Source organism: Hirundo rustica, chromosome 8 (assembly GCF_015227805.2).
Source record: "Hirundo rustica isolate bHirRus1 chromosome 8, bHirRus1.pri.v3, whole genome shotgun sequence".
NCBI lineage: Eukaryota > Metazoa > Chordata > Aves > Passeriformes > Hirundinidae > Hirundo > Hirundo rustica.
In genome coordinates this window covers 22372965-22656981 of record NC_053457.1, presented here as the reverse complement: position 1 = coordinate 22656981, position 284017 = coordinate 22372965, and the positions used below count along the sequence as shown (strand labels likewise).

Genomic DNA, 284017 nt, shown 5'->3' with positions numbered 1-284017 from the left:
TGATTTTCATGAGCGGCCAAACCCGCTCCCCCCTCAGCCCTGGCTTGCAAGCTGGCACAGAAGCCTTTTTCCCCCCTCGTCTCAAATCCCTCTTTTAAGTCTGGAAAGTTTTCGCTGCTCCCTGACATTTATAAAGATGTATTCTGAGCAAATGTTAGGAGATCGCTCCTTTCAACATCAGAAGGCTGGGGCTACCCCCCACCACCCCCACGTCAAATGGGAAGATTTCCTCCTGTCTTAAACAACAACAGAAAACCACAATAAAAGCAAAAGCCGCTGCTCTCCCAAAGCCAGTTTATAGAGATATCTCCCCTTGACAATGTCATCTCTCTCCCTCTGCCTGTGCATGTGTGTTTCCTATAGACGGGTTTTGGATAATGCAGCAGGATTCTCTCCCCGGCTCTGATGAGGGTACCATGTGGAGGAGAGGTCATTAGCCATGCTGCTATTTGGTCTCCATCTCATACTCCAAAATATTACAGCTATGTTTTTATACAACTGCACAATCCCAGTGCTCTGTTCCCTTCACTTTTCAGCTGGAAACTCCATTTTCAAACCCCCCCCCCCAAGCTTCCAGGAAAATAACAATAATTTTTAAAAAGTAGCATAAAGAGCATTTTAAACAAAGCTTCTGCACCTGTGATCTCAGGGGAAAGGGGGGCTTCACGGCGGTTTGGAGGCGCACCGCTCTCAGCGACACGTTCCTGCTGGTCTGCGGGCGTTGCACAAGCTCTGCCCGGGATGTTTAATCTATTCGCGTCACTTCTGTCTCTGCCGACACAAACCAGCGATGCTAAAATCTGACGCTTTCAAGCTGAATCAAAACCTGCGCTTTTCACTAAGGCTTTTGCGGGGTTTCTTGTCCTCTTTTTAGCTCTGCTTCACTTTTTTGGGTGAAGCAATATAGGAAGGGAAAAAAATTCGGAGCAGAGGGATAAGAGTATCCACAGCATAATTGGAGGTCGGGGAGATTAAACCTGCTTTAAGATAGCCCTGCGTATTTCCTTGAAATCCCGGTACTCCCCGCCTCGCAGCCGGAGTCCCCCGCATCTCGTCTTGCGTCCCGGGAAAGGTAGGGTCCCCCTCGGCTCCGGCTTTTTACAACCGGGCAACTTTTGTCTCCCGGGTTTCGAAGCGCTCCTGTTCCCTGCCTCCCCCGCTGCCGATCCGCTCTGCGGCGGGGCAGCCCCGTCCCCGCGGGCGGACAAAGCGGGGCGGCCCGGCGGGCACTTACCTGGGCTTGCAGGCAGAGGACGAACAAGTGCATTAACCTGGGAGGGGGGAAAGCGGGAGAGAGGCGTGAGCCGGAGGGGCCGCGGGCGCGGGGCGGGAGAGCTGGGGCTGCCGGTACTCACACGTAGCTGAAGAGCGAAGAGCAGGGGTCCATCGCGGCGCCGATGCGGGGCCGGGGGCCCGGGGCCCGGCGGCGGCGAGGAGCGCCCGGGGGGCGCGGCGCTGTCTCGGCTGCTCGGTTCCTCTCGCCCTGCCGGCACGTCCTCGCCCCAAAGAAAGGAGAACACAAGCGGCTACAGACGGGAAAGGCCCGGCGGCCCCACCGTCTGCCCAGACCCCGGGGCGCTAGGCCGGCGGCCCCTGCCGCGGGGAGCCCCCCGCCCCGCTCCGCGGCCCCGCCGCCTGCTCGGGAGGCGAAGCCGACCCGCAACCCCGGCGGCGGGGGCTGGCGCGGCCGGGGAAGCCCGGCCGGACCCCCGCTCCCCTCCCGGCCCCGGCCGTACCTGCCGGAGCGCAGCGAGCGGCGGGGCCAGGTGTCGCCGGGGCTTGGGGCTGCCGCTAAGGGCCGGGCTCCGCGGCCAGTCGCCGGCGGGACTGCCTCCCCACCCCGTGCCTCAGTTTCCCCATCCGTAAAACGGGGTTTAAGGGCTCGGAGGGTGGGTCGGGGACGCGGTTCCCCCCGCTGGGGGTTCGCCGCTCCGCGGGCGCATTGTGGATTGGGAGCGGGCGGGCGAGCCCTCCCGGGACGTGCCAGACATTAAAAGGATTACGGGAGAAGGGGGATGGAGGGGGCCGGAGTTTCGAGAAGGAGCGAAGCCGAGCAAATTCCGCAAGCGGGGTGGGGAAGCGGGACGCCCCCGCTTTCTTCGCGAGCATCCCCGCCGGGCGCTTACCTTGCGGAGCGGGCGAGCGCCCTCAGGGCCGGCGCTGCGGGGCCATGGGGCCGGGCGGCGGCGGCGGGACGGGGCTCAGCCCCGCAGCCCGGACAGGGCCGCCGAGGGCTGCATTGTTCCGGCGAGCCCCGGCCCTCCCGACCCCGCCACCTGTTGCGCACCGGGGCGGGGGCTGCGGCGGGGCTGCGGCGGGCGGCCCCCGGGGCCGGTACCTGGCCGGGGCCGGCGCCGCCTGCTCGGCGCTGAGTGACAGCCGCTAATTTGCCGGCCGTGCCCCGCTGCCGGTCCCCGCGCTCCCCGCGCCCTCCTTTATCTTATCAGAGCCCATAATTACAATTGCTATTTTGCTTCCTCGAATCAGCAATCAGCGCTATCTGCCGCCGCTGGAGAGGCAGCTCCTGTCAGCCGCCCCTGAGTGACAGCGCGGCGGCTGCCCCGCCGCACAAGCACACCCACACACACACACACGCGTGCACGGCCCCCCCGCACACACACACAGCCCCGCACACGCCTGTGCAGCCCTCCTGCACACGCACAGCCCCTTTCACACACACGCGGCTGGCACACGCGTGCAGCCTTTCCCGCGAGGTCCCCTCCTTCTCACTGCACCCTTCACACACTCTGCAGCCCCAGCACAGTTACTCACGCTTTGCTTTGCTTTGCTTACCCCTACGCACAAAATACAGCCCTCTCCTCACGCACAACCACGCCGGCTGCAGCCGCGGGACGGGGCTGTCTCCCACACGCACACTGATGCCCAGACCGTGCACCTTCCCCCCTGCTCCAGCACCCAACAGCCTGAGACACAGGTGCACCAACACCACTCCCCATCACACGAGGTGTCACCCCAAAACTCTGCCTACAGTTACTTCTGGGGATGGATCTCCCGGGGCTCTCACCTGATCTGGCTCAGCATCCTCACTGCTGAGGGGTGCTGCAGGCAGGCAGGGGAGCCTGGGCACTGCCCCATCACCGGGCTGACCTCACAGCCTGCATCAGTACCAACAAACCCAGAACAGCACAGGATAAGCAACTGCCTTGTGCTGGCCAAAATTACTCCAAAATTCAGCTCCTTGTTCATTTTCCTTCCTTTCTATTTTGTCCTAAAAGATATTTCTGAGGGGTTTCCTATGTGTAGGAAGAAGTCTTGGGCCAAGCCTGCGTTTAACTGGAAGCATTTAGGAGGACCACAGGAACAAGCAGCACAGGCACTGAAGGTGCTCTGCAAAAGCAGGAGCTGGTTTCCAAGGGCACAACATATTCACACACTCAGCTCGTCAGTACAGCACATGGTCAGGAGAAAAACCCTCCAGGTTGAGCTGTGTGAACAGCTGATGTAACACAGCACAGGTGAAGTGATTTCTCCTATTCACCTCTCTTATGCTGCCTAAGGAAAACCAGGCAAAACCAGAGCAGGAAACACCAGATGCTCCTGATGCTCCAGATTCAGACAATCCTTAGTTATATATAAAAAATTCAAGGAATTTAGTCTATTTCCCAGATGCTGCTCTCCTTCACCAGTGGCCATGTCCACTTTATCCCTGCTGGGTAGAGGATCAGGCAGGCACAGGTTACTGTGAACACCCCAGTCTACTCAATAGCACCGTTTCCAGAACAGCCCAGACTGCCTTAAATTGGGAGATTTATGGTGTCCTGTACGGGGTCAGAGGCAGCTGCAAGCTGACAGTCCCGTGTGCCCCCTGCCCTCAGCAAACAGGCTCAAGTGCCACTCACGGCTGTAAAATCAAGGCAGTGTGGGATCACCCAGGGGTGGCCACACTTTGCCTGACAGTGGATGACAGACGGCGCTCCTGTCAGCCACCCTCAGGCCTACAGCCAAAGCCTCCACAGCCCCCATCCTACCCCACCTTTGGGAAGGGAAAAGAAATGAGCAGGTTGGTGACAGCAGCCAGGGACAGGCAGTATCACAGCTGCTGGGCTCACCCCACCTCTGCTGCTGCCTTGGATCATGGCCACAATCTGCTCCTCTCAAGGGAGACGGGTGCCTGCACAGAGTCATTTGCCTTCTTTCCTTGGTTCTTCCCAGCCCACCTCTGTTTGCATCCAGTGACACCCCCCACCCCCTTTTGTTTTTAAGCAAAAAGCCTTTTTGGATAGGCTCTCTCCCGTGCCAGGCAGCACAAGGGAAATCCGCCTGCCTGTCAGCTCCTTCACAGGCCATCTGAGATAAGCCCCCTGGTCCACAGGGTGAAGGTCCCCTCCATCCCCAGGCACTGAGGCTAAATGGCTTGTCTGGCTCTCCTGGGGAGAAGAGAAACGCCATCCCTGTGCTCCTGAGACCCGCTGGGCCCCAAGCCAAACTGCTATGGAGATGGTGGGAGAAAGCTCCTTGTGTCAAAAAGTCTTGGGGACCTGCTGTGCCCCCAGCACTCCAGCGGCCTTTGGGCTGTGATCCCTAGAGGAGGCCTACCAGGATGGTCCCGTCAGATCTTGTCCTGCTGCCCCACTACTCCATTACCCTGCTTTGCAGAACTGGGACCATGTTTATGCTGGTCAGGTACAGAAGTGATTTCCTTCAGAGAAGAGCTGATGTGTTTTATGCTCATTGGGGATGTTAAATGCTGCAGATGAAGCATTAGCAGCAGAGATGTGAGCTGCAGCCCTCCCATCCCCTTTCCCACAAAGCTGAGGGTATCAAGGTGCAGCCACAGGGCTGCAACACCAAGAAGCAGGAGCTGACAGAGGAACCAGGACACGGAGGTGTCTCTCTCAGCCTGGCTGGGGTCCAGGCTTGCTCTCAAACTTTGCCCACATCCTTCACCCCACACAGAGCCTCCTGGCAGCTGGGAAGCATGGAGGCAGCTCCTGGAGCAGCTTAGACTGAGATAAGAAGGGAAGCAGATCGGGAGAGGAGCTGAGATAGAAGGGGCAGCAGTGGAGGGACTGTGAGACTCAGGGAGGGGTCTGTGCTGCTGTGCAGCAGAGACTGGAGAGAGCGCAGCAGGTGCTCAAGAAAGCTCTTCCTATTCCCCTTGAGACACTCAGCATGACACCCCCACAACCCAGGGCCACCCCAGCACCATCCCTTCCCTCTCCCAGGGTCTCCCTTAGCACATCTGCAGGACAGAGCCAGGCTCCACCTCCAGCTTCCTGCCAGTTTCTTTATCATCCCTGTCTAGCCCAGTTCACGTCAGAAATGGTCCACATACACCCCTTTCCTTGGGCAGGATGACAAACAGCAGTGCCAGCTCCTGCTTCCCCACAAGAGGTCAAAGCCAGCAAGGAGCATCAGCCTGAAACCTGTCCAGTAGCATCCCTTATTTCAGAAAGGCAGAGACAAGAAAAACAACGCCAACCAACAGCTTTAGGGGCAAGCAGTCCAAGCTGGGCTGAATGGACACTCCTAGCAAACTGGGAGTTCGTGTCATAAGAGGAGTCTAGGAGAATTTGGAGTGAGGGCAGCCAGCAAAACACCCACAGGAGTTCTGCCTTGAATACTTTCAGGGGGAACTGCCAGTGGATAGTTTCAGGGGAAGCTATCGGGTGGAGAAGCAACCAGGACCTTGCTGTTCCCCACAGAGAGAGGCCAACAGGCAGAGTTCCCTGCTCCTGCCAGGCAGGGACATAGACAGGACCACAGCGCTAATCCCGAGTGATGGAGAAGAGCAGTACCTGCAGCAGCACACGGCAACACCGAGCCGGCCAGAGGGCGAGGAAAGCTCCTCTCTGCAGGTGCAGAGGGCTCAGACATTCTGCAGAGGGGTTGAGGGCTAGCCAAAGGCTGGGGCACACAAAGGTGAGGACACTGAAGTGCAGGAGGCACTGCTCAATACCTGAGCATCTCTCTCTGCACCAACACCATGTGAAGAAGAGCCAAAATGCGCAAACCCCAGAATCCTGTAATGCTTTACAGCCATGCCTGGAGGATGCATTGGCCGTAAACCAACTTTTTCCACCCCAAAATAAAGACATGGAGGCTCCCCAGCAAAGCCAGAGGGATACTAGCCCGCTCCAGCCTCACCCTTCCCAGCCCTGCAGCCCAGTGCCCCCAGCCCTGCCTGCTGATCCTTCACTGCAGCTTTAATGGGGCGTTTCAGAGGCAACAGCAGCTCCTCCATGGCTGAGCAGCACGGAGCAGCCTGGGGCAGTCCCGCTGCTCACCATTAACCTGCCCCCACCCCCCAAAGGGAAGGAACTCGGCGAAACCCCATTGGGATGTGTTACATGGGAATGACCTTGTCTTCGCTACCCACAGCACCGAGGCAGCCCCAGGGCAAACGAGGAGCGGGGAGGGGAGACACAGCCCACTCACAATTAATTCTTCTCTCTATTCAATTACTAGCAGCCAAGACCCAGGCATGTTTTGTGGGTGGTGGGAACACCAGGCCAGGAGACTGCTCCTGTGTTCTGGTCACAGCCCCCTAGAGCTGTGCCCACCCCTGTGCAGGACCAAGCTGGATGATGAGGCCCTCCCCGGTCACTCTCCAGCAGCCTGCTCTCACAGCTTCGCTTCAGGGAATCGGGCTGACTCCTCTGCCCTTCACCACCTCCTTGTCCCTCCTGTCCAGCAGCTTTCTAGAAACTCATCCATTGCTTCCATAATTTCAGTCGGTGCTCCTGGAATTGCAGGTGTCAGCATTGGCCTCACCATCCTCCAGTGGCCATGTGCTGGCTCCCAGGCAGTGATGCTCCTGCAGATCAGAGACGACAAAGCTGGGCTCTGCTTCCCATCCAGGCTGGGCGATGTGGAGAGCTCAGCACTCACAACAGCAGGGCTGCTGGCATAACAGGGCCAGCCTGGGTGCCTCAGCATGTGGCAGCTTCACTCCTGGCTCCCAGGAAGAGCAGGAGATCATCCTGTCACCCAGGACAGTCCATGGATGCACACGTGGATCTTCCAATGGTGTTGAGCATCCCTTGCATTTGGCTCTGTTGGGGCCAGTGCTATTCTCACCTCTGGCATTCCCACCCAGCCCGTGGGGCGAGCCAGGCCAGGAGCCTTGTGGAAGGCACTGAAGGGGGGACCCAGGCTCAGGCCCCATCCACCTGCAAGGAGAGAGAACTGGGATGGCTCTGCAGCTACCCAGCTCAGGAACGGGTCCACACAGAGTCCTGGAGCTAGGCAAGCCAGAAACAAAGACCAAAGGGTCTCAGAAAGGGCAGTTCACATGGGATCAGCTCGGGGAGAAGGTGACACCTCCCGCCCTGCGTGACTTAAACCCGAGGCTGAGTATTTTTGTGCAATTCTGCTCTGCATCAAACAAGGGTCAGCAAACAAGCAGCCTGAGCAGGAGTGGCCGTGACATGTGCGTGGGGATGGGGTGACACCCACAGATGTGTGGATGAGGATGTGTGTGCTCATGGCACTTGGGCAGCTCCACTCCACTCCTGGCCCCCTTGCACAGACCAAACAGCACCTCGAGAACCTGGTCCCAAGACATTCCTGGCTGGCACAACTTCCCCAGCATCATAGCCCCAGCCCAAGCTGGGGTCTCCAGACACACATCATCAGGCAGGACTGGGAAAGAGGGAGGCTCAAAGCCAGGCTGGGTAGGCAGGGGCTCCATTGGCCACCCAGGAAGATGGGAGCCATCACTCAATGCCAAGTGTCACTGTCCTGTCTGTGGGATGGGGTCTGTGGCTCCTTCAGGATCACGAGTAGCTGAGACAGAGATGCAAAACGCTGTTCCTTTCTTGCCTCAGGTCCCAGCCAGCCCCATCAGGATATTTGGCTTGGTTTGGGTCCTCCTAGGAAGAGGACACTTCTGTGCCCAGCCCGTGGTGGGGTTAAGCCTAAAACCAACAGCGTGGCCGGGGAGGGCTGTACGTCGGCTGTAACTCTACCTTCGTTTGTTTGCTTACAGCATCCACCCAAAATGCCCGTGTGTGTCTCTGGGCCTCTGTGTCAGTGGCAGCTGAACTGCTGACCCCAGGAGTTTGCAAAACACCAGGGTTATGGCCCCTTTGACATCCCAGCCCAGCAGAGCCACAGCTCATCCTGACCCTGGCCCCAGGGCAGCCCACAAGGCCCTGCGAGAGCTGGGGCTATGGGGAGAGACCGTGGGGCGAGTGGGGATGAACCCCAAAGGAGCTTTGAGGTGGACACACATGGTACTTGCTGCAGCCCCCCACCTTTCTGTGGACCATCATGCCATGGATCTGCTCCAAACCCGCTGCTAGTCCTCATCACAGCCCAGTACTTCATCTTCTGTCAACCCTGCAGCCCCTATCCCATGCTGGGACAGAGACTGGCACAGGAGCTGTGCCCCTTGCCAGCTTCCATACCTGGCCATGCCTGGTCTCTGTGCTGCCCTGCAGACCTCTGTGTGTTTTGGGAAGGTGGGGAACACATGGCCACAGGCAAAACAACGGCCAGAGCCTGGAGATAACCTGTCACTGGTTTCTCCCCAGTACCAGTTGTGACAGGGGACTTCATGCCACCCTGGAGTGTGGCCATGGCATGCACAACCCAAGCTGCCATCATGGTGCAAACACCATCTCCAGGATGTGCAGGGATGGGTCAGGACTGCAGGGAGTCAGTCTAGGCACAAGTGCAAATGCCCAGGGAGTTCAGATGGGGTTTGAGAGCTCTCCAAACATTTTACTTCTATTTTTTTTCTCCAGGAGCCAAAATTCTACCTCCCAATGGCCAAGCCCCACTGCTAGACTGTGCTGCCTTCCCCTGTGAGCTGAGCATTAGCAGGTCTAGGAGAATAGACCTCCACAGAGAAGGTCCCTGTCCCCTCCGCTCTCCTCGTGCTCTGCTCTGCCCATCAGCAGCAACCCTTCCTGTCCAGCCCCAAAAACCTCATACACTGCAGCTCAGGGGTCTAAGAGCCTGTCAGGGCAGCAGGGACTGGAGGTATGGAGTAGTGTGAGGTGTCCCACAGGCCCTATGCAGAGACATCACCAGCAAGGACACCACAGCAGAGAAATCCTGCCCGTCCAGCCTAGGGCTCTGCCACTGACATCCCTGAGAGAATAACTCTGAGATCCGAAATCCCCTTGGGACACAGCCCCTATGCTCCGTGCAGGCCCTGTTCCCCTGGATGCCACCAGCCTGGCAGGGACCAGCAGTGACAGTTCTGCCAGTGTCAGGGACAGCCCAGGCCGGAGTGATTAGATTTGCGCCTCGGAGAGGTCGGAGGGCAGGACACCTGTGACCTCCGGGGATCTCGGCCGCGGGTGCTGAGCGCAGAGCTGCCAACGCTGCCCTGATGTGACGTGGCTGCGTGGGGGCTCAGGAGGGGACGGTGTGGGACAGCTGCAGGGAGCCTCAACCCAGGCTGTCTCTGCCACGGCCCAAACATATTCACTTTTAGCACCTGCTTTACGTGTCTGTGAGTCTCTGAATTTAAACCCACACAACCGCTGCTCCAACATTATCCCGTGCCTCTCCAGCTGTGCCCTTACTGAAGAACAAAGAGCCACAGCTGCCACAGCAGCACCTTCGTGGAAACAGCCCCATTTTGTGTTCTGAGCAGCACTGTGGGACTGGGGACACGAGTTCACACCACAAGCAGCCACGTTATCACAGCCTGCCGCCACCCCGGGCACGAGCAAGCTCCTGTGCCAGGATGTGAATCCGGACATCTGCTGTGGAACTAGGAGAACCTCTTCTTCTTCCACAGAACAATCAGTGGGTGAACAGCCACACATCCAAGCTCCCAATAAACTTGAGGCAGCGTGAGGAGGACCCAGCACCTGAGCACCAGCATGCAGGAGGTGACACCAGATCTGAGCTTCAGCTTTTCCAGCAGAGAAGGCCATTCCCACACAGTGCATCAGCACCATTTCCCTTTGCATGGCATATTGATGGGAAGAGGATGGGAATTACTAATCCTGCTGCTGCCTCCCTTGGTTGCAATCTCCCTGCAGTTCAGCTCTACCAGGGCCTGCCCTGCCCTGGTGGCTCCCTGAGGCAATAGCAGAGGTGCTGTGCCCACTGCCCGGCAGGATGGAACAGGGATGGCACAGTCAGCTAACACTTCGGAGAGCAGGACACCCATCACACTCACCATCGGGGCAGTCCCAGCTAAAGGTGGCTCTGCTGACCCTTTTTCTGGCTCCTGCTGCCACCAAGGTGTCACATGGATCTCTGCCCACCTCGCAGAGCTGCTGAACGCCGGGATAATGGGATGCTGCATTTCCTGGGGTGTCCCCATTTGCTTCCTTCGAAGCCCAGGAAGCCAAGACTCAGAGAAAAAGAGCTTTACCCTGGATCAGTGTGGGAACCAGCAACCGGGAGCTCATGGAGCAGGGGACCAGCCCCACCTACAGCACAGTCACAGCTGCGCTCCTCAGCCGCCCGGGGGCCGCGGTCTAAGCCACGTTAAGAGTTGAAACCCAGCCAGAACTCTGATGGGGCATGACCCTCTGGGGCATCGCAAGGAAAACCACTTCCTGGCCGTGCTCAGCAGAGCAGCTTCCCGTCCTGCTCCTCCATCCCTGAAAAAGCAACTCAAACCTGACCTCTGAAATCAGAGCGTCCTCTGGGAGCTGCTGGCCTGGCCCAGCCACCCCGCGGGAGGAGGCGGCCAAGCCCCAGCCCTGCGAGGCTGCACCTGAGCCAGGCTCTGCAGCGAGCAGCCCGAGGCTCTCCGCAGGAGCAGCAGGCTGGCGTGGGAGGGCTGCGGGCTGTGTGGCACCGTGGGTGCACAGCCACGGTGCTCTCGCATGGTGGGCTCCACACGGAGCTCCACTACAGCCCCGTTCCTGTGCTGCATGGCTCAGCCCGGGGCAGGGCTACCCACTGCTGCCAGAGCAGGGAGGGATCCATCACCAGCTGTACCGGCATGCAGGGCCCTGAAGCAGCAGAGGAGGGGGATGCTCAGAGCGAATCAGCTCCCAGAGCAATCCTAGAGCCGTCACCTGGACTGAGGCATCATTTGGGTCCCCAGGCACTGGCACCTCCACACCCTTACATGTATCTCCAGCCTGGGGAGCTCACGCATGCACATAGAAACACAACTCGATTACCCCCCTCACCCTATGGAAGACAAGGGAGCCCTCACACCAGGAGCCCCACACTTCACTCCCTGTGAAGTTCCTGTGCACAGAAAGCCTCCTGCCCCACCCCACCACTGAGATTCCCCCAGCCTGGCCATGCCTGAGCCCACCTGCTCTTAGACAGCCCTGTTTGTTTGCCCAAGGTATTTGCAGCCGGGGGCACCTGCTTTGATACCATCAGCTCCACGAAGGAAGCTGCTCACCTAGCGTGACCCCTGTAATCCCATCCTTCCCCATTAAGTGCTGTGTGAGCGCATCCCCCCTCCCAGCCTCCTGACATTTCAGCATTTATCTCCCTCTCCCCAAGCTGAGCACATCAAGGCTGTGACATTGCTGGGGAGCAGGAAGCAAACCTCCCAAAGTCACTTAGAAAGGGGCTTGGCAGTACCAACAGCCCCCAGCCCCTCTACTGCTCCCTCTATTGAGGGCATCCGCTTCCCCCTGCATTGCCCTACAGCCAGCACTCGTGACAAGAGCTGAGCTGAGCTGGTCCTACAGTGGGGTGCACAAGCTTTGTCTCCTCAAGCCTCCTGCCACCATCCTCATGTCCCCCATGGTGCCACCTTCGCCCCATGCCAGGACAGTCCTGCCTGTCTGTGTTCCAGATACCCAGACGCCCTGAAGGACACCAGCAGCCTGAAATAATCTCCTTTGACTGTTGAAGAGGGCAAACGCTCCTTCTCTTCAGCCAGCACAGCTTCTTCCACTCTGTATGAAGCAACAGTATCACCCTTCCAGGAGTGAGCAGTGCCCATTCCCTCCACTCATCTCTCCCCACCAGGCTTGGAACCAGCTGCCTCCCCAACCCTCCCTTCCAAGAGCACCTTGTTAAAAATGGTCTGCTGGCTCTTGTTCCCCTGGAGTCCAGCCGCAATTCCACGGAGCACAAGCACAGTCAAGGTCTGGCAGACAGATTATCCCTGACCCCTTCCAGGTGCACATAGCCAGGGAAGTCTGCAAGGTGTTGGGGTTCCAGCCCCGGCAGGGGCTGGGCTCTGTTCTAGCACTGTCCCAGCCAGGGCTCCATCCAAAGCCCAGGACTCCTTTCCCGTACCATCAGCACAGGGCACTGGTGCACTGTGCCCACCAACACCCCTCAGATACCCACTGCCCCGCAGGGAGGATGCGACTGCCTCCCCTCACCCGGCTCAGCTGCAGGAATTGTTCCGCTATTTACAAACTTCCCTGGGCAACGGGATTTGCCGAGAGATCTGACCGCGCCTGTGGGCACAGGCACCGAGCGCCAGCGCCGGGCACGCCGCACATCCCCGGGGACAGGAGCAGGATCCCGCCAGCCGCACCCGCTCTCGCACAGGACAGGAGGAGCAGGGAGGGATCCCTTTGCAGCCCGGGGTGGGCCGGGCAGTCGGAGCGGGAGCGGCGGGTCCCGGTGTCCGGGTGCCCCAGTGCCCCGATGCCCCAATGTCCCGGTGTCCCGTGCCCCAGTGTTCCATGTCCCAGTGCCCCGGTGTCCCGATGTCCGGTGTCCCGGTGCCCCGATGCCCCGGTGTCCCGATGTCCGATGCCCCGTGTCCCGGTGCCGGGCCGCAGAGCCCGCCTGCCCCCTGGCGGTGCCGCACCGGCCCCCGGCGCCTCTCCAACCCCCGGCATCCTCCCCCGGCTGCTGCAGGAGCCGTGCACGAAACACGGGCCTCAGCGGCCCCGAGCCGCCTTTCTCCGTTGGTGTCCCCCAGGCAGCTGAGGTCGCGTTCTCCCACTCCAAGTGGTCGTGTGGAATTTTTTGGGTTGGAAGGGACATTTAAAAGCTGTCTATTCTAACCACTCTACCATGGACAGGGGCACCTTTAGATCAGGTTGCCCAGAGCCCTGACCTTGAATGTGTTTGGGGATGGGGCATTTACCACCTCTCTGGGCAAACTGTGCCAGTGTTTCACCACCCGCATTGCAAAATGCCTTCTTCCTTATATTCAATTTAAATCGACCCTTTTAGTTTAAAATTATTACCCCTTGTCCTACCTCAACAGGCCCTGCTAAAACATCTGTCCCCATATTTCTTACAAGCCCCCTTTAAGTATTGAAATGTCACAGAAAGATCTCCCCAGAGCCAACTCTTCTTCAGTTCTTTCCCCTTTGCTGCAAGAGGCTTTGAAGCCTCCTTCTGAGCGCTAAGCAAGGTCTGTTTGGGGCCAGAAGGAAACAGTGAGTAGATGCAAAGGAGCTGCACAGGTTCCAGAGGAAACAAAAATCTAGAAAGGAGCCTGAACTGAGGAACCACCCTGGATTTTCTACATGAGTCCAGGCTACTGAGAAACTCACTGTCCCAGGGCATCAACAGAGCCAGGATGACAGAACAGTCCGTGGTGCTTCTCGGGGACAACATCCTGTGTCAGACAAGGAGGACTGGGTTGGGCATTGACACATGGGCCAAGAATGCAAGACTGCCTGCAGACAAACAGCCAGAGAAACACCGAAGGGCAGAACCAGCCTCCATGGGTGAGAAATGCCCCCTGGTTGAAGTGCAGAAAGGATCAAACCGTCTCCAGCGACCCAGGCATGAGGGGACAACACTCCTCAGCAAAGGTCACAGCTCAAACTTGCCCCGCTGAACGGTGCATGGGAAGAACCTGCCAGCCAGCAGTGACCTTTCTTCAGACCTGATGCCTGAGAGATCTTTATTGAGTGTAAGAACAGCTCTTTACAATGCAGATTGACCCAGAACCTCCCCTATATCAGACAGGCTGGGCCCCACTTTCATACTTCTAAGTGTATAAAAACCACCAAAAGGTGAGTAAGCAAAAGCAAACGCACTAGAATCAGTGAAAGTGCCTGCCCCACAGCTGGCTTTACATCCATCTGCTGGAGAAGGGGCCAGGACTGAGTATTTCACAGCCAGGGAAAGGGGGTGCACAGAGCAGAGGTCCAGGACAGCAAAAAGGCACAGGGTAAGGATTGACTCCTCCATTCCCAACTCCCAGAACAGGGATCGGGGAGAGGGGATGTACCAGCAGCATCCATCCAGTTTTGGGATCACCCTCCCAGGGCTGTGTGAAAGGAAACACCCCAGTGCTGGGAGCAGACCCTGCTCCCCAAAAGGTTAAAACAGCATTTTAAAAACTAAAAAAAAAAAAAAAGGCGCAAATGTTGAAGTCCTGGCAACAGGTGTCCAAGGTAAAAACCATCCAGGGAGAGAAGTCCTAGTGAGTACCTAGGGGAAGAACCAGGATGAGAGGATGAGACCAGCAGACTTCAGCAGCACATTCCACCCACACTTTCCACGCCAGTATCACAGCCACCCAGATCCTTCCTCCAAGACAGCCTGGCCCCTCACCTGGCCTGGAGATGAGTTACTGCTTCCTCCTTCTACTTCTTGGCTGGCATGATAGGAGGAAGCTCCTCCTCATCCTCCTCAGACAAGTCATCATCCTCAAAGGAAGCATCTTCCCTGTGCCCTGGGACACACAAGTAGCTGTTACTCACCAGTGTATGTCAGCACAAATACAACTGGCCCACAAGACACCCCAAGAGCAGAGCAGCCCAAGGAGCTCTGCAGCAGCTTTCACAGCAGCTAACAGTGGGAAATAAGCAGCATCCCAGTCAGAGCGAGGTCTCAGAGGGGAATGGTGACAGATAGACATGAGAAAAGGGGACAGTTTGAGATATCCACACCCCTTTCCCAGCGCAAGGCCTTATGGTAGGGAAGGAATCCCAGCACTGAGACAGCCCCTGGGGAGCCAGCACAAAGGAGGGACAGAGCATCCATGCCAGGTAGCACCCAGTGCATCTCCCAGCAGCTCCTGGCCGTTGCTGACACTGGAGCTCCTTCCTACCCCTCACTGCTCCCAGGCTTTCCCCACCCTTCAGTCCTTACTGATCCTGTGCCAGCCGGCGAGGTGCACCGGGCCAGAGCCCGCTGCCAGGCGAAAGGTCACGGGAGGCTGCAGCTTGAAGTTGTCCAGATTCAGCTGCAAAGAGCAGAGATGGAGCTGAGTTAGGGGCAGAGGCAAAGAGCAGAATATCCTGTACAGATCGCAGCACAGCACCTGGCCCAGTTAAACATGACCATCTGAGGGCACCTGCAGCCAGGCCAAGGGTACCCAGGGCATTTCCCATGAGCTGCAGATCCCAGATCAGGATTCACAAACATCCAGAGCTGTCCTGTTCCCTGCAGCCATCCACCCCTAAGCCTTTAAATCAGCCTCTTACCAAGGGCTGGCAGGACAACTTCAGATTTGCCACAGGCACAGCAATCTCTTGGTTCTCGTGGTTTCGCCCAACAACTTCCACCACATTGCACTCGTCCTTGGCACCATCAGAGAGGCAGACCTAGGTGGGAGCGGAGATGGTGAACAAATGCTCTCCCAAGGGACACATCTGGGACAGCTGGAGCACTCCACAGGACAAGTAACCCACAGCAATGCTACCAGCCCAGATGTCATGCAAGGTGTGGGGATGCTGCTCCATAAAACAGGGAGTGCACTGAACAACCTCATAGCAATTGTCTCCTGACTGTCTCAGAGAGGGCTCTGTGCCTTCCCCAGCTCCAACAGCTGTTGCTGCAGCCACCTCAAGGGATGGCACCTGGGCTGCATTTTCTGCTGATCTGATCCATGCTAGCAGGTTCTGCACTCCCAGGATAGAAAATATCTCCAGGGAGAGCCAGGAATGAAGGCTTGTAGCTATCTGGGCATAGAGAGCAACAAGCCAGAGACCCAGCTGTTGTGAATTTGGTGTCAAGCTCCAGCAAGGTCAAATACAAGGGAAATAGATTTTTCTTCACCACCTGCCTGGAGCATTCCCCTACTCAGCAGTCTCCTGCCACTATGGGCTTTGCAAGCACCTCTGTATGATGGATAAACGTGACCACTCTGTGTCCTGCCCTGAGAGCAGCCAGTCCTGGGACCTCAGCCATGGGAGTACCCTGATCCAGCCCAGCCAAGAAAGGAGGATGAGCCTGGAAAAGGGGCATAAGGATATGGGTGTCTACAGGAGGGAACAAGCACAGTTAATTTGCATTTCACTCACCACAGACAGTGCTAAGATGTGGTCAGAGTCATCTTCTTGATCCACCTGAAATGTGTAGGACTTGGTATTGGCAGTCAGCTCACAGCCTAGAAGGAGATTAAAAAAAAGCAATAGTAGCAAGCATTACACAACACCAGTCACTACAGGCAAAGGGTTCTGAGGGGAAGCCCTGGTCAGGCATGCACATGGTATCCCTAAAACTCTTAATTTTCTTGTGCGAGGAGCAGCATCAGACCAGGGCACCCTGGACTCCAGGGTCCCAGAAAACTACACACCCGCCTCTGCACCATGCAGGGACAAAACTGGTGTCACCAAAGTGGGCTGCCATGAAGCAATGCCCACAGGCACCCAAGGTTCCCAAGCACTGGCACGGCAAGGTTCTTCCCCTCCGGAGAGAAGAACAGCCAGGGCACACCACTGCGGGAAACAGGAGGGAGCAGACAAAAACCCTGACTCTGCTCATGCCATTGCTAGTACAACTTCACCTTGGATGGGAGTCTGGAAGCAGAGACAGACACAGAGTGCCAGAGTGATGAGGCACAACACAAGGCACAAGGAGAGGATGCCAGGCCAAGATGCAGGGAGCTGAAGTCCCTCAAGGTAAGTTCTGAGAAAATATTTTATTACATACTTCTTCGGTTACAAAAACAAGGGAAATGCGTAACTACATCCTTTGCTCTCAGGATCAGGATTCAGCCGACCAAAGGGAGGGACTAAACTGCCCTGGGTGCGTTTACTTATTGCGGGATGATTCACCAATGCGAGGCTGATCAGAAAAACACAGAGCTGAGCCCTGCATACCAGTGCCGGCATTTCCAAGCGAGAGGAATCAGCCTTCACGAGCACAGCCCGTGGCAGGACCTCTTTCATCCCATGGTTATATGTTCAACTTACCGAGAGGAGAACCAAACCCAGGTGCATAAAAGGCCTGGGGTGCTGCAACCGCGCTCCCCGCCCAGCGCAGCCCTGCTGGGGCCGGGCACTGCCCGCACACGTCCGTGAGCAGCGCAGGGCCGCGAGTGCCGGGGCTCGCAGGGCCCGGCCGAAAAAGCCCTCCCCGAGAGGAGGGGCACGGCTCCGCCGCCCCGCCGCGGGCGCCCGCGAAACGCTGACGTGGGAGCGCGGGGGATGGACCGGAGGAGCGGGAGAGGCCGGCGAGAGCCGGGGCTGCCATCCCACCGCCCCATTAATCCCAGTCCTCTAAAGCCGCCGGAACACCGAGACCCCCCGCGGCTCCCCCCGAACCGCCCCGGGACCCGCGGCGTGCGCCTGTTGCCTCCCAAGGCCGGTCACACACGTGTCTCTCCACACCGTGCTCCCCCGGCACGACAATGCTCTCCACGTGTCTCTTCATACCCACGTGTCTCTCTTGCCTCCTTCCCCCACAATGTCCCTGCTGCCCCCACACGTGTTCCCCCGCCACCCACACGTGTCCTTCCAGCCTCCACGCCGTCCCCATCACTCACCAAAGTCTCTTTATGCCCCGTCTCTCTCCTGCCACCTATTTATTGCCCCAATGTGTCTCTCCTGCCCCCCCAGTTCTCTCTTACCCTCCTACGTCTCTCTTGTCCCCACAGCCCCCGTCTCGTAAGTCACTTCCTAATTCATCTATGACCCCCCCCACAACGTGTCTCTCCCTCCCCCTTGTCCGTGTCCCCACTCCCCGGGGCCGCTCACCGAAGAGGACGCTGCCGGGGCAGGCGGGTCCGTGCAGCTCCATGAGGCGGCGGCGCTGGGAGCGGAGCGGAGCGGAGCGGGGCGAGCCGTGCAGGGCAGTACCGAGCCGGGCCGTCCCGTGCAGGGCCGTGTGGTGCCGAGCCGTACCGAGCCGGGCCGTTCCGTGCAGGGCCGTGTGGTGCCGAGCCGGGCCGTTCCGTGCCGAGCCGCCCCGCCCCACTCCTCGCCCGCCCCCGGGACCCAACCAAAGGTCCTGCAACAGCGCCCCACAGCCTTTAGTTCGGGTATTTCCTGCCTCCCGAGGCCCTTCGGCATTTACTGACCTCACCGCCAGCTGGGGAAACGCCACACCGGAAAAACGGCCCGTACCGGCTCTTACCGGCCCTCCTACCGCCCTGCGCCCGGCCCACGGCAGCGGCCGCACCAGCACTGCGGAGGAGATACAGGGCACCAACAGAGCCAGGAGGCTGAGGGCAGAAAGAGGGGTACCGGGGGACAAGAGGCTGACGAGAGAGGGAGGGAGGGAGGGACCCGTTCGTCTCTATCCCTTTAAGGACGGGCAAGAGCAGCGTGACCTAACACTGGGGACTGCAGCACAGAACACTCGAGTGTAGAAGGCAACATCCTACTTCAAAATCCACAGCAAGGAGAGCAGGACTGGCCTTTCAAAGCAGAAAGGGGAAGCAGTCTGCTTGGTGCTGCAGAAGAGCAGCCAAATTAAAACAAACCCCGCTAACAAAGAGCTGACACTGCATTCTGGGGACGAACATGGCTCTGCTCTCACTGCAGAGAACTTTTGCTAGCCAGCCACGCGCTCTGCTCAAGCTGGAGTAGATTCAAGAAAAACCTGGCTGAGGAGGTTTGAGAAGCTGAACTAGGTTCCAGAAAGAAGCAAGCAGCAATGGTTACACAAGCACACACACCCATGTGCTTCTCAGCAGCTGCTCTGCGCAGCCACCTGACCCTACCTGACCTGCCTGCAGCCACCACCCTGGAGTGATGGAGGCAGGAGCATCCACTGCTGCATTACCCTCCCTTAAAGGAAAAGAGTCTGGAGCAACATCAGAGCCCAATCCCTTCTCCCAGGCCAAGACGTGTTGTACAGAGATAAGTCTGTCACAACCTCATGAAACAGGCTTTAAGACCACAGTCACCCACGTGCAACATATTACTCATATTAACAGAGATTTACTGGGCCAGGAGAAAAGTTTTCACCTGCTAGCACCCCTGCTTGCTTTGTGTGTTATCCTGTTCTCCACACTGCACCGCTTCTGAACCACACCACGTTTTGCAGCAGGTGGACAGTCTTATGAAGTGACCTTAGGAAACAGCTGCTTTTCATAACCCTGGCCCATCCCCTTTGCTTAGCAGGAGTACCTAAGCAAAGTACCTCCTCTGAGCAGGAGTACCTACTTGCTTTAGGTATCTCAGTATTTATCTTCCCAAGTTAAATTTTGTGGATGTACAATTGCCAACACCAAAACCAGACACGAGTGACAGCTGATCCCAAGGGCATCAAACAGTGTGATGTAATGCACGTTGCTGAACCACTTCTGGCTCTGGACCAGCTCACACACAAAACACACTTTTATTTACATTCACTTCTCAATTTTTATTCTATTTCTCGCATGGTCTTCAAATACAGTTTTACAGGTCTTTTTCTGCTACAGATACTGTTGATCTAAAACAGATTAATGAAAGTGGCATTCCAACCTTAATGAAAATTCGTAACCATGAAAGATATGTCAACATATCACTTTACAATCCTAGAATGATGGTATTGGCCTGACATTCCATAGGCTTAGACAATTAACTTCTATAATAATAACAAATTCATAGGAAGAGAAAATGTGGCAACTCCTTAAAAGCCAAGAAATAAGGCCACAAGCATCCTATGCTGTAATGTTATGCATCCAGATAAAATAAGTTGAGTCTGGTATCCATGAAGAAACAAAACTCTCCCAACCTGGTAAATCAAGGTATCAGCTACTCAACATGCACTCAAAGCTGTATAAAAACTAGTGGCATTCAGCTCGGACTTAATGAAATCCCACAGCACAACCCCATACCTCTCTCTAAAAATGAAATGAACTTGTTTCAACTTAAATACTTCGCTACCGCATTAAAAATCATTCACATTCTGCAAAGGAAAGGAAAAAAAAAAAAAAAAAAAAAAGAAACATCTTGCACGTGACTGCACCGGAAGGCCAAACACAGTTATTTCCTTACAGGTTGCAGAGAGCATTACTGCAGTCTTAATGCCATTCATTACAGGTTGCAAATCAACTTCAATGCAGCTGGAGGCTTCTAAGAGCAACCAAGCTTCCTTTGTGCACCACTGAAAAAACCCCAGGAAAATTTAAATATAAGATATAGACAGCTGATGGCAGCAGGTGGAAGAAACAAAGTACTGCAAAGTGCATACCACAGTCCAATCACCTGTCTGGGACACTGGGACTACTGTGAAATACCATTTCCATTAATGATCCAACTGCCTGACTACCAGGTCCCATACAATGCCAGTTCCATTCCATCACCAAGCATGTCCATCCTGGGCAAAAACATTAAACTCTTAGAACATTTAAAAGTAGATAACCATTTAAATAATGTGTAAAAATGTGCTTATTGTGGCATTTCTTATAGAAAAGTTATTTGATACAAATGTGCAGGACTTGAAGACCCTGATTTAATCAAACTAGTACGAACAGGCTTTGAAACATGGTGACTCTTCCAAGGACAAATCCCAGCTGTGGGCCAGCTCTCTCCCCCTCTCACCATCTTTCATCCATAATCCCATGCGAACATTACCAAAATTAATGGGTTCAGCAAAGCATCCTGTGAATTGCTGTTTCAGTCCCAGGAGAATGATACCCTCAAGCAGTGTCAAACTGCTATCTGAAGGAAGGGTCAGTTGGGATCTGCTCCCCTTTCCCAAGATGGTCAGTTCCTAGCCCTGGATATGAGGCACAGTAAAAAAGGTCAGTGCTGAGGACAGACTTGTTCTCGATTGTGGTTTCAGGTTTTTCAAAAGTGCCGTCTTGGACCTATACCATTTCACTTTTCAAAAGAAAAAGTTACAAAAACCAGTAAACAAAAAGTTACTCAGCATACAGCTAAGTTTATATACACTGAGATTTACAAGTTTGTCATTTGAGTGACTTCTGCCACAGACCACTGCACATTTGTCCCTAACAAAACACAAAGCTCGAACCAATGGTCATTAGAAGTGACAACGGGTAGTTGCTCTATCAACAAGCATAAAGGCAGTAAAAAATAGAACTGTAACTACTTATCTTTAAAAATGCTGATTGACACAAGCAATCCCTCCTATTTCTGCAACTCCCAATTGCACATCCTGCTCTATGACAAAGAAAAAAAACCTGCATCTTTATAGGCATTCTGCCAGAGACCAATTTTCTGTTGATACTTGGAACGCAGAGAACTGTCGTCAACTGCAGCACCGATTGAGAGGGATTCCTCTGAGAAGCTATAGCCCATGCAAGATTCCTTGGCACTTCACACAGGACCAGGAGAGGACAAGGTTTCTCTTTGTTATAACAACGTTTTCAGCAGCATTATCCCCTTCCAACAAATTACAGTCTGAATGTGTGATGGGTGATTTTCGCATAGCCCCTTTTACCAAGCTGGCTTATTGCTGGCTTTGTGCAGTTAGACCATATGAAGATCCCCACCACTACCTGCCCAGCTGTTAAGGGTCTACAGCACTGGAACAGTTCACTGTCGAGCGCTTCAAAGGCTTCTTCCAAGGATAACAACATCCTTTGGAAATCCTTCCATTTTAGCAATTTCAAAACAACCGAGCTTGCTGTAAAATTCCAAGATTCTTTTATCATCTGGTCTCACTTCACAAAAAGCCCCACGGGAGCCTGAAGAAGAAAGAAAAGAAACAAAATACTATGGGAGAAGAGTAAAAAGCAGACATAAAACATCACTAGAGTTCCCACCTATTTTAGCAGGTAAATCAGTGATTCAATTCCACATGGAGCATAGTGCCCAAGAGTCCAGATTTATGGCAGCACCATAAATCCCGAATGGGACTGCACGCTGCAGGCATCCATCAGTCTGAACCAACCCTCTGCACACCTCTCACTGCACACAACAATATCTGATGTTGGCTCCAAAAAACAGCATTCCAGGAGGGCATCAGGTGGCACAAAGGAACTGTGAGTGTGGGGTGTGCAGTCAGGGCGGGCAGCCAAGCACTTCTCACACTGAAGGTATGGTAATTACCCACCAGTGCACACAGCCAGACTTAAAAAAGCATCATTACCAATGCCAGCAGGGAAAAATACAGATTTTTGTGCAGTGCTCAAGATGTAAAGATGTGTGCTCTCAGTGCCAAATTGCTCCCTCAGTTCTGCCTATCTTCTAATTTGCAGGATAACGGCTAAAATTAAAAGCTTCCTTTTTCAAGGCGGCAGCAGCAGAAGTTAGCTGTTCAAAAGCTTTTATAATTATTTACCCAAATCTTCCCAAGTTTGCCTTGCACCCTAGAAATGACAGGTAGTTAGGAAACACGGAATTCTAAGTGCAAGAAACTTACCATTAGCCTTTAGAGAAGAGAGCAGGCAGGCCATCATACTCTTGGCCACACTTGGATCTGTCACTTTTTTGTGGATATCAATTTTTATCAAAGATGGGAAGTTAGCAAGGAACGATTCTGGCAATACCTCTTGTTCTTCATGGAAACTTAGCATTATTTTCTGAAAAGAATATGGGAAATGGGTATTTAATAATTATCCAGCTTTTCATTTTCATTCATCTTTATCAGGGGAAACTGATTTGCTCATGGAGTGTACTTCCAAACCAGCAGGCTTTTCAGCTACAGCTCTGATGGCCACTCAGTTCCTCATTTGCTGAATTGCTGTCTGTACTCTAGACAAAAAGACTGGCTAGAAAAGCTTCTCAGACCATCAAAGGAGGCATGCAAAGCTCCTTCTCAATGACCCCTACCTCAAGTGAAACATAAGCCAACACATAAGCAAGAGTTTGCACACAGATATTCTCTGGGTTTTTTGCCTTTTTAATGGGCAGTTTTAGATTGCTTTGCACCATTTACAGCTGCCACACGCCACAAATAGCTCATAGATTTTCACAGCAAAACTAATAGCTCTTGAATTTGTTTTCCATACTTAAACTGTGACTTTCAGTGCTCCACCTGCAGCATGGGGAAACTAATATTGCATTTTACAGTAGAACAGAGCAGGAGCAACACTTTATTTTCAAAATGAAATTTTCTCTAGATGAAGGTGCTTTACATTTACTGCATTGATTACTACTAAAGTACACCTCATGGTTGTATTACAGCACATGGCTGTATCTGACCGGCAATGAATAATTCTACTGTTCCTTCTGATACATCAGATGCTTTACTACATGCTCAAAGTCTTCAGAAAGGTGCAAAAACTGAATTTCATGTGAGCTCAAAAAAAAAGAACAAAGACCCACTTTGGAAAGACTTCAGCATACAGTTCTGATCTCACAGGTCATACCAACCTCTGCCTCAGACAGCTCCTTGTCACTATTTGGTTTAGTATATTTTTCTTGCATGAAAGGGATCCAAGACATTTTGCATTTCTTAATGAAGGGAGTTACATCAACTGTCCCCAAAGCATAGCCACATATGCCATCCTCATCTTCTAAGACAAAGCAGTAATCCAGGCTGAGGGTGAGCAGACCTCCAACTAACCTACAGGGAAAAAAAGAAAGTTCAAATTCAGTCAAAAGAAGGTCAGTTTGACCAAGTATACCCTTCAGGTACCATGGAGGAGACTCCAGGGTCAACCAGAGAAGTGAGTCCTCCAGTCACGGAGTTAGTTCCAACAAACAAAGCACTAACTGACAGATCAGCTGTCAAAGCTCAGCTATAAGCAACATCTGTACCTCAGGATTCCATACAAACTGCTCTACAGCTTTTGCTCTTAGTTGCTCTGCTGCCATTATTTCCCTGCTTTCATAATTTTCTTTGGATATTGTTTGATACCAGTTACACATCCTTTCTTAACTGCCTTCCTGTCACTCAAAGCAGATTATCTATAAAATTCTATCTAATTTAAACACCCAAGACAAAAAAAGAATCCACTCAAAGTAGATCATTTTACAGCTCAGATTTAATGTCCCATTTTTTTTAACTTCGTCTATCACTGTGTATCCTTTTAAAAAGTTTGTACATGTACTTCAGAAAAAACTTGAGGCTCTTGGCTGGGAGACTGCACCTCAAGAACTACAGTAGGTCAGAAAAATATCAGAGGATAACTACAGATTACAGACACTCATATGATATACCTTCACAAAATCTGAAATAAGATACTATGATGCACAGGTTTCATAATACAGAGGTTTCAGCTAAATTTATTTTCTAACAGCTTACAACAGGTGACCAAACCATGAACTGAGACATAACTGTCAACAGCCTCTAAGAAACCAAACCCCCAATTTGCTGAGAGTAAATTATTTTATCTACTTCAAATATTCTTTGTATTCTTCCCAAACACGATTCTAAAAATTCAAATTAAGTACACTGTCAGGACTTCATCCTTCTGAACCACCTCTGCAGGACACTTGTCCCTAATACATACTTGTCTCCAATTAAATCAGGTAAACTGTGGAAGGGTTGATCAGCTCCATCAGCATACATTTCTCTGCAGATCTTATATACAGACGCCTAGGAGGAGAAGAGAGATGATTCCAATTTAGCAGTCACATTCAAAAGGGAGCATGCCATTAACAGCTACACTGTAACCTAGTACTGACAGGCGCTGAGTCACCAGGGATCAAAAGAATCCATCTGTGCAAAAGAATGGCATTCCCTCCACCTCTTCCCTGAAAAGTACTCAAAGCTGCCTTCAAAAACATTGCAGTTAAGTTGAATGGCTGGTAAGGAAAGGCTGGAGGTCAACCTCCTGCTCTTGTAATAGCACAAGATTAATTCTTAGGGTTAGATACTAAACACTCAGTGAAGACCACCACCACTGCTACAAAACTCCTTTAAAAATGCAAGGACAGACACATCCTGCATTAGAAGAATTTCACCTGAATCTCTTTAAAAGAGCAAATTTGTATCAGTCACACCTTGAATAACTTCACCTTTTTAATTTTATAACAAAAATGCTTCACATTTGACATTTCTCTTTCTTGCTTTAATTAAAAAGTAACTCCTCAGAAGAAATACTGTTTATGACCGCATGCTTAGCTGCACCTCTAATTGTTAAGGTGGTTTAGAAATATCGATTCCATTTTCTACAAAAGAAAAAGCTTAGGTCAAAGGTTTGGAAAATGCTGCTTTACTGCTCGTAAGAACAGCACAGGACAGAGCTGGCCTAGAAGTGGCAGGAAAAGGCGTCTTCATGTGTCAGCCTCTTATGTCTGACTGTCTTTGAACTTCGGACTCGTTTGAAATGCTGCAAACTCAACCCAGATACTCCTCTTTCATGTCAGTGTACCTACCAATGCAAGATTTCAAGCTGCATTAATCCCTACATTGTTTAAACTGCATCCATAAAGAGTTAACTATTGGCTGATACCTCGCCTTCAAGTATTTTCCATGCCAGACTAACAGGAAAGAAACTACACTGCGGACCCATTCAGAAAACAGAAAAGGTAAAAAGCACTAATCAATAATGACTAATAAAATTTTCCTGATTTTAAAGTATCAAACATTCCAGAGCAGTTTTGACAACATCTTTTCAACACCAGACCAAAAAGCCTCCAACTGTAACTAAAATGATATGAATGGCTGAACCGTGATCATATTTTTCAGCTCCACTTTGAGATGCACTATCAATGTTTCTCCCTACACAGCTCCACAAATATCAGCAGGTACCACAATAACCACTGAGTCAAACAGGCATACCCACCCTCCAAGGTTAATCCACTACACATCTCCCTGCTGCAAGAATTCATCTACCAGCTGTGAACAAATTTAACTTGCCTTTTATAAATAAGGAAGGCACTCACAGATTTAAAAGGGTGAGGGGGTGGGAGGCTGGGAATCAAGCTGTACATGTAGTGTTGCACAGCATGCTGCTCAACCAGAGGCGTATCACGTAACCTCAGCTTTCCCGAGAGCTGGCATTTGTGCCTTCTGTAAGATCTCAGGACACCTGCTTCATTAGGGGAAGAAGGGACTCAGCAGCGACCACTGTTGCCACAAAAGGAAGTGCATCACTAACAACAAAAGCGGCAAGTGTCAAAAGCAGTTACCTCATCTTTAGGGAAGTAGGGCCGTATGGTGTACACTTTGGAAGTGGGTGTTAATGGAGGTGGTTGAAAAAAGAGGTCATTTGCCCCATCAATAGGCAGCAAACGCTGTGAAAACAAAATACTTAATGTAACTGTACGAACAACAAAACCCATCACTCTTGGGTGTGCACTGCAGACTCCCAAATTAACATTTGCTACTTGCTACCCCAGAAGAAGGTGGGGTTGGTATGCTTTACAAATGCAAAGACCTTACTTGAATAGAAAATATCCAATTTGTGTTCTAAAATATGCAATCGAAACAGCACATTAAGAGTCTGTTAATCTTAACTGCTTTAAAAAACTTTTTACCAATCACATCTACACTAAGAACATAGAATGTCAGGAGGAAAGGTTTGGTCTGAAGAGGGTTAACTGGCCAGAGGAGACGCTTTATCCCAAAAGCAATGCGCTGATTCAATTTGCTGCGCGCAGAGCACCTGTGAGGGGGGAAAAGTATAGTGCCTGAAAAATCCATGAACAAATCTGCACATGGTACAAACAGCGATTTAGGAATATTTGCCAATCGAATTCCTCGCAATAAAGCGCGTTACAGCGGTATTTCGAGAGAAACCAAAATTTGGATGACGATCCCTTTTGCTCATGGAATTCCCATCGGCAGACAAGCATGCGCGCATTGTGCAATTGCGGGCGCAGGTAAAAATGCTGTGCGACCTGCAAAGAAACAATGTGAAATGTACAACTAAAGCCGCTGCGCTTCGCATGCGCGTGGGACAGGCAGCATCTCCTTGAGAAATTACTGTAGAAAGGGGAGGAAAATTATTTTAAACCAAGCTGTAAGGCTAATGGGCTTTGGACCAGAAAGCCTTCGGCAGACCAATCCTTCCAGACCTCTGATGTGCAACAAAAGGTTTCTCATAAAACAAAGAAAATGTCATTCAGTTGTGAAGTCATATTGATACCTGGAACTCTCCTGCTAGACCACCTCTAAAGGCCCAGGGTTCTTGGTCTCCACTTAAGAACTGTGCTGAAGATTGACTACGACACCCTGTTGAGATCAGATCCAAGCGGAGAATGTTACGAGAAGGGGGATTTCCTGGGTGTCTTACATGTCCAAAAAGCTAACATACACTTGTGGAAAAAGCTCTCTAACTGAGCTAGAATCCAGGGCTTGGGGAGAGGGAGGGGCTGTAATAATGTATAATTTATAAAGCTTTTGTGCTTGCGCACTAATTGCGGTATTCCAAATTTTTGATCACCTGTAACAGACAGGTGAGGCAATTCAGCTACACACTTCATTCTAGACCAGAAGGCACAAGAATGATCCCATGCAGAACTACACAGACTTGCCACATGTTTTGCACACTTTTTTTTTTGCATATTTGTGTCAGAAACTTTCATTATATCTATGAAATTTTGATATCTTAGAAGTTACGTGGCTCAATAGCTACCACCATAAATTTCAGATCAAACAAATGCCATTATCACAGCCCCTAAAAAAAATGGACCTTTCTGAAGTCACATTTTAGTACTGATTGTTTCTAATCTTGTCAGAAAACTAGGACTAGCAATATATGCAAACGGCCTGGAACAGATCAGGCAGCCAGGACAGCTGTATGAAATAGCATTCTTGCAAGAGAGTACACAGTTTTACATAATCTAGGCCACACCTTCACAATACTGTTGGCACATTATGAAGCTAAGTAGTGTTAACTGGATTTAACTCACAATTTCACAATTAACACAATTAATACACCTTGGTGGCCACTACTAGCTTTGATTTTTGTTATCTGGATTTTCATTTCCATGAGTATAGTGGGCACACTACGGACCCTGCTGCTCAACCAGCAGCAGCAAGCCCATTGCAGTGCTTAGCTTTAGCTTGCACTTGCTTTAGAAAAGAAGCTTCTGATGGCTGTTTGATTTTTAACATCGTTCTGCCAGCCAGGCACTGCAGCCCTCACCAAGTAATAAAAATGACAGCTCTGGAGAGAAACAAAAAGCCAAGTGGTGTGTGGAGTGGAGATCCCAATTACCTGCCTAGTTTTCTGACAAGAGGAGCAGCGCAAATACTCTTTTCCTTTTGTGGACAGCAATCTACCTCCTGTTCAAGTAACAGTCTCGGATCAGTACAGACAAGTACATTGTGCTAGTCAGAGAGTCCCAAAGTGTGCCAAGTTTGACATTTATGCAAGTTTAGGAATATAGGTTAAATACAAACTATCCTAAGTATGGTAAATTTCAGAAACAATCCAAACACCAGAAGTCAAATTTGGTTTACTCCCACATTTTAGAATTCTCACATAAGAAGAAATTCTTCCCAAAGAGATTTAGTCAATAACTTGGAAGACAGCATCTGTCTGTCCTTTGAGACTACTACTTAACTAGCACTTCCAATTATTACAGTAAAGAGCTGTGTGAATGAAGAGCTGTATAAATGAAAAACATAGTTAATGCCTTAGTCGCTGCGCAAATGTGACTTCAGTTCATGCCTGTTGTACATCTAATCTATCTGAGCTGCCTCACAGACAAAACCTTTCCATTTTAATTAATTAATGACGACGCGCTGTGAACATCTGGCGCTGTCCATCCAATAGCAGTAGAAACTTGTGCTGAGGATTCTCCCATCTGTACACAATGGGGAAGAAGACAATAGAAGTCATTAGTAATCCATAGTACTGTACAGCCACACTAATTTAAGGGACTGAATGCTAGCTGGACTTGGGAGGAGAGGTGAAGAAAGTGAACATCCAGTGGACCACTGAGCACACCACTGTGAAAACTAACTTGTTTGGATTTGTAATGTACTCGACTTATTATATAATGAGGTATTTTATCAAAGACCTTTACTCTGTATTTACACTAGCGATAAAACACAAGCTGAAGACAAAAATGGCCCCTCTCACAGAAGCACAGTTAGCATAAGAGTATTGAACTGTATATGTGAAAAACACTGAATTTTTCAACTATCTAATACCAGTCTGAGTACTGGAACAGAAGAGTGCCAAAGTTAACAGAGTTCGTGTTTACGGAGTTGGCGTCTACTGTGAACTATTCCAAATATTTGATGCATTTAGAGACTTGAATCCAACTTTACAGGAACACTGAAAACAATTTCAGCTGAATTTAGGACACAGTCTGATAATTCTGAAATTCAGTCTGCGTTGGGCCCTTGATGTTCTCAAAGACTACAAGAACCACTGTCTCTTCTATAGAGCTTTGGCCTAGAGTTTTAAGTAGATTAAGTTATCAAGAAGAGAGCATTCTGTCTAGCTAAAGGTCAACATACAGCAAGGATAGTAAAGTTGGAGGAGTTGTGTTACACTTAAAAATGCACAAAATAAGGCTTTTAAAACAGCATGAGGTTGTTAGAGAAATGTTAACATACTACAATGCTGCTGAGTTTTCCTCCCCCACTAGTTTTCTTCTCTGTGCTTTGCAGAAGGCAGTCTTAAAAGCTCTCTTCTTTATCAACCCTAAGTTTAGGAATCAGATATTTAATAAGTACAAAACACAGGAATTTGCTGGGCACAGACCAAGTTGATGATTTAACAGATCTTCTCTGTCTCTGCTTAAATCTGCCAGCATTTGAGAATATAATTTAAAGGCAATCCAAACACTAGGATTAGATCAAGGTTGTGTAATGGTTAGCCACTGAGAGGTTTGTGACAGCTACAGAAAGTGTGACTTGAGACCATCAGCTTTGCTGTCTGCTGTGTATGTCAAGCAACTCCACAGCATATTCCTTACAGTTGGATTGAAACCTGAAAGTGAAATGAGGTCACTACAATTACCCAGGCCATGCTGGTGCTATCTGCCAACTTAGGATCTTCCAAAAATCTTTCAGGAAAAAAAAGACCCAACAAAACAAAACTAAGAAGAAAGTGCCACACATTTAAAAAAAAAAAAAAAAAAAAAAAAAATTTAACTGTTTCAAGATCATTTTAAGTCTCAGACTAAATCTGTCCAGAGAGTTCCACAATTTCTATCCATTACTAAAAACTAAAATATATTTTAAAAATAATAATAAAAAAAATATATCAGCAATTTGGAAAGTGATTAAAGGAAATTATTTTGCACCAGAATAGCCTTATGCTAAAGCTCGCATGCGCACAGGGGCTGGGAGGATCACCTTCCTCATGGCCAGGCCCATTGAAAGGTCTGTTGAAGACAGCAATAATGTTATCAAGACAGAGCAAACAGCAGATGGCTGATGTGATCACATTTCGTAGTGTCATTTCCAATTGTACAGAGGGGCATCCAAGGAGTTACATGGCATAGTCCAGTGTGCATTCAGTCAAGAGTAAGTTAAAGTCAACACTTACGTGTCAGATGAGATTCAAGTTTCATTAGCCCAAGAAGAAAATCAAGGTCTCCAATCTTAAGCATCCAGCAGACTTCACTTTTAATAGCAAAGCAAACTCACTGCAAGCGTTGCTTCAAATAGCAAGACAGGAAAGCCTTTAAAACAGGGTCAAACCAGACCCCCTGTCCAAGAAAACACATTTGCCTAATACTTCAGTTTTCCCCGTGGGCTAATTAAAAACACACATAAAAATATGCTATCTGGGATTGTAATGGCTCCCAATGCACCTACCTAACCACTGCACAAAAGATTTCACCATTGACATAATACTCTTGATATCCCAGACGTAGGAGTACATGTCATAAAGGATTGTCCTGTTGGCACAATTGGAGAGGCGAGTGAACATGCCCATCACCAAGCTGCACATCTCTTCAAATTTGGCTGCTCGGTTACGCCATTCTTCTATCTATGAAAAAAATCCATGAGATCAAACACAGGCTACTAGAGAAGAAAGGTACTCTAAATATGGAGGAAGACTACACAATTCACTACTTCATTTTACCAGAATGGACTATCATACCACACGTGACTCACAGATATCCTCTATGGCTGTTAGAAGTGAGGCCAGTACAGGGAAAAGTAGATACCAGGCTGCCTTCATAGCTACGTGGTGCTACAGGGCTTAAAACAGTAGATTCCACCGGAGAATGAAAATTACTGTGTCCTGTGGTTCATTATACACTACCCTTCAGGTTCTACAATGCAGAACACCAGTCTCTATTGGTGTTTATCTGTTGTCTCTATAGACAACAGATAAAATAGTTTGGGATTTTGACATAAAAGGAGAGAAACAAGATTTGCACTCACTTTTTCAGCATCCTTTCCTTTGCAATTAACGCTGACAACACTGCTGTTTGCTCTGAGCCACTGGAATTCCCTCAGCATCTGTGCACCTTTGGGTCCATGTTCATAAGGAAGGTAAAACAAGTCAGCAAGAAGCTGTAAGTCCTCTAAAGTCACTGGCTCTACTGTGTAAAGAGGCTTTTCATTTGGCCCAGGCACAAAATGTTCTTTGTTAATTTGCTCATCAGTCTGCATAGGTGCAATGTCACTACCAGAATCCTCCTGCATAGACATCTCTGGAGACTTCGACTCAACTATACTCTCCTTATCAGTATCCATTGGCTTCAGCTCCTCTGCCATCTTGGCTTCGGTAATATCTGTCAGAATCTGGTTTGCATTCTTGTCTGCATCGTCTTGTTTCTCCACCACCATGTCCATTGGTTCCTCATCAGATTGCTTCTTCTCCTCCTCCTTGGCCAAGGCCGGTGAGCCACTGCTCAGCGCTGCGCCCTGGCTCATGATGGGCTCCTGGTACACCGTGGTAACCACTGTTGCTGCATTTAAAGAGGATGGTGCCACCAGCGGCCCTACATCCCCTACAGAGGTTTTAGCACCACTGTGCGCCACTTGCCTACCTGAGAATAAGAAAAAACAAGTTTAGTTTTCAATAGCTACCAACTAACGTTCAAATCAGCTACTCCTGCAAATGATGGATGATTTTGTTCAGCACAGCCTCCTTTTGGTACTTTGCCTGTTCACTTCTGTCAATGTAATTCTAACTATTGCCTTAAGAGTTTTGCAAGTTCCCTTTTCACACAACTGGTAAGCAAAGACAGGATGAAGAAAAAGTTAGGAAAATTATCTAACATTTATGTGCTGCCAGCAGCATTTTTAACTATGTCATCAGAATAAAAAACTCTCAAAGTAACTTTTTCCCTCGGCAACAACTGACTTGGTAAAGTTGCATTTGAATATAAAGAACAGTTCATAATAAAAGCCTAATATGATAAGCTGATGGTTAAATATTTCAAATTCAGAACTGTCTTTAATCTGAGGAAAATTGAGATGTTCAAAACCTTACCAGATACAATCTTGGACAAGCTGCTCTAACTCACCCTCCCTGACCAAGGTCGTTAGACTCAAGAGAGATCTCAAGAAGTCCCTTCCAACTTAAACTATACTGTGAAAATGGAGGAAGCCTGACACCCTAATTACTACTCCTCGCCCAGTGTTTCTTCTGGTTGAGCTGCAGAAAGATACAAAACTCTACAGCAGCTCCAAAGCATAAATGGACCAGAGTAGTTGGGAAAACAGACTCCTCCATTCCATCATCAGTTACCAGAAAGATGCTCTGATCACCTGAAACTCACACTAGAGAAAGAGATTTTCCCTCATATCCCAAGCTCCCATTGTTACAGAAAAGGTGTACAGTGGTGGAAGGAACTCAGCCAGTTTATGCAGACAAACTCAGGAAAGTAAAGCTATCTTAAAACAACTGGAAGAACACAGAGTCTTTGGGACCAGAACTAGTTTTTACAACAATCTAACATCAACTTGGGGAAAAAAAACCCCACTGTACCTCCTATTCTCTCAGGTTCCACTGAAGTCTAGTAAGAACTGGGACTAGCAAGATCCAGACCCTTTCCTGCCTTCTATCAGAAGTGCAAAAGGATAATACATCAAGACTGCTTCTGCTGATCAGTCAGAGCATTACAAGCACACTGCAGAACATCAAGCGTTCTTACTTTTTAATTAAGGTTCCCCATTCTGCTAAGGCAGAAGATACTTCCAGCTGAAGTGTATGAATTGCCAGGATCTGTAAAGTACCTTTAATTTAAATGCAAATACTGAACATCTAACACCACTTTTCTACCGGCCCCAGAATCATATCAAATCATACTCACTGCTGTATTGCTGAGGTACTCCAAATTCCTGTAACCATTCTGTTAAGGCCAACTTCAAGGCCATCTGTGGGCTGTAGAGAACATCTGTTTCAATATCTTCATCACTCCCCTCATTTTCTAATTTAATCTGGATCGAAACCGTGCTGTCTTCAGTATCAGCTACAGACACAAATTTTAAAAAGTTACCATGCTAGTTTAATTCAAAATAGCTAAAACAGACAAGGCATATAGTAACTCAGGGCTTACTTCACAAAAAGGACAAGTTACTAGACTCTAATTAGAAAAAAAAGGGAAATTATGGTCACCACCAGTGTCAACACAGAAACCAGACACCCTGGCATTCAGGGTGTCTTCTGTTCTGAACTGCTTCTATTCCAATGAAATCATATGCATGGACACATTTCAAATTCGAGCATTAAGCTTGCTTTCCAAGAGTGTTAATTACATAAACACAGAAACCTCTCAAGACTAAGAAATTCTTTGATACCATGATATGCCCCAGGAAGTCAGCAGAGCACGATCATTATCTTTCAGGCAACTGCAATTTACTTATGGGACAGAAAAGGCTAGGTGATCATAAGAAGAAAAAAGTCAGTGAGGAAGAGATGAAATCATTAAAACCACTGAGAATTGGTATGATTTATATGGTTAAGCATAGATCCAGCAAACAGCTACGCATACTTACTCATCACCACATCTTTTCTCACTCCATTCATGTTAGACTTGTACCAGGTCGCAAGTGTGTGAATGGCAACATAATTGGCCTCAAATTCACAGTTTGGATTGGTCAGAACACCCTTCAGTCGAGGGATGAGTTCAGTTGATCGACCCTTGTAAGGCCCAAGAAAAAGCCTCTTTTGATCATAATCATTAGCATGAATGTTATCCCAGATAACTGGTGCTCTCCTGATGATCTTAGAAACTTCCTCAATGGATTCTACCGGAATGTCTTTGGATACAACTTTCGGACCTAAGCAGGAAATAGGATAATCAGAGTGCTTTGCATATACTTGAACACTCAACCCCAAGTAGTTGGACAGTTTATTTTAGTAAATAGTTATGAGAAAATACTTAACACCAACGAAACAAAAGAAATAAGCCATCAATCTTTACCTGTCCATAACACTTCAATTCCAGGGAGCAGCTTTTCTCCTACAGTCCGTAAATACGGCGACTGGGCAACGTTCGGGTAACAGAAAGTTCCACAGTACTCTGCACAGGAAAAGAGAATGTCACCGTTATTAGAAGGATGCACATGTGTGACAACACACTCAGTTGTTCCACAAACAGTGAGAGAATACCACCCTCAGAAATTAAAAACATTTATAAAATTAATCAAGTAAGGCCCAAAAGTCTAAAGTACAAATAAAAAGGACATTATTAATGACACTTAGCATAAATATTCAGAAACAAATTGTAGAAAATTATCTTTAATTACTCAAATGTCAAAATTAGGAAAAAATTAATCAAGTCCATAAATCCAAGGCCGTGTTACAGCAGATGGTATCCAAGAGAATGAGAAAACCCCAAGACTCATTTTTAACACTGGAACATATGTCTCTAAAGTTAAGGTCTGCAACAGAACCACAATACTACAGTATAAGAGGCTAAACTAAAAATTATTTTTTATAAAAAAATCAACTCAGTGACTAGTGAAGTGAACAATCTTATTAAAAAACGGAAACAGTGACAGCTGTAAGCACAGACCACTTCTACTTTAAAAAAATTCTTAGAAACTAACAACCTGCTAATTCAAGAAGCAAAGATTTCAGTTCAAGTTAGGATAAAAGAAATTTTCCTTTAGCCTAATTCTCACTTCGAACTTCTTGAACTGCTCTATCAAGCTTGGCATTGAGCCGTTCAGAGATTTATAAATTTGGAAAAATCATTGCATACATCTGAATAAGCAAACTTTTCTTTGCATGTCAATTTCTTCAATGAACCCCAAAATACTCCTTAAGGCAGTTATTAAACGTTAAACCAGGTTTTCAAACAGTAAGGTAACAGTCCCCCTCCTTTAAGGCTGAAAGAAACTGTTCTGCTTGTTTTACCTGTAGGACAGAAAAGGAATGTGTCTGGTTCTCCTAGATATTGATAAATTTCATTTGTGATTGAGACTTGAGCATGAGCAAAGGAACTGAAAACTTCTTTGTCTGCTGCACACATGTTGTGATCGATATCATCAAACAGCAGCGCAAAAGACCTGCAGCCAAACTGAGAAACCTAATACAAGAGACAAGAGCAAAATGTTTATTAAATTATTATTGCTTCTTTTAATCAAACTGTTGGATTTTAAAATCTAATCTACCTTATAGACAACTGTAGGAATGGGAGGCAGAACAGACTTTAGTTTCCATTCACAATGAATGCTTTTCTCTGACCCATAGCTCTGCTTCTCTCAAAGATTAGACCTTTAAAGACCTGCAATCTGTTCCAGTTTTAACCATCCAAAGCTGATCTCACAGGATGGACAGCTGGGAAAAAAAGCTAATTCTGTAACAGCTCTTGGACAAAGGAGAGGAGCTGGTAAGGAGAACAAAGAAGATGTGCATGTCAGGTCTGTGAAGGCATTTATTGTGGGCTAGAATTCTTGCTTTTAGCAGTGCATCTTGGCTTCAAGATTCCAAAATACTCTGAAGACAAAAATAGCCTTCAGCATTCAATATAAGATGAGAATTTTTTTTTAAATTGAAGTTATCACTGGCTACCTCTGCAATGCAACTTGAACACATCCACCAGAATTGTTCAGAGACATTCAAACTAACACCAGTGCTGAAAAGGTTCAAGAAGCTGGTGAAAAGCTGCAAGAGTGAGCAGGGAATTGGAGCTTCCAAATTAAGCAGCACTGGAACTGTGCTAAGTTTGTGTCATCCTTACCTGGTCCAGCTTGCGTTTCAATGTGGATACCTCTTTAGGATTGGAGAAAGTGATGTCAAGTCCAGGTGAGATTGCATAGATAAATTCTATTTCATGCTCTCGTGCAGCTGATATTAGAGTCATTAGCTGCTCTGGAAATTAAATTAAAATATTTCAGAAGGATTCAGCAATTAAAAAAACAAACCTCAGGCAACATTTAAAGTATATTATAAAATGCAGATACCTCTTCTATCTGAATTAGAAAAAATAATTGCCAGAAATTCTTGAAACTAACACAGCAAAGAACACTAAATTATTTGGAAGATTTTTCAGCAATTATGCCAAAAGGAATACAACAACTATCCTTGTATTCTCATTTTCCATGTTAAAAATTTTATACACATTTTAAAAATTTTCTTTACCTCAATGCTGTGAGACAAATATGGATATAGTCTGCTTCCACGGTACGTACATCAACATTTCTGGAATTATTACTCACTTTTTCCACGCATACTAACAATTTATTGCAGTAATATCACCCCATGTGACAGCGGTTCACACACTACTCATATGACTGAAGCTTGGGCACATGAAAAAGTGGGGGTTAACATCACTGTGCAGAAGTACTTGCTTTAAGAAACAAACTTGCAATTGAATCTTTCATAGAATTAATATTAATTATTTTTAGCTTATTTAACAATCTTTGCTGTTATTGGATATTACCTCGCAGTATCCTTTAGATCATTTTTCAGCATTGATTCAAAGAGGCCGCCAAGAAGGGTTATTGGATTTCAAGAGAATGTAGTATTTCCCCTCACCCAAGGAAAATTATAATTGCCTCAGTCTGATAAAGCATCATAAATCCCATAAATGCCAGAAGTGGATAAAACAACTCACACTAGTGTGAACAGATCTTTTATGCTCTGACTAACTGGTCAAGAGCTGCTTTTCTAACAGGTAATCTTTTCCTGGAGACAAGGACTTAATGAATCATAGAAAAGGACACGCTATTTGCTCATCGATCTTTTTTTCCTTTTCTAAAGCAAATAATTTCTACTTCAAAATATGGCCCACATGTTCAAGAGCCAGAGGAATAAGTCTAAGCCATCTTTCCCATGACAAAAAATAAATCTTGTAAGAAAACCCCTAAAAGCAGTTTCAGAAATCATCTGCAGTTATAGTTAAAACAAGTAAATCCATGCTTGTTCCAAAGCTCCAATAAACACACCTTCAGGGTATTAAAAAGAGGTTTTCACTCACCTTTGGGAATGGCTACTGTGATTAAACACACACAAATATACATAGCCATAACCAATTAATTCAAAGATCTACTTATAGAAAACAGAGAGGAGAAATAAAGGTGATTACCCGCTTCCTCCACAGAGTACATTTCTCGCCAAAACATCCTGTGCTTGTAGTCATCCTTTGGAGCATACAGGTACGTATTCAGTCCCCATTTCTGAAGCCTAAAAACACATGAAAAAAACCCTTCAAACAGCCTACAAATTCAGGAATTCTGCAGTTTACTTCATGTTATTCTTTTACTCAATCTAAATTTTTTTTTCTTCACTGAACATTGTGTTATACTATTAGGTCACAATAACTTTAAACACAAAGTATATTGGACGAATTTGGTATATGTAAGATGAAAAAGTGAATACAAACCGCCAAGAATACAAATATTAGGCAGAAAGTTGCTCCAGGTTAGAACAATAATTCTTTCCAGACTCAAGTGAAGTTTATGATTACACTCCGATGGAATGTGCTGCAGTAAGAGGAAACATGACTTGCCTTCTAAAAAGTTCTTTCCTCTGCTCCATCACCCAAGGTCTTCCATAAAATCCTATGGGCAACAAGATTAGAATTATCCAGTTAGATTATGCCTGCTTCATGAAACTTTGTATTACAACCCACCATTTTCTTCCTCTTGTGCTACATTCGTCAAAAACTTCCCAAAGCAGAAAGGGAAAAAAAAATAGCGTGGGGAAAATACAATAACCTAAACTGATCTAAATTTAAAATGCAATTATAACTTGTTTTATTTCTTATGATCTGAGGTCTTATAATTTTGGCCACCAAAGCAATTAATTTTCAGAATACAAACTGTGTTCCTGAGCATATGCCCTTGACAAGTCAAGTCGGCATTATTATAGCAGCAGACTGAACAGTAATAACCTAATTAAACTACCACTCCAGACACCTATAGAATAGATTTGATTTTAAGCTGAACACTGAAGAGACTTGAAAATATTTACCAGCTCAAAAATGCTTAACTGGTGGTACAGACTAGGATTTAAATACACAGAATATATAAATATATACTGGAGATGATGTGTAATTAAAACCATGTGCAAGTGAGTCAACAAAATGCTTAGGATTTAATTTGTCTTATTCTGTTTAATAGGCCCTTTTGTCAAAATTAAGTTGCAAACTGATATCCTACTTTACCACTTCCACATTTTACAAGCTAATACTATGTCTGTGTATAATCATATATAAAAGCGTCTACCCAAGAGATTTTAGAGAAGAGTGTACTGAAAGTCATACAATTCCGTGGAAATTGCAACTGCTTCTGGCTTAATCTAATCCTTCCATTCTAGAAGCATAATACTTTAAAAAAGCACTCTCAACACCCTCTTAGTCAAGCCAACTCACTAAGACCTTAGTACAAACAGTTCAACCACAAGTGGGCACTTCAAAACAAAGCTTCAGCTTGCAGTCCATGCAAAGATGGGAGACTAAAATAACATGAAATTTAATAAGCTCTTATTTTCAAACGGCATGGCCACTCAGTGATGAATGATACTACTAATACACAAAGCTCACAAGTCCCCACAGTTCAAAAGGTAAACAGTATCTTCATTTCCAAAGCTATTCACCCTTGTAAATCTGTAAATATTCAATCTCACTGAGGTCACAACCACCCCTTTACCTTCCAAAACTCCAAACTGATGCAACTGAAGCCATTTTTTATATATTGTATTTCAGTTACATGTTAAGTGTACAATGCTCTTTTAAGAAACTGAATGCAAGAGGTTTTAAGAATTACTCTCAGAGTGATCTCAAACTGCCTGGCATCACAACGTGGCAAAACTGAGCAACTACTTATCCTCACAACTGCCCGGTGCAACAGGGAACAACACAAGAGAGCTGGGAAGCCTCCAGCTTACTTCACCCCGAAGGAATTTTTATTTTCACTACAGTTTCCTAACTCTGACTGATGCTGCCTTGAGGAAGCTCAGGAACTCACAAAATAAGTGAAATCCTGTGAAACATAATGAATATCCCCTATGCCGCTTAACTTGTTCACAACACTTTTGCTTTACTTATGATACTACTGTTTCAGACCTACAAACCTAAAGCACAGCACGGCTTACTATTAACAAAAAAAAACAAAACAAAAAATCAGCTACCAAAAACTAATTAAATAAGGCTAAACAGAACTGGCTAATCTGTAGCAATACTTTTCCATTTGTCATCACATTTCTTAGGTTACTACGGTCACCAGCTGATTACAATTCTTGGATCTTTCTGTCCAACAAAAAAAAAAATCGACCTAGTTTTGTATTACTCCCTCAGGACTGTGTGTCAAGTTAATACAAAGTCAACAAATCATGCCAAAATACCGCATCCCATTACCATGCTTTCCATCACTAAAAGTCAGGACATCCTAGAGGCAGTGCACCAAAGCTTTGTATTCAGCAATCTCTTAGACCTTATTACCCTGCAAAACAGCGAATTTGATAAGTGGCATACGCTCTTCACATTCTTAGAGTGCACACCCAGCATTTGGTAAATTGTCCTCTGCCTTTTCTAGCAAAGATCCAAATTTTCCATCTCAGCGCACAAATCTCACTACACCTTAGTCAGTGTTAATAACCACTACTCTATGTTTAAGTACTTATCTACACTTCTGAAGTTAATTCCTGTTTTTCTCTTAACTCTATAATTCCCTTGAGTCACTAACAAGACAGATGTTTTCACTCACTACCGTTTATGTCGTTCACCACAAGTTTGTTTTTCTGTCAGTGGTGGGTTTTTGTTTGCCTTTTTTTTTCTTTTTAAACACTCTCCTATTCCTTTTTTTCTCCATGCACATATTATTGTTAGACTGGTAACTCCTAACCAGTGTTTGATGGCTTCATCGTGCAGAGGCCATTTTCTTGCTTTGTTTTGTGCACGGAACACTCAAGAACACCTGCAACAAAATATATGCTGAGGCAACCAACAATGTGACTAACATGACAAGAAAAATTATTACGGTATTCTCAGCGGTTCCAACAGAAACCCGGATGAACAAAGTGATGTTCCAGGTGTACCACCAGGAACATGAGAAAACATGCTGCTACAATCTGTGATTCTCGTCACTGTTATGTGTCTCCAAAGCCTTCAATTTGGCATCTACCTTCACAAAATCAAGTCTATTAGCAAAAGAAAGGCATTTTTATCCACACTGATTGTATTTAAGCCCTAGCAATTCACCTCTCGCAATCATAGTTACAGAAGCCAAATGATCTTTTTTTAAAAGATATAAACAGAAAATAGTCTGCAAAGCAATGCAAAAACTGACTTTGACAAACTGCCTGCTCCACTCTCCGTTCCACCTGCTAATAATTTTGCTTTCTTAGTGGAAAATCATTATCGGTACAGAAATAATAACAGATCACAGAAATAAACCCTTTAAAACCAAGGGGTTTTGCTGGGAATAAACCACTTTTCCGCACGACTTTCAACCACCTACCTTAACTGACCTGTCAGAAGTACATTACTCAGAACTACAAAAAGACCCTTTACTTCGCAGCTTCAACAACAATTTAAACCTTTTAATGGTGCAACTATGTTAAAAGACTGAGGATTGTTCTACAATTAAAATTATAAGCTACAACACTTCAGAGAACAAGGTGCATTTAATGTTAATTACTGAGCAGATGTCTACGGAATCACCTACTCGGGACTGAACGGGAGCCTCTGGAGCGCAGGAAGCGCACGTACAGCCGAGACAACCGCGCGGTAGCTCTGCTCTCTCCTACTTCCCCCTTTAGACACGTACGAGCAAGCGAGCCCCAGCACTGCCCCAGCCGCTCCGAGGAAACATCGGCGCGCTGGGTGCCAGGCCTGCCCTCGCCCCGCCGCACAGCTGCCATCAAAGGGCGCTCCCCGCTCCGCACAAGCCCCGGGGGCAGAAGCCCCGCCCGGGAGCTGCGGCTCCTCCCCACCCTGGCGGAGTCCCGGCCAAGAACCGCACGCCGCCTCCCCGCCGAGCGGGCTCCTCCGGGCGGGGGAGGAGACGGCAGAGCAAAGCCAGCTGGGAGCAGCCTAGCCCCGGTCTCCCGCGGATACCGACCCCCCCCCCGCCCGTTCTCTCGCACCCCGTCTCCCAGGGGAGACCCCTTCTGAAAGCTCTCACCTTCGACGACTCCGCAGAGGAAGCGGCGTGAGCCCAGCGCGGTCTCCGTCTCGGTGTCGGTCTCCTCGCCCCCCGGGACCGGCCCTGCCGTGGCGCCCGGCGGCTCTAAGGGGGCGCCGGGCACCCCGGGCGGGTTGGGACTGCCCTGGGGCTCCTCCAGCGCCGCCTGCCCCTCCTTCTGCACCATCCTGCCGCCCGCCGCCAGCGCCGCCGCTCGCCGGGCCGAGCCGAGCCGGGTCCCTGCCGTCCCCGCTCCGCAGCCCCTTTGTCTCCGCCGCTCCGGAGCCGCCGCCGCCGCTTCCTGTTTACGGGGCGCTGCGCCTGCGCGGGGAACCGGCCCCAACCGGTCCGCGCCGCTCCGCCCGCAGCCGTCCCGCTCCGAGGGACCGCCGCGGGGACAGGGGAAGCGTCTGTCTCGGCGGGAAGAGAGCGAAGGACGCGGGCGGCCGGGACCGCGCCGGTGGAGCAGGAACAACGGGCTGGGGCGCGGGAGGCTCCTCAGGGAACGAGGCGGGCGGGCGACGCGCGCGATCTGCGCAGACGCGGGGCGGCGGAGGGCGCGCACTGCGCGTGCTCGGCGGGGCCGGCAGCGGGAGGGGCGAGGCCGCGGCGGCCTCAGGGCGCTTGCGCGGGGAGTCAGCGCGCGCCCGCGGCGCAGGCGCGAGGGGCCGCGGGGGCTGAGGGGGAAGCGGCAGCGGGGCAGCACGCATGCGCCGTGGGGTTTGTGTAGGGAAGCGGAGCCCAGGGGGAAGGAGCGGGGGGGAACGAAGTGTTTACCTCGGGTCTGCGCGTGCGCCCCGCGGCGGGAGCGCGCCTGCGCGGGGTTGGAGGGCGCGCGGGCCCCGTGAGGTGTGACCTGATTGTGGCGCTGCCCCGCAGGCTCGGCAGGGCCCGCCGCGGCTGCTGCGGGGGAGAGGCTCCGAGCCTCCTGGCACGGCACGGAACGGCACACGGCACGCCTGGAGGTGTTTCCAGTCCTGGAAGAGGCCACGAGGATGCTGAAGGGTGGGATGCAGAGCTGAGATGGTATCGGTAGATGAGAGGAGGGGTGTAAGGTCGCACAGCATCTCTCCTGCTGCAGCCGCATGGGAGCACGAGGGACCCCAGGGCTGAGATGACCTGTCTGTGTTGTGACTATGGGGAGACTATGGCAAGGTGATCCTGCCGGCCTTCACAGCGCTGGGGAGACTGCAGCAGCTACCAGCCAACAAGAAACAAGTTAACAAGGAGCTCCTAAAAACCCCAGCTCAAGAGAAAGGGCTGGAGAACGCCTGCAGACATCAGGGCGGACACAGCATGTTTCAGCCACCGGTCCGCTTATTCCCACTGATAACAATTTGGGCATGACAAGAAACTGAAGACAGCTGCGTTTCCGGCCCCGTCAATACCCGTGCTCAGGAAGCTGCAGAAGAGCCCCTGAACAAAGGGCATCTCTAGTTACCACCATCATCAGGCCAAAGCTTTCAGAGAGCAAAAATAGAAATCATACAGATACCCTAATAGGAACCAGCTAAATCGTATTGATACAGACCTTACAGAAGAGTTAGAGAGGAGAAATGCACAGATTCTGGATGGAGAACACAGAGGGCTTTCACACACCTCCAGAGCTGGGCAGCGACTACAGGGTCACAAAAGACCCTGAAGGTGTGCTCATATCTATGATCATGGCAAAATAATCCTACAGTAATAGTTCTCCCGGTGTTGGAATCTCATCCTTTTACAAAATACTTGTGTTTCTAGTCAGTATTCAGAATGCTGGAGTGAATCACTGCTCCAGGCTGCATCAGCTGCCTCATCTGGTTGCTCAGCTGTTTTACCACATAGCTACTATTAATTTTTCCTCTGAAAGCTGGGAAAAACTTACCTGGAAACAGCACAAGGCTGCCCTTTTCCAAGGATTCATCAGCTCTTCTCTCTTTTCATCATAGACCAAATGACTTGGCTGTCCACTCTTAAATGCCAACAAGGGTCATCTAAGCCAGGCTCACACAGCAGCTTCTCATAACAAGCTGAAGGCACACCTAAGGCCTTCCTGAGGGCCTGTTTGGGGGAGAGCTAAACTGATTATTTTTTACTCCCAGAGATCCTTCCGCACCCCCCACTCCAAAAGCTACGCTCCCCGCACAAACCTTTTCCCATTTGGTGTGAAAATACGGCAGCATTCGAAGCCCCACTGTGCTGTTTTCCCCACTATCACCTCAACCTCTTTCTGCCCTTCACCCTGGGGACAAGGACCCAGGGGATCCCATCAGTGGCTCACAGCATCTCTGTGCCACAAGAGGGCACATCAAGCCCTTGGATGTCATTGCCCGAAATAGCAACCAGCCAAACAGAGCTCAAGGGATAGGATATACCGAGAAAAGTGGGTTAGAGGGGAAAATGTGCTCAGGCCCATTCATGCTGCCATAAACAGCCCTGGGTGACAGCCAGCAGCCCCAAAGGTCCCTGGAGAGTCAGAGGCTTTGGAAAGATCAGACTTGCTGCTTACCCAGTCCCACAATGGTAATTCCCCCAACAGCCAGAGCCCATCCTTTTAAGATGATTAGTCTGCAGACAGCTCTTTGCATTGGGTTTTCAGTTCCTGGATGACAGACTATAGAATGCTGGACCATTTTGGTCCATTGCTCTCTTGTTCTGCTACTTTCTTACTTATGTGACTGTTTACTTAATTTTTCCCAGTTCTCAATGCTGGACGTTTCCAACAACCAGTGATTGCCCTAAGAAAAACCCCTTCTCAGTCCATACCTACCTCCTCACAGTGGCAGGTGACCATGTTCCTGTTAGCTCAGCCTTAAATCCTAACAAGGGCCACCAGGTTCCAAGCTTGGGTTCACCTGGCAGCCTCTGTGACAAGCTGAAAACACACCTGGCAGCCTGATTCCTGAAATGTGACATGCTTGATGTAAGAGCTTTTAAACCTTAATACCTACAGCCTCTTAGCAGGGGAAAGTCTGTACTTACAGGACCACCAACAGCATGGCGAAGCTCAGTGTGCACCCTGTCCCCCATACAACTTCCCAGAACACCCCAAAAAGGACACCAACCCTCTAAAGAGACCCCTCATTTTTTCTGCCCTCCCATCCCAGAGGGCTGACAGATGCAAAGACGTAACAGTAGTGTGCATAGCGATTGTGGTTAGATTTTATTGGTTCTTTGTTGGGTTTGTTTTTTTTGTTTTTGTTTTGTTTTTAACTCATATAATTGTTATAATACAAAATATACAGACTGGAGATGCCAAGCGGGTTGTGGGTCACCATGCCCCAGGGCAGGGGGTCACACCATGCGACCTACAGCGTGAGGGGGGCAGCGGCAGGTGCTCCACATGGCAGCGAACAATGGGTACCCCAGAGAGCTGGGAGGAGGGAGAACAGGGCCAAAGAGACAGAGGGGTAAGGCCCTCCCACTCTTAGGAGAATGCAAGTGGGAGCTCAGCCCCACAGCAAACCTGGGAATAGGTCTGTGAGATGAACGGTGTGTTGAATGAACCTAAAAAACACATCATGTCTGCAAGATAAATAATGTGTCAGACGAGCCTAAAAAACCTGTGATATCTGCAAGGGCTGGGACAGGGATGGTCCCCATGGGTAGCAGCCCCATGCCTTTGGCTCAGAGCCCCAGGGGTTAAATTCTAATGTCTTCAACCCCAGGGGCTCAGCCTGGGTCTGGCCCAGCATGGGTGCTGATCCCAGACATCACAGCTCAGGCCAGCCCAAACCACCCCTGGCCAAGGATACAGAGAGTGGAGCCTCAGTCAGGGGCTGCCAGGGCTGGGTACATTCCCAGTGCCTGTGAGGAGGTTCTGGAGTGGGCGTGGGATCATTAGCCCATGGGCATCACTTTCCCAGCTATGACTTGCAGTGGTATGTGGGCAGGACAGTCCTGCCTGCACACACCCATCTCCAAGGAGCTGGTGGTGACAAAAACATCCAGGGTCTCCGTCCCCAAGCAGACTCTCACATGGCCATGCTGGGAAAAGGTGACCCTCCAGCCTGCCAGCAGCATGGCAGTGACTCCTGTCTAACCCCAGCCTCGACTTTCTCCTCCAGGAGTTGCCAGCTCAGCCATGTCACCAGCACAGGGATATTCCTGACACCTCTCTGCCTCATTGCTCATTCCCTAGTCCCCAGGGCAACAGATGGGCTGGGATGGGGCAGGGCACAAGAGCAGGGCAAGGTCAGCAGCAGATGATGCCAGGAGCGTGGCTGTGAGCCCTATGGGGCCAGAATGGCCACCAGAGACCAGCCCATCTCCCTCTTCCATGTCGCCATACCCTGGCTGTCATGTCCTCAGGAAGGATTGGAATAGGTGTCTCTCCACTGGAGCCTCAGAGTGGATCCCTGGGGTCTCCCTGTGCCAGCACCCCAAATCTAAGGGACAGGGGCTGAGGTTGCAGCTCTCCCAGCCTTGCATCCTCCATCCTGTGGGACAAGTGCCACAACAAGTCACCTCGGGGTCCCTTTAGCCTCCCCTCTGCCCCTGTCAGGAAGAGCCTTGTAGGTCTAACCAGGATCCCTGGGACCAGGGGATGCTCCCCATAGCTCATGCAGCAATGAACCCCAAGGGCTCATGTGGCTGCCTTCTCCAGGCACGGCCCCTCTGCCCACCTACTGGCCCGGTGTCAGGACAGCAAGGGTGGCCAGAGTGGACACACTGGTCATGCATCCCACAGCAGGGCACAGCCAGGGGCAGGGGAGGAAGCCCAGGCACTGGCTGTGCCCCTTGCAAGACTTTATTGGTTTCTAGACAGTGCTGCTGGAGGATTTGGGCTGGAGCCGGGACTGGGGGCTCCTGGGGCTGGCAAGGATCAAGGTAGGCGACCTGTGGCTGCACAGGATGGTGTGCACAGGGAAAACCTCTATTGCAGCCCAAGGATGCATCTTTTCCACCGGGACTGGGTATAGGGAGGTCCATCCAGGTGAAATTCTCATCCTGTACCAGCCATGCCCATGCTCCAACATCTGGGAGCACCTGCTTGGGATTCCCCGAGGAAAGCAGAGCTGGGCCAGGGGAAAGGGAAGATCTTGGCTCCGACTGCATCTCAGGGAAGGAAGGCCCCTTCCCATGGGTGTGTCTGTGCAGCCAGAGGCGGGGAGTCTCAGAGGAAAAGTCAAGAGAGAGAAGAAGGTTCTGGGCCCAGTGTCAGGAGAGCTCGTCTGGAGGCAGATCCAGGAGCTAAATCACGCTGTCGAAGAGCTGCATGGATCGCATGATGTTCTCATCCTGTCAGGAGCAGATGGGAAGCAGGCAAGTTGGGCACAGAACAGCAATCTGGGCAGTTCCCCCAAACCTAGCATTACCCTCATAGCAGCTCTGGCACATGGGACAAGAGCCCCAGGGATTACAAGCAGTTTCCAAGCCCTACTGAGATCTGTGGCTCTCCTCATCTGTATGAGGATGCTGGCATGGGTACAGTTCCCAAAGCAGAGCTCCAGCCTTGCCCTTGGGAGCCTGGCTTCACCCCCTCACTGCAGGAAGGAAGCAGGAGGGACAAAGGTCCCCAAGGAAGAGGGTGGTGACCTAGCTCAGAGAAGAGCTGCTGGTGACTTTACCTTCTGGCAGGACTCCAGGAACTCCTCAATTGTCACCACGCCATCCTTATTCCGGTCCATTTTCTGCAGACAAGCACAGCACAGGGGACATAGCAAGGACAGCCCCAGCCCTAGGGAGAACCTGGTACCCCCTGCCCAGGTCCCACAGGGGCTGGACACAGTGCACCCCTGGCCACAGGCATGCCCAAGCACCAACAGGACCGGCACAGCCCTGCTTCAGCCCCAGAGTGGGGTGTTTTCCACTGCACCCACTGCAGCACTGTGCTGGAGCTCTGCTGCCCCAGGATGTGCTCAGCTCACCTGGAAGAAGTTCTCCACGTGCTCCCGGGGTGCTTCCTCCCTCATGGCCGGGTAGGTGTATTTGCCCATCATGTCGTAGATGGACTTCATGATGTCCAGCATTTCCTGATGGGAAGGGGAGCAGGGTTGCGGTGTCAACATGGGGCTCTGCCTCTGCATGGTCCCCAACCCACACCTTTTTCTTGATGCTCCTGAAGGACCTGTGAGGTGCTCAAATGTGTTTCTGCTGGCACTGCACAGCGTGGGGCCATGTGTGCACGTGCATGTGCAATGGAGCCCCAAAGCAGCACACTGCTCATCCACCCTCCATCCCAGTGCCACAGGGCCAGGAGGGACATTTGCAAAGCTGAGCTCAGTTAAATATCGATCCCCTGAGCTCTCCTCCAGAGCTCAGCCAACACCCCCGAGTTCTACCCTCGTCCCTATCAGGTGCAGACTTGTGCTGGCCTCTGGACCCCTCATCCCACCTCTTTGGTGATGCAGCCATCTTTGTTCAGGTCATAGAGGTTGAAGGCCCAGTTCAGGCGATCATCAATGGTGCCCCGCAGGATGGTGGACAGCCCAGACACAAAGTCCTGCAGAGATGGACAAGGCAGGCAAATGGGAGTCACAGTCACAAAGGGCCTTAGAGACACAGAGGGTACAGCCCTGCTTGATTCTCCTGCAGAAAGGAACTCAGCCCCAAAGATGATGTTCCCTGGGGCTGGGCTGACAAGGCAAAATGTTGGGTATCAAAAAGAGCTGGGGGAGAAAAAATTGCTTAACCCTGTACATTTCCCGCACTTCTCCCTTGGGTCACATCAACCAAGAGGACTGTGTGCATCATGACCCACTGTTCCGCCAAAGCCTGAACAAGACCCAGCCATGGCTGTGTCTGCCAGTCTGGGTCCCTGCACAACCCTTCCCAGAAAATACAGAAAGCCCCTTCTTTTGCTCTTTTTTGTTGCCTCTGGGAATTTAATAAACTCCATTAGGTCTGCAAAGCTCTTCATCCATCTGCAACAACCACACTGCTGACCCCAGCCCACGGCCCCTGGAGGGATGTACTCTCCTTGCCCCGCTGCACCCCACCACCCCCTCCTTGGCCACAGCTCACCTCAAAGCTGACGGAGCCATCATGGTCGGTGTCGAAGGCGTTGAAGAGGAAGGTGGCATAGGTGCTGGAGTCTGCAGGGAGGCAGGCAGCATGAGGGGGTGCTGTGTGACCCTCTGCCCCACAGAGGCAGCCCTGTGTATGGGGACAGGGAGGGGATGGGCACTCACCTCCTTGAGGGAAGAACTGGGAATAGATCTGCTTGAAGTTTTCTTCGTTGACAATGCCACTTGGGCACTCCTGCCAAGGCAAGGTCACGGCGTCACTTCCACATTGCAAAAAAGGGCTGATCACCCTCTAAAAACCTGTGGCTCCCTTGCCTTGTCCCCCAGTCCTGTGCACCTGGTGAGGTGGCTAGAAATTCTGCTTGGAGCATCTCCCTGAGTTTTTGGACTGGATCCCAGGCACCCAGGAAGGGGGCTCTCTGCACCCAAGGAAGCAGAGTACAGGATCAGGTCTCCCCACTGAGCTCCCTGGAGGTAAGATCAGGCTGTAGCCCTATATAAGCTTCAACCCCAAGGTCCCAAGAACTTTCACATACAAAGCACCACCCCGAGGTGGACATGGCAGCAGAGGTGGGGGCTATCAAAGCTGGTCAAGGGGTACTCACATTCTTGAAGCCTCGGTACAGGACCTGCAGCTCTTTGCGGGTGAACTTGGTCTGCTCCTGGAGCTGCTCCAGCCCCTCAGGGCGGTGGCAGACGGTGGAGAGCTCAAACTCATCCTCAACACTGTCTGCAAGGAACCCAGGGGAAGAGAGGGTGGCTGAGGCCAGCACTGTCCTGCCCTATCTTGTCATGCCAGGGGGCAGGAGAGGCACCTTGCACAGCACACACTGTCCTCTCACACCTGCCCAGGTTGACACATTTTTGGGGTCCTCTGCTCAGCCAGAGCTGGGTCTGTGCCAGAAGGGGACCCCTCATGGCTACAGACCAGGGACTGACACTGGGCAACAACTCCCCTCCAGTACAGCCCAGGCTGGGAACAAAAGAGGTGTGAAAACCCATCAGTGCTGAAACCCCCCCTGCCTGCCCTTCTCCTCCCACCAGCACAAGCATCTGCCCTGTGGAGTTCAGACCCTTGATGTCCTGCAGCACCAGGGCTCACATTCAGCAGGAGAGTTGCCCCTCAGAACCCCCAGCCCCAAATGCCCCCCCACAGCCTTTCCAAATTCTTTTCACAGCCCACTGTGCTCCCACTTTCATCGACGGCTTCTCTCCACCGTCTGCCAAGCTGCACAACCCCTGCCTGCAGCAACCAGCACCCCTAGACCCCACTCAGCCAAGAGGGGCACACACCAGGTACTCCCTCTTCATGGAATGGCTCAGAGCCTGCCCCTCCATACTCACCTTTTCCCAGGGGGGGTTGGCTTGCACTATGGAGCTGGGAGACATCCTGACCAGGGGCTTGGACTCACCAAGGAACCAAGCACATCCAGTACAGGGCGTTAAAGGACTCTGCACTCACTCCCTGCTCAGCCTCTTTCATTGCCCCATCTCCCCTCCATCTCCAAACCAACCCTAAGCTTAGAGAAGAAACTCCCCAGCCCTTTTAGACCAGTGCCGGGAGGGCCCCGCCGCCCTGAGCCAGCTCCCAAGCGGTCCTTGCCGCTGTGCATCCCGTGGGAGCTGCTCCAGGGAGACGAGGAGGGAGAAAACCAGCCTGTGAACAGGTTAAGACCGAGGTGGGTGCAGAGCCCATGGGATCGGACCCCTCCAGGGCAGGGCTGATCCTGACAGCCGGGGCAGGGGAGAGGTGGAGGCGTCCCCTTCCCGCAGGCAGGGCCGGGGCGGAGAGCAGGCAGCAGCACCGCCGGGGACAAACACACACAAAGGCAAGAAGAAGCACTTGCTTTCACTGAGCGAGGGGATGGATTTGGGCCGGCAGCAGGGCAGCAGTTTGAGGAATCGCTGCTTCAGCGCTTTTTTAGTTTGGACTGGCGGGTTGCCTGGAAGAAAGAAGGAGTCACCAAGCAGAAGAAGAGTTAACACAGCATCAGCTCCCGGTCCCGACGGGCAGCAGGGTTGGGCACCCGGCGCGCGGTGATCTGAGCGGAGGCAGCCCATGCAGCGTGAGGCTGGAGGAGCAGGAAGGCAAAACCCAGCCCAGGCTCTGGTCGACCTTCCTGCTCAATCCCAGGACAAACCCAGCACTGGAGTGTCCATCCTTAGGATGCGGAAGGATGGGATCAACCCTTCTAGGCTACCCACACCCAGCGCCTCTGTTACACCCCCAGCATAGCAGGGTGCACTGGAGACTCTCGGGAGCCCAGAGACTCAGAAAACGGCAGGGTCAGACTCTGCTTTAGCCTTGAGGACAAATACCTGCTCCCTGGGGACCCTCTCTGAGGGGCTCTGCAGGGAGGCAAGGCAGAATGAAGCCCAAGAAAACAGCCTGTGGCTGAGCCAGGGCATTGCATCCTCCCTAAGCTCAGGCTGGGTTTAATCCTGCTGGCAGCCGAGGGCTGAAGGCAAAGCGTGCACCGGACCCCCCATGCAGCCCAGACTGCAGCATGCACCCCCACCCCAGTGCAACACTGGGACCCGAGCCCAGGGACCTGCTTTGAGACAGCCAGAAGGGGAACGGGGCTCAGGGCTTTGGCCTCGGCCAGGCTACAGGGCTGGGGGAGGGACTCCCCACACCAGCCTGGCCCACGGCCATTGCATCCAAGTCTCCCTGCATTAACAGTAGATCTCCCCGCTCTGCTGACCCCACTGCCACCCCCTGTTCCCCCATTTGGACCCCAGTGGTTTCACTCAGCCCCATCTCTCCCAGCTGGCTGCAGACCACCTCCCTCCCTCAAGCCAGCAAACTCAGCGCAGGACTAACGCTGCAGGTAGGGAAAGGAGGAAGAGGAGGGGATGAAGGCCATGCTGGGCTCCAGCCTCCGAGGGGAGGCAGACACCAGCATGGGGACAAATGGGAAAAAAGGTGCAAAGTCCCTTTTGGGCTCTGGTTTGTCACTGTGTTTGCTCCAAGTATCCTGTACATCTGCAAGCAGCAGGTCACAATGCCGATGGATCCTGAGCCCTGATTTTGGGGTTGTTTCTCTAAGGTTCTAGCAAATGTCTGCCAGAGAAGCCCTCTCTCAGCCTTGTGGGGCTAAGCTGAGCCCCAGATGCCAGGAAAATGGTGCTGCATGGTACCCAGCTCCAGGACAAGGACATGGGTCGGCATCCAGCAGCCACTTCTAGGCAGGTTGGCCCCAACGTGCCCACAGGCAGAACCCGTGACTCTCTGAGCTCACACCAAGGCAGCTCCATCATTCGGGGGGATGGAGAATAGCTCCAGGAGGTCATGGATCTGGCAGGACACCACACAAAGCCGCTCAAAGAGGGCAAATTCTCCCCAGGGATGTGGCATCCACAGCAGGGTGACAGTGAGGTGCAAATGTATAGGGATGAACAAACACATTCCCTGGCATTTGTCAGGGGGTGACAGGAGCAAGGGTGAGGACCAGGATTTTGGGACTGGCAGAACAGCACAACCTGGCTCCTGTCTGCTCCAGGGTACGCAGGCAGGTGAGGAGAGAGGACTTTTCTTTCCTAAAAGTGGGCATCAGTTGTACATAAACCATGATTTTGTCTCAGCTACCCTTCCAGGGCCTTAATTTGCAGAGGGAAAGGGAAATTGCACCTTTCAGCCTTCCAAGGATGCTCTGGGGCCAAGTCTCTCCAGCAGAGCTGAGCTGTGGGAACAGACCTGACAGGCAAAGCATCCCCTTTGCTGAGAGGGAGGGGACAGGGTGGGCAGAGCAGCACCCAATGCCGGGGTGATGGACCTGGGAGGAAGCAGGGCAGGAGGGAAACCACACAGCGAGAGAGATGCAACAGAGAGTAAACTGTGGTTGGACTCACAGGGGCAGCAGGTATAGGCACGTGCAGTAGGTCAGGTCGGGTGCAAGTTACACTTTAGTTTGTTATAAAGAAGGAAAAAGAAAAAAAAAAAATAAAGAACATGGGCGTTTTCTCAAGGAGGAAACTGAAGGGGGCCCAGTTCCAGGGTCCCCAGGGCAGGGGAGGGAGCACATTCAGCACATGCAGCTTAACAACAGGAGAGGGGTGACCAGGACTGGGGTTTTGCTGTCCTGGCTTTAGTGAACACAAGGGCTCTGCTGAGTAGGATACACCACTCTCTTTCTGTTCCCAGCATCCAAACAAGTCTGAGAGCTCCTCCTTGTTGGGAAACAGCTCTGCCCAAAGATGAGGAGCAGAGCCCAACCGCATGCTGCCACTCTGGACACGAGGGACTTTGCAGCACGAAGCCCTGTCCCTGCCAGCAACAGCTCCTTTTCCAGATGCCACTGTGCTCTCTGCCCTTCTGCAAGGGCCATCCAGCAACTGGCACAGAACAAGAAGGGCTGGCAGTGTTCTATCTGTGCAGGAGGTCTGCCAGGTTAAGTGCCTGTCACTTCCCATGCATCATTCTGCAGCTCGGCAACTTCAAAACACACAAACTCACGCAAAATGAGACTCCATCCTTGAGTAGCACCAGAAGGGGGAGGGATTTCCCATCCCCACCTCCACATGCTGTTGAAATGAATTCCGAAGGCTGGCTCCAAAGGGACCTACAGTGCGTGGATCCCTGCCCCCAGCAACGGGGATGACCACTGACCACTTTGTATTGAGCTGCCAGCAGCTGATGTGTCCTTGGAGGCTGGATCCAGCCAATGCCACCATGCTGAGGGTTACCCAGTGCTGGGCTGATACCCTCTTTGTAGGACCCAAGGCTGCTCCATGGTCTCTCCAGAGGAAAAGCAGGAGACAGAGTCAGTCAGATGCATAACAATGTCCCTGTCCTCCCACAGAGCCACAACCACCAGTGCCCTCCCAGTGACAACTGGATGTGGAGACCAACACCCCCATTCCATGGCACCCTCCTGCTAGAATACATCCTCAGTAACAAACCAACAGGCAGTGCCAAAACTCCCCCGTCGCTCTCAGTAAGCTGTCAATAAATGCACAATCACGATGGGTGGAAAACCTGCATCCTAAAATAAGACTCCCCCCGCCGGTGTCCCCAGCTCCAGGGCACAGCACCGTTCCAGGAGGGGAGCAGAGCTCCAGCAGCCCACCAGTCATGCAGCACTCACAGCCCCTGCTTGGCCCCGTGGGGCAACACTGGGTCAGTTGGCAGCTCAGGAGGAGCTGGTATCCCGAGGCGGATCTGAACCCAGCTGCCCCTAAAACCTGTGGCTGACAATCATCCCTGTGCAGGGCTCAGCCACTCAGGGAAGGAACCAGCCTCAGGCACTGCCAGCAGCCACAGCTCTCTGGGGTCTGCAATGACGGTCAGCAGGAGGAAGAGTGAGTCTCTCCAGCTGCCCCGGGGATGTGTCCCACCACCAGCAGCTCTGCAAATGACCCTCATCAGTCAGCAATGCAGAGCCAAGTGTAGCAAAGGTGCCAGACAGTCATCCATCAGAGGAATGAAATCACAGCTGGCATCTCCCAGGGCCAAAGAGTCCCTGGCCTGAGGGTGGGACAGAGCTGGGAGCAGCAAAGCTGCCCAGCTGCAGTTCATGGGACAGCAAAGGCTCGGGACCAGGATATCCTCCAGTGCCAGGGGGAGAAACAGCTGCACAACCCTTGTGCTGAGCATAGGCCAGAACCAGCCACAGAGCCACATTCCCTTCCCCAGCTTGTGACAGGTAGCCTCCCAGGTAGCCTGGCTGTGCCCAAAGGAGAATTTCTTCAGACCATACCATGTATAAAACGTTGCGAGAAGGGAACGGGACAGGATACACATCCCGAGAGACAGTGGAGCACAGGGGCTCCCCAAATGGAGCAGACAAAGCTGCAGGACTGGGACAGCCATATGCATCACCCTGCTGCAGAACCCACACACAGGGACACATCCTGCCCCCATCAGCACCTCCTCTGGCAGCAGGAACCAGCGCATCCAAGGCGCCAGAGGAGCTACCCCAAAAAATGCCCCAGCAGAGCAGCAGCCTCTCTTGGCTGCAAGCAGTGCATTCCACAAGAGAGCCAGTGCTCTGCGTATCCATTACTAGATGCCATCCATGCCCTCCACAGTAAGGCACAGGGACAAAAAGTGGGTGTGCTTCAGCCACACCCCAGCCAGATCCCAGGCAGCTCAGGGACATCCTCCATCAGAAGGAGGTTGAAAGCACCTGCTGGGAACAGCACCCTCCTCTCCTCCCCACCCTCTGCTCCACTGCTACTTGCTCCTCTGATCACTCCTAGCAGCACACCTCCCGTTCCGAGATCTGGCCACCCAAGGGGATGTGATCTGCAGTCCCTTCATTTCACAACACTCCCAGTGCCAGCAAGGAGGCAGAGGGGATGGAGGCAAACCAACCCCAAAACACATTCATGCAAACTCTATTGGCAACCCTTGTCTGAGATGGGACTGTCCGTGGCACAGTCAAGGAAGGCAGCCAAAGGAAACAATGCATCAGCACCATGCAGCTCCCTGCACTCCCACCCTCACCAGGCACAACCAACAGGTTGTGTATCCATTGCTCTGACATATTTTGTGTCCTCTTCCTTGGCCACATCCAGCCCCTATCCCCAGTACCCTCTTGTCAGCCCATGAATCTTGTCACCCAGAGCATCCTCTCCTTTCCCCAGCCCTGGCACAGCCCTGCAGGGAAGGCAAAGGGGCTCTCACCTCTTTTCCCACGTTTTCCCCACAGCCACCAATTCTTGTAGCAGTGAGAAAGCTTTGCCCTGCATGGTGCTGCACCCCGCATTCATGGCTCTTTTCTCCCGGTCCACATTTATCTCCTCAGCCCCAGTTGCCCGCAGTCCTTTTCCCCATCATCTGACAAAGCCCAGCCCTTTGCATCCCATTGCCCTGAGATTCCAACAGCCCGGTCTCCATCCCCCAGCATCCCACACATCACGGCATCCCAGTGCCTCAAGACCCAGATATCCCCCACCCTAATGCTCCCAGATACCCTAAATTTCTGCACCCAACACCACACATTTCAATGTCCACAAATATTCCCACCCCATATCCTAATACTCTGAAACACCCCCAGACATCCTCATTTCTCCAGTTCCCTACACCCTAATGCGGCCAGACACTCCAATGCCCCCCTCCCCCAACCCCCCACCCCCCAAACAAAAGCCCTAAACCACACTAATTCTTCAAAAACTCCCCTAAGCACCCTGCAGCCCTTGGGATAGGAGGAGCACCTCCACCACCCCATCTGATCGCAACCCCATCCCCATCCGTGTCCCCATCCCACCTCCCCTGGTCAGGTCGATGATGCCCAGAGCATGGAGTATCTTGAGGCTGGAGCAGAGCAGCAGGATGATGCCCACCGTTTGCAGCCCCTGCAGGTCCCAGGGTGCCTCAGCAACCGCCATCCCCCAGACACACAGCCCCAGCCGGCAGCTGCTCTGGCAGCAACAGACCCAGCAGCGCAGGAGAGGGGAGGGCAGGGGAGGAGAGACCTGCCTTGGCCCTCCCTCTTCCTGCCCCAGGCTGCAGAGAAGGAGAGCCCACGGAACTGCCCAAGCGGCTCAGGGGTCAGCTCTCCTCCCGGGCACCCCTGCACTACAAGCCTGGCACAGGGACACGCAGAGGGATGCAGAATGGGCCCCAGAGGCTGCATGGAGGTGGAGGAGGCTCAGCCACGCTGGCTTCCACCCCAACAGCAGCTCGTGGTGGCACTGGAGCTGAGCAATCTGCAGGGACCCTGGAGTTCATCGCACGCTACTGGGACACCGCTGCCACCAGCCCAGGGACCAGCTCCACCTAGGAAATCCATCTGCCCCATGACAAACCACCAAACCTTCCCCCAGCAGTGATCCCACGTTGCATGGTACGAGTTCCCTGCCTTGAAGCTCAGCTTTGAGCCCCTCCACATACATCTGCAACCCTCATCTCCTCCCTCTTCCTCTGCATCTCTGCCCCAGCAAGAGTCACAGCCACAGCTGGGGGCTGCCAGCCCTGGATACATTGCTGGAGAGAAATAAGCTTCATGGGGTGCAAATGTACCCCACAGAGTGCTGCCCAGGGGGAGGGCAGCATGTCAGGGACAGCTCCCCACAGCCCACCCAAAATCCTGTTTTGAGGGCAGCAGGACAGAGACTCCAGCCTGGCAACAGTGGTTATTAGAAAGTCGCTATCAGACTGTTGTCTGTGCATGTCTCACCTAAAACCTGCTTCTGATGTGGCCACCTCCTGCCCCAGCAGTACAACAAGCCCCAGGGCAGGCACCCATGGGGCAATGAGACATTTTCCAGTATCCCTGAGTGAGGATGCTGTAGCCAAGCACAGATGGCACATCAGACATCCTGCTAAACTGCACTCCAGGGCCCATGGACTCCAAACTCCCTAGAGCCCAGTCCAGGGCACTTCTATTCCCACCTGTTCCCAGTCCTGGGGTCTAATCCTGTCTCTCACAGGGGAGACGTGAAGGCAATCCCACTGAACTCCAACAGCACCCTGCAGCCCAACACAACCCTGCACTAGAGAGTCACGGTCTCTCCCACTGGACTTGAAGGTTTCACCCTCCACCAGCAGAGCAGGACTATAAAGCAGGGTGATCCTAAGAGGCTCCTTTGCCCTCCACACTTCTTGTTTTTTCTCCAGCCTGTGATTTTTTCACCTCCCTGTGGCTGAGTGATCTCCTGCCCCTCCGTCTGCTGGCTCAGAGCCCATTCTGGGACAGAGTGGGGGCCCTGCTCCATGTCCAGCTGGGTCTCCTTGCTCCCCTCTCCAGGTACATCAACAACACTAAGAGCAAATCAGGCCAGAGGGAATTGGGAAGGAAGCAATGTGAAAAGTGATTAACACAAGGCCGGAGGGAGAAGAGATTCAACAAGCTAATTAGGTCTGGCTTGGCTGAGCAGGACGTGTCACCACACAGCAGCAGAGGCACAGGATGCACTGCAGGTATTGTGGACCTTGGGGAACTCAGGGCTGCTGGGAGAGCCAACGCTGCTCACCCTAGAGCCAGCTGACAAACCTGCAAGCTCTTGGAAAGGCAAGGGTTAAATCTACTGCACATGGGGAAATCTCCAGTGCAGCCCAACACACAGAATCCCAAACTTCAACCTGTACTGCCTTCGGTTGTCCTGGTTTAGATTTCGATGCTCTAACATCTATCCCTCTGCAGCAAGCTCACCCTGACCTCTAGGGTCTGTGAAACCCACCAGGCTGAGCCCAGGGACCAAGGCATCACACCCCAAAGGGCCCGTCCCTCCTGCAGCCAAGATGCAGCACTCCTGCCAAAGAGCTTCCTGGAAAGCAGGAGGAATCAGGTCTTGGCACAGGACTTTGCTCTCGCCAGCACCTTGGGGATGCTCACTTTCCCCCCTCTCCAGAGGGGCCCTCACCCTGAGCCAGCCGTGAGGAGGCGTCCATACTGCTCACTGCCACCACCCTCCCACCCCGCACCTTTCGGGGTGCTGGTGGCACCCAGGAATGATGCTGCTCCCTCCTACTTCTCCCCAGATTCTGGTGGGGTTTGGCACCCTCCCAGCCCTGCTTCTCTCTCCATATCCTGAGCTCTGCAGCAGCCCGCAGGGAAGGCAGAGTCCAGCACACCCCATGGTGAGGACTCTCCAAGACACCCCCAATCCTGCCTGCCCCTCAGCATGTACCCCGAACAGCCAAGGCAGGAACAGCCCTGGACAGGCACCAATTATCCTGCCGACAGCAATCTGCAACTTCATTTAATATTAATCTGTGGCTGGGCTACGCGGGTGGCTCTCCCGCCTTTCCCGCCTGTCGTCCCTCCTTCCAGCCGGGACCGATTGCTCTGTGCTGAATTATTGATGCCACACTTCAAGAGGCAAAATTGATAGCGTTTCTCTCCACCTGCCCCATCCTGAGCGCTTGGCCAAAGCGGGGTCTCAGCAAGGATCTGAGAGCCTCCTGCATGGGTCTGCCGGGAGATGTTCAGGGCTGGAGACAGGCACGATGGCACAGGCAGAGGCGGGATGACACAGTCCATCATCGATTATCCAGTGGGCAAACAACGTCAGTTCCTATATTGATCACCCTGGAGATCCTGGAGCACAGTGCACTCATGGGAGATACTCCCTTGCTGCTGCCAGGCGCTGGCTGTGCCCGTGCCACCAAGGCTGTGCAGGGTCCAAGGGGGTACAGTGCCAAGCAGACAGGACAAGGGGTTGCAGACAGTCAGCACTTCTGTCCAAGCCCTTTTTCAGGGAAATGCCAGCTCCAAATGATGGATGGGGTCCTTGGGATCTCATCCAGCTGAGTTTGGGAACCCAGCAAGCCTGGAATTCCCCCAGGATCTTGTTGCAAGATGCACTGTATGCTTCCCCCCAGGCTTAGAGGGGTTGGCTTGGTCCCCTCTGGAGCTGCTCCATTCCCAGCCCATCACTGTGGTGGCACAGCACAACCTGGGCAGAGAAAGAGCTGCAGGCAGGGGCCCAGCAGGGATGGGGCAGGGAGAGTGTGGGCCAGCAGCAGGAGCAGGGGAAGCACAGCCAGCAGCATCGACAGCTCCGGAGCAGGTGGCAGAGCCCCATGTCCATTAGCAGACCCAAGCCATTAGTGTTCGGTTTCAGGCTCTTTGTGGTCTCTGGGCTGTCACTGTTGACTGAGCCATGGCTTGTAAACAACCCCTGGAGGGGACACAGTATTTTCCAGCCCCAGACAGTTCCTGGGACCTTCCCTGGAGAGCAAAATCCTACCTGCTGCCTTTTCAGTCAAGAAGGGAAGAGACCTATGCAACAGCATCTCACCCCCATCCCAAACCACTGCAGTTTACACAGGACTCCTTGTTCAGGGCTTAGCTTAACCTCAGCCAATTCCTGCCCCTTAAGCAACGTGTTCCCTTCTCCTCTGGGCACCTTTAGGCAATGGGAGCAATTGCTGGCAGTCCAGGGCACCTGGATCCCATTCCCACCCTCACAGCTGGGGCACATCTCCAGCCAAGCCAGAGGGAACTGCAGCTTCTCAGCTTGGGAATGGGGGTGGAAGGGGACAGGCATGCCCCTGTTCCTTCTGGACAGGTGACGGATGACCAGGACAAGGCTGGACACAGGACACCCCATCTCCAGCATCCTGCTCTAGCCCATGCTGGGGAAAAGTCAGTTGCAGATGGACAAAGTGTGCCCCAGGAAACAGAGAAGCCACACAAGGCAAGGAGTGGCCCCTGCCTTGTCCTGAGCCCCTCAGCAGGGTTACTGCAGGGGCTGGGGGCTCTCTGTCTCCACTCTTTCCACTGCACCTGGGAGATGCAGAACAGTTGCAATCAATGCCACCGATTTGGGTCCAAAGCTTCGAGCAGCTGCACAGGGAAGCAAAAGCACTGGGAAGGAGGAAACAGGGTCTGGGGGAAACACCCCCAAATCTCCAGCATAACTGGGGAGGGGAAATCCACCCTGGGCACAGTCAGCATGCCTTCCCCCGGCACTCATAAGGAAGGATGTCTGTCAGGTCAGTTCCTGCCTCAGTTTCCCTCCTGGTCTGATCCACCTAGGAGTGCTGCTGGAGCACAGGGATTTAGCAAGCAGTTAAGCAGTAATGAAAACCCCCACGCACCTTTCCTGTCCCACAATCAGGTTCACAGGATCAGAGGGAGAGATCCCCCTGATCTGCCCCCTCCCTCCCTATCCTCAGGCACAGCCAGCCAGTAGGTGCAGCCTCGAAGTGCTGTCTGCTGCACTGCTTGTGGAGGCCAGCATTCACCACTGCACCCAGCCCGTGTGGGAGCCAGTGCTGGACAAGCACAGCCGAGTATCCCAGGGCACCAGTGGACCAGGGAAACAGTTTCCTCCTCAGCCTGTGCATGCCCCGATGCCAGGGGCCGGGCAGGCTGTGGCATCCTCCAGAGGTGTGTGTGGGCATGGGCATGGGCTGGGCAGGGCTGGGGGGATCCTTCACACAACCATCACCCGGGGGGTCCAGGGAGCACCCAGGCAGAGCAGTTCTGACCTCCCTCCCACTGTGCACAGAGCCCCCCGAGCGGATCCGGGCTCTGCCAAGTGTGTCCCGTGCACAGCGCTCAGCACTCACACAGCCCATCCGCAGCTGGACAGCTCCGTGTCCCCCCACCCTGCCCAAGGGCCACGGGGAGCACTGGGGAGAGCCAGGAGCAGGGAGCAGCATGCGCCCGTCCTGCCCGAGCCCGGCTGTTCTGCAGACTGGTGCCGGGCCCAACACCTCACATACAGGGTGAGGTGACCCTGGTCTCTGGTAACACCTCGCTCCTGCGGAGCGTTGGAAAACACCTGGCACTCACGGACATGGCCACACGCAGTCCCAGCCCGCAGCACCCCAGCACACATCAAAGTCAGACACCTTGCCAGCCCTGTCCCCTCCCTAGAGCCCCAGCCACTGGGACAGGCAGGATACTCTGCTCCTTGCATCCCGCGCCCCTACAAGCAGCCAGCGGGCACCAGGACTCTCTCATGGATGCAGCAGCCTTGGAGCACCCTTAGGGGCAGCTCTGGACACCCAGCACCCGCCCCTCGTGTCCCCGGAGGTGACGGCACCGCCCATACCCGTTACCTTCCAAGGACACAGGCTCGAAGAGGCCAAATTGCTCCAGCACCTTGACGAAGAGGACCAAGACCACCAGCACCGCAATCATCTCAAGGCCTTCCAGGTTCATGGTGAGGGTGTCTCATGGCCCCTCACCCACCACCCCTCCCCACCACAGTCCTTGAGCCCCCTCACCCCAGCACCTCAGGCGCCAGACCACGCATCCCCAGGACACCCGCCTGTGTCCCTGGAGGGGGCTTGGCTGTCACCCCCTACTCAGGGGCACCTGCCATCAGCCTTGGAGAGTGAGGGAGGCTCAGGGAGCCACGGCTGAGAGCCCAGGCAGAGCAGGGCCGTGCCCGTGAGTGGAGCGGAGAGAGGCCAAGTGGAGGGAGGCGTGGGGGTGGAGGGGATGGGGGGGTCGGAGGGGGAAAGAAGGCATGCCCTCCCATTCCAATGACACCACCTCCATCGATTTGCTTAATGCAGTTGCTAAGGAAACAGGCCACAGATATTAAAAGGCACTCGGTTCCCAGGGGGGGACACGGGGAGGGGCAGGACGCTGGGCACTGGCAAAACATCCAGGATGGGGATGACTCAGATTTGTCCTCTGTGCCCCAGACATGTGTCTGCCCCATGGGGACCAACTTGGCTAAACATATCAACATCTCCCTCCTGGAGGGTGTCTGGGGCAAGAGCTCCATCTGCCCCATTTCCAAGCAGGCAAATGGGTCCACCAGTTTTGCTGGGAACACCAAGGGAAGATGGGGAGCAGGTCTGGGAGAACAGGCTGGGAGCAGAGGCTGTGATGCAGGATGCCCAAGACACTGCCAGACCCCCAAATGGTGCAGGAGAGGAGGAGATGCAGGGGCTAGGGACCCAGCCAAGGTCACACAGAAGCTGGAAACAGAGAGTGAACCTGTACATCTGTGTGCCTCGAGCACACATCCACACACAGCCAACGGGGCTAAATTTAGCTCCCCTGCTCTTTTTTAACAGCATTCCAGCCCCTGCCTGGCTGTTTGATCACAAGCCACAGGGATCACCAGGGATCCAGGTACTCATGTTCACTGCCTATCACCAGGGCTCAGCACCCCTTGGGGTCTTCCCCTAGGGAAGCTCCCCCATCCCTTCCCCCAGGGATGCCACTGGCACTGCCCATCTCCAGGTGGGCAATTCCCATATGGGGTGCAATGCAAGACCAGTCCTAACTCCAGCACTGGTGTGGTAAGCAGGGAGCAGGGCTTCCCCCGTGCCACTGCTGCTCCCCACCCTACCCAGTTCACCGCAGCTGCAAGGCCAGCTGCCACAGCTACAGGTGGGATGGCCATGTCCAGGCTACGGAGCAGACCCCTGGCAAGAGCTCCTGGCAGGGCTGCCTCACACCAGTGTGCCAGGAGCCCCCATCTGCAGGGCAGGAGGCTGCAGGTTTGTCCCCTGGCAGGGGATGGAGAGGGCTGGTGTCTCAGTGCCAGGCTGTGGCATGGCCTGGCTATCTGGTGGCTCCGTGCCACCGGGCTTGGCATCTCCTGCCCCCCTGGGACACACTCCCAAGGCTGTTCTAACACCAGCAGAAGATGCCAGAAATGCATCAGAGGCGTCCTGGGGAAAGAGCTGAAAGTCTTCCCTGGGGAAACATTCCTCAGGCTGGAAGTTTTCAGACCTGGCATTTCCTTTTCTTGGAAAGAGCTGAGTTTCCAGGCACTAAGCCTGGATTTCCTCCCAGTGGTTCACCTCCCAGTTTTGCCCTCAAGTCAGTCCCTCTGGGCTGGCACAGACTTGTTGCACTATTGCAGGAAGTTTCTCACTGATGTCAACTGAGTTTTTAAAGCCACTTTTCTTGCTGAGCCCATTACAACCCATCCTCTCCTCAAGCCTCCAGCTGCTTCCAGTGCTGATGGCTATCCTGCAGGCCATGAGTCTATTTTTGCAACCTAGTTTTGGCCACACTTGGAAGGAGAGCAGCCCTTTCCAGCCTGATCCAGAGGGTTTAGGGCAGCTTCTCTGCAAAGGGAACCTGCTGAGCCCATGTGAACGGACCATCATCAGCCCCTCGTGTCTCTGACAGCATCGAGGGCTGCTGGGGCTGAAGGGCACAGTGGCAGGTCAGTCACCGAGTGCCAGCTTCCCCACCAGCCCTTGTGCCCCTCCCGTGCCAGCCGCCCTCCCCAGCGGAGCAGTGATAACTCTCCTGCTGGCTGCCACGTCAGGATTACACATTTCTGTGCCGGAGCCATTAAAAAAAACCTCCATTGTTTGCTGCCAGCACGACACAGAATCCCAGCAGGACCGGCACAGGCATCCAGCACTGGTCCCATGTCCCAGTGCCACACCCTGTGCCCAGCTCCCAGACTCCCCAGGGTTCCTTGCCTAGAGCATATTCCCTCTGACCAAGGGCAGCTCCAGATGAGCAAGGTGTGACAAAGGACCACCCCTTCACCTCACCAGGGTCCCCAGGGATGCTGCTTCATCTGGAGCTGCCCCCAGGACAGAGGAGACACATGGGACCACATGTGGGATGTCACCAATGGATCCAGACCCACAGCTGCCTGCAAGGGATGCTCAAGAGGTGTGAGACAGGGCTTTGCCCCCCGTCCCCCTGAGGGGCATCACTCCCGGGGTGCTCCTTGCCCCTGCAGCCAGTCAGCATTTGGCCATGCTATGGGAAGTGCCTCAAGGCTCTGGCTGAGCTGTGCAGAGAAGTCTCACAGATGAATGGAGCAATGCACACCCCAGGCAGGAGAGGCTCTGCACGTCCCTGGACGCGTGATGCCAGTTTCACCCTTCCTGCCCTGCTCCTTGCCTTGGGGGTCTCACCCTGCAAACCTCTGGCACTCGCATCCCACTGCAGTGGGGCCTGGAGAGACCCTTCGCTGGGGAAACTGGGACCCCCCACCTCATCCCAGAGCTCCCCAAAACACAAAACACCAGCTGAGGACCAAAGATGTGGATCACGCCCAAAGGGACCCAGAGCCCCAAAATGCAGAGTGAGGCCCGAGCATGAACTCCGGGCACCCTGCAGGAGTGGGGGGCTGCAGAGAGCATCCCCATCTCACAGCAGTGCCCAGACACCAGCAGCACGGTGGACCCCAGAGCAGCCTTGGATAGAGCCCTGAGCCAGAGCTCAGCCCCGGGGTCGCCACCGGCTGCTCTCACACGCAGCGGAGCAGGACACGGCCGGGAGGAACTAACGAAGTGACTGAGGAGATGGAGATCTCCCAGAGAGGCAGAGAGGGAGTCCCCCATCCACCTCTCCCACACCAAGCACCTGGCTCACCTCACCGCTCAGTTTGTGGAAGCGGCCGGGCCGGGGCCACCCTCTCCTCCCATGCCCCCAGCCCCGTACCTTCAATGCCGCTGATGATTTTGAAGCAGCGAGTGGTGAACCAATAGGAGATGAGGAGGAGGATGGCAATCAGGGAGGCATAGAGCAGGCTGTCGTTGTGCAGGGATGTCCTCTCCATGGCTCCATCCCCTGTGCCCGCTCGTGCCCCCAGCCGGCCCCGCCGTGCTATCTGGGGCAGCCCTGTCCCGGCAGTCCCCCTGCCAGAGGAGCCGGCCACCGCGGGCAGGGAGGCGGGGGGCCGCACGGGCAGGCAGGCAGGTAATTGGGAGCGTTGTGTGAGAGCCAGGCTCCCAAACCAATTACCTTAATTGTGCTCAGGCGGCACATGGCAAACAGTTAAAAATAACCCTCCTGGCCCGGGGGGAGAGTGGCACCATCAGCCAGGAGAAGGAGGCAGGGGGCAGAGAACAGATGGGCTCATTACACATGTGGCTGTGACTCAGTGCCGTGGGGCCAGCAAGGTATCACCACAGCCCAAGGGCTGCTCCCAGTTCCCTGATGATCTTGGGATTCTCAGGGCTCAGCCCCTTGCTGCCACAGCACAGGTGAAGCTGGGAGTCCTGGAAACGAGGCTCCCTAGGGGACGATGCTGCCAGGATCTCTGCTGATGCCTGTGTCTGTCCTTGCTCCAGACACGAGGCCTTGAAGAAAGGTGTCTCTGCAGTTCTGCCATCCCACAGAGCTGGGTCTGGCATCTCGTTCCCTGTGTCCCACAGCAGCACCTCCCCAGGGATGTCTGTGATCAGCATCTGCTTTTCTCAGGCTGGAGTCAGGGCCAACCAGCCTGGTCCCTGCTCTGTGATGGCAGGTGCATTTAGACAGTGCCACTGTGGGTTTGGGCACACTCACTCACAGACCCCAACCCACGCTGGGTTAGCTGCACCCATGCCTGAGACACTTCTGGTCCCTGCACGGCGCTTGGCCCTATCTGCTGCCCCGTGGGACATGCGGCTGAGGAAGACCCTGGACCCAAGTGTGCCATCCCAAACCCTCTTTGCGTACAAGGTGTCCCATCCCTGCCCTGCACCCACAGGCGGGGGTTGTGGCCACCCAGGTGTAGGTGAGGAGCGCAGCATTGCCCCAGCAGTGCCCCTTTCAGGGAGCAGAATCCAAGCATCCAGATCCGTCCCTCCTCTCCTTTCTCCCTCCCTCTCCCAAGATCAACGGCTCTGGGGATCCACGGGTGACACGGGACAGGATGGCAAAGTGGCCCTGGCATATGCCCGTGGCTCAGCACTGGGGAGAGCAGCAGCCCCTGTAGCACTGCCCCAGGACCAGGCAGCCCAGGCTGGCACTGAGTCCATGTCGCCTGTCCCGCTTCGGGCTGTGACACCAACAGCCGTGAAGTGTCCCCCACCCGGCCAGCCCCGCCCTGGCTCTCCAGTGCTGCCGGCAGCACGGCCCTGCCACACTGCTAAATTTAAACACCCTGCCAGCCACCTGCTGGGTGGTGTATAAATAACCCCTGGAGCAGGGTTCCTTGCCCAAAAAGCAGGTCCATGCACGCAGCATGCCACAAGCACACCCAGAGCCATCGGGTAGCCAGGTGGCTGGTCCCTGTCTCCACCATCCCAGCACCACCAGCAGCTGGGGATCAGGAACTGTCCTCCACTGCGGGCCGGAGCAGATGGGGATGGAGCAGGACAATCATCCATCATCAGGGGACACCTGTCCCTCTAGGAGAGGACCATGCACCTTGACTGTGGCCAGGATCTGCCCTCCTTCAGAGCCACCCCCCAACTGGAGTGCTGTACACCCAGTGCAGCAGTGCTAGGGCACTACTTCCACAAAAGTTCCCATGGGACCTGCTGGGCCACAATGAGGCGATGGTCCCTGGGCACAGCTGCCCAGCTGCTGCCCAGGTCCCTTGGGTGCTCCTGACCTGCCGGGGGGCCAGCCTGATGGATAGGAATTTCTCCCTTTTTTTTTTTGGTTCTCGGGGCCATCATCCATTAGGGAGAGTTAAATTTAGGTTAAAGCTGATCCCTTATTACCTTGCTGCTAATCAGAGCACGAGCAGATTATTAATAAGCACATTAAAATATTGGTGAAATGCTATTTTTGGGAGGTGAAGTCACAGTTTTAATCTGGTTAATTGATTGAGTCATTTCTCTTTGCCCTCTCTGGCGACCCGTCCTTGGCCAGCTCCCCAGGGCACCCAGCCAGGGGCCCCCTTGCCTCGGGCCCACCTGGTCAGACACCCAGTGCCTTCTGCAGTGAGCCCCAGAGGACCTCCTCCACCTGTGCAGGAAGGACAGGGAGCCACTGCCCCCCAAAAAGGAATGGTGTGGTAGGATAACAGCCAGAGGGGGGGCAGCTTCTTGGTGACCCAAGGATCAGAGCAGCAGCTGGGGAGGAGGGGAGATGCAGAGGGGAGAAGGCTGTGCAAGCCCCACATCCCACACCCAACTCAGAGCTGCCCGGCTTTGGGTTTCACTCTGCTTTCGCTGGTCTCAGAGCTTGGGAGTACACCAAGAAGACGGTGAGGGTGGTGAGTGTCCCATGGCCAGCCATGCCCTCTGTGCCCATCCCAATCCCTTGCACACCCAGCAGGGCTGTAGGGAAAGCCCTTGGTCCTGCTCAGCACCACGTGTGGTCACCCCGGAAACCCAGTCCCAAGGGTCACCTCCTACAGTCCCAATGCCATAGCACCCAGGACACTGGGAGAAGGACCTGCAGGACATCCTTGCAGGTGGTGGGGTTTGGGAGCATCCCAAGGTCCCATTCCCTCTTTGCTCCGTCACCTGCAGCTCTGCCCCTCTGGCCCTGGGCTGCACTCAGCTGACTCATCCTCTGCCCCTCCACTCCGGGCAAGTTGGCTGGTGCCCAATGGAGCCAACTAGCCGGGATGGACCTGGCACTGCCTGCAGCACACCCAGCCTCCAGAGCCGGGCATGCTGCTGGGCCAGGGGGACTGTCCCCTGCTCTGACCGGGACACTCCATCCCTGCGGGCAGGAAGGTAGCATGGCAGCTGGGCACGGCCCCCACGTCAAATACTGCCCCCACATCCCAGCCTCCAGGGCTGTGCCAAGTGCATCTCCATGCTATCCCCGCACTTCTCTGGCCCCAAGGACAGGCACAGGCTGTGGAGACCCAGGGGTTTCCCCAGGCAAGGAGGGGACAGAACCTGGGAGGGGTTTTCCAGACAGGCTGAGTCCTGGCAAAGGCAGTGCAAGTCCCAGCCCTGATCTGAGGCGTGACGCTGCCACGTTGGCCTAACAAGGCTTTCCCTGCACTCACATCCCTTCCCAGCACTGTTGGAGCCCAGAGGAGCAGCCCAGCGGTCCTCGGTGGGGCAGGGCCATGGGGATGCCAACTTTGTCCCTGCACAGGGACAGGGGCGGGAGAAGGGCACCCAGACTCCCAGCACACACAGGCGCATGATGACCTCCCTGAGATGTGCCCACTGGGTTTAGGAGGTGGTTCTGGGTTCACACCCAGAAGAGGGGGTTCTGGGCAGCTGGCAGGGCAGTTCAGGGGCTGACACAGGGGTGAGGGTCCTGCCATGGCAGTGACAGCAAACCAGGAGCACAGAGCATGCAGCTCTGTCCCCAGGACCAAGCATCCCAGGACAAAAGCAGCGGTAGATGCGGGCACCAGGGTGTGTCCCTGCCCTGGCTCATGGGGCACACCCAGGGCTCCTTTGTCCAGCCAGGTGGAGGGCATGGCTCCAGCCCCAGAGGAGTCAGATTCCTTGACATGACAGGAACCGTCAGACCAGCTGCAATTTGTTTGTACAGCAGTTCTTTCATGCTCCACTTCACATCTATCCCCTCCCCAAATAAAACATTCCCCTCACCCCAGCTCCACACGGGGCCTTCAGGGCCTTTTGTTGCCTCCTGGAACCATCTTCAGCTTTGCTCCACACGGAGCTCAGCGCAACCCCACCAGAGGCTGCGGCACTCAGTACCTAAACAGCATTTCTCCCCTCCCCAAATAACCCCACGGAGCCCACCAGACGGAGACCACCTCTCACGGAACAGAGACCCCGCGTTCCCCAGGGCGGCACCTACCTTGGGAGAGAGTCCCGGTGACAAACTGGTAGAAGAAGCGGATCACCCGGCCCAGCTGCCTCTTGCAGCGCTGCTGGCAGTGGCTCATGGCTCCGGCTCCCGGCGCCGGGGAGAGACCCAGCCGCACGCCCTCCCGGCCGCCAAAGAGCCCCCCAGCTCCTCCGAGCAGCGGGCGATGCCCGTGGGAGGACTGAGCCGTTCTGCCCGGAGCGAGCCCGCGGGCATCGGCGCCCGGTCCAGCCCGGCGGAGCGGGCAGCGGCAGCGCCCGGCAGCGCGGCAGGCGCCGGCCCCGCTCCCCGGCGGCGGGCAGAGGGAAGTTTTGCTCGGGGATGCTCCGGTGCGGGTGGGCGGTGGGACGGAGCGCTCGGCCGCGGTGCCGCTCCCGGGGCTCGGGCTCACGAAAGCCGACCGCTGAGAGGGAGCGGGATGTCCGGGCTCCCCCCGCGCCGGGGCCGTGCCCGCCCGCCGGCCCCTCCGTGCCGCAAAGTTGAGGGGAGCGGCGGGGAGCGGCGTCGGGGTGATGCGGGGTGCCGGGGAGCCCAGCGGTCCCTCCGGCAGAGGCGGACGGACGCCTCCCTGGCTGGCAGAGCCTCGGGTTGCCCCCGGCTCCTGATCCGCCCCTTGGCACCAGCTCGACCCGGCACTTCACGCCCCGGCTGGCCGGGAACCAGAGGCGGGTTGGTATGGCAACCCGCAGACTCCACAGGTCCCGCTGACCAATGAGGCACCGCTGCATCCCAGGGCCGCCTCTCTCCAAGAGCAGGCAAGGATGCTCCTTCCGGAGGGAAGCCGGCACCGAGAGCATCCCGCGTCCCTGGGCATCAGCCATCCATTCCCACAATCAAGGGTTACGAGCATCCTGCATCCCTGGGCATCAGTCCTTCATCACTGCAAGTCCTGCATCTCCAGGCATCCACTTCTGCTGGCTCCACACAGGGGAGGAGACAAGGATGGATGCAAGGATGGGAAGGAGCCAGACTCTGAGACCACCCAGGCTAAGAGCTGCTCGCTCCAAAGCTCAGCCTGGCAGCAAGTTGCTAACTTGCACGGTATGTCAGAGCCAGAAGACAAACTGGAGTGTGGTGGCAGTGGGATTTCCCTGCTCCCAGAGCCAGCCTGAGACGGTCTGTGCAGACTCAAGACAACATCCTTTCCCTTAGCACCATTTTCCCAGCTGTATTCCATCTCCACAGCGCATTCACACCCCACAGCAGCAGGATTCTATCAGTTCTGAATCCATCCAGGCTCTATAATCTCATAAATCTCATCTCTTATTAATAGGAAAGGAAGCGAACAAGAAGGGACCTGATGGAAATTACAGCTTCTCTTCCCTCAGGGATGGAAAAGAGGGTGGAGCCATGATACAGCCAGAACAGCCGGACTGTCCAGTCCCTACCAATACCTCAAGGAGTCCAAAGGGAAGGGGTAAGAGCACCACCAGTTCCCACCAACCCTGTGCTGGGGCTGGCATAGGGGAACCTCACCTCCTGCCCCCCAAAAGAAGGGCCATCCTCTCCAAACCAAGCCCCTCATCTGTCCCCCCACCTTATACAGGCCATGGCCCTGGAAAAGGGGGCAGCTGCCCAACAGTGTCTCCACACCACAGCACGGCAGGGTCCCAAGGTGAGGGACACTGCAGGGGATGCTGCACTGGCCGCTGCATAGCTGAGCCGGCTTTGGAGAGATCCTAAGCAAGGCACAACACAGCACAGCAGGGACTTGTAACCCTTTAATTATACAGCCACAAAGCCCCAGGCCAGAGAAGGGCTACAAGGGACATCAGCCTCACAACGGGAAGGGGCCAGTCCAGGCTAGCTGAGATAGATTGAGCAGCTCAGCAGACAAGAAACACAGATGTAGAGACAATCTGTGGATGCAACACCTTGACTGAATCTACCTCTGTGAACAATTTGTCCCCAGCTGAAAGCTCAGAGATTTGGGCAGCCAGTGGTGCCCAGTCCACTCCTGCCACCTTCAGGGGACAGGTCTGGGGTTTAGGACCCTCGTCCATGTCTCAAGTATCCAGGAGCTCTGCTCCTGGCTCAGCCCCACCACACAAACACATCGGGACAGTTTCTTGCAGCGATCATGTCCCGTGAGCTGTGTGATACAAGGCCAGATCCTCCAAATGCACAAAGTCACCAACGCTACGGGGACCGGCCAGCAAAAATCAGACCAAGGCAGCTGCAGCATCCCAAAGGCCTGCGGGATACAGGACAGGCGACAGAACAGCCACAGGAGGGTGCCAGAGCCCACAGTACGTGACAGCAAACAAAGTTTGCAGATCCATCCCAAACCCTACCCTCCAGCTCCTTAGCAACCAGTTTCCATCTGACAGGGAAAATTGCTCCATCCCAGCCTGTCCCGGGCAGGTGAGACGTGCAAGCGCCATCCCGTTCACCCTGGCCGTGATGGTCATGCAGGACAGGGGATCTCCTGTCTCTTCCAGATCAGCAGATGTTGGCCACTCTGGTCACTGACCCTGCTCCTCCCTGGAGAGCCGAGCAGGAGTTCAGCACAAAATAAAAGCAAGCCGCAAGGCAGGGCTGTTGATCCCACCCTTACACAACTTTTCTTGCTAGAGACCCCATCTGGGTGACATCCACCCACGAGTGCCACGGCAGGGTGCATCCTGCCAGCCTCCTGCCCCACAGCCCAGCCCCTGGTTCCCCGGCCCCTGCCCCAGAAGAGCTCCACTCCCCACGGTGCTTCTCTGGGGGCAAAGGGCATCGTCTCACAAAAAGATACTCAGAGTCAGCCTGTGTCCCCAGAGCATCTGCTGGCCCTGCGAAGGGGACAACGCTGCTGCTGGAGCTGCAGCAATGGGACGGAGGAAGACTATGGCCCCAGGCTCTCTCTCCAGCTCCAGAACATGCTCCCCCCCTGTAGTTTGACCCTGGCAAAGAGAGATACTGCCCGCACCTCCTAATGCCGAGTCTGCACGGGGACCAGCCTAGCTTAGGGGATAAAGGGCAAATTCAGGGAGGCTGAGGACCAACCCTGTCCTGCACTTCCCTGCCCCGTCCCGTGCCTGCCTGCTGGCTGTGCCGGGACACTCCAGCCTGGAAGCACGGGAGGCGGGACAGGCAGAGTACAGGCCATGCGACACACCTGCAATGTCACGGGTGGGGACGCGGGCTGCCCACGCCCGCTGCCCCACGCTGGGCGCGGTGCCGCCGCCTGACGCTGAGAGGAGCCCCGGTACAGCGCAGCAGAGCGGCGGGAGGTGAGCCGGGGACACGGCTCCTTCAGACGGCTGTGGCAGCTGATGGCACACGGGGGACAGCGGAGGACACGTGTTGTTGCGTCTGAGCGTGGCCCTGCACGCGTGTGAGAGGGTGCACGAGAACCGTAAAGGCCGTGCGGCCACCGCGGTCTGCCGGCAGCCCCTGGGAGGCTGAAGAGACAGGGACAACACCGCCGAGGAGGGGGACACCACACATCTGCCCACGCCAGAGCCACTGCTCCCTTTCCCACCCGGGTCCTCTCCTCCCGAGATGGCTTCCTGGCAGATACATCCTTCCTAAGCCACCGACTACGGGGCCGGTACCTGCCGAGGGAGTGCAGGGAGCTGCCGGGGGAATTCACGCTGGTTCCTGGCCATGAAATACTCATTTGCACAGCCGCCAAGAGAAGGAAGGAAATAAAAGATAAACAAAAGGGGATGGGGGGAGAAGACATAATGCTCGTGGCTCAGCATGGCACCGACAAGCCCATGGTTGAATCGAGGTCTTTACACCAGTCATCACACCAGTATGTGGGTCCTGGTGTCCAGGCAAAGCCTGATTCACTGTTGTGGACATCGTGGGCACATAAACACCGCTAGAAAATGCAGCCAGGAAAGAGCAGTCCCTGCAGGCACATCCAGCATGGGTAGGGATGCCCTGTGGCGTGCACATCACCAAGGGGCACCGTGCTGGGTTGTTGGTCAGAGACCGTTCCTGCCTGTGCCAGCGCTGGATGGTGCCTGGGCTTCAAAGTATTGCAGCCTGGGCTACACCCATCAGGGACAACACCAGAGAAGGGCCCCAGCCCAGGGCCACCTTGGCCAGGGCATCTGTGGGCTCTCTGGAGTCATCCTGTGGCTGGCAGAAAGCAGATGCCAACATTTCTCTCAGGGAGGAAGGGCTGTCAGGAGGGGAGGCACATTTCCAGTAATAAGGAATGGCAATCAGGGCGGGAAGGAGGAGAATTTCCATTACCAAGGAAGGATAATCAGAGCGGAAAGGATGCAGGACATCCTCGACCCTGTGCCAAGCCTCAGCCTTGGTCCACAACAGCTGAGCAAATGCTCTGTTCTCTCTCTAAAAAATTCAATCTCACCCTTTTTTGGGATGGAGGGCATACACATCCTAGCAATGCCAGACACACAGCTGCTTGGCAGGGACAGAGCAGGTCCTGGCTGGAGGGAGAGCTCAGCAAGACTCACCCCAGAGCCAGGACACGATGAGGGAGGAGGAGGTGGACATCCCAGCAGCAGGGATCGCTTCAGGAGCCATGAGCTTCTGGTTCCAGATACACCACACCCGGGTGTGTGGCTCCGCGGGATCTCAACCCCTCTGCCCCCAGCAGAGGAAGGCTCAGCGCAGCCAGCCCTGCGTGCTGCTGCTCTGCTCCTGCCTCCTCCCAGCCCGGGGAAACCGCAGCCTCCGGCTCGGGGGGAAGTGCTGAAAACGTGACGGCAGAGAAAATAAATAAGGCAGCTAATGAGGTAATTTACATAGCTATTAGCAGTCAGGATTTGCAGCGGGTCTGACATGGGATGCGCTGTCACAGCGAAGTGCAGCCCGGGGGCTCTGCCGCGCTTGCAGAGGGAAACGCACGACACAGCCGCGCTGCACGGGCACACCGCAGGCACCCACCGCAGGCAGCCGCCGCCGGGGAGGCCGGGAGAGCAGGAGCAAAGGCAGCGAGGAGGTGGAGGAAGGCTCGGAGCAGGGCACACAGCCCGGGAGGAGCTGTGTGCTCTAACCGTGAGCCCCTCCTGCCTCTGGCCGCACACCCCGCGGCTTGGCCCGGGGGTGTACAAGCGCACAGCTCCTGCCTTGCCGAGACTCAGAGAGCATCCATGGAAGGACGAACTTGTGAAGACCAAGGAAAAGCTGCCAGCAGCCCGGGCTGCCTGGCAGGGCAGCCCTGCATTGTCACAGCCAGCTGGCTCCATGTGCTTTCCCAAACAGAGCTGGCCACAGCTCTCTGCATCCTTTACATCTGCTTGCTCCCTTGTAAACCTGACCTAAAACACATCTCAGGACAAGGACAAATCCTTTCCTACCCCAAACTATGCTGCCAGCAAACCCACCTCACTCTGACTCCCAGCAGAAGGTCCAGTTTTGGGGATGTAGGACAGTGCATGAAGCAAAACACCATCAACAGCTCTGCATCATAACTGCAGCCATCCTTAGCTGCTGGGGTCAGGAATCATTGAACCACAGCAGGCAGGAGGGCACTGGTCATCCTGGTACGTTCAGGAATGCAGGGGCAGGCTGTGACACCGCCGGAACCCAACCTGCCGTGCCCAGTAAATTGGCCGTGTGATGGAGAGGAACGCAGGGCCACCCTCCCCGGGGCTGCCAGGGCACGTCTGGCTTTGATCACAGACGTGCCACGACGGCTCAGCTCCTTCTCAGCTGGTGGATCTCGCTAACAAATGCGTGTGACACGATCTGTCTGCTCGGGAAGGAGCTGCCAGGGAGAGAGCCCAGCCCGACGCCGTGCGCTGGGCCTGCAGCACCCACCTGCCAGCAGCTGGCAGGCGGCAGGTGACGGGGCAGCAGCACGGCTCTGTGACACCACAGCAGGGACGAGCACGTGCCAAAGCACCCCTGCAGTGCAGGGAAAGGATGGGGCACCCCCACCATCATGGCAGAGACAAGCAGAAAGACCCAACGGATGGGTGGCTGGACAGACGAGCAGACACAATCTCCACTACCAACTTGGGCCAAGATGAAAGTCAGAGCCCCACAGGGTCCACCCTAGTCTGTCCATCACCCCCAGAACGCCCATGATGGCCCCCAGACATCCAGATTACATTGAGACACTGAATGCTCACAAGGTGATTTTTTTTTTTTTTTTTTTGTCGATTCTGCTAAATATTTTAAGTATTTACATAGAAACGCTCTCTGTGCTCTGCGGCATGTCAGCCCCCTTGGCATCGCACAGGCGGCCACAGACACACCCCCGCCTGCCAGGCTATGAATAATTCATTGACCCCAAGAACAGGATAGAAACGGGTAGGAGAGGACAGAGCTGGGGGAATGGCTTCATCAACCCCCACCCCGGCTCCTGGGGCGCGCCCCGAGCGTCTCCATGTCCTGAAACAGGAGGGCAGAGAACTGCACCAACAGCTGCAGGGAAACAGAAGCACAGAGTGGGATAAAAGCCAGGAGCTGAACCCAGCCCTGGTTATTGGGCTGACACATCGGGACAGCAGCAAGTAGAACCACAACCTGCCTGGACCTTCTAGGGGCATTTCAGAGCTTGTTGTGTCTGAAGAGCACAGCAGTGCTGGGGGCACCCAGGATGTACCAGGCAGTGAGGCAGCACGGCCCTCAGGAGCTCCAAAGAGCATGGCCTTCACAAGTGTGCACTTTGCTGTGTGGGGGTGCACGGCTCACACTGGGGCACAACACAGACACAGCATCTCCTTATCCCAAACCAGCATCTTTCTGCCCCTCACATGCCCACCTTGCTCCTTGCCCATGGCACCTCATGAAAATCAGCAGGGATTTCCATCCCCAGCCCTGTTCCAGAGCCCACTCCAATCATCACCAGGGTCTCCTGAATTGAGAAGCTGGGAAAAAATCTCAGCCTGGTCACTAGCGGTGCCGGTCCTGCTCCCAAGCCTGCTCCAGGAGAGGACATAGTCCTCAGCGTCTCTCCAGCCTTGCCACCCCACACCAAGCCACAGCCATGGTGACAGATTAATGAGCTCCATACAATCACACACAGGCTGGGCTCCAGTAAATGGGAGGTGGCACCAGGCTCATTTCCTTGCAATCAGCCACCAGCAGATCTGTCTCAGCAGGGTGACAGGAGGAAGCACAGTGGGGACAGGCTGGGACACCTCCTCGGCTCCCATGTGCTCTGGCAGCTCAGGGCTGCAGGGAGAGGGACACCCTCTGTCACCCAGGCGGATGCTGCTGCGCCGAGTGACACGGGCTGTTAGCGCCACTGCTTATCCAGGGGCTCCTGCACACGCTGCCTGCACGGCTGGGAGAGGGAGATAAGACACCCGGAGGGGAAACATGCCTCAAATGGCAGGAATCTCCCCCAAAATGGACTTGGCTTGAAGGCACCGAGTGTTTGCTGCTATTAATAACTCCAGAGCTGTGATGAGGCGCGTGCCCTCGGCTCAGGGAGACGCAGCAACAAGGCAGGGAGAGAAAAGTGCTGCTGGAGAAGGGGCTGAGGTCCTGAGCCATGGCTCCTCACTGAGCCCATGGCCTGAAGCCCCTGGATAGGTGTCTGTGTGGATGTTGGGGGGCTCAGGGCAGGGCAGACACACCAGGTTAGTGCTGCCCATCCAAAAGCCCACGGCCCACTGCGCCCTTCTCCAGCCTCAAGCCAAGGCACTGCGCATCCCCGTGGCCGGGCTAATGGCCCCCGTGCCAGCGCTGTACCTCTCTCCACTTGTACCCTGAGTGACGGCTCAGCCTGCCACCCTGCTGTGCTCTCTGCCCCGTGGGGCAGCAGGGCCGCCCACTCAGCATCTCCAGGGCACCCTGGAGCTGACTGCCAGCCCAGGGGGGCCCCTGGAGGCCGCCTTTTTAAACTGACATTTTGGGGACAGGAAAGCTATTTTCAGTTGCTTCAGAGACGGTGTTTCCATCGCAGTTTGTCTGCCTCCACCGGAGGGAGGGGTGCTCTCCCTGGGGGTGCCATGGCCAGCATGTGTGTTGGGCTGTGGTGCCCAGCACCAGCTCTGCACCCCTGGGTTATCCTCATCCCTCCTCTGCCTGCCCAGTGCCCAGACCCACTGTGCTTGGGAGCACATGGGAAGATACCCCTGGGTTCCCACTTGGGCAGGAGGGTCAGGAGCATCCCATCTGGGAGAGGGAGGCAGAGCCTTGGGGCCTTGCTCCTGCCTTCTCGGCATCAGCAAGTTTTCTTCTACACACCTTAATGAGACGATCCCAAAAACTAGCACACAGACCTGAACAGCACCCCCTCCCTGGAGCCCGCAGGCACTCTTGATAGGAATAAATGTGCCTGGCAATTATGGAGGGGGAGTACAGCCTCCCAGTGCAAGACCTGCTGAGAGATTCAGAAATAAATATGTTAATAATCAAATATCCATCCTGTGTCTGAGCTCACGGGAGGACTTTCAAGTCTAATTAGTGGAAGATTTGTACCATTGCTGCCAGGGCTCGAGGGACAATTTGCCGTGGTTCCCATGAAGTGAGAGGTTCTGCTATAATTAGCCAGCAGCATCCCGTCTGCAAGGATTACCTCCAAACCTCCCCCGCATCCGGGGCTGGGGGCAGGCGAGACCCAGGTAAGCCAAGATGAGAGATAGCCCCGGGCTTTGATCTCTGCAAATCGAGTCTGGAGCTGCAAATCCAGGGCAGGCAGGAGGATGGGCAGCACACCAGGAGAGCTACCCTGAGCCTGCAGGTCATCCCGTGCTTCCACATCTGCACACACCTCCTACATCATCACGGAACTCATCTCCCCACAACATCCTGCCACGAAGACCCAGAGTGCCCCGAAAACTGCTCCATCACCAGACTGATTGTTTGCACACAGGACCCCAAGAGCCAGGGCAGTTCACAGTGGGTGGCATCCGTTTCCCAGTCTACCCCAGTCAGATGTGGTACATCTCATCCCTGATCCATAACGGCCGAAGGAGCAGTGCCCAGGAGAGCACTCCTGCTGCCCCAGCCCACGTGTTTTTAAACGGGGTGTGATGGTTTCAGGTGCAAAACCAGCACACAGGGCCACATCCTGTTCCCAAGGATGTCATAACAGGCTCCATTTCCACTGCTACAACAGCTTGTGGGGTGGCTGTGGTGGGGAGAAAGGAGCACCCAGAGCAGAAAGACACAGGGGCAGCACCTGGGGGTGCACTGCTGACAGTGCCTGAGTGGGACCGGCCTCCAGGGGAAGGTGAAAGGCAGAGAGACAGCAGAGGGATGAGGGAAGGGATGGACACTGAGCAGAGGGAGCCACTGAGGACCAACAGCACAACCGAGGATGCTGTGCTGAGCAGGGAGTGGGACCCTGTGTCTGGTCTCACGGGGGGGAGAGCCTGGGAGATCTTCTGCCAGAGATCACTGACCTGGCAGCAGCTGCCAGGGACGCTCATTAGCACCAGCTAATTGTGGGCAGAGGTGGCTGGCCTGGCAGCAGGCACCCTGCCCACGTGCTCTTCCTAGCCTGGTAGTGGGCAAGGCTCCAAACCGAGGGCAGGGTCACAGACAGGGTGTCAGTGGTCACATCCAGGGAGCTTCCTCAGGTTGAAACTCTTGTGCCAGAGATCCTGAGCCCATGAAGGACAAAGTCAACACCTCACCCCCCCCAGGGGCATGCAGGTACCCCATATTCAGCCACGCTGCCCAGGCCAGGGTGCAGCCATCCCCATCCAGTTCCTCTGCCAGCCCCAGGAGACCTCCTCAGTGCCACTGGGTTGTCCATCCTAGCAAACAAGGGGCTACCAGCCCCTCACTTCCCCACAGTTATTTAATTAAGCAGTGATAAAAGAGAAGATGTATTATCCAGAGAGTGACAGCAGGTTGTAATTACAGCAGGACAGGCTGAGAAAACAACCAGTGCTGAGGGAGGCACAGGATGGTGCAGGGCTGGGGGGACACATCCCTTGGGACTCACGTCCCCGTTCCAGCACTGTGGTCCAAGGTAGAGGTGGGATTTTAGAGTGAGGGATGGAGAAAAGGCTCCTTTGTCTCCACGGGTGTGGTCCCAGAAGAGCTTCTCCCTCCAGCTTACACTGCACTGGGGTGGGCCCGATCCCAGCCCCTCCGGGGGATGCTGGCAGATCATCACTCCCAAGGAACAGCAGGTTTCCAGTGAGTCACTTGGAAATATTAAACACCATCTCCTTGTGCGAGGGGCTTGCAGACAGGTGGAACACGGGGCACGGCCACACTGCAAACACGCCGCCGACAGCCCTGTCCCCAGCCAGCCACCAGCAGCTCTCCCTGAGGAGGGGATAGCTCCACGCCCGTGTTCCCTGCCGGAGGCTACCCTGGGTGCCATCACAGTGGCAGCTGGGACATATCGGCAGGACGGCGCTTCCTGCCCGTCCTGCACCACCAGACCCTCTGCTGCCCCCAGCCACGTCCCTTCCCTTGGTTAAATCCTCCTGCCCGCAGCCCAATCCTCTTATGCTCTCCCTCTCCCATTACAGCATCTTTAAATTAATGCCTGGCCAAGCGTGGGGTAGAAGGAAATGAACCCTGGGGAGGGGGAGCAGACTCCACACAGCCTCTTATCACCTAAAGCACTGTTCCTTGCCCTGCTCCCACTCGATATGCAGGGGACACACTGTATCTACCACAATCACAGCGAGCATCACTCCAGCACCGGCTCCTCGCACCCACCTTTGCTGGTGGGGTGGCGAGTCCCCGCTCCGGGCAGCCCTCTGCTTGGGAGGCTGCAAGGTCCCTGGGAGATGCCGCCAGCTGCGCTTGGGTTTACACCAAAACCGGCCAGCTGGGAGCTCACTGGGAGCAGCTCCAGAGCTGCCTGCACCCTCGCTGGGACACTTCAGGGTCCCCAGCTCTGGAGCAAGCAGTCAGGAGGGGTTTGGCTGCTGGTGGGAAGCACTTGTGACACCCACGACCTGTGGAGCTCAGAGGAGCTGGGGTGCGTGGGAGGCAGGGACATGGCCAGAACAAAGGGTGCCACAACACACACCCCGATCAACACGGGGGACACTTCTTGCCTGTGTCACTGCGAGGGGGTTGGAACACGTCCCTTTCAGAGGATCTGTGCGAGGGGGAGCAGACACCAAGGCCGTGACATCCAGGTCCATCCCCTCGGGCTGCAAAACCGCCTCAGGGATCTGGCCCCATCGCTGCCGGCGTGGTGCGGCCGTGGGACCAGCAGGACCCCATCAAGCCGCCCTCTCCCAAGGCAGTGGTGGCCAGGGCCAGGAATCGCTTGCCAGAGCGGCGCTCCCGCTGATCCTCTCCGTTACGCAACAAATTATTCCACTCGCATTAATGACTTTGCGGCAAAGGGGGAGATGACATGAATGATTCCTGGTGCCTGGGAGTGACTCACTTCGCACGATGGAGGGGAAGCAAGCAGGGAGGGCAGGCTCCAGGGGAAATTTGTTTGGGTCAGCGTGAGCAGCAGAGGGCTGGGGATGGGCTCGGAAAATCAGCTGCTAGGAGCAGAGTGAGGGGGAAAGAAAGAGGTACTTAGGGGCAGATCCCACCACTCAGGAGAGGGCTGAGAAGTCTCCAAGAGATGCTGGGATTAGTCATAACCTCAGCATATTATAGCATCTGTTACTGTGCTGCCCAAGCCCCGCACCCCTTTCCCACCCGTGCCGTGACCCCAGAACCCAGCACCAGCAGCTGTCCCTCTCTGCTCCAGGGTCAGACGAGACCTCAAGTGAGTGCAACCAGGGCCGCCCAAATCCAGCATGCCCCCAGCAGGATGGGCAGCTGCCCTTGAGGCAGCAGTGTGGGGGACAAAAGGGACCTGTCACATGGGCTGCAGTACAGAGCCTGGCATCTGACCCAGTCCCTTCTCCCTCACCTCCAGAGACTTCACTAAATCACACCATTAAAAACTAATGCGTATTCCCTCCTGGAATAAATCAGGAGCTGTCAAGGGCCAGTGCTGCCACCACCTCCTGGGGACACCAGAGGCACGTGGAGACACACTGGGGACTTCAAGAACCCACTGCCAAGTAGCCCCACGGGGGCCCGTGCAGTGACAGAGGGCCAGGTGGATTATTGCCTTTAAACCCATTCAGGGGCTCTCTGTAAGCAAAGCAATTTTTAAAAATTCAATCTAGGAAGAAGCGATTAACCAAAGGGGCCAGGAGCAATGGCTCGCCCGTCTAATCTCGTTAGCGAGCAGGCCGGTTCTCATTTCACCCCACCACAGCTGCAGCAACCGCTGAAAGCAGACGGATGGCTCCTTCCTGGATCCTGACCTGGCTCCCGATGGCTGTGAGAGTTTCCTGGTGCCTCCTTGCATCCCATACCTTCCCCATCTGGGTCAAGGAAACCCTTCTTCCCTGTAACTCTCATCCTGGCCAGACCATCAGCATTGACACACCATCCCTAAAAATCACTTTTTGATGTCCAAATGCGTGGTTGATAATGGGAAGAGGACAGGTAAGGGGTTTACCCTGCTCTGCTGCTGGGGTCAGTGCCTGAAGCCAGCAGCAGGGTCCCCGTTCCTGCCCCACAGAGGCCCAGGGACAGGCTCACGCCAGTCTCTCAAGGTAGCATCTTGCCAGAAGCCTGCCTCTGCTCCAGACTGTCAAGCCCCCTCCCTGGCAGGAACGTCACTGCCATGGGATGTGTCTCACGGGGACAACAGGACAGACCAGGGTGTCCAGTTCCATCCAGGTCTCAAGGCTCTGCAGGGCAGAGCTCAGGCAGCAGATTTGTGCCACCACCACACCTGCTGGGTTAGTCACTCCATCATTGTCCCTGACCTGCTCCCTGGAGAGGGGCCGCAGGTGAAGCTGTCCTTCTCCACTGCCAGCCCCTTGGGGCTCTGAGTATTCCCTGCTTACCTACAGGCACTGCTGCTGCTGCAGCGTGCTCCCTGATGGAGATCTCTGTGAGCAGCCAGACCCCACACCTCCCTCCCACCCAGGACAAAGCCATCTGCCCGTCCCAGGCACAGCCCGGGGCTAAGTGGAGCGTGGACTCGGTTTGTCTGCACTCAGGGCTGCGCAGTGCCCCCGCTCGCACAGGGCACAACCCCTAAAACACTCGCAGCAGCTGAGGCTGGCGCAGGAATTGGATGATCACACAAGATCAGAGGGGCTCTCCTGCTTGTATGTCCCGCAGACCTCAGGCTCTCGAGGACCCCCATGTCCCCAGGTGGAGTGAGAAGGAGCAGCACGGATGGGGCATTGACCTTCCTGCCCAGAGTCCCCAGCAGCAATGCTAACACCAGCCTGGGGCTGGGAAAGGTGCCAGCTCCCTAAACAGAAGGGATCTCCAACCCAACAGGTTCTAAAGCGGAGGGCTTCCCACCAAAATGGGGCTGGAGTCATCTGGAACCGGGTGGAGCTAAGCCTTTGGGCTGGAGAGGCACACAAGCACAGACACACAAGTACATGTCAAAGGCAGTGGGTGCCCTCCCTGCCCAGGAGTGTCCATAGGGGACTTGCCCTGTCCAGACCACAGGGGACACATCCAAGGATGCCCAGGCTGAGGGGCAGTGAAGCCGGCAGCCCTCCACATCCCCCATCCCAGTCAAACCCTGTTGAAAGCAGCGATATCCTGCCCCCAGCTCCCCTCCTGCGGGGCTCTGTCTCCAAACAAGTTAATTACTCTCACTGCTCCCCAGGGGCTGCACCACCCGTTTTCATTTGAAGAGGAAGACAAATTTACTTAAAAAGCCAGGCGCAGCCAGAACCACAGCAGCTCGGGGACAGGAGGAGCGCAGTAAGAGCCCCCCACCCAGCACAGCCCAGCTGCCGCAGAACCTTTGCCAAGCCCCCGAAGGGGGATATCGCTGGGAGCAGGGTCACTCATCCCCTGTATCCTGCCACTCACCCCATGGCACGGCATGCACCCAGCCCCAGCTGCCAGCAGAGCACTCTGGCATGGACGCTGGGTTGAACATGACCCCTGCACCCATCCACAGACCCTGCCCCATGGAAAGGGACTCCTCTGCCCCTTGGCTCCCACGGAAGCCGCTTGCAACAACCCCAGCAGTTCACTTGCTCAGCGATAACCACCCTCAGCGTTCTACCGCATTAGTGAAGGGTTGTGAGTGCCCACCTCAATCCAGAACCCCACATCATGGCATCAGATCACCCAGCTCAGCCCCCTGGCGAGGGACGACAGGGAGATTTGTTTCACTGAAGGCTCATTTATCTGCCACATGATTAGAGAGCAGGGCTGGGATCCATCCCGGCGGCAGGAGAGCGATTTGCCAGCAGATGGATTTATCATCTCCCAAGCACAGCAATTTGGCTTAAACAAAATCAAACCACTTCCCCTAATGAAAACATCACTAATGAGGAGTGAGGCGGAGGCAGCTCCGTGAACCGAGTCTCTCCTGTCCTTCAGGGCTGGCGTGACCCACTGATGTCCGGGATGTCAGTGCGTGAGGCTCAGGTCCAGCTGGGACATACGGACCCAATACAGCGGGAAGAAACCAGAGTTTGTTCCAGGCACCAAACCTCCTCATGTCCTGGCTCCCAAAGCTCTGAGGGCAACTGGTTCCAGCACAACGCACAGTTTGAGAACAGCACCACTGAGTCGAGAGACCTTTTCCAGCTGTAATATGGCCAACAGTGAGGAAAAACCCTATTCCCAGATGCAGAGATGGTGTAAGAGCCTGTGCATGGCCAGCCCTGTGCAGCAGGAGCTGTATCCCTTGGCCAAAGTTTCGACAATCCATGAATTATGCATTAGCTTCTGTAGAGATCAGCCGTTTAACCTGCCCAACCAAATCCACGAACTTCCTGTCAATTAATCCTGTGCCACCGATTCCCCATGGACTCCAACCTGCCTCTGCTCGCAGGAATGCAGCAGCGGCTGCCAAAACCTCAGCTCCAGCCTTTCCACCTGCAAAATCCAAGCTGCCTGTGAGCAGTGGTACCGGCAGCATCACTCACATGCTCCTTGCCCCATGGGTGGGTAGGAGCAGCATCCCTTCCATCAGGGACCCTCAGGATGGGGCAGTGCCTGGACACCCCATGAGAGAGAAGTCATCAGCACCACAGGACCGCAGACAAGCCAGGACAGCAAAACGGGAAGAGGAAGAGGGTGCAGATGCCAGGAGGGAGACAGCAGACAGAGATGAGGCAAAGTGAGGCAACAGTCCCATCACCCCGGGAAGGTGCAGCAGCCATCGAGGGCAAGGCGCTTTGGCGCAGAGATGACCCATGGGAGCCCCCAGCCCTGGCACATCACAGGGGGAGACCCTTCCCTACAGTACCCCACCCTGACAGGAGCTCCTGGGAGCTCAGGGACCTGGCTCGAGGGCCAGTGTGGCTTCCAGCCCAGCCTCACTGCCAAGCCGCAGAAGTGGCAAGCAGAGGGAGGTTGCGTGGGGCAGCAGCAGGAGGGGAGGCAGGTTAGCGAGGGAGCAGGGGGATGGCCCACACACAGTTCCCACGGTCAGACACCCAGGGGAAGGACACTGGTGGGTGTCACCCCTCCTGGGGGCCGCTGCTAGGAGGAGGGGACAACCCATGCCTGACAGTGACCAGAGGGATGCAGGGAGCTGGCCCTGCCAGACCCATGAGGACAGGGCTGTGCACCCAGGGCTGTTCTCGAGCTAGCAGCCGGGCAAGAGAAGGACCTTTATTCTGGATGTGGGCAAGATGGTCTTGGGCACGGTCTCCACTCCACTTCCCCTGCTTGGGATCCATCCAGCACACAGGCAGCACACACAACCTGCCATGCACACTTGCAGCCGGGCTCCTGGCTACCCCCTGCCCGCTCATGCTCTTGCTCCCACCCAATGACCCTGTCACTCCATCCTCCAGCTGCAGATCCCAGCGCTTCCCCCTACACACACTAATATTTGGGACAGGCTAGCACTGATACCTCCTCCACACTCCGGGAAATAAATTATCCCCCGTGCAGATGGAAGTCCTACGCTATGGCAGGCTGGTGATGTTCCCCCCACCTGGCTGATCACGGGCTGTGAGCAGACACGATGAAGCTGCCGGATTTACCGGCAGCACAAGGCGGCCCTGGCACAGCCCTGGATGTGCCCACCACCTGGGACCCTCCTGCGGCGTTGCCAGGACACAGCTCCTCAGCTTTACCCCATGGCAGGGACTGGAACCCTGCTCCCGTTGTCCTCCCACCGACCCACCTGGCCTGTTGTCCCTCTGGTGTGTCTGTGGGGGACAGCTTAGCCCCCCCTCTCCATTCTTACTGCCATGGGGAGAATTCCCTCTGAAATGCCCTCCCTCGAGGTAGGGAGGAGAGCACAGCCGGATGCTGCGCTGCAGCTACGCTGCTGCCTGAGGCTTTCATCTCACGGGGTGGGCTGCTAAAAGTGCTAGGAGTTGGGGAGTCCCCATCCATCAGCTGTGCCTCTGGAGGCAGGAGGATCCCAAAGCTCTGCAGATGATCTCTATAGCAATTGCTCAACCCTGCAAATGCTGCGGCTGCCTTCGGGGTGGAGCAAAGCGGTTGCTCGAGTCCCCAGATCATGACAACTGGAGGAAAAAAGCACGGGTGAAAAAGCAAGGGTGAGAAGTGAGCCTCCTAACCCTTTCTGGAGGGCCAAACAGCCCTGGAGATGAATTCCTCATTTTTCCAAAAGGCATTTAGGGGCTTTGCCCCACCCCAGACAGCGTAGATATCGACCCCGTGCTGGCACACGCTGTCCCGCTCACGGGGCACAGCACGGCTGGGAGGGGGGTGTTCAATGGGGTAAGACAAGTCCCAGGCCACCCACCCTTGCTCCAGATCTGGAGCTAAGGCAGCCCTGATGCCCACACATCGCTGTGGAGCATCAGGAGGGAGGGAAACCCTCCTCCAAGCTCACTCACCTCTCGCACTGCCAGCATTCAGGGTCAGGGATGCGGTACCTGCGCTTCTCGGGACAAAGTGGCTCTGGATTCCCATTTCTTCTGCATGGAGAGCCATGGCCAGAGCGGTTCTGAGACACCAGCTCTGGGCTCTGCTTGCACACTAATCACTCATGCCATTAGAGGCTGGAGGAATAATGTAATTTATGGATGGCTTTTATTTCTCGCTAGCGTCATCTAAATATCCCAGAAATGGACCAGTTTAATTTCCTAGTGCTGTAACCTGAACATTCCTCTCTTTAACAGCCAGGTGGGTGCCCAGGTGCAGACTCAGCGGCCAGGCAGCCATGGCTGCTCCCTGTCCTTGCCCCAGTGCCTCCACAGCAGGGTCAGCAGGGGCACGGCGATCCCGGCTCTCCCCCGGCGCAGGGAGCGCTGCTGCTCTCCCCGTGCTCACACGGGCAGTTCTCATTCCCTCGGGCCTCTCACACACACGTCCACGTGCCCACATAGCCAGGGCAGCCGGGCATCGCTGGAGACGCCGCGGGGAGCGGGACTGGCACCGCACCCTCCTTTTCAACAGCTTTTTAAATTTAAGGGTGAGTGGACGTTGTGGAGCGTTTCTACCCTGAGCATGGCTGGGGGTCCTGCTCCCTGTTTGGCCCCTCTCCTTCTGGAAGTGGGTGTTGCTAACCCTTCTCTGGGCTCGCATAGGTGGGAACCACATCACTCTCACCCCTGATTTTGGGCAGTGATGAGGAGGCAGCAGGACTGACTGCTGTCCCTGCACACACCAGCAATCGCTGAAGCTGCTGTGGGGCTGTCGCCTCACCTGACACCATCTCTCTGTAAACAGCCCTTTCATGGCAGATGTCCTCTAAACTCTGACACATCCTGATGGATGGGGGTCTCCAAAGCTGCAGGAACACCCCAAACTGCTCATGCCTGACCCCAAGCAGAGCTGAGCTAGCAAACAGCAGGTGCCAGCAGCAATGCTCCTGTCTGCAGAGACTAATCCCACTGTCGGCACTGCCGGCCTCACCCCAGGGCTTTGCCACAGCCCTACAGAGGTCCTGACTCCCCACCACATCTCCAGGTATCAGGAGAGCCAAGGCCAGGTTAGAAGGCATGGGGTTGAGCTAGTAAACCCTCCCTAGAGTTAAGGTTCCATCCCCTCTCCTGCCTTCATCACTTCCAATATTTCTGGCAGAAAGACAACCTTCCCTTCACGGGGTGGGGCTGGGTCAGCTTCAGTGCATTCAGCCAGCACAGGGGGAATCAGTGCCCCTGGGAGCAGCTCCCTCTACTCCGTGGTGCTACTGCAGGCTCTGCCCTGGCAGGTCACTGACTTGACAGTGATGGGAAGTGAGTGACATGCCCTACAGGGCCTGTATCCCACTCTGGGAAACGGGGCAGATATTTCCAGCCTTATTCCCCAAAGACTTCCCCAAGGCCCCATTCCTGCAGGCAGGGACTTGTGTGGTGGCACAGCTCTCCTCCACCCAGGTTCTTGCTGCACAGCTGGCTCAGAGGTGAGCCCAGGCACAAAAGGTCTCAGTCTTAGAGAGACTGGAATTTATTTTTAACTTTGATTTGATTTAAATCCATATGGACATTTTAAAGTTACCGGAGAAACCAAAAGTTATGTGTGGGTTCCAAGTTCCTACACAGCTCAAAAATATCTTCCCTAGAGCACGTTTGGGTAGAGAGTAAGCAGCATTTCCCGTGTGCGGGGCTGTTCAGGAAAGCAGAGCAGAGGTCCTGCTCTGCCACCACCACCTATTTGAAATTCCAGAGCAAATCCTGAAATCGAGCCCAGACTTCAGCAGGAAAAGCATCACCGGGACTCAGGGAAGCCGCCTGTGCACACAGAGCAGCGCCTGCGGCACAAGGACACCGAACCCCACTGGCTAAGGGAAGGTTCAGCTCCATCGTGGGTCCCAGGAGGAAAGTGGGAACTGCTGCCCCTGTTCACAGCTACTGCGACAGAGGCCCTGAAAGGGGACAGGATTTGGCCCGATCCGAGGAGAGCACGTGGGGAAGGAGGGGTGCTGCCAGCTCCAGCCCAGCTGCTTCCCTATCGGACAGTGGAAGATGAGGTGTGATGGATGGACAGATGCTGCGGGATGCGGGATGCTCGGCAATTCCCTGATGGGGCAGAGGATGAAGGGGGATGCAACAGGGTCACAAACGGGTCATCTTAATCCTCTCTGACCCACAGCTATCCCATCCAGGGGCAGGACGTCTCAAGGGATGCTCTAGGGGCCACCGGGTGATGGGTGAAGATACCAGGCACCGTGGTGCTGCTGGGGTTTTCCGAGCAGAGTGAGCCGGTCTTCCCTGGGGAACCTGCGGCCGGGATGCTGCTGTGCCACCCCAGGGTGCAGCGGGTGCCCAAGGGACGGCAGAGAGCCCGGCGCCAGACCCCGGTGTCCCGAGAGGCTTGGGCGTAACAGTGAGGGAGTGTGAACTCGGGGGGCGGCCAAAAGCCACCCAAGCATTCCTCCCCACCCCGTCCGGGGCCTTTTCCTCGCCTGGGGACAATCTCCGCACTCTGGGACCAGCCCTATCGCCCCCGGAGCCCCCTCCCCCCGGGGGTCGGGACCGTCCCCCTGCTCCAGCGCCGGGGTCGCGGCCGTTCCCCCTGTCCCCGAGCGAGGCGTGCGGCGAAGCGGAGCGGGCAGGGAGCGGGGCTCGGCGGGGCTGGAAGCGGGTGCCCGGGACCGCCCGGCGCCGCGGTCCGAGCGGCTGCTGCACCTTCCCCGGCGGCGGCACTCACCCGTCAGCTGGTCGTAGGAGCCGTCCAGGTCGCGGGAGTCGGACAGGCTCTCCTTCCTGCCCTTGCTCCGCATCTTCCCGCCCCGCCGAGCGGCGGGGGGAACGGCGACGGGGCGCACGGGCTGCGCCGGCGGGCACGGGCTGCCCGCGGCCGCCGCCTCCCCCCGCCCCGCCGCCCGCGCCGCTCAGCGCGGCAGCGCCAAGGGGCCGGCGGCGCCGGGAGCTCGGCACGGCTCGGCACGGCTCGGCACGGCAGCGGGAGCGCGCAGCCGCCCCGGTCCCCGCCGCCGCCGGGGCTGGGCACGGCCGCCCCCTCCCTCTCGTCCTTCCCCGCCTCTTCCCGGGAACCGCCGCCGCGGGGAAACTGAGGCACGGGCCAAGAGGGGGAGGGCGGGGCGGAGAGCGGGGGCGCTCCCGGGAGGAGGCAGGGAGAGAGCTGCTCCGGACCGCACCGAGGTGCGGTCTCCGGCGGCTCGGGAGAGACCCGGGCGTCAGGCACCGCGCACGGACGGAGAAGGGAACGGGGACAGAGAAGGCGTGGGGCAGGAGGGGCGCAGACCCCCACAGCGAGGGTCCCCCGAGCCCTGCGCGGCGGTGCCCGTGCCGCCCATGCTGCGCCGTGGGACCCCCAGGAAGGGGAACCCCAGCCCTGGCCGTTCCCGCGGGGCTGTTACATCTCCGCCCGCGGGGAGAACCTGGATGAGAAATCGGTCCGAGACGGAGGGGATGGGCAGGGGTCAGGAGATGCAGGAGAGGTGCGGGAGGGCGGCCAGGTCCCCCTGCCTGCAGCCAAGCACAGCAGCGGGTCCCACTGCCGTCCCCACGCCGAGCACGGCTTTCCGAGCCTTCAGCAGGATTTTACCCCCACCTCCTGCAGCCCCAGCCAAAGGGTGAAGCGGCAGGGGAGGCTTCCAGAGGCACGGCGCTGCCAAGAGAGGAGCTCACAGCCCACCGGTACATCTGGCGCTGGGAACTTGATGTCCCGCTGCTGCCCCTGGTTATTTGTTGCCATCTGTGCACGATGCCATCCCCGGGGGACGCCGACTGCGCTGGAGAGTCCCCTCTGTGGACAAAGCCAGGGGCTTTTGTCACGCCACTGCCCGAGCACTGACTGACTGCACCACGACAGGGGTCCTGGGCACATCGCAGGGGCTGTGCAGCTCCCACCGCTTCCCAGTGCTCCTCCCTTCATTCCCTCACCCATGCAGAGACAGAGGGAGAGCAGGGGCTTGGGGAGGAGGCAAAGCATCCCCCCTGATCCCTGTGCCAGCCGGGCACACAGGAGCCGCAGGGCAGCAGGGAATTCAGATCAGCCAGGAGGGAGGGCCGTGCTCACGAGGCAGCGTGTTGTCAGCGTGCTTTGGTGTCAAGCCATGAAAGAAGCTGCCTTAGCGAGGCAGTGATGCTTAGCAACTGCCTGGATCTAAAAATAAGAGCCATTTAGCAAGGAAAACGCAGTGGAGAAATGCTTGGAGAACTAAACACGTTCCCCCAGCCCTCCCTGTGGCCAATGCACGGAGCCCGCACGCACGGACTGGCTGGAGGGAAACTCCCGGGACAGCTCTGGCAGTGCCCCCTCCGCTTAACCCGGCGAGCAAAGCTGGAGCCTGGCCAGCCCACAGATCCCTGCACTTCTGGGCTGGTCCATCCCGCTGCTCCCTCAGCCTCTCTCCTACAACCTCTCCACCACGTGCTTGGCCACATTTTCTCGGCTGCCCTTGGGGACCAGCACTGTCCCAGGGAAGTAGACTGGGAGCGCTGCGTGATCCGTGCCCAAGCTCACCCACCAACTTCCCCTTCCTCGGGGTCGATCCTGCAATGGATGTGGCAAGCCCAGCAGAGCTGCACAGGGAAGTTTTCACCTCCTGCCATCCCTGGTCCATTGGGAGGCAAACACGGCTATTTTTATCCTAGCTAAGTGCTCCTGTTCCGGCAGGCAAGCAAGAGATGCTTTGCCAGGCTGGGGAGAGGGGGAAGCTGGGAGGTTGGTGGGTACCACAGGGTAGGATGGGGCAGCCCCAGGGCACAGGCTGACATATCCCGTCCTCCCCACAGGTAGAAAAAGGGGGACACAACTCACTTGATCACTGGTTACAGCTCCTTTCCTTAGCAGACATAAGGACTGGGCATTCTGCCAGGATTCACAGCCTCTGAGCCTTTCTCTGCTTGGGAAAAATACAACATCCTCCCATAAATGTTCCTCTGGGCACTGGGAGCTGGGGGTCTGCAGGTTGCCAGGGTAGGAGAAGCAGGAATGGTGCTGGTCTCTGCCCTCTTGTCCAGACCCAGACAGGTGCCCTGCTGTGGGTGCAGAGATGCCTCGGTGAACATGTCTGCACAGGGACAGGGGCAGCAGCAAAGTCACCCCAGAGTGCTGAGCATCCCTTGCACAACGTCTCAATCTCACCGGACGTGCAGCAGATGCAAAAAGACAGGGCCAGGCTGAGGAAAATCACCTGAGCAGTGTCTGAGGCTTTAATCAAAGCGTGCCTTGTGCAGCCTGGCAGCTGCTGGCCACATCTACCACAAAAGCAATCAGCAGGTTCAGGATGGGCAGGAGCCAGCCACAGGCAGGGCTGGTGGCCTGCACTGCGGAAGATGTCACTGGATTAACTATTTCCAGAGGACATAAAGAGCTCTGTCAGCTCCTGAGAAGCCAATCCCAGTTACAAGGGGTAACTGGGAGGAAGGGCCATGCTCTAGCTGGCCAACGCACGGCACAGGCTCCACAGGCACAGCTAACCATGAAGCCCATACTCCAAAGCCCAGGGCCAGGGAAGCGTGGAGGGCGGGCAGGTGGATGGATCGAGCCTGCTGGGGCAGGCAGGGGTCTTGTGGATACACCCAGGTCCCCAAACTCATCTCTGCAACAGCAGCAGAGAGCCACGAGAGAAACGGGGACACGTAAACCAGCCCCAGGGCTTGGCACAGCCAGCAGAGGGGTGGGATGAGCAGGAAACACATGAGGAAGACAGGCTGGGGGTCAAAATGGTGCTGCCCCTTGAGATGCACCCCAGGCCGTGTCCCTCTCGGAGGCAGAGTGGCCCTGGGCCCACTCAGACAGCCTTGCCATGATGGAAATCACCCATCCACATTGGCCCTGGCACATGGCACGTTCCCTAAGCAGTCTCTCTGTCACCCTGACAGAGACAGCAGAGCTTTGATAAGGGACATCTGCACGGGATTACTGCTGCTCCCCAGGCAGTGAAGCTGCAGCCAGGAATGACTCAGGGTGAGAAGGGCTGGAAAGTAGGAGCAGGGTCACGCTGTCCAGGAGCTTTGTTTGTCCCCAGCTCATCGTGTGGCCACTGCAGCCTTGTCATAACTGGGGAAGAGAACAAGTTTGGAAATTCACCAGATGAAGAGCCTGGCTGGAGACAGAACTCTGCCAGGCTGCCACCAGCCTCATCCACACTCAGGCTGGACCAAGCTGAGCCCATCCACAACCATCCCTGCTCCTCCTCCTCCCCTCACCCTGCTATACTGGACTGATCCCTTCGGCTCATCTGGGCCTCCTGCTCCCTGCTGGGACACCCCAGCTCTGGGGCAACAAGTCCCTACACTCCCCTGTTGAAAACCTTAGGCTCAACACAAAACCTAAGACAGTCCCAAACGACAGAAGATGACCCTGGAGAGGAGTCAGGAGTGCTTGGGTCTGCACCTCAGGGGCAGAGGAATGCAGGAAGCTCTCCCCCAGTCCCTCTGCTCTCTGCAAGCAGCCTGGGGTGGATGTGACTGGGGGACAAGGAGCGGGAAAGACATAATTTAACACTTCATTAGGTAACTACAAGGCATTGATCTGCCCTACCAGCCTGCACACTCTCTAATTGCATATCTCCATTCTTACTAGCTCTATCGAAAAAGCAGAGAGCAGGACTCAGGAGTCTGATCCTATCTTTAGGAAATTTCAAACAGAGATGTAATTGCCGAGTGCTCGAAATCACGGTGCTCTATCCACTGTTAACAGTATTTTAAAGCCATGGTCATCAATAGCACTCCTCGGGATGAGCTCCCAGCAGATGCCATTAATCCTATTTTGGCTCTGGTCACCTGGTGCCTCTGGGCTCAGATTTACACTTGGCAACAAGGGACAGCTCTGCTTCCACAGCAGAGAGGGCTGGGACAAGGGGTGCAGCACCCAGGGACTGATCCCAGAGGCAGAGGGCAAACAGAGGAGCTCCCTAAAACAGCTTCAGCCCTTGCAAACATGCCAGTAGATGGAGATGAGCAGCTCTGCACCAGGGGCTATCCCCCTCCCAGAACCCAGACAGGTCCCCAGTCTGGAGCAGAGATGTTCCTGGCCATGCAAGAGTCTGGGGAGGGCTCCAGGCAGGACAAATGGCCTCACTCAGGAATATACCACAGTATTTACAACACCTGCAGAGGAAATGGATCTCGGTGACACAAGACCGAGACGAGCCCCTTGGTCTCTCTCCCAGAGAGATGGGTCTCTGGGATCTTGGAACAGCTACAGCAGACCAGCAGGTCCTTGGGAGGTGATGATGCAGGGGGACAGCAGCCAGGACACACACAGGGAAGGGCCCCTCCCATCTCCACTAACCCAACCTGCAGAAACACGTGGGCAGGTAGGAGCCACTGTGAGATTCAGACCTGGGGGAATTTCAGCTGCTGAAAAATCTTGCAAAGCTGGAGGAGGAACAGATGATGCTGCAAGCTGCTGGGAGAGCCTTGCAAGCAGGAATGCTGCAGGAGGAAGGGAAACTCCTCTGTCAAATGCAAACCAGCAGGTGTGAGAAATCTGGGTGTGCAGGAGGGAGAAAGGACTTTACATCACACTCTGTATCCTCGAAAGCCAGTCACCTGCCTCTGCTTACGCCTTCCAGCAAGGAGGGATTCCCCAGTATGGCCTCTCTGCTGGGTGGGCTGAAGGGGGGCCCTGTGCCCACCCAGATTGTTTCTTTACCACTTCTGCATAAGAGATACAAAATCTGTGCGAAGAAAAGACTTGGTCTGGGGAGTGGAGACTGGAGCATTCCTGGGCCCAGGACATACCCCAAGTCTCACAAGCCCTCCCAGCATTATAAAGCGTCTCATGTTTGTGTGCTCAGCGCCTGTGGGCTCAGGTTTTAATTAAAGAGGAACTAGATACTACTTCCAACCTTCATTTATGCCATGCTGGATGCCACACCAGGGACTCTTCCGGCAGCTCACGTCTGCTGTGAGCACAGATGCGCACCTCCGTCACGAGCGAGTCCACGCTGCGGACACGTGTCCTCCTGCTTTGCCAGGGCAGGGCCCTGTGCCCCAGCTCACCTCCATGGGAGGGGATGTCTCCCCCGTGCCTGTGGGCTCCCAGCCGCCCATCCCATTCCATCCTGTGCCATCCCACTGGCCTGGCAATGCCCGCAGCAGCGGGGCCGAACGCAGGGCGTGGCGCTGGGGCGCTGCTGGAGCACTGCTTGCTCCACTTGTAGGCTGGGGGAACAACAGGATTGGAACTCCTGAGCAGCCACGGGTCATTAGAGCATCCCAGCCCCCGTACACTGTTGGGAAGGCCCTGGCTGAACCCTGGAGCAGGGGAGCTCCAACTAATTAGTCATTAATTGCTTCAGAAGGGAAACGAGCCAACCCAACCCCTGTATGCCTGCAGCAGAGTGACCTGTGGGCCCTGGGACACAGCCAGGCTGCCGTCACTGAGAAATGGCCGAGTTCATCTGTCACGGCAGAGCTGGAGGAGCAGCCCAGTGCAGTGGGTGTCCATCTCCCAGCAGCCTCCCCAGCCCCTTCCTGCCCCCACGGGACTCCTGGGAGCTCCCAGCCTCTGGCAGCAGCTTGGCAAAGCTCTGAGCTGCGCTGCAGTGAGCGGCAAGCCCGGCTCATTTAATCTATTCAATTGGATTCAATTTCCAGCCACATGATTCAATTAGCCCTGGAGGGACAGCACGGAGAGCAGAGGATGCAGAGCATGGCCCAGCCTGTGCTCCGGCAGCTGCCAAGCTGGGAGAGGGCAGCACAGGACCCTGAGCTTGTTCTGGCCCTCTGGGATGTGCTGAGATGTTGGGGGCTCCAGGGGAGCCCCGTTCTGTCCCAGAGAGCAGAAGCTCCTCTGGGCACAAGCTGCTGGTCCTGAGTGATGTGTGGACAGCTGTGGGGCAGAGCCTGGGGAAGCCCCATCCCGAGCATCTCTCTTTGCAGTCAGTCAGAGCCAAGGGGTGACAGCCATGCTGGATCAGATCTGAGGTCTGCAGCCCCGAGCACCTGCCAGGGGACCCAAAGAAGCTTTAGAGAGACAACAGCACTCAGCAATGCTCCCTCGAGGGTGCTGCCTATCATATGTATTTGGGATCACCCCTTTGCTTGATCGGTGTCCCCCTGGGCACAACCACACTGTGCTGTACGTGGAGAGAACCAGGGCTCTGACCGGCACAAAGGACTCACAGCAGCCCCAGGGGCCTCCAGGTCCCACCAGCCTTGCAACAGCCCTTGTCTAGACTCCTGGTCCAGGCTTCCATTCATCACTTGTTTTTCTGTCTGCCCTCCCACTGAAAGCATCAGTAAAAGCATTAATAAGTTGCCACCAAGGGAAAAGCACATCTTATCCTGGTCCCTTTGGATTTATACACTTTCCAAAACTGGGCTATAGCTCTTTCCTTTCAGGTAACTGCAATGCATCTACCAAAAAACCCATCATGCTTCTCCAGCACAACCCCGCTCATATCAACAAGTACCAAACAGGAAAACAGACCCCACAGGAGATGAAAATAAATACCCAAAGGGCCTCAGGGGTGACACCAAGAGCTGCTTTTGAGTGCCAAGAGCCAGCTGTAAATCTTACCACTGACTGTCCATTACACACAGCACCAGCCGTGACTTGGCAGGGGGAACAGCCACTCCCTCTGCCTGCCCTGTACTGGAAGGGGAGCTAGGAAAGAGAGCAGCTCCACCCTGAGAAGGAAATGTGGGGAAGCAGGTGGAGCACACTGGGGCTGATCCCTTGTGCAAGTGCTGCCTAGGAGACATCTCCTTCCAGGAATTCTCCACGCAACGGTGTGCAGGACCCCAGAGCAGGGAGTGTCCAATTCTTCAAGTAGGAAGAGAAAAGCACCCCACAACAGACACCAGGACATGCTCACATGGACGGCAGCTCAATCCTGCAGAGGAATCCCTGTGCCATGGATAGGGGACCAGAGCAGGCAGTAGCCATGACAAAGAAGAGGACAAAGAGGTTTGCAAACCAAACACCGCAGGTGAGCAAAGATGCACCCTACTGTCAGTACGTGATCAGGGGTTTGCTCCTACCTGCTCCTGGCAGCTCCAAAGAACAGACAAGACACTATTTAGAGCTGCTGGTGTATGTAGGGAAGACTCAGCTCCTGAGGAGCTGTCTCTCTCTCTTCATCTGCATGAAAAGTGGGACCTGTAAGAGCTAAGGAAAAAGAGATCAAAAATCACAGTGGCACTTATAAAATAACTCTTAGTAACTCCCTCCAAAGTTTAGCTCAAATTCAATTCTCTTACAGGTCATTATTTTGTAACATATTTGTCTCTTTGCAGCTGCTGCATAATTTAAGGGTAGCAATCTGATTTCTCCCCACACTCCCCAAGCCTCCAAAACAGCTCTTCCAATAACAGAGAGAGTTATGAATTAGGTATAACAAAATACACACACCTGCCCAGATAAGATAGGGGAAAGTTTGAAGCTATCACACACATCCTGAAGCTGAACATAAAGATTTAAATAACTTTCTGCTCACTTCAAGCTGGCCTCAAAACACAAATAGTAGTAGGGTGTTTAACAAAGCAGGCAAATGTGCAGCAGACTCTGTGAGCAGGCGTTTGCTGACACCAGGAGCAGAGAGCATCACACCACGCACAGGCAGGCCCCTGCATCCCTCGCTCATGGCTCTCAGCCTTGCTCACGGTTTCCTTACTGCCAGCCACAGGGACACGTGAGAGGAAGAGGGGTGCTGACCACTGGAGGGTACCTGCACACTGGACCAAGGACAAAGCCTCACTGTGCCGTGCCACAACCTCCCTGTGCACAGGCAGGAAGAGCACAAGGGCAGGTGACAGCCCTCCTGCAGCCAGTGTGCCACCAAATGGCGACAGGGCCACTCCCACCACCGCCCCACCATCTCTCCTGTGACGGACAAACACCGCACACTCCGGACAGGCGGGGCTCTGCTATTTATTGAGCTCTAGAGGTTTGTATGTACATCCATTTACAGTGCTTGGTTCAGTGACAGCGTGACAAGAGGACGTGGATCACAGTCTTTGAAGGCTCAGGAACTGATCTCGCACATGCCTGGGCTTCTGCGACGACCCCAGCAAGGGAGCATCCTCAGGGAGACAGGATGGCTGAGCCCAGAGCGAGAAGCTGAAAATTCCAGAGGTTTCAAGTCAGAAGCAGACCCATCCCAAACTCTCTCACGTATGTGTCTAGGCTCAGCCCAAACGGGCTCAGAGAACAGGAGGCATGAGGACAGCTGGATAACTCAATGCTCCAACAGTCACGATGCTGGGGCTGCACCTCAAGTCCCCTTGAGAAGGAAGTCCCCCCTCAGAGGTGAGATCCCCTTCTATCCCCCCCAGGACAAGCACCGGGTACTGCAAACATCTGCTCCTCACTTCCCCCTGGAGAAGCTGCCTTCTCTACATGCCCTGTTCTCAAGCAGTGGTTTCATGGAGCCTGCTTGCTCTCCTGAGCACTGTCCCTCTGACACATACACATTCCCATACACTTGCATGGCAGAAAGCAAATGAATGTCTGGTTTAGCTGTTAAAAGCCAGACAATTCCCTGCTGAGGAATAGTATCATCTGCTGAGAGAAGCCAGTGCTCCTAAGGAAAACAAAGGGACTTCATCGGGTGTTGTGCCCAGCGGGTGGCCAAGGACACAGCTTTCAGTTTCCCATGCTCATAGCAGGTAAGATGAAACATTAACACAATTAACGCACATTAGCATGAAAAAGGCCTTGCCTAAAAATGGTAGTAAATGAGCATGACATCCACATTACTCACACTAACCTACAAGGCTAAGAGCAGGACTAGGCACTTTAAAAAAAAATCACCTGTTTTCTAGGGGGGAGGAAAAAAAACCCTGTGGATCTGGGATGTAAATAACCTCTACTTCAGTCCACCAAGTCAGGCCAGATCCTAACATCATAACATCACTGCTGGGAGCTGAAAATGAGCAGGGAACAGGTGTGGAACGGGTGTTTATGCTGCGTATTCCTGAGCTGGGAGCCTGACACAGCACTCTGAACAGGCTCTGCCAGATCTGGGCACCTCTGAAGCACCAGCTCTGGGAGCAGAAAGATCTGCCTGTGCCCCACAGCATCATCCCAGAGCCCTTCCTTAGGAAGCCCTCAGCAGACCGTGGCTGTAAGTCGCTTGGTGAAGACAGGAGGGCGAGAAAGTGAAGTCACTACTTCTCCAAATGCATTTTAACTGTGTGCTACACACAAGGGAAAAACTGGAGACTTCTTCATTTGTGAAGGTCACCAGGCACCTGCAAACACGTGCAAGGCAGATGTTCCTGTGAGGAAGAGGAGGATTGTCACAAAGCGGTCTCTGATGGGCAATAAGGTGAGAGGGGAGAAGGAGTCAGCCTGTCCTCTGCCCCATGAAACCAAGTATCTAAAAACGTCCATCTACCTTAGAAACAGCAGAGGAGCTGGGGCTACTGGAAGCAACAGTGAGCCCGAGCAGAGCTGGTCTCCAGCAACAAAGTGCTCTGTTTGATGACCCATATTCTTGTATACTGGCTCACACTGGACCCTGTAAGCCAAAAGCCTTGGAGGCACAGTTTCCCTTCTCCAATAATCTGATGGCTTGGCTGAAGTGACACTTTCTGACATCAGGAGACAGCAGTGAGCAAGGTCTGCTCCTTGGGGAAACTGTTTTATAATCCAGAGTCATTCCCAATAGGATGGCAGTGGATTTGACTTACACTACAGGTGGACATGTTGACCCAGGCTGATGGAAAACAGCCCTCACCCGGGACCAGAGAGCTTTCCCCATGGAACAGGTGAGCAATCTCTCCCCAGAACAGTTTCGCACAGCTGGGCTGGTTTTATTATTTCAGTTGTGAGCTCTCCCCAGCTCTGCTACAAAGGTTTCCAGTGCATTTTCCCTGAGGCTGTGGAGGGAATCTCCCATCGCTATGTCACAGGAATGGCTGCCCACTCCCATGGCGCCATAAAAAATTGCTTCCTCCTCAACGTGCCAATCACCTCTCCTCAGCCCAAGTTCTGTTTAAACACATTCCTTTGGGATCAAACACACAGCAGCAAGGCGTTCCCCTGAAAGAAACACAGTCCCTTCGGCAGGCAGGAGGCAAGGGGTGAGCGGCCGCAGAGCTGGAGCGTCCCTGCCCACACGGGCCCGTCTCTGCTCAGCCGGCGCAGCGGCAGCGGCCCCGCTTCAAGAGATCGTAGAGAATTCCTTCAGCAGCAGCTCCTGGCTCAGAGTGTTGAAAGCGAGGTTCTTCCTCACATTGATGCTGATGGAGCGAACCTGACGGAAACAAAACGAGATGTTTTAGCCACGGGACTCCTCCCGGCTCCGCACGAGCCTGGCAGTTTTGACACTGCTGACCTCCACGCTCAGCGTGAAGCTGATTTGCATTTACAGCTCCACAGCAACTGCTGCAGCAAGCTCTCACCGAGAGTCCAGCCTAGCAAGGAAATGCTGAGGTTCAGCCGTTTCTTGGAAAAACAGGAATGCCTACAGTGACATCCCAACAAGGAGAGTAATTTCCCAACGAGACAGGGATGGAAGAAGATGCACTGTGTGGATGCATGAGCTATGATGTGTTTCCTGTTCTGGGGCAAAGAGATGGGCGAACTGAGCATTCCCAGGCTGCAGCTTAGAGATCATATATTATCAGTGCCCACTGGAGTGCCAGCAAGCATCTCCTGGATTAATGCAGTGCCGTGGCCTCTGTCCTGCTCCAGAACCCACAGAGCCAAAGATACAGACTGAAGGAAAGGACAGAGGCTATGCCACTGTGCTGTAATCACAAATTACCACCCAGGCTGGCAGAAACCCTGGGGTTCAGAGCCAGCTGTGTGTACTCTGAGTGCCATACACCTGCAGCTGCCTCACTGACTGTCTCTGAAGAAGAGACACCTTTATCCCTCAATTGACAACCACACTTCTGGTCACCCACAGAGCAGGAAGATGAGCTGGGCAGCTCTATTGACAGCAGCTTCCCTTCCCCCCTCGTGCCTGCAGACTCCTTGGCCAAATATGCAGGCCCCAGACTGGGCTCAGTCTCAGCTGCACTTGGCAACGAGCAAACAAAGTCAAACATCATCTGTGTCAGCGACTGTGCAGCAGTGACAGAAAGCAAAACTGACACAAGCTCATCCAAACAACAGGATTACACTTCCCAGAGACTCGGAGCCTGTGATAATAAGGTTGTTGCTGACCTGGTTAGTGTTTTGTGCTTTATAAAAACACTGGGGGAAGAATTATACAGATGCATAATGAGGAATCCAACACCAGGAGCTGGAAGAGCACACACATATATATATACACACACACATATATATGTATATATACACACACACACACATACTGCCGAGGGTCCCACCTGCTACCTTGGTGAGAAAAACACACAGAAAGGGCAGAAAGCTACCCAAAAGGCAGAATGTGTAAGAGAGGGAAGGAAATCAAAATGTGGAAAGTTAACAGGGAAAGTTGTGAAATGAAACCCCGTGAGCCCCACTGCATATACCCTAACAACCCCAAACGTGCCAGCAAAGATGTCTACCCTAAAAGACAAAGCACTTAAGTTTTACGTCATCTGCAGAAACCACAAACTCTCCGTCAGCAGTATGCTTGGCAGAGACCCCAAGAACCTTTGTTCCCTTGGAACACCCCCTCAACTCTCTTCTTTAGCTGTCTTTTTACTTACTCCATCCTCAAACAGTTTGGGACCATGTCTTACAAGATGAGCACAGTTGTACCCTGTGCTAAACACCACTGCAAGGGGTCTCTGAACACTGAGCAGGGGTCTCCTGCCAGGAGACAGGAATCCCACTGACAGGATTTGGTCCCAATCCTACCAAGTGCTCCAATGCCAGTGATCCAGAAGAAGGAAAGAACATGAGTAACAAGCTGTGGGGAGTTCTCTGCCCTGGGGAACATGACTGCCTGAAGGAAAGGGGCAGATGCTACAAGCAGTGTAAGCCAGTATTCTTATTCTGACTAGAAGCATTTCTGTGGGTCCCCACAACAGAAAGTCCAAGCAATAATGAGCTCCTGGCCTCAGAAACTGCTGCCAGAAGTCAGGCACCAGCAGTAGAGGATTCTCAGATTGTATACACATCAAGGTCTCCAAGAATGAGTCTCTGCAAGCCCAGAAAGTGAGGCTGGAGTGGCACAATGAGAACACAGGGCTTTAGCAGAAATTGTAGCTACGGGGTAGAGCACAAGAAATTAATTAGCCTGATTAGTTTGCAAAGAGAAGGAGGAATAGAGCAAACACACTCCATTATGTAAAATGAGGTCAGAAAGAGAACAGTGAGTAATATTTATCTGGCTCCCCAGGGAAGGGGCAAGAAATACTCAGCCTAATTCAGACAAAGAAGATTTACACACGAAAAGAAGAAATACTTTTAAAACCTATGGGCTGTGAAGCAGTGGAGGAGCTCACCTGTAGCTACTGTGGAGCCAGTTTAATTTAAAGACAGCTTCAGGTTTCAAGAGAAGCTTTAGACACAAACTTTGGTCAAGAGCAGTCTAGATGAACATAGATCTGCCTTAACACCAGCTGGGGAGAAGAGTGGGCATGGTAACACACAAGAGTGACGTTTACACAAATCTCTGCCCGGCATGTCTTTCACTGTGAGAAATCAGGCAGCCTGAGCCAACCCACTTAAAAGGTAACAATAGCTCACATTAAAGCCATCTCCAAATTAAAGTTATCTCCAGCACCAGGGATCAGCACAGGGAGCCAGAGCTCATCACCCCTTTGGAGTTGCAAGACCAAACAGTTACACAGGGAGATGTCAGTCTGTAACAAGGATAAATTTCAGAAGCTCTCTGTAGTATACCTAAGCTGTTCCATAAGGATACACCCCAGGACTCCTGCTAGCTCTTGGTGCAGTGGGCAGCCCAGGCCTGGCTGCCAGCCTGGAATTCACCAGATCCCTCCAAAGGCCCCAAAACTGCAGAAATTAAGGTCAGAGCTCTATTCATTCTGCTAGGAAGTACAAGCAGAGCACATATCCCTTCTCGTGCTTCTGTATGGAGTAACCTGGAAAATTAGAGGCAAAAGAGCTTTAAAATTGTTTTCTTACTATTAGTCCACAAACGTTGAACAAATGGGAAATGCATGAAATGCTGACATCACCTGTGGAAGGATGAGTAAATGAAAGAATGGATGAAGCAAGGGCATTAACCATAGGGGGGAAAACATGATTAAGCTCTAGTTTTGTGTCATTAGAGCTGGAAGTGTGCAAGGTTGTACCGACACTCCATTTCACAGCAAGTCTCATCAATTAAACCTATTCCTAATCAACAAGCAGCCCTTAAATTATTTGTACAATGGGAAAAAGGTTTACACTGACTACTACACTTAATTAAAAGTCAAATTAATATAATTTCCCCTGCAGAAATCAATCCCTAATCAGACTACATTGAGACTGATGAAATCTAGCTAACTGCAAAGGCAGTGAATGTTTTGGAAAGATGCTGAAATCTGTTTCCACACATTCCTCCAGCTGCAATGTGAGGGTCCAAAAGCTCACATCCAAACCATTCATTCTATCAAAGCAGCACAGACCTCAAACAACATCCCTGAGGCATCAAAGGAAAAGAAATAAGTGTCAGAAAAATTCCTAACTTCCTTCCTTCCTTTAGCCCCTCAAAGGCAGCACAACATGCCAAAAAACCCAGCTGATAAAACAATCTGCACATCACCTTCCACCACAATGTGGCCGCAGTATCGCAGCCCTTGAAAACCTCTTTGTAAAGGGAATGGGAGAAGAAAGCAGATTTTTCTTTGGGATTAGCAAGAAAGAGCAGCACTGAGGCAAAGCAAGAGAAGGGAAGCATTGCATTAGCAAAGCAGGTCAAAGAAGTGAGAACAAGATTTCTAAGCATAAAGGAGCCCCCAGAACGGCTTGGGGTTGCTTCTGCTCACCTACTTAATGGGAGCAAAGAGAGATAAAAAGGCAGCTGAAAAGGAAAATGTCTCCTCTGTGTCACTCCCCACCCAAGAAGGGTTTGCTTTGATGCAAACATCCGCAGACAGTGATAAGAAAACCTGGCAGATTCTGGAAAGAATTATTCACAAGCAGATCCTGTCCAGGAAGACCCGATGGGATCAGTGTGAACTCAGAAACCTGCAGTTCACCACCCGCCCTGCTCCTTTAGCGCAGCCCACGAGGAGAACTGCAGCAGCTTCCCCCTGCCCCCTCCATGAAATCCTGCAAACTTCAGAGGTTAAACACAAAGCACTGGGTCGGGGGGTATTTTCCAACATCAGACCAGCAACAGAAGCTGAAGTAAGGACTCAGAAGCTTCACAAAAAGAAAGCAAGTATCTGGTTTGAAGGGGCTGTGGGAAGGACAGGGCAGATTAGAGCCTTTTTGATGAGCTGTTTGACCAATTAACAAAGCCATCAGTTAGTGTGCACCTAGAGAAATACAGAGCGAGGAGGCTGGGAGGCCAAGTGGATTTGCTGAAGACAAATCTTAAAGTATCAGGTTCATTTCCCGCTGTGTTGAGGGAACAGCTTAATGGAATGCAGGGGATTTTCTGTAGCTGTGAGTAAAGAACATTTAATAGGGTCCCAATTCTCAGGGCATCCAGAGATGTGGATTAAACAGATTCACAACTGGGTCAAATCAGCACATTTATACTGTAATTATTCAGGCTTTTATATGCTCTTGAGGAGAGGGTCCCAGGGGTACCTGGATGGGCAATTTTCAGAAGGGAATTGACGAGCTGGTTATGATAAACAGACTCTTAAATGATACAAAATTGGGATTTTGAAAAAAAAATGGAAATTAGTCTAGGAAGAAAATAATTTTAGCTGAAGTGTTTTGTGGCTGTGACGATCATAGGACTGAGAATGTCATTTTAATCAATTGGCATGATCAGCCTGAGCTTCTGCCAGCCAAGTGGGATGTGCAGGAAGCAGAGCAGTCATGTGGCCAAGGGGAAGGAGATGCCGGCTGAGGGTGGGAGCCCTTGGGACAGAACAGATGACAACAGAAACAGGAACGTGTCTTATTGCCATGGTACAGTAACAGAAGAAGCCTGTGACACAAGAAGGCTATGGCCAAACTTCTTTGCATGTATTCCAGGAAAGCTGTGTCAAACAGCAGGCCAGAGAGACAAAAACAGGCACAAAAGAACATGGAAAAACAGTGTAGAAGAAATTGCAAGTGGTTTTGCCCATATACTACCCAATGTCAGGGCTGGAATAACCCCAAGAGAGTTAAAAGTATTCTGTAAAAGGAAACAAAACTAATTGAGGTGCCTGTTCTGGAGCAGAGCTGACAGAGGGATGCACAACAACATGCCCCAACTCATGGAGACTCGTGACAGAGTAGGCAGGCATCAATTACTCATCAATCAGCAGGGACAGAGCTGGGAGAAAGAATCAGTCCTCAGACTGGTGGAGAAGGCTGCCAAAGTTAGAGATCCCTCCCTCTGGTGAAGCCGTAATGATTCAAGAGTGAGGCTTCCCTCACAGACCAGCCACTACAAAAACACTGCCTCCACACCCACGTGGCTGTTGGACAAGAAAGGTTCCATCAGGGCTCTCTGCAGCAGGGTAAGAAAGCTGGCTTGCTGAAGAATTATAACTGCCAGCCTGAATTATTTAGACTCATTTGTGTCTTTGCTCTATAATTTTTGTGGGCCTTCCTACCATCAGTCTTCTCCTCTCGCAGATGGAGACAGTATTAGGGAATGCCATCACTTTCTTTGCTTGGGAACCCTTTTTTGTAAGTGGAGGAGGAAAGCAATAAACAGGAAGGTGTTTCACCAGTCCCAAACTTCATGGTCCCCTTAACAACAACAAAAAAGCAAAGTTGCTCTGTGTGACTAACCCCAGGTGGGAGCAGTCAGCTCAGTCAGCTTCTCTCCATACAAATTTACCACTACAAAGGACAGCAAATCCCCATGGCAAAAGGGACAGAGACCATCTGACCAGTGCTGGCCTAAGCAGCCTGGAGGTTCCTCTTCAGCCACACAGGGAGCTCCAGAGAGCTCTCAGATCTGTTAGGACATGCAGTGTCTGTCCAGGTCCTGCTCCTGCCCTGTCTTTGGAGGAGGTCCGACGGAGTAACGGGACTGCTCAGCTCCATCCCAAATACAACTGCCCAGGCCAGAAGCAAAGGCTCTGGAAGAGGGCTGTTGACTGTCCAGAGTCAAGGCAGCTTACCAGCTCTTTGAAGAAGGCAGCCTCCTTATGCTGCTCTGAGTAGCGCTCGTACTGGTCCAGTCCGTCCTGCAGCTTCAGGGTCAGCGTGTCATAGTTGGACCGTACCACTTCCAAAACCTGCCAGAAACAGCCAAACACAGCGTAGGAATCAGTATCCACAGACTCCTCAGCACAGGAGGAGCAAGGCTGAGACAGATTTCAACTCTGGCACCCGTTTTCACAACAGAGATGGCTTTAACAGGCAACATTTGGCTCATGATTAACACCACGGAGGTGGGCACTAAAGTCTTCCTAATGCCAAGGAACAGTCCTGAAATTTACAGAATTTCTCCATTCATGAGAATGGTAGGTGGAACCTGTATCCATGACAGCAGCAGCTTTCTGTCATCAGGATTAGACATATTAATAAATCAAGCAGCTAATTACCACATGTACACCCAGATGCCACACAGAAGCACAATACAAACACAGATTTGCCCAGCCCCATGGTCCTTCCAAGGTTAGTTTTGCCACCACGCTTCCCTCCTGGCTTGTGAATCACCATTCACAGCCTGCTAAATCCCAGCTTCTAGATCTGCTCAGGCCAGCTTCTGTACAGAGCACTGCATGCCTCTCCTGACAGAACAAGCTTCTGACAGGCACTAAGAGAAAACCAGCCTTGGTATGGACTCTGCTTTTAGAAAGACATGAATCCAGGTCTTTCTGCCCAGGAGATACTTTTCTGACAGCCTTCACTGCAACCAAAGCAGTTTCAGCTCTTATTACTGCTCTACCCTGCTCCCAGCATTGGGCTATACTTGCAAACTCACAGTTACACATCTCTATCCTATTGAACTATTCATTTTCCTAACTAGGGCACACCAAGAGGGAGTCCCACAATGGCTTTTAGCTTTAAAGCATCACATGGACTAATGTATTCCTCAAAGTGTTTGTGAGATGGTTAGTGACAATAATCTTCCTACAAGGAACCACAGAGGTCAACGCTCCTGGGCAAACGTGCCTGAAATGATTCTCCTAAACACGTGAACTTCCTTCTTAGGGTGTTGCCATTCGCTCTGAGAGCTAAACACAACATCAACATCTGAGGTTTGCACTACAGTAACCCCTGCTTATGACAAGCTTCAGGAGGAAGACACATGGTAAAAGGTGCAAAGGAAGAGTACCCTGCTCCAAGGCATCACAATTCAGAAAAGATCCTAAGAAGAGCATTGCAGTGACCAGAACAACCAGGAGCGCTTGCACTTCTCCTCTTGTACTTCCAACAATGTGAGCACTACTCTCAACCGCCCCTTTAGGCAGCTGGCAGCTCCTGCCCTTTACAGGACTGAATCTTGTCCTTACGTCCTTTATTCTAAGAAATCTAAAGCTGCTTAGGGTTTCTGCAAAAGCTTGTTTCCCCCAAACTCTGTATGTGGCAGTGGTGCACAGAGACACTCATACTAGGACCTGAGGTGCAGAAGCTACAGGGAATCATCCAAACGAGGACTAGGGACAAGAAAGGGATTCCAAAAGTGGTTCCTGGGTGAGATGGTCACGCAGCAGTCTCTGCAGCTCAGCTGTCCTCCAGTATTGCAAACACAAACTAGGGATAGGAATAAGCATTTGAACTTGAAGGTCTCAGAGGCCTTTTCCAACTGCATTAATTCTGATGCTGCAATGTTATTTAAGAACAGCTTGCCAGTGTTGCAAAGGCTCGCAGCCTCCTCTCCAGTACTCATTTCCTAATGCTGTTTTGTTTGTCAGCTCCACTGGGAGAAAGAATCCCCTGCAATGACATCCATCTCCAAATTCAGCCTGCCCTTCTCGCTCCTGTGTGCAGGAAGTAATGCAGAGCCAAGAGCAATGATGAAAGAAAGCCACCTGGGCACAGGAATAACTATCCACTAGGGACGGAGTGTAATAGCATAATGCACCTTCTTCTGAGCAATAAAGGATCTGGCAGCTTGCTCCTGTCAGTCAGAGGAAGCCAAATTGACCAAGACTAATAAGTTGCAGAGGAAGAACCTGGCTTGAAAGGTGAGGAGTTGAACAGGCTTCTCCAGCAGGAATTCAAGAGCAAAGACATTTTATTCAGGGCTACCCTGAATATTCAGGAGCCTTCCCTCCAGTCTCCTTGCATTCCCATACACACAGGCATGCACAGTGCCACACAGCTGTGATCACTCAACGGACGCACGTGTTTCTTTAGGAACCATCAGGATTCCTCCTTGCTAGCTCTGAGCAGAGATCTCTTCAATACTCAAGAGAGGCGTCCTCAAACCATGGTGAAGTAAACTCTGAGGGCAGCAGTGAGCTCTGTAACTAGAATCCTTTAAATCTGTCCTCTCGTATCACCTTTGAAAGGCAGGTAAGAACTAAGTTTGATACTTTAGGATGAGGACAGGGAAGGAAAAAGAGGCCCCCAAAGTCCCTACTCTGTTACTTATTGTAATCTCTGCAGTGAGCTTGAGATCAGCTTATCCCTTCAGCTACGCATTTCATTGGCTTCCACTCCTTATCTACATTAATTATGAAACAGAACTTAAAAAGAAAGGGTAAGTTAAAAATAAACAGCTTCTCCCCACTGCCTGATAATTTCCCTTTCTTGCTGCTGCTGAGAAGAAAATGCTACGTGGGATCTAAGATAAACCCACTCACAGATCATTTCAACTCCATACCTTGTAATGGATATAAACTATTACTGAGATTAGGACCTGCCATCCTTGAGATGATTTCATGTGCCCTTTAAGATGCAGCTGCTAGACAGAGGACAGGTCAAAGAGCAGCAGAAGGTATTAAGAATATATAACAGGAAGATTTAAAAGGCATCAACTTCCTACACACATGACAAAAAAAAAGTCACATCCTCTGTGTAATAGAAGACTGTGTTTTAGCATCCTTTGCCCTTCTTATACATTGCTTTGACTTTTGCTCAGGAAAACTACTGCAGGAAGAACAGCCTTTTTCCTTAAATACACAAGATCTTTATCTGCACCTTCCTGTCAGATACAAAGGAACTAGAGCAATTTAATTTTGAGATTAAAGCATTTCTCCTTCAAAATCTTATTTAACTCATTCTTCTTGGAAGTCTCTTGTCCAGAAAACATGAATTCCAAGATGGTCAAGTGTGAGAAAGGACTTTAAGGAAGGGACTTCTGGCTGCTCTTCCAAACAGATTTTAAATAGTCATTCAGATTTTTACAACCTCATGAGAAGCTGGAAAAACACCAGTTTTAGTGTCAGGCAAGGACAGACAAAATCAAACTGTAGATGATCTTCAAGGAGCTTGATGTGACACTCCTCAGACTGCGAGGATAAACACGCAGGGGAAGCTTTTTTCCTTTTTTTTAATGGTTTACTGGATCTTTACAGTGGAAAAAAACCAAAACAAAACCCTAATGGAGTCACAATCTAAAAGTCTTTTTGTAGGTTACCTTAGGGGAATCAGAGTCTTAAAAAAAGCAGTATGACGGAAGCAAGCAACTCAGACACGGTCAATACAAGAAGAGGGAAGGCTGTTGAATTCCCTTCCTGCAGTTACCTGTATCAGCCCCAGAGGCTACATTCGTTCATTTTCTCCACTGCAACAAACCAGAACTCAGTGGAGCTGCACCACTGTAATTTAAAGATAATCTGCCATCAAATTAACCTCCTGCCCCACCACTCACTCCCTGACTGCTTTCCAGAAGTTCCAGAGAAATGCTGGAGATTCAGGTCCCTGCATGCGTGTCCACAAACCAACTTTCCAGGAGCTGCTCTGAACAGCAAGTGCTTTCCCTGGCATTCAGATTTCAGCCTCCTCCTGCAGCTACAATGCCCAGGCCCCATAAAACTCTTCTTCCCCAGTAACAACTTGTGAGTAAAGCATCCCAATAGGAACATGGCAGGAGGGCTGGCTTCCAAAGGAGGGACTGACTGTGGGGCTCAGCTCTCTGCAGCATCCCACCCATGCCATGCCAGGTAGCTGCACCCAGAGGAACAAGATTATTTCACAGTTTGTGGCTCCTTTACTTTGTTTCATCCGCCAGCTCGCCGCTACCTTGCAAACTGGATGGACAGTCTTGGTTGGCTGGGTCAGTGGCCTCTTGTGAGCACAAGCTCTGAAACCATTTCTCCCAGAAGAAAATGCCCCTGCCCTGAAATTTTCAGCATTCAAAGCAAACCATCATTTTGCTGTAGTCACCATGCACCAATTTTTCCCTTACTGCACCAGAGCTGTGATCCTCAATAAGAGCCAACACTCCCCAGGAGAGACCAGGTCCTCCTGGAAGATCCTGCCCCGGGGAAACACAGGGATTACATGCAGAAGTCTTCTATCCCCATTGTGCCTTGGAGAACACTGCTACTGTTAGCAGCAAAGCCACAGTGGGAGCTGCACCAGCACTAAAATCTAATGGGCAACACGCAGCTCTAGGGCCCATCTATCTGGCAGACATAATTTGCTTCATTGCTTAGTAACTTTTTAACCTGCAGAATCTTTCATCATCTGCATCTGCAGTCTCTGCCTTACTGGAACATAAAATTAGAGAGCACCAGCAATTCACAGCACCCAGCAAAGGACACGGTGGTGGGTAGGTTCCAGGAAGCATGCACAGGTAATGACAGAAAAATAAAAGGAAGAACAGAAACAAGAACAAATCAAGGTCTCTACACTGTCTTTTTAATCAGCACAGGAAAGCACAAGAATGCAATCAGTCAGCATCACCAGCACCTCACTAAAGCCTCTGTGCCCATAAGACAGTCATTACCTACCACAGGAGAAGTTGGAATAGCACTGATTGAATGATCTCACATCAAGCAAAAGGCAAAACACTGCCGCAGCAATGCCCAGGTTAAAATTGCCCCCTCACCAACTCCCTGCTACTCCCACAGCTGGGATGAGGCAGGTCTCCAGGTCAGGACTAGCAAGCCCCCACAGGACAGAAAAGCCAGAGGCTCTGTCCATGTGTTCCATGCCAGAGGATTGAGCAGCCAGTCTATGGGGCATGTAACAACAACCTCTCATCAGCACTACTGTGCAACAGGGCAGAAGAACTGAGGGCAGCCAAACACGCCTTCTGTCCACCCTGCAGAGGTGGTGGAGTGCCTGTCACTGCCTGTGTACCACACACAGAGGGAATTCTGGCAATCCCACCTCCCAAACCCAGTCTAAGTGCCAAACACCACAAGCAAACTCAGCAGTCTGTCCCCTCAGCTCAGAGGCTGGAGGCTGTAGGAAGAGACCCTAGGGCTTTCATATTCCAGTAGAAATGTGCACTTTACATTGCAGTGCTCAAACTGGCTTGTTTATTCCAGGTTTAGTACAAATCTTCCCCTTTTTCTCCCTCCTTAATATCTACAGCAACTCACAGTCCCTGAGTGTTCCTCCTCATGCATTCAACTGAGTAGCAACATTTCTCATTGTAATGAAAAGGCTGCTGACACCTGGACTACAAAGAGGCTATTGCCTCTCCATAATAAAGTGTTGGATAACTGACATCAATTTTACAGTAGGAACTTCTAATTAATATGGAAAACTATTTTTTTTTTTTCCAAGTGCCATCACACTTCTCACACAGCAACTTTAAAGTTGCTGATGCAGGCTGGAGTCTTTGTTGAAATTAATCCCCAGAAGCACCACAGACAAAGAACATAACTAAATAATTAGAAGTTAAATAAAAACACACACACACAGCTGCCACATTTCCCAACAGACTCTGCCCAAACCCCAGCTGCACTCATCTCCTTCTCCCTTTCCTATTTCTCTGTCTGCAGGAGCCAAGTTCAGAGAGAGGCTCCACTAAGGCTGCCAATGCTACACACACATGCTGGAAGCAGCTGCCGTTCTCACTGGCTTCCAGGAAAGCATCCATCCAGGACTAGCAGCAGCGCAGAGCTTTTGTCTGACCCAACACTACCCCACCTCTGCAGCTATCCTGGAGCTAAATGCAGTGCTGATGCTTCAGCACCATTCCTCACCCCCACGCTGATCAAGCCATGCCTAATAATTCCATGTTCATGAATGCTAAGACAAAGAGGAGGAGGATGTTGCTATGATAGTTTCACAACTCAGATTCCCAAGATACGCTGCGTGCACAGCATGGATCTATGGATCCAGAGGATGTGGAGTGGGTCTGATGGGAAAGACAAAGATGTGGGCTGCAGATTCAAGTGTAACATGCCACATATGTGTAAGACTCCCAACACACTGCCAATCCTGCCCCAGCTTGTACCATATGCAGTGAAGGACCCATGGCCCTTTTGTGCAGTGGGCTGAGAGCATGAGCCTGTAGGACAGCCCCCACCAGCTCACACATCTACCATTCCCAGAGTAGAAGCCATCATCTCTTCTGCCCCGAGTACAGGAAAAATTGCTGGAAGAAGGATGTTTTTCCACTAGTAAAAAGTTCAGCCAGACCAAAAGATTAAGTGAAATCAAACAAGCGCAAGTTTCTCCTCTGAGGTATGAAAGAGGATGCCACTGATGTGGGATGCACCAACACTGCTGGGCAGTAGCACTGTAAGAGGTCACTGGGGAGAAGAACAGCCTGCAGAGGTGGGTGCAGCTGCCCACGAGCTCCAGGGCGACGAGACATGAGTACATGCTCCAGTCCTGCTGTGGAGAATCCAAAGCTGTTCAGTATCTGGAGCTGGACGTATGGACAAAGTTGAGCAGCACACAGCAAAGATGAGAGAGCCAGGAAATAGGGAGAGGAGGTGCCTCACACTGCTCTCCACTGCTAAGGTTGGTGCAGGGACCCCTGCACGCAGTTCCCACCAGGTTTACTCTGACACTTTTTAATTTGTGTTCACCAGTCTCCCTCTGCTCAGCTCACTGAGCATTAGCCAGGACACTGCTTCCTGGAGTTTGGAAGTGAACTGTCTCTGCTCACTAGTTTATCCTTTGTCCCTGCCAGTCACTTCTCGCAGTCCTGCTGTTTTCAGTGAACTGCTCTGTGCCCAGCCAAACCTAAGTCTAACTTTCCATGCCCCAAATCCTTCCTGAGGACTGCTTTTGTACATCTGCACTTGAGTGGTATCAAAATCCAGACCTCATCATTTCTCTACACAAGGTAAAAGGTTTTGATCGTACATAAAAGATTATCATTATTATTATTTTACTTAGCAACATCAAGGAGGGACATTTCACACCCCCTTTTCTCACCTCAGCATAGAGCCAGTCTGTCAGTAGCTCAGATGTTTGTTCAAGGATCTCGCAGGGATCTGCGATCTTTAAAGGAACAAGCCTACAAAGGCAACACTTTCTATCCATGGAGAGTGAGGGTTTGGTTACAGTCTTTCTCCTGTGCCCACAGGTGCCTCTTCTAAACATAAATAATTTATAAGCTCACTCAGAAAATTACTGTTGTTCTCTGAACTCTGTTAGCAGAAATGGCATCCTATTTTGGGACAAGAGTTGTCTGCTTCAGGAATGTTTTAAACCCACAATCCATTAGAAGCCTTAGGTATTCAACTTATTTAATGGTGGCAAAAAAACACACTGATCCAACCAATCTGGAAATCACTCAGCTTTCAGAAACAGATCAAAGCCAAAACTGTTATCCAGCTCCACCAAGAAGCAACTGTAAATGCACAAAACAGTCCTCACTCCAAGCTCCCACGGGACAGGCATTCCCAACAATCAACAGCTACTTCAGGGAGCAGCAAGGCTGCAAACAAGGACAAAGGCAAGTAACCAGGGAGACATGGTCCCTATGTGCACACCTTGCAGGGCACTTAATCTGTAAGAGGTAAAAACAAGCAGAACAGATTAATGTGGTGATAGCCCTGGACATTCCTGCAGCCCGCACTAGGACTCAGCGCTGCTGTGCTAGGTACCTTCTGAGCTCCAGCTGTCAGGCAGCTGAAAGCCTTCCCACCTTACCAGAAAGCCTGTGCCAGGAATCCTTTTGCTGCAGAGTAATTTCAAGAAGTCACATCTGTACATACACACGATGCCTCCCCCACGTGTTAAATGCACTTTGCTCAACCCATTCATGTCTGGAGCACATGGAGCAATCCATGTAGCCTCACACTACTTCTCCTCAAGACCAATCCACCTTTCCCCGTTTCAAAGAAGGTCAGTGGGTTTATACTAATTGGCATATCCCACTTGGCACACAGAACCTAGTATTCTTTATGGGACACTGGGTGCTCCTTCCCACACTGCAGGGACAGGCTCACCAGGGAAAATATAGGAGGCAACTCTGGGCCATTTAAGGAAGGGAAACCGGTTCAGTGGGCTTCTGCAAAAGGAATGAACATCCATATACTGCTTAATGTTGGCACTTTCAAAACCCAGGCAGAGGAAAAGAAGTGAAAGATCCTGAAACAAATTATCTTAAAAATAAGTGGTCTCCAGAGCAGACATTTAGATTTGGAAGGGGAGATACACCAGAAACCGAATGAGGCCCACTAAGCTTGCCTGCTTTTGGAAATTTTGTTGAGAAAGGCAGGCAGCATTAAGAAAGGCCAGGATGATGGCAGGAGCATAAAACCCTGAGATAGATGGATAGATTTACTATTTCGGAGTTACAGCCCGTTTTGGAGTTGTGAACCCTTATCTCCAGCTGGTGGCATTTATGAAAACATTTCTCACTGCTAGGTACGTAAGAGCACTTGCAATTCTGCCAAGGCTCGAAATGCACTGCAGATAGCGATGGACTGGACCGTTAATTTTTTTATTTCCCCTTTGTGCTTACAATTAACTTAAGTGCTGAAATGTGATGGGCTATTCCAGGAGAAGCTTTTTATCTACCAGCTGCATTCTCACAGAGCAGTAAATCAACTGCTGTCACCAAAACATCACACAAGAGGACAAGAGCATCCTTATGCTCACTGTTATCATTCACGCTACCCGTTCAGCCTAAGTGGCTAACCGGCATTCAGCAAATGAACGCTGTGATTTGTGTGCAACCTTTGGTACAATTTGCTATTTGCAGAAGACCTTGTCCTCCTGAATGCAGAGGAAAAAAATAGCCAGCAGCAGCTCTTCAGCACCATTTAACTGACCAAAGCAAGACGAGTAACCTTGGTCCCCAAAACAAGACAAAAGAGTTTTAAGTTGTGAACTGCTGCTCCAGCTGAACTGAGAAGCCAAGACATACAAAGTTATTACAGAAATCAAAGACAGATATAAGAACCTTAAAAATGGTAGCTGAAGATTTTAAGAAAAGGTTTCTAGGACCAGTAGTCAGAAAGCATCCTGGCAAATGCTGGACTCAAATACACAGCTTTCAACTGAGATTGCCTTGATGAAATGACAACAGGATATCTGATGTACACCAGAGGAAACTCATTCCCAGTTAAGAAATTCAAATTTGCCCAAAAGACAGTTAGCTCAGGAAGAAGGCTGTCTAGAGAATAGATTAAGGCAGGATATGCAACAAAGCCCTTTCTGTTCAATCAAACCCAGACAGAAGTGCACTGCTCCAGTCTGAAGAAACCAAAACCTAATTGCCCCTAAGGAAAAAAACAATAGGGAGGCTTATTCTGGTTATGGTCTCATCAAACACCTGCAGTCACATGAGGCTTCTGGAACTACATCACCTGGTCAGGTTCACAGAAATCAGTAGAGAATCCAAGAGAGCTTGTGCCCTTCACACAGCCACTATGGACTCCTCTGGGATATAATGATTGCAGAATAACATAGAAATAAAATGAAATCAAAACTCACCAGGACTCTGACTTGAAGATCAAGACAAATGAAAGGAGAACACAGACACTCCAAAAGGCTAGGGAGCTTGGCATGCATTTTGATTTTCTTTTTTGATCTTTTACAGCAACTAGCAAGCCCAATGGCCTTTATGAATGTACAGCCCTGGGTCTGATGCTTGCTGTGAAAAAGAGGATGCTAATCCAGTTCATGACTTTTTTTTTTAATGATCAGAAATCTTTTTAAACTCTGTTTGCACAGCATGAATAAATTTAATTAAAGGATGCAGCAAAACTAAATACCAATATGCTAAAAAACTGGCCACAAACCAAGTGGATGCTTGTATTTAAAGTAAGTCAGATCAATACAGGACATAGTAGAGAAAACCAGCTAGGACTGGAGAAGGAAGGTATATGTTTGGAGAGGCAGACATTAGAAAGATCAGTTCCCTAGCTCCTACCTACATTTCAGCAATTAGTGGAAGTGATAAAAAGCAGTCACAGTAGCCTGAGGAGATGCAATGAAGCCAAGAAAGAGGAACACTAAGTTCACCTGCCTGACAACATGTGGAAAATTAACTGAAGTCTGTTCTCAGGGAAAAGAAAAGCTTTTGAATGCAAGCAAGAAGTCTGGACAGCCAAACCCATTGAGCAAATGGCTGTTTGATTATTTGCACTATTCTGCAGTTCTTCAGAATGTTTTATGAACTAAGGGCTCTGGAATCAACAGACAAGATTTAAAACATGGGTTACCAAAGACTTACACAGAACACAGTTCTTCTCCTTTATTTTTGTGTTGCCTCTAGTAATTTCTAATTCTCTGTTTGTCTTTATGACTACTGTTGAGTCTTGAGCCAACATTTCCAGGCTTATCACAGTGACTCAGGAGTCCTTTCCTGCAGGACAATATCTAGCAGACTTAAAACGACAGTTTAATGATTCTGAGAGACTTACAAATTCAGTCTTGCAAAAATGTCTTCTAAAGATAGAGCCCAAAAGAAACAGAAGACCTATAGTCAAATGGTTAGCTGCAAATAGCTAGAAACACTGTAGTAGCAGCATGCTAAGGTAGCAAGCTAATAAGGAGAGATGGGCAGTGCTTGGAAGTTTGTGTGATTCAATCCATATAAAAGTTCTAGCTCTTAAGGCTTTTGCAAATCTGGAGTTGGAACAGACAGCTATAAGCTGATGGATGATCCTTATAGACAATAAATCCTGTAGTGGAAAGAAACTTCAGCTGCAAAGTGTCTGCTCGAAGGCTCCAGTCCCAAAAGTGGTTGAAGTCAGTCTAAGCACAGGTCACCTAGCCTGCAGTCCAGAGTCTGGTGTTCTTCCTTCAAAGGCATTCACTGCAGAAACAAGCATTCTACTGGGCAAGTCAGAAGTCCCTTTGATCTAAACACAAGTACCAAGGGTGTTGGGGACCCGGCAGTACCGACATCAGGAAGGACTGCAAAGGTAAAGGAGGAGCAGAGATGACTAAAATACTGACAGTGCAGCTGTGCAAGTCGGGCTTACAAGAATTACAGCAGTTATGGAATTCCTACCAAGACAACGGGATTAAATCAAATCTGTCCCACCTAAGTGACTCCTCACAAACCCCAGACACAATTTGGGATCCTAAACTAATCTGCACTGCACAGCAGAGCAAAAGGAACGGACAAAGTCTGTGAAGAGGGCAGAAATAAGGAAACCAAACAATTTCTGATATGCTGAAGGAGTGAAGCTTGTTAACATTTTAATTTGTTGAATTATTCCCTTTTGTGCTGTTGGAATGTGTCATTCTTTTGAAACTCCATCTGGGCAATGACCAGAACTGAAACAGAACGACACCATTAAGGCCTGGAAGCATCCATGGCCAACACAGAAAACGTTTTCTGCCTGTAAAACCAGAACTGCTTAAACTCGACTGCTAAGTTAATTTAAAAGGAACATTTAAACGGCTATTGGGACAGATGGAAATGTAGAGGCTACTATCCAAGATAATCACTAGCAAGGGTAGGCCTGATGAGATGCTGAATGCTGTAGGCTGGGACACTTTTTGACTGAAATGGAGATGTGCTGGAAAGCTGGCCAGCAGACAGTCAACAAGGTGAAGCTGAGTGGGAGCAGAGACTTGGGCACGGACCACACAGAAAACAGCTCAGATGTTTCTGAGAAATCACGCTGTCTGCTGCTTATTACCATCCTTCTCAGAGAAAGACATCCATGTGCAATCTCTGGAACAAACACTGAGGCATCAAAGGTTGCTGACACTCATTTGTTTCTAGTCCTTTCTCCTTATAGATGACAGAAACTATCAGAGCCCAAGATAATAGCTATGCCTCTAAAGAAGAATTCCTGGCATGGTTAAATGGCATCTTGCAATCAAAACATTATTTGGAGAACAAAAAGCCCTCGTATGCCTTGGAACACAGTGTTTATCCCGTAAACATTTCTTCCACTTATGTCCTTAAAATATCAGACCTACCACCCCTTCAGCACCAGCACTCTCACGATTCATACGCTCCCAGCAACAACCCCAAACACTACAGGAGACAAACCTCTTCAGAATCAGTAGCTGAGAAAGACTGAAAAGAGGCGTCTTACCTCTGTGACTGAGCTTTTATCTCCACAGACATTCAGATGCTGGATGGGCAGGGAGGACGTGACACAAATGTGAGGTTTATAGCTGACAGGCCAGATAAAATTACAGCGTTGGCTGTATACCCACCGCTGACCATCACGGAAAAGGTGACTTGTGCTGGCACCTGCTCTCTCCAAAGGATGAGGCGAACAAAAGAACACAACTTATGCTTCCTTTCCAATGCACCTTTAGCTGTTGACTCCTCAAGTTGAGCTGATCAGCAAGTTGAGCAGCAAGCTGGAGAATCACTTGTCCACAATGCCCTCTGAATCAAAAACATGCACCCTTTGCTATCACAGCTCTAAGCAGAACCTGCTGGCTGTAGAGATGGGATATACTGAAGACTTCAGCAAAGATGCTGCCATTGTCCTGCAGATACGAAGCTAATCACCAATGCTTCTGCTTTCTCTCTATATTTATCTTTTGCCATATTCCATGGATCAGTACCTGCAGGATCTGTGATGGAAATATCATCTCCACCGTAATTTCTGCAGTGCTTGGAGAACGCCATTGTTCTACAGCCTGAAAATCCCTGTGTGAGGATTTAATGCTCCCAAGTGCCTCTTGGACATCAAACATTTTGAAAACTATTAGCTCTGATGGGTTTTTGAATAAAGCTTAGGGAAGCCACTAGCTCAGTATTTCTTACGAGAAAAAGGTAGCTCTGATCTGCTAGAACAAAAATTACTGAGAAGGAGGAAGAGGAGGAGAAAAAAAGTCCACACAGCCCACATTACCTTCAGGCAAGGAAATGAGATTTGATTTACTCTGTGATCCTGAGGTGTATTCAATTTCAGCTTGAATTTCCACTGCATAAATTCATCTTTGCTGAGCAATGTCCCTATTAGAGACTGTCCAAAGCAATGTAAGATGATCCACAAATGATCTTTGAAGCTGAAGGTTCAAAGCCTTGGTGAGGTGGGGTTTTTTTTAGCATATATTTGCATGAGCAACCCATAAACCCACATCTTCCCAGAAGTTTGAAGACAATATAAAGAAAGCAATTAGATACAGTGCATACACAACTCCTTATTGTTGCCAATTAATCAATTTATTTATTTAGTTCACTGGTTTAATTTCCTCTTCCTACACCACAGAGAACAACTCTGGGTCTCTTTTCTGTGAGTCAAAGGGATTAGATGACAAACTGAAGTCACTCTCACTAAAAGGACTTGAGGGCTTTAGTTCGGGGATTAATAACTCAGCAGCTTTTTCTCCAGATTTTAAAACCTTTAATTTGTACCACATCAGCTGGTAGTTTTATTTGCACAACTATTTTTGTTTAAATGGGAATCAAACCCTGCTCTTCCCAAAATGCTGCTGCTTTGCCCTCTTGGTATTATTCTCACATCCAAATTTTTGACTATATGTAAAGAGGATTTCATGCTTGCTTAGCAAGTTTCTTAAGAAACTGCACCTTATACACAAGTTCAAGTTCTACTTGGCTTTTCCTGACTAACCAGGCATTTCAGCTGAGCAGTTCCCTCAGGAATTCAACAGCACCAGAAGGCTTGGGTGGAAGCTCTGGACCTGGTCTCTCTGCGTCTTTAAATCGGTCTCACATTTCAGAGAAGCTCTACAAAATGTTTCCCTGCATTTGACCACATAGTAACACACCTTTAAGGATTAAGTAGAGGGATCCATTCTCACCCTCAGCTAAAACAGAATAAATATATTGGTACCACACTTAGCCTGCTAAGAAAGCCAGTGGCAGAAGCTAAAGGGGGTCACATTTTTTATTACCCTGTAGAGACTCTGATCTTACAGTTCTAAGTATCATCTGCTAAAGGGAGTTTCAGTGAAATAGCACTATAATTTAACCCCAACACTTATATCATCTTAGACTGTATGAATAAAACACAGAAGCAAGTCTGCAAGTTGAAAAATTCAGGTACTTTAAAGGTCTGAGGTTTCTTATAGCCTGAACTGGCCTGACTAAGGAAAGACTAAATTCCTTCCATATGCCTTTTAAAGCCCGACTTGTGACTGTGCCTACGGCTTTTATTTGGTGTATTTTCACAAACTGCAATAAGTAGAGCTGTTCACTTTGTTTACTGCTGCTAGACAACAACTGCCATCTACAATCAACTCAGAGAGGACAGCAGGGCAGGGCTGGCAGCAGCCACAGGATGCAGCATAGCAGCAAGTGATGGTTGTGCATTAGGAAAAGTGCCATCCTTTTTCCTTCTCAACTCTCTAAAACTTGTGAAAGGCACTAATTAACAGGCTACCCAAGGCACACAAAGGCTACAAAAAAAGATGTCCCTAATGTCCTGTTAAGGCCCAATCCTAAAATTACTCCCAAGGCTTTAGAAACCTACTGCACTCTCCCAGTCACGAGTCTCCAAAACTGATACCAGAAGGAATTCAAACATCACAAGAACTGCAGCACCAAGAAAAGCAAAAAAGAAATAAAGTGACCTACTTTATATTCTGTTACCACATGTTGAAAGAGAGCGAATCATAAAATGCCAGAAAGGCACATGTAAAGGAATCCTCTCAAATGCGTGCGCTGTCAGCAGCGTGACGGCACTCAGCCACCCACAGAAAAAACAAGGGCACGGAAAAAACTCCAGTCAAATACTGTGCCAGAACAACAGTTCAGAGAGTAGGGAATATACAGTAGGAGCTATAGAGAACATAAGAAGCCTGAGATCTGAAATGCCACTCGTCCTTATCCCAGCAGGTTTATTAGAGCCTCTGCCAGGGAGGGACACTGAGCATCAAAACGATCCCATCACCTTTTCCTAGAGAAAGTGACAGAGGACAGCTCTCTTAAACATTTTGTGGCTATTCCCCCAGCATCTGTTCTTCACTTAGTTACAAGTGGCAGGGCAGAAGAATGCGCCGCAGTCTGTAAACACCCAGGTACAGCTGTGTAAGGTGACTGCAGAAGGTTAACAGCCCAGAGTCTGGATTAACCTTCTCAATAACAACAATCTTATAAGCACTGGAAAGTAGGGATTTGGGGAGAGTGTAGGCAGATGATTTCCACCCTCCATCCCCCAGGTTTCTACAGGTGAATACCATAAAAATAAAAACCACTTATTCCCCAGATTTAACTTCGAAGATTTTTGCATCATTCCTTCCTAAAACAAAGATCAGGATCAAGCCAACTGGCTGTTCTCCTTCAAGCATCTTGACCTTTTCCAAACTCATCACAGAGAAAGGTCTCCCTGACATACCTAAGCTGAAGTCATGCTGAGTTATGATCTCATGTATGAAAAACATGGCAGCTTCAATCCTCATCTCACAACAGAACAGTTACCTGCATCTTCAAATCACACCTCACTCAACTGAAGGGCTTCTGGGAGACAATGAGGGACCAGGCTATGCCTTAAGCTAACAACACCAGATGTTAACAACTAATTTCCTGAGCAATTAGGAAAGCGACCAATTTTTATATGCTAAAACATTTGATATGACATTAACTGCCTAGCCCCAGTACTGTTTAGTCCTAGTTCTGATGCACCAACACGCTAAATAGCAACAGAAGCAGTTTAGCACTTTAGGACTCAAGCAGTCCAGGAATATTATCCCTCTGGGCACTACTGAGGGTGGAAAGCTCAGCAAAATCTGCATGATATAGAAAACTGTCATCAACCAGAGAAATTAAGGTTCAGATTATGTTAATATTCTCCCCTGCAAAAAGTGTGTCACGCTCAGGTATCTGCAAAGAGACAAAGTATTACTGCGGCTTTCTTTTTATTTTTATGACAAGGGGAGTTTAGCTCAGCAACAGACCTAAGTTTTCTCTCTACGCCTATAAAGTGACTTGTAGGTGGTACTGTAATTAAATAGGTCCATCCCTTGAAATAGAAAAGCACATCTTTACAGCTGAGGTGAGAACTAAGACTCTGTAGTGAGACGCTTCCATCAAGTCACTAGTTTTCAGGCGCATTAATGACAGGCTAGAAAATTCCCAGCAAAGCAGCCTGGATGCAAAAAATTAAAGAAGAAAATCAGATTCTAAGTTCCAGCATTCCTACCTCAGCTCCCTCACAAATCCACATTTCTGTTTTCATCAGCGGAAAGATTGCTCTTGTTCTAGTGTTTCAAGATGTTCAACAAAAAGAGCACTTACTGCAAACAAAACACAGCCTTAAGAACCCTGCATTGCAGTTCACTGCTACCTTTATCAAGAAATGAAAGAGACAAAACCACCTGAAGATAAAGTCACATAAAGCTCCACCTAGATCCACGTTCTGTGTTGTAAACTGTTTATAAAATGACAGATAAACTTTGCGGTGACAGAGACAGATAATGTGGACAGATGCCTGACTCCAGCAAACCACCACCAGAACACAGCTGAGCAGAGGCTGCTATCTAGGTTTGGGGAGGGGGTTATGCATTTCTAGAGCAGAAGAGAACTGGAAAGGGAGACCCAGTCATTAATCAGCCATCTAAGCACACTCCTCCTTTAAACACTTGTAAAGAAAACTGCTGGCAGAATGAGAGACATCTCAGGGCTCTGTGTGACCTCAGATTCACATATGGATTGATTAATCCTGGGTTTGGAACATCATTTGTCACTGAACTAGGAGAAAGCTACAAAGTACAAAGTGAAAAGACTGGTGCCTTACTTGCAGGAAGAGCAATAGTTGGGTTTACAGTATGCTGAAGAAATATAACCAGAGGGGAGTTGATAGCAGTGCCCAGATTCTCACAGTATTCCCACAATATTGTTACTTCCAGCTTTCCATTGTGTTCAACATGCTTGTGGGGCTTCAGGGCAGCTCAGTTTGCTCTGAAAAGGTATTGAACACCATCCCAAAGCCAAAGCACCCCAAGAAGAGTTAGCTAGCCTGGTCATGTCAGCTCCCTGATGCTAAATCTCATTGCTATAATGATGCCTTGCCTGTCCTGCAAGCAGCTGTCACTGTCTCAGAGACAGAAGCTCGTTCATGCCATCACAAGTGGGAGAAGCGCTCACAAGAACTTCTACAGCTTTCACACCGGATCCAAACCCAGCATTTTCTGAGTAGCCAGGAAGCCACAGAGTATGGTTTCAACAGCATTCTCTGTGTGCTTTTACATCCAACTCAAAAACAAATGCAGTCTGCTGAATTACAGCTGCTGAGGAAAATGCACTTGGGAAGCCACAATAGGGTTTGTGTCGAAATAAGCCTTCAGCACGACATTTCATTAGGGGGGCTCTGCACACAGTGACACTTAGTGGCAAAGTTTCCAACCATGAGACTAAGGCATATGGCAGGAGTCACTGGAATCAATATTACTAGATGCCAGTCTGCACGCTACCGCCTTCTCCAATTGCAGAGATTTTCCGTGCTTATCCATCTCACTGCCACAGGTCATCCTAACTAAGACCTGTTTTCATGGAAATGTTTGGTAATTTAAACTAACATTGATACAACTGTGACACACCAGTTAACATTGATAAAAGAGACGCTTGCTGGGTTGCAGCAGCTTATTCTAAAATTGTATGTACTGTCAGACAATGCTCCGTAACAATTTACCAGTTTCTTGTCTGGGAGACCAGAACGCATTTTTCCTCTTAGAATTTCTTGCTGTGAAGCAGTTATTGGTGGAGAACGTAAATCCACAGATCGGAAAATGCGAAAGAAGAGCTCCTCCAAACAGCTGCTCAGGTGAAAGCAAACACAGGGCTGTGAATTAATCCTTCTGCAGGCCTACACCCTTGCCAGCTATGAGGCAGATGCTGCTGCTCAAGCAGGATGCGCTGCCAGCAATACTTAGCTCCCAGGAGCTTATCAGTGCCTTAACTGAGCCATGGGGGAATCCAGTAGCCCTCTGCCCAAGGCAGTGGAATTGATTGATAGCCTCTGGCACTTGGCTGATGAACTACCTTCCCCAGCTTCTACCTCTCCAGACAGCCATTCCCCCAGCTTGCTGTCTTCTGTGTGGCACATCTTGGTTACCTGAGCAATCCCGCTGCCTTCCTCAGATCTCTCGTCAAGACAGGAAGAGTGACACACATCAGGGATACCACCCTCACCACTATTAAAAGGTTTGCCTTTGAGGTCCCTACCGTGGACAATAAATTTCTTTACAATCTGTCTTCACATCCAAATGTCAAGTGACAGAGAGCCAAAAAACCTAATCTTCCAGCTGAGTGGAGCTCTGTTCAGATGTGGCACTTTCTGGCACAGCAGCATTTACTCTCCTGCTCCAGGAGGGGTGGAGATCAGAAAGCTCCATTTGTTTCCCACTTTGAAATCAGAGCAATGACCCAGTTTGTCACTTTTGGGAAACAGCTGCAGCTCCAGCTAGAGGATCCAGAAAAGGAAGGCAGAAAAACATAATCTGTAACAGCAGGATACTACCAGAGAGACAGAAGAGTACCAGTCTCTAAAGGCAGGAGTTTTACCCTAAAGAAGTCCCAGAATGAGCAGGGCTGGCAGTCACTGCAGTTGGTCTCCTTTTGTGAAAGGAAAATGTGATTCCAGGAGTGGATGCTCAGAGCCACACTGCTGACTGTAGCTGGTACAGCAGGCTGTAGCCTTTCTGCTTTTAGGATTCCCAAGGAGAGGGATGACTGAGTGTAAGAAAGCTTAGGGCGGAGCTCAGGACTAGAGCAACAAATCATAGTGCTATAAATCCAGCTTTGCAGAGGATGACCAAAGAAGTTTGCATGGTATCTATAGGCATTATGGCAAAAGCCAACACCTATTGTTCCTGTTTCACAAGGGATTAAAGAACCTTCTCAATCTGAAGTTTTACAAAATGCAAATCGAATTGTACGTTCACACAAGCCAGACGTTGACAGCTTCTGCTTTAATCACAGATGTGCAGAGTTGTAATTTAATCTTTATAAATGCAGACTGTTTTGATCATTCTGTTGCAATCCTCTGTGGAGCTTTCCCTACCCTATGAAGGCACTTAACAGTAACGGGAATCCGTAACACTGCTCCGCGCTTCCTCGGCAGATCACACAGCACTTCAAACGCTGCCTGGCTCCCCAAGAGCTCCCCACCAGCTTCCCTCACTCGGGAGGACACAGGGCCCAAGGTTTGCTCAAAGCAGCACACTGACAGCAGGAAGGAGTTCAGACCTCACCCTGCAGCCCCTTCCTCTAGTTCCACCCCTGCCACAGCCCCTTTTCTAGGTTTAGAAGCAATATAAAGCAAGTACATGCAAAAGACGCCCCTATAAAGCAAATCTGCCAGGCATCTGAGAAGTGTTCTGTGAAACAGACTCACTGGTACAGTGGACAAGCACTGGAACTAGAGCAACATCAGCCTGTCTCCACAATGTGGACTGGGGAGCTTATTACAAAGTTGAACCTATGGTTTGTGCTCAGCACATTGCCAGCTGTGAATCAGGTTGGGCTCATAACTCACACTGCCGAGTGTAGCTTCTGTAGCCCCAGCACAGAAACTTACCTAGCTCCAGGAGATTCCACTCAGTGGCAGCCAGCAGGGAGTAGCAGCTCCCCAAGGCAGCTCTTCCAAGCTGAGCCCCCAGCAATCAGTGCTCACCTGTACTACTGCAGTCCTTGGCCCCCTATCAGTCCCTGATGTAGTGGCAAAGCCAAGCGAGGATGTTGAAACAGCTGTAAAAACTGAAGGCAGACCTTGCTTTGAAGGTTAATGGACTTTGTAACTAGTTTGTACTTCAAGGCAGTCCCTTATCTGCCCAAGAAGGCAGCTCACAGGAGTGGTGGAAGCAAGACAAGCCTCAGCATCCGGAGGGCACAAAGGGTGGAAAGACTCCTTTGCTCCAGGAGCAGCCAAGGTTTTTGGGGTCACCCCAGAGCAGCTAAAAGCTACACCAACAGTAAGAGGCAGGATGCTGGGGCACCTTTGTGTTGAGCCTGAAGGAAGAGAATGAAGGGTTTCTCCCATTTCTTACTGGAATAGGGTTGAATCACTCCAGTTGCAGCTGGTTCTAAAAATCAAAGTCCTTCTTTTGTCTCTCTAATGGCCTAGCACAGTTGTCCCCCCTCTTCCACTGACGCACAGTTTACTGCATTCTGCATGTTAATAAAAGGCACTACACAGCACAATGTCACTGCTCCAAAGCTCACCTCCAGCTTCAAATCTCCTTGCTGCAAAGCTGATCAGACCTTGGAGCCTGTTCAGACCCATTCAGTCTGGCACACTGCATAAAGCAGTCTGAGAAGTTGGTAAATAGCAGGGACATTTCTCTGATAAAACAAAAAACAACAAAAGCAACGACAACAACAAAAGAAGACAATAGCTAAAACAGAGAAAACTCCCATCAGCTAAGCAAACCAGCAATTTGCCAATTCCAGAAGACTTTTTATATAGATCCTTTCCCATTTCACTCAGTGCAGCTCTGCTCTTTCTATTTAAATGATAAAATCTGTTTCAAGCCATTAGTCATGAGTAGGTGTCTATAATGAGACCATGAAAGCCAACATCCCTGCCTCATTTGCAAAGACACGATGACTTTAAATTAAGGCCTTGCCTTGGTGATCCCTCCTTAGCTGGAGTTTCACATTCCCACTACTGTGTGCAAGAAAACACTAAAAGGCTTGAGACCTTCTACCCCAAAGGTCACTGCATTTCAGAAGTGAAGCACCATTATGCCAAGACCATTACAAAGTATTTCTCAAGTCCTCACGACACATTATACTAATGTAAGAGATTAGGGGGAATTTACTGCGGTAGTACCTAGTACTGACAGTACTCGGCATTTAAAAAATATCAAACACAGACATTGCCAAGAGGCTTTTAACACCACTGCCAGCAGTGCTAAAAAAAGACAAAGCATTTAGTATCTGCCAGCGATTTTGCTACTAGTTATGGAAACTAGAACAAACTGAATAAACCCTGACACCAATGGCTTGGAATGAAAACATTTTAGGGCACCTAAAACCAACTACACCCTTTTGTGTCTTTCTATGCAAGTCACTTGCGGAACCTCCTTGAGCAGCACCGCAGGTTAGTCCCTCAGAGCTTTACCAGGTAACAGAGGCTGTGTGGATTGGGGTGGCAAGGAGGGGCATCCATTCACCTCCGTGAAAAGAAAATGGCTTTGTGAGTTGACCTGACCAAACTGGATTGCAGTTACTGGTAGTGCTGGGTTAGTTGTTGGAACAGATGATCTTAAAGGTCTCTTCCAGCCTGAAACAATTCCATGGTTCTACCTGAGTTACAAAGGTACTACAACGTGAAACAACCCAAGTATTACACTCATTTGTCACAATTTCAGAAGAGATAGAGTTGTCGTGTTTTCCCATCACAATCTGTTCTGGCTCCCAGCACTTTCCATCTGCAATTACCAGACATAAAACAGGTGCTCACAGCAGTCACACTGAACTTTACCTCCATTTTGGAGATGCTATACTGTCCCCACTGTGGCTGGGAAGAAAGAGAGGCTTCTATTAAAAAATGCAGAGAGATGGTCCTGACTAACAAGCATTATCAGTCCTGTGTGTCTGACATCTCAATTTTAAGACCCTTAGAGAGGAAATCATGGAAAGAAAAAAATGTCAAAGAAAAAATGAGACCTTAGTGAGCAAATTTCTAACTGGCACAAGACTTGATTGGCACGTAAGGCGCCACAACACATTCCCACTCAGGGACGATTCAACCAAAACTACTGGGTTCCTCTCACTTTAGCCTTTGTTGAAAGCGGTGCTACAATGCTATCAGGCAGAGAGCTGCCTTCTTACAAACAGCTGCCCTTTCATAACCAGAAAAGGGGCAGATGTGAGACCCCACCTAGCCTGTTCAGGCCATGCTTTCACTCTGTCTGCATCTGCTCTTCCGAAGCAACTCTTGTGTTGCTGCTTCCTCACTGCCTCGACCCTGTTCGCTACGACTGCTTATACTAGAAAATATTTTGGGAGCTTCTCAGATCAGATATGGCACTGAGAAAGTCTACTGCCTCCAACATATTAAGTACAAGGCAGTCCAATCATCTGGAAAGTACAGATAAGCCTACGAATTAATTTCATAAAAGCCTATTTTGCCCTTTTACTCAAGAATGTACCAAAACCTCTCTGAAGACATGGGAATAATCACTTGCATGGAAGAGCTAAAATTACATTGGCAGTTAATGGCCAACCTGATCTTTCTGACCGTGCAGCATCTCTCAGTCCCTTAAAGGATGTGCAGGGAGGCACCAAATGTGTTGAGAGGGAGAATACCACAAAACAACAAATTAACACTACAGTCAGCTTAAACAAAATAGCAAGTGAGGAAAGATGCCAATAACTGGCTGAAATATTCCCTGCTTCATGGTGAGGAACTACAGCAAGGTCACAACAGCTAAGGACTAGAAAGGACTCTGAGCTTGACTTGGCAAGGAAATGCTTTGCAGAAGGCACTGAGGATCTCACAGTGTTTATGGACTGAAGTCACTCATCGTTCGCTTGCCCCTGGGAATCTCCCACCCTTTGCTGGAGAGAATATGGGATAGAAAAGGACTTTTTCCAGTATTTCTGATCAGAACATTGGATAAACCCCTTAACACTGGATAACCCCACAACAGTCAGCAAAGCAGTTCCACGAAGTTTTACAAATATACTTGCCTAGACCAAAAAGCTGTATATTCAGACTATGGTTCCTGGAAGGCTCTAGGGCTGAGAACATACAGTGGCATTAACAGCCTATGCTTAAAACAATCCCATGCTCATCATTTTCAAGGGCCTACAAATCCCCCCAGCATGTAACACTGTTAAAATTAATGCTTGCAAATAAAAAAGGAGAAAGCGCTGAAATGACAGACTTAGAATAGTAATAAATGGACATTAGTAATTAACAAGGTAATAAAGGCTTCAAGAGGATTAGGAAAGAAGATAGAGCAAAATCTCTTTCAACTGATTACCTACCTACATTTAAGGATATTAAAATATAAAAACATAAAAATAAATAATCTAACACATGAACAGGGTGCCAAAACTTAGCTTCAGGTGAATTTGAAACAAAGCAAAGCAGCTGGAAATTCCCCTTCAGACAAAGCTATGTCAAAGACATACCTGCCTGATAAGCAGAAGATTCTCAGATACCACAGAGAAGTGTAAGAAGCCATATGAGAATCTGGTGAAAGACTCATGTCTGAGAAGGAAACCATCATTAAAAAGAAAGTTTGACCCTTAAAATTCAAAAAACAAATGTTTTCAGTAAAGAAACACCAGCCTCCTGAAACTGCCGGAATCACTCAAAGGAGCAAATGACCAGTCCCAAATGTAGTATCTGTGTGTGGACACACAAGCTAAATGTCAGCATTAAATATTTTAATGTGGTACACTTGAAAAGACAGGGCTATAAAGGATGGTGGATTCTGTGTAGAAAATATTTAAGGAGAACAGAGAAATGGGTAATTAAGTGAACACACGAGTTAAAACAAAGGTACAGCTGGAAGGAATAACAAAAAAGGAAAGAGACTGCAGCAGCCAAATGCAAGCTTGATCCATCCCACACACATGCAGAACAGCTCACACAATGAAAACAGCAAATTCTGTCAGCCCACAAAAGCCAGACCCTGGGCTTGATCTGGGCCAACTACCAGTGCATCTCAGGTACTTACAGCTACTGACAGAGGGGAAACCACAGTCCAAACACACAGACCTGAGCTCAGTGGCATAACTGAAAGTGGAAGGAAGAAGTCTCCATCCCTCTCCTCCTTGTGCAGTAAAGTGCAGAGTGCTGAATAAATACCCTGGGACCACACACTTCCTCATCACAGTGACATCTCCCTTATTTCTCTGCAGTTCATCTGGGGCTATTATTGCTTTATTTTGTTTGATGTTCTCCCTATGTTGAGAGAAAGCATGAAGGGAGAAAAGAAAAAAGAGAAATCTGTCTGTCTTTCAACTTCCTAATCATCCTCCTCAAAATGCTTCATGCATCAGCACTGATTTCATTATCTGCCTGCTGCTAGGGATTTTATTTAAAGAATAACACACAAGGAAGAAAGGATTAAACCTGACCTCCCTGAACTGCTGGGGGATGAATACTACACAGAGCTGGCAGTGAAAAGCTCATTTCCTTTCTCAAACTGAAAGACTATACAAAATTCCCCTCTATCCAAGCCTCCAGTTTTAAATTGGGCTATCAAAGGCTTTTCTTTTTTTAGAGGCCTGGGTTGATGTAATCAGTGAATGAATGATCAATGAATGAGGATTGATAACACAAACCATCACAAAGCATAGCTGTGGATATAGTGACTCTCAGAGGCAGAACAATAAGAAAAATTGAGTGAATTAAAACCAACGTTCTTCTATCCAAGAAGAGAATAAAAACCAGTAGTGACCACCTTTTTTCCCCTCACTGCCTGAGTACAGCATTCATCCCAAGTCTTTGGGGTGTTACATATTACAGATCAAGTAGGTTAATAAATGAAAAGGTTAGTGGGAAACATGGAAGGGTATAATCAAGAAATAGTAAAAATATCATGGACAAAAAGAGAAATGAATTGCAGCACAAGGTCCTACAGTCAGTCAGGACCTTTTAGGAAGCATAAGAATGGGATCCCATCCAGTGGAAGTCACCCAAGGTGACTTAAATGAAATCTGTCCTGGACTGCATAAACAATTTCTTCTCCAGGAGGTCAAGAGTTGTTGATGCAGCTGTGTCTGGGATGATTCCCCAAGCTCTCATGGCAGCTCTGCATTTTGCCCACCACATGCTCCTGCAGAGTCATTTATCTCTCTAAGAGTGATTAATGTATAATTCTGATATTTTATTTTGGGAAATAGGCCATCTCTCCCATTCCCGAGACCAGTCACAGTAGCCTATTTTCAAAAAGCCACGTTTACAAATTTATGCAATACAAGCAGAACACGAAGATAGCAAACCAGGACAAATTAAGGAAGGGAAACGTAACACAATCTTTATTAAAAACCTCTGCTTTTTAAAATCTAACCCAACTGAATTCAATTACCCTAGAATATTTCCACCAGCTGTTGTCAGAGTTCTAGGTCCCCGATATCACCAAAAGAAAAAAAAAAAAATCAAACTACGCTCAACAGTTCTCTGATAACTGAGTTAACTGCCAAAAACTCCCTGTCCCATTCTAAACGCCAGCATCCTCACAGTCTCCAAACACACTCGATGACAATGCTGAATATTTTCCTTGTTCGTACCCATCCTTCTACATCTGCGGGGCCAAAATCTCTGTGGCAAAACCGGCCAAAGCAATTCTTGCTTTTCTTTCTCCCACCAGCATCTGAACAAGGAACATGAGTCCCGTTTGCATCTCTTACTGCTGCCACATCATCAGTCCCAGCGAGCACGAGGTGCTCCTGAACACACATATTCCAGAGGTCAACGTGAAAAAAGGCCATGGCACGCCTGGCTTACCTGGTCCTCAGAGAGCTGTGATATGTGATTCACTGCAGCATAAGACTCAATCTTCGGGTTGAAGTGATTGATGATGGCTCTGAAACAAAGGAGGGAAATTTTCAGAGGTCTCAGAAACAGCTTAGAGATGCAGCAGCAATTTCCTGCCAGTCTGAGCAGGTGCACGTGGAGCCAGTCCTGTAAGAAATTCCTTCCTCACCACAAAGTACCGCTTGCTTTGCCAGAGGCCCACTCCCTGCTGAGGCCAGCGCAGATCCTGACGCAAGCTTGCTGGAAATTGCAAGCACAGGCATCGTCCTACACATGGGTGCATTTGTCCCAGCAGACACTGGACTGTGCTTGCTGCTCTGGCAGGGGGAATTGTTGGGAACAGGTTGCAAATTGCTTTGCATTCCAGCAGAGCGACAGCAAACCTGGCCATCACTGCCCCATCCTGCTCAGGAAACTGCAGCTCCTCAGGAACTTTGTTGCTTGATATGATGAAGCTAACGGCTTATTGCTTTGGATTTTCACTCAATTTAAAATGTTGCAGCTGGCTCTTACTTGTAGTCAATCATCACTACAACCACTACATTTTGAATTCTTACCATAATGACTTCAAGCCCTCATCCACAGTTTAGATCATTAGAGATAACTTATGTCAATTATCCCAAACACAGCAGCAAATACTGGTCAGCCCTGCTCTTCTGCCTCATTTCTCTCACTAGCTGTACCAATCTGTACCACTCCCTTTCCCTTCCAAGTGGATCTAGAAGCAGATGTGAGAAATCTAAAATTGAAAGTAAAATAATAATTGGGGAAAAAAATCCCGCCAAACTGCACCTGGAGCATTTCCTCGGCCTTCCTTCTGCTTGTCAGGTGTTGCTGAGAAGATAAATGGCATGACAGTAAAGACTCCCTGGGACAGAGTTGGCAACTGCTCTAGTTGGGACATCACTCATGAGACCCACTGCTGAGGTAAATATTCATCATGGGAACAGGCCAAGTCAGTGCTCAGCACAGATGAGTTCTGACTGTGCCTGGAGAACACTTGCTCAGCCAGATTACACTGCAGCAGCAGTCAGGGCTTCCACTCTCATATTCATCAGCATGAAAATTCACTCCAGTTCTCTCTGTTGTACTCTAATGGGTTCCCTTCTCCTCACTCCTCCCCCTGCAGAAGGACTTTCAGCTGCTTTTTCCAGACCTCATCAAAGCTAAGAGCTTGTGCCCCAGTCTAGGAATACATGATAGTTACTCATGTCAGTCAAAGCAAGTGGATAAAAACCTACCTAGAAGCCTCCTTACTTCTTTAAATACTCAGAGTGTGGAAGGTGTGGAGAGTGGGAGCGGGGAGAAAAAAAAAACCAAAAAACCTCCAACCCAAACAGAATCTGCAATTTATAGGCTCACATAATTGTTTCAGTTGTAGGGGGACCTTTAAAGCTCATCTAGCAGAACTCCCCCGCAATGAGCAGGCATATCTTCAACAAGATCAGGTTGCTCAGAGCTCCATCCAACCTGACCTTGAATGTCTCCAGGGATGGGTTCATCCACCCTGTTCCAATGCCTCACCACCCTCATTGTTTAAAACTTCTCATATATAATCTATATCAACTCTCCTAGTTAAAACCATTATCCCTCATCCTGTTGCAACAAGCTCTGCTAAAACGTTTTTCCTCAGCTTTCTTATAAGTCCCCTTTAAGTACTGAAAGGCTTCAAAAAGGTCTACCCACAGCCTTTTCTTCTCCAGCTCTCCCATCACATGTTCATGGAAGGGTTTATCCCATGATCACTTTCATGGCCTCCCCTGCACTGGCTCCAACATGTCCATGTCTTTCCTGTGCTGAGGACACCAGAGCTGGACACTGCACTGCACTCCAGGTGGGTCTCAGAGAGCAGAGCAGCAGGACAGAATCATCTCACTCACGGCTCCTGGCTGTGCTACCTTCACTGCGACATTCCCAGCCACACATCATCAACACATCAGGTGCCAGTCAGCACACAGGGCCAGTCACTCCTGCAGCACCCATACACATTTGGCACAGGGGGACTTCTGCCTTCTCACCAACCTTGACACTTACATCCAGAAAACAAATTCAGTGGTGCCTCTGCCAGGCTTCCCGTAACCTCCTTTCCTCTGGAGAAGGACAAACACACAGGCTGAGACATGCCCAGACTCTTCCCATCTCAGTGTGACCAGAGTCACAATCACACTGTCCATTACCCAGCCTCTCCAACACTCTTTCAAGCTGCATGTTTCATGCCTGGCTGGATTCATATTTATACTCCTACAGGACACACTGCAAGTTATTGAAAGAAAATGGAACACAAGACTTACAACAACTTAACTTCTGGCTTGACAGAAGGTTTGGCAGCTCAGAGGGGTTCAGTGCACTCACATGGTTCCAACATCTACCAGGGAACAGATTTAGCATTCATTTGTACCCACTGCTGTGAAGCACTTCAACATGGGCTGCCTGCTCACAAGTCCCTGCCTGGATCTGAGCTACTGGAGCGGCACCTGCAATCACAGCTGGGATTCACCCAGCGAAAGCAAAACCAGCAACCAGCTGCCACTGCAGTAAGAAACAACAGATATTAAGGAAGGAAAAGAATTCAAGTCTCCTTCCTCATTTCCCGAAAGGTGAATGGACAACTCCTCAGTGATTAGATGAAGTTCAGCTGTTTAATTTGTTTTAACTATGAAGAATTCCTCCCCAGCCTGACCATCTGCAGAGGTGCTTTCCTGAACCCACAGGCACCCTGCAGCAGAGAAGCATGAAGAACTTGGATTCAGTCCTGGCTCTGTGTAGCCAGGTTCTTACTGCCCATCATACCCACCAGGGCCAAGCTCTGCACATGCTGCAGTTCCTTCTCACTCATCTGCAATGAGAAATTCCATTGCTATCCAAGCCAAAAAGCATCTTTCTGCATCAGCTACTCTTATACACCTCTGCTATTCTTCCATCTTTCAAAATATATCCTGTCCCTGGGGCATGTTTCTAGCAACTGGCCTCCTGGGATATTCACTGATTAACAGCTGGAATTCGCTTTGCAGAGATGCTTCTACACTGGCATTTGATCCTGGAGACGACGGGAGACCAGAACTTTGAAACACAGTCTCTCTGTTACTGACAAAGGAACCAGTGGTTCTGCCACCATTAGTTCCCACACCAGCACATAACAGCTGATCCTTGGCAATGATATATTTTTACACTGTAATAGCCTCAATTACTGCCATACCAGCCAGCAGCTTTGGGGAGGGGGCAGTGAGCAGTTAAAACACTTAGAAAAGATTTGTGATGATGTGTTCTACTGAGATCTTCATATTGATCATGGGGGGGGGGGAAAAAAGAAAGCCCTTGTGTTTGGTATTCATGAAGCATGAACATCTTCAACACATTTGTAAAACAAGGAAATGGTGAAGTGTCAGCTGAAAGACAAAATGCTGCAGTTCCCACACAGCCTTCCATAGTACATGCACTTAGATGTTTCCACGCTGCCAAGTCCCTTGGTGGGGCTGGCTGCCATTTGTCATACACATTTCACAGCACTTTGGGACACAATTCTCCAGGGACTGAGAGATGTCACTTCAGCAACACTGCCTCCTCTGACAGATCCACAGTCCAGCAGTGAACTGACAAGGGGAGACTGTCACTGGACAAAGGAAGGATGCTGAAAAAACAGAAGGCTCAGGAATTAAAAAACTGGTTCCCAGTGTCTTGTCTTGAAGTTAATGCTTAGTGCACTAAGGCAGATCACAAACCATCTCCACATTCTTTATTCCTCAATCTCCTGGGGAGAGATATTGATCTCCTCAGTAAATACACGAGGCATACCAGTGGTCTCCAAAAAACACACCTTTCAACATCACTTCTTCATTAACCCCTTCAAGCCACCTACACACCATGATGCCAGAAACATGTGGAGATACATATGAATGAACCTGCATATTTCTCAGGATGAACAACCTAGGACACTTGCATTTATGTATGTTTGCATTTATTGCATATTTATTGCATTCATTTAATTCTTCATGAAGAAGAGAATAATTGCAGGAAGAATCACCCCGATTTAGAAACCTCAAAGTGCAGATGAATAATTTACCTGTGCTAGCTGTATCAATCATGTTATTAGACAGCAGAAGCGGGCCCCACTGTAACAGGTATTGTACCAATGCAGAGTGGTGGAAAGCCTGTCCCAGGGGCTAAGGATTGCAAATGCAAGAGAACAGGGAAAGCACAGAAAAGCCCATTGGCAACAGAATATGTAACAGTGCTGCTACTTACTGTCCCAAAACACCTCAGTTTGAGATAAACCATGGACAGAAAAAACACAGAAAGAATACTGAAAGAAGAAGTAGAGAGATAGGAAAAAGGAGAGAGAAGGGCAGATAGGATCAAGATAAACAGAGGTGAAAAACTGCAGAACGGGGAGGATCAGAGAAACAAGAATTGATCCTAGGGCAGCCTGTCCTCTGCAAACCAGAAAGCTCCAACTGCTGGAAAGTTTCTACTTCAGCTGCTCTTGAGGCTGCCAAAATTGGCCAGTCCTGAAGTGACTGTTACTTGCCCTTTTCTCCCTCAAAAACACATACACTGGAAGGTGAGAAGCAGAAGAATCTCCATGTGGGCCCCACTGGGTTTTTTTCATTCCCCAAATAGGGACATCATACTGTGGCTCTCACCTAGAGCTATGGTGAGAGAAGGATCTCCCCACGTAAGCTGCATTCCCCTTCCCTCACTGTGTTCATTGTAATAGGACTCGTTTCTGCAGTGGATGCAGTAGCTCTCCAGACAGTAACATTTAAAAATGTAGGTCTATAGTCTTTAAAAACTGCCTAGAGTTGCTCCTCAATAAACAGAAACAACAGTGCTGCCCTGCAGAGGCCCAGAGTAAAAGAACTTCTGAAGACGGAACGTCTGCCAACTGGAAAGGGCTCCTACGAAAACTAATGTGGCACGTATGGAAAGCAAAGGTTTAATTAATTCCTCAATTTAATTTGTCACCAGCTGTAAGATCAGATGTGAGAAGTGAAATGCACCAGCAACACGAAGGTACTGGTCCCCCAGTTAACAGGATCTTCCAGCCCAGGTGACCCACCCTGGTAAGGAAGGTACCTCACCCTCCTTAACCTCACAATGAGCTCATCTGGGTCCAATGTGCAAGGAAAGCAAAATCACTATGCTCAGGCAAGGCAGCATTTCTTCAGCACGTTTTCTCTGACCTCCAGACTCTCCCCATCAAGTTATTGCAGATGAGCTGTCTAATACCCACTCTTGCCTGACAGCAGCTACATTGCCAAAGTCCCATAAGACAACACTGTCCTCTTATCCTGAGCAGCAAAGTAAGGCACTGTGGAGCTGCTGAAAGTAGGCTAAGGGAAGAACAGAAAGGTTGCAAAGCTTATTATAGAGATGGGAATTGCTGAGCCATCATTCCCTGCATGAACCTGGCCTTTGCACCTACTTCACAGGTCCAGCATGCAGTGCCTGACAAACTCTCCTTGCAGATCCTCAAATATTTCTTGTACAATAAAAGCAATGCCACAAGTTCACTTCTTCCTACCTTCCACTAGAGTGGAACAGAAAAGCGGCAGCTCTTGGCTGGTATTTACCCCTTCACAGGAAATCAAGGGTGACTTTATACTCACTGCAGACATTCATCTTCTCATCTGCTCATGCCAGCACAGTGCACTGGGCAGCAGGGAATGCATCTCAGTCTTCACTGAGTAAAACTGAGTGCACGGCAAAGGCAGCCAGTTCACTCACCCTCTGCAATGAAAACTGGCTGAACTGAGGTGGACAAATACTCCAGCACTCATCCATTATGAAGGCTAGGAATAGGCAAGCAGGAAAGGGCATAGTTGTCTTTCATCACACTCCACAAAGCTGCTTTACTACAAAAATGAGGCCTGAGATAAAGTAGTTGTTGTTCAGGAACAAGAATCAGTAAGTAATCAGTTTCTCTGTGATTTGCCACAGCAGTTCCCTTTCCTTCTCACGCACCTTGGTTTCTCCTTTATGAAATGGAAATGAGAGCAATCACTTCCACAAAGTGTTTTAAACCAACAAGGTGGCAAGAGCTCAGCGTTCTACTACGTGGTATGTTGGAAAGTGCTCAAGCTTAAGGCAGCAAGAAAATGACACACAATACAGAGACCAAAATGGACACAAACCCTCTCTCCTTTTCTCCCGTACACGCCATCACAACCATGGTTGCTGGAGACTTAGGTAAAGCTTCCAAGCCAATCTTCCTGCAGCAAACTGTGTCTCAGCAAGTGCTGTTTGGGGCAAGGATCTTGCTGACGTTGCTCTCATAGGCACCCCCAGCACTCCAGACAATAAAACCCCATCTGTTCCATGCCTGCAACAACTAGATTGAGTTGCTCCATATGTACAATCCCACCTGGCAGGAGGTAAGAGGGTTTAGATTATTTTAATGCACATCCATGAAGCGCTGCTATAAAGTACACATACCTATCATACCTAAGCTGTCTGCAGCAATATAAAAGCAAGCAAACTCCCTGGAAGTGTGCACCAAATTCTTCCTTCTACTGTGGTTTAACTCCAGTCTGTTAACTTTCTTTTGCTCGTACAATTTAATGAGTACTGACATTAAGCTGAAAGTCCACAACTCACAGTGGGAGGTGTCTTCCAGACACAATAATAAACTGCAGGGAAGAATCCAAGACAAAAGGATCTTTTAGTCAAAAGCACTTGGCTTTACAGCTCACTGAAAATTTCTGAATCAGCACTGCAGCAATTTCACAGGAGAAGCAACTGCTACACCTGTTCAATTCTGTCATCCTGAAACCTATTGATCGTGATGACAGGTTCCATGGCAGAGGGAGATACACGGTCTATTTATTTAATAAGGAGGGGACAAAGAGTGCACACACAGCAACTGAGCTTCTCACGTTTCTCGGCATGGTTTTACCAAGCTCCATTCTGCAAGGGCAGAAGCAGAAGATGTGTTTTCAGAACCACCAGGCAGCTACAAAGTGCATCTTGACACTTTGCTGTTTGCTGGATACTAACCTGGGATCACCACAGCTACAGGATATGCTGATTTTCTCATTTTACAGTCCATGTCTATAAATTCAAGTCAAGCAAATCAAATACCTCACTTAACTTCTATTTGTCTTCTTAACTAAGGAAATCCCTATAGGTGAGCAGTTAACTCATCTTTTGAAACAGCTGCACAACCTCACTTGAGACTACAATGCAGGGAATTTATCCACTCACCTATTTTCATTGAGCCACTGGGAACTAATCTAAGAAGCATTTCTGTTCCCTTTTCTCAAAAGAAAGCATCACAATTCTTAGGTATACGTAACCAGTGGCAGTGATAGTTTAAGTGGTATGAATGACAAAGTAAGAAATATTACCTAGGCACAGAGAGCGAAAATATCTACTGAAACATAGGGCACCAGCCTGATCTGTGTTCCTGCTCGTCTCCTGATCTAGAATTGACTGTTCTACAACAAAGCTATCACTTGATAACAAATGCATTTCTCATCTCAAACATGTAATTTATGGGAGACCAAATGACATTATTTTATGGCACGTTTCACTGCTCTAAAACAGCCAGCTAGTAGTGGTGAGAGCGTGACGAGAGTTTACTCTTACCAAAGTAAAAACATTAAAAAGCCAATCCTTCATTACATCTCAATTCCAGAGAACAGCAGTTAATTATACCTGCTCATCTCTAACTACAAAGAGAGCCAGAACTGTGTGATGGAACAGAGGAACATTACAGGCAGGAAAGACTGTCCTCTGGGCTTGGGCTGCCAGAACTAAAACCTGCAGCTCAGTCTAGCATTACCAGGTATGAGAGCCAACCATGATATATGACAGCTTATTGGATTTTAGGCACAATGTCTGTGCTTCTTCCACATCTGTGTTACTGGTTTTGAAGTTTCAGCCGAATTTTAAAATGAGAACTCCTTCTTTGAAACTTCCATAGTATATGCTTTTAAAAAGTACCTACTGCCCTAGGCCTGTGGTCCTGGCTTAATATCTGCACAGAGCCATAACAAGCAATATTAATACAAAAGTAAGTTTTTCAGAGCCTTAACAACCTTTTCTGCAGCACCTGTTTCCTATTCTTTTACCTCTTGTACATTCCTTCGTCCAAAATACTTCAGCTGTACTAGACAAGTACAGTCCACAGGTTCTTCTGTGGTTCTAGTATCCAAGCACTCTGTGATGACAGTGTGACAGTCTCTTGTAGCCAGCTGGTGTAGAGCAGTGAAATGGGTTACAGAACACTGCCTTAACATCAAATACAGCCCTTCAGCTACACCAGCTTTTAATCCCCATGTACAAGGCAACCTGCTCTCTAAAACAAACAGTAAGGTATGAAGAAACAATTCATCTAGAAGGTGGGGGGGGGGGGGGGTGGAGCAAAACAAGGGAAGAAAAAAAAAAAAAAGGGAAAAAACCCCACATTTGACAGTAGTTCACCATACATGTTTGCATTGTCACCTTGTCTGGTTAGGACCTGAAGTAAAGGATTATGGCAAATATTTATCCTCTGCCAGTGCTATAAGTGGGTCAGCATCTACCCATTGCTTCGTAATTCAGGTTACAGGATGCCATCTAAGCCTCCTGAGACACAAGACACATCACAAAACCTCAAAGAGAATCCAAACCTGAAGTTTTTAAACTTTTAGTATCTTCATTAGCATTTAATCACAGAATGTTTAACTTTGAGGAATGCCTAGATTACTGGATTACATGTCTGCCCAGGGAGGAGGTGAAGTCACCATTCCTGGATATGTTTAAAAAAAGACTGGATGTGGCACTCAGTGCCATGACCTAGTTGAGGTGTTGGGGCACGGGTTGGACTCGGTGATCTTGAAGGTCTCTTCCTACCTACACATTCTGTGATTCTGTGATCTCGCACAGAATACTGTACGGATGCACACACCAGCTTCCAAACACATCAAGCCAAGAGTGAGACTTAGAAAGTTTGTAAGTCATCCCACTGGGACCTTCTAAAGCTGAGAAAGGTTCTGAGTAGGCTGCTAGTTTAATTAACTTAGTGAAAACTTGCCATCAACCCTGTATTATCTAGAGCCCACTGGAAACTACTCTTATTACCTCATTTTGTCAGATGTGAGCCAGTGGGTATTGCATGAGGCCTTGACCACCCTGTTTGCAGGCTGTGGCAGCAAGACAAACCTCTCTCTTTAGGTCATAGAGCACAAACTTATTTTACTGACTCAAAGCAAAACCTGTATCTGCAACAGAAGTTCCAGAGGGAAGGGAAGGCACTGAAGCATCAGCATTTGTCTGTATTGAGTGAGTAAAGGGTTAAAACAATGCGATCAAGTCATGAAGTAGCTGGATATTAAATTACAGAGATAGGAGTGGAAGGAACATTGTCTCATCAAGAATCAGCTACAGTCAAACTTACTTTGCAAAGGAAATTAAGATGAGTTCCCCAACGGTATTTAGTTAATCACACCAAGTGTCAGCTATGGCTGTACCTGCACAGCCGTGTAAATCAGGGTTCACAATAGCAGCCCTTGAGACACTACCAACTACCATGCCAACCAAACCCCATTATTTACAGCCCGATCCTCTGAAAATACAAGATGCTGCAAACCTCACAATGTTTTTCTTGTCAGACAGGTGCAACTGAGAATCACATTTGTTGAAAAATGCCTAGTGGAATGCTGAAATGCAGATCCTTCCAAAATCCAGGACCAATATTGAAGCATGGATTCTGTTGATATGCCCAGGCACGCCCCAAGTGAATACCACATCCCCAATAAAGATGTCACCACACATCACCTGGGACAAGGTGAAGCTGGTTTTCAACACCAAGGAAAACTAGAGTCAAACAGTATTACAGCTGAATGAATGGTACTCTTTTTAGGATATTTATTTCACGTCTGAAAGACTGGAGGATCTGTAGTTGATTAAGATTCTGTTTTCCTGGGACAGGGCACCTGGTTTATGGACCAGTGGAGAGCTTCATCTTACCTCCTTTGCTGTATTTCATGTATACCCATCTTCTTCCCCCCTTAACTGCCTTAACCTGACCCATTTCTCTAAAAGCCAAGCCCCCTCCATCCCGATACCCACACATCTCAAAAATATTGACCCTACTGAGATCTCTACTCTCACTAAGAGGTGATGATCAGAAGCGATGTATTGACACTGATCAAGTTACCAACTGAGTTACTGACAAGAAGCACGCTGTAAATCCGTTGTACCTGCAGAGTAAAACACCACAAATAAACTTGCCTGCGCCCACACACTCCCAGTTCCAGACAAAAGGAGGATTGGGGGTCAACTCATCACAGCCCAGAGGACAAGGGGCAACTTTTATTCAATCACCCAGCTCACCAAGGGTTTCCAAAATCACTCCAACAGTGTTGGGGTTTTCTGGGTTTTGCTTTTACTTTACCCATCCTTATCCTGCAATGAACTTCGGGCAGATGTTGACAAAACCCATTCAGCTGAATGGGCCACTGAAGTGCAAATCTTTGGGAACACACCTTCCCATGCCACAGAAGTAGAGAAATTTAGTTTCTTTTCAAATCACCCACTATTATCCCTGACATATCTATACATGCTCACAGCTCTCTCAAAGCTTTGGGTTTGTAATTTAGATATACGCTTTCTTTCTGCTCTGTTCTTTGTATGGGTGTCAGCAAAAGCAAGGCCAGTGAAGTGCATTTTCTATTTCAAAAGGGAAGTATGGTTCTCCAGCCTTAGAAACAGCAGCACACCAAACATTTCAAAGTTAACTGGTGATGTTTTCACATCCATCAAGTCAAACAAAAAGCCCAACTCCTACAGTGTTCTGCTACTGATATGTGGTTCGTGCCTTAAAATTTAAGCATTTTTTAAGGCTCTTACAAAAACATAATCCAAAAAAAGGCCGCATGATTTTTAACGTTACATGGGACATACTTCAGGTGGCAGAGGATCTGATCTGAAAGATCTAAGGAAGCAGCCCTGGACTCTTCTCTATGGAAGGAGACCTAAAGGTTTGCCTCTGCTTTTTCCTTATAATTGCTAATACACAAGTACACACCAGGGAGGTATACTAGCTGTAACCAGGGCAGAAGCTTTGGATAACTCAAGCCAGTTTCTTTGTGAAGTTTAAGCTGTGCAATTCTTTACACCAACAGTTCTAATTCAACATTTCAGACCTTGAGCTGACCTCTGAGTTGTGCAACACAGCCTGTGTTCTATCCCCTCCTTTCTTTTTCTTTTTGAAACACAAACCATCTGTGTATTCAGTTCATACTGAAAAGGTTTGCAAACACTCAGCAGTTGGGGAAGACCACACAGCTTCCCAACGCAGCAGCCACAACTGGGGCCACACAAATAAATGTTACCCATAATCGAGTAAAAGTGCAAGGAAAAAAAAAAAAAAAAAAACAGACTTAATGAAAAAAGCCACGTGTTGCAGTTTTTGAAAAATAATTAATACCAAAAAGGGAGTCACCACACTTGGTTGCACTCATTTCTCTGAGTGCTATTTGATTCAGAATTGCTCTAGTGAACAACAAAATCCAAGCATTTAAAGGCTGGTGAGATCCTGACTTGTCGTTTGGCATTGTTAAAAATGCAGTGTTGACAACTTGTCGGCTATTTGATTATTCCTCAGTTCCTTTTAGCTCTTCCATTCAAAGACTGAAGGCAACACTTCTCTGGTGGTCCAACCACTGCAGCAGACTGATTCCTACTCCTGTCCAACCTAACCACTCTTATGTCTGCTGGCAAGGTGGGGGGCAGAATAATTTTCCTGGTGTTGATTGTGAACCAGCATTAGCAAAATCAGCCCAGCACTAGAAACATTTGAGATAGGAGTGCTGTCATCTGCCATGAAGGGAAAGCTGCCCAATTTAAGCATTTTAGAAAACATGGAGGAAGAGGCATATCTTTAAAAAAAGGCATTCAGCACATATATAGGTCACTATTACAAAGTTTTACACTGTCAGTGATTACTGCATACTTTTGTGGTACTGCAGATTCCACCACATTTAGAGAGGAAAAAAAACTGCGTGCCTTCTTTCCCTTGGCTAGCATTCCTTCTGAGCATATGCATAATTACTTACTATTGATAGGCACACACTTAGAAATTTCTGACAACTTAACCCAGATTCAACACTGCTCTAGCCTGATACAGCATTTACTGCCAGGTAAAATCCTGTAAAAATTTTGCTCCAAAAACTCTAGTCCAGCTTGCAGCAAAAAACGTGTTAGAGCAACAGAAAGCAATCAAGCTTTCTCACTGTTCACCTACCAAAGCCTGTTTTCCCTTCACCCACACTGCTCTTGCTTAAGACATCTTTTTCCTGACTGTATTTAAAAAGCATTCTTTGCCAGTAGCTCTCCAGCTAATGTAAGTTAGCTCGCATGGCAAAATTCTCTCGTCTGTTGCAAGACTCCTAAAGGAATTAAATCATGCGAGTCATTAGAGAACTTTGATTATTATTTTAAATAACAGGTCAGATGATTACAGAACCCAGTCAGTATCAAAGCAATTAATTACTGCTTTAACAGCGAGGGTGGGTTAGCCCTGGCTGGAGGTCAGCTGCCCACCAAAGCCACTCTGTCCTTTCCCTTCTCAGCTGAAGGTCTCTCAGGTGAGAGAATGTATAATGAAAAGATTATGGGTTGATATAAGGACAGGGAGAGATTACTTACCAATTACCAACACTGGCAAAACAGACTCAGCTTGGGGAAGTCAGTTTAATTCACTGCTAAGCAAATCAGGGAGGGGCAATGAGACGCCTCACACTTTTCCCCTGCTCCAGTGTGGGTCCATCCAGCGGGAGACAGTTCCTCATGAACTTCTCCAATATGAGTCCTTCCTACAGGCTGCAGCTCTTCACAAACTGCACTGATGTGGGTCCCTGCACAGAGTGCAGTCCTTCAGGAACAGGCAGCTCCAGCATGGGTCCCCTCTGCAGGATTAGAGCTCCTGCCAACAAGCCTGCTGCAGTGTGGGCTCCTCTCTCCACGGTGCCACAGGTCATTCCAGGAGTCTGCTCCAGGGAGGGTCACTCTCTGGAGCACCATGGGGTTACTTTTTGCCACCTTAATTAATTGATCTCAGAAGCACTACCATTGTCACTGATGGGTTCAGCCTTGGCCAGGAGTGGATCCACCTTGGAGCTGGCTGGCACTGGCTCCATGGGACACACGGGAAGCCTCTGGTAGCTCCTCACAGAAGCCACCCCTGTAGCTCTCCTCTACCAAACCCTTGCCACACAAACCCTCTACAAGAGCTGCCATGTACTCGCTGAGGCAACAGAGCAAAGTGATACAGGGCTGTGGCATTTGATGCTAATGAGCAACAGCACTTAGCAGTTTGTAAGAGCCAAGGCTTGGCAGCATGCTCATTATTCAAGGAAACTAAAATTGTATAAACCTCTCCCTGGGACAAAAATTAGATATGGAAAGCGAAAAAGGATTTAAACCCAAACAAATAAAAACATGAATGCTATCTAAAGGGTAGAACTGTATGTGGATTCACAGATAAGCTGCATAATAACTGAACAAGAAATGTGAACAAAATTTAGAAGGGTTTTTTGTTTTTTTCTTCCATATTTGTCCATCAATTGAGCTGATTCAAAACTTCGGACAAACTTTAAGATTTCAGTTAAGTTTTGAAATACAACGTTTGGGATAAAAGCGACAAACCTGTATGTTGAAAGCATTCAGCTGTTAATTTAAAACAAGTGAGGTGATATTTCAAAATAAGAATTGGCAAATACTGGAAAGTGTTTTGGTTTCAACTGTATACTGGTTACATCCAAGTTCTTTCCAAGCAATCTCCAAAATGACTCCAGTGGCTCCAACACAGAGTATTTAACTGCACACTGCACATATACACAAACCAGACCGACCAAGGACTAATGGTTCACCTCCCTTTCTAACAGGACTCCTCTTGCCACAGAGCAGGACTCTCACCTCAAGATCTATGGATCTCTAAGCCGTCAGACACAACATCCCTGCATTCAGAGATGTGCAACTGCTCTGTACAAGTCACTGCCCGGGTCCTGGCAGGAGGAGAGCAGTGCTGGTAGCAGGCCCAGGTTTGGGGTGTACTACAGGCTGGGATGCCTGTTCACTGCTCAGCGTGTTCATCATTCTGCTTTAATAGAAGCCAAGATATTTTCCCCGACCTTTACTTTCCACAGTTCTCGGAAAGGCTGAAAAATTAATATTCAGGCAACTTCTAAGCTTCATTCTGCATAGTGATGAACGGTTTCATTCTGCATAGTGATGAACAGGGGGTGCCAGCAGAGAAACCTCTTGCTTCAATGCAAGTGGCACAGGAGAGCAGGAGTAAACAGAGTGCTTAACCTCCTGAAGAGCAATGGCAAACCCGAGAGTTTGATTTGGTGCCCAAAACCACCTCTGCCATTATACAGCAGACAGAACTAGGGGGTGGCACGAGAAGAGTGAAGACAGACTTGCAGCCCTTGCAGATTCTTTGCAGGTACAGGCTGGGACAGCTACTAAAAGGTCCAGAACAGGTTGTCCTGGGCTTTTTTATACCCTCCCTCAGAGCAGCTCTTCATGACCCAGCAATAGATCTGCATCAAGTATTGACTGCTTTTCCTATTTCCTTTAATGGTTTTTAACGTATCATCAATCACACCATCACTTTTAAGTATTTTTAACCATTCCAGGAAAACTGCAGTCAGACAGCTCCTGAAGGTCGAGTTCTCTTCCAGCTCTGGCAGGAGCTGGGATTCACCACAATTCACCACAGCACAGTTCAGCACAATTTCCTTTCTCCTGGTGGTGGGCATCATTAAGATTCAGTTCCCACCCTACTTTTACACACCAAGAATTGCTATAGGACTGCCAGTTGTGATCCAATTGGAGAGTATCTGGATACATGGATACAGGGGCCTCTTCCAGGTGCCAGGATTCAGACCCTGAAGCTGATGAACAGGACCCTTTGTGCCAAAGGGTGTCTTGGCACCCTCAAAATCATCAAGAAAACCAACACTTAAGCTTACTCTATATGCAGGAACTTCAAAAAAAGAGAGACTTTGCTGAAATAATCAGCATACTTAACCCATCTTTGGGTTTGAGGACAGTTCCTAGCATGATTTACTGCTCCTGACCATTAATTCCAAGATTAAACATGGGAAACTGAGCAAAATTCATTCAGTAAAACCTTATTTTTTTAGGCCTCTCTGAAGTAGCTGTCTTTTGCTATTACAATTGAGTACAAAACTCTATCCATCCTGAAATACAATGGGAAAAATCCCTTCTCCCCTAAAAAAATGAAACACATATGACTGAAAATTTAAATTACAGCTGTAATAATTTTGCTTGGAGTTTAAGGTAGTGAATAATTTCTCCACACTTCCTTGCAGCACAAGTATTTCATCCTAGGCCCTACTCTCTCAGCATAGCCATCATGGTGACTGCAAACTGCAGAAAAATGAAAAGCTTGTGGCCTTTTGACACCTCCTTGAATCCTACCTCCATCTTGTGGTCTTAAGAACAAAAACATCTCAGAATAATTCTCAGGGTTGCCCTTCTGTTTAATTGCTCCATGGATAAATTTCAGTATGCCTATGACTAACGTACTGGAGGAGAAATCTCATATTGCAAAGATGAAAGCCGAAAGCACAAGAATCCAGAGTGAATTTGTTAAGTTTTAAATGCAAAATGATACCTTTGATCCAATCTACCTGATTCATGACACTACAAGTTAGTAGATCAGCTTATCTGAACTTGTGTATACCACATTTTTCAACATTACCCTTACACCATTACTCTCGTGTCAGTAGCTAGCTAGAGCACCTTTCACCAAGGTATTCTATTCAGATAGGATATCAAGGAGGGGAAAGCATATTCTTTCAGTCATTCACTACAGTGATTAATTACCTAGTAAGAAATGGGTATGTAATTTGCAGCTGCAAATTGGGTTCAGTGTCTAGTCGTACATTCCTGTTCCATTTTGGTATTTTATCTCATCAAAGATGCTTGAACACTTTAAAGAGCACACCATAGGTTTTGTTTTAAAGAGATTATGATACTGAAATCTTGAAAGCGTTCTCACTGGTTTCACATAACTGGGGCTTCTCTGTCCTTTCTCCAAGTTTTCAACAACCTTTTTGGAAACAGACACCAGAAAAAATTGCAAAATATATACCATCATAAAATCACTTTCTTGGTAATATTTCTAGGATTAAATAAACCTAAAAAAAGCTGAATGTTTCACGAAAGATCTAGAGTAAAGTTGTCAGTCAACGCTTCTTGAAACACTGCTTTTCAAGATACAGCCCCTGTTTGCAAACTGGCACTTGCTTTTTTCAATAACTGCCTGACAGGTTAAAAAGCAATTCAGATCACACACTTCATCTACTCCATGATTTAACCTTCTGCCAGTCTTCCAGTAACTTGCAACACTGATAAGAAATTCTTATGTCCCTTGTGATCACTAAAAAACTTACATAGCACTGTTTTCACGCTTATCAGCTAAGAAAGGCACCCTCCTTGTCTTCTAGGGATGCTCCACGACAAGTGCTTTGTCACATCATTCACTCTTAGAATCTCCAGCTTTGTCACTGATGCCCACTACTAGCTCCAAAGGAAACATTAGGAGTTTCATGTGTCCATAGAACCTCAGTAATCTCTGCTACAGAACTGACACAAAAATAATGTCTTAAATACTATGTCTCTCTACTGTCATGAGCTTTCCAGTTGAGCAGATGAGCTACAATTGTCAGCAAATAATACTTGGGGCACCAACATCAAGGCAAGTTCTGAAGTCTTGCCCTGTGCTGACATTCAAGAGCTCTCCAAGTTCCTCTAGGCACCTGGAGGTTCTTCAGCAATGAATGCTGACATATGACCCCAAATTCCTAAAAACTCTTGGCCAATGGACAACTGTTTGTATGGTTTGTCTGCGTTGGCCAAGACCAAGTGCTTGCTGATAAACCATTCGAGGCAGAGTTATTGAGTTCTGGACTGGTCATATCGCTGTCATCTGCAATGTCCTGTTTGACCATGTCAGCAGTTTTGGGGCCATCAAGTGCAGAAAAATGACAGGAAGACAAATCTCAGCTCTGACAATGGGCTGCATCCATGTTTCCTCTCAATTAACAATGCTAATAGCACACAGACACATTCTTCATCTTGCAGTTGTGTTAACTGCCACGGAAACATTGATTAGAATAATTTTATGAGCATACAAACACATTTTCTTTCCTCTACAAGAACCACTGCACATGAGCTGATCTCTCCAATGCAGAGAACTCAAGATGTCATGCCCACAGACCACTTTGAAAAAAAATCAGCCTTGATATGCTGGATATTCCTAACTGAACAACCTAAGAAATGCCACATCCCTTTACCTTTTTGCTTTCTTTACACATAATTGAACAGAACAAAAATCCAATTAAATTTCTAAAAAGCGGTCACCTTTAAAACTTCCATATGCTTTCTACAAGGAGTGCTGCCAAGGAGTTCTCACACTCATCTGGACCCAGCCCAACCTGAAATATATTTTGGTGCCCTAAAGCCCATGGAATTTCAAAAGGACAAAATTATTCATCAATGCCCCATGTGTCCTAAAATGCATTCTGCAATGTTGCTGGCACAAAGTGGCTGTTTGCTACGAGTGAGCAAAATGATTTATTTAGTATATACATACATATAGCTTCTGAAGCATTGCAGTCCTGGTGACAAAGAGGCATACAAATGTTAGGATTATGCAGCTAAATCACATGCACAGGACTGGACTTGACTATACTTCCACTGTGTGTGTACATATATAATCTACAAATAGTTTCATCTGAAGTTTTGTAATATTTTAACATTAAAACCTCTTGTTTTCATTAAAGTTGATTACCACTTTCAAATACCTATCTTCCTGCCCCTGTGTATTGACTAATACATTAAGCTAGAATATGACAATACACTTTTTGCTTCACAGCTATTGAGAAACTCCTAACCATGATTAGATTAGCTCTGTTCAACCCAGACCAAAATGATTTTTGGGATGTTCCCACAGCATATTTCATTTAGTAGGTCTATATTATTTATGGCATTTACACAAGGTGAATTGAAGGCTTTTATAAACTAAGACACAAATCAATACAAGCTCTTAGCAGATGGGGCCTTAGTAGGGTTCCACAGCAGCATCGTTCGACATCAAGCAAACTCTTTCAACTGAATAACTGCTAACACACAAGGAAAGGTTTGTTTAGAAAGTCAGGGATTAGAGACACCCTCAGCACTCAGCCTTTCCAGGAGAACTGTACCTGCATCATTTAAAGCCTAAACAGTCAGCACTAGGTTTGTATGCAGTAGGCAGCTTCAACTGCTTCACAACATCAGTCCACGAGCATCACAATACCTCTGTTCCATCTGCTTCCCCAAGCTAAGATAAAAATGCTGTAACACAGATGGCTTTCCCTGTAAGAGGTACCATGGACTGGAGAAGAAACGGATGGGAAGCAAATTCATCCTGGCACTCAGTCAGGTCAGCACTGTGCTCTGAAGGAGACCCTCTCAGCCTCCACTGTGCTGGTGCTGGTGGCAGGGAGCACAGGTGGGGATGTAGAACCGGCCTGGGAGACCAGCACTGGGCAGGAGAACCAGCTGGAGCCATGAGGTCTTAGCTTCTCAGCAAGGGAAAAAGTCCTCCCCACCTCCATACATAAGCAGTTTGGGGACAACATCAGGATATGTGGCTTCACCTGTTTTCACACAATGCTCCTTTAATTCACCTTGGCTGGTTTTCATAGATAAATGCTCATCACAAAAACCAGATCATTATTTGAGACAGCAGAGATCAGATTACCCTGATCCCTTTCTTCTCCTAACTCATCTAACTTGTGCACTAAGAATTCATGATAGTTTTTTTCTTTGGATTAAGTGAAATCGAAAATTGTCTTCAGAGATGTCAGCAAAAGAACCTTTTATATATCTATTTATAGAGCAGTGCATTGGGATCTACAGTAGCCAGAAGGAAAAAGGAATGAACGATAAATTTTCCAACATGAACTTCCTTAGAACAGCAACCTGCAACAGAAAAAACCTGATTACATTCCCATTCAATTCCTTGCTCTACAGATGAAGTAAAAGGATTTGTCCCCTTAAGCAAATTAAAAAAAAACGGAGTCTTTAACTTTTAATTTTTTTAATCAAAGAAGTCTCAAAAGGCTCTATCAGCTCAGCCTTTTTGAGCTGACAAACAAGAGGCTACTGAAATTAGAAGACTTTTATATTTGTGTTGGGGCTAGCAAGGAAGGAAAAAAAAGACAAAAAAATCCTGTTAGTCTTTCTTAATTAAAATCATGTCTTGCCCAGCTAGCATGGGTTTAACTTTCATGAGATTTATAAGTACATGATCCTGACAGCTCTCCATGAGCTCTTTCTGGAGAAAAAAGGAACTTGATGATGAATGAAATCCTGAAGTAAAATCATGAGGAAAGAAAAATCTTCCATGGTTCTACTCTCGTCTCCACCAATACTCTAGAAAATCATGCACTTCTCTGCCCCTCCCAGAAAAGAACAAAAGGCTGCCAAACAGGAGACCAGCTCATATTCTTCCTTAGACATTCCTCTTCTAAATTACCACAGACAGTATTTCCTGGGCACACACAAGGAACAGCAGAAAGCCACAGAAAGGCTTGGAGGTCTCCTCTTCTGCACACTATGAGAGTGTGGGTCAAAGCACAGGTAAGAGACTCCTTCCCCTAACAATGAACCCTTCCAGACCTCTAACATGGGAATTCTGCCTTCTCAACTCGAAAGGACATTGAACAAACCATGTATATAAGCAGAAGCATGACTGTAAGCAAACCACAACGCCTCCATCCTGAAAGCAGTGCCAGGGGGACGCTGACATGTGGATTTACCCCTGGCTAAAGACTTTGGAGTAACTAACTTATTCCTGAGAAAATGCTGACAGATAAAATTTATTCAAACGTTTCAAATTGCCATGCTGAGGTAGCAAAGGCTTCTGTGTCCCTGCTAGAATTTGGAGCTCAGGTAACAGTATAAAAGCAGACAAAACCAAAATGATACTGTCCCAAAAACAACCCATGATTAAATTATGGTCCATTAATTTGTATAATCATTGCTTTAAATTGACATAACTTTTTGACATTCCACAGCTTAACTAAGTATAGCATGAAGCAGTATCTCTTTGGTTCAGCTTATCTATCTTCTGATGCACCCTCTTCTTACTGCTCCCTTCACCTTCTCTCTGACATTTGGTAATTTTTACTAACTCTTCCATATATTTTCTGCCATCTCTTCCAGACTGAAGACTTGTGAGGTATATAAATGTTCTTCATAATACACCTGGTTCTATGCCTTCAGTCATTCTTGATGCCCCTTTCTGAAACTTTTCTAGTCCTCCTATACCCTTTTGAATTTTCTAAGCTCTGGATAGATGGGAAATGAAAGACTAGGATAATAAATACAAAAGTTTGCCTTGCCTTTGGGAATCAATTCTAATAAAAGATAACACACTATTTTCAGAGGGAGAAGGGTTAAACAAATTTTTTAAAAAGTTATTAAAGCTCGGTAAGAGAGAAGTTCCATTTTAGAGCAAGAGATGTGAATGATTTTAAACACCACAGAGGTTGAATATTAATACATATTTTATCTAGAGTGGTACAGCAGAATAAACATTAAAAAATTTTAAAAATAAAGAAAACCAACAAGTTTTCAACAGAGCCCCTGTAATACTGCTGTGGGAACATTCATTTATGTGCAAATCCCAGTCTTGGCACTGCAAAAGAATAGGGAGTTTTTTGTGTGTGCATGTGGGGGGTAGTTGCACAGGTAGTCAGGTCCCTGTCTGAGGAAGGGAGCATGAGATAATATCCTAAAGGCTGGGACAAGTCTGGTAATGAAAACTTAAATTCATTTTTGCTTAAATTTTCCTTATATTTACTGCTGGCCTCCTTCAGTAACTACAGGCTGTCACCACAATTCTAGGGCTGTTCAACTTTTTGTGTTTCCATTTTCCAGGGACAAATATGTCTTGGTTATGGTTACTGAGTACAGAGAATTCCTCCAAGAAAAAGGAAAGCTTACATGGTCCTTCCCACCAAATTTGCTCTGAAACATCAACAGCACAGAATACTGAACTGCTGTAGTATCAATTTTCCAGCTGAGACATAAAGCAAACGTTCTGACTAGTCAGTGAGCTTTACACTTATCAACAAAAGCAGAAAGCTTAGTTTATCTGGATAAATTCCTATCTGTGTAGCAACCCTGAAAATTTGCCTCCACAGCTTTAGTTCAGACCTTCCTCATTCCTCATCCTACACTGTCACATAATGAACCTGTGCAAGATTGGAACCATTTCTGTGTTTCAGCAGCACACCAAAGAAAACACAGAAAAATCTCAGGATGTACCCTCCATAGTGTGTGATACTTCTATAAAGGAACCCAGAATATTTCTGGGAAAAGGGCAGTGTGATTATAGAACAGTGGTCAAAAGAAAAATACAGACAACTTTCCTGAGGTTAGGAGAAAGCATGCTGTGCTAAACAATTTAAAAATTAAATTGAAGAAGAAAATACCACTGTAATTAACATACAAAGAACCAGCATAGCCTAGCTAATCTCATCATGAAGAGATCCAATAAAGTAGCATGCATTTTATGGAGCAATTTAATCTGGCAAGCAATTAATCGTAAGAGCACTAAGTCAAACGAACAGATTTCCCTTTAAGGAGATCACATTCATCATCTGTAATGTATTCTAAACTGCAATTTGTTAGCCAGCCCCTGAATTTTACTGAAGACATTTACTGTCTTCCTTCAGTGGAAAAGTGATCCCTGACTGGCAGGAGGGAGTGGCATCTGTCCTTTTGAAGTGGCTACCCTGTTAACACTAACAGGTTCTCAGTCACTGACGCAGGAAGCAAAGAACCTACACACGATGTAACAGCAGGTAGGAGCTTTTACAGGCCCTACACTGTAGAAAACCCTGCAATGGTATCTATCACACACTATGAATCATGTATCAAGCCATGGACCAACAGGATCTGATCCACCTCTAACGCTCTGGAGCTGATAACATTACTGATGGGGGGAGAGGGAATTAAAAAAAAAAAAGTCAAACCCACCAAAAAATCCCCATCTTCCTTGCTCACTGAGAACCTCTGCAGACATCTTTCACCTGGGCTCCTCCTGGTGCAAAAATGGGGTTCTGGCTCTTCCCATTCTCTCATATTCTCAGCTTCAAAATAATCCTTTCTTGTTTAGACTGAATCATTCTAACTGATTACAGGAGTGCCCCAGACTCTCAATGCTTTTAATTTTAGAAAAACCTTTCTCTTCCAACTTTTATTTATTCATGACACTCCCTCCCTATCCATTTGTTCCCATTACAAACTACCCTTCAGCTGCAGAAGCTGTCCCACATCACTGATGTTTTCCACTACATTAGCAGTATCCACTCGCTTTCTCTTGGCTGGGCTGGGGAAAGCATGAGCCCAGAGTCCTTCAGAAGGAAACCATGATTCCTGATGCTTGTCTGCACCTGTCCCCACACAAGTTTATCTTTCTCTAAGATGGATTTGAAGGCCTTCTCTCTTCCTAAGAAAGGAAAATACTTAACAGAAAGTCTATTTTCCTGTGTAGACGGCTTTTTTTTTTTTCCCCCCTGCCTGAGTGCACAGTTCGGATCACGAAGATTAGCAGGCTGAAAGCAATCAAAGCTCACATCCTCTAAGTACCCTTGGACCAAACTGATTCCCCTCCAAACACAGCATATACCTTAAAAATAAAAAAGCACGAGCAGAGAAAAGGGCCCCAAGAACCCCTCAGTACAGTTAAGTCTTAACAAGGACCACTAAACTTTACTGAAACATGTATGACAACATTTCATCTGGAAAGCACACGAAATTCACTCAAATGAGGCTATTGGCCATGTGTGAACAAAACCCACCAAGAGACATACAACTTCTGCCAGTGCCTTCCTGCCTCACTGTCACTCCAAATCAATTCAAAGGACAGATTTATTCATAGTAATGGCAGGATGAGACCTATGCCTGGCTGCTTTCAGTCCTCTTCCAGCTTAATTTCCCTTATGTTCCACTCAGACTGAAGGAATGAATATAAAGCCACCCCATGACAAAATAAAGTTAAATATAATATATAGCCCTGGAGATAGAGTACAATTTAAAAAAATAAGAAAAAATCCCTGAGCTATGCTCAACCAAGTTCAGTTAGTACCACCTCATTCCAGAAACAGTTAATGCAAAGGTTATTTTAAACTGATTATGAGAAAATACTGCTTTACTCTACTGTCAAAAAAAGCATGGGAAAAAAAACAAAAAAAAAAAGCTCATTAAACCAAAATTAATCAAAACAAAGATTTTTGTACTCTCAGAGGGGAAGAAGAAAACCCCACACTGCAAAAAGAGTCTAAACTAGAGAAAAACTCCTGATGGCTAAGCCTTTAAACTCCTCTGACCTGAACCCAAGTGCACAGTATTGCTCCCTGATGCCTTCCTGCTATATAACATCATACTTAGACCAATACCACATTAAAATGACAGCAAGGGCAGACACAATTCATTTAACAATTAATCTACCCTGGCTATCATTTTCACTTGTCATTAGCTGCCTCTAAAATGCCTTCAATCTCATATAACCATAGCCTCTTCCTTTAAATGCACACACACAGGGGAATATGCCATAATGGGCATTATTCAAAGCAGTTCTTTCCGTGCCCATCATCAACCACAGCATTAATCACACTGAGAACAGTTTCTGCTCACAAATGACTGAGTTGCGTAGTTGGATCTCATAGGCAGGATCCAATTTAATGGTAAGATCACAGACAGCAAACAATACTGGGCATCTGCAACCACACATACAGCAAGTTCCCTAGTTTTTACCCTTTAAACGTCTTTCAGGGAGAGAAAATAGATGCCAAGCACCTGCTGATTTAAGTAAGTGCCCTACTCTGTATGTTTAGCAGACAGGTTCAGAGTTAACACACAGCACAACACACTCCATGAAAACAAGCTTTCTTGCTTCTGACCATGCAGTGAAGAGACTGCTCTCTAAAATCAAATGGGTTAGGTTAAAAAGGGACCTTGATGGGTTCCATGGTCCAACCTTGTACCCAGCACCGGGCCAGTTAACTCACAGCTATGCTCAGGCAAGATGTGAGTAAGTCCCAAGGATGGAGATTGCACTGAGCTCTCTGGTCCAGTATGGGATCATTCATTCTGGGAAGAGCCTCCCTTACTGCAATCTGACTAACTTTATTTCCCAGTTCACCTTCAGATCCTGGACACTCTTGTTTGGTGACTCTTCACTTCTGACATTAGTTCATGCTAAGAGTAAAAGTCACCAAACACGGAAGAAAAATAGGTGCTACCCAGTGAGAACTGCACAGTCTGCTCCTGCAGCAAGGCTCAACATATCACACAGGGGCTTAACCTCAAAGCAACCAGAGCTTTCAAACTAAGGAATCAAGAACAACATGTGGCAGACCTATTGCTTTCTAAGTTTACAAGGTAATGTCTGCCCCAGACAAGCTCATCTCAGATATCATTAAAAGTTAATGTAAAGCTCATATTTCAAAGCAAACAGTGTTGCAAAATTATAAAGAGGATATTAAATAATTGGAAGAAAATGTAAGGAAAAACAATTGGCCTTCTTTCATGTACACTGCTTTGCTTAATGACCACTCTGTAAAGTCTTTTCAGACACACCATGAAGGACATTACATGAAATATATCATATTCACACCCCTCTGTCAGCAGCAAGAGCTTTACATTAATTAACATACTACACAATCTTCCAGAAGACGGATCCAGTTTAAAATTCCTCATCCAAAGTGTGTGCAACGTCACGTTTGTTTAGAATAAAAGGCATTTATCCTGCCCTCAGAGCACTTACCAGACACATTTTGTATAGTGGATTGCAGCATTTTTTTTACAGTAGCCAAAGTCACCATTGAAATTCAATGTTCTAAAGTTTGAAACCATCCTTCCCTTGGCTACAAAGGTTGCATTATTTCCTGTCCCACACTGACTCAAAAACTTTCCATAATCCAACTAATGAGAAGAAAAATGTCACTGTAATTAACACACAAAGTGATGACCTAATTAATCACTAAAGCAGCAATATGAAAAAGCTTTAGGCTTTCAAAGTTTTCTAGCAAAGTCAGGCAAAAGGATTGCCAGGGAGCTTTTAAGGTCATTCCACTTCTGGTCACCCTGAAAATACGACACATTTGAGACCATGCTTTTCTATCCTATCAAAGAGGACTCCACTGGAGTGAGATGCCTTCCAAGAGTCAGTGATCTCTGACTTCAGACTCCCAACCCAAGCTCCCACTTTTTGAGCTCACAGTACTATTGTCTCAAGCCCAGTACTTAAGGCAAAGCTTCAGGCAATGATTATGTTTATATTAACAGCAAGAACAGTTTGCAGAAACCACCCTGCACTATACTGCACAAACAAAAGAACAAGACTTTAGACCCTGCGAAGCGTCACATCCGTGACCACTGATGACTCTGGACATAACCGTAAAAAACACTTGGTAGCATTTCAGCTTGAAAGTAGTTTAACAGGTCAATGCTGCTAAGAGAGACTGTCCTGTTGTCTCTAACACTGAGCTGTTTGGACCTCCACCCTCTACAGGCTGACACAACCTGGAAATCTCACTCACTCAAGTTCTGTTTCTCCCTTCCCCTCCGAGCAGCATTTTACTTTCACCGTAGCCAGCTGGTGTTTACTGGCAGTTGCAAAGTTAGCCCCTTTGCAACCTTGATTTATGTGAGTGACTGCACTGCCTGATCTGAAGAAGGGTGGCACCAGGCAAGAAATTGGCTTTTGCTTTGCTTGCCAAATAGGGTAAGACAACCTACTGGTAGGGTGACACAACCTTCTTTGCCTTCGTGGCTAGAGCTCCTAAAAACCCCAACACCTTAACTTTAAAACCTGGAATAAATATTTATTTTAATGAAAAAAGTCTTAGAAACAAGATATCTTCCTCTCACAGTTCCCTGGGAACTAAACTCCAGATTCTGGTGCAATCTGGAGTGCACCAAAAAAAAAAAAACCACCCCCCAAAAAAACCCAAACAGACTGCAGTTCTGCAGTCATGCCAACAATGTATTATTATCCCTGCTTTCAGCTCAAGATAAGGTAGGTACTTCATTACCTTAATGAGCAGATGCATTTAATGAGTGGGTACTTTGTCAGTTTAGTCCTAAAGGAAGATTAAGAGAACAGGGCATTTACATTCCTCGAGCAAACCCAAATTTTAGGCCCCCCACTAGTACAAGATAATAAGAAATGCACGTCACTGGCTTTTGAAAAGCTTTTCTTTAAGTACACATCCCACAGCCCAGACTTTCAGAGGGAATAATAATTCTGACTGCTGCTGTGAGCAACAGATTTCTTTTAAACGGAAAGAGCAAAACAGCATTATACTACCTCACTTTTCAAGGGAAAAAGGTGTTATTTAAGCTCACAATGATTTTTACATTGTTTGGGTTATGAAGAAAGTTGCTTAATGTTCTTTCTCCACTGAAGCGTATCTTGAAAGCCAGATTTGAGACCAGCAGAGATCAGAGTCCCTTATATTTACCCAAAGAATAAAACCAGCATGGACAAAGTTTCGACAAGCTATAAACAGCTGTTTCAAACTGTGCTTCAATCATGTTCCAGTAGAGCCAGTTCTTGGGGCCAAAAGAATCCGGTTGCTTCCTGGCTGCAATAGAGGTACCAACGAAGACGTTGACTGTAAGGTTGAAATCTATCAATTAGGAACTGAACTCATGCCAGCCACAGTACCAGAGAAATAATGAAGATTGTTCTCATAAACAGGAGGAAACAATACAACAATTCAGAGAGAGAAACAGCAGAGCTCTCTGGATTGTGTGCTTCAATAAAAAACCCAAGATGTTTACAAGTCTGCATCCTAGGTTTGCAGCGCCTGCTTTAATGCATTACTGAGCTCAGACATAACTTGCTTGTGTCCAGCACTGGGATTCAAGACCAAAATATCTGCAAATGAGACAGAAAAATGGCTTCTGGCCAATAAATATTATACCCGCTTCTGAAGTAAACCAGAAGTACTCCCCGTACTGACATATATTCTCCACTACTTTTATGTTTCTACAGAGAAAGGTATTTGGCAAGCAAAACAAAAAACAATTTCTTGCTTAGTGCCACATTTCTTCAGATCAGGCAGTGCACAGTCACTCACATAAACCAAACAGGAGACCACAACCGCACCGAGAAGTCCCTGACTTCTCTACTCTATTGTTTTCCCAAAGCTTCACACCTCAAATTCATCGGTACAAAAGCTGAAATTATGTGTCAACATCACATTTCCAAGATTGTAAACACAGCTTTCAAAAATAATAAAAATTGCAAGCAGCTTAATTAACTCCACCTTGTAAGCCTACAATCTGCACCCATGAGTCCAGCAGAGCGCTGCAGACAGGAACTCCCTATTCACAGAGCAGTTGTATTTGAAATCTGGGTTCCCAATACACTAGCAATGGAGGCAACATTTCTCACCAAACTGAGAAGTAGCCTACAGATCCTGCCTAACTTTGCAAATCTTCCACATTTCAAGGAAGAAATGTTTCCAGTAAAATGCCCAGGAGGACAAAAGCTCACAAGTGGGCAAACTGCACTGAGATGTTCACCTTACGGGAATCACATGAACTAAGAGACATGCTGAACTCTGGAAGAGGCCACCAAGCAGTGGCTGTTTTGCAGAGGAGCTTCCTTTCCACCCAGCAAACAATCCTATCTTGTACAGAGGGCTCACCTCCACAGCAAACCCTGTAGAACAGCTGAGGTACAGAGTGGATTCTGCTCCCAGGCCCCTCTTGAAGGCCAGTCTGTCACATCTGAGACATGAGGAAAGGAGGTGAAAGCCGCTGACACAAGCAGCTTTGGAAACTTGCAGACCTTGGAAAAAAGCTAAGAAAGCCAGCTAAGCGAGGCTACCATCCTAGGAATAAATCACTTCAAGATCCTCCCTACCCCAATTGAAAATGCCTTGTGTACTTTTGCAGATGAAATTTTAGAGCAAAAGTGATCTCTGCAGAATGGCATCCAAATGCACTGAAGAAAGCAAGCTATGGCTATGCTGTCTCAGACAGAGCCATTCCTTGCCATACAAACATCTTTGCTTAAAATCAGCATCAGCTCCAGAAACTCTATCACAAAAAGAAGTAAACAACAAAGAAATCAATCCTTCCGAAAACCTACTGAAAACAGAAGTCCATTAAAGAGAAAACAAGCTTGACATTGTCAGAGTCCCTTCATGGCTGAAGTGGAAGTAACTAGCAGAAAGAAGGAAGGTGATTTGGGGATGTACCTGACTTGCCAAACCGTGCTGCTGTGTTTGTGGAACTGGTCCATACAATGCCACTCAGCCAACAGATTTGCTCCCTGGATTTGGGCCAGTGGCAGAGACAACATTTAATTACACCACTGCACAAATGAGAAAGAATGAAAGAAAATTATAGCAGAATAACATTGGCTATGGCTCTGTAAAAAGCACACCAAGATGAATCAGCTAGTAAATAAAGAGCAGTAACTGAAAACTAACACTCCTGCCCTGAGAAGAAATCAGACAATGTACAAGAAACAAAGTGCTGAAGTTACATGACTAGATTAAAGCCTTAAATACTAATAAAAATAATTGAAACATGGGTTAGACTGCTGTGAAAAGATGAAAGATTGCAACCCAAGATAGGTATGCTTCTTTCCTTCTTTTTTTGATTCTCCTGTTAATATGTTGCTATTCATAAGGTTTTTGCCTTTCAATCCACCTGCTTTCCCTGTTCAGGCGCCAGCTAGTGCCAGAACCTGTTCTCATCAAGACCTGCTGCCCCTAGCAAAGGAACTTTCCCTACCACCTTTCCCTTTCCAACCTACTGCAAGGTTGAGTGAAAAACAAGCAGTGGTAGCAGGTGAACTCGGAGTAACTGCTATAACTCTGTTATAACCACTGTGGCATTTCAGGAACTGTTCTGCTGTGCCAAAATCCCTGTGCAGTCAGAAAAGCACGCAACAAGAAACACATGAAGTGACAAGAATGGTCTGCTAGTTTTGCTACTTCTGTAAGGAGTGACCATAGATCACCAAAAAAGAACCAGAACAAAGCCAGGATCCTCATCTAAAATCTGCTTTCAGATTTTCAGCATCAGAATTTTTTTGGGCTACCACCTGAAAACTGCAATGAACTAATTCTTCAAATAGCTTGGATGTATACCCTTCAAAAGTTTTAGTAAGAATTTGATCCATAATGTTGTCGAGCTTTTGTTATAATTTAAAAGCACTGACAAAATACATTTCTGAGTTTCTCTTTGGGCTTTGTTGCTTTTTTCTTATGAGAAAATAATTGTTGACTGTCTTGTGCTATCCTGTGATCTGAGCTCAGTCAGGCTGATTAGCAGTGACAGCATGTCAGAGGTCATTACCACTAAACACACCTGAGTGAACAATTCAATGGAGTTGCTATTCCAGCAGTACAGTCCTCACAGGTGGTTTTAAGAATTGCAGGGAATGAACCCCAGATCATTGTGGGCTGTAAGCTGCATGCCTGAGCACCCTCTGCACTGCCTGGCCCTGAGCAGTTCCACATGGTTCCACAGTCCCCGGGGACTCATCCAGTGCAACAGTATTGCTGGAAGAAGCAACACCTGAGCATCTACAGCCAGCCCCTGTGGCTCATCTTGGAGAAGATGGAAAAAGAAGGTGCTTGCTATTTTCAGCTTGGATATTACGGCGTTAATAAGCCCATTGTCAAAGGAAATATGTCTCTGTGTGTTCTACGTGTAAATAAATGTATAGAATTTCAGTGTATATCTGTATATGTATTATATATGTATTTATATATACCCAGACATCCATATATGAATATTCACATTTATATAGGTGCATATACCTATAACACTCATACAGATATCTGTATTTTAATATATATGCACATAGATTTTCTTGACCATTTCTTTTCACCAACAGGCTTTAAGCCTGCTCTTTCATTTTCACTCTGATTCATATTGGCAAGAAATGTGTTTGTATGTCTATTATGTCTGCACAGAGAGGAAAGGAAGAAAGTGTTTGTGTGCAGATATAAACACATACTTTGCACAGTCTCAGCTGACTGTAGGTCACCACCTACACCACAAATATAGATGCATTTTTCTACCAGCAGGTCCACTTTCACGTGTCCTGCATAAAAGCCATTGCAACATGACAAAGTCAGCAGCATTTCTGTCTTCTCTCCCTTAAACAAATGCTAAATTCCTTTCAGTCTGGTGGAACAATACTGAAGGTACTAGGCGGACTGCTTGCAGCCACCCGCTTCTTCACAAATATCTGAATGGAGCCTTCTCTCTCCTCTGTCAAGATTTTCAATAAGGGCAGTTCTGTGAGTGCTGGTGATTTATCAGAAGCTATAGCTTCATGGCCAGGATGACAAGTGTCCTACAACAAACAAGCAGTCCAATTTGGCCTAAGTAAAAATGCAAATGTTCCTTCAGAGTGCTCCTGCATAGATTGGCACCAAGCATAACCATTTTATACACATCCATGCAATGCTCTGAGTGCTCCTCCCACATCCCCAGTCTCTCTTTTACAAGCTCAAAAGCAGCCCTGGGAGAAGCAGGACCTTCCATCCACGGAAAAAGCATCACACAGGGTGGCTCAAGTGGAACAAAAGCAGCTGCAAGGTGGAAGAGTGAATGAAAGCACCCAAGTGAGGATTGCAGCATATGCTACAACAGCACAGAAAACACCTAAAAACAACAACAAAAAAATTCTATCGCTTAGTTCTATGCTACAAACTTACTCTCTGCTTATTAAAAGTGTTTCAGTGAGAAAAATAAAATTACTTTAAAAATTATGATGGGGCTGAATTTCAGACAAGGGAGATATTCAGCCTATTAATCACTGAGTTAATCTATTTATTCACCTTGGAAAAATCCTGATCTGGAGAAAATCTATTAAAAGAATACAGGGACTCAGCTGCCTTTCTCACTGAATAGGCAATCAGAAAAAGCCCCTTTGAACCCTGCATTAATAAAATTCTCATTAAATGCAAACCTGCACAATGTTATCTTGAAGAGGCTCATTAGTTTAAAAAAAACCACAAAACTTGTCTCAAAATGTGTTTATTTCCTCATGGGTGAAAAGGTGAGTTTTCAAACAGCTAACTACCGCATCTTCCTATTTCAACCCCATCAGTGCTACAGCTACATCTTGCAGTCTATCACATCTCAATTATTTATGAAAACCAGAGACAAATCCAGAGCCAGAAATTATAATGACTATTATGAGATAGGACAGCAATCAGAATCACTCATCCTAGTTTTATATGTAAGATTTTCAGACAGATAAGGATATTATTATTCTTTCTTCTTCAATTTTTCATTTTCTTTGGGTTGGACACAAATTATAAATTATCTGTGGAAAGGAGAGAAGGCAGGAAAAGGCTCCCTATCTCTTTATACTCAAAAAGAATATTCATGACTGCTTTTTTGACTGGAGTAAGGACAATGAAAATCAAATAATCAGCAACAACAAAACTCAAGACTGTCTACAGAGAACTTTTAGTCCAGCTAAAAAGTACTGCTCATACCATAATAGGATACACAAAGCAGGATCTCTCTGCAGCTGAGTTTAAAGAAGAACATGTCTAAGATTCTCTGGGTTTTACTCATCCAGATTGTCTATTAAAGCAATTAACCAGCAGAGCTCATCAGTCCAGCACTGTGGGGCACAAGCAGGGCTGTTTTGGTGCTTCCTCAACATTTACTCCTATAACATAAACGCATTGCAGCCTTGAACCATTGTAAACAATTCCCCACTCCTCTCCCGGCAGAAATGCACAGAAAATTGTACACTAAGATTTAAGATATTTGTTAAAGCCCACCATATGCATGCACAGGCAGATGCTTTTACATTTCTAAAACCACTAAAAGCCCTAGGATAAGGAAATTGCAAGGTTTATTTATTTTTAAATAGCTTGTGTAATGAGACCAAGATATAAACCGAAGCATGACTTTGCACTGCACAGTTACAGCAAAAAGCAGGTAATCACTGCTCATAAAAACTTTACAGAATGATGAAGCAAGGTGAGGAAAAAAATCCAGAGTGGATATCTCTAAATTCATTTCCTTTATGGCAAAAGCATCCAAATAAAACACAATATGCTAAGACCACTCTACGTGAAAACCAAAGGGGCACAAACAAACAGGAAACTCAGATAACGGGGACCTAAGCCAGGTTCTAGTCCCAGACACCACTTTGAACCATCACACTGTCAAACACCTTCACAAAAGCACACTACCTTTAAAATTCTCTGACTGCTCTGAAATCTATTCAGCTAAAGAATCCTTGAAAAATAGTATTTTACCACCAGAAGAAAAACCAAAAAATAAAATTCACCCTTCCTTTTTTTTTTTTTGAGAGCGGGGAAATGGGATAAATCAAACAGATTAACTTCTCAGAATTCTAATTCCTCTCAAGGCCTGTAATTTAGACCTTTACTAATTTCACTAAATTAAAAGCAGTCATTCATGAAATTCCAACATAAATGAGCAGTTGGGTGAAGCAGAGGAAAGCTACCAGAAATCCAGAAGAGAGAAAGACTGGAGGCTTCACTGAGTCCAGACATCACCACCTTCTGAACATGTCTGATACAGGCTGTCCTTGAAGGCATATCATGGTGCCAGTTTCCTGGCTGCATCTTGTCTCAGCTGCATGCTGATCTTCACAAAAGCAGTTGCAAGGCCAACATGAAAGAAGCCCATGCAAAGTCTTGGTTCCACAAACCAGAGGGGAGCACAAACTCTCTCCGATCACTTGGTTTTTCTCTCTTCTGAGTTTAGACTTCTCTCACTGGTTACACAGAGCATTCCCAGAGCAGACACTTGTGTCACATTAAGGGACAGGAGTCGACAGCCACCTGTTCTGCTGCTTCACTCCACGTCCACTATCTACCCACACATGTTCACTTACATCTGTTTAAAAAAAATCCCCAAAAATAAGGAGAGTAGCAAAATAAGTCTAGAATCATATATGATGTTATCAAGCTTACAGACTTACTAAGGGAACCTTTAAGGTAGTTCACAGACACCTAAAATGTATATTGACTTGAAAAATGCCCTCAGCGAGTTTGTCCTACACAATGCACATTGTAGTGAGGAAAACAACGAGCACCAGCAATGCAACACTACTGAGCTACTTGGTGTTGCACAGTCAACAAGAGTCTGGGGTGACTAGGGAAGTGATAGAAAGATTTTTTTTTTCAGTATAAGTACTTTTATCTTTTATGGTTTGTTTACAAGCCAGAGCTAAGAAGAAAAATTTTCCTTTCAACATTCCTCCACTTTCCAATCATATCCATGATCCTCTTGCTCAGTACTCAGCTTGGTCAGCAGTAGCTGCTTCAGGTGCCAGAAAAATTAATTATTACCATTGTGAAAGAACACATACCTAGATTTACACTCCTTAGCCTTACAAGTAAAGCATAACTTCTCCCCTTCTGCCCTTGAACAGGGAGAGGCGGTTTAAGAGAACATTGAAATGTCCTTAAATAATCAGTTTTAAACACACACAAAAATCTTGCAATGTTAAGAGGCCTTGAATCTGCTTATTACAGCAGGCTTACAGTCCCCTTCATAGCTTTGTGGAATTGCAATAGAATCACGCAACAGAAATCCATTAAGTTCACAATTGCTCTGTCAGCACAGCATTATTCTCTACTGTATAACTTCTCCCAAGGATGATGTGAGGATTAATTCATTACAGTTTGTGCTATGCCTTGAAAGCACTCAGTCTACAGAAGAGCCGAGAGAATTAATAGACAATTGAATCCTGGCGACCGTTCCTTTATGCCTGTGAGCCCTGTTTGGAACAACAATTTAGCCCAACAAGTAGAACGAATTCAAAACAAAATTCATTAAAGGAAGTGAGAAACTGTCATCATAAAAATGCAGTCACACAGGAAATGAGAAACTTTAAAAGAGTAATTAACTTCTACTCCTTACCTAATATTGACTAATGCATGGGTCACCTTGCTTGCAGGCTCTTTCCATTGACCAGCATTGGTAGACAGCCTTAGAACTGAAAGGAGAAGACAGTTAACAGTGCTGGGACAGAACTGCCAGTTTCATAATTCAAAACAGGAAAGAAAAATAAAATAAAATCTGCTTTGGCAAGATGGCAGTCCAGGGACCACATCAAAAGGTAGGTTATCTTTGAGATTATCTGTGATCCAGGGTAGAAGTTCCCTTCAAAGCCCATCTAAGAAACATAAGGAACATGGAAGGAATGAGCAGAACAGAATAATGACAGGAGGGAGGCAGAGGGGATGGAAGCAGCAGGGTCCTCCAAACAGCTTTCATTATCACATACACAGTTCATTTTCCCCAGAAACAGAGCAGCATCCCAAGACTAGAATAACTTTTATTCCACACACAGCTGTTCTCCAGCTCCTGCTTATGCAAGGCTCCACCTGAACTGGACTACATACTGCAGTTTAAACCCTCTCCAGCAATGAAGAATTCTTTACATGCCCATTTATCTAGAGCTGCAGAGAGGAATTACACACCAGTGTAAAGAAAAAACACTGCCTGTAGCAAGAAGGGTGGTGTTCTCTTGCACAGATGGTCTCTGACAGACTTAAGAGCAGATCTGAAAACATTCTGCAACAGGAAGAACTTCTAGGGAATCCAATTCTTTTCTGCCAGAGTACCAAAAATATTTATTTAGGTCAAAATATGTAGTGTTTTTACGGTGGCAGTTACTTGCACAACTCTTGGTAAGCATCAAAACAATAACAGATCCTGCAGCAGATGTTTTGATTAATTTCCATATTGCCTGAACAAAGGGAATTTTCTGTGTCTTTGTACATACAGGGTTTTCTGGAGGTTGGACTCCACAAGAAAGGTTCATCCACAATTTAGAAGTGAAGGAACAGCTCACCATCCGGATTTAAGATCATCCAGAAACATGGATGCTGCAAGTGAATGCTTAAGCACAGTGGCTGCATACTTATGCCTATAATTGAAGAACAGAAGCTTTCTGTCCAGCAGATCTGGATAAAGTTCAGTTTGAGAACAAGAGAAAAAAAACCAAGTCAATTAGATTCCATCTCCACTCGCAACATGGAAAGTTTCAAGTTTTAACAAAAAAACTAAAGGACCAAGTAGATTTCTCCTCTGTGCTAACAAATACCCCAAGGCTGGGGGACAGAATGGTCACTGTGGTCTCAGAGATAGGCTGACAAGCAAAGGGAAGCTATCAGGACACCTGGTAGCTTTCACCAGCTTGAGACAGTGCTCCCTTTTCACTTTCTATTCCAACATTACATGTCATCTGCAGAAAAAGGTTCTCAGCCCTGAGTAACATTGTTTTATCAAACACTAGGTACTGTACTTGAATATCTGAAGTAATATATTCAATTCAGGCATCTGCATGAGTAATTCAATGGGGTTTGCTCTACATAGGAGGATGGCAAACATTCATGTGATAAATTGCTTCAACAAGTCAGGTGTGCCTTTTGCAACCCAACTGAGGAAGTATTTTAGTGCATTATTATTCTTCTATTCCACTTACCTTCAGCTTCCATAGGGGATGGGTTTGAAAAAATTATTACCTAGTAAAAGCACCTCATCTTACTAGTTGCAACTCATGGGAGTAGAAAATGGGTTAGCAAAAAAACTTAAGGACTCAGAGAGCACAAAAATGGCCAAGTGATTCCTTATGTAATGGCTGAAAACTGTGAAATTTATACAAAAGGGCAGTTTGTTTCTGCTAAGCAGTTACAGGGGGCAGTCAGGTACTTTTATTTAGGTGAGGATGTCTCTTCTATGTCAGAAGAGGGCTGTGGCCAACTGTCTGCCCTTTAACTCTCCTTATAGGAGGGCTCCTGCCTAAGGGAGTAGAGGGTGAAGCAATGAAAGATCCTTTTGGAATAAAGCAAACAAAGAACACGGCTGCATTCTTTTTTTTCACAGCTTCAAGTATGCAGCACACCAGTGCTGCTGCAGCTACTCTGGGCTGCAGGTTCCTGATTGTAAGACTGCCTGACTCTGGCTCCCTGCATTCCTTGCTCTTCTCCCCTGCTGGGTGTCACTTGGCTCCCTTCCCTCTCTCTTGAAGGATGGCAGCTTCTCCCTGTCTTGCCAGAGGGCACATTCTTCAGTCCAGCAATTCACTTGTCACTGCAAGCAGGTTTCTGAGGGCTGTTGTCTTGGTTGCTTTGGCAATGAGTGAAGTCGACGTGATTTGTCTAGCACAGCAAGCTCCTTGCTTTAAGTTTCTCAAATTCTTTTCCAAATTCTTACCTGCATTCAGTGTTTCTCTATGTTGAGTGGTTCTGCAGGATGTACCTGCTTTTTGACTCGAAATTGTTGTATGTAATAGAGGAAAACTAAACAAAATGCATGAAATACCACGTACTCCATTGTGACAATAAATTTCTATTTCCAACATTAAGTGAGAGGGAGAGGCAAGGAACCTGTTTGCACTTTTTGGTGACATTAAAAACACTTATCCTTTTAATAAGTTTATCCATCTCTCAATTCTTAATTTACCAACATGCCCTACTATGCCAACTATGTTCACCCAGCACAGCACGCATCAGTAGCAACCAGACAGGAAATACCTGACACAAACATCCCTCTTCTACCACGCTCACTTCCAAGCAGCAGCAGTCCTGACGAGTCAGAAGGTACTCACCCATAGAATAAAGGTTGTCAAAATTCTGGTGCATCCGAATGATTTCATAATACAGCTCATCATAGCTGCTGGGAGTGGGCAGAAATGTGTCTCCGTAAGTGATGAACATGTTGAACAGGTTCACAACCTATACAAGTGAAAAGGAGATGCAACAGAAACATTTATCCAACATCTATTCTGCAACAGCAACAATACAAATTACGTCCAAAACCTTCAAAGGAATAGCTTGTACTTGCAACAGATAGTATTACATTACTCCATTGCTTTATCTCTTATTTTCCTTATAGTACCAAAGAGAGAGACAAGAAGCTTAAATACTGCTTTATCTAGGGCCAGAAAAACATGTTTCTATTTTGCATATAAAGGACCACAGAAGAAAAAAAAAAAAATTATTAACAATTCTGGAAAATTAAACAAGACCTTTCTCCACATAGACTTCTTTATTTCAATGAGCCAACCCTTGAGTGAGTCTAAGCACTGCCTTTTCCAAACACCTAGTGAAACTAACCACAATGATATTCCTCTGCTTCATGGCCTTGTTCTGATATCTCCTTAACAGGCCAGAAATCCTTTCTGGAATCCTTTCAGCATTAGAATTCCTTCCTAATACTAATTCACAACTAAGTTGTTAAAAATAAGAGGATTTGTGCAAGGGTAAAGACGCTCACCATAAGAGCAAGGGTGAAGATGTTGTGCTTGGCCAGCAACACAGTTTCATTAGACATGAGGAACTTCAACAAGTTGATCAAAGCTAGGAGAAAATAGAGAGTATTTTTTAAATACTATAAAAGCAAAGCCATTCTCAACAAGCCACTTATACACAGACACATTACAAACTAAACGCCAGCTATTCACCTCAGAAATATATCAATTTATATGTAGGGTTTGGCAGTGCTTTTTGTTGCTAAAATACCCTGCTGAACAGGTAAGTGACAGCTATTTTACCTTCCCACATTTATTCTCCTTCACTGACTTCCCAATCAAATCTACTCAGGCTCAAGGTACGTCTCCTGTTAACTCAGACAGTTCATGGAGGTTTTCCTATCTGCTAGATCCTGGAGCGAGCTTTGGGGTTGGAGAATCCAACTGCCTCGTTTCTGCTTCATATATCACCAACATGATGTATGCACAGTCAGCCCCAAACTGTCACTCTTGTTGATGCACACAGTTATAAAAAATAAAAAAGGTAAAAAAACCCCCACAGCACAGCTTTTCTGTAGTTCTGTGTCAATGCTAATGCACTAGTAAAAAGAAAGATGTAGTACTTTATTGTGTCAGTTATCTGGGGCTGTGCCATAAAGATTACAGATCTGGTTCACACTTGTCTTAAATAATAAAACAACAAAAGCTCCTGCTGTAACCACCCAGTATCAGTTAGTAACAGTGGTAATTAACAAAAAGGTTGGCTAAAAATGCTTTAATCAAACAGACTTTACAATAAACAACTGCATTCCATGCACTTGAATAAAATGTAAAGTTTTTTATCCTTTTTTTTCCCTAGTTGCTGAAATTTTCAGAAAACTAGTTAATTCTGCATTATAGCTGTTCAGGAGTGAAAGCTGATGCCTGACTAGGAGAGGTTCTTAATGTACTCTCTGTTCTGAAGTCAACACATTTCAAGACTTAAAACATCTGAATTAAGATGTCCTGAAAAGTCAATGCTGGAACACTGTACACACCTTTTTTAAAAGGTTCTTAATTATCTACTAATTAGTAACTTCATCCAACAGAACAATAGCAGGCATTACTCCAATTTCTTACAGGCACAAGTAGAACTTGTTAATCCTTTTTCCCCCCACCATTACACAAGCGTCACACATTATCCAGTAACTGGTGCGAAAACAAACTGTGGTTTGGGAAAACTCCACACTGAATGCAGAAAAGAGCATTCAGCCCATGGTGCAGGCTATGAAAAAGAAAGAGATAAAGCACAGGGAGCAGCAATGAGGTACGGGCAGACTTTAGATGCTCATCCCCTTCAAGATTACAAAGTATTCACAAAAGATAAAATCAAAGAAAAACTGCAGCAAAAACATGCGAGCACACTGGTCAGATCTTGAATTAAACAAAACTGTCACATTCTGAATGCAGTTCTGCAACCTCTGCTTTACAATACTAGAAGTTCACCGTGAGTATCACAAGTTTATACGTGCACTCGAAAACGGAAGCCTACAGCCCCAAGGTGGGTATTTACTCATCACAGGCAGAAGGTACTTCCAGCAGGTGGCTGATGCTGAACTGCAAACCAGGAATGAACAAAATTCTCTGCAAACTCCAGACATGCAAGTGATGTATCTTTCAGAGCTGTTCCAGAATTAACCATCAGCAGTAACATTTCTCCCTTCCATGTCAGCAGCTCACCTCATGAAGCAGATACATTAACACCTTTTCAATCCAGCCACACAACTCTCCATACCATCATCACCCCATCACAAGACAAACCCCTGGGACCAAAAGCAGAGCCTGGATTGCACAACAAGACAGCTCTGAAAATACCCATCGGTTCTTTTTCTGCAAAACAAAACAAAGTAGCAGGTACAGATGGGCTCTCCACCGGAGCAAAGATCCAGCTAAAAACAGGTTGCTACGGTAACCAAACCTCCACAGCAAAAAAGTCTCCTGCAGTCAGTGCCTTGGACTGCAGACAGCTGCCCTGCATCTCTGTCATAGGAGCTCATCGGCCATTTCTCCATCCCATAGTTACAAGACTGGTTTTACCTCCTTCCCAGCCATGAAAGTCCACAGGGCCACAGCTCATGACCAGGTGCTGCTGTTCAACTACCAGCAGCTTCGGTTTGTGGAAGCAACGTAGCACAGCTCCAGATTTCCTACAAGTTGTGAGAAGCCTCATGTTCATTTCTTTGTCTCTTGCTCTCCCACATGAGCCCTGCTGAATGGCCTTTGTCAGCAGGTCATTGCACAGCGTGACAAGAAGCCACCACTGAGCATCCAAAAACAATGAACATGAAAGTTGTCCATGATGAGGAGAAATTACTTTTAAAAGAATGACTGTATTTGTCCAGAGCACAAGCACTCACCAAATGACAAGGACGAGCACCCTACAACTGCCCACTGCAGTAGTTCTCATAGACCACCCTGAACCACTTGTACTGCTCTATATTGGTGACAACACTTGAGGGAGAACCTTCTCTGTTCTATCCCTACATTTGTTTCAGTCATTGTGATGAATCTATGTTTAATTTTCCTGTTTCAGTTAGAACAAAAACAAGAGATTACCTCTGCTTAAAATCAGTGAATTGCACTGCATCATAGCTCACTATCTGTGCTGTTCCTTCCCTAAGAAATAGGAAGGAGAGGGACACGCTTCACGTGAAGAAGAAACTGAGTGCTGGGCTCAGAGCCTGGTCAGAAGAACTAACCCATCAGAGGTTTACAGACACTGGGTGCCCTGCACTGACAAATTTATCAACCGTTAGGAAACCACAAATTCCTAAAAAAGTTGCAGTATTCCTAATTGGGATATACACTGCATCAATGCTAAAAGAGCAACCATTCTTTTTCCACACCAGCACATTCTGCAGCAGCCTCTACTCAAGTGTCTCTAAGGAACACGAACCATTGTGGAACACTTAAATCCCTTTGCCGTGTCTCTGTAGTTTGTAAGGCAGACCCTGTACTGAAAATGAGGACAGCTATGCCCTGAAGTTTTCAGAACTAACAACTTTTAGATCTGGCTTCATGTGCCTAGTGCCCTTCAGCAACAATTACACACACAAAATAACCTTCAGAGGAAAGTCCAACTGACTGAACACCCTTCTGCCCTTGAGCTCCATTGATGCTACTATTCCTAAACAATCTGAAGCCAAACCAGATGTGTCACATTTTCCCTGCTGCAATCAACTGTTCGCCTCTCATACCCCACCTGCAGGCTGCCCTCTCACACTAGCCAGGAAATTATCCTTTTTTTTTTTTTTTTTCCCCCAACAGAGAAGCAGTTCATTCTCCCAGCTGCACAGGCAGACACCAATGTGATCCTTCCTTGGGGTCAGCCACCTTATCCCAAATTATGCTCCAGGATTTAACAGCAATGGATGGTTTGGGTATAAGATCTATTTCATCATTAAGTGGAAAACAGCACCAATTTTGCAATTCCCTCTAGAGCCTTTTTTCCCCTCCCTAAAGGTATCTGTTCTTGGCATTCATTAGCAGAACCTGAAACACTCACTGTGGTGATTCTTGAAACATCCATAATTTCACAACACAACAGTGTCACTAGGACTCCTTTAGGAATAAAGGGAGAAGGCTGTAACTAAACAAGCAGCCGCCAGTATGTTCATGTAAGTGACCTGAGCGGAGTACACCGGCTATGCATCTTAACAGAAAGAGAACACAGCTTTGGACACCTATGTTTACAGCCTCAAACCCAAGCAGACAAGCATGCTGAGTGGACACAGAGCCATGTGACAGGCTGTACGTGAAAAGTGGCATATAGCAGCTTGGCTCTTGGGCAATTTTCTCTCCAAAGGATTATTATAGCAAAAGGATGAAAAGTGACATCATAGACGTCCTCCGTACTTTTTAAACTGAAATGACTGCAGTGAAAGAACCTCTTAGCTCTTTTGCTGCACAGCTGCTTTTGAAGACACTTTCCCTTATCAGCTTCTGTAGCCACTCTGCCAAGGAACACCAGTACATCCCTGCTCAGTTATTTGCTGCCCTCCCTCAAGCCAATCCTCTGTGAGAAGACTGTGGGCAGCCACCATCTTTTCTTCTACCAGGGAGGAGGTAATTCCTGTTACAGATGCACTTCACTCCCTCCTGCGCCTATCACTATTTGCATAGTAGACTTACTTCTCTCCCCATAAGCTTTGTTTCAAACAGAAGTATATTCAGCCCCAGCTGAATTTGGATTCACACAAAGTTTTTGGTATTTTTTATTTAGTGTCTCAGTGTTCTCTGGACCATGTGTAACACAACAGGACCATGGTGGTAGGCCAAGAGAAAAGGGGGAAAAAAAAGTAGTAGTATTATCCCTTGGGCAAGTCAGAATGTAGCACAGACTCTACCAGGAGCATCAGAAGGCTCTGATGTGTTATTGCACAATGGAGCAGAAGGGAACAGCCCTGAGACACTCATCAATGAGAGCTCGGATGGGTTGAGCACAGTACAGAGGCCTCTGTCACTGCATCTCTTGTGCTTACAGGTCAAGAATCTTCTAAAGGTGCATATAATGGCCCTCAAGAAAAGAGCAAGGGAGAGATGTGAGGGCTCCTCAGCTGCAGTATAACAGCCACTAACAGGATCTAGTGCTCTACTAAAATTCTCCAATTTTCTACCCTTCAACTTTCAGGACACATGGGGAAGAACAGTGACTTTCCCATTCTCTCTAGAAGTTACCACTGAACTAACAGTGTATTCAGTGTCCTCCTTCAGCATCTCAAATCACAACCCCCTTAGAAGGATCCCCACCCATATATCACTAGAAGGCAAACGATAACATCTGAGCAACACTTCCATGCTGCAGAGAAGTCACCTGCCTACAAGTGCATCAGCAGCACAGTAACCACCCTGGACCTCCTGTAGCCAACCCTGCTCACATGTACATACTCCCAAGGCAAGGTCCACACTACTCACTGTAGCACAAGGTAAGCCAGATCTTGATAAGGCTTAGTGCAACTAAGGCTGCAGCTAAGAACAGAGTGGATTAGATTCTTCAGGAAGCAGCACTGGTCTTTCTGTGCTTCAGTTCTTCCAACACACAAGAGAAAACAGGACCATTCTATCTGCAACAGCACTGGAAGTATAAACAGAGCAACACGATGAGCCCTGGCTGTACCTGGCCGGATCAAAGGTCCACCTACACTTAGTGCTCTGTCTCTAAATGGTCAACATCAAACCCTTGTTGAAAAACAATAGGTCAAACAATGCTTTCTTATATGTTCTTCCATAGATATGTTGATTCCAAAATTCAGCACGATTCCCCTACACAAGGGAAATTACAGCACAGAATGTGAAAAAAGCAGATCCTCACATGACAATACCGTAACCACAAACCAGTCAATTCTCTTGTTCCAGACTGGAAGTCACAAGGGTTAAGCTAGGATAACCATACAGCCCACCGTGCAGCTGAAGAGAAGAGACCCCAGAAGAGAGTAATCACCTCTAGAAAACACTATACCTGAAAGGCAATTCAGATTTAAGGAAGCAAAAGCCTCAAAAATGACATTCTGAGATGACCTAAGTGTTAAGAGGGTGCAGATCTGGCCACATTCAGCTTTGGCAGGCACTCAGAAGAACAGCGATCAAAATAAACTCAGCAGGAGATGAGTATCTATAGATTGGGTTTGATAGGAAAGAACCAACAGAGGTATTTTGCAGATAGAGTTACAGGAATAGGAAGCATGTCTGAGAAACAGTTACACTGCTATTACAAACTAACACACCAGAACTCCCTGAGGCACAGACTATCCCAGCACTCTCGGACAAGTCAGCCAATTACTCAGGGATGGCACTTGCAGCTTCCTGTCAATCACCCACAGGATTAGAAAACAAGACTCTCGCACCAATGCTGCAGTCCTCTCTCAAGGGAGCAGGGGAACGAATAAAAGCTCTGCCAACATCACTAGTGAACACGCTCCAGCTCCTTCGCTCTGCTCAGGAAGGAGCACCCTGCTCACTGCTATAACAATCACCTGCCTGGATGCTCCTCTACCCTCCCTCCTGCTGCCACAGGCACTGCCGAGTTCCTCCCAGCCACCACAGCTCTGTGGCAAAAAGCAGCTGGCAACTGGCAGGCTCCCCACCACCAGCACTCTACAGCTGTTCTCTCTTTTCCCCATGACTCGCTCTCAAGGGTACATCCATGAAAGGAGGCTGTTCTCTTAATGAGAGTCAACAGCTTGCCAGAGGGCTGGAGCACATGCTGGCACAACCCATCGCTCCCAGGATCAGTCGAGCGGGCTACTTCACTTCCAACCCTTTACTTTCTTTATATAGCCCCCATCCCCAGCACTCACTGTTCCCACCTAAATGGAGCCAACAGTGTGAAATTGCAAGCTTAATGGAAATGCTGATTGCTGATGCCAGAGCAATGTTGCTAGATGGGAATGCAGCAAGCAATAAGAAATAACACAAATTTTCCTACTTCAGCTAAAGCTCGGATGAATAATATATTTTTTCTTTTAAATAAATAAATAAAATTTTGGGGGGAAAACAAAAAGCACACACCCACAAGCTTCATCCCTCTTTAGAGGAAAGGGTAGTACTGAGCTCAATTCTGTTTTGTCTGACAGTGTAGGTTCACACTGTTAAACAGCAGTCTTGGGAGTTAACGTTGCACTTTTTTGCCTCAGGTTTTAAAACAGAAAAGGCGGATAATCTGGAGAAAGAGAAGAAATATTGTGTGAGAACATGGAAAGACTGCAAGGTAGGGAAGCCAGGAGTAATGCTGCTTGAACACAAAAAGGGGCCTGGGACAAATTACTGCATTCTGAGTGCTGCAACTCCTCCTCCATGCAGGTAAAGCAACAGCTTTGAACAGCAGACTGTAACACTTCTATCATCAGTGGGACCATCTCCCAGGAGAAATTATCACACCACCTCCACTAGGTCACTATGATCTGCAAACCGTTAGTTATTCACAATCAAATTCTCCAGTATTTGCTAGCTTTATTTGAAACAAAACAGAGCAACATATCTGGATAAGATCTGCACAGGCTTCCTATAAATGACCCTTGCAGGGAATTTAGAACATCCTCCTTTACAAGAAAGCCACTGAGTTTCTGCATTTCTTACACTATCTTCTTTAAGAGTTTAATATCAGGGCATTTCACCAAATGGCTGGAGTGTTCCTATGAAAATATTTTAGCTTTGGTTGAAGGAGATAATGTGGAAAGGTGAGCATGACATTGTCCCACCCGTTGAGAATGACGCCAGAATACTACAAGCAGACACTTGCAGTCTTCCTTCTGACCTTCCCATCTTGATGCCTGTAAGTGAGCTTTGCAAGATGGGACTGGGGTTTTCTTTGGGGTAACAGAGTGCTGCAAGGAGTACAAATTAAATAAATCAATGAATATCAACCCACAATACACACCACAACTATAAACAAAAAGTATTGTATAAAACCATCTTTCGATTTCAATCCTTTCCTGAATTCCATGAAATAGGTAACAGGATTAACTGCTGCATTCCTGAACCCAGCTTGGGCCAACGCAATACCACATATCACAAGCACCAGCACCCCTGTAAGGAGTGTTCCCCCTATAGCCTCCTAAGGGCTGCAAACTCCCAGGATGTATTCCATGGCACACAACAGTTACAGGCTTTAGTTTGTGTGAGAAATGAAGTCATTTGCTAACTGGCCAAGCAGCTCCATGGTCTTCCAAACTCTCATGGCATCCAGTGACCAGGAACTCTGGCAGTGAACTAGACTGTGTGCTACACCAGCATGTGAATCCTGCCCCCACAGAGCTGCAAGGTGATAAGCTTCCCTTGCAAGGTAACTGCTGCAGAATGTGAGCAGAATGTGACAGTGACAGCCAGATTAGAGATGAAGGGAAGACACAACATCACCTGACTTCCAGTCTGTTCAGCAACATAAATCAGAGGGTTGAAGCAGAACTGATCAACAGTTGTAGAATCAGAAATGACATAGATAACATACTCTAATTAATCAATGCTTCAGTCACAAAAACAATAAAGCAAAGTGATCAAACAATACCATTTTAAATATGCACTGCATAAGGGCAGTATTATATATACTGAAAGTCAGGGGGGGAGATTCCCACCCCCCCCCCCCCCCCCCCCCCCCAAAACATTGCTTCTTTATTTTAAAATCTTCCACAGAGGAACCTTTCACAATTTCAGTACTCACCCAAGAAGATTTTTAATGCAGTACTATCCTTGCTAAAAATACAGAACCTGACAAAAAGATCTGAAGACAGTACAAAAAGGGAAAAAAAAGGTGCATTTTGTCTAGTAGCATTGTAAAAGTCTGCTTTGATAACCCTAAAATGACAAAGGAGAAAAATTAACTTCCTGATGGTGCTACATATTTGAAAAACCCTTATTTTAACAATGCACTCTGCATCTACCAAATTAACTAAGCTAGAAGATAAGGAACTGTAGACTTATGCTAAAACAATTTGGAAACCGATCTTCAACACTTACTAATGGCAATACAACTTTTAATCCTACTTTGCATTCAACTGCCCCAATAAACAGCTTTTTCAACCACTATTATTATAGTTCAGATTTTTAGGCTCTACTCTTGCTATTAGAAGTCTTTATTAGTATTGCTTTTCTGTTTCTTTAAATACAGCTTTTGCTTAAAGCAAACCATAGCAACTGCAAAGAAGTTACCTGCACCCCCTAAGCTCTGAGTGAATTGCTCAAGCATTGCTAATTTTGAAGTGGGAGGAGTTGAAGAAGTGAGGTCTTTTTATATCAAAAGCTTAAATGACTCATGAAAACTCCTCTGGCATAGCTCATACATGCTTGACAACAACAACAACACATATAGCACTGCCCATCACACAAGTGCTGTACAAAGCAGCCCAAGAACACTGGGCCCAACAGCCTCTTTCTGAGAAGAGGGAACTGGCTGTTCCCAAGTTTCCTATTGGCTCTGTGAAGTACCTCACACCTAACATTCAATTAATCAGTGTTTAAAAAGTATTAGGTACCTGGCATAACACTCCAGGAGATTTCCAGTTGGCCAAAATGTCTGCAAGTAAACAGGTCAAGAGAGTCATATCCGCTTAAGAGTTTCTGACCCTGGCCAAATTTCCAGGCTAGTCAGCAGCAATGGTACATTGTTAGTGGTGAAAAACCTGAAGATTTACTTCAGCACCCAAAGGGAAGAGCTGCACAGTAATCACTGGTGGAACAGAAAGTGAAGAGACTGCTGCAAAAGGCTATTAAAAAACAACCAAGATCGACAGACACCTCTGGATCTGAATGTCTGGTCTACCTATCAGTAACTGCATTTGCCAATCACTTTCATGGATTCAACAGATTACAATTGCTCTTCACTCTCCAGCCCTCTTTTTAAGATGTTCCAGAATTTAGCTCCACTAGCAATCTGATATTTATTTTCACACTGCTTTTAGCTAGAACCAGCCTCTACACAATACTTTTGCCACCCACAGATTTTCCTTTCTGCCAATCCTGTTTCCAGCTCTCAAATCCCTGCATCTTTCTCTGTCACATATACATTCTTGGTCATCTAGTCAGCACAGCTAGAGATTTATATTGCTTTGAGTGCCATGGCCCTGGTCCCTTGACTTAATGTGAAAAAATTATTCTAATAGAGAAGCTTAGGCTGGATCACATGCAAAGACTGTAACAATATTGTTCTTCTTTAAGCTCAGATGTTGCAGAAGGAAGTTCAACAGAAATAAGATCATATGGAAACAATGTGCCAAATAGTGGCATATCCAAAAAAAGTATAAAGCATTAGAGACTGCATAAACAGCATGATACAAGTCCTGAGAGATGCCAAAGCACCTGGCTTCACTGCTTTTATACGCCATCACTGCAAATTAAAATCAAACAAAGTAAATGCAGAAACTCTCAAAGTGCTGCTGGCCTTCCATACTGAAGACAAAGTATCCACAAAGGAAGAGCATCAATCCCTCAGATGACACACAAGTGGCTTTCCTTAATTAGAGATTAGCTAACATTAGACTTGGCAAGTGAACAGAAGGCTCCACACACTGCTACTGCTTCCACCTACAACCTTTATCTCAGTTCCTCCTCACCCTATACCGACTACCTACCCCACAGAAGTCTTTGTCTCCTTCTCCCACTCAATTTTCTGCCTGAACAAACTCTCCTCCTTTTATGTGCCAGGCAGAACTCTCTCCCTTTCTTTCAATACTTCCTTCCACAAATTCCCTTCGGCTTCTTTGTTCCACTCAGCTATGTTGGGGGGCCTCCACTGCTATTATCCTCACTGCACCACAGGGGCACTGCTCAACACTATCACACACTTTGCCATTCCAGAAGACAAGTGTGGGCTTGAAGACCTTCTGTAAAGCACACCTGATGGGACAACCTGGTATCTCAGACCTTACAAAGAATAGCTGCTCCCTTTTAGCTGTTCATCCAGCAGTGATAACTAATTCTTCAATCCAAAATAAAAGCCTAATGGCCATACAAAGGACAGGAATTAATTCAGAAGTCTCGTGCTCCGGTTTGGAATTGTCTGTCACATAGATCAAGACCACAGAAAGAGACATTCTCTCACATCAAAGGTAGCAGCATTCTAGGTAATCAAAGAGCAACCTTGACAGGGTAAGAGTTAAGTATGAAACAGATCTCAAGACAGGGCTGGCAATTAGCATTTATTCTGCAACTTATATATCATTCTGGAAGTACACCTGGAGCAGCCAGGACCTGCTCTTTTACAGGTGTAAGCATCATTCCACCCAGGGTCTTCCAGCCTATATAAACCACTTAGCAGCTACAGAAGAATCTCTCTGTTCACCTCAACATCTTATTAAAAAAAAAAAAAAAAATCTGAAACATTCTACAGTAATTTAACCCCAGGAGAGAGTCACCTAAAATACACAAAAATCCATCATAACCATGGAGCTCTCCAGCTACATCAGGTGTGCCGACATTCGAGTTCCTTCACAGAAACCCAACTAACCCAAGTGTTTTTATATTACTGCTTTGCTTTCAAAGCATGTGCAGTACTTAATACTTCTGAGGCACTTTATGTTTCCAAAGGTCTCTATAAACACCAGCTAATTAGAAACCGCTAACAAGAATATCCCAAGATGCTGAATCTCAGTGTGTAGTGAGTATTTTGATTTTTCCTCCTCCTCTAAAGAGAGTGTGAGCTCCCTGATCTGTGGAATAATACTTTCAAGCAAAAGGTGCTATATTTCAAACTTCCATTCTGCCAGTGTGTAGAAAAGATCCAGGCCAGCCTGGCCAAACAGAAATGGCTCGGGTTCACTGTAACTGCTAAGATGATACCACACACATTGTCAGATGCAATTTCCATTCACAAAAGACATCCACGTTGTACACACTCATCTCCTGAACTGGCACTACACTACAGCCATGCCTCTAGGGGCTCTGTTCTGATGAAAACAACTGAAAAGGAACTGCTAATCCCTTAATTAGTGGCACCCGCTTCACCTTCTGCAGGAATAATTTAGAAAGTCTGAACGGGCCACATGTCACACAAGGTGGAAACTGAGTAACTGAAAATGACTCAGGTTGTTGGTTCATTTCTCTGTACCTACATCTCAGCTGGGCAAGGCTACTGAAGGGAAGTGCTCAGTGTCAACTGAGAATAGCTTCACAAACCACCGATCACTGCCTCTTTCAAAAGCCACCCCTGTGTCAAATTTCTGATAGCAGTTGCTTTACAACAGGCAAGCAGCTGATCCTAGGTCTCAAGCACAGCTCCAGAAATACACAATTATGGCCACGTTCCCTTGAATTTTCATAAAGTTCTTGTTTAAGCCACAACAGCAAGGGGATTAACTGTACTTTCCTGGCTGAGCTACTTCACTGCTTGCTAGATAAGAACTGAAGCACATACCATATCCACCAAAGACGCCTGTTAGATCTCATCATCCATTCTGCTACTCCCTTCCCTGGACCCCCCACACAATGATTGCATCGTGTAAGAGTCCTACAAAGCCGTCCACCGGATTATGTCAGACTCCACAGTACTTATTTATCTATCTTGGGATGCAAGTGGCACAAACCAGACTATCTACCATCAACTCAAAGGTCAGAGTTAAAAGCCTCTCTTCTCTCACGCTGACATTTCAAGGCTGCTCTTTTCAGGAGCTGCACACACCATTCTATGTGTGCGCATCTCTTACATTAAAAGGAAAAGCAAAGTCCATCTCCCTTTACCCAAGAGCCTACCTTATTTCTACTCACAAATATCTGAGAGAGAAACACTACTCCATAAAAACTTGACTACATTTTCCCCAATCAAGTCAGGAGGGACTCAGGTAATGGAACAGAAAAACAAAGACATTTGGATACCGCAGTGAGCATGGACAGACAGGAAAGTAAATTAGCTACCATTATGATAATGAACTGGCTTTCCAAAGGAGGCAATTTGCATGTAGCAACTAAGAAACAACAAAAAGATGCTTTAAGAGGACTGCTGCCTGCTTTTCAACCCTGTAGCAACGGAACAAGCAGTCGTGGGCACAAAACAACCACCACTGTGGGGTTTTCCTATGTGACTGTCTCTGCAGAGGCCAAGTACCTGACCAGAGCTCCCTCCAAGTGTAATGAAGCCTCACTCTGCATTTCTTCTGGTAGCACAGCAGCTTGTGCACAATCTGAATGCACCGTCTGGAAAAGAGAGGGCAAAGGATTAATGACATTGCATCTTCCCACAATCTTACATCAAGCCTGGAAATATCCCTGAAATCAGCAGCAGGGAAATTCAAAGACTATCCCAGGAGAATGAGAGTTGTGACTTTGGCTTCCTAAAAGGAATCAACACTCACAAATAAACTGACAAAATGAAAGAAAGGGGCCTGTTATGCCAGTTTAAACCCAGCAGGATTGGACTGACCACCAATGCATGTTTGCTGTTCAATAAATACTTTTCACTCTTTGCTACCCTAATCTAAGGGCCTCATAAACTCTACAAAACAAATTACTTAATTTGCAGGCTCCATATATGTGAGAGACTGCAAGTTATTGTAAAATTTGGACACAACAGAGCTTTTCTGTTTCTCTCGTCCCAGTGATGAGGCTAAAGGAAATGAGGGTGTCCAAAAAACTACAGGATTTTTAGTTTGACTGAGGTGTATGGTTTAATTACATTAAAAAAAAAAAAAAAGAGAAATTTATTTCTATAAAATTTTCCAGTCTTCTTAAAAAAAAATAACTTAAGTATGAGCTTTGGAATGTTCATGCAATACATATGCAAGCTCTGGAATCCCCCAAAATACAGCTAGTGCATTTGTCAAGTCTCCAAATCCTGTAGGTCTCTATAATATCTAGTGTTCATACAAACTCTTACGTGCATAAACATTCTTCAGAAATAACATCCAAACTAAAAATACTGTACAATGAATAAATTCTCTAGCATCACCATTATGGACAAGACAAAAAATATATACAAATTTGAATTTGTTAGGTGAAGCTGTTTTTAGCTACTGACATGTAGAAAAAATAGAAGGAAGAATACAAAAAAAGAAAAATCCCTTTTCCCCCGAATTCCTGTTTCTCAAAAACGTATTATCTCATTAAAACCCACACGTTTCTGAAAAGATACTGATGAAAGACAGTGCACATCGGATAAACACGGAGAAATCAAATTCGAAAAATTTGCATGGGATTTATTCAAAATTAGGTGAAAAGTTCAAGACAAGGCTTTAAAAACAAGGCTGTAGCAAAAAACATGCAGAAGGAGTACATTATTCTTTTCAGACCCATAGATAATCCCAAAAATACCACAATGAGGTAGGAACTGAAACTAACTTTGAATAAAGGTAAAACTATTTATAATCGCTGAGCACGACATTAAGTGTTGCACTTCAAATTGGATTCTCATAAATTCAACCAAGAAAAGGAAGCAAACCAGCTAGGATTGACAGCTATCTTCAGATCAAGAACAGCAATTCTTATGGGAAGAAACCTCCTATTTCTGATTTTGCTGGTACTGGACAATGCCCAGCACCTTTTCACCTCTGTATCTGCTTGGCTCTAAGTCACATTATGAAGTTATCCATCCTGGTGGGCTGCTTCTGTTTTTTAAGTTTCATGCTAAGGATTCATAATACACATAATGGACAAAAAGTACCCTTAGTCTAAGCAACCTGGATTTACCTTTTAAATATTAATATGCCCAGTCTTGAGCAGCTTCACATTGTTACCTCTTAAATGTACTGCAGAAAAGTATGACACTACACGTGTATTCAAAACACCCACTTTGCCTGCAATAACTGTGCCTGCTATGGGATGGCTTCAGACAGGAATACAGCAAAAGGACTGCACAAACATGCCAAAATGAATGGATACAAATGTCCACTGATGGCTGTTACTGCTCATTATTTCTAGCGTTATGGGGTTTCTAGATATGATGTTGTTTTTGAGTCCAAGCATTTCCTACCTTTCTTAAGAAACTCCAGAGCATTACACCCACCTACAAATAGTTCTGTAATTGTCATTAAAAAAAAAAAAAAAATCCTCACAATCTCAATTGAACTGCACAACCCTTGAAAAGGCACTGTAATTGCAAGGTTATTTGGGCAAAACCAGAATATGCTGAAAAGTTACCTTAAGGGAAAACATCCTATGTGTCTTTCTCTTCCCTACAGAATATAGTGCTGTTCACGCCTTGGGGAAATTCAGCACTGTACAAACAGTCAGAGCAAACCCAACAAACTGTCTAAATCCTACTTCTGCCCTCCAGGCTAAAGCAGTACAAAGCACTGGAGAAGCCCCTGTGGGACACATGGAGTGCTCAGGAGTAGCTCTGTCCTCTTGTCTCCTTTTTGCCCATTGCTAAGTTTACCCCTTGCTGCCTAGCAGGCTATTTCAGGCTGAACCCAACCTCCCTCTCCACACTGCCTTCCAGGCCTCATGTCAGTCATCCTCGCTTTTTCAAAACTCTTTTCTGTTTCTAGACCAAGATTCATCTTCTGGGAAGTGGAGACTGTTGCAATGACTCTGTGTTATGCAACTTCTTTTAGACTGAAAAGCTCTTTGTGTTAGATCAAGTAGATTAGGAAAACAGTCTGAAATTGAATTGCTTTCAATTTTCTGGCACACAGAGGATTTTTGAAGTAGAAAAAGCTACTGGAAGAGTTCATGAAAAGCCATCCTGCTCCCCACCAGCCACAAAACGTTATTTCAGCCAGAAGATTGCTCTACAAGCAGGATTCTACCTAAATTCAAACTTCAAATGAAATCACAGTGAGTTACCCCACAGACACTTACACATAGAGATCCATAGGAAATTCTTTCATCATGTGTGTTACAATGAATTCCACCATCAAATCTGACAGGAAAGAAAATTACAAAGTAAGTATTGAGCTGGCTACTGTTAACTTTTAGTAGACTACAAGGAAGTCAAACTGCCCCACCTACCTATCTCAACCAGACAATAGCCCTGCTTAGATGAAAGCGATTTCACTTTTTTGTTTGTTTGGTCTAAAGAACATTAAACATTTGCTAGAACTAGAAAATAAACTACACACTGTAGTTTGCTGTACATACTGTAATTTGCTTTCAGGCATTGCTTCCCCATATGGTTTCCCCCACTGTTAGTCAAATAAAGACTATACCATGAATTCTGATGTTTAGAATTGCTCTCATATGTCACTAATGGAAAATTCCATTAAGAAGCACATTTTAGAAAATTATTCTTGCCAGAAACAATGCACAACCTAGATGTTACTTAAAGAGACACTGGAAATAACACCTATTTTTCCTACAACAAATTCTGAAGCAAGTAAAGCTAGTTTGATCTCAACATAGGCCAAGCTTCTGCTCAAGATTAATTTGGGGAAAAAAGAAAACAAGAGAAATGCGTCTAACATTTAAGGGCTTCCAGTGTGAAGATATGAGGCAAAGAGTATAGAAATACAATTGAGAGAAGGTAATCAATGACAACTGAACGTGTGTGGGGGTGTGTTCAACTCAACTCCAGGATGAAATGCTTATACTAAGCTGCTGGTAATAACTGTGAGCTGTAGCCTCCTAGGGCAGCAACAGCCCAGCAGCGTGACTCAATAGTGACTAAAAACAGTGTTGGTGAAGAGTGTATGAAATCTGATAGCTCTAGAAAGAATCTTCATGCAGCTGTTGTGCCTCGGCTTCAACAATCATGTTCGAAAACGCTCAAGTCTAAGACTGCCTCTATACCATCAGGCTGAACAGCCATTCAGGGATCCAGGCTCCAGCCATTTCTGAACCCATATGTGCTGTTGGCCTCCACAGTAACGAGAGTCACAACTTAATCATGTGCTGCATGAAAAGCTTTCAACTACGCCTCCGTATCCACAGGCAAAACCAGTCCTAGCTATTAACATTCCTGGCTTTTTTGGACTCAGAAAAGGTTCAATGCCCAGCAAACATGTTCACAAATATGTTTTTGTGAACCATAGGTTTGCCATCATCATATCACCTACAAAGTACCTGTCGCTGCTACTACACTCACCTAAACTGAATTTATTAATCACCTGCCCTCCCTGTTGTTAAAAACTCAAGTCAGATGGGCCAAGTGGTGTCTGCAAAACTTTCTGCAAATGTACACAGGGTTTATTGCTACAGAGCTGCAGTCTTGGATTTGTCTAAGGGGCGGCCATGTACAAAGATGGGCATGGATTGCTGGAAACATCTTGAGTATGTAATTGTCCTTCTTGTAAGTCCACACTGCTCCATTTAATCCTCAAATCTCATATTTCTATTGCTCAACAAGAGATGCTTCAGGAGCCACAAGCACACACGTGCTCTGACAACACTCACCGAGCACTGCACACACCAGCGGGCGACAGGGCAGGTTCTTGTCTGCTGCTTTCTTCCGATGTCTCATCGGCTTCAAACACACAAAGGTGAAAAGAAGTCAGCAGAAGCCTGAAGTGACAGCCTGTGTATAACTGTATTTTTTCAAGCAAACAGCACCATCAGTACAGGCTTCCTTTTGTCTTTTTCTCTAGCTGCCATCTTACACACGTATTAACCCTAAAGGCCTTGGCTGGAGCAAAATCGTGCCTGCTTTCCAGCACGCTGATACTGGGGGTTTGTTTCTCTAGCTGTGTGGCTGGAGGCCACTGTTCTGCTGAGGGGAGGGACCCCAAGACAAAAACAAACCACACAGCAAATCCTCCCACTTGTTTAACATACTGATTGATTTGTTTCTGATCAGAAGTCTGATGGGCATTCTTAACAGTGTGTACAGCAGTCAATGGCTTTGGTGTTCATTGTAACAGACCAGAAGGGGTAACTGGATGGCAAATCTGTTGTTAAGGGGCAATGACTAGCATTCTTGCAATATGGTCTCCATAAACTAAGATGTTTGTTTCTTTCTTGAGCAGTGAGCGACTTTCAAGGGCTGCTTCACTGTCAGATGAGGCGGAACTTGCCAGCACCACAAAGACAAGAATGCAGCAAGTTAGAAAAACCACTCAAGCTACTTGTAACTACAGAGTCTCATGAGCCAGGTAAGGACACTCCCATCAAAGGAAAAAGCTCTGGAAAAAATAGTTTCCGCCCTGAAAGTGAATTATTCCACCCAGAATGAGGCCTAAGCCGAACAAGAGCACTCAGTGTCTCCAGCTGGCTATTATGTATCACATGAGGGCTAATGCTTGCTGAAGGTTAAAGCACAAAGTTCCCCCTATCACTGATTTCCTCAGAGACCTTGTAATACACAGCTCCTCCCCAGCCACACAGGCCTCTGAATTCACTGTCAGGGCAAGGAGCTCCTTGTTCTTTGAAGAATGGAGACATTCCGAGAGCAATTTAAAAATTATTCCGCAACTACTGCATTTCTGACAGTATTTCCACATGCCTTAGCAATGTAGGTTAGATGTCTGTGACACAATTTTCAACATATACTTTTCATACATACTCAAATCCTCTGCGTCTGCATCCTAAAGAGAAAACAATCTGGAGGAAAACACTCACCATTCTGTGTAGGTTTACACGAAAATTCATGTTGTCATCATGTAGAAAAGCATTAGCATACTGATCCTATTGAAAAGGGAGGAGATATGAAAAGCCCAGCACCCCACAGTTGCCTTTCAAATCACATGTGTTTCAGTGTAAAACTCCCAAGATACAACCATAAAGTTAAAAAGCCACCCGTCCATTCCCTCTTGTCCCACCCATATTTCCAGTCACGAAAGTAAACCCCTCCTGACCCCAATTCCACTTTAGAAAAATAAGTTGCTAACAAAACAAGCAGTAGTTCAGTCTTTCTCCCCCTCAGCTCATTTAAACTCTGGACTCTACACACCATGGTGGCACAAGTTTAACAAGTGCTCCAGGTGTATAATATAAGAGGTGGTTCTCCAGCACACCAGTTCTGTGACTCTGTGGGTAAAGGTTTAAATTGGCATTTTGATGCCAGAAGCTACTGCAGTACTAGCAGATAGGTTTATGAGCTGTTCCACCCCTCAAACAAATCTCATTCCAAGACCACCTCTAAATTAAAGAGGCTTCTCCAGATAATGCACAGCCAGAATAGGTAATAAATATATCCCCTATTTAATGTCAGAACCAAAGAATGCCCTTGTTATGCAGGAAGAGAATTTCTTATCTTGTGTTATCTATGCATCCTCCTGAAGAACAAGTGCCAAAACCATTTAATTAGAAAAATTTAAAATGCAGATGATTAGTTTTCAGGCTGCACCCTTAAGAAACATTACTACAGAATCCTTACACTTGCTATCAACCTCACTGCTTTTATTCTTTAGGAAGGAAAGGTCTTTACTTGCAAGAAAGCAAAATGTAAATGCCACACAAACACAACCATCATTCAGGACATCAGTCAGCCATTAGAACACACTCCCCACGAGACAGGGCCACATTCAGCCAGGACTGCTGACATAGCTCTGTGATGCTGCTTTCTCACTCTACTACCACATCTGCCTCTTGTCTTGCTTGTAGGGACCTACAAACACGTGACCTACTTTCCTTCTTGTATCCTTCTTTGGCAGAAGGGATATGGCACAGCCTGTGTTTACCATGAACAGCACAGAGCTGAAAGCCATTAGCACATTACTCATCTAAAAGCTACACCACAGGGTCACTCAAAAGCTAAGACAGAAAAGGCTTAGGTTCACTCTTTTTTTCTCCTCTTCCCCAGGGGTTGGCTAACTCCAATAAGATGATCCAATTTTCAAGTTTCAAGTCAACTTTAACAGTACTGCATCAAGTCTATTAGCAACCAGTAAGTGCCTGAGGACCTCACCACTCAGTACCACTGTGGATATTCAGCTCCTGCTCCAAGGAGGCAGGTGGACAGAGCCCTGTATCACACCATCTGCTGAGCAGCTTCACGAGAGAAACCTACCTCTGCTATGCATGTCAGGATAATGAGGCACAGCTTGCCACTGTGCAGCCGGTGCTCATCTGCAAAGGAGAAAAAAACAAGTCCTCCGTGAGCCTGGCAAGGCTGAAGAGCAAGACAGCTGTTACAGCAAAAGGAAAGCCCAGCTTGGAGATTCTCCATAGCCCTACTTCTTCCATGATAGCTAATAGTCTACTCTCATTAAGCACTCATCCTCCAGCCAGGCCACTAAATCCCACCTGACTGTCACCAGTCTGCACCAAGAGCAAAGGTTCAGATTTGAACTTCCAACAGCATTGTAACTATCTGCTGGGCTTCTGTCTCATTCAGTTTTACTTCCACAGATACTCTAAATACTGCCTTTCTGTCACAGCAGAGACACACTGTTCCTGCTCTTAGACAAGGTGCAAAGCAAAACATCACCTTTGCTGTAGGTTATGAAACAAGCAGCAAAGCTTTCACAGAGGCACAGCACTGTGGAGCAAAATAACTGCTGACATTATGCTCTAAGTTCCAAGTTTTAACCCCAATACTGAGAGACACGACCTACTTTGCTCTTTGCAAAACCATGAAAGAAAGGAGTCTGCAAAGACTTAGCATTTTAAGCCAAGAGTTTCACCCTGTTCACGTTCCACAAGTTCTTATTCATCTCACAACTTCAAACAGCTTTTGCCTTGAATGACAGCTGGAGCAAAACAGAGGGACTAAGGCAGAAGAAAGCAATTTTTATTTGGATTGTTTAAAACTCCTCTCAGTTTTAATCTTTAATATAAAAAAACCCAAGATACATATAGTCATGGGGTAACACAGAATAAACCTCCGGTTCAATCCTTGCTCAAAGCAGAGCCAGGTAAGATCAGGATGTAGAAGGCACTGTCCAATCAAGCACATTTAAACATCTTCATTCTAAAAAACAATGCACTCAGACCACACACCCCCAAACCCCACAAAAATAAACCAACAAAAAACAACATACTGACAACTAAATTCTGAGGAGGCTTAACATTGTACATTCCCAAGATTTCCAACAGCTCCTCTAAAGCACAGGACTACTAAACACGCCATCCCAGATACCTCCCTTAGAGTCAGACTCAAAGGAGAGGGATATCTGAAACAGTCAGACACACTTTCATATAAAGCAGAAGACAGCACCAGGCAAATCTCTTCTTTGCAGGTGACTTTTATGAACAAATGCTAGCTGGTGTGTATATGGTAATTATAAAAACAGACAGAATGGGCTTAGCTAGCTGTTCTGTCTAGTTTGACACGTCTTTTGTTTTCCTTTCTATCCTGCTCAGGGACAGATATTTACTAACAAGACATGCCCTGAAGTGTGCTGATTTCATCTTGCAGCACTAAGATAAAGAGGAATTTTGGAATGGGAGAGTTAAAAGTTTCCCATCTCCTTACCTCAGCTAAAATATGTAAGTGTGAAGTTTTGTACTCCATCAAAAAGGGGAAATGACCTAGAATAAAACTGATACACAAGAGTCTTGTTATTTTTATATTGGAAGGCCTCCCTGTTATTTCTGTAGGTGCTGCTTCCACTGCTCTCTCTGGAGATCATGCTGTAAAGGCTCCTGCTTCACACCATGAACTCTGCCCTCTGCCAGTGTATTGTGAACATCAGACAGTTTGCAAGAGCTAAGTGGCAGCTATGCAAGCAGTTACTTGCACACACACTCCATATTTTCACAGCAACCTTCATTAAAGCAACAAAGCAGAGCACTTTCTACAGGGAGGTGTATCAGTACGAAACCTGTTTTGCAGATGGGAGAAAATGACACAGAGGTTTTGCTTCTCCCAAGGCAGCTGCCTCTGACTGACACAAGAGAGAAGAGAAGGGCCTAGCAAGCACAATCTATTAAATTATGCTCTCTGGGACAAGACCGAGGCAACTGTCTAGTCCTGGATGTGGAACAAACCAGTTTCCCCTCCAAGTGTTCCCACCTGTCCCAAGACACATGGAGTAAATTAGAATTATTCAATCTTCTTGCTATATTGGTGTCACACAGAAGCATAGAATTGTTCAGGCTAGAACAGACCTTTAAGATCATGGAGTCTAATCGTAAATCCAGCACCGCCAGTCTCCCAGGAAACCATGTCCCTAACTGCCACATGTACATGTCTTTTAAACACCTTCAGGACTGTGACTCAAGCACATCCCTGGGCACTCTGTTCCATGCTTGATCTTATACAAGAAAAAAAAAATTAGGAAGTGCTCCATCTATAATCGAAACATAAGGTCAGGAATATACCCACTAGAATTAGTAAGTATTAGTTTGGAAGGCACACTTTTTAAATGATCAATCAGTGGAGCTCACTGCCGTGAACTACTATGGTGGGAAGGAGGTCTATCAGCTGCACAAATTTCTGACCTTACACAAGCTAGAACCGAAGCAAAGAAAGAAAAACATCAACTCCTGTCTCATAACACAATAAACCCATCTCTCACTGGCTTGTTTAGTAAGGAATCCCCTTTATCAGATTTCATTCTATCTGAAACTAATCCATTGTGGCCGTTTCCAAGGCCCTGTGCAGACTTTCCACATCACAGCGATGATAAGTGCTGAAGTTACATTGAAAAACATAAAATTGTTCCATCAGAGTCCTGGATCAGCAAAACAGACCTTAGGAAAAGCTGGTAAGTCCTCCTCATGTGTGCAATCTATTAAAATGACTGAGCCAAGATTGATGTGGTTTAGTTCAAAAGACAAAAGCAATAGGAAACATAAAAGCAGGCTTCAAATACGTAAGGGCTGACACATAGAAAAAATAAATGATCCATTCTCAATATCTATCTTGGAGAAGATAACCAGCAATTAATTTAAATCACAGCATAGAATTTAGGAAGCACACAAAGCTTTCTCACAATAAGGACAGTTAAACACTGGAATGGATAGTGTGAAAACGGTGCTCCACTATCACAGTATCTTCATCCAACCTGGCAGCAATATCTCTGAGAAAAGATTCAGGTAAACCTGATTCTGCCTTGGTTCCAAGGAGTTGTGGTTTAACCCCTGACAGGAATTAAGTACCATGCAGCTGCTCAATCACTCACAATGCTTCTACTCTCCCCACAGTGGGGAGAGGAATTGGAAATAAAAGGTAAATCATGTGGGTTGAGATAAGAACAACTTAATAGCTGAAACCTCATCACCATAATCATGATAATCATCAGCAGACAGAGAGGGTAACAGAAGCAAAGAGAAACAAGTGATGCACAACACAGTTCATGATAGGATTGCTCGCTGCCTGCTGCCCATCCCATCCCCAAACAGCAATTGTCCCCTTTGGGGTAAGTCCCCCAGTTTATATACTGGGCATGACATTCTGTAATGTGGAATATCCCTTTGGCAAATTCAGGTCACCTATCCTGGCCATGCTCCTCCCCTGCTTTTTGTGCACCTCCTCACTGGCAGAGCACGAGACAACTGAAAAGTCCTTAACATAGGGTTAGCACTACTTAGCCAGAACCAAAATATCAGTGTGTTACCAATGTCATTCTCATACTGAATCCAAAATCAAGGCACTGTACCAGATACTAAGAAGAAAATTAACTCTGTCCCAGCCAAAACCAGATAGGGGTGCATGAAGTTCCTTTTGGTCCTAATTTCAATTATTATTTTTCCTTCAACTAGCCTGCTTACTAACAAGAGCAAGACAGCAAAACACAATTTCACTGCAAGCTAGTAGATAAAAGGAAACTGACTGCTTTCTTATTCAACGTGAAGTAATCATGAAATTCAGTAATTGATGTATCATACTCTGCAGATATACTCATATTTCTGTTGTTATGTCTAACTTAACAGCAAAAGTCGGTAACAGGCTGAAATACGGTGCAAAGATCACTTGTTATGTTCACACTTTGGTCCTGCATGTATAACCACTGGGCAAAACAGCACCCTTGGGTACCCTGAGCAGGAGATTAAGCAATACTTCAAACCCAGCAAGCTGAAATTAACCCCCACAGAACTACAGGAGAAACAAAAAGCACAACACAGAAAGATAATTTCTCAGGCAAATTACTGCCAGTGCAGTCTAAGTTGCTGCTGTCCTATTTATAATTACAGAGCTACCTGTTTAACCAAAGGATAAAGGAAGTATTTTCTTCTAATGCTGAGCTTTACCCCCTGTGTCACTTTCTAAGTGTTCTTAAAAATAGAGTTCTCTGGTCTCAGACTTCCCCTCTCTGACAGACAGCTGTGAATCAGATCTACTCACACCTTCAGCATATAGACAAGCTTGGTTACTAGGTATTATCATTTGTTATTACATTATTTCCATACTTGACATCTCTCCTGCCAGCATTAAGTCTCTCCTACTTTCATAAGTCTTACCTCACAATAAGAAATCACTTAATTTTTTCAAAAATCTTAAAATCTTCAATCTTTTTATAGAGATTCCACTCCTCTTTCTGGAGTCACTAGGCATGTTCTTTGTGGCCTCTTGACTTTAGAAGCACTGTATGCTCCATCCACAGAACTCACCTTTTGTGTCCTGCATCACAATTGAGCTGTACTTCAAGAAGGTTATCAGCAGGTTGCTAGTTTGCACATCAGCATCCAAAGGCAGCTCTGCAGAGCTTATAACTGGAACAAAGCAGATAAGACACATTTAGCCTACACAAATACAATAAATAACCATACAGAGGACAAAGACATAGACTCATGGGTCTGGGGTAAGATCAGCCTACCTGCAGGACCACCTGACCTCCTCCTCCATGACCACCCAGGAAAGCTTTTGTTATGAGGACTGGTACCACTCCCTCAGAGACCATTTCCCCTGCTCAAAGCACAGCCTGGGGTACCCTACAAAGTGATACCCTTCACTGTCCTGCCCCTGCTCTCCTCGGGGAGATGAGCTCACTGTTTTAGCACTCATCAACATCCCCAGCCTAGGGAAATCTGGGTATTTGCACGGATATCCAATTAATTCTTACAAGCAGCACAGATAACAGTCACACAATTCTCATTTTGTAAAGAGACGTGCCCAGAAAAGGTCCCTCTCTGTTTCAGCAATTTTGAAATGTTCATTCCAAAAGGTCTGTGTCAATTCCATTCTTCCCTCTCAACAACAGTCTCTCTTTGCAGAAGCAACACACAAGACACCATGTAACAATTATCGAACAGCCAAAGAGAGAGAAAAGGAAGGCAGAAACAGAAGCTTTGTAAAAATCAAGAAGCAAAAGCAGTCACAGCTTGTGCTAGATACATCTCAACCCAGCAGGGAGCAGAAATGCACTTCCCACACCCGCAGCAGCTCATTGGCATTTCTCTGGGACACCAGGTGTACTTTTGACACCTTAACAGTGGACATCATCTGCCTTAGACTTTACAAGGAGCTATTTCATTTGCTCAGCTAATTGCACGATGTGCCTCCTCATTCATTCCCCATGCACCATCTGAAGCAGTGAGTTTATGAGCTGCCCAGCCTCTGTCATGCGACTGAGCCACATTTTTACTGATGACTGAGCCTGAGCTGTCCTAAAGGGCCATTCTCTGCCTTTCCAACTGAAAAGCTTTACAGGAAATATTGAAAGGGAGGAGAAAGACCAGTGAGAAACATGCATCATGCAGATCCTGCCAGGTAAGTCTGACATCATTCAAGATAAAGCAGCTCAGACAAAAAAAATCCCCAAACTGATGGAGCTAGCCTAGAAACACTTCAGTAAAGCACTTAATACAGTTAAGTATAAAAAAAGTTAAAAGTGAAGGAAACAGGTGGGACCCCAAAATAGGTGGGAACCCATAAAAAATTTTATGTACATCAAAGATCTGGCAAACATGATAAAATCAGAGAAATTACTGGTCCGAGAAAAAATTACTGCTTCAATTCTGTAGACATCAGTTTAGAGAATAGTCTTTTTTTTTTTCTGCGTGACCTGGACATAAGAAACAGTTGCTTGCTAATGAACCTGCTAATGGCAGAAATTTGAGACATGTAAACACAGAGGAGTATCAGACTACACACAAAGAATGGGATAAAAACAAGAAGAGAAAATAAATACAAGATGAAATTAAACAACGCAAACCATAGGGTCAGGAATTCGGGGATTTATTTCCATGGCAAGCTGAGAGCTCATCAGCTGCAAACAAAATACCATTATCCTATCATGAGATGACAAGCTACCAACATGAAGGGCTCAAGAGTCCAGTTCTACAACATATATCCAGAAATGCACTTCCAGCAGGGACACAAACACTGTAATACCCTGCACAAGGTCTCAAACACTGTACATAATTTTGCAGAAGCCATGTTCAAAGAGGATAAACTTACACTTGAACAAGGCTAGTATGTTGATCAGAAGAACAGAGTACCCTTCTTGTGAGAAAGCAAAACACAGAGGTGAGTAAACCAACACGTGAGGAAGAGTGACCTTTGTTTCAAGGGAGGCTTAACACCACGATAAGTGGGTATGAATTGACAAGAGATCCAGGTTGCAAAGTTGAATATTTCTAACCAAGGAACAAGATGCTGAAACCGCCCCCCTACAGAAATTACTGGGAAACAAGTTTAACAGATTTAGTCAGAGCTTGATAAATTCAATGTGCCTGCAAGCACAGGGCACTAGGCTGTGACCTTTTCCAGCTCTATGCAACTGTCCTGACATGACAATAATATGACTGTTCTGGCTGCCTAGGGGGTCAAACCCACAGGTTCTCACATTCAGGAGGTCATAGATGGGTTGAATTACAATTGACTAAAGTCTCTCTCTTCTCATGCTACAAAGCCTAAGGCAGAGCTCCCTCTGCACTGGAAACAGATCTTCAGATCACTAGTACATACATCTTAAGTATTATTTAATCTCTTTTCTGCCTGTCCTAAAGAATGCTCAAGGCTTTTTTCACTTTTGAGGAATGAAAAAGGTATTTATCATGAGACTGGACCTTGTAAGAAGTGAGGAATTACATCTGATTGTTGGATGACTAGGTTGGGGGCTCTGAGGGGAAGTAATTTGATCCTGTATACAAGTGTATTTTGGTTCAGAGAAAAGTCTGCTTCAATATAAAACACATTTCAAAATTCAAGGCTTATATCTCATAACCCTGTAATGAGGCAAGTAAGGCTTCAACTGGGGCAATGGCAGGCACAGAAGGGTGAAGGAGACAAGCCAACAGTAAAATACAGGATTCTTTAAACCATTCACTGGGGTCCAGAGTACAGCAGAGGTTCTCATGGAACTCAGGATTACACAATCACCTTCAATACAAAACTGCAGCACTTGGAAACAACGGGTCAAAGAGATTCGTGTAACTTCACTGTTCAAATCACATTAAAAAAATCATAATGGGGTTTTTAGGTTATAAAGTTTGCCCATTCCCAAGCATGAGCTGGTTTAGTCCATTCAGTCTTGAAGACCCGGGGCTCCTGCCACATTACTAATGGGCCATGTCTGCTGGCAAAGTCTGTGCAATGAGACTGGAAGCTTTCTCACTCCCAATATTATGAATAGCTCAAAGATTTAGCTAAAAGTCTGAAAAATGTATTTATATCCCCAGTGGATCCTTCTTGAGCTGTTACAATGAACGTAGTGAATGAATATTTAACAACAGTAAGCAAACTGACATTTAGATAACTATGGTGACAGGCACACTTGATTTACATATTATGGATAAACAGTTTCTAGAAAAAGCCTCATTTCTGAAAAAGAAAAGGAAAAAAAAAAAAAAAGGAAGAAATCACTCTGAAGAACACATCGCTGCTTATCCTGGTTCATGATACAGGCCTTTTTTAACATACATTTTGAAACTTTACAAGGTCTTAATTTACACTGTAGGTTAACAGCCAGAGAAATTTCAAACCACAATATGAACCCATTTTCTATCCCAGACAGCATAAAAGAAAAGCACCTGAAATTCATAGATGGATTTCTACATGTTAATGTAACTCGAAAACAGTTCAACTACACTTTTCTTAGTGCAGTAAAAAGAAAGCAATCTTCTCATTACAAAGCCAAAAAGCCTCTTGCTAACTGGCAGCCATAGGCAAATTTTACAGCTGAGCTGTAAGACCTTAGTAAATGAGGAAAATTCTGACATATCTTTAAAACAGCAGTACTGCAGCACCACTAAACTAAACCAAGCCAAAGGCCACAAAAAAAAAAAAAAATCCCACTGTAGGGATCAACAAAGTGACAGCAGATAAAAATAAAGCAAGCTTCCCAATGTAATTGCTTCACATTAAGATCAGATCCTTCTCTTAAATTTAGTAACCTTACAAGCCACAGGAAGCCTCAAACTTCACAAGAACCCTGCCGCTGCTGAAAGAAGGATGGAGGTTTTGTTTTGATTTTGTTTTGCCTTGTGGTAAATGAAAAAAAAAAAAAAAAAGAAAAAAAAAGTGCAAGCAAGCTGTAGATGTAGGTAAGCACAAATTCTGTCAGTTGTGTAATATGCTTTGGGGGTGGATACATTTGCAATCAACACATTGAACAGAAGCCCACAAAATGCCCATCCCTCCACATTTTATGTTATATGCACACAGAGACATAGGGGACTCTTTTTCTGAAGCTTTTGTTATCCATGGCAACCAGACAGAATCCATCCATGAGGAGGATCATCCTTTAACTAGGGTATCAAATGACCTGAATAGCTGATATAACTGAGTAACCCCGGCTGCTTTTCCCCAGAAGTACTTCCAGACTGTGCTCTATTCAAATTGACTCTGTTCCTTCATTAAACACTCTTCAGCTCAGATGCCATTAAAGTATGTGAAAACAGCCATTTCATTTCTCCTCTTAAACTAGGCTATATCTATCTGTATCTTAAAATGAAAGGGTTTTATTTTAGATGATTTCAAAGCATATTTATGTGGACACATAACATCTCATTTAGAAGAAAGATCACAGGGTAAGCAGTCCTTTACAAAGCCTATCAAAGAAAAGGCAATAATAAGAGGGAGGAATACTTCCACACCCAGACTGAACTCAAATCCCAATTAATTCAAAGCTGAGGACAAGTGCATTAACGACAAGCAGGAATCCACAGCGATTCTCCGTAAATCTGTTCCAATGACAAATAATCCCAGGCAAAGGACCTGACACTAGAAATATTTATAAGTAAAAGCCTACACAGAATAACTAATGGGCTGGGTGTACCTTCATGCAGATACTGGGGCAGTACTGTTTTCAGAAGGAATATCAGCATAATTTCATTGAGCGATGCACAAGGCAAAATAAAAATAAATTTGAGTCAAAGAATCTTGCTCATGTTTAGGAAGGCAAGTCACACCCATTTACACCTGCTCCTGACAGAACTCATTAGTGGCAATCTTCAGAAAATAGTTTGCTAGGTATTTTACAGTTTTAAATTACTTCTCCTCAGGAGATCATTACATTTCTTACCATCGGAAGAAGGTGGCGTGGTTCCAAGTGGAGTGACAGGCGTCGTTGGAACTGGGCTCGTTGGTGCTGTCAACAGGCCCATTTCAGGATGGCTCTAGGAGAAAACACAAATGCACAGGTCAACTGCTTCCCCAGGCACTAGAAACACAGACCACTACTTGTACTGTTCCATGCTCTTGTACAATAGATATGACTAAACGTAGTCTCAAAAAATTTCAACCTCTTCCCCAAAGAGCCAGACCGTGGTTCCTGACTTTGGATGTCTAATGATTAAACTGTACATCAATTTCTCTACTCCACAAAACATAAAAAACATATCAGAAAGCGCTGGCTCTCCTCAGCAGACAGAAAAAATGCCCTTCCCTAATGCAGAATAGGAGAAGATTTGCAAAAGCCTACAATGTTAATAGTTTCTAATTCCCCCTAAAACATGACAAGGATGTGCATTTGAAGTCTTCCTCCAAGATCCTTTCACTTCTAAGAGCAAATTCTCCTCGCTCCTGCCCCCCATCTGTTCATATTCAAAGATGATGGCAATTTATTACTTTCCTGTCTCACTGGAAAGCCCTGCAGGAAAGACACTGCAGGGAAACAGTGCATAACATAAATAATACTATCATTATTGATCCTCTCAGCTTCCATCAGTCAGTCAGTCTCCCCATTTCATCTTTGCTAATAGCTGCCTGCCTAATTACTGCTTTGACTTTCACTCTTTGCAAGCTTCCAGACCTATCCACACTGGTGAGAGCGTAGGCAATCTGCCATGCTATTTTTGAGTCTGGCTGCCAAGCAAAGTGTCCATTTCATAGGGCAAGTTTTACATAAATGTAGCATCTGCCTTAATATATCATCACAATTTCAAAATAAAGGGAAGATACAGAACTGCTGATTTGATGTTAGTTCCACAGGATTTTCCACAAGTGGATATCCTCCACAGTGCCTTTGAATATCTCATTTTATGAGCAACTATAAATGTATATATTTTATGGGAAGCACAGACACACATACTACAACTCAAAAACAATTTACATCTCTACAGCTACCAACTTACGCTTGAAAATACAATTTTTCACTGAAAGTCTTACATAAACCAGATTTCCTTAGACAGGTTTTGGGGGCTTACCTTCTTTCTCCAGAAGAGTAATTGGCAGTTGAGAGGCAAGAGTGCCACCACGCAGCAAACCCGAGCACTCACAGCTGGTGAGCACACACTTAACGCCCCAGATACCCACACAATTGAATCCCTGCTCTCCCCATGAGCCACACAGCAGCAGGAAGCCATTCATGCAGCACCAAGCAACGGACACCAGCTTAGGCAAGAGCATTCATCAGCTTTTAGGAGGTTTTTTTCAACATGACATGACCTACCTTGCCCTCTCTTAAATGAAGCATTACAGACAATTTATCCAAGAGTATCAGTTCACCAATTCAACCCACTGATCAGTGGCTGCTTCAACTATCACTTTTACAAGTAACTAGTCTATCCTTCTATTTTTAAGAGCTTTTACTCTAGCTGATCTTTTTCTGCTCTGCTCCTTTCTCTGCAAAATGCTTCTCTTCCCTCAGGAATATCTTGACCACAGAAAGGCCTGAGCTGGAATTACACAGAACTGAAAGCAGAAATCTCTGAGAAGGGGTAGGAATGAATAACCTGGGAAAAGACAAGCAGGGAATCTCAGCAAATTAACCATCCATGAAACAAAAGCGTTTTTCAGAGGTTGTAGATCTGCTTATCAGACCTCCACCACCACTACTGCCAGGAGCGCCCAAAGGTCCCCTCTGTCATGCCAAGTGTCTGCAATGTACGGCTGCACTCTGAGGACCCAAATCAACTGGGGAAAGGTGTTAACTGTTTTGCTGATGATGTTTTTCTCACCAATTACGAGTACCTACAAATCAAAATTAAAAGCCTGAACCTGAAGGTCTTCCTAAATACATCAGGTTACCCTTTCAGCACGATCACTGGATCACACAGGCTCATTATCTGCCTCTCAGCAGCAACCACCTCTCCAAACTCACATAGCATTTAGAAAAGCATCCAGAGATCTGTGATCAGAGCAGCTCACTGCCTCTCAGAAGGCTGCTTCTCCACCATAAAAAGCCCAGGGACAAGTGCTATGCTCCAACAACTGGTTCCCATGCCAAAGGGGCTGGGCTCTTCAAGGAAGTCTGAACACACAGTCACATTTGAAATAACTGTCACATGTCAATTGTAAAGTAAAGTAAAGAATACCCAAATCAACAACAATACACGGTCCATGCATGCCCACAAAGGATCATCCATCCAATCTGGGAGCTGAATCAGCCTCTTTCTCTCAACCTCAACAAAACTGTGATTTGCTCTGAGAGCTACAGCAACTGCTTTGCTCACTCCATCCTCCCCACTAAGTGGGCTATCAGTAGGGCACAGAAGGCACTCCATGCAGCCCTTTCCATTCAGTGGCAAAAATTAATAATTTCAACATGAACTGTGACCTCAAAACTCTACTCATTTACTGTTAAGGCAGGAAGTATATTATAAAATTCTTCCCTGGCCCGCTTCTGCTCTTTCACGCTGATCCTATGACAAGTATATAAAGGGGAAAACAAAAGAAAATATCCTTCCACCAATTCCATTTCTGGCTCTGTGATTTCCAAGATATCCACTACAAAGAAATGGGGAAACATTCCACTGAAACTCACTTGGGCCAAAACTGTGATGAAATTCCTGTTTAAGTGAACAGCTTCATAGAGGGCCAGAAGGATCGCTTCATTTGTTCTGTGAGAAGGATACAGACAAAGGCACAGTTAGTGACCAGAATACCAGGAGCCAAGTTTTTCAGAAGCATGGCCTATCTGAAAAAAGAATTTTTTTTTCAATTATGAAAACCCCTGCCTCAGCAATCCAGTTGTTCTTCCAATTATTAGTAGTACTAATAACAGTACTACTAGTAACAGTCCATAAAAATAGCTATTTTTAGAGCACAGCTACAATCTTTGTTGCCTTCCCATTGAAGGTGTCCCTAGTTGCACAGTGTTTTCCATCTAAAGACACTAAAATCCCTCTTATTTATCACTTGCCCCCTCTAGAAAGTATTTTGGTGAGGGCCAAAGTGCACAAACCTTTGCTTCTCATATGTCACCTCTGACACACCTATTATATGTTTTAAATGACTCATAAAAACCACTGGAGTTTTTTTATAGACTTCATTACAAGCAATTCAGCTGTGTTTCCTCCTGCCGTACCCTTGTCAAGGGAGGGAAAACGCACAGTTTGCAGGGTGTGGTACCATTTTAGTGACAGGAGAACCTGCTCCTCTCGTTTGCTTTGTGACATTAAATAGCTCCGTGACGGAACGGATCGCACCGACCAGCCCATTGTGTAAATAACATCTGTACACTTACTGGACAGAGATCTTCTCATCAGCATCTGCTATGAACATGCTGCCCACCTATGGAAAGAGAGAGCATTGCACAGCAGGAATTTGGGAAAGCTAGTAGACAGCAAGAGACAACACATGGATACAAACACGTTTTATTTTGCAGTACTGTCACTGACCAATGCTTCACCTGTCGAAATACAAAAAAAAAAAAGGGGAAAAAAAAAGAAAAAAAGACTGGACCTTGAATCCCAGCCTGGATTAGCTTGCCATTCTGTAAGAGAACAAGAGAGATTGTTTCCTCTCTGCTTGACCCAGGGTGGCCACATTTTCACCCCAGTCACTCCTGACAGACAGCTGTCAACACTGCCAACAATTTACTTACAGGAAATTCCTCTGTCAGTTAGATCTCAGAACACAATAAAATCTCTGACTAAAGCAAATCCAAACTGAACAAGGGGAACCAGTGGATACTCTTTACAAGGAAGAAATTCACAATTGTTTTTGAAGGGCACCCTTTTATTTTGGGGTACCCCTTCAAAAATGCAGACAGTGCCCACTGCAGAGTCCAACCTTTAATCCACAGCTAAACTGCATCCACGCTTAAGAAACAAAACAGTAAAGAAACAGAAACTCAAAGACTAGTGACAGACCAGACTATTTGCCACTATGTTTTAGGCCACATCACCAGAGTAGCAACTAGTTTTTAAAAATACATTGCTGTTCAAAAGGATTAAGAAGTAAAAAAAAAAAATTAAAAGTTTAAAATGAGGTGATTTTTAAAATAAAGTCAACCAGAGTGAAGAAGATGCAGGAAATGAATTTCAGCTATCAACATGAGAGTAGAGATCTGGTCCTTCGAAATCTTTCCCAGTCAGACAATATATTCCTCAGAATACAACCATTTCAGTTGTATTTAGTTTTGAATCATTCAATCCATCTCTACCTCCAGAACACACACTCCAAACTCACACTTTTTAGAAACACTCTCCTACTGAACTTCCATGAATGCACCTTTTTAAGAATAGAAAAACACTGCTTCCTTGCTTACCATGTTAGTTAAGGCTGAGAAGAAACCAGTTTGATGTTCCTCTTCTTTATCTTTGTATTGCCTGAACAAAAAGGAATAAGGATGAAGTTTCAGGGTTAGAAATGGAACCAGGGTTACATCACCTAAATCCCTATGCATTTGTCTTATATTACAAGAATACAGGAAGGAGGAAACTTCAACACTCAACAGCCTTTTTCAAGACTCACAAAAGAAGAGACACAGGGTGTTAAAATATTTGTAAATTGTATAGAGTTGAAGTGGGGCTGCTTAAAGAGGTGAAACTTGAACAATGCTTGTGCTGTTACAGAGGACACAAACAATTTGGGATAACTCTGAAGGAAAGGGATCAAGTGACTTAAGAAATTTTGTCCTGCACTGGACAAACAGTAATAAGCCATATGAGCATAGAGAGTCAGTAACCACAGAACAGTTTCATTTAATCATCCACTGCAGAAAAAAAATCAGAGTTGGTCACCCTATGGCTAGCAGAAACCACATGGACCTTTATGGTTCATGGCCTGATCCCACTTTTCTGGAACAAGTGAACAGACGGGAAGTAGAGCAAGTGAAGTCAACAAACAGGTTGGGTGCCTCAAATTTAAGTTACACTGCTTCATCTGGCACTCAAAGGGACGAGCAAAGCTCACATGGCCATTTATTTTGTCTGTCACACAGGAATCTGATCACACACTATGTGACATGCAAAGAAACCGACTCAGTTCTTGGGCAAGGGAGCAGGAATGAGCTAAGCAAAACAGGCCATGACCTCAGACAGCTTTTGTCAGAATGATGGAAGTTGGGTGAGTTTTTTTCCGCTTTAATCATTTACTCTGTTAAATATATCTACGTGATTTGCCGATCTTGCAAGTCACCTGCCTAACTATCACAGCAGACTTTCAAAGAACTTAAAACATTTTTCTGGATACTTTGAGAATCCTACTGCACAAAAAAAAAACCCCCAAACTTGAGTTTTTCAGGTGAAATTGCTGTAAGTTTCCACATATTTCTAAAGTATTTTCCTCTAAGGAAAGTTTACATGTTTTATGCTGGTACTTATGAAGCAGAGGCTAAGAATATGTTACCCTTTCTGCCTCTTTCTTCAGCAGCAGTCACTACTTTCCACCATCTGGAAGAGTTTACATCTCTTAACCATCTCTGATCTGGCACGTGGGCAGCTCTGGATACATTTGTATTTTTGTTTTAAGATAGTATTTCAGCTAATTCAATTTTTTGACAGAGAAGCTGTCAGCAAATTATTAACTTTTCACTTGCGACTAAGATTTTAAGCAAAGGTCATACAGAGGTAAAATCCATGACAGTAAAAACATACAATGGATATCTTCCCCTACAGCAAGATCTCTCCTGAAGCATGTCAGCCCAGCTGGTACAGATGCATTGAAACTTGCAATGACTGCATCAACTGAGCCAAAGTAGCTCACAGCATAAGACTATTCCCTGCCTCTCCAAATGTATCAAGGCTATCAGGTGATAAACAAGTGCTTTAACACGCACACAAAAAAAAAAGAGTTTGTAAAAATGTACAGTAACCATCATGTATTGAAAAACAAGACACTATTTGGTTTTACCTGTTATATTCCGATAAAGCCTGGGCAATTACAAGTCCCATTCCCTGAAAAAAAAATCATTTAAAAAAAACTTCACATTAAAATCTCAAGGGAGAAAATCAAGGCAGCATTGCTATGTGAACACACAGAGCAATGCTGCCTCTCCCAAGATAACCTAGTATGTTATGCAGAATTTCCCTTGAAGCTGTTTGAACTATTAAGATGTGCTATGATACAACAACATTATAATTCAAAAACCCAGACAAGAAAATTTAAAGTTATTTATCTAATCACTAAGTTCAACAGAGAACATTTACTCTCCTTGGACCTCCCTACAGAGCTCTCACTCAAGAAGCCTCAGTAAAGCATCAAGAAATTTAAAAAGAAGATGGTGTTAGAGGAAGGACATCCAAATATTCAAAACAATGAATCATAGACACTAATAACCTTTGACTTCTTGCAAACAGCCTCCACCATTACAGAACTACTAACAGTTCTCACCCTTTATTTAGCATGGAGCTTGCTTTTTACTTCATGCCTGAAGGACAGCTTCCAAGTCCAGAACTCACATAACTCAGTCCGCTGTCAATTTTTATCCAGGCCTGGATAAAAAACTCAGACTGTGGCTACAACCCAAAATATACTGTAGGACTTTTGACTCAGATGTGAACTTCCACTGAGTTACAAGAATTGACTCGTGAACTTGGCAAAATCAAGTGACACAGCACTGGAAATGAGACTCCCTCTGGCATAAATCATCCCGTGCCTCTTCGGCACATGACAGCAAATAGTGTACAGACAGCTCATGAATGCATAATAGACCAACTTTAGCATGTTCCTTGCTACCTATGTCTTTAACCACCCCCACCATTTAACTGGTGAACAAACTGTCCAAATCATGAGCTGCCTAACCTATTGCAAGAGCACACTTAGGGCTGAACAACCCCTGTACTGGTGTTCCTTAGAGCAGTACTGCTCCAAGACCTGATTTCTACCATGCACCATGCTTGAATTCATTACCCTACACCCCACATGAAAGAGCATCTCCAGCAGCACAGAGGAATCAAGCCAAGTACTCACATTGAGCGTGGCCTCATCATCCACAATGGACAGCTTCACAATGTAGGGATTCACTGACTGCTCAGGGTGGGGGGAGAAAGAAGAAAGAAAAATGGTTTTAAGTTCAGCCTTCAAGGAAAAAAAAACCCACCATTATGTTTCCAAGTTTACCCGACCACCTGGGAAGAATCTCGGTCCTGTCCCATAAAACAGAAAGCACGCAAATAAGCAGGAATCACAGCACGTGCTAAGACCACTAGGCAAGGGACACTCCCCTTACTGGCTCAGCCAGGCAGTCTCCTCATTTTCTCGAGAAGAGAGGGAGTTTCTGTCAGTCTGGAAAGCAGAGCAGCCATCCTGCACGGCTGCTATCTGTGACACACAGTTCTGCAGCAGGAACACGCAGTGAAGCTGGATGGAGCATTGGTGCTCTGCTATCTCCCTTCTACAACACCTTGCAAAGATTGCTTAAAGCAGCACCCAGGAAGGCAGGACAACATTCTAGACTCATCTGCTCCTGGGTTAGAGAGGAACACTTTCTTTATATCACTAAGAGCTGGAAATCTCTGGAGAATATAAATGCCTTGAACGTAGCTGAAAAAAGCACGCAGGCTCCATCTATAAAGACAAATGCTAATAATTCAGGAAGCATTTCAGATTAGCAATGCACATTTTTCCTGGTTTATATATGCCAGTGCAAAACTAAAAAAGTTGATTTTGAATCAAGAAAAGAAAAGTTTCGCCTGCAGGCAGATCATTTAGTAGGGAATTGGAGCTTGAATAATTACTTTTTTTTTTGTTAGGGAGATTTTTAAAAAGATGAGTTATGCAAGGTTTTTGGAGGAAAAAACAAACAAAAACAAACAAAACAAAAACAAACAAACAAAATTTTCTGTGATTCTCCAAAGCTGTGTCTCTTCAGCCCTTGTAGCTGTCTATAAGAGAGGCAAGTGCACAAAACTGGACACGAAGGGTTCTTGGAAACACTATATGCTGCCAGACAAGCACACAAAGGGAAAACCCCACATTTTGACTAATTTCTTTCAGCTCTAACAAAAGACACAATGCAATTCTAGCATGTTGAATATGAAAAAAATAAACTTCTGCCTAGATGTTATCAACGAGTACATATTCAAAAGTCACTACATGATTTTATGTTTTAATTTGATATCCTATCAGCCATCCCTTAAAACAAACACTGGGAAAGTGATCAAATAAATAGTTTTTCTCATAGCATTTTCATTCTCGCAGTATCAATGCAAAAGTATTTTCTCTGAAATCAGGACTAGTATTAAAAAAATATAGAGAGAGCTGAAGACTTGAGAAAGTATATAACTGGAACAACTTCTGAAAATTATTGGGATTTCAATCAGGGCCATCCCTTTAAAGGTTCCAAGTAAAGACATGTAAATCCCTAGAGCAGAAGTTAATAAGCAAGCCAAGATCTCATAAACATGGGTAATGACAACATGGAGGGAGACTCGCCAAGGAATTTGAGAGATTACAAAATTCACATCCCAAAAATACAAAAGAACATCCTGATGTAAAACACACTGGTATTTACACTAAAACCAGACACAAAATCATAGTCAGCTAATAAATTTTGAGCCTTATTAGATTTTCTTAAACAGCTGGAAACACACAACTGATGGAGTCCAGACCAAAAGAGAACCTTTCAGCTGCACCACAGTTAACTAAAAAAGAGGACTCCAGAGCACCTGAGGCATGAAAGTGTGATAAAATTCACTGACAACCAGACAACCACCATATTGACCCTAAGGGTCAAAGAACAGCAAACAAAAGCAGGTACTCAAGGACAAAGATTATGGCTGCCTTACTACAGGCTTGGCTTGCAGCACTGCTACAAAGGGCAGTGTGGAGCAGTTGTCACATAAAACCCTTCTGGGAGCAGCTTTCAGCCTGCCCAGAGGAGCTGCTTGAGCTGAAGTTCCCCTTGCTACACATCTGCTTCAGCTGGATTGTATGGATTGCGCTTTTCAAGCATCAGCACAACTTCCTTAAGAATGCCCAGTTTCAAGACATCTCAGACAGTGTTCTCCAAAGCACTCAACCCCAACTCAATACTCCCCAGAAAGCCACTGCAAAGAGTCAAGGACAAGTCTGGTGCACTCACAGCATTCTATCTTCCTAAGGGCATAAACTACAGTCCACAGGGGTCTGTGCCCCAGGGATGGGATTGCACAGCTCTCCACCATTTGTCTGAATATCTGCTCTTCCCAGGCTGCTCTCGTAAGTAACCCTGCTTAGAGATCACTCCCAACAGTTTTCCCTCATAGCCATATACTGAAATCAAACTCCATGTTCCTGTTCCATGCTACCACAGTACAGAATGCTGAACAGAATCTGCAATTCATTACTCTGACATCACTGACGGGAATGAGAAATTGACAGGCATTACTTTGACACTAAGTGTAGTTCCTGTCCTTGTATATTCTCTAGGTCTATTCATAATTCAGAACAAGACCTATTATAAAACCAGGTAGGTTTTGAAGTCTGATCCCTGCTAGTAATTCTGTTGAAGGGCAGGTTATTCCAGAACTTTCCTATTTGATGCCTAATGAAGTATATTAAGATATTTCTATTTATGAAGAAAAAAACCCTGATCATTAAAGCATCACGCCTGATTACAAAGAAAAGCCAACATTAGGTGTTGTTCTCACGTTCAAAATGTGGGTTTTTTCAAGCTGGTGAACAACAGGGAAAAAAAATGGGATATACCATAAACATAAAAAGGATGATGAATAACGTTCCTCAAAGAGGAATCCATCAAAGAGACAGAGACTTCTCTTGGAACTACTAGCTGTGATGTTTCAGTTAATTCTTTGGTCACAGCTCCACCACCTCTTCTGGGGATCTGTGCTCTTTCAGTCAGCTAGTCAGGTTCTGAATCAAAAATTCAGTCTGAAGCCCAGGATGACTGATGGCTCATTTTACTTTGGAGTTTATGTATAACCCCACACTCACACACACACAGAGGCAGTCAGGCAGTTTGGCACAACAGCAACTCTTCCAAAAGGACCTTCCTCAGACTATTTCCACAAATAAATGCTAATTCCCTAGGTAGTTTCTCTCATGCTGGCACAGAACGAGCCGTAGGAATATCATACACATTTGATTATACACATACATCAGAGACAGACACAGGGAGCATAACAGGGCTGCCTTGCAAAGCTTCCCCTGCTCCGTGCTGATGCCATGAGGCTAAAGTGTGTACTGCTAAAAACTGCACTGTGTGCTGCCCTCATAATCCAGAGGCCACCCTAAATTAATAAAGTAGAGAGAAGTGATGTTTCTGTTACCCAGAATACCTACCTCATACTTTCTGTAGTTGACCAGCAAGGCCAGAAGGACAACAGCATCATATCCATGTTCCCTGCGACTAAGAGGGCTGGACAGGATCTGGAATAAACAATCACACTGCTCTGTTCAGGCCTGCTTCAGGAAGCTTGCAGTGATTCAGACAGAGCATAGCCATGTGTAAGAGCAAATTATGTCCTTTCTGAAAGAGGATATTCAGGGTGAAGGGAGTGTCAGTGCCTCAAGGAAGCTCTGCACACAGAGAAGCTTATTTATAAGAAAGGATGCACACAGGCTGTCAGGGCATAAAGGGCAAATATATTTCACAACAGCACTGTACATATGGTATCTCAGTGAATCACCCAGCATTACCTGTGCAAGTGTTCTGGGTTTCTCCAAGGCTCAGTTCCACTGAAAAAGGTATAATTTATCCAAGAGCAGAAAAAAAAATTGTTCTATCCACATTACCTTTTGAAAAACAGTTTCCCCAATGCAGAATTCTGCGTGAAATTAGCCCAGAAATCTGTTCAGATTCTAACTCTGCAAAAATGTCTGAAGTGAAAATACTTTAAATAGTCAGCAGTGACTAAAAACAGCAGACTAGAGTAAAGGGGAGAGAACGTTACAAAATATATGTATGACTGAGCTATGAATGGAGGCAACAACTGCTAGTGAAATACACCACACTGAAAAGGCTGAAAAGCAAACACATTACTTAAAGTTCTCACTATGGAAGAGCCCCCACAGTAGAAGGAAGAACCCTTACCTGTAAAATAGCTTCAAATATGCTGTTAATCATCACATACTCCAGGATGGTGTTCTGGCTAATGTTATCTGTCACCTGAGTACAAACACAAGTTTTAAAATCTCATCCGAAACCTCCACCAAGGTTGTAGCTGCCTCTGGCACACACTGGGAACAGGACAGGTCTGCTCCCAGATGGACACATTTATCCAGAATCTCACACTTAGCAAGTCAAGGTGTGACTGGCAATAGAGCTAGACATGAAGTAAAAGATATCTGTCGTGCCTCCCAGCCCCCTCTCTGCTAAGAAGCACCACCCATGGACTAAGAGCTCCCTGTTCCTCTATACATTGTTATTTTATACAGCTGCATGAATGACAACAGCCATCAGCTGTTGCAGGCTCTACACAGGAGGCACAGAATGAAAAAGAGCACATATATGCTCCACTGAGAACCTTCTCATCACAAAGGGGGCAATGAAGAGCTCTACCACTCTCAATTATCTCTTATCACAATCAAAATAGTTCATAGTTGGCCATCTCAAAAAGGTGACGAGTTGTCATTTATTACAACTTCCTCATTCTTCACATCCTCACCAGTCTGGTCTACTCCACACTTTCCATCTTTTCTAAACCCTTCTCCCTTTCTTTTCCATTTATCTGAGACTTCCTAAATATATTTTTCCTTTAAAAAACCCACACCTGTGAATCCAATTAACCTCCCGTCTCTCACCTTTAGCCCCAGCTGGCACCTATGTTACAGGATGAAAAGCATCTGCTAGTCTGCATTGGCATCATGCGTGTTCTGGACTGACCCTTATTCACAATTTTTTTCCCTTTTTAAGCTTCACACTGCAGCATTCTGTTCAAGTTTTGAAACAGTTCCATCCCTCAGACATGGCTCATTTAAGCCCTTAAGTTATTATACAGCTCTTAATTACTTACTGTCACCAAGCAGAGAAGTAGCTTCAGACACAGGCTTTTGAGGCTTTCAGAACCTTCTGCACAGAGAAGGGAGTCCAAGCTTTCCATCAGATTCTAAAGAACAAGAGTCACATTATTTAAAAGCAGTATTTTAAATTACTTGAAATGTTTTTTTATAAAAAGCTTTCTGGAAGATTCAAGTAAAAGAGCACCAATATAAAGCCATGCTATTCCAGAATCAGTAACTGAGCCATTACTACTGCTACACAGGCCATATCCATACTACAGCTTCTCAACACTGTTTTGTGTTAACTACAGTTTGATGAGTACTGATATAATATCATTATCATTTTCCATGAATTTTCTCTAGATGCAGCAGCACACCTCCAATTAAGAATACATATATAAGTCATGATTAAAAATCTGATAGGCTTTTTATTAAAAAATATACTTTATGTTTTCCCCAAATGTACTCAAGTTTGTGCAGAGAAGAAAAATTGTTACTCTTCTAGAGAGATGAAAGATACAACAAGAATTCAGCTTTATCACTGGTTACTTTGTCATTTCCCAAACTTAACATCTTTACAGTGAAGAGCATCAAGAAAGTTTAAAACAGTACATGTGGTGATGGAGTGTGGGAACACCCACACTCTGACTGGGTATGACTATCTAGATAAAGGACAAGATGTGAGGTTCAATCCTAGGTGGTAATCGCCTGTAACAGCCTTTTCTGGCTTTAAGGTTTCTCAACAACAGTGACTACACAGCATGGAACTAAAGGGAAAGAACGTGCACTGTTATATTACTAACCAAACCAGGAACCCCAAATGTCTGTGCTACTGGCAGGTACAGAACTTCAGGACAGCTATTTTTAGCTATTTTATATTTGTGGCTCAAATATTTGCCCCAAAAGCTGCTGCCTGGTAGACACACCCATCTACAACTCATTGCCCTTGCAACACAGCTGCTGTGCAAACTGCTTCTCTGCAGTGCCAGGGAGGACCTCACCTTCATACACAGCTCTGCCTTGTCAAAACCCACAAGCATGTTGATTATGTCAAACCCAGAAGTGGATTTGTTCTTCTGATGGACGCCCCGAATTAACGCACACAAAGTCTGCAAAGGGAAAAAACAGAAGGTGACATGTAAGGCAACACCTCCAACTCAGTAGCAAAACCCACAGCATGATCCTCTCCCACACTGGCAGATACTGAAATTAATACTGCCAGCCTGGAAGCCACACATTTTGTCTGACCTCTCCTCCAGCTCCGCCATTTCTAAAAGGGATCTTGGATGCTGAAAATTCATAAAAATCAGAGACTATATTTATCTGTATTTTACTTGTTTGAGCACAAGTATTTGTTTGGTTACCACATTGCTATATCAGCTTGGACCAATAAACTGTGTCTTTGTCAACAGCAACAACCAATCTTCACACCAAAACAAAAAAATTCTCCAAGTCTATTAGGCAGCCTAATTACTGCTTCATTCCAAGTCTTTGAAGATACACAGGTAAGAGCACACTATGCTTCCAGCAGACTCTCTGGAAAATTTATGGGCAGCAAATTACTCATTTGTCCTAAGAGAGGGAAATGTCTGGGGTGATATTTGTCATCAGGCACCTCTCAGGCCTGTGAAGAGGGGAATGAGCAGGAATACAACCACTGCCATTTTAGATTCACCAGTGAGAGGTAATTAGTTTCAGATATAAACCTGGAGACAAAACAGACCTGATGGAATTAGCAGACCTCCAGAACCATACGAAAGCAAAAAGGTAAGGTAGACGACCTTTTTTTGGTTACTGTCAGAAACTGATACTGGGCTAAAGCAACCTTTGGTTGATTCTCAAAAAGAGGATTGCTTAAGTAAGTTTTGGCTTCAGGATCACTTTCCACATTAACGTAGTCGGATTAAGGGAACACTCTCCCAGTATGAGCTCAGGATGTATTACCTGGTTCCTATTTACATGCACACAGCAGGATTCTTGTGACCTGCCCTAAGCTCTTCCAAGAGTCTGGATACAAGATTAGAAATTCGGGCCTGGTCTAAACTGTCTGTGTAGCTGTAACTATAATTTTAGAAGCACCCTTTCAAACTAATTCTAAAAATAACAATAAAACAATGCAAGATTGTACATCAGAGATGTAAATATTCTGTTTTAAATCAACTTTTCCCAGCTCACTGCTGGTCCAATGTCTCCTACAACTTCTTCAAACATGAATTTCACCTCCTCTACTCTTAAAGATGAGATGCATTCTGCATACTCCTAAAGCAAATGTATTCACCAAACTGTGAGAATCTGCCTGTGAAGTAGTAACATCAAATACCAAGACTGAGGAGGGGAGTCTCCCACACAAGACACAGAACAGCAGAGCTTTGGTAAGGAACAACTTGAACAAAAATGGCTATGAATTCTGAGTGATAATCTTCACATCTTCCAATTAGGAAGTGTCCAGCTGAGGCAATTTCCTGCGTAAATTTCACACTAACTTCTCCAGAGCTCTATTTCTTTTTTGACCCATATGGAAATCGAAAAAGGCAGCTGAAATGAGGGAGAAGAGGTGGAAGTAAAACACAAAGCTACACAACGTAAGTATTTTTGAGACCCCAAACTGACAGCCTGCAATTTGAACAATTTCCTTTGCCTCCTCAATGCCATCCACCTCATCCTCCATCATCAGATCCTCTTGAATTCTGAAACCATCTACTGCTCTGCCAAGAATAAAGACTATGACTGTTTGGAACTTCCACAGACAACAAGTAGCAACTGCTCTGTAGACATCACTTCTTCTCAGAAGCAAAGAAAGGAGCACAGGGTGTTTGATATCAGCAACAAATATATGGCCTCCTGAGAAGCAGAAAGACAGCATTCCCTGTCTCCCAGTATGGTACCTGTAATGCATTCACCACTCTGATTGGGTGCTCCTCACCCAGGGCCTGGATGCAGTGCTGAAACAAGCAGTTGATGTTATCTTTTATCTTCATTAATTCTTCCCCATCCAGAGCCTCCAGTTTGCCTTCTAGATACTCCAGGTTGACCTGTCAGGTAAAGAAGCAGTTCATGCACATTATACCAACACCTTAGAAACAGAAGCCCTCGCACTGACAGTCTGCCTCTTTGTAAGCAGAACAGCAACAGGATGTTCACATTCTGTTACCTTCATGAGAAACAGCTCCTCCCAAAACCTAGGGTTGCATTTACTGGGGTCCTCTGTCTGAAAGGAAAAGGAACAGGCTTGAGGGCAAAGAAATCATTGAGGCAGAATTTAAAAGAAAATCTTTATCATGGGTAGCTCAAAGTCAGCTGCTCTGCTGGAGGACCAAGAGCTCTCAAAGTGCAGAATTCTGGCTACAGGGATTCCCAAAGATAAAGGACCAACAGAAGCAGCTCTCAATTGGGATGCCTCTGTTTATTTTCTGAACTGTTATTTGAGAAATACTGGGAAAGCCATGATTTCCCACAGATGGTATGGTTCTAGTAAGCAACAGGACAAGGAGACATTTTGGAAGAGAGCAGAATACAGAGTTCTGTAACACAGTAGGAAAGCCTGGAGCATTTGCCTACATTGTGCAGGCCTTACCTTGAGGAAAGAAATCCACTGAAAAAATACCCTCAGTATAAGCCAAACTAAGAAAATTTAACACAACACTTAAGAAAAAAGAGATGCTCAACTCCTTACCGTGAAAATTTCATCATACATCAACACAACTTTCTCTTTCAATGGCTTCTTGGAGGCTGAAGATTTCCGGAGCAGCCCACCTTTCTTCTCTGTTTGGGCCATGCTGTATACCCTGAAGGTAAGAACAGACAAAAAAGCTCAGAAAACTTGAACTTTTCTTCAAGGCATATCTGGCCTGCCTCAACCATGAAAGACTTTTTCACTGCACTGAAATACTAACAGACTCTCACAAGCTGTAAGTAGGGGCATTTATAATACACCAGATAAGAAATCAGATCAAAGGACCCATCTAGTTCTATATCCCATTTCAAAGACATGCAGAAGTCCACACATAGGCAGAAACAGAATAAGCCCCTTATGGATAAATTTTCTTAATTCTTCTCTATTAGAAACTGACCCATTATCCAGACCAGTGCAGTTTACATCTAGAAAAGTATGTATTTTTTTAATCTCACTGGAGGAATTGTGATACTTGATATCAAAGAGATACTCAGACATTTCTGATGCTGGTCAAGCCTCAAAACAATCTGGTGACAAGAAGCTCCTGAAACTATTTGAAAGTCTTCTCTTAACTGTTTAATTTGCTGCCTACCAAAGCACTTCAAATTCTGCTTTTGTACTCTGAGGTGGCATCCAACACTAGGAAAGCCTCCATAAAGTACTCCTGCCACCCTTCTTCATACCTGCCTCTGCACTTTAGTATCCTCATCTGGGCCAGCTGCTCTGCAAATCAAGCCAGAGAGGAACTCCAGCCTCAAAAGCATCCCACATGGGCTCAGTTTTGGAAGGAGGATGGAAGACAAAGGGCAAGCTCTACAGAGATTTTTTTTTTTTTAAACCAGATTAATTTCATGATCCATTTGACAGCAAAGGGTTTTCTGAAAACTCAGAAGAAGCTTTACTATCATTAATTGGAGTCTTACTGATTATACTATATATTAAAAAAAAAAAAAAAAAAGTAGTATCCTTATTACAAAATAAGCCGTTACACAAAGTAATGTGGCCCCGAGCCTTCTGTGAGAGACAACCCACTCCAGGGGCTGAGTCAGAACACACAACTTGCCACATATTCTCAGCCTCATGCGTGGTGCTACCAAATGCAGCACTACTCTGACCTCGCAAATGCACATTTATCTGCAATCACAGATTCTCCTGGCAAGCATCACAGCTTTAGCACTGTTCTAACCTCTCCCATCACTGCAGCACGTCAGAATTGCTTTGCAGAAAGGGAATGCCATTCCTTCTCATACCCCTGAGCTCCTAGACTTTCTCCCATACCTCCAAAGGTAATTACACACACAGCAACAGCATACCACAGACAGAGGCTTGACTTAAATCATGCTCCAGAAAAATATGGGCAGGCCCTTGTGGTAATTGCACTCAACCATGATAAATTATGCATAGACAGGCAAGTTCACCATTCAAACCTAGGATCCCAGAGCTTTCTGAGCTGGCAGCCGTGGAGATAAGCTCTGGATGTAGCCCCAATCCCAGACTGCCTGAACCCCCTCCCACAATCACAGCAGGTTTAGATCTCTCTCTCCCTCAAAGACCAAGTCCCATCAACTACTGAATACCAGTTCCAGATCTCCTTTACACTCTTTCCACTGCAGACAATTTTTAGCTGACTTACAAACTATGTTTTTTCAACTAGGACCCTCAGGCTTCCAGTGGCAGTTACTCAAACATCCATCTCTTTAGCCATAAACCTTGGTTCTAAATGGTAGAAAAACATTTTTAAGCCTGGAAAAACAAAGCTGTCGCAAAAGATCCTGCCTCAGGTACAAAGGGAAGGAGCTTTTCCAGGATGGGAAAGGGTAGGACAGAGAGCAGTAGATTTCACACCTGAAAAGCTAACATTTACCTAGGCAGAGAGGTGTTGTCTTCCCACTAGAAAGGGAATCAGCTGGCTGGTTATGGGCTGGGGTGAGAATGGAAGGAGCCCCGACACACACAGACAGAAGAAAGCTTAGCAACTACTGCACCATAACCTTCTGTAAATACCAAAATTATCCCCGTAGCCTAGTAGGTCTATGTACCCAATTAAGATGGCAGAAGGTTTCCAACTAACAAAAAAGAAAACATTTTTCAACCATCTTGATAGCTTCTCTTTTACAGACTCTACATTAGTTTTAAACTGTCAAGGGAAACACATTATTCTAATTAGAAACATAACTGGAAACACTGAGAAATCTATTAAAAACCAAATGAAGAGTGATGTCACTTTTAGCCTAAGAATACAAATCTTGAATAAGATTGCACAAAACAATTTTCCTACTAGAACTGTAAGTTTCTGAACCTAAAACAGCTGCCAGCCCCAGCATACAAACACATCCATCCGTGTGCTTCTAACTGAATTACAGCTAACGAATCCCAATGTCAAAACTAATAAACTAACTCTCAGTGCTTCTAGGTCAGCGCCCTCACATCAAATGTGTACATGAATGGGAGAGGATCAATAAGCTCTGCTTAGTCCCTGGATTTTCAGAGCTGCATTTTAACCCTTCTCCTATATTCCCAGAAAGACAGAAAAATCAAAATACCTCAAAACACAAAGGGTGAGCACCAGAAGGATCACATGATCCTGTGAAAATTCTAGTCTCTGTCAAATTGGGTCTTAACATTCACATTCTCTCAACCAAAGCTGCACAGAGCACGTACAAAGACAACTGCTAGAGGCAAGGATTAAATTATCTTCTTGTTTATAATTTGCTATTCTACAAATGAGCATATGGAGGAGCAAGGAGAGAAACGTGAATCTTGCCTTTCATGCCAACGCTTTATTAGGCTGTGTTTGTTTCACGACCTATGATGATCAGGTCATACAAATGGTTTTTTTCTTTTCACTTTACGCAATTACATTTTCTAGATGTCATAAAGACAAACGGAAAACTGCATTTTGCTAATGGAGACCTTCCAGGCAGCTGCAGAAAACAACGGTTAAATGCACAAAACATTTATAAATAAGTTGCAGAGGTGTCAAATTATCATGGTGCCCTGACAGCTTATGAAAACAACGACACTGATGATAATTAACAATTTTCCTTTAAACGTCACATTTAAAAAGCATCAGTGATTTTCCATATTTTAGGTTCAAATGGATAATTTATTCTGTCAATAGGTCATTCCCATTAACATGCTGCTAAGTGAATCCTGCTGTATTCACTGGCTGCACAGGAGAACTGCCCCTCAGGGCCACGAGAAGCACACGCATGGGGATTTTTAGAACAACAAATACTTTGCTGTGCAGCAGAAGATCCAAGATGCTTCATCTTGAACGAAAAGAAAACTCGACAGAGCACGAGTCTTGGCAGCTCAAAGGCAGGAAGATAAAAGCCATGGAAGACACAAGTTCAGGCAGACTCTTGCTTTATCTCTCATCAGCTCCAGGATCAGCTGATCCAGTCAGGAAGAGATGAGCACATCCACCCATTCACCTCCTTTCTGTTTGATTCCAGAACTCATAACAGAGATTCCAAGCAAACATATGACATTCCAATGAACACAGCTCTGTTAGCTTTTTGTTAGAGTAGCCACAGGGAAAATGAACCTGGTATTTTGAATCTGAGATTTACTCAGACTTGTGCACACTGAAAACTGCTACACAATGCTCCACATTGTCACTCAGCTCCTGCACAGACTTATTAGAATTCCACAGACCATCTTTTAATAGCAAAAATACTGTCAAGAGAATAACACTGATGCACATCTACATCATAATGACATCAGGATCCAAAACCTGTAACTTGTGCAATCTTGCATGCAGCCCATCAAGCACAGCACTTTGCATTCAATTGCCTTGGCTAACAAACCTGAAAGTTCTCAAAATTATAAATGCACATACAAAACCCCCATGTGAAACCAAACACGAATAAGTGCATTTTTTTTCAGTGTGGACCCCTCACAAAATATATTGTAACACTTATTGGCTATATTCACATACAATTTACTAGGCAAACCATTTATTCACTACCTGGAAAAGGCTGTGCAAATGATGTGATCTGTATTTGTTTGTTAATGTCAAAGCCCTGAACCTCAATCAATTGTATAAAGATTCTGAGTAAGAACTGAGATACTTCTGATTTTAGAGTCCAGTGTCCCTTGACTTGCCAGAGCTACTAAGATTGGACTCACCTGTTCAAACTTTTCAAAGCCAGCAGCTGCCTCTTCCCTCCCAGAGTGTATGCACCTGGGACTCAGTGTGATCATGCTTTGCCTTTCCAGCTGTTCTGCAGGTACATCACCCAAGATTAAAGGAAAGCCGTTCAAAAACTGCCTCCATCACGCAAGAGGCAGGGATAAACCCCTGTTTTAAAAATTTACACACAGCTTCTAAAGTAATATGTTATAAGCTAAGTACTCATTAAATTCTCCAGTGAAGTACCAGGAAAAACTTGCACTTAACCCACATGATGAATCTGCAGAGTAAATACTGGACCTGAACAACAGGCAGTTACAACACAGGTCCCAGTGCTCATCCATCACTGGAAGCAATGCACAACCTGCACCCAGCACAGGAATCTATGAATCCCAGCGCACAGAGAGTGCCTGGACCCAGTTCCAGCTCCTCTGTTAAAACCCTCAGGACCACCCATCAGCAGCCCAGCATCGAAAACAAAGAGAGCAAGAACATGTAGGGCTAGATTTTGTCAAGGCCCTAGCAACCACCATGGTCAAATTTCTGCCATAAGCCCTTTGGCAGTTTATTCTCCACAAACTCTTGCATTGGCAGTTACAGACTGCGCAAGTATATCCACACTGCTTTTATATTCCATCCATTATTCACAACTTCATCTGTATATTGCCCATCGGACTAAAAACTGCTCAAACTGTGCTTTCCTCTACAACTGCAAGATGTTCAACCCACCAACAAGGTGAACAGTAACACAGCATACAAGCTTTGGATCCATACTGCAGAATTTCCAGGTGCCCTTATGCGGTATGTAGTAAGAAACACATTCTGAGGGCATGCTGATGACAAAAATCCCATAGAGATCCTACTTCTTTTTCTGCAGGACAAAGCAACAACCCTCAGTACAGCTGCATTATATATATTTTTACTAGAAATTCCTTCCATGCCACTCAGAGCAGTGTATGTGCTTCTATATCATACAATCTAAAGTTACACCACTTCTGACCTATTTTTCCCCCTTGAAAAATGGGAAAGGTAGCTTCCTAATGCAAATACAGCCACATGCTACCTCCCACTGCACCTGCTTTAGCAATGATATAAAAGTGTAACATTTGAGCTACGATTTTATCACTTCATCCATAATTGCAATTAATTTCTATCTGTCCAGTTAAAATAACACCCAATCCATCAACTTCACACCACCAACTAGCTACGCTTCTTCCTGTCAAGTCCATCCAGACAAGCTCTGCATGCTTCCACCAGCACCTGTTCACACCATTTTCATTTCACCACACTTTCTGTCTGCATTCCTGGCTACCATGACCAGCTCTCTCATGTCAGAAAATGACTTTGGGTTTTCACTTTTCGAGCCCTTTAGAACCCATCCCACACAGTTTATAATGAAATATTCTGCACTGCCTTTACACTCCCACCTAAAATCTCATGTCACTCGCAGACTTTTTCAAATGCCTTCCCCTTCTGAAGAAAAACACCCTCCCTGTAACCTCTGCCTGCCCTTTTCCCATGGCTTCAGCAGATGCTGTGGATCCAAGGCTCATGCTGAATACAGTGCAGGTGCATGACAACGGCTCTGACTTCTGAGGTAGCTGCTATGTTCTAAGAACCTGCACAGCAAAGTCATGCCAAGATTAAAAAGGTAGAACGGCAGAGTGGTTAACATTTTTGAGATACAGACCATCAACAGCAAAAGTACTCAGGAGTTAAAATGCAAACATGAAAAGGTGTAAGTTCAAAAAACAACAACAACAACAAAAAAAAGGGAGTCAGAATACAGCAAGTCAGCAACTCTGAGCAGCAAAGGCTGACCCTTCCCCTCCTAAGGGATGTCTGAATGGCTGCCTGTGTGTTAGCAGGGGGAGGGAGCAGGTGAATGCTTAGCCCAGCAGCTCATTAAAGCCTCACTTTTCCTTTTGTGCGTGCTAGCCAATAACTGTTTAACATTTTCACACTGTATATACCCTGCCCACAATATCTCTTTGCACACAGCAAAAGTGCCATAAATGACACAGTGGATCAACCAATTATTACTGGAAAGCCAAACTGCTGTCCTTTCCTCCCCTCGAAATTCCTCTTCTGCATTTTTGTCACACTTCTTACTAGAGCTCAAACAGCTGGTGAATTGCAATCACCACGCATCGCAAAGATCCAAATTATCTCATTGTCTTGCATATTCCACCCACCTGCTCACCCTAATTGGCTCTCATCATACATTCAGATTTACAGTCTCTGCTGAGGAGCAAACTTTGTTTCAGCGACATACGCAACAGGGTTTGACCGAGGCCGCAGCTTGCTCATGCAGCAAGTGCCTCTACCTTCAGCATAATAAACACCACAAGCTCCCACTGCTTTACCACTATTTGCTGTTCCCCTTTCCTTTACCCATGCAAGTGTTCGGAAAAGGGTGAGGTAAACCATATAACTGGAACGATTAGCGAATGCTCGTTCATTTCCTAGGAGTTACGTCGAGCCCAAACCACCCGGCAGACGGGGGCCGGCGCGGCCCACCAGCAGCCCAAGGGCTGGGCTGCGGCAGGCCCCGAGGCCTCTTCGGGGTCGGCACCGGGGCACGCACCGGGGCACCGCGGAGTTACCGGCGGGAGGAGGGCGGCGCCTCCCGCTGCAACGGGCTGCCTGCGGCCGCTCCCACGGCTAACCGGGGCGGGCGGCGAGCGGCCCTGGCACGGGGTGCCGGTTCCCGGCGAGGCCCCTCGCGGCGGGGAGCGCGCCCGCCCCGCGGAGCCGCCCGTGCGGCGGAGCCCCCGGTGCCGGAGGGGCAGCGGGGAGCGCGCCCGGCCCCGCGGGCGGGGTCCCGCGTCCCCCCGCCGCTCCCGCACTCACCTGCGGGCAGCCGCTCCCCGCACACCGCGCAGGCGCCGCGCCTGCGCCCGCCGCTCCCCGGCGCGGCGGCGGCTCCCGCAGGCGGGGCGGGCGGGGGAGGCTCCTCCCCGGGCCGGCCGGAGCTCGGCTCGCCCCGCGGGCGCTGACACGGACGCACGTACGCGCTCACCCCGGTAACATATGGCCCCGCCGTCCGCGGGGAGCCGCGGGTCGCGGCCCCGCGGCCCAGCCCGCACCGGCGGCGGAAGTAGGAGCGGGACGGCCCGCGGCGGCGCGGAGCGGCTCCGCCCGGAGCTCCGCCCGGAAACCCGCGGCCCCGTGACTGCGCAGCGCTGAGCGGAGCCGCCACCGGCCCGGGCCCGGTCGGCATTCGTCGCCGCGGCAGGTGGGTCCCGGCGGGAGGGGGACCCGGCGTGTGCCTGGGGCAGCGCGGAGTCTTTTCGGGCGGCGCTGGGTGTGCGGGGAGCTCCGGGTGCGGCCGGTCCCTGGGAGCTGCTGCCGTGGAACCGCCTCGCCGCGGGGGGAAGGTGCCCCAGGGGTCCGTGGGGGTCTCCTAGAGAGCCGAGGGAAGCAGGGTGCGGCGGGGCTCCGGGAGGGGACTAAGTGGCGGCTGTGGCTCCGTGGCCCGGCCCGCCCTTGGTGCACGCTGTCGCTGACAGGATGAAGCTGCGGCAGGTCTCCGACTTGAGTGACTTCAGCCGAGGCCACTGGCTGCGGGAGTTGCTGTGCCGCAGAGGAGAGCCCAACCACGTCCAGTCCAGCCCCGACGGGCAGCATCTGCTGCTCCTGCAGAAGAGCCGGCCGCCCACCCTGCCGCGGGTGGTGGCCTTCCAGCGCCACAGCATCGCCGGAGCCGACCTGGAGAGGAGCTGGCAGCCGCCCCAGCCGGCCCTTGTGGGACTGCTCTTCCTGCAGAGCCCTCTGGTACCGGGCTCCTGGGTACTGGCCGTGGTGTGGGAGCATGGCCGGACCGAGGTCTGGCACTTTGTGGCGGCCGTGGGCTGGCAGCTGCTGCAGACGCTGGAGCTGTGCCAGGGTGCCCGGGCACGAGTCGTCTCCGTGTGCAGCCAGGGAGCCAGCCTGGTGTGGTGTGAGGAGAGGCCGCCGCTGGGTGCTCACTCGGACATGAGCAAGTGTGCCTTCAGGTTCTGTGTCTGTGCCCGAGCTCTGGAGGTGGGGGAGCAAGGCGTGCGGCTGGGCGCTGTGAGGATAGTCCTGCACAACAGCCCCGAGTACCAGGTGCTGGCCTCTCCCCAGCACGTCTTCCTCGTGCCTGTTGCTACCGGCTTTGCCACCACTTCCAAATTCCTCCTCATCTGGCATCCGGAGAAGGCAGAGTTCACCATCACAGCCCCCTCTGCAGGCTTCGTCTGCAGCAAAGTGCTGCGCTCCAGCAGCGAGTCAGACTTTAGGAAGCTTCTGCTGGGGTTTGTGGGCCTTCTCTCAGGTTTTGCACCTCTGGACATTCATACCTCCGCTGTGTCCAGCAGTGGGGGTCTGCTGCTGGTGAGCACAGAGGGTTCTGTGTGTATTGTGGAGCCAGATGGGACACAGAGGCATATCTTTGACCTGGAGGGTGGCCCCCTGGCCCAGGGGAGTCCTGTCCAGCTGAAGACCTTTGGCAGCATCTTGGCCTGTGTGCTGGCTGGAGTACTGTACCTTGTTGACCAGAACAACGGAAGGCTTATAGAAAAGGAAGTCCTGAGCATGAAAGAGGTGCATTTACTGGAGTCCCAGGGAGAGGAGGACAGTATCCAGCTGCTCAGTCAGACTGGCATCTACAGCTTTAGCCTTTCCAAACCTGAGGATAGCAGCAGGCCTGAGCCATGCCTGGTGGAGATGGTGTTTGAGGAGGCCTGCAGATATTACCAGAGGAGGAGCCTCAGCAGCTCCAAGCTGACGGTGGAGAAGTTGAAGAAAGGTGGTACGTTCCAGGCTCCTGTGGTCCTTGCTGCCATCTTGCAGCACAGCCTCCATCAGAAGCAGAAGCCAGCCCGAGGCCTACAAGACACTTACGCCAAGCTGTTGAGCACAATGAGCCTGGAGCTGCAGAGCTACATGAGCCTGGAGCTCCTCAAGGCTTGCGTGGTGTGTGCCCCAGAGAGTGAGGTAGAAAGCTACTGCAATGAGCTGGTGGAGCAGGAGGTCAGCCGCATTCTGCAGTCTGACATGGACAAGGACAACTTGGCCTATCTGAACTCTGTCTTTGCCGCCTTCCCCAAGGCTGCCTGGAAGGCCATAAGGAGCTGCCTGCAGCTGCAGCAGAATGGGGATGGCCTCTTGGTAGCCAGGGCCACCCCAGAGATATGGAAGAAGGTCCTGTGTCAGCCGCAGCTGGAGGAGGTGGGTCAGAACGGGATGGCCCCTCTCTTTGAGCTCATTTGTGCCTCCTTCCTGAGGTTCAAACCCAAGTGGTTGCCCAGCTTTGTGGAGCTGACCCAGCAGTACGTTAGCAGCTCTTGGCCGTTCAGCAGCAAGGAGGGCCCAGAGGGCGGGGTGCCACTGTACAAGAGAGCACTGGGAGTGCTGGCCCGAAAGAACAAACATGGCGAGGCAGATGACGAGATGGAGCTGGAACTGCTGCTCTGCAGCAAGAGGCCTAAGGCCGTGCTGCAAGCTCTGCACCTTCTCATCCGTCTGAAGCAGTGGCAGAGGGTGGTGGAGGTGGCAGAGAAGTTCTCCAAACTCAGCCCCTTGCTTAACAAGGAAATTTTCATCACACTGCTGGCTGAGTTTGCCCAGCACCGAGAGCTGGACCCTTACCTGGACAGGCTGTGGCCGCTGTGCCCTGCTGAGCTCTCCGCCTCAGACATCCTCACCACGGTCCTGCAGCACCTCCCTCATTCCCAGGAGGACCCAGTGCCTTTTTCCAGCGAGGGGAACCAGCTGACTGTGGGCTTGCTTAAGCCACTGCTGCAAAGGGTTCTGCAGCGTCCCAGTGTCCAGGACGAGATGTACTCAGACGCCCTGCAGAGCACCACCTTCCCCCCTCCCACCCCGCCCCGAGAGCACAAAATCCCCTCAAAAGCAGTGGCAGATGATGTTCCTCAGCCATCCATGGCAAGGACTTCCTCGCCCTCAGCACTGCTACAGGATGACAGTGTGTGAAGGGGGGAAGAACAGTGTCATCCCAAGCCCTGGGTGCACAAGGAAGGGAAATCCTACCTGTGCTGGCAGTGTGGAAGCCTGCTCCTTTCTGAAGCATCCCTGCAGCAGCATCTCAAAGAGCCTGTTGGGTGGCTGGGGTTGGGGGTTCTCCTCTGAGCCAGGGCAGGCTTTCTGGTTATTCCTATCAAGTGCAATTTTGTGTGTGCCAGTGGAGGAGCAAATGCCAGGTGCATTTGCAGATGAAAACGCTGGCTGCACTACAGGACTACAGAACTGCTCCATGCCCAAAGCACTTTGTTTTCGGTTTATTTAGCTTCTTTTTAACTCCACTTCTACTTCCCTGATCCTCTAGTACTGGTGGTGGAGTGGTAGGCAGGGATACACAGTCTTTCCCCCCCCGTTCTCTGCTCAGTGAGTTGGGTGGTACCTCCAATCTCTGCCTGTGAGAAATGGGGCATGTCTCTTGCAGCTGGGTCACTGAGTCCTGCTGCTTTGGGCTCAGTCAGATGCTAAATGCCAGTGTGGCCCAGCTCCGTGGCACTGGGGGTCCCAGCACACACCGGCAGTTGCAGCACTCCACGCATTGTCTCGCCACAATTCCTCTGGGATCATCCTGTAGCTGTGACTGATTGCAGCTACTTAGCTGAAAAGAGCAGCCTAATTCCCTTATCTCTCTATCCCAGACAGTACCCAAACTCTCATTTGATCTGAGAAGCTTGCAGCAGCCTGTGTCAGCTTGGGGCTGGCCCTGCCTTTCTTTTGTGGAAGCTTAGATTATGCTGCAGGACACCCGAGCCCTCTGTTCCCATCTCCTGTACCTTTGCCCTTTGCATACAAAGGGGCTTTGTCAGGGTTGTCTGGCTCATATTGTGCCTCTGTTTGCAAAATCAATGTAACTTGAGAGCAGTTTGTGCAGGAAGATCCAGGTTCCAGCCTCTCTCAGGTACCTGGCCCCCTCCACCAGGAGGGAGACCCTGGCTGTGGCTTTGCCCCTGCATTCTGTGGTGTAAAGGAGCTGTCTGTTGCTTTGTTGGGCTGCAGGAGATTCACCTGCATTAATCCTCTTGAGAGTGGTCTTAAGTGTGGAAGACAGACTCCTTTTGAAAATAAAGGTTTCTAAAGCACTGCTGAGGTGGTGGTGGTGGATGTTACGAGGGCACACACCCTCAGGAGGAGGGCAATCTTGGTTTGCCTCTGGTGAAAAGGGGCCAGGCTCATCTCTCTGGTGCTGCCCAGCATGGCTCACGACTGGTACAGCTGGGCTCAGAGAGCATGCCCAGATAAGCCTGGGCATTTTCATTCCCTCTGTGGTACTCAGCTGCTTACCACTGTGAAGCCATGGAGGCAGGAGTCTGCACAGGCAGGCTGGAGCGTGAGTGCTACAGTGAAGGGCCTTCCAAGCCATGCATGGCTGTGGCTCAGCCCAACAGAGAGCTGAGGAAGGGAGGATTTTTTTTCTCGAGAGCTTCAAATTGTCTATTTTTTAGGAAAAGTAGCAACAGAGAGCACCTGGCTGGCCCAGCAAAATCCTGCTGCCAGGCACAGTGCCAGAGCTGCCGTTGGAGAGATTATTGTTTGGGAAACCACTGTAAAGCTGTGGCAGGATCTCCCCCAGAGAAGGGCTTGGCTGCGGAAAGTCCCTGTGGTGGAACAAGGCCTGGCAAAGAGGAAGAGGAACCACTGCAATGGTTCCCTAGAGACTGGCTGGTTATTGATGAGACCTTCCTTGGTGGGGGGCCTTGTGCTGTGGCCACGGGCACTGAGAGTTTCCCTCTCACTCTGGCAGCTGCCACGCACGTGAGCGGAGGGAGCATGGTCTGAAAGGAGAGCCGGTGGCATCCACCATGGGCATTTTGTAATGGGCTGTCCTTGCCTCCCCTCCAGGCCCCTGCTGGCCTTGCCTGATGCTCTCACTCACTTCCCCCGGCTGCTCAGGAGGAGGATGATGGACCCCAGCACCTCTTAGAGCCATGGCTCCAGGGATTGGAGCTGCCCTGAATGGGGAGCTGCTGAGAGCAAGCCCTGCTCTTGGCAAAGGCTGTGCAGTCATTTGGGGAGGACACCTGCATTGCCAGGGCTGGGTTTGGGTGCGGGTGGCCACAGTGACACAGTGAATGAGGATCAAGCTCCCTGCCTTCCAGCACTGGCTCTGCAGAGAAAGCAGAGGAGGGAAGAAGCAATGCCCACAAAGCCAGCAAGTGGAAACCGAAGCCAACAGCAGTCCGTGTGAGCTGGCATCCCTGAGGCACAGCAAGGGAAGAGGAAGTGGGGAACATGATGCAGTAGGGAGAGCCTGAGGCTTGGCAGTAGAAGCCTCCATGTATGGGCTCTAGACAAACAGGAAGTAGTCAGAATTTCAGAGGCTCAGGGTCCAGGGCAGAGGAAATGAGACAAAACTGAGCTGAATGCTTTCCAAGGGGCTGCTGGATATCTCACTCCAAGAAGCAGGAAGGGTGGGCATCCCTGGGGGAATCAGGGGCCAAACCAATCTGAAGGACAGATTCAGCTGACGGATAGGCAAGTGAAGGGCTCTCTCTGCAGTCAGACTCTGCTGGGGAGGGAGACAGCGGGAGGTATAAGGCTGGTGCAGCTTCAGATAAAGCCCAAAGGAAAAACTAGCAATTAGATCTGAAGTCAAGTGGAAAAAGCAATAAAAAGAGATGCATGTAGTGGAGGGGGAGCTGGCCAGCCTGACCCTCTCACTATGCTCCAGAGAAACTTGGACTTTGCCACAAAGGAAATGAGTCAAGCTGCTCACGTCTATCCCCTGTGCCTGACACGGCTTTGGGGATGGTCCCTGCGCTTGCACCGAGGAGCAGCACAAAGCAATACCTGAACTGGCCCCAAGGCTCTAGACCAAGGCACCCTGGGTTTATCTGCGCATGCAGCTCTTTCTGTGCAGAGCATGGGGCGTGCAGGGGTGGGCACAGAAAGGACTGAAGCCACCGTATCTTGCAGAGGGAAGGAGGTGCGGGCTGCAGGCACTGCAGAAACTCACTGGAAATCCACAGATGATCCATACTAGTGTTGCCAGAGGGAAGTGCTCATGTGCTGGTCTGGCACATTGTGAACAGGAGGCTCTTTGTGTGGCCTGACCCAGGGAGGGACCTGGCACTCACCCAGAGGTGCAAAGGGCTGCCCAGTCAGGGGAACATCACCCAGTCGTGGTGACACTGAGCAGTGATCCTGTACCGACCCATAGGCACTTGGGGACACCAGAAAGAGCTCTCTGGTCCCAGCCTCAGCTTGTGCCAGCAGTGGGGAATCCTCCATCCCCTAGCCCTGCATACTTCCATTGCTGCTAGGCCTGAGGAGCACAGTCACATCCCACAGTGCACACAAACACACCATTTATTGTTTGACACCAAAAATTACAGCCTTGGAAAGAGGTAGGCTCCCTGCAAAAATAAATAAGTCACATTTTTCAAGTGAGGGGATCTGACCATTTCCTCCTCCACCTGCAGGTGATGGGCTAATGCCTTGTAGAAGGCCTGGGGATTTTGAAGGCGTTGAATGTTGGTGGCCTGCAAAACCAAGGTCACATATGTCACCCCCAGCCAGAGAGGGGAGCAAGGGACAGCTCAAGATGCACTGGAATGGTCAAATATCCCACTCCTATCACCCAGCCCCACAGGAAACAGGATATGGAGACAGCTTCCCCAAACCCACCAGCTTGTGAGACTGGGACCAGCAGCACCTCCAGAGGTTCCTAAGCACCAGTTAGGAACATGGGGAGATGATGGGAGACACCACAACTGCATGCACTACAAAAGTCCCACCTTCACAGCCATCCCCTGGTACCAGCACACTCCTTGGTCTGCACTCACCCTCGTCCCCACCCCCCTGCCTCTGTCCCCTGACCCCCCTGTAATACAGGGGCTGCCTCCCACCCCACAGAGGGACCTGGCAGTGTAAGTAGCTTACATTTCAAAGTCTTCATTCCTAGAGGGGAGAAAAAAGGGAGGACGGTTAATGGGGCAAGAAGATGCCTTGTGGACAGCCCAGCATCTCATGGTGGGACAAGGTCTCCCATGGGTCACAAAAGGAGAGCACGTGGGCTTCAGGGTGCTGTGGTCCCCTCCATCCTGGCTGCCTGATCTGAACAGAGAGCTGGGCTCTGACAGGCCCCCAGAGCATCAGTGCTCCTTCCCCAGGCAGGCAGAGCAGGGCCCCTCGCTCAGCAGCTCAGCAGCACCCAGCTCCCTATGCCTCAACTTCAGCTTCCTGGGGCTCCTGGGCAGCTGAGCCCATGTCTCCAGCCAGCTCAGAGGGGTGGCAGGAGCTGGGGAACCCCCAGCACAGCAGCTGCACCACAGTGCCAAGATTTCCACCTCAGGAGTTGGGAATCCAACTGGAAACTGCTCACTACCCTCAGGGGTCAGTGCCTGAGGTGGTGGAGCTGCCAGGCAGAGTGTCCCAGAGGGCTGGGGGACAGCCCCAGGACAGCTGTGGCCACAGGCATGTGAGCAAGCACTGCACCCTCGTGGCAATGCCACCAACCACACAGCACATAGCATTCTGCACAGCATCCAGCCATGCTCCCATGCCAGTGCTCCAGCACAAAAATGGTGCAAAACAGAGCGAGTCAGGTGCTGGACTTGAGCCAGGCTGGGGCTGCAGCCCTGCCAGGCTCCTCCCTCTAAAGGGGATGCACCTTTGTCTGCCCAAATGGGAGGTTCAGAGCAGGTAGAGAAAAGCTCCAGAACATCCCCATCCTCAGAGGCTGAGGGCCCCACGCCACCTCCCAGTTCTCCCCAGCCCACGTTCCTTTAGCATGAGCCCAGGCCACCACAGGACATGAAGGGACGGGTGGCAGGGGGACCCCAGACCCAGTGTAGTCACAGGGGCTGGGGCTGCTCCTCACCTGTACACATCAGCAACATCCATGCGGCGGTAGAACTTGGCAAGTCTGACAGCCAGGATGATGTTGGGCAGCAGGAACAAGGTGCACCAGCCCAGGCTGAACCAGAAGGCATTCTGCATAGGGTGGAGGAAGAGCCATTAGGTCCAGAGAGCAACTGGGAACATCTCTTTTGCTCCCAGCACTCCCCAGTTACCACCAACTCCTTCTCAGAGCCTGGCCTTTCCTCTTAGCCACAGTAGTTTACTGGCAGATTGAGCACTGCCTCCTGTGCATCCCTGACCCTTCCCTGCATCCCTCATCCTGTGCATGAGGAAGACAAGAGGACCTCACTGCCACCCCACACGTGTCACTCTACACGGCGCTGCCCCACTCACCACAGAGTCCATGATATAGTCACAGCCAATGACCTCCACATTATCCAAGGACTGAGCTATGGGCTTGCAACGTGCCACGTCTTCTGTCACCTGGAGGCACGGTGGGGACAGCATGTGTCAGCATCCACCGAGCCCTGCAGCTCATTCTCCTCTTCCCTCCACCTCACTGAGGAAGGCTCAGCTTACCCTGCTCTTGGCCCATGAAACGTAGGTCTCAAAGAAATCCAACAGCTGCTCCAGGAAGGCCCCTGTCTCCTGGAGGGGCAAGCACAGAGTGGAGATGTTGCACCACCAGCCCCCTCCATGCCCCATGTCCCCTCCATGTCAGGATCAGTGCTCTCAGACCACCTCAGCCCAGCGGCAAGAGGGCTGAACGCTTCGCCCCACCCCGGTCCCTCGCCAGGGAAGGGGACACCCGTGGGTGCAGGGGACACCCAGGGAAGGAGAGCAGGATGAGCAGCCAGACAAGGTTTGGTTTCCCTGTATAGAGGGAGGTCTTGGTGAGAGGGTCTGGTCCGTGTGACCTGGCAGCAGGGCAAGGCAAGCTCACGTTCTTGATGATGTCTGGCATGTCCCTCTCCAGGAACTCCTGGGTTTTGCTGACTTTGTCCAGTGCAGCTGTTGTCTGTCCCTGAGGTGAAAGATGCTCTCAGCAGTGTGATCTAAGTGGGGTCTCTGCGCTTCTCCAACCCTGCGCAGCAGCAATCCCTGGGGCACAGCCTCTCGGAGCTGTGGTGTTCCCAGCAGTCACACGCTGGTAGTGCCAAGTACCTCAGGTGGAGGGAGTCTATGCCTGGCAGGGTTCATGGCCTCCCTCCCTCCACCCCATGAACAGCCCCTGCAGCATAAGAAGAGTCCCACAGCAGCCCCCCAGACTGCAGGTTAACCCCACCTCCCCTTTGGGACCTTGAGGGTGCTTTGCAGGGTGTCCGGGACTGGCATGCACTCCCCTTGTGCAGCTTACCTCCAGCTGGGCAGCCCCACTCTGCACTGAGAGGATGTTCTCCTTCAGACTTCGCTGGGGACGGAGAGAAGGGAGGTCAGAGGTGCAGACCCCACAGCTCAGACAAGACCCTGCCAGCAGGCTCTGAGCTCTGGGGAAGCCCAACCCAGCATCCCCAGGACACCCTCCAGCATCGCTCACCAGCGGCCCAGAGAAGCTCGCCTGCATCTCCTTTTCCAGCTCCCTCAGTTCATGAGCATTATCTTCCAGGTCCTTCTTCACAGCTGTGTCCTGGAAGAGCCACAGTCAGCAGTGCCCAGCTCCGTGCCTCACCACAGGCAGCCGATGGGCCAGGCTGAGGAAAAGAGCTGGGTGAGAGTAAAGGGCCTCCCCTCAACACCCAGGCAGCACAGAGGAGCCCTGCCACCAGCAGCTTTGGGGACAGGGGGCTATGGCCCTGGGGGGCAATGGTCTCTCACCTCTTTTTCTGCCAACTGCTCCAACTCTGCAGCCAGATCCAGGAGGTTTCCCTGGGTCACATTCTGATCCAACTGGAAAAGGCAGAGACAGCCATGAGAACAAAGAATGGGGTTCATGAGGGGAGCTATACCCCTTATACTCCTTCTTTGTGGGGCAGAGTGGAGCCAGGTCCCTCTGGGCTGAGGACGTGCCTTGTTACCCTAACAGGTTACACAGATGGCAGAGGACTCCCACAGCAGCAAAAAGGAGAGAGCAGCAGACCTCCTCAACCCACATGCAACCTCCCTCGATCCCAAGACCAGGCTACAGCCAGCACACCTGCTCCAGGGTGAGGGTGAAGTTGGGGGGCTGTCCGGCCTGACTGGCACTCAGCAGCAGGTCTCTCTGGCTCTGGCTGAGCAGGGAGATGGGGCTTATGGTGACGTTCATCTTCTCGAAAGCTGTGGAGATGTCTCCTGTGTACTGCCAGAGCAAAGGGGGCCGTGATGGGACGTGTGCTGGCCCTTCACTGTCCCCTTAGCCCTTGGTCTGGATCCCTGCCCTCAAGACCCTGTCATCCCTGCGCTCACCTGGCTGATATTCAAGAGCTCATCCAGGGACACGCTCTGGTCCAAGTGCAGAGCTTGCCACAGGGAAGCATCTTGTTGACACTGCCTGCAGGATGGGGGCATGGGGTTGAAAACAGGGCGGGTGAGGACCAACCCCTCCCAGGAGCATGTCCTCACCTGCGCAGGTAGGTTGCACCTTGCTCCTTCCCTGCAATCAGTGCTTACCCACAGCCTGGGAAGGTAGGACAAGCTGCCCTGCTCCTGGAGAGCATCTGAGGGCATTGAGTAGCTCTACCCCCACCAAAGACATGGTGTCAGGGCTGGGACCCACCTGTATATCTCTGAGAAGTTTGCTGTGTCACCCTTGAGGCCCAGCAGCTCTGAGAGATTGAAGTTAGGGATCTTGCCAGGGGTGTCCAGGACCTAAGAGCAAGGAAAGAGATGCAGAGACTAGACATAGTACAGGCCAGGACACCTTGGAAGAGCATCCTAAATGGCTAGTGCTGCCTCTGCTCCACCAGCAGTCCTCATTTAAGCAGCAGTATCTCCAAGCAGGGCTGTTTCCCCACAGCAAGCTTACCTGGAAGAGCTGCTGGTTGTGCCAGGACTCACACAAGAACATGTAAATGTTCCCCCCCAGTATGAAGATGATCATCACCAGCAGCATGAGCAGCCAGGAGAAGATGAAACTGAAGCCAGCCCCTCTGCCGGGACAGAAACTCCATCAGCACCAGCAGCCCCATGGCCCAGCACTGATGCTGGCACTGCCCCCAGCAGAGCCCAGGGGCTGCACACCCCTCACCCCCACAGCTGTGGGAACACCACCCTTCCCACAAGCTCGGCTCTGTTCCACCTTCAGACCCCAGAGCACGACCGGGCTCTGTCCTGGAGCTTGGATTCCAGAAAAGTTTCCCCCAGCTTTGCAAGCCAGCACTCCCCTGCAGAGCTGCAGGACGCATGCACACACTGCCAGCCCTCGCTGTCACGGGGCAAAGGGGCTAGCCTCGAATGCCTCCCACCAGCACTGCATTTGACCTGCACGGGGAGTCGCCGGGGCAGGCCACCAAGCTGCAGTAATATGATGATTTAGGAGCTCCAGCGTTCCCAGGCCAGCCCTGCCCACCCATCCCACCGCTCCCACACACGTCCTTGGCAGCCAGTTGAGCCTCACGCCATGAAGAAGTTCCCGCCGGCATCAGAGAGGCTGCTGCGCTGTGTGGGCAGCACACCTTCCTTCAGCCCCAGCGGCCCCAGCAGCAGCCCAAAAATGTTGCAGAGGACCACCAGCAACACCGTGCAGCACAGGAGGGCGCACACGATCAGCCTGGGGCAAGACAAAAGGTAGGAGTCAGGCAGCAGAACCTGGGACCCTGAGCAGCACCCTACAGCCCACTGGCTGCCTTCATGGGGAGGAAAAAGAGCCCCAGACACCAGAGCAAAGAAGGGGCAGGTGGGTCTGCAAGGCACAGCTCTGACTACCCTGCACCCACAACCCCACCACCCAGCAAGCCCCCACCTCCAGCAACTGGAGGAGCAGGAGCCTTAAAACTCTCCAGGCAATGGAGCTGGGGCCTCAGCCCCTCGCCCACCTGAGCCTGTCCCAGGCAATGACCGGCTCCCTGTACTCCTCCAGCACCGCTGTGCTATCGTTCACAAAGGCCCCAACTTTCTCCTCCATATCCAGGAGCGGCAACTCTTCCCTCAAGCTTCTGATCTCCCGCCTGATGAGTCCCAGCTGGTCCTGGCTCTCTGCAAGGAACAGGGACACGCTGACACTGTGAGCTGCTGCCTGGCTCCTGCAGGGCAGTGGGCACTCAGAAAGGATGGGAAAAGGGCAGTCATGGCCAAGAATGATTGGCATGATGGCACCTGGGGTCAGCCAGGGCTGCAGGGAAGGCCTTCAGGAAAGAGTGGCTCGAGAAGGAAGGAGGGAACCCTAGAAGAGGGAGAAGACAGCACACAAAGCCCTACTTACTCGTCACCACTTCCTGGGACTGCTCTTGCACCTTGTCAGGGATTGTGTCCAGCGTTCTGTTAACCTGCATCCAAGGGAGTACAGCATGAAATTCACATCCCTGCCTGCAATCTAGAGCTGAGCAGCACATCCCCTTGTCCCCAGATCCTAGTAGCAGAGGACAGCCGGGCTCCCCACAGCACCCAGTCCACTGTGCAGGGATGGTTGGGACAGTGAGCAGACCTCTGGCCAGCCCTTCCCTCCATGTCACAGACTGAACTCCTGACAGAGCCCTTCCCAACCCACTCCCCATCAGCACAGCCCCAGCAGTTGTGGGAGCACCCAGCTTTGTGCCTGGCTGAAGGGGACACATCTTACCTCCTCTAAATCAGTCTGTATGTTTGAGTCAGAGACCTCATGCAGCACCTTCAGCTGCTGCTCCACACTCGGGATCTGCAGAAAAGAGCCAGGGTGAGGGAGCTGTGGGGCAGGGGCTGCTGGGGCCCCTCACCTGCACCCTGCCCCTCCTCACCGTGCTGAAGTTGGTGGTGAAGGCGAGCCCATCCAGGGACACTTTGCTGCAGGGGAGGCCACAGTTCTGCAGGGTGTGGTTGAGCCTGTCCTGCAGCCTGGCCAAGCGCTGGCTGTAGTTGCTCTGCAGCTCCTCGAGGTGTGAGCGACTGATGGCAATGTTGCCAAAGGTGTTCTTCAGCATCTCCATCCCTGGGGAGATAGCAGGAAGCTCAGGGCCTCATCCTGCCAATGTGGCAGGAACTCATTCTCACCCAGCTGAACCTCAGGAAGCCATGAAAAAATGCAACGAAAGAGCACCCGCAAAGTCATGGCACTGGCCCCAAGGTGTGGTTGGGAGGCCAAAGGAATCCAGCTCCAAGGGAGCTTTGCCCAAACATGCACCTACCCCATCTCTTGGTTCCAGCATCCCCCTGAGTCCCTTGCCAGCCTCCCAGGGATGGGGCCAGTACCTTGCAAGAGGCTCTGGAGAGATCCCAGAGCCCCGTCCGTGCTGCTCCTGACGCGTGAGATGATCCTACCGCCCAGGATGGGCCCAATGTCTGCAGAGATGGGAGAGGCGGTGTCAATGACAGGATCCCTGCAAGGCGCTGGGACTTGCAGGAAAGCTGGTGAAAACACTGACACCACCAGCACCCCTGCCTCACCCACCCCCAGTGGGAGGCAATGGGGATATCCCCAGCCTCCCAGCACCTGCATCACCCTTCCCAGAGAGGAGCCTGTATGGGGAAAAGCAGCAACTGGAGCAGAGCTGGAGCTTGGAAAAGCCTCCAGAGCCAGTCCCTTTAGACATCCCCATAAGCCCAATGGCCCACAGGGTCAGCAACCACCCACAGGGCAGAAAAGTAGACTCACACAACACCCCCACTGCCCAAGAACCCCCGGCTCTGGAGCAGCTCGCCACAGGGCCATGGGGATTCTCCAGCCCCTCCCGTCGCACACCCTCACCCTGGAGGCTGCGGTTGGCGTAGTCCAGTGGGACATCGCTCCTGTTGATGATAAAATCAACTTGCTGTAGGGACAGAGGTGTGGTGTCAGTGAGAGTGGGGACCTTCCTCTGCTGCCAGCCCCACTGTTGCCCTTCCCCAGGGGACTATTTGGGCTGCTCCTCCCACCCGGCCCCTTGGCCCCAAGGGGGACCGTGCGTGCCTGGGGGACGGAGGCCACGTAGGTGTGGACGTCTTCCAGGGTGTTTTTCACATTGGGGAAGGTGCTCTTCACAGCCTGGGAGAAGCGGGTGTTGCTGATGAGGGCACAGACACCACCAGCCCTACAAGGGAAGGGTGGCAGGGTCAGCACGTGGGGAGCCCAGTCCCAATGCTCCCCTCCAGTACCCTCCAAATCCACCCACAGAGACCCCAGCCTGCAGGTCTGGAGCACACCAGTGACCCCTGCTTCCAGTGCATCCCAGCAAAGTGCCCCGCACTGAGGGACCAGAGGAGCGACGAGGGAAACTGAGGCACGGGGGGGCCGGTACGCCGCGGGGAAGCCGTCGGGAAAGGTGTGCACGGTGCCAATGCGCAGCCCCCCGGGGCCAGCTTCCCACCGCTGCTGCTTCCTCTGCTTTGTCCCGCCGTGCCGGGACCTACTCGCGAACAATGGCAGTTTCCTGGCCCGGCCACCGAGCGCCGGCACTTCCAGGCACCCCTGGGTTCCATCCGGAGCCTCCCGGCCAGGGCACTCACAGGAGGAAAGCGGAGAGCAGCAGCACGGAGGTCCAGAGCGCCCGGCGCCGGCAGCCCATCCGCCGGCCCTGCTTCTGGTACATGCGGCCCCCGCAGTTCCCGCAGCAGCGGCAGCAGCAGAAGCAGCATCCCACCAGCGGCACGAGGATGATGAAGAGGACTCCAATGGCCGCGCAGATGAGGAAACCCAGCTCGTAGAGCAGCAGCTGGGATAGGGAGAATGAGAGGCAGCATAACGCTGGCGGCCCTGAAGGCTCCTCAGCTCTGCACACCCTGCCCAGACCCAAATGGACAAAATGGGTCGGTCCCCCCAGGGAGCAGCGTCCCCCTGCTGCTGCCCAGCATCCAGGGCTCAGCCTCAGAGCAGCACCCACCAGCATCCCCCAGTCCACGGCGGTCTGGGACTGCTGGCTCCCCACCCCAGCTGCCTGCTCACCTCATGGATGTCCTCCCGGTTGAACCCGCTCTGGGGCTGCCCAAAATTAATCAGCTCTGGGAGACAAGAAGCACAGAGGGCTGTGAACAGGTGCTGGGCCCTGTGGGGCTCTCCAAGAGGGCCCCGGACCCTGCTCCCCAGCCTGAGGATGCAGCTCAGAGCAGCTCTGAGTATGGCATTTTTCTCCCTTGCAGCTGCCCTCCCCAGCCATCACATCATGCAGCATTTCTGCACCCAGGAAAAGTGCAGCCAGCCCCCAGGCTCTCAGGGGTCGACAGAACAAGGGGGCTCCTCACCACTGCCCTCCTGCAGCCCAGCCCCACACAGCTGCCCAACAGCACTGCCAGCGAGGAATGAGCACTGGGCCCACTGCCTCTTTTATTCCCAGGGCTCTCCCTGCCTGTGCCCCACGCCCTCATTACAAGCCTTGATGGCACATGGGACACATGTACCCTGGTGTGTGTACACAAGTCCACAAAGCCATGTTACCAACCACGCCTTTGCCAGCACATTGACGGTGAGCAAGGGTTGAAGCCAGCGAAGGAGGGAGCACAAGTGGCAGCAGCCAGAGTGGCATTTCCCTCCAGGCGGGCAGTACTTGCCTCATGAATATCGAGCAGCTGCAGGGTATCACCTGTGCAAACCTGCAGCTGCTTCGGGACAGAGCTGTGACAGTGACAGGAATAGGGGCAAGTACTGGCAAGCAGGGCAGTGCACAGGGAGAGCACGCAGGGCTGCCACTGGCACCGGGACACACTGCTCTTGGCGGCCAGCAAGCACAGAGGGCTGTAAGACAGGCAAAGACCCTGCAGGCGGCGTGGGGTTTGCTCCGCACATTTTGGGGGCCTAGGATTAGGATACCTGGAGGGAGGATGGGGCAGGAGTCTGCAAGGTGTCACTACCACTAATGCCTGCCCTGGAGCCCAGCTAAGATAGCCCCACAGTTACTACGGGATACGAGCAGGACGCAGCTGGCAACCCTTGGGATTTCACTCCTGATTACCCCAGCCATATCCCTCTTTACCCAACCCCCCAGTGTTTAAATGCTGGATGGACGGGCACCACTGCGGGGGGGCTCACGTTTAACGGGGACCCCGCAGCCCCAAGCAGCCCCCCGCAGCACTGCCAGCCGCCATCGCCATGCACCCACCTGTGGGCAGGGGGTTGGGCTGCACCAGCCGCAGGAAGCCGTGTGCCATGGTCACCAGCCCCGGCGTGCTGCTCCCCGGCGCCTCGGGGCCAGGGCCGTACGTGGAGTTCCAGATGTCCCCCGGTTCCATCGCAGCAGCTCCTGCGGACACCTGGGCACCGAGAGGAGCTGTCGGTGTCGTCGAGGCAAGAGACCACCCAGCCTGCCCTGCCTCCGACCAGGAAATGCAGAGAGAAAAAAATCAGGCACTTGCCCGTTCCTGCCCGGAAAGGAAGAGCTGCGGGAGAGCACCGAGGAAGGATGAGGAGTCCTGTGAGCAGTGGGGTGGGAAGCCCGGCAGAAGGTGCCCACGAGGGATCGGGGAGCTGTGGGGGATGAAGCGGATTCAGAGCACTCACCCCGTCCTCTGATACTTCTCTGCACCCACAGATGCGGCAGAGTCCGGCCGCACCGTGCCAGTGCCCAGGTCTGATTTGTTTAAATTTCGGCGATGATTGCTGACGAGCCGTTTGCCGGGGCAGGCGGCGATCGCCCCACCCTGCCCCTTACAGCGCTTGGCACCCGGCCACCACAGGCCGCCTCTCTGTACCGGAGTCAGGGTCATCATCCACCCGTCCCGACGCAGGCATGGGGAAGAGTCCCTCTCCCCACCCTCCGCTAAGCTCCCCTTGCCCGTGCTGGTTTCCTCCTGCCCCAGCCCAGGAGCTGGGTGGCCCGGGGTGATCCCACGGGCAGCCGTCCCGCCCGCCCCGCCCCACACCACCCGCATCTTTTCGGGATGGGGTGCGTTGAGCCGTTCACAGTTTAGACACAAACCAGCTGCAGCCACAGAAGCAGGTTTTGCGTCTAAAACCCTTCCGAAACGGGGCTCTGCGGCAAACCCTGCATTTTTCACACGCGTCCCGGTCCCCCCCAAAAGCGGGGAACGGCCTCAGGGGCCCACAGACAGCACGCTTTCTGCAAGGCCGGGCGCCGGCTCGGCTCCATCCCCACTCCCCGCAGAGCTTTCCCACGCCTCGTGGCTCCATCCCCGCCCCGCCGCCGGAGCTCCGGGAGCCGCGGCCGGGGCTGGGAGCGGGGAGACGCCGCGGGCCGCTCCCGGTTGTGCCGCGGACGCACCCTGTGGACCCCCGTGCCCCGGGGGTCAGGTCCCGGCGGGCGGAGCTCCCCGGCTCGGCTCGGCTCCGCGCCGAGCCCGCGGGAGGTGCGGGCAGGGCCGGACAGAGCCGCCCCTTCCGCCCCGGCCCGCCGGCCTCTGTCCGGGGCGTGCGGCCGCGCCGGCCCCCTTCTCTGCCAGGGGGGAACCCTCTGCCCCATCCCTGCCCGCTGCACCTTGGCACTCCTCCTCCACCCGGCGGGCACCCCTGCTCCTCGCCCCAGCCCACCCTGACGTCCCGCATCACCCCCAGAGACCCCGGCCCCTGCCCCGTGCCGCATGGGAGAGCCTGCCGCCCGTGGCCTTCCGCCTGGGGATGTTCCCTCCTTGTCCGTGAGAACCAGGACTCAACCCCACACCGCCAGAGCCACCGCTAGCCCCTCCAGCAGCCCACCCTGCCATAGCAGCCTTGCCAGGAGCTCACCTTGCCCCTGTGCCAGCCCTCAGCTGTGTCCTGCGCCCCCAGCTCCTGCCCCGGGGTAGCTGGAGCCCCCAGCATGGTCCTTGGCTTCTGCCCTGTGTCCCTGCCACTGCAGGCCTTTGGGCAGGGGCCAGCAGGGACCCTGGGTGAGCTGTACCTGAATGACCTTCGCATGGTGGGCACCCTGGGGCCTCCAGCACCCACGGCTTCCTCATCGCCATCTCCCAGTTACTGCTTAACTTTCCTTGGCACAAGCAGGCACGCACTCGGTGACCTCAGGTGAAGGTGGCACAGGGAGGAGGGCAGCCCTGCTTCAGGTTTTCTTCCTGGTCTGGCCCATGCTGGCTGCCAGGGTGTCAGGTGGGACCGTCTGGCACTGCCCTGGCACTGGGATAGGGCAGCAGAGGATACAGATTCATCCCAACAAAAGAGGCAGAAAAAACCAGCAACAACTAGTGAGTCTCTCACAGCACTGGAGCTGATGTGGGGAAGGAGGTTTGGGGGCTTCACAGGTACCCTTGGGCTTTCCAGGTCAGAGCTCAAGTCCGAAGTGTTGCCTTGGGGCCCTCCAGCAGCTCTCGGGCGCATGCGCAGGATCTGTCACAGATGGCAGGACCTGCTCCTGCAGGGTCATTTCTCCTTCCCACCCAGGGCATCCCACTGAGCCTGCCAGAGCTCGGGGCATGTCAGAACCAAGGCTACTGATGCCTCAGCTCTGGTGCCACACCATGGGCTCACCAGGGCCACCCTGCCCTCACTTGCCCAGCCATGAGCTCCTACCACAGCACCTGTGTCCTGCAGCGCCCCCGACCTCAGCCCTGCCAGAGGAAAGGATAGCCTGGTGACATCCCTCACTGCAGATGTCAACCCAACCCCTGCCCCTGCTCTGAAGACACAGGTCCATCCTGCTCTCTCCCTCTGCTGCATCAGCCCTGTTTTATGAGCATGGTTTTCCCTCGTATCCCTAATGATGCTGGCACAGGGCACCCCAGCCTCTGGAAGGATACTGGCAGAGTCCCCATGGAGGCTGGCCCTCTAGTGGTGCCCTGCCCCTCCTCTGCTCCCCCCAGGAAACCTCCATGCTGCTCAGCAGTTCCTGCCCTGTTCCCAGGCAGGATTACTCGGTCCCCACTGCTCCCCAGGGAACATGCCCATCACCTTGGTGTCCGAGAAGGCCTCGAGCTGCTTGTTTGCTCTAGCTTGCGGACTGGGCCATTTCCCAGCAACCCTGTACTTACCCTTGCTGGGGTTTCTGCTTTCCACGGCACGGCAGGGAGCCAGCTGTGGGCCGCCTGGGAACCAGCAGGCAGAGGCAGGCCAGCATCATCTGGGGAGCACAGAGAGCCCCGTGCCCACACCCCCTGCCAGGGCACCAGGGACATGAGGGGACCCCCCTCTGCCTTGCCCGCATCAGCCTGGTCCCAGGCTCAGATATAAGTGATCAGGACAGCTTCAAACCGAAAAGTCATTTTATTGGTACCATACATGACTCATAAATGGCACAAACTATGGAGGGGAGGAAGGAAGGAGAGGAAAAAAAAAAAAAAAAAAAAAAAAAAAAGGCATTACAGTGTGCCTATGGCAGTGAGGGCTCTGCACCCTCCACAGCAGCCATGCGGCATGGCGTGGAAAATCGTACCTTAACTGCGATGCAGAGCCCCCCTCCCTGCCACACTGGGCTCCCACCCTGGGATCCCACCCCCACCTGCAAAGGGGCTGTGGGGACCTCTGTGCCTGGGGGTCTGAGGGGCTGAGCCCTCCACCTCCAGCCTGCCCATAGAGGGGCCCAGGAGCCAACACAGGCATCTCTCCAGGAATCTTCAGCTTAGGATCAGAGCAGGGCTGACTCAAGGCTCTGTCTCCCTGCCTAACCACAGGGACATCAGGAGAGGACACACAGGGTGTCCCTCACACCATCTCAGCAACCTCCTGCAGTCGAGGAGGCAAGGCATGGGGTGCTAATAGCACCCCTGCAGCAGCCAGAGCCCCCGGGCACAGGCAGGCCCTCAGTGACACCTGCCAGCCCCAAGCCCCACGGGGCAGTGGGACACGAATGGTGGGATCCCCAGCAGGGAACTGGGGGGGTGTCTGACAGAGAGAATGGAGTACACCCCTCATTCCCCCAAACTTCAGGGCTGCTCCGCCTGCCCCAGGCTCCCTAACACACGCAGACAGACACACAAACCTCTCGCACACACACTCTTACACACACTTATACCCCCACTAGGGCAGTTCCCCCCCCACAGCAGCACTTGTTGCAACCCCACCACGGGGCAGGTCAGGGGGTCCCCGTGGGCAGCCCAGACTCTCATTTCCCCCCAAAACCCCACTCCAAGGCTGATGGGGTGAACTGGTTAGTTAGCACAAACATCCTCCCGCGGCACCTCCCACCTTCTCCTTGGAAAAAGCCTTGGAAGGGATTATATTTTTTTTTCTCTTTTTCTTTTTTTTTTTTAAACCAAAAAAAAAAAAAACCCCAAAATTATTATTTTTCTCATCGTTTCCCCTAACATCAATGGAGGCACCTGCTCTAGTGATAACACATTGAAAGAACAGTATCGTACACACTGTCTACAGCGCGGAAATGTACAAGCACGAGGTACACGAACCCGAGGGGGGGAGCGGGGACAACAGCACACAAGATTTACATTGAGAAGGGAGGCAGGGGACTGGCCCCCCCCAGCCTCTGGAGGGATTAGAAAGGAAGTCTGCAAAGTCTCTCCTTGGTTTGAAGCTCTCCGAACTGGATATAAAACGAGACTTCCAAGAGAAGAAGCCTGTACAAAAGTCAGGACAGGGTAAAAGGGCTCAGGGCAGGAGGGGCGAATGGGCAAGGGGGCTGAGGGGGTATTTTTCCCATTTTTTTTTTTCTTTTTTTTTTTAAACTTACAATTTAATAATATTATTTTTTTTTTCTTAAAAAAAGACAAAAGTAGGAGGTACCAGGAGCCAGGGGTTGCAAAGGGGCCCCAGGCAGATTCACGCAGGGTGGAGGGAAACACAGGGGCTGCAGGCAGGGAACAAGGGCACCGGCTACTCCGGCAGAGCCGCAGGTCCTCCGTGCACCCCAGCCCCCCACCACGCACTTCCTATATACAAGAGTCCCCCCATGGCTGTGCTGCGCTCTCGCTCTGGGGAGCGAGGGGAAGGGGAAGGTGCAGGAGAGTGGGAAAATGCGACGGGGCCCCATCCTCAACACCATCCCAGCACTGCAGGATCTGACCCTGGCTGAAGCTCCATGGCAGAGCCCGAGGCACAGGGAAGGCTTTCCATCACTGCCCCTCCCAACCAGCCCCATGTTGGAATAGGGATGTGCAATCCCACTGCAAGTGGCTGCTCAGCAAACGCCAGCCACGGGGCCCAGGGAAGTAGAGGGTCTCTGTGCTGTGCCAGACCCCAACACATGGCATCTGGTAACGCCAGCCACTGCCAATACCTCCCCAACACTTCCCCTTCACTCGGCAGGGAGGGGTCAGGCATGTTGGGACAGGGATGAGAAGCTCTCCGGGCAAGAAGCAGAAAAGAAGAGCGAAGGGGGAATAATGGAGCGACGGCCCCGGAAACCCACCCCTGCCCCGGGGTCCATCGGGGAGGCAGGCGCGGGGGCGCGGGGAGGCGGCGGGGGTGACGGCTGGGGGCTGCCTGCCCGGCGCGCACCCCGGGCCGCGCACCCCGTCATCCACGCGGCGCTGATCCGCCCCGGTACCTCGCCGCTTCCCAGTCACTCTCCGTTGCAAATGTACAGGTAGATTGGTTGGGACCGAGTCCACGGGGCGGCGGGGGGCCGTTACTGCGACGCCTGCGACGTGGGGTTCTCTGACTTGCTCTCCTGGCTGGAGGGCGGTTTGCTGTTCCAGGGGCTGTTGGCCCCCAGCGCCGGCGAGTTGTTGAAGCTGTCCTCATCGTCGATGCCATTGGCGGCGTCAAACTGCGTGTTCTCCAGCCGGGTGATGAGCCGCTCGTCCTCGTCCCCAAACTCCCCCCCCATCAGCGTGGGCTCGCCTACCACCATCACATCCTGAAAGGGGAGACGGTCCCGAAACATAATCGAGGTGGGGGGAGCCTGGGCCGCTAGACCCCCCTCTCATCAGCACAGCCCCTTTCCCAGCCGTAGGGCCACTTCCTTATCTCCACTGCAGAACCCAAGCCTGGGCACTGAGGGGAGCAAACACATTCTCGCTCCCTTGCAGGACAGCAAAGGACTCAGGGAAGGCAGCTGGGACAGCCCCTCCTTTTCCCCATCATGTGGGAAGAACTGGGGTGGCTCAGATAGGCAGTCGCTGGGGGTGTCCCCCTAGCAGCTCCCAAGGGCAGGGGCAGAGAACCCTCCCCTCCACCCCAGAGGAGGAAGAGAGAATGGAAACGGGATGCTTACAGGTACCTGACTGGACAGGGCAAAGGTGCTGGCTGGGCTCTTCTTCTTGCTGTTGCTGTTGTTGGTATTTCCCCCACCAGAGCTCATGGTGCTGCCCCCTGACATCTTCCTTTTCCGGCGCTTGCTGGGCTGCTGCCGTGCTGGCTCGGCTGGTGGAGGACGGAGACATACGTGGTCAGTCCCAACAAGAGGAAGCTGGTGCCCCCCAACCCCTTTTATGCAAACCCTGCTTCTTCAAGGACCATGTTCCCCCTCCAGGCTGTATCATCACCCTCCTCACCTCCACAGCTCCGCTGTCCTCCCAGACCAGAGGACAAGTGAAGGGGCAGGAACACTTCCATCCCTGCTTTGCTTTCCACAAGCAGCTGGCATCCCCCAGGCAGGGAGCACTGGCTGCCTGCAGCCCTGTTCTGCCCCACTGGGAAGGCAGACCAGCATAGAAAGAAGCCAAATGCCTGGTCCACCACCCCCAGCTTCATGAAACAAGGCCAAGAACAGCTCTGGGGCTAGGAGAAGCCTGCACCAAGGGCAGGGCCTGAGCAGGCAGTCCCAGAGACCCCCAGGCAGCACAGCAGGCAGTGTGAGACTCACCGGGTGGAGCAACCATCCGCTGCCACTTCTGGAAGAGGCAAGTCTTGAGGCAGTCCCGGGGACTGAGGCTGTAGGTCTTGTGCCGTGACATGAGCTCCTGCATTGGTTCTAGGATTACACAGAGCTGCAGAGAGCAGACAGACTCTGGGTTAGATTGCAGTGCTCTGAGCCCAAGCAAAACGGAGACCCCACAACCCTAATCCTAACCCTAACACCTCTACAGGCAGGCGTCTGTGCTGCAACGACCCAAGCCATGCCGTGAGCTTGTGGAATTTGGCAGACCCACTGCCCCACAGCTCTCTAGAGCCCCTCTGCAAAATCCCTTTCGCAAAGCCGGCCTTGCAGCCTACCCACACCCCAGGGCAGCCAGGCAGCTGTCAGGCAGCTCAGCCCACAAGACATGGCATAGCTGCAAACCCCTCTTCTCACACACTTACTCGGAGGTAGTTGAGTGTGGAGTTTGAGAGCCCACAGCGTGTGATGTTCTTGGATAACTGGTCCAGCATCTGGGGATCCTGTGCCTGGGAGTGAGAGGGACAGAAGGCTCAGGTGCATCCAGGCTGGGGACAGCCTTCCCGTGCCCCGGCCTGTGATGTGGGGCTGGGTTGAGGTCCCCCAACCTGCACAGCAGCCTGAGGAGCTCAGCAGCCCCATGCCATTCATGCCCAGGGGAAGGAACTCCTGGAGCTGTACTCACATGCATGGCAAGGATGCTGCGAGGAATAAGTTCTCGATGCTGGCGGATGCTGAAATGCCACGTCTTTATCCTCATCATGTCATCAAACATGAACTCCAGGTAGAGCCGCCCCTCCACACACACCTAGGCAGGCAGGGCACAGGGTCAGACACAGGCTGCCCCAGCTTCCCCCAGCCCAGATCCCCCGGGAATCCACTGCTGGAACATTCCCACAGTGGCTTGCCTCTGCCTCTTGGCAGAAGCCATACCCAGGAGCCCAAAATGCACAGCCTCATGGGACTGCAGCCACCAAGAGGGCACAAAGAAGCAAGGCAGGAGGGGCAGCAGAAACTGTGGGTGCAGGCAGTACCTGGGTGAACATGGGCTTGCCATGCTGGGTGACCATGGTGCACTGGTCACAGTCCAGCGAGACGAAGTTGTTGTGGAAGGACTCCTTGGGGTGCTTGAGCACGTAGTAGAGCTCCGTGGCTCCCCCCTCAAAGATGCTGCGGAAGTAACGGGGGATCAGAGTCCGGCCAATTGCTGCAGCAGGAGAAGGAGGAAAATAAGGTCAGTAAACTGGCTCATGTTCCTTGGAATGTACATGAGAGGGTCCCCCCATACCTTCTGGCAGGAAACAGCTGAGCTCTGGCACCCTACCCACATCCCCCCAAGCACACAACTGTCTCCTGCTGAAGGGCAATGCCCTCAGGAAGGAGGGCTCAAGCTGGTACTCACTGTATCTCTTTGGTCCATCCTCCAAGCAGAAAGTGATTGTTAACATGGCGTCATCCTCAAAGAACTCCGTGGTGAAGGCATCCCACCACAGATTGTCACATTCCTGGGGATGGCAGAGAGATACTACGTTATGGGGAGGACAGACAAACAAACAGACATTGGCTGCCAGGCACAGCAGCCACGTGCTCAACCCACGGAGGACTGTGCTCTGAGCTGAGTGCTCAGAGATGGGAGCGACAAGCCCTGACCCATGGCCACACATGGGAGAAGGCGGTGGGGGCCCCCACTGCCAAAATATTGCCCTGGCCAACCCTCCCTCTCCCAGCTGCCTACCTCTGTCCAGTTCTGCAGCCGCTTGTTGAGCTCAAATATCCTGTAGTCAGTCTGGTTCCCGTACGGCGTGTGCCTCCTGCCCAGAGAAGACAGAAGCCATCAGAGGGGAAGGCAGCCACAGGGTGTGGAGGGCTCCTGAGCCCACAGGGGAAAGACATACAGCCCCTCCAGGGCTGGCAGAGTCTGAGCAATCCTCCCACAAGCCCGCCCCACCCAGCATGCTGGCCCTGCTGAGACTCCCCCACCACAGGCACGAGCTCCCCCCAAGCAGGGTCCACACCAGCCCCCCATGCTTACCCGATTCCGGGCTCCAGGTACGTTGGTGGGTACATAGGAGTAGGTCTAGCAGTGGAAAGAGATGTAGGCAAGTCAGTGCTGGCAGGGATCTCCCTGCTCACCACAGCTCACCCTTCCCTGGCTACAGCAGGCAGTCAGGCTCACTGGAGGTGAGACCCTCCCCACAGTGCAGACAGTACTCTGGCTGCCAGTATCTGACAGTCCCATGGGTCGACCTGTAGCCCAAAACCGGGCTCCGATCCCACATCATTGGCTGCTCCACCCCTGGGGCCTACCCAACTGCTCCTTGGGGATGTACCCAGCTCCTCTGCAACAGTGACTGCTGCCAGGCAGGACAGACATTGAAGAAGGGGCTGTTCTGGCAGGAGCTGGGAGGGCTTCCTGTCATCCCAGGAGCTTGGCCAGACAAAGGGCTGGCCTGACAGAGCTCAGGACCTGGAGGCTTCCTTCATTCTGAGTATCACTCATTCTCAACCCACTATCATCTGTGCCTGCCCCAATTCCCTCTTTGCTCTTGCGCTAACTGAACTCCATGCACTGCAGTCTCTGTTTGCTGCTGGGAAGCATAACACAGTGACCCTGGGGTTCAAACTGCAGAGTGTCCTTGACATTGCAGATCCCTCCCTGGACCGCAGCTCACCCCACATCTCGATCCAGCATGGTGCCTGGGTGGAAGGGGGGGAAGGCGTTGCCGTTCGGGGGCTCCTTTGGCGAGTACAGCTTGAATGACTTAGAGGAACAGCCTGAAGAGAGAGAGAGGGAGGGGACAGGGTCAGTCGGGGGCACTCTGTGAGGAGAGACACCCTGCTGCTGCTGCTGCGAGGAGGAGGAGGAGGAGGAAGGAGGATGCAGGACCAGTCAAACCTCCATCAGCACAGCCCCATCCCCTCTCTGCTTCCCCCCTGAGGTCAGCCTACTCCCTTCATTCCACACACAGCTCCAGGCCTCCCCTGTGCAGGATGGAACTCACGGGGTCAAGGCTGTGCTCTCAGGATCAGCAGCCAGAGGGGCCCAACCCCACCCAAAGGGTTTCTCACTGGTACCCAAAGTTTGTCAGTTCTCAGTTGGCTGGGCTCTGGGGATGTGCCCGAGTGGGACAGTCCAGCTGGTGAGCCTGGAGAGGGGCTGGTTGGGCCCTAGCCCTCCCTCCAGCACTGCTCCTAATCCCACTGACCGACCCGGGAATCACACAGGATCTTTTCGCTGACCTTTCCATCGTCATGGTGACGGGTGAATAATCGCCCGGAGGGATGGATGGCGGGTCCCCAGGCAGCCACCATCTGCCGCTCAGGCAGGCCAGTGGCCACCCGGATCCAGGCGGACAGAGAGATCCGACACAAGAGCCCCCAGCTGTGATCAAACCACCCCAAAGCCTCACTGTCCACCACAGCACCAGGGCAAAGGACAAGGAGCCCACAGAGGAGCACGGGGTGTGATGGGGTCTGCAACGGAGCACGGCGATGTGTGAAACCAGCCCACATCCTAAAAGCAACCTGGGGCCCCCCCAGACCTGCCAAGAGAAGACATTAGGTATGCCGGGCAGAGCCAGCCCCGTTCAGGCTCCTCAGGGGCAGCCAGGGGCTCCCACACCCACCGGCCCGCTCCCACCACAAGGGCAGGTTCCCGGGAGCTGCCAGCAGCGCTGCCGAGCCCCGCGGGAGCCCCGGCACGCCCGGGGCTGGCAGGACCCGGCACGCTGCGCCAGGATGCTGCTGAGGCACGCGGCTCTCTCCCTCCCGGCGGGCAGACGGGCTGACCTGGATGGGGCGCAGCGGCGGGCAGGCTGCCAGGCGGCTCCGGCTCCACCGGCCCAGCCGGCCCTGCCGCGCACAGACACGTCTGCCCCCGTCCCGCCGCGGGCGGGGGCCCCGGAGCCGAACATGCCGGGCTACCGCTGCAGCCGGGATCCCCATCGGCCGCCCGCCCGCACGCAGCCCTGGGACGGGCGCTTCCCAACGCCCACGAGCTGCCAGGACTGCCACCCGGTCCTGCAGAAAGCAAACCCAGCAGCGGAGGGAAGCGTCCCGGAGGCGCCAGACGCACCAGTGCCCCTCTGGCTCCAGACCACGGCCAGGCTGAGCAGAAGGGTGCAGGGACGGGACCGGAGCGCCAGCTCGACCACGATGGATACAGGAGGGCAGGAGAAAGCACCAGAGTCCAGGAAAGCGGTGCTCGCCAGCACAGGGATTCGAGATATCCAGCTTGTTGCAACAAAGAGCTCATTAGCCAACAGGGGTGAATAACCAAAGCATCACCTTCACCCCTGCCGAGCCGTCCGGGACCCTAAGTCAGCAGTCACAGGGATTGCACACACTGCTGAGCAAGGGCTGGTCAAAAATAGAGGGGGGGGTCACCTCTCAAGCATTAAATCCCACTTGCAACAGGGGAAATATGTGTTTTACTTCTTGATTTTCTTGAGGCCTTTTCACCACGTTTCCCCACAGCAGCTGAACCCAGCCCCTCTCCAGCACCCACCAGGATCTACCAGTCCTGTGGGGCTGGAGCCAGCCCAGTCACTCAGCCGTGGCTCACTGCTCCCACTCCTGCCTGCCTGCATTGAGGATAAGTGGGACATGGCACAATTTCTCATACGGCTGCTAACAATGTCGGCCCCTTGCTCTTACTGTTTTCATAGATAAAACCGTTTTTAATAGGGAGCTCGGTGATGCTCAGTTGCTGCTGCAGAGGAGTTTTTGCTTTCTGCTTTATCCACATCAACTTGTGCCTAACGGACATAATAATTCAGCCCAAACTGTACTAGAAACACAGCACTTCTATTTCCTCTATTCTGTTGTTATACAACATGACACTGAAGCACGTTCAGTGCACAGGAAACTTCCCAAAACTCCCAAACTATTGTTGAAAACAAACCGATTCATTAGGCAGAGACAGCAGTGGCTGGAGCACTGCTTGTTTCTGGTCATCATGTCCTGAGGGGCAGAAAAAAATCAGGCCCAGCAGGTCTCATTCTTCAATTCTTTGTTTTTATTCACTGATGAGACATGGGAAGACTAAATTCCCATGGCTACTTGCTGTCTTCAGTCACCATCTTGTTTCTCAGGGTGCAGGAAGGTCTGGGGTAGTGAGACCAGGGTGACACAGCACTCTCCATCCAGTGTGCTTCTCACGCTCTTCCCTAGCTCCCTGCTGCTGGAAGTGGGACAGCAAATAAGCCAGGTCATCACTTCTACCCAAGCCTCCACTTCCTTCCTGGGCCTTTCCCAGCAGGTTCATATGGACATGCCCTGCTTTTAGAGCTCTACTGAGTGACCCGTGTCAGGATCTAGAGCAGTGGAGAAGAGCCTGTTATGTGACCTCAGCAAGACTGGCATCCTGACCAACAGTGTAAAATATGTCACTGGATTCAGTGGCTTGAAATAACACTAACAACAACCTTAGGATTTGATACAAGTTGTCCAAATTCTACATTCACTGTAGACACACTACACACATTACATGAATCAACACAATTACTTTACAGCAGCAGAAACACCAACTTGGAATCACACACGGGTCATGCTGCCTGGTCTGGGACATCCCTCCATCACCACCTCTTTCCTTCACACTGCCCAGCCGCCTGCAAGCCCTGTCCAGCCAGGTGCAGTGACACAGACCTGCAGGATGCAGCCCTTCCCAAGCCAAGCCCAGAGCCTGACCCTAGCTGGTGTTTCTGCATGCCCCTGCACTGCCTCCTGTTTTGAGAACAGGATCTGGGCAGGCTTGGTGATCCAGACAGGCTTGGTGCAAACAGGGATGCTGCTTGGAGGCTGAGCATGTAATGCCCCGGTGGAACAGAAGGCAACAGGAGATGCCTCCCGTGGCTGCTCACAGGTGCTGACCCAGCGACACAAAACATGCAGCAAGGGAAAAAACCAGACTGACACTGCAACTGGTGAGCTACCAGCCCAGGCAGGTCTGGGCAAACAGCGCAGTGCTCGTGGCCAGGTGGGCGGCTCCACGGCTCCTCTTCAGCGCAGAGGAGCGGGTGGAGAGAACCCCGTGAAGGGATCTCACAGCTCAGCATCCTCGGCCGAGGCCAGGTCCACAGACCTGCCGCAAAAGCGTGGGCAATGAACAGCTCCAGATGGGTGGCTGCCCAAGGAACAGAAGGCAGGTGCTCTGCCCATGACTCATGTACAGCCCAGCACTACCCAACCCTCCACATGCCTTCTCCTCTGCTGTCCCTGCTTGCAAACTATCAGCCCTATGGGGAAAGCTCATCCAGCACACTGCCCAGTGGGTCTGATGAAGCAGGAATGATTCACATCCTAAGCAAGCTCACAGAGCTGCGGAACATGATTTCCAAAGGCACCAAAAGCACAATGGACACCCCACAGAGCCATCAGAGCCAGGAGATAGCAGGGTACCATGAGCCGAGACTAGCACCGTGGAGCTGCCTGCCTGGCCAGGGGACATGGAAAACAGGGAGAAAAGCCCCTGCCTGAACTCCCATAACTTCAGATCCCCATTAAAGAGCAAAGAGCTCCTGAGGACAAAGACAAAGCAGCATCAGCATCCTGTTCCTCCTATACCTGTGGCCGCTGTCAGGAATCGATGCCCCCCTACCAGACAGGAGCCATCCCTGACTGGGCAGCCCCGTGCAAGCAGCAAAGCTCACTGGCAAAGCAGACGGAAAAAATATAAACGATGAAAAAAAATGAAGTAGGGCTTGAAAGGGGCCACAGGGTTACAGCTCTGCCAGGGAGTGTCCTGCTCCTCCCAGCAGCCTGGGAAGAAGAGAGGCCAGCCTTGCTAAAGGCAGCCGTGCTTCCCGGCATGCTCCATGCCTGCTTCCTGGCTGCCTAACAAGGCTTTAAAGTGTAAATAGCGGCATTGTTTCGCAGGGCTGCCTCGATGGGGTGTGGGAGCCCTGATAGCAGGAAGAAACACATCTTCCCAGGCCAGTCCCAGTGGCATGAGGGTACTATCTGCGACGGGGTGCAGGGCAGCGTCTCAAATAATTCACATGGTTTTGCCAAGTGATAGCGCCTGGTGTCCGGGAAGTTGGCAGGGCTGGGAGGCAAACACAAAGTATTCAGAGTGAGTGGGACAGGCAGAGGCACATGGAGCAGTCCGTGATCTGCCCCCACAAGCCTGCCCTCACCTCTTCTTTCTCCATTTCTTTGGAATAGAGGGGATCAAGAAAGGCCAGTTACAAACTCTGATGCTGTTCTTATGCCCACAGGAACCCAGGTGAGACCTACCAAGATATGGCCTGAGACATTATCAGTGACAATATCAACTTGCAGAAACCCCATCTGCTTTAAAAATGCTGATGAAGCTGAAGCTTCCAGGAGGCTGGGCTCTCCAGGGGAGAGGAGATACCACTTTTGGGGGAGACCAGATGCCACGGACTCAGCGGCATCCAGAGGCTGACCCCAGCCGGGACACTGCCTGACCCTGATCTGTCCGAAGGCAAAACCCACATCGCCGCCTGCCCAGCTGCATGCAGGGATTACCCTCTCACTTTTCCCAAGCTGCACATTCAAGTCATTCACAGAGCTTATCTGGACCACAAGCTGCCTCCCTGCCCACACACCACGTGGCTGTACACGGTGTCCCAGCCCCAGGTCACATCCTGTAATATTAGTACAAAAGTCCCCCACAGCAGCACACAAAGCATCTGAACCCAAGGGTGCTCTTCTCTGCAGATCGGGTCACAAATTTAGGGGGACAGCCACAGAAGGGATAATTACCTGCAGCTAATTATTACAAAGTGACAATCTTGATGCAGGCTGCAAAGCAGTGCTATATGAAAGCACCGGGTGAGGAGAACCTGGCCAGAACATTGATTTGCAGGTCAGGGCCCAGCGTAGTCCCACAGTCCCAGCTCTGCCAAGGTCCAGGGTCTCCCATGAAGGCATCTTCTGGAGCTGGACATTCGGCTGGGCCCCAGGGAACTGCACTGCCCTGCAGTACCTAGGGACAGCAGGAGTCTCCTCTTTCCCATTTTGCTCCTCAGATGATTCAGACACGTAGACGGGGAATTCTCCAGGAGGGAAAAAGGGAGAAAAGCACACCCTGCCAATTGCAAAACAGCCAGAAAATTGAATCACGTCCAAGGCTGCAAGCCCCAGATGCAATCCCACAGATAACCCAGTTTCAGCTCCACTACTATCAACTTACCATGAGGCAGTCATTTCCTGCAACTCTCAGGGAAATATCCCACTGTCCCTAATAACTCCTTTCAGTTCACTGTCTCAAAGATGATCCATAATCAAATGCTGTCAGCTTCAGCCTCAGGAATGCACCTTTCACATTTTCAGACACTTTCCCTCTCTCCCAGACCCCTTTACCCTGGGGCCCTGCCACCCTGCAGCGACCAGGCTCACATCCCTCCTGCAGCCTGCATAGGTGCAGCACCGGCAAACAAACGAACAACGTCGTGTGGGAACCATGGGGCTGGAAAAAAACCCCTGTCAGCATACCTAGAATAAAAGCCTCCTGACAATTAGGATTTTCATCATCAAAGGTTTTCTAGGCTCTGCGGCAACACAGAAAAATTCAGTCATAGCTAACCCATGCTGATGGCCCGGCAGAACATGAAGCCAACATCCCTGCTCACGGCTGCTTGCCTGCCAGGCACACGGCGGAGCGAAACTACACAGCTCTGCATGATATTGTGGGGTTGTTGCTCAGGGCAGCCTTCCACAGGGACAAGATCTGCCCGGGACAGCTGGAGCTGAGCGCCACAGCGCAGGAAGCGGCAGCGAGAGGCTGAAGCCTGTCCTTACGCTGAGAGAGGGGGATCCACAGCGATGCTCCAGGCCGGCAGGATTCCCGGCGCTGCTGCCTCGGAGCGCAGGAGGCTGTCAGCCCCCACGTGGCGCATGGAGATTTGCGATCCCGGGATGCAACGCTCCGCTCCCCCTCGCTCCCTGCCGCTGCCAACGGCGCCGAGAGCTGCACGCTGGGACGCGTAGTCTCTGGAGACGGCAGCCCTGCCGCCGCCGGCCGTCTTGCTCCATGTTGCCTCCTAGGAGGAGCCCCGCAGCCCTGGCAGCCGGCCAGACGCCCGCTCCAGAGGGGGGAAAAAAGCTGGATAACTCCCGCTGCGAGGATCCAGCTGGCCTCGCTGGGGCAGCATGCGCCCGGGGGCAAACCACGACGCTGGCCTGCAGCGCCTGCCACGAGGTCTGGACCGCTCACAGATGCCCACGGAGAGGAGGAACAGTGCGAGCGCGGCAGGAACCTACTCAGCGCAGCTTACAAAGCACCTCCATTGCTGCTTCGAGCCGCCAGGGCAAGCCTCTGCCCTCCTGCTCAGGAAAAACTTCCCTCTTCTCAGTACTTGGTCAAGAGGCAACATGGGAGCGGCTGGAGCGGGGACAGGCAGGCTGCCTGCAGCTCTGGGGACAGAGCAAATGCAGTGGCTGCTGGACTCACACCACTGCACCGGCAGCACATGCTGCCACTGGTGTCAGCACTTTGGACAATCAGTGCAGGATGGGGCCAAAACCCCAGGAAGCAAAAGGACAGGGTATGGTCAAGCACACCTGCCTGGTGCTCCTGAAGGTATGAGGAACCCAGCCCCAGGGAAACGCTCTTACCCCGGGATCCCTGGTTACAGCTCCAACCGGAACAACAGCAACCCACGGGGCAGTAAACCTCTTGGTGGCAAGCGTCACAACCCACAAACACAAACAGAGCAAACAACAGCAGGAGCACTCTGTCCCCAGATCACTCAGAGGACAGGAGGTTTCCAAGGCAGAGGGCCAGGAGAAGTGCTATCCTGCTCTGCCACCACCCGGGACTTTTGGTTCATATTGTTAATGCAGACGTCAAGCTCACGCCAGTGCAGAGCTGCAAGCACATGAAAGAGGGCACGCTGAGAGAGACCACTCTGGGCCAAGCACTGCTGCCACCTTGCCAGCCACGGACCAGGGAAGGAGTCCAGGGGCCGGACTGGTCCATATCATCCTCTGCCCCCACATCCTGAGGGCTGGGCAAGCTCAGGGTTGCCAGCTACCACTGCTCTCTGAAAAGAAGCTGAAAGAGGCTTTGAGTCCCCAGCCTGGGGCACCTTTGCTTCAACTGAACTTTTGTGGCTTTTCACTGCCCTTTTCCTATTTCACATGGATTGTGACCTGCTCCTGGTGAGGGGAAAAGTCACCAAACGACAGCAAAACCTTTGTGTCACCAAACCTTCCAGCACCAGCCTGTCTCCCTTGGATCACAAGTTTTCCTCTTTAAGGCAACACAAGTTATGTGTCACTCCGTTCAGCACTGCTCAGTCTTGAAGGGGTGCTCAGATCACAAACCTGAGATTTCTACAGAATCAGGAGTGGAAAGACTACATTCAGTTCTACTTTAGCGAAAACCATAATTCCCCCACAACGAGAATACTCCAAAACATAAGGCTTTAAAGGAACACGGGCACTGATATTTACCCATACTTGCAAGAGAAGCAGTAAGAGCTGATACCTGACCATCACTGGAGTTGCTGCAAAAGTGCTCAGACAACGTGCTATCAAAAGCATGTGGAGAACAACTGAGAAGACCCTGGGACGGGGTGTTTGCTCTCACACCTGCCTGGCCCAGCCTCAAGCAGGCCCAGACCCTCCTGGTGAGAAGAAAGCAGGTGACGGTATGAAGCGTGGAGTCAGTGCACACCGTGTGCCCCCGGAAGGTGACTCCCTCTTAGGCTCCACAGCCTTGGAACCCTTTGCTCACATCTCACCCTGGGAGTGGCTGACACCTCTGGTTTTGGCTCCTGCTGCGGCACTGGCTTTGGCTAGGGATGGCAGTTGCTCAGCAGGTTCCTGACATGGTGCCTGGCTTCTGCCAGCTAAGGTTGCAGCGATGGGACTGGGGGCTGCCCAAGCTAAGGGGGCCCCAGCAGTGCTTATCACCCATCCCGAGTGGCGGGCTGGCAGGGACTACCAGGCCAGCCACCCGAGATCAGGGCAGCCTACCACAGCAGGCTGTGCCAAAGGGGCTCCAGGAGAACACCCGCCCAGCTGAGACACCCCTCCGCAGCTCTGGCATGCATGCTGACTCCTAAACTGAAGCTCCTGAGTCTTCCCCACTCCTGGGGATGCTTCGCTCACCTTCAGCTCGGTCCCCACTTTTGGCTGGCCCAGGTCAAGCCAGTGCTTTGTCTGCCATGGAGGATGAGGCCCTTGTGCCCATGGCCCCCTGAGCCTGGACACCTGGCAAGGCAGCTTCTGAGAGAAGATGCGCGGCCCTCGTGCATTAGCACCCCTTGGACCTTTTATTCCCTTTGAGGCACCGGTGGGAGGCTGGCGGGACCCTCTGAGCTGCAAGCAAGGATGAAGTTGCAACAAGCAGCGAGGTACCGCGGGTGAGCAGCCCCCGAAGCTGGGCACTGGCCCTGTAAACCCCGTGACAACGCACGCAGGGGGATCAGGAGGGTGTGGGGCAGCTGTCAAGGGGCTTCGGCAGGGGAAGAAACCCAGAGAAGAACAAAGAGAGCTGCGGGCTGGGATGGAGCAGGGCACAGCGGGGCATGGGGGCTGCTGGCAGCACCCCACCAGGCTGGGGGTGCTGCTCCAAAAGCCAATACGTGGTGGAAAAAAAGGGTAGCCAGGGGAGTGGAGGAACATCACGGGCAGGGAGGGGGAGGACATACACTGGAGCTGGAGGGGAGGGAACGAGCTGAGGGGCCAAGGATGCACAGAGCAGCTGGGGAGGGATGAGGGACGGGAGAACTGGGCAAGGATGGAGAGGGGAGCCGAGGAGAGAGAGGAGCGCTGGGGACAGGGAGAGCCGGGCCGGGGGAGCAAAGGGCGGGCAGGGGCCCGCCGCGGAGACCCCGGGCCGTACGGGGGCCCGGTGGGGAGCGGCGGCCCGGTGCGGCCGCGCGCAACTTCGCAGCCGCGGGGGCGGCGCAGGCGGGACCCCGGCCCTCACCTCCGTCGCCCGAGCGGGGCCGCCAACGGGGTGGGGTGGGGGGGACGACCGGGAAACTTCCGCGGGAGGGGGGGAAGAGGGGCGCGGGGGGGGGCGGGGTGACTCACGGCGCGGCGGCGGGCGGGGGTCCGGCGGCGGCGCGGCGGCGGCGGGCGGGCGGCGCGGGGCCGCCGCGGGGCGGGGCGGGCGGGGCGCGGGGCGGGGCGGGGGCGCTTCCTTTGTCTGCGCCGCGGCCGGGACCACAATGGCTGCGGCGGCGGCGGGGCCCGCTCCCCCCGCACCGGCTCTCCCGCCCCGCGCCGCCCGGGGGCCCGCGGGCCAGGGGTGACGCCCGAAAAGGGGGTCCCCGGAGAGCCGTGCCCCCCGCCCCCCCCCCCCGCTCGGCGCCGGTACAGGCGCTCCCGGGATGGGGATGCGGGAGCCGCGTCCCGCTGAGGAGCTCGGCGGCAGCCGGGGCAAGGATTGTTTCCCTGCTGCGAAAGTTTGAATAAAAATAGACCTTTTCTCTAGCTTGGTTTTGGGGTGTCTGAAGTTTTTTTCAGGATTTTTGTTTTTCTTTTTGAAACTTGTTTCCCTTTCCCCCAGTTTCGGACGAGAAAAGAAAAACATAACCGGTTTGTTTGGGAGGGGGGGGATGAAAAACGAAATGTTCCAGTTTGCAGTTGCCATCATACCCCCGGGGTCTCCTTTCCTTGATAAAATTGCAACCTCTTCCAGTTCGGAGATTTTACAAAAATTTCCATTATGAAAATTTCCGTTATTAAAAGAAAAAAAAAAAAAGAAAAAAAATCCCATTTTCCCCATTCCCCTTCTGCCCCACATCTGTCCCTCGCAGCTTCTGCTCCTGCCCTGGCAAGTCAGACAGGCACAGACCTCTGCTGCCAGCCCGGCTGGCAAAGCCCCTGGGCTCAGCGCACACACATACACACACTCACGTACTGGTACAGCTCACACACACACAGACACACGAGCTGGTGTTCACACCGATGGGCTGGCATGCACTTGCACGCCTTCCCGCACGCCTCCCGGCACAGCTCCGGCTGGGTGTGCACCCATGCCTGGGGCATGCACACCCTCCCACATCCCGCTGCTTGCAGGGCCAAACCCGCACCTCATCCCCTCCCCAAGCCTTGCGGTAATGCAGGTACAGCCAGTTGGGTCCTGCCAAGCACACTTGCTTCCCCCTCGTGCACCCAACAGAGCAGACATGGTGGGTGCAAAACCTTATCCATGAGGTTTCAGGGGTGTCCTCCCCTCTGTGCTTGTGCACCCCCAAAGCCCTGCACCGGAAGACTGGGGACAGCCCCTTGCTCCCCAACCATGTTGCTGTCTGGGAGCAGCACTGGAAAGGGACAGGCAGCATCCCCTCACGCCTGTCTCCCATACTCATCGGCTGAGTGAGGCTCCACCCCTGTCCCACTCCACATCACACCATCATGTTTTCCTCTTCCTCTTGCAGGGCTACCCTGCAGTATCATTTCCCACAGGCACATGGCTAAACAGACCAAAACTCCTCGTAAATCCCAGATTTACAGAGAGAAAAACTCACTGTAAACCTAAAAACCTCTGTGACCCCCTGCTCTGTGAAAGGTACATGCAGCTAGAGGTGCCCATATTGTCAGTGCCTTGATAACTGAGCACAGGGATGCCGCGAGTGCCCCTTGACTGCCTGTCCTCCTGCCAGCCCAAATCTTGTGGCACTGGGTGAGATAGGGCTGCAGCATGCTGACCCCCATTGTCATTAGGCCAAAAAAAGTGCTGGCTGCAATGCTGGTGACAGCTACAGTAATGGCACAGCCCTCCTGGCCAAGACAGGCCATTTAACACAATTCACCTGCACCCCATTCCCACTCCAAGGCACAAAGACGCACAAGGCACAACCACCCACCAGCACTCAACACCACACTGCTACTGCAAAATACCACAAAAAACAATGAAAAAGGGGCATTTTGTCCCCATATTAGAGACACCTGGCACCAGTGCCATGGCCAGGGGATCAGAGAGCAGCCCCCATTCATCCCCAGGCCCCATGGCCTGGCCCAGTACATCCACAGCAAACATGCCTGGAGCAATTTATCCCGGGGCTCAGTAGCCCTCCGGGACTGCTCACGTGTCCCCGCTCAGCTCTGACGACAGTGCTGGACTGGTCCACGTGGCTGCAGCAGCCCCAGCTGTTTATGGTTATAGCCGAGTTAATAATTAAATAGATGCTGGATGGAGAGCAGAAGGGCTGGGATGCAGCTGGGAAGCGTGTGTGGCAGGAACGGTGTGGGGGAGCCCCTTCCTCACGATGTGCTCATGCCCACACCGTGAGAGGAGCAGAGGGCCACCCTGTTTTTGTGGTAGGGCACTGCATCCCCCAGATCGCAGCCTCCACTCTCCCCCCAGCAAGGGCCCCATGCCTGCCTGGTCTCCCCAAAGTCCAGCCCTGATCCAACACCCAGGACAGGTCTCAGCCCAGGGAGCTGGCAGCAGCTCGGGAGCAGGAGTGAACACAGGGATACATCCCAGGCAAAAGGATGGGAAGAGCCCGGTGGGGACCATGGTAGCCAGGGGATGCCCAGCTCTCTTATGCCTGTGGCCATGCCTCGGCGTGCCTGCAGAGTGTGCGTGAGGGATCCCAGGTGAGCAGGGCATGCTCACACTGACACCCAGCCGGGGGCCCTGGCAAGCGCAGGCGTAAAGAAAGGATGCAGACATGCACTTACATAAAAAATAATAACAAAAATCTGCTAGCTCTGCAATCAGCACAGCCTGCACCGGGAGACGGACAGGCCTGGCACTTCCAAATTTCATGGACTTGTCCAAATAGCAGCCAGAGCTGGGCACTATCGCACCACACGCAGATGCAGCCTGCAGAAGTGCAGCACAGCACGCATCCTGGAGCACCCTCCTTTCCAGAACACAAGAGCCAACCCCTCCAATCCTACCATCCTTCAAACAGAAATATGCTTTGTTTCCCCGTTTCTCAAGGAGGGGCTTCTCTCCCCCCTAAAGCTATGCATTACCAGATAAAAAGGGAGTTCTGGGGCAGGAGGGGCCCTCATTTTTGGCTGGAGAAGCCACAGCGCTCCGTCTCTCCAGAGGAGGTTTGGGGGAGGCTAGAAACTACATGGTGAGTCATGCCAGGCAGGCAGCAGATCCTGGGGGCTCCTGGGATTAACCCTTCAAAACCAGAACCACTTCTAGACACCCAGGGGCAGAAATAAAGCCAGTGCGCTGGGAAAAAGCTGCCAGAGCAGAACGGGAAGTTATAGGGTCAAATCTTGAGCATCCTGCACGGGACGGAAGAATCAATCTGAATATGCTAGCAGTGGACAAGCAGCAAGTGCAATGCATTGGTGCCCATCCTCTCCCAAACAAGAGGATGTGGAAAAAGGTTATGGTGGGTTACGGAACCCCAGAGTGCATGAGGCTCATATGGGGTGTCCACCCTCACATCATGCCTTGTTCTGGTGTGGTGGGTCAGCCTCATCACCACTGGGCTGCCCACAGGCTCCAACGGGAAGGTGCAGTCCACAAGCAAGCTTTGGCATGTCCTGCTAGAAGGGGATTTCCCCACGGCACCAGCACCAGAGAAATGCCTCACAGTGTTCCTGTGCTGTCCCTGAGAGGTTGCAATGCACGTCCTGCAAGAGTTCAGCCCCAGCATGGCCACCCAGAGCAGTGAGCCCCAGTTCCTCTGCAGAAGCCCAGGGCCAGCCTGCCAGAGCTGCAGGGTTTTAAGGCTCCACTAGAGCCTCCAGGTGGATTCTCTCATGTTACAAGAATGGTTTGTTTTACAGCCCCTTTCCTGGCCTGGGAGCCCAAAGCAGGGAGGGGGCGACATGCAGCATGGCTGCACAGCCCCAGCATCCTGCGCCTGCCCTCTGTCCCCCAAGAAGACCATCTACCCTTCAAGGGACTGGCATTTCTGCTTCAAAGAGAAGCCAAAGCAGAATCCTCAGCACTCAGCCCTGCAACTCCAAGAACTCAGTCCTGGTGAGAGAGCACCCTGGTCCCTCTCTATTCTCTCCACTCATATCCCAAGCCACAGAGGACCCTTGGCATCCATAAGAGATTAACATAGCCAGGAGCTTCCCCCCACACCAAACACCCATTCACAAAGGCTGCCATCCCTCCTGGTACCCACATGTCACTGTGCCCTCCCCCGCTGGGAGCTCCCCTGGGAGAAGGAAAGGGACATCTTACAGGGCCATGGCTGTACATGGTTGACTGGAAGCAGGTAACCCTCCACCAGCTGAGCCCACCCTCTGCCACCCCCCCCACACGGTGCTGCTGAACGCTCCGGAGCAGCTCTCCGAATATAGCAGCATCAAATAGCTCCATCAATAATGCATCGCTTCTGCTTCCTCTCACTGTCGTGTTTTCGTTGCTAACATGCGTGTCCTTCCTGTTAGCGGCTGCCTCCTCCCCACCAGCTAGGCCAAGCAGGGACACAGCCACGGTGGGATGGTGACGGCAGCTCTCACAGCTCCAGGTCCAATTCCTGCAGGGACTGACACAGAGCCCCATCTATTCCACTCGGGGGTAGCCAGGGGCTCTGGTGGGGAGCCCTGCCAGCGTTCAAGCCCCCTGCTGCGCACGCGCTGGCAGCAGGCACGGCGACTCGGCATGCCGTGGCTGCCCAAAGGATTTGGCAGGGGCACCGAGCTGGGAGGAGCATATTAACATCTCCCCAGCCTCAGCAGGGAAATGCCCCTCCGCAAGGACTTTTGGCAGCCTGGCACTCCCCATACCCAGGCAGCGCCCCTGTTCCCAACTCCATGCAACGCCACATCACATCAGGCTCCTCCAGCAGTTCTGCGTTGCCATCCCTGGCAGGGAGAGAGCTCCCGCTGCCATGCTCCTGCCTGCCCCTGCCCGCAGCTGCCCTGGGCTCACCCCGGGCCAGTTGGAGCAGGCAGGTCGGGGTGCCTGGACCTGCCCCATGCCCAGCAGAGTTGCGTGCCTGCAATGCCACGAACTGCCATGGGCTGCCAGTGGGGAGGCAGGAGCTGGTGTGGGCAAAAGCTGGCACCAACCGCCCTGCAGCTACTCACAGCAGGCAGGGGCAACCCCTGCCCCGGAAGGGAGACCCCCCCAGGCTGCACAAGACCCTGCTTGGAGGAGAACAAACGTAGCAGAGCAGAGGTTGTCGCAACCAGCTGCTGCAGAATGGTCTAGCATCCCAACACCACCAATGTCCCAGCCTGGCTTGGGCTGCAAGTACTATGTCCAGCCACTGGGCTGTACTGCAGAAACCTGGCTGCATACACAACACTTGTCCCTTGGTGTGTAGTAGAGGGCCTGAGGCTGCTGCTCCTGCAGAAAGCAGGGGCCCTCCCACCCCCTCACCATGAGGCCATCCTGGGGCACAGGCACCGTCACCTTGGAGCAGGGTAACCTCTGACACCTGACCATGGGTTCTACAAAGCCGAGGCAGAGAGACCCTGCAAAAGGGGGGCAGGAGCTACATCCTACAGGGCCCCCCAAAGGAAGCGGCAGCAGAGGGGTGCGGGCAGGGTGTTATCGGTCGCCCTGCGGGCAGGGCGGGTCAGGGCTGGACAGGGGCCAGCGCCTGCCACAGTGGAGATTACGCCTCGGGTTTAACGTTCATCCCAATCCATGACCTGCCCAGGAGAGAAGGGGCTGAGCTGCACTGGGTGGCTGGTCTGACAGCTTTGGAGACTCCTGAGCCCCACCAGCACCCCTGCTCAAAAGGGACATCCAACACTGGTGCACAGCCCACTCTCCCACACCCCCATAAGCACGCAGCAGTGAACCTCCCAAAAACCTGCCAGCATCACACCCGCTGCAGCCACACCAACCCTGCCCAGCAGAGACCGCGGGAGAGGGGCAGACCGCTGCCACTATCCTTGCTCCAGGTGGGGCCCAGCAGCCCCCTGGCAGCCCTGCCTGCTCCCCAGCACCCTCCCCCCGACACCGGCAGGAAACCGCAGCTGCAGCCTGCGGGCAGCTGATAACGGTCACCCAGCCCCATCCTGCCTGCACCCCACCACCCGGGGAGCTGTCCCCACACCCACAGCTCCCCAGGACCAGGGGTGCACCCACACCGTGCAAACGGCAGCCCCAGGGCCCAGTGTCACCCTGCATAGGGCTGGAGGCTCTCGCAGCTGGTGCACCAGGACACGCCAACAGTTGTTGTGCACAGGCACCACGCTCCAAAGTGTACCAGCATGCTCCTGGCATACCACACAGACCCGTGCCTTGCATGTTCTAGCAACATGGATAGGGCGGGAGAATCCCAGAACAGAGTGGGGGAGGAGAGGGTGGCAAGAAATCGAGTGATCTGACAAGGGATGGGCAGGGGACACTCGAGCTGCTTAGGCTTCTGCCCTGCCTGGGGGCACACAGCCACCTGGCTGCTGCATTCCTGGCCACAAGCCCTCCAGGATCACATGGGGACCTCCCTGCCCTGAAGGTCCCATCCCCCAGGGGCACCCCTCACTCCCCAGGGAGCAGCTTTCACAGCAGTTAGTGCTGAGCAGGTAAGAACGTTCCTGGAATAAACTTGGGGCCCAGTGCAAATACACAGTGCTGAACCCGCTTGCACTGGTGTGGCACTAATCCATCTGAGATTCTCCAGGCAAATCCTGGGTGAGCTTGCACTGTGACCGTACCTCACACCAGCAACAGGACCCCTGAGGAATCCCCTCGCTGAGCACCAGACAGCCACCCATCCTGACTTCGCCATAGCATGCCAGAAGTGGGCAGGCAACACAGAACACATAGTAAGTATCTAGTGCCAGGCTCTGCCGCTGAGGGGGACAGGACAAGTAACACGTTTCACCCAAACATCACTGGTAACGTGAAGAAAGCCTGGACTAGAGCACACTGATACACGCCATGAGGCCTCGGGACCCCTACCGCTCCTGTCCTCCCTCAACAGGCCCAGGGGCACCCCAAGGTGCCGGGCACCCCTGGGGTGTTTGGGAGCCAGAGCCCACATGGGTCAGGGCTGCCTGGCCCCCCCGCCGCGGCACTCAGCCCGCTCGCCGCCATCCCTTTCCCAGCGCATCTGTCGCAGAAGGCATGTGGCACAGCTCGGCCTCGTGACGGTGGGGGATGCACGGCGCCAGCTCGGCAGAAGGGAGGAATACGGCAATGGACCGTGCCCTGGCTGGACACGTCCATCCCGGGACCCAAAAGCATGTGGCTAGGGAAGATCTCCCTCCTGCCAGAGGGGTGCACAGGCTGGTTCTCTGCAAGGTGTCCCAGGGAAGGTGCTGACCTTGGGAAAGTTGCTTCCCTGCCATGAAGCTGGAGCCAGCCCTGCAGGGAGGAAGAACAGCTCCACTCCGGTTGGCTCCCCTCCTCCCCCTCTGCGCTGACACCATCACTACAGGGGGAAAAATAATGATAATAATAAAAACAATTAAGAAAGAAAGTGCAGAGCATGCTGGGAGAGTGAGAGGTGCCCCCAGGGGTCAGGGCCCCGCTGGGGTCTGGATGCCAAAACCTGTCTGCCGGCCCCGCTCCAAGCCGCCCTGGGCACAGCACCACCAGCACCAGCGAGCTGCTGCCCCAGCCTCTGCCACCTCCACTCCTGAGCCCATTACGCTCCTGCTGCTCAGCTCTCCACATCTGAGGTGGGGAGGCAAAGCCCTGCTCAGCCCACCACTGGCCCCAGCAGCGCCCCACCATCCTCGGGCACAAGAGTGCATCAGGTTCCCAGATGAGCAGCCTCCCTTCTCCAAAGCTCTTGCAGAGGGGAAGAAAGGAGCAGGAAAACATTTCTGGAGGGGTGTGAGAGGAGCTGCAGCGGGGCAGGATGCACCCCCAGGGACGGCAAGGAGTACATCACCCCTCTGGAAGGGCACAACTTGGAAGGGGGGCAGCCAAAACCCCCCCCCGGCAGCAGCTCCCAAGCAGGAAACTCCTCCAAGTTAATGCAGCCCTGAAGAGCAGCCTGGGCAGAGCGGCTCATTAAATGTTTCTGGCTGGCGGGAGGCCAGCGGCAGAGCTTGTTTTTTCTATATTCCGATAAACAGTCCGGGGAGGGGAAGGGGGAGGGGGGCGCAGGCTCTGGATGTGCCACCCAGCCCCGGCGGGGGAGCGGGGGAAGAGGCGGGGGGCACACGAACATTGCACGGCAGCCTCGTGTCCTCCCTGCCCTGGGGTAGCGGGAGGGGCGGCGGGGCGGGGGACACACGACACATGAAGCCATCCACAGGGACACTCCCAGGTGAGGGGTGACCCCACGGCTCCACATCACCGCGCCGAGGGAAGACCCCCCCTCTTCTCGCCCACCAACACGCCGATGACATTCCCGGTGGCGCGGGGCCAGCTCCTGGGGAATACGACGGGGCCCCACCGTCGGCCGTCGCACGGCCTTCGCCCGGCCGAGGGGGGACCCCGCCGGGGCTGGGGGTGTCGGAAGGGGTGCCGTGCCCCCGGTGCGGGGTGCCTGCGGGGCGGCTGCTGTGGTTTGCTCGGCCTGGCTCGCAGGGAGGTTCACGTGACTTTCTGCTTGAGGAAGCAGCGCTCTGGCAGCTTCCAGTGGGAGATGGAGGAGGAGGAGGATGGGGGAAGGGGCCGCCTGCCTTCATAGAAACACGGTGGCGAGGCGCAGGCAGCGCAGGGGCGGGGGGCCGCCGCGCAGGGGCACCCCTTCCCCACCCCGATTATTCAGCTGCAGACCCCTCGGCAGAGACAGCTCGGGGCAGGAATGGGGACCAATGCTGTCACGGCACCCCACTGCCTCCAGCAGCCCCCCAGCATGGGGTTCTGGCCTGGCAGGAGGCTCTCTCGGGACCACAGGGATGCTGCCATGGAAGCTGAGCTGAGGAGCGTCCCTGCTGTCCCCCCACAGGGACCCCATGTGCCAGATGCCCAGGGAAATGGCAGAACCCCCTCCCCAGAGCCCCCCAAACTTGGCTCCCCATCTGCTGGCCAGCGCCACGGGGACCTGATGCTGGACAAGGTTCCAGCAGCCCTCCGAGACCCCTGCCCTGTTCCTGGCACAGCAACATTCTGCACCCAGAAGGCGATGCAGTCAGGCCAGAGGCGCCAAACCTGCCCCCAAGCCCAGGCGTGCAGATGAGTGTCCCTGCGGCAGCACCATCCCAGATGTTGAGACCTCACCAACTCATCACACCTCCTATGTAGTCCGGCAGCCTCGCTAGCCTGCAGGCTCCTGAATTAGGAAGAAACTCTCCAGCAGACGCCCCACAATGGCCATGGTGGGGGGCCATACAGCATCCATGAACACCAGCAGCATTGCCAAACCTCTGCAGGGACGCCGTGCCTCACACCCACACAGGGAGCTGTGGCACCCTATTGCCACAGGACCTATTGCCCTGGCCACAGGGGCATTTTGGGGTCACTCTTCACAGTGCCACCTGCATGTCTGCAGCACTCTACCCGTGGGGTCCCAGTTCCAGGCTGGTACCAGCATCCATGTGCTCTTGGGTCTCAGATCTCTTAGTCCAACAGATCTCAGGATCCGTGCCATGGGAACCCCAACACCCATGCCACGGAGTCCTAGCCTCACAACCACATCCCAGCACCCGTGCCACAGGGTTCCAACCTCACAGCCGGATCCGAACATCCATGCTGCAGGGACTCCAGCCCTTCAGCTGGATTCCAACAACCCATACCATGGGGACCCCAACCCCATGGCTGGACCCAATAGCCACACCACAGTGACTAGGACTCCAGTCCCCACACCTTGCTGACACCCATAGCTTATCCCCAGCACCAGCACTATGGCCAAACCTCAGCAACTACACTGAGAAGTCCCCTGTGTTGTACTCAGCTCCCAGCAGCCATGCCCCAGGAATCCAGCCTCATAATCAAACCCCAGCACCACCACCATGAAGACCTCAGCCCCACAGCCAGATCCCAGCACCAATGCCACGCAGTCCCAGGGACCAGTACCACGGAGAACCCATCCCCATAGCTGGACTCCAGCACCAATGCCTTAGAGACCCCAGCATTAATGCCACGGAGACACCAAGCACCAATGCCATGGAGACCCCAACACCAATACCATGGAGACACCAAGCAACAATGCCATAGAGACCCCAGTCCTGTAGCTAGAGATGCCAGCCCCAAAGCAGGACAGCAACGTCAATGCAGTGGGGACCCTAGCCCCAGAGCCGGACCCCAGCGCCCATTCTTAGGAGAACCAGCCCCACAGCCGGACCCCAACACCATGGGACCCCAGCCCCACAGCCAGACCCCAGAGCACATTCTCATGAGGCCCAGACCCACAGCAGGACACCAACACCATAGGACCCCAGCAGCACAGCCAGACCCCGACACCACTGGGGCCCCCACCCCGAAAGCGGCCCCCAGCTCCCCACCCAGCCCCGATACCGCGGGGACCCCAGCCCCAGGGGCCGCCCCCGCCCCGCGCCCCGCCGCCGCGCCACTCACCAGGGCATGCACAGCCCACTGACATCTTCACATGCCTGGCCCGGCCGGGGGTCGCTGCGCGCTGCCCGGGCCGCGGGGGTCTCGCATGGGCGGCGCGCCGCGGGCTCCGGCGCGGCGGGCGGCGGGTAGCGCCGCGGCCAGAAGCGGGCGGGCGGGCGGGCGCGCCGCGAACCGGCGGAGCAGCGGCGGCAGCGGCAGCAGGAGCAGCGGCGGCGGGGGCGGTCGGGGCGGGGGCCGCGGCGGCGGAGCGGGAGCGGGGGCGGGGGCGGCTGCGCCGGCGGCGGGCGGGCGGGGGCGCCTCTGCGCGTGCGCAAGGCGTCCCGTTCTTCTCCCCCCCCACCCCCCCCGCCGCGAGCGCGTGCGTGTTGCGTGCGTGCGCGCCCCCCCCTCCCCGACTCGTCGCTGCCGCCACTGGCGCGCGCGCGCGCGCGCCCCCCCCCGCCCTCCCTCCAGCCACCGTGAGGGGCGGGGGAATCCAGTGTGTGTGTGGGGGGGGGTGGTCCGTGAGGGAGGACATGAAGCGAAGGACGAGGGGTCCCCCCTCCGCTCCGAGGAGGCTCTCGGCGCTGTGCCCTAGGGTTTGCAGCCGTGGGAGCGCTCTCCCCAGACCCCCGTGGGTGGGTGAGGGTTCTCAGGGCTGCGGGAGCTACCAGGGTCGGCGCAGGGCTGAGGCTTCCATCTCGGCCCCCCCCCCCCGCCCCGGGCCGGGGCTGCTCTTCCCAGGGCCTGAGAGAGACCCGACTGCGGGCACGCGTGCTCAGGGACCCACGCCCGGGACGGCCGATGAGTGCCCCGGGTGTCTGAGGGTGGCTTGTTGGGGTTTCCGCCTGGGAGGCCGTGGGGACGAGCAGAGGACGACACGGCTGTTCGGCATGGAGGAGCCTACTTAAGGCTTGTGCTTTTTGGGACCGTGCCAGTCTCCCAGCCCCGGGGCACGGGGAGGACACGGCACTGTGGAGGTTGTAGGTGGGAGGGAAGGGGCCAGAGAGGACCGGGGGCAGGAAGGAAGGGGGTTTGCAGCAGCGCTTTGCACAGGCAGGGACATCGTGATCGACGTTTGCTGTGCCTTGTGCGGGGATGGCTGAGGCTCCTAGGCAGGAGGCTGGGAGCTGCTCTGGTCTGTGCTGCACTCTGTGCCGGAGGGATATGACAGCATCCCGGGTGAGGCTGGGAGCCGGGGAGATGCCAGGGCAGAAGGGGCAGAGTGCCATACGGACAGGGTCTCCCTGGGGGACACCCACCCAAGAGGATCTCATCAGGGATCCTGCCCCAACCCCATGCAGCTCTGCTCCTGCACAACGGCTGTGGGGCTAGAGCCCAGTCTTCAAAGGCAAGCACTGTCCCTCTACTGCCTTGACAAGATGCAGCCCCAGCCCCATGATGGGAGCAGCGTCCGGGGCTGGGCAACCTGTTCCAGGGAGCCAAAGCTCTATCTTCTCTCTGAAGGGCCAACTCCAGCCCATCTGCTTTTGCCTGGGTGGGACTCACATTCCTCTTTACTGAGTGAAGTGTCCTTTAAGCATCACACAGGTTGCAGGCTGTGCCTATTAGGCCTGAGGAAGCTGCCCACCCTGGGTGCTGCACAGGCTGAAATTGGACGACCCTGAGCAGCGTCTGGCTGTGCCTGGCCAAGGGAGTGGTCACAACACAGAGAGGGAAGGGAGGGGAGCCAGGGATGTAGAATGTGCATTTTCCTTTCTAGCTGTTGTTTGTTTTCCTTGTAAACCAGCAGGAATGCCTGATGCTGCCCTGTGCCAGGAGTGCATCCCTGCTGAGAGGGAGGTACCTGCAGGCAGGATTCCCTATGGTTACACTCCAGGGACTCCATGTGTAAGGAATATGGTCCCACTTTACAGGTCCCACTCTACACACCAGGCTAAGCTTGCTCTGTCAGAGATCAGCCTTGTTGTGCTGCAGGGTCCTGCCACACAGGCACAGAGGGATTAGGCAGGTCACTGCATGCCCTGGATGTGCCCCAGGGAGAGAACATGACAGGAAAGGAGGGTGCGGAGCAGGAGAAAGAAAGCTGCAGGGCTCCAAGGGGAACATTGCTCCACATCCCTGTCAGCAGGTTATGGACAGCTTCTCCTCAGGCCAGTGAAGAGACATGTGGACATTTCAAAAGTGACTTGTTCCCTGCTTTAGATTTGTTGAGCTCAGGGGAAGCAAAGTGCCCTTCAGAGGGGCAACCACACCTGGGCTGCAGAGAGCCTGGAGCACTTGTCCAGCTTCCCCTGCAGTACCAGAGGCAGGTGCTGGCCTGAGGAGCCTGTAACATCTAGCAAAATCCCCCACAGCCCAGCAGTGTGCTCACATTCACCCATTACAACACTTGTGCTCTGCAGCACTCAGACATGGATCCATGGCCCTGGAGAAGGACACAGCCTCCTGCCTGCTGCTCAGTGTTTTGGGCACATACCAGTGTCGGTGGGAGACGCTATGGGCTCTTTGGTTGAGGAGGTGGAGGAGAGCAGCTTCCCTGGACAGAGAGCCTATTTGTGGCTAGGGAAGAACAGCCCCTGCCAGGCAGGAGGTGACATGGGACAAGTGATCACATTTGAAAGTCCCTTGTAGCAGGGGTGGAAGGAAGGAGAGTGGGATGAGACTTCATGTGTCAGACATAGCACAGCCCAATGATCAGGAACACAACGGTGAGAAAAGCAGTTCTGTGCTCTGGATCTCCAAGGGAATCTGGCCTGGTCGGGTCTGTGCTCCAGGAACTGATGTAGAGGCTGGGACAATTACCCCCCACCAGGCCAGCCATGCACTGCAGAGCTCCAGTGACATGTCCACACTGCCTCTCAGGGATGTTCAGCACATCCCTGCACTCCATGAGATTATCCTACCGTCTGCCTGGAAGCCAGAAGACCTGCAGGAAGTGACAGCACCCGAAGGGACTCTGGGCTTCCTGAACAGAAGGTACCAAACAGGGCCAGGCCAAGCGCTTGCGCACACTGGCATCCCTTGCCTTCCTGGGGAGCCAGGCTGGACAGCAACTGTGTCCAGTGACCCGAGTTTGGCTCCCTCACATTTTCCAGGTGATTTTCTGTGTGCCAGCTTTGGAGAGCAAACCTAGGCACAAGCAGTGACTTGGGTACCTTGCCCCATTGCCATACCAGGAAGCTGCACGGCAGCTCGCGGTCCCCATCCCTCTTTTCACACCCGATAGTTTTTTTCCACACCCCCTGTGCCCACCACACGTGCACGTCACCTCCAGCAGCTCTACACGAGGCTGGGCTCAACGGACCACCATGGCAGTGCTGCATAGGCGCCTCAGGCACAGGGAAAGCTCACAGCTAGGGGACGGCGAGCCGCTGCGCCCACCGCAGCTGTGCCCCTGCTTTCCGGGAAGCGCGGGGACACGCGCCGGGGCCGCGCACACGTGTGCGCCAGAGCCGGCGGGGCGGGCCCGCGGCTCCGCGGGAAAATGCGCGCCTGCCCCGCCCCCAGGGGGCGCTTCCCGCCAGTCCCGCCCGCGCCGCCCCTCCCACCGCCCGCCGGGGGCCTGGCCGACCCTCCTCTTCCCCGCCCGCCGCAAGGATGGCGGCGAAGTCCGAGGGCCTGCCCGCCCTCAAGATGGCCGCCCGCGATCCCGAGGGCGGGCGCCCCCTCAGGCCGGTCGCCGCCGCTCGGCGCGCGGTCGGCGGCGAAAGGGTGCGCTCCCGGCGTGCCGCGCGCGGGCGAGGCTGCGCGGGGTCGCCGGGAGCTGTAGTTCGGAGCGGGCAGCGGTCACGTGGCGCGCTCGGCAGTGGCCGCGCTGGGAGCAGAGGCGCCAAGATGGCGGCGCGGCGGGGCGGAGCGGTGCCCGCCGCCAACGGGGCCGGTGCCGCTGCCGCTGTCGCCGCGGCCGCTCCGCGAGGCCTGGCGAGCGGCGGAGCCCTGCACGAGCCGGCTTTCCGCGCCGGCAGCCCCCTGCAGGTAAGGGACGGCGGGGCGCGGCGGAGCGCGCTGTGACACGTGGAGGCCGGGGCGGCTCCCGCGGCGGCAGCACCACGTGTGCCGGGAGCGGGCCCGCCGCACCGGCGGCGGGCGGGGGGCGCAGCGCGGGTCGGCGGTGTCTGCGCTGGTCCCGGAGTGGGGCGCCCTTTCTAAAGGTGGAGGACTGGGGTGCCCGGAGCTCTCCCGCTGGGGGAGATTATGGGGCTGGGGGGGATGGTCGCACCACGACCACGGGACCCGGCGGGACGGGTGGCTTGGTGTCCCCTGCCGGAGGTGACACCACGGCCTTGGGTAATGGGGGCAGGGGGATGCCGCTCACGCCATTCCCCCGCGGTTCCTCCATCCCGGCGCCGCTCTCTGCCACTTGCGGCCGCGGGGAGCTGGGGCTGGCGCGGTTTGGGACACCGACACCCGCTGTTTTCGGTGGCAGGAGCTCTGCGTGCAGAACGTGGCCCGGGCCGGGGGGGAGGTTCCCCGAGCCGTACCGAGAGCTTATCCACGGGAAGCGGGGCTTTATCCCGTAGCAAGAGACTCCCGCGTTGGGGCAGGTATGGGGCGCGGCGCTGCCGTTGTCACCGGCCCCCGTCGGTCCCTGCCATGGCTGGGCTGGGTACGAGTGCGCTGCTGTCTGGACTGGGAGCGCAGGGATGGCGCACCCCAGGAGGGGATGTGGGGACACCTGCGTTGTGCATTTGTAGGGATTATTCGGGGGAAGCCCTAGGCTTCTGCCTCCGCCATGGTCCTCCTGCGTGGCCGAGGGGCTGCGGGGGTGACCCCCTTCCCATTCCGACCCCGGGCTTGGGGACGCCAGTCCTGTCTCGCCCCTTCCCGACGCGAGCAGAGTGGGCTGCATATGGGGGAAGAGAGGCGTGTACCCTCCTGACGTTTTCTGAAAGCAGCAGAGGAATCCACGGAGCATCCTCTGGCTGTGCCGCGCTGGCGGGCGGAGCCCCCCGGCTTCCCGGGCTCACCCCGCGCCCTTGCCGGTAGCTCCGGTGCTGTAAGCGCAGCCTTGGCAGCTAGGCGGGGACCATGGCCGCCCTGTGCTCGGGGCGTAGCCGCAGCACGCCGGGCACACGTGTCACCAGCGGCCTGCGGGGGCCTCCGTTGTCCCTTACGGGGACCAGAACAGCGAGCGCAGTGTATCCTGTGCCGGGTGGGTACTGGAAGAGCTGGTGGCCACGCTCAGACTGTGTCCATTGCAAGCGGTGAGCCAGTCCCAGTACCCTGCTGCCCAAAGCCCACTCTGGGGCTGTGAGCATCCTCCCTTCTCCCCGGCAGTGCTGGTTGCTTGGGCACAGCATGGCCAGAGCCGAAGCCTGTCCTTGAATATTCCCGTGACCCTCTTCCCTGCAGCGCTGCTGTGAAGCAAACACAGGGAGCTGTGAAGGAGGCATGGGGGGTTCCCCCCTCCCCTCCGGGCTAGGAGTGACAGGGGTCTCTGGCAGGGAGGGGAGCGGGCAGGGACGCTGAAGCAGGCTGGGCTGGTTCATACCCCCGCCCCGACGCACAAGCGATGCTCAAGCGATGAGGGCTGCAGGAGGTGCCCGTCCCCAGGTGGATCAAAGAGAGTCCTGGGGGAACACAGCCCAGGCCGGTGACTCACGGCTGTGGGACTCCTTGTTGCAAGGCGCTGAGTCAAGTGAGTCGAGGAAGGCATGGGAGATTGCCCGCCCTCCCTGTCTCCCTTCTGCCTGGGCTTCGGGCAGGAGCCACAGGAAGAGGCCATTTGGATGAGAGGGTTTTACTTCCCTCCCTCCTAATGTCCAGCGCTGATCACAGCTGGAAACCTCTTATTACATGCTTCCTTTGGGGAGAGTCAGTCCTGCGGCCAGATGGGCAGGGCTGTGCAGCCCCGGGATGTCCTCTGGATCCCTTTGCCATCTTCAGGCAGGGGTCAGGTGGTCCTTGCATCCCTGGGCTGTTGATGCTCCATCCTGCTGGCTCCTTCGGTGGCCGTGTGCCTCTGCCTGCCCGGTCACCGCTGACTCAGGGTCGCACGCCGGGGCTGGGCGTGTGAGCCTGGATGTCCTCCCAGTATCTGCGTGAGGATTGGCCGGGAATAGCAGCCAGGCTGCGCCTAGAGGGCTGCCAGCAGGCTCTGCGCCGCGCTCTGACCAGCAGCCAGCACCGGCAAGGGGGGGAACTGGGATGCTGAGGAAAGCAGGAAAACTGCTTTAAAACAGCTCCATAGCCTGATCTGCCTGGGGGGGTGGAACGGTGTCCTGGTGTCACTGGTGTGCTCCACTTTCAGACAGAGGGCCTTGGGAGAGGCTGGACTGGGCTGACAAGCTGCCTGCTGAGTGCCAAACCACTGCAGACTCCTGGTCTTTAGGGCTGTCATGTCACAGACTGGGGGAATTTGGGATGGGTAGCTTCAGGGCATTGCTGTAGGTGTCCTGGCTTTGATTCCCAGCCTGGTCTCGGGGTGCCTGTGTTCTGGGGTTCCACAGGTCTCCTGAGTGTGCTGTGGGCTGCGCTGCCTGCTTTGTCTTATCATGGCAGGTTTCTGGAGAACCCCAGGGACCAGGGGTTTAGGTGTGTGGCTTTGGTGCTGTCGTATTTTAGAAAAACCTATTTTGTGAAATGCCTGCTGTCTCTGGTGCAGTTTACTGCTTGCTAGGAGAGGATTTCAAAGTATTACCAGGTTCTCTCTAGGGACAAGGTACATTTTGTTCTGCATGGGCACAGGCTCATGCAAGCTGTGGTACCTACATGAAACACAGGTGAACTGCATCAGATGTGCATCCTGCAAGGTTCAGCCGTATTCTTACCATGCTGGTGCTGCTCCAAGGGCAGGAAGATAGGTTGAAGCCTGCTCCTGGCTATCTTTGGGAGGGAGGTGTACTCTCCCAGGGCCCTGTCCTTGGTGCCCTTATCTTTCCAGCTTCTGTTATCTCTCTGCCTAAGCCCATCTAAAACAGCAGTTCACATCCTGTCTTCTGCCAGTGACGCGCCTGTGCTGCTGCTCTGCCCTGTGTGTCCTATGGCTCTACTCTACTGGGGGCTGCAGCCCCTGCCCTCACTCAGCATCTGGCTTTTCCTGGCCATCCTGCAGCATGGCTCTGGACTGCAGTGCAAATACTTTTTTGAAGTTTCTCCGAATTACCCAAGCATCCCTGGAGAGGTGGCTGGAGGACTGGAAAGGAAGTGGGGTTGGGAATTTGAAGGAGGAAGCGTAACAAACTGGTTTGGTCCTGGATTGCAAGCACAGACCATGTCCTCTTGTAGCCTGCAGCAGAGGTATTGGGGTAGGGCTCCAGCAGTGGCAGCTGGCTGCACTCCTCTTGCTGATTCCTGCACTTTTGTTATGAATTTCGTAATGGTTTTGGGCTTATCTGAAGCGCCAACAGCCAGAATTGGAGGGGCACGTGACAGTCCATGAGGTGGCAGGAGCTAGGCTGTGCCCTCCCTGTCCTGCACAACCAGTGTGTGGTGTTGGGTAGAGCCTGATGTTTTATCCATTCATCTTTCCGAGTCACGCAGCTGCAAAGTGAATCAGGCAGAAATTTTTGGTGTGGTGGCATCCTGTGTAATTGGAAGGGTCTTGGGCTGAAAGCAGCACAGGGTTTTGTGCAGTGGACTCTTCTGAAAGCAAAGGAGAAGATGGCACTGTGCCACCTTCTGACCTGCAGCTGTGTCCCACCTGCTTCCCCTGCGTGTTCAGGGTGCTGAGGGTGCCCAGCCACTGTTTGCAGCACAGGCTGTCAGGAGCCCATGTGTGCTGAGGGAAATCAGTACTGGTAGTGGGGCTGTGCAAAGTGTTTACCTGGCTCCCCATGCTCCTCAACAGTGCTTTTCCCTCGAGGAGGATGACCCGAACTTAACATCACTGGATGCAGAAACCATCTTAGAAGCTGAAGAGATCCTGGGGACAATGCAGAACTATCTTGACTCCTCTGTGATCTCCATCATTGAGGATCTTTCTCTGAGCGAGGTGGGAGCTCACACACAGATGTCAGATGTGGTGGCCGGGCTGGCCTTAGCTGTGGCATGGGTGGGGGTGGTGGCAGTGTCCTCCATGTCCAGATCTTATGGCTGTATTCCATTGCCCTCTGAGACTGTCCCTACCCTTGCAGCAGAGCAAGGCCTGCCTGGATGCACAGAACGAGCTGTCCCTGCTGACTGCCATCACAGAGATCTTGGACAGCACAGATGATGAGACCCTGTCCCCATTTGACACCATCATGGACGCAGAGCTGCTGACCTCACCTCGTGAGCGGGAGAATCCCTCGGTAAGTTGGGGAGCAGATGCAGCCGGCCTCCAGAGCCCATGGGAAGATGCTCAGGCAGGGCTCTGCTAGGTCCTAGTATGAGGATGCCCTGAAGTAGTAGGACCCTGGTCCCTAGTACCCTGAGATGTACTGTCATGATGGTTCCAGTGTGAAAGAAGTGCTCTGAAAGGGCCATGCCTTCGTCATGGGTCTTTATACAGAGCCAGGGATGTGCCAGAGGCTTTGGGGAGCAGCACGTCCCCAATGGGAGCTGCGTGCAGTGTGAGTGAAACAGGGCTGTTTGCTCTTTGGCTTTGTGGGGTGAAGTGCGTGGGCATTGTGGGGCTGGGGGTGGCCTGTCCCCTCCAGCAGCATAGACCTGCCACTGTCTCATCTTGTGTCCATCTTTCCAGTTTCAGAAGTTTCTCACCTTATCCCGCCCGTTGCTGGAGTGCGAGAGCCCTACCCTGGAACAGCCTAAGGCTCTTAGGCCTCTCAGCAGCAGCAGTGTCTCTGTGGTTGGGAAGGTGAGCAGCTGAGCAGGGGAAGCTGAAGCAGCAGTGTTGTAGTGGTGCTGGGATAACTGTCCCTGCTGCAGTCCCCAGTGCCAGCCTTCCTTCCTGGCACAGGCATCCTTTCTCAGAAGCGATGCTTTTGCAAGGCACCAGGGGCAGTGGGAAGAGGGTCTGCCTCAGGGACTGGGGATGCTCCCATAGGAGCATCAGCTCTGTTGTGTTTTACTGGGCAGGTCAAATGTGTCCCAGCTTTTTGTCTGCCATGGGGGCTTTGCTGTAGAGTTGCAGCAGACCCAGTTGGCTGTCCTAGGGGAGTGCTGCTAAAATCCCAGGAACTGATGTTTGCTGTTATGCTCCTTCCCAGACTGACACAGATGTGGCCTGGGACCGTGCTGCTCATGGCCTCGAGGACCCAATGCTGCCAAAGAAGCAAGTCTGCAGCACTCCGAGGGTGGAGCGCAAGGTGGGCTGGCACCGAGCCCGAGAGCAGCCCCTGCCGCAGCGCAGTGATGGGGAGGAAGAAGAGGAGGAGGCTGCCTTGAGCCTGGAGCTAGACAGCAGCATGGAGGCTGTGGATTTCTGTGTGAGTGAGGCTGGGGCGGTGCTGGAGGAGCATGAAGACCCATGCATCATCAACACAGGTGATGTATCCCTGAGTGAGCTGGTGAAGTCTATGCACCCCTACTGCCTGCCTACCTTCACTGTGTGCCTGGACCCTGACACTGAGCCTGTGGCCAAAGAATTTCTGAGCAGTCCTGTCTTGCTGGAAATTGTGCCTGGAGAGGGAGAGAGTGTGGAGATCCCTGTGGTCCTGCAGCCCTTGACTCCCAGCTCCCCTGGCCTGGAGCCCCAGCTTGTGCGAGTAGAGGAAAGTACCAGCGAGTCAATCTCAGAAGATCGAGGGGAGCTGCCAGGAGCTCCAGCCCAGGAAAATGGGGTGGAAGGGGAGGAGAAGGAAAAACTTCCTGGGAAGGAGCCTTCATGCACTGTCCCAGAGGCCACCTCCCCACTGGAGACAGCAGCATGTGGAGCCTTAGGTCGCAACAGCAGCTCCTGGCACAGCACAGAGGCCCCAGCAGGTGGAAAACGTGAATGCTCTGAGAAGGGACGAGGCCGTGAGAGAGCAAGGAAGAGTCGGAAAAAGAAAGCAGAGGAGGACCAAAGCAAGCAGGCCAGGCCTGGCAGGGACTGTGTAACCCACCGGCTCCGTTCCACTGGCTCTGGACAGCCCCATGTGCAGCCAGCCAGCAGCCGGCAGCGGGCAGAGTGTCCCTCTGTTCAGGTCTCAGACTTCCTGGCACAGCAGCTGGAACGAGCCCGAAAAGAGGGGCAGATGGAGCTGCATGCTGAGCAGGCACCGCGGCCCCGGGGCAAGCCTCGGAGCACAGCAGGGACCCTCTTGCCCAAGAAAGTGAAGCAGGAGCTGCAGAAGGAGCCAGCATCAGAAACCATGAATGTGGCCTTGGAGAAGAACAAGACTCTGGTGCCCCTGGAGAAGACTGCACCAAGCGTGGAGGGGCAGCCAGCAGCTGCCTGTCCCAGCCTGACAGACCAGGCTGAAGGCCAGGCAGATGTGCAGCCATCTGCCAAACAGAGCAGTGGGGTCTTGGAGGCTGCCTCTCAGCTCCCAGAGCCAAGTGCTGGGCTGGAGCCTGCCCAGAGTCTGCCAGCAGCAGAGCCGAGTGCGGGCCTGCCTAAGGAAACCAAACCCAAGGCCCTGAGCCTGAGTGAGTACCGCATCCGCATGCTGCACCGTCAGCCCAGCGCGGCTGGCAGCCAGGAAGGCAAGAAGCAAGTGGCCAGCAAGTGGCCCAGTGTCCCTGAGCCTCCGACAGAGCTAGCGGAGATCCCCTGCCTGATGCCACCCATGCGCTCCTCTACTGAGGCAGACAGTGCTCAGAAGGGACCAGACAAACCCACCAGCCCTGCTGCTGTCCCACCTCCTGCCAGCAAAGCTCCCACTGCTCTGACTTCAGCCCCAGCACCTGCCACAGCTCCACCATCCCCATCAACACCAATGCCTTTTGTCGCACCAAACGTGCCCCCAGCTGCTGGGGTGGCCCCCACTGGGATGCCGCCAGCCTCTGCCGGTGCTTACGCCCTTTACCCACCAGTGCCTTCCTGGCCTTGCTTCAGCCCGCAGCCCATGGGCTGCCATGGCTTGCCTCCACCACCCAGTGCCAGCTCCTCCAGTACTTTTCACGTGGTGCCTGGCGTCCCACCTCCAGCCATGGCCTGGCCCCCTCCACCTGTGCCACCCCCACCTCCATTTGGCCCTGGTGGCCCCTATGCCCCGGTTGGGTGGGCACCGCCGTCCTACTGGCCAGGAATCCCCATGCCGCCTCCGGTGCCTTCCCGTGCACACAGGGACCCTAGAGCAGCAGCGCAGGCCACCACCGCCTTCCCAGCTGGCAGCCACCCTGGCACAGCCCTTCTGCATGGGCAGCCTCCTGCCGCCCCTGTGCTCAGCTGCCCAGAGCCACCAGCCTTCCCCACCCAGTCACCTGCTGCCCCGACCAGCGAGATGGGGGCTGCAGGTGGCATGGCCAGGCCAGCGACTGGCAGGGTGTCAGGCCCCAGGAGGCAAGCACGGCTGGCAGGAGAGAGCTCTCTCCCCAAGGCCCCTCTGGCTCCAGCCCCAGCCCAGCCCCTGCCAGGTCCCTCAGCTGCCACTGCCCAGCCCAGCAGGGTCCCTCCTGCAGTGCCAGTCCCCCAGGCTGTCCCCACCCAGCTTCTGGAGGAGCCCCAAGCTGAAACTCCCAACCAGGTCCCAAAGGACCCCTCAGCTGCCATCTGCTGCCCAGCAGAGGTGTCTCCTGCCCCTGTTGGGGAGTCCCTTGGCACCCATGCCATGAAGAAGGCTGTAGGGCCAGGCAAGGAGGCAGTGGAGAAAGCCCTGTCGGAACCCAAAGCAGCTGCTGGGCAGGAGTTGCCTGGCCAAAAATCCACCTCCCAGGTTGTGGCACCACCACCAAAAGCAGGTCGAGAGAGCAGCCTTCCCACCAAGGCACCCACTGTGCGGCCATGGAGGCACCAACCACTCCTCAGCCCAGCTCAGCCCAGCGACAGCAGCAAGGACATTGTGCAAGCCTTCATCAGCGAGATCGGTGAGTGGGAGGGCCTGCAGGATGCTGGGTTGAGTGTCAGCAGCGTCAAGGCTGCAGTGCTGCCAGCAACCTGTGTAGCAGGACCGGTTCCTGGCACTTCTGGGGGTGAGGGTGCCAAAGCTATACCCACAGGCTTGCAGTTTCTTCCCAGTCCTTTGCTAGGACATTGCCTACAATGGATGGTCTGGGCTGACTGTCCTGAAACTACTCCCTTCTGGGATGGCAGAGCTGGGTGTTCCTCTATTTGCTGTGAGAGATAGAGCTGCTGCAGTCTCTCTTACTGCTTTTCCTCCCCAGTGCTTACCCCACCCAGGGAGGCTGATGCAGTGAGAGAATGGGGTTGGGGTGCATCACTATGGTGCTGCGAGAATGCTAGCTGATCTGACTTGCTGTGCTTTCTCCCTTGCCCAGGGATTGAAGCCACCGACCTGTCCAGCCTGCTGGAGCAGTTTGAGAAGTCTGAAGGTGCGGATCTGGCATTCCATCCCCCACAGGGCTCCCTCGATGCCATACTGGGCACGTCCATGTTCCCTATGTCAGGGTGGTAGTGGGAGGGCTGTGAATTTGCTGCCTGTGGGCTTGTGTTACCCTGCCTAGGTGTTTTGTCCTGGTGCTGTCTCTGTCTCCATCTCCTTGGCCTGTGGAAACACCTGGGGATCCCTGTGGCAACCAAAGGGGTGGTGAAAAGTCTGTGAAGGGAAAAGGATGTGCAGCTCCTATCTTCAGGGAGCTGGGTTTCAGGTGCTCTGAAACCTCTGAGTTGTTCCTGGGGTGCTTTGTGGACCCTGTCCTTCAACCCCACTTGTTGCCAATCTCACCTACCTGTTCTCTTTTCAGCCAAGAAGAAGGAAACTCCTGTACAGCCCCCTGAGGAAAGGCAGCTGATGGGGAGCTCTGGGTAAGTATCAAGACCTTGGCAGCTGGTGCCCAGCATGGAGCCCAGCAGAGCAAGGGCACAGAGCAGCTTTCAGTCCTGGCAGGGTTTGAAATGTGCTGGGGCTGTGTCTGTTGGCCCAGGAGGGGCTGAGCTTGTCACTGGACTGGGACAGAGCTGGCACTGGGGGAAAAAGTGGGAGAAGCAGTGATGGGCATGACCAGGCTGTGCAGGTTTTATCCTTGCAGCTCTCTCGTATCCTCTGTCCTCATGGACTCGCCAATGGGGCAGATGGAGTGGGTACCCCAGGTGTGGGGAGTGGGGCTGGGCTTTGCCTGCTATGTTTGACAAAGCTCCTTTCCCATTCTCAGGCCTGAGACTCAGCAGGATGCACCAACCCAGCAGGACAGGAAGCCCCCAGATGGCCTGCAGGCCTCTGAGCTGGCCAATGTGGCAGGTAATGAATACTTGGGGCAAGGTAGGGTAGTCTGCCATGTTGTGTATCTGAGGAAACACCTTGGGGAGTGAGGGAGGCTGGGAAATGGGGGAGACCTAGCTGAGTGAGTTGCAGCAAAGGGCTGCTTTTTTAAGCCTTCTGGTGCTTTCCTAGGCCTCACGCCCCCAGCGACGCCTCCTCACCAGCTCTGGAAGCCTTTGCCTGCTGTCTCACTGCTGGCCAAGACCAAGTCACCTGGGTCTGTGCCCCAGGAGGGGCCCCAGATGACAGCCAAGCTGATGAAAGCCAAGCCACTGCCCCCAAACAAGATTGAAGTGAAGAGCATGGTGCCAGCCTCTGCCAGCACAGCCCCCAGCCATGTCTGCTCGGGAGACCATGACTACTGCATCCTAGGAACACCACAGCTCGAGAGCAGCAATATCTCTGGCACAAAGCCCGCTGCCAAGGGTGGCTCCCGCTGGAATGTCAAACACCACCGGGACATCACTATCAAACCCATCTCCTCCTTAACCAAACGGACGCTGGACCAACCTGAGTCCACCCCACCAGCCCCTAACACCACCACGAGGCACAGCCAGGAGCCCTTGGAGATGGCCTGCCTAGCGCCCCTGGATTATCGGACTACCATCCCCAACAAGGCCACCACTGTGTGCAGCAGTCCCCCCACCTCAGTGCTCCTGTCTCCAGCTGCATCCCCCTGCCGGGACCAGGAGGTGCGGACTCCTAGTGCCCAGCCCAGCCATGCTGCTGCCAAGCGGTCCCTGCGCTGCTACCGGAGACCCCAGGACTCACCCAGCCCCTCTACTGACAGCTGGAGGGCTGGCCGGAGTCGTGCCAGCCGTTCTTTCAGCTCCAGTTCGGATGGAGCTAGCGAGTCCTCGTCTTCGTCTTCATCCTCGTCCTCCCGATCCCGGTCACGGTCGCTCTCCCCACCCCCCAAGCGGTGGCGAAGGTAAGTGGTGGATTGTTGCTTGCTCTTGGGGCAGCTGTCCAGTGGCCGGTCTTTTGGAAGTGCCCAGACGCATCTTTATGGTCCTACTAGGTGGCTTGATTTGATCTTTCTGTCCTTGTGGCTCTTCTGAAGGGATGTTTGGCTCACAGAGGGTGGAGGAGCTGCAGCAACTCCCTGCCCATCTTTCTGGCTGAAGCCCACATCTGGGCTCATGTGCCTGCAAAGTCACCACTGAGCCAGACTTCCTTACTCCTTCTAAAACACCCAGTCCGTGTTACAAGTCATTGGCTGCGTCTTTGCTTTTTGGATGCTTTTTTGGAGCATTATGGCAGGTGTTCATGTTTGTGTCGTGCAGCTGCTGCAGCCCTTGGTGTACAAATGAGAGGAGCCACAGTGGAGCTCTCCAGGAAGCTGCTGGAGGCAAGCAGGGAAAAACCTGTCTGGCTTGGCTGCCTCGGGGGCTCCCTGTTCTCCTTATGCATGTGGCTGTGTAGGAAAGTGGGACAGCTTGGTTTCCGTGGGATGCGTTTCTTTTGGAATCCTTGCGCATCTGAGTGATGTGCAGCCTGTCCCAGCTTGGCTGGGAGGCACTGGAGCTGGTAAAGGGATTCTCTTTCTGTCGTTCTCTTGGTGTTGGCTGGTTCTGGAGATGTCCCTGGGCATGAGGGGCCTGTCCAACCAAGACCCCTTCATTGACATCTCATAAATGCAGAGGCTGGAGCTGGAAAGGGCAGGTATAAAGCGCCATGTTCCATGGATGTGCAGTTTGGGGATTGTCAAGTGATATCTGTCTCATCTTTCCAGCAAGTCAGCTGGCTTTGTGCTGGAAAATGTCCCCATATACTGTGCCACCCTGACTTGTCCTCCAGGAGAAAATGTGGCAGAGTCAGGCAGCATGCCCTATCAGGCCTGGGTTTGCCCATGGCAGGGACCAACTGTGGCCAGCATGTCTGGAGAGGGACTGTGCTCCTGGGTGAAGGCAGCACAGCTTAATCCCAGACGTGTTTTGGTCCTGCTCTTCTTAAGCTTTCCCTGGCCTTGCTGAAGCTCTTGCAGTCTCTGTTCATGGCTGTTGAGCACAACGTGAATGTAGTGTTGTCCTGTGCGTTGTGTGGGGCTCAGCACAGAAGTCCTAGCCCTTTCCGAGCCTTCCCAGGCACAGCCTTGTGCTTCACAGTTCCCCTGTGACTTTATTTCTCTTGGGAAGCTGTGCCTCCTGTGAGCCTGCTCCCTTTTCTCTGTGGCATTGGGAGCCAAATGGAGCAACATTTCTGTAGTGTTGTTGCTGCCCTGGCAATCTTGGGCAGAGGCTTCCCCATCCTGGGGATGGGTCCTGTCCAAGTGGGATGCTGGATACCATGGGGATGATTGAGGTATTTTTCTACTTTGGAGCCTCATGATGCTGGACAAAGGCAGGGCTCAGCTGTATCTCTCCTTCCCCCAGGTACCGCTCAAGATGTTCCCACAGTTCCTCCTCTCGCTCCAGCTGTGGGTCATGTGGCAGGTTCCGGGACAGATCCTCATCCTCATCATCAACATCCTCCTACTCATCCAGGTCCTCATCCCGCAGCCAGTCCCGCTCTCCCTCACCTCGCAGGAGGAGTAACAGGTGGAGAAGGTGAGTGTGGCTACCTTGCAGCGGTGTGAGCTCTCCCCAGCCCATCTCCCAGCCTCCTGTGGAGGAGGGGTGGACCCACTCTTTCAAGATCTCCCTTGTGTTTAGAATCACTCTTCTGAGACCCCCATGATTCTGTAGCTCACGTGTCTGCTTTCTGCCCTGACAGATACAGTTATGATGCGCAGGACCACTACCAAAGGCAGAGGATCCTCCAAAAGGAACGTGCAATAGTGAGTGATGGAGGGCTGGGAATCTGGGGCTGGAAATCTGGGGCTCCACAGCCCTTCTGTCACTTCAGAAAGCCATGGGGGGTGTGCAGGCTTGCCAGCAGCATTGCTGGGAGGCCCTGGACAGGGCGCAGTGCGGGGGGAGGCCATGCAGGGAAGGTGCTCTGTGCGAGAGGTCCTGCTCATGGATGGGGCATCCCTGCCCACAGGAGGAACGGCGAGTTGTGTTTATTGGCAAGATCCCCAGCCGGATGACACGGTCAGAGCTGCGGCATCGCTTCTCTGTATTTGGGGACATTGAGGAGTGTACCCTTCATTTCCGCTCCGAAGGGTAAGAGCTGTGGGAAGATGGGTCAGTCCGTCCCTGGGTTGACTCCTCTTGGCCTTTCTCCTGTTACTCAAGGGGATGTTGCAGACCAAAGGGGGAGACAAACATAACTTGCTGCTGATCTCCTCCAATGTCAGGGATAACTATGGCTTTGTCACCTACCGCTATGCTGAGGAAGCCTTCGCTGCCATCGAGAGTGGACACAAGCTGCGGCGCCCAGACGAACAGCCCTTTGACCTGTGTTTTGGTGGCCGCAGGCAGTTCTGCAGGAGGAACTACGCCGACTTGGGTGAGTTGTGCAACCTCCAAGTTAGGGGTTGGCCTCCCTTGGTCCTTCTCTTCTTTCCGTAGGAGGCAGAGGAGGCGTAGGAGTCCCCATACTTGGGGTCGGTCAGGGTTGGCAGCAGAGCCACATCCAGTAACAGTCCTGCCCTGGAGGTTGAACGGGGGCTCCCTGTCTCTCCAGTACTGTGTTGGAGGCCGGCCCAACTCTGGGTCTAGAGGCTGGCAGGTGATACAAGATAAGTTTGCTGTGGGAATGGCTGAACTGTGCCAGTGTTTTCATGGGCTCAAGACAGCCTCTCCCCATCTCTTCCAGATTCAAACCGGGAGGATTTTGACCCAGCTCCTGTCAAGAGCAAGTTTGACTCCCTGGACTTCGACACTCTGCTGCAGCAGGCACAGCGCAGCCTGCGGAGGTAGCGGCAGGCAAGGCGGAGCACCCGCCCTCACTTTTATACTCAAATACAAAAGGCAAAAAAATTATGGGGAGAGAGATGAGGTTTTTAATAAAATAAAAAAGGAAAAAAAGTTGTTTTATAACCAATATTTAAGGAGGACAGGTCATTGGCCTTCAACTGGAGCAATCCAGGAAAGTGGAAGTCCTGGCCTTACCCCAGACTTATAATAAATGCGGATGCCCAAGCAGCAGCAATGCCTTGTTTCCTCCTTTGTGTGGGCTATTCCCAGGTGTGGGCTCAGGCTGTTCCCCCCTCAAGACCCCAGGGACTCTGCCTGCGGTACCGTCCCACAAAATGTTGCACAGGAGTGGGATGTCTGGGGAGAGTGGGGCAGGACTGAGGTCAGTGAGCGTGTTGTCAGGCGGTCTTCAGTGGCCTGGCAAGGGGTGAATGCCTCTCTGAGGACCCCTGAGCCTGTCGCATGGGCTCTGCTGGCTGCAGGACTTGGCACCCTGACGCTCCCTGCCGTTTTGGGGCCATCTGCACCTCCCGCGCTGGCCACGGGGCGGCACTGCAAGATCCTCCACCTCCGCTCCCGGCAGTGGGCTGGGAACAAACGGGCTATAGCCCTTGGCCAGAGCTCGGGCAGGGCTCTGCTCTCTCCGAGCCCACTGCCCTGTGTGCCTGTCCCTTTCGAGCCTGCTCCTTGGTATTGCTCTGGCTTGCCAGAAGGAGAGGGGTGACATCTCATCTCTGGGTTTCCCCCGAGGGAGAGGTGTTTGTGTGACTGCAGAGACTGCAGCTGTCTGCAGTGGGATGGTGTTTGGCAGCAAAGGATGGCCAGTGGCAGGGAGGGATGGATGATGCCTGTCTAGGCCCTCTGAGTGCATTGCGGCTCATGGAGGAGGGGAGCAATTGCAGGCAGCCCCCAAGGGAGCATGCTTGGGCCTGCTGCCAAGCATCTTTCCTGCTCTTGTGCTGGCAGTCAGGGAAAAGCCCTGCCTTGGGCTGGTCCCTTGCAGGTGGCAGTGCTGACTGTGAACCCTGAGATGGCATAGAGTACCACGGCTTCAGGACTGGGACGGGCTTGGGGCGTGGTGCAGTGGTGCCTGTTTGAGCTCTCTCTTGGCACACCCTGGCTTAGGGAAGCCTGCAGCTGCCCAGTTGGGCAGTGCAGAGCTGGGAGGGTGTGGAGGGAAGTGATGGGCAGGGGATGGACCCCCCCCATACCCCTCCCAGGGATTTTCATGGTGTTTGCGGTGGGATGGGGCTGGCCAAAGTCCCTTCAGATCCCTTACTTGGTGGAGGCAGCACCCTCTCTAATAGTGTGAGAGCAGGGAGGGGAAATATGGGCAATAAATCCAGTGTTGGGGGGGTTCAGCCAAGTTGATGCTGATGTTGCCAGCTGGATCATGTTCAAGGCTCTGAGTCCTTTGTGGCTGTGCCTGGGTGTATTACAGCCCTCTTATGGTCTGGCACTGTGGCTGGAACCCACCTCTTCCCTTGCTGCTCCCATAGATGGAGCGAGGTGCTCCTGCTTCTGCCTGCACAGTAGGTGACTTGTGCTGCTCCACCGCTCAGCCCAGGGAGGCCTCTGCAGTACCCAGGGATGTGGGGTATAGTAAGGTTGCCTGCAGGTGGGTCCTGAGTGAGCTCCCACCCTGTTCTCTCCTGCCTGCCCCTGGACTTTATACAAGGGAAGCTCCAAGGAGGCAGATAAAGGCAAGGGTGTGAGTGGGATAGGGGGAGGCAGGCAGGGGGCTGTTAATCAGTAATGCAGTTCTTCCAGGGACATCGAAGGAGGGCGTGACAGCCAGAGCCTCGTGGGGTCTTGGGGGGAGGATGTGTGTTGCTTTCTGTGGGTTCATGCAAAGCACTGTGGCTGTGGCAGACCTGCAGCTCCTCTCCTGCCCAGAGCTTCTGAGCTGATGGTGGTGCTTACCAGCATCTCCCTGGTGTCAGAGCTGCCATAGCAGTACTGAGGGCATGTGGATCCAAGCAAGTTGTGGATCCAAGCAAGTTTTACAGGGAGAGTGTCTGTTAAACCAGCTGCAAAAACACTCTCCAGCTGTTGGGTGATTCAGGCCTAAAGAAGGACTTGCGTGCCTTAGAGCTGGGCTTGTTTCTACAAATACTTTAAGTGATCTGAAAGTTTCTTTACAGCCTTTCCTTGAAACAGTGGTGCAGCTGAAGAGGCAAGCAGGAGTGGGTAGTGTTATAGGCAAGGTGGAGCTGGGCACGGAAGATGTCTGTTATCAGGAACCCCTGGGCATATGCTATTCCATGGCCCTTAGGTGTGTGCATCTGGGCAGCGCTGTGAGCATGGCATCACCCCAAATATGTGTGCTGCTGGCTGCTGTGTGAACAAGGCTGTGTCCTTGTATTGCTACGGCTGGGCTGCACATAGTCCCCTCTCCTCCCACTGCTCCTGTGGGTGAGGAAAGGCAGGGGGTGTGAAAGCATTTGTGTTGCCAAAAGAATTAACACCCTGCTGTTGTGCCCTATAAATCTTCTGAGTGTTAGAGGTTGGCTTTATTCCCCTGTGTTACATTTTAATGGTTTCCGTTTGCAATAACCTGTCCCTGTGTTCTTGGTTATTGATTTAAGGTTTGTTGTGGAGGGTGTGAGAGTTGCAGAAAGGTGTTTTCCTGCTGTCCAGCCGGTGGCAAAGGCACTGTTGCAGAGAGGAGGCAGGAGCGTGGAAAGCAGTGCACAGCCAGCTCTCTGGAAGCATGGGTGCTGGTGGGAGCTGTCTGGAGAGAACTGGGGACAGTGGCAAGGCGCAGCACTTGGAGCACATGCCTCTCCCTGGCAGGCAAGCCAGAGGTGAAGAGCAAAGCTGAGGCTTTGTAGGAACCCCAGTACTCTTGGAAACAAATCTGCTTCACCATAGGACAGCCAACCTTCCTCCCCCAAGCAGCAGCATCCTGTGCTGCCTGTGCAAGCGTCTCTGCCTGAGGTGCAGCAGCCCATGGCTGAGAACCACACAGACTGTGTTTTCTGAGAGGTCACTAAGCAGAGCTGAGGTTTTCTCTGTTTCTCTTCAAAACACTCTCAGCCTTTCCCCTTCTGTTCCTGCTACAGACTCCAATCTCCAGCAGTTGTTCCTTCCTGCACCAGGGCCTGTTATCTACAGTCTACCAAAACAAATCTCTAAGGGGTTGATGCTGATTTCACATCTTCTTTCTCTTTTCCCCTTTTCATTCTCTCTTGCGTTAGTATGTTCTGAACATGATCTTCAAGCTAGAAAGCAGCTAGAAGGGCATCCAGAGTGGTCTTTCATAGTGGGTAAAACCTGAAAGATGAGGGGCTTGTGCTCTGTGCGTAAGCTGGTTTGGAGCCCATATGCAGAAGGCAGTGGGGCAGCAGGAGAGTCTAACAGCAGCACTTCTTGCACATCTCTGTCTGGGGCTGAAGGCTGCACAGCCCTTGTCCTCTTTGCTTTGCAGAGCTCAACATTTCCTCAGCAACAGCAGAGTCCGTTATCCTGACGAAAGGTTATTCTGGGACTCTGGAGCTGGGGCCTGCCAGGTGCGGAGTACCCACATTTCTGTGAGGTGGGTGTGCTTTCCCACACTTAGGATATTCACACTTAAGATGTTCAGTATACTCATCCTGAAAGCTGACAGGGACCCCTGTGGGCAGAGGTGCCAGGCAGGAGCCTGCCTATGGTCCTTGCTGTTAGCACCCATTCCAGTTCCTGGGACCACCAGTCCTTGAGATTGATACTTACTCAACACGGCCAAGGACTTGGAGCTCCTGACCCAAAGCAGAAGTTGCTGCTGTGGTATATCTGTGCCTCTCCAGCCTGGGTTTCCTTCCACTGGGAGCCTCACAGGGTTATCCAGCTCCAGGGTGCCTGCTGAGAGTGGCCATGGCAGTCTGGTGCTGGGATTGATACAGGGGGGCTCAGAGGAGCCTCAGAGAGCTGGGAGAGGTGCTCATCCCACTTCGGCATGCAGCACCTGCAGGTTTGGGGCTCCCTCACTCTCACCATACTTTCTCTGCTCTCTTACACACTCCTCATCCCAAATCCCTGCCTGCCTGCAAATAAGCCCTGGAGGCCAGCCAGTGGTTGTGTGTCCTTTAAATCCATGCTTGTACAGATGAGAGCCTGGGTAAATGCCCCTGTTCTCTCTTACTGCT

General features: G+C 50.6%; 9 protein-coding genes across 30 annotated transcripts in view; 2 read left to right on the top strand and 7 right to left on the bottom strand.

Moving 5' to 3' along the window:
- The window catches only part of FGF8 (fibroblast growth factor 8), an 8893-nt gene extending 6740 nt beyond the window's left edge, over nt 1-2153 (bottom strand). For both annotated transcript variants that reach the window (XM_040071419.1, XM_040071416.1), the window contains exons 1-3: nt 2127-2153; nt 1356-1496; nt 1235-1271 (exon numbers count right to left, since the gene is read on the bottom strand). In XM_040071419.1, the coding sequence (XP_039927353.1) occupies nt 1235-1271; nt 1356-1387 (69 nt within the window). In that variant the 5' untranslated portion in view covers nt 1388-1496; nt 2127-2153. The remainder of the gene's footprint in view (nt 1-1234; nt 1272-1355; nt 1497-2126) is intronic.
- Nucleotides 2154-13620: 11467 nt separating this feature from the next.
- Nucleotides 13621-17931, bottom strand: NPM3 (nucleophosmin/nucleoplasmin 3). Its single transcript, XM_040071486.2, has 6 exons — nt 17757-17931; nt 16080-16165; nt 15261-15380; nt 14926-15019; nt 14386-14506; nt 13621-14262 (listed from the first exon to the last, which is right to left on the bottom strand). Exons 1-5 carry the CDS (start codon nt 17797-17799, stop codon nt 14418-14420), a joined length of 432 nt encoding a protein of 143 aa, XP_039927420.1. The 5' UTR covers nt 17800-17931; the 3' UTR covers nt 13621-14262; nt 14386-14417.
- Nucleotides 17932-19342: 1411 nt separating this feature from the next.
- Nucleotides 19343-41808, bottom strand: OGA (O-GlcNAcase). Its single transcript, XM_040070788.2, has 16 exons — nt 41293-41808; nt 37677-37728; nt 37254-37351; nt 35907-36037; nt 35081-35252; nt 34143-34241; nt 33715-33999; nt 33030-33188; nt 31150-31760; nt 30574-30748; nt 26939-27024; nt 25980-26084; nt 24356-24441; nt 23274-23466; nt 22321-22480; nt 19343-21643 (listed from the first exon to the last, which is right to left on the bottom strand). The coding sequence occupies exons 1-16, from the start codon at nt 41477-41479 to the stop codon at nt 21507-21509; spliced, it is 2736 nt and encodes a 911-aa protein (XP_039926722.1). The 5' UTR covers nt 41480-41808; the 3' UTR covers nt 19343-21506.
- A 2603-nt stretch (nt 41809-44411) lies between these two features.
- On the bottom strand, nt 44412-87603 carry KCNIP2 (potassium voltage-gated channel interacting protein 2). 11 transcript variants are annotated; one of them, XM_058421550.1, is made up of 9 exons: nt 87473-87576; nt 50083-50182; nt 48845-48965; nt 48405-48474; nt 48238-48308; nt 47609-47716; nt 47142-47246; nt 46842-46904; nt 44412-46512 (listed from the first exon to the last, which is right to left on the bottom strand). In XM_058421550.1, exons 1-9 carry the CDS (start codon nt 87543-87545, stop codon nt 46465-46467), a joined length of 759 nt encoding a protein of 252 aa, XP_058277533.1. In that variant the 5' UTR covers nt 87546-87576; the 3' UTR covers nt 44412-46464. The 11 variants fall into 11 exon arrangements, with proteins under 11 accessions (XP_058277533.1, XP_058277530.1, XP_058277529.1 ...); XM_058421547.1 differs by lacking the exon at nt 87473-87576 and adding an exon at nt 64019-64295; XM_058421546.1 differs by having other exon boundaries at nt 48238-48474; nt 87473-87603.
- Nucleotides 87604-95604: 8001 nt separating this feature from the next.
- ARMH3 (armadillo like helical domain containing 3) lies at nt 95605-218233 on the bottom strand. 8 transcript variants are annotated; one of them, XM_040071558.2, is made up of 26 exons: nt 218214-218233; nt 211054-211165; nt 210532-210588; nt 210266-210412; nt 208382-208489; nt 207395-207487; nt 206473-206547; nt 205722-205808; nt 202410-202466; nt 201351-201394; nt 199765-199825; nt 198739-198785; nt 198037-198112; nt 195355-195448; nt 190499-190600; nt 186012-186070; nt 184622-184687; nt 183461-183530; nt 181931-181991; nt 179241-179329; nt 166699-166781; nt 166031-166157; nt 163336-163411; nt 129334-129412; nt 103840-103956; nt 95605-97949 (listed from the first exon to the last, which is right to left on the bottom strand). In XM_040071558.2, the coding sequence occupies exons 1-26, from the start codon at nt 218222-218224 to the stop codon at nt 97857-97859; spliced, it is 2091 nt and encodes a 696-aa protein (XP_039927492.1). In that variant the 5' UTR covers nt 218225-218233; the 3' UTR covers nt 95605-97856. The 8 variants fall into 8 exon arrangements, with proteins under 8 accessions (XP_039927492.1, XP_039927493.1, XP_039927494.1 ...); XM_040071559.1 differs by lacking the exon at nt 218214-218233 and adding an exon at nt 218045-218092; XM_040071560.2 differs by lacking the exon at nt 218214-218233 and adding an exon at nt 217779-217874.
- A 111-nt stretch (nt 218234-218344) lies between these two features.
- HPS6 (HPS6 biogenesis of lysosomal organelles complex 2 subunit 3) lies at nt 218345-223011 on the top strand. The gene is made up of 2 exons (XM_040070671.2): nt 218345-218429; nt 218704-223011. The coding sequence occupies exon 2, from the start codon at nt 218705-218707 to the stop codon at nt 221150-221152; it is 2448 nt and encodes an 815-aa protein (XP_039926605.1). The 5' UTR covers nt 218345-218429; nt 218704; the 3' UTR covers nt 221153-223011.
- A 1474-nt stretch (nt 223012-224485) lies between these two features.
- Nucleotides 224486-235341, bottom strand: LOC120755571 (prominin-1-A-like). 2 transcript variants are annotated; one of them, XM_040070673.2, is made up of 26 exons: nt 235237-235341; nt 234371-234482; nt 234118-234268; nt 232968-233023; nt 232532-232737; nt 231996-232116; nt 231795-231858; nt 231299-231388; nt 230848-231038; nt 230694-230768; nt 230337-230400; nt 229951-230110; nt 229533-229685; nt 228942-229065; nt 228693-228784; nt 228383-228467; nt 228132-228275; nt 227813-227884; nt 227535-227624; nt 227355-227408; nt 226941-227021; nt 226577-226645; nt 226391-226480; nt 226017-226129; nt 225077-225094; nt 224486-224676 (listed from the first exon to the last, which is right to left on the bottom strand). In XM_040070673.2, the coding sequence occupies exons 3-26, from the start codon at nt 234245-234247 to the stop codon at nt 224625-224627; spliced, it is 2394 nt and encodes a 797-aa protein (XP_039926607.1). In that variant the 5' UTR covers nt 234248-234268; nt 234371-234482; nt 235237-235341; the 3' UTR covers nt 224486-224624. The 2 variants fall into 2 exon arrangements, with proteins under 2 accessions (XP_039926607.1, XP_058277467.1); XM_058421484.1 differs by lacking the exons at nt 225077-225094; nt 235237-235341 and having other exon boundaries at nt 234371-234570.
- A 1804-nt stretch (nt 235342-237145) lies between these two features.
- LDB1 (LIM domain binding 1) lies at nt 237146-263062 on the bottom strand. Of its 2 annotated transcripts, none has more exons than XM_040070674.2 (11): nt 262961-263062; nt 243345-243447; nt 242705-242749; nt 242408-242483; nt 242075-242177; nt 241707-241879; nt 241358-241480; nt 241098-241181; nt 240661-240784; nt 240070-240218; nt 237146-239712 (listed from the first exon to the last, which is right to left on the bottom strand). In XM_040070674.2, exons 1-11 carry the CDS (start codon nt 262983-262985, stop codon nt 239482-239484), a joined length of 1236 nt encoding a protein of 411 aa, XP_039926608.1. In that variant the 5' UTR covers nt 262986-263062; the 3' UTR covers nt 237146-239481. The 2 variants fall into 2 exon arrangements, with proteins under 2 accessions (XP_039926608.1, XP_039926609.1); XM_040070675.2 differs by having other exon boundaries at nt 240076-240218.
- A 3916-nt stretch (nt 263063-266978) lies between these two features.
- On the top strand, nt 266979-280125 carry PPRC1 (PPARG related coactivator 1). Of its 2 annotated transcripts, none has more exons than XM_040071885.2 (14): nt 266979-267054; nt 270693-270836; nt 270979-271134; nt 271527-271640; nt 271993-274735; nt 275147-275200; nt 275573-275633; nt 275981-276066; nt 276220-277018; nt 278463-278636; nt 278803-278866; nt 279073-279194; nt 279329-279480; nt 279790-280125. In XM_040071885.2, the coding sequence occupies exons 2-14, from the start codon at nt 270777-270779 to the stop codon at nt 279891-279893; spliced, it is 4689 nt and encodes a 1562-aa protein (XP_039927819.1). In that variant the 5' UTR covers nt 266979-267054; nt 270693-270776; the 3' UTR covers nt 279894-280125. The 2 variants fall into 2 exon arrangements, with proteins under 2 accessions (XP_039927819.1, XP_039927820.1); XM_040071886.2 differs by lacking the exon at nt 266979-267054 and adding an exon at nt 267368-267447.
- The last annotated feature ends 3892 nt before the right edge of the window (nt 280126-284017 follow it).

Bases quoted from the DNA above. Each gene is read 5' to 3' on its own strand.
- KCNIP2 (XM_058421545.1), bottom strand. From the start codon at position 64,136: ATGGAGAGGACATCCCTGCACAACGACAGCCTGCTCTATGCCTCCCTG. The intron at 48,966-50,082 runs GTGCTTCTTCTT...CCTTGCAGACAG, and splicing joins CCCTCGCTCAGTGAAAGCAA to TGTTGAGGATGAGTTTGAGC. The intron at 47,717-48,237 runs GTGAGCTGTGGC...CCATCTCTGCAG, and splicing joins ATGGCTCCGTCAGCTTTGAG to GACTTTGTGTCTGGGCTGTC.
- PPRC1 (XM_040071885.2), top strand. From the start codon at position 270,777: ATGCAGAACTATCTTGACTCCTCTGTGATCTCCATCATTGAGGATCTT. The intron at 270,837-270,978 runs GTGGGAGCTCAC...CTACCCTTGCAG, and splicing joins AGGATCTTTCTCTGAGCGAG to CAGAGCAAGGCCTGCCTGGA. The intron at 278,637-278,802 runs GTGAGTGTGGCT...CTGCCCTGACAG, and splicing joins AGGAGTAACAGGTGGAGAAG to ATACAGTTATGATGCGCAGG.
- HPS6 (XM_040070671.2), top strand. From the start codon at position 218,705: ATGAAGCTGCGGCAGGTCTCCGACTTGAGTGACTTCAGCCGAGGCCAC.
- NPM3 (XM_040071486.2), bottom strand. From the start codon at position 17,799: ATGGAGCTGCACGGACCCGCCTGCCCCGGCAGCGTCCTCTTCG. The intron at 15,381-16,079 runs GTGAGTGAAATG...GCTCCCACCTAG, and splicing joins ACATCTTAGCACTGTCTGTG to GTCTGCCTCTCTGATGGTGC. The intron at 14,507-14,925 runs GTAAGGACTGAA...TGTGTGTCCCAG, and splicing joins CGCCGGCTGGCACAGGATCA to GGCACAGGGAAGATGCTTCC.
- LOC120755571 (XM_040070673.2), bottom strand. From the start codon at position 234,247: ATGGAACCGGGGGACATCTGGAACTCCACGTACGGCCCTGGCCCCGAG. The intron at 227,022-227,354 runs GTAAGCTGCACA...CTTTCACCTCAG, and splicing joins GTGGGGCTGCCCAGCTGGAG to GGACAGACAACAGCTGCACT. The intron at 226,481-226,576 runs GTAAGCTGAGCC...CCGTGCCTCCAG, and splicing joins TTTCATGGGCCAAGAGCAGG to GTGACAGAAGACGTGGCACG.
- ARMH3 (XM_040071558.2), bottom strand. The intron at 195,449-198,036 runs GTGAGTTTCAGT...GTTTTCTCCTAG, and splicing joins TCATCACAGTTTTGGCCCAA to AGCCATCCTGAAATGGGCCT. The intron at 179,330-181,930 runs GTAAGTGTCTGT...TCTCTTTTCCAG, and splicing joins TTTCCTATGGATCTCTATGT to ACGGTGCATTCAGATTGTGC.
- OGA (XM_040070788.2), bottom strand. From the start codon at position 41,479: ATGGTGCAGAAGGAGGGGCAGGCGGCGCTGGAGGAGCCCCAGGGCAGT. The intron at 24,442-25,979 runs GTAACTGCTTTT...TTCTCCTCCTAG, and splicing joins CCTACTTCCCTAAAGATGAG to GCGTCTGTATATAAGATCTG. The intron at 23,467-24,355 runs GTATGTATTAGG...TTTTCCCTGTAG, and splicing joins CCTGATTTAATTGGAGACAA to GTTAGTTGGAGGTCTGCTCA.
- LDB1 (XM_040070674.2), bottom strand. From the start codon at position 262,985: ATGTCAGTGGGCTGTGCATGCCCTG. The intron at 242,484-242,704 runs GTAAGCATGGGG...TTCTCTGGGCAG, and splicing joins TACCTGGAGCCCGGAATCGG to GAGGCACACGCCGTACGGGA. The intron at 240,219-240,660 runs GTGAGTCTCACA...GTCCTCCACCAG, and splicing joins GCGGATGGTTGCTCCACCCG to CCGAGCCAGCACGGCAGCAG.